Source organism: Notolepis coatsorum (assembly GCF_963971535.1).
Source record: "Notolepis coatsorum genome assembly, chromosome: 1".
NCBI lineage: Eukaryota > Metazoa > Chordata > Actinopteri > Aulopiformes > Paralepididae > Notolepis > Notolepis coatsorum.
In genome coordinates, this window is record NC_140165.1 from 138,886,752 (window position 1) to 139,175,109 (window position 288,358).

Sequence of the window (288,358 nt, forward strand, 5' to 3'; positions counted from 1 at the left end):
GGGGCCTGCGTGAGTCTCTTTGCATATATTCCCCTTTGTTCCCATTGTTTCTATTCTCCTTTGGACAATAGAACGCCACATGGCCCTTTTGTTGGCAAATATGACATGTTACATGGGGACACTCCTGTATTCGGTGTCCTGGTTGATTGCAGTGGTAACATGTTTGTACCCCGTTCCTCTGTGGAGGCCCGTTTCGCGTGTTCCCACCCCCACCCCTTTGGTTGTTTCCCTGGGGGTAATAATTTCTAGCTGGATAGCAGTGTATTGTTTCCTCTTCTACCACCTCTGGTCGAGATACAAAGACTCCGATGTCTTTGATGACACGTTTCTTGTCGTGATGCTGTCGTTCTATATTGATGGCTGCGTTCTTAACGTTTGTAATAGGAGAGCTCTCCCAATCTAACTGGACGGCTTTCAAATGTTTTCCAACGTGTGGTAGGAGGCCGTTAACGAAATAGGATACCTGGATTGTGAGTCCCTCGTCTGCCGTTAATCCGCTGTTCGCGGCCCAAGCCGCTTTGAATTTACTGTAAAACGCATCGACTGTTTCAGACTCGTTTTGAACGCAAGCTGTGATATTTGACATGCATGCATTTCGCCTTGCCAAACCTTGTACCGCGGCTGTTATCGCAGTAATACACTGTTCTCTAGTGTTGTTTTCACTCCAGGCATCACTGCTTGGAATAGCCATTTGCGTTGAGACGCTGTGATATTTATTTCCTAGACATCCCAACATTAGCTGTTTCATGTCCCTAGGGGTCGGGCTATAGCAATGGCATATTAAATCCAATTGTTCGATAAAACCCATTGGGTCTCTGTCGGGTTTGGGAAATTGTTCAACGAGTCCTTTTAATTCTGTCGGTGACCATGGTCGGTAAACTGTAGCGTTTACATTTTCGCCTAGTGGGACAATCCTCATAGGATATGTGCTGGTCGGTTTCTCGGATCTAGTGACCATTTGTGATGGTTCCGGAGGCGTTTTAACCTTTTCTATTTTATTCGCTGGTGGTGACGGCGGTTGCACTGTTGGTGAACTGTCCTGTGTTCTAGCAGGTCTATTGTTCCTTGATGGTCCTGCTTCTACATTTTCTCTTTCGTCTGGGTTCCTATCTAAAACCACATGTGCGTCTCTGTTAAACGTCACTCTTGTGGATATGTCATTGTCTGAATCGTCTTCTACCACGCTTGCGGTCAGGCTTGGATATAGGCCTTTAACATTTTTGATATTGGGCCTTGTGTTACTTTCTCTGTCTTTTCCGTTGTCAAGCGTTTTAGTTTGAGACTGCGTTATAATACTTTTTTCCGCCTCTTCTTTTAAACGTGTCATATTTCTCAAATCAATTTCACATTGCCACAAAACCAATGCATGTTCGATACGACTTTGTTTTCTCACGGTAAACGATCTGGCACGTTCACGGAAACTTTCGCGTACGCCTCTAAGTTTCCCGTTATGAAAACACCCTAGGACTGGCCAGTTGTTTTTTGTCCATTTTGACCACAATCCCAAATATTTTACAGCTATAGGTCCATATTTTGTTAGCATGAAGTCGCACGGAGAGTTGCCGGTAACGTCATTTTTGCTTAGTGAACGCCCCATGATACCAGCTATATGCCCCGCGTTGCCCTCGATGTAACGTCCCTGATATGATCAGACTGGTAAACAGTGAGGAGGAAAGAGAGAGAGAGAGATAGACAGACAGAGATAGACAGACAAAAAACTAGAACAAATGCCCTATTTTTAGTTATAACTAAATAATTGTATATAAGGTGGAGACCAGACACTCAATCTTATATATTTGGTATCTTAATTATAACTTATTTTATATACTTGGTATCTTAATTATAGCTTATTAACTGTAGCAATCTATATTGTTCTAGAGAACCAATTTGGGTATTCATTCAAGTCAAAGTTAATTTGTCAGGTCTGATTCTAAGATATATGTATTTCAGTTGTATACTGCTATACCTAATTTAGATGTTGAATCCTTATACATATTATTCCAATTACTTTATGTATCGTTATCACTATGTAATTTATAGCGCCGTTATCATTACCTATCGTGAAACCGGAAGTGGAACCAAAACTACAATTCCCAACCGGAAATCACTACCGGAAATCACTTTCCTGGCTTCCTTGTATAACGTTAACTCGTCTCTCAATGCTTTGCGATATCAGCCGGTTCGTTCTTAACTCAATAAACACCTCAGCGGGTTATAATACTGTGCACATACAAACAAGACTCAAACAGACAAACAAACGAAAATACATAAAAGTTAACGTGTGTATATACCTGGTCTGTATTGGATCGCTTGTTCGTTTAGTCGGCCAGCACTCTGCTGCGACAAGGCATTTATACCCTTGATCTATCTATACATCGTCTTTTAAAACATAACGACCGAATCCTGAACTTCGAAATTTAATAGCGATATATTAGATTATATATACCTTTTAATCATAGTCTCGGTCCCTTCAACCTGCGATTAATGTCCCGTTAAATGTACATTTACGTACTGTCGAGGCACCGCCGGTTTCCTTCCCGCTCTCTGTATGATTAATTGATTAATTCAATCCAAATATATCGTTTTCAGGAATGGAAGAGGTTGTGAGCTTAGTTTAAGGTTGTATCTATGAATATATATCGTTACTCTGTTAAATCTAATTAGATTATAACAGCTTCTCGGTCCTAACGTCCCGCCTCTTTGCCACAAGAATCATAGAATAGTTTCTAAGAGAGTAGCGTTTTCCAATGATATCACTCTAATAAGCTCACGTATCTTCTTTTGTTGCCTATATTTCAGCCTGAATTAGACTTGGGTTAGCAATCCGACAACCTTACTGTGTGCCTTAGCTTTTGGTCGGCTCGGACTCGACCAGGAATAGCACTTCAACCTATAGCAAATCCTACCAGAACCTCCTGATATAGGACCGGAGTACACGTGTTTCCCCCGTAACGAATCCCAATACAGCCCAGATATTCAATACACGTTATTCTATTGTCCAGCCATAGTCTCGAATATTAAAACACACAGTAAATGCTCACCTTGTGTAGAGAGAAGTGGGGATCACACCAATGTGTTCCAGATACCGGCCGGCCTAAACTAATCCTTTTCTCTCTACACCTGAGAACAGATCAGTCTGCACAAAATTCGAAATTCGCGACGCCAAATTGTAGGATAATAATAGTATTCAAATAGGAATAGAGTCAAATGACTTGCTCACTCAGAGGGTCCAGATAATAAGGTTTATTACCCAGATCAAATCAAATCATTACAACAATAGAGAATATGGCTGGAGATCTTACCTAAACAGACCAGCTCCGTCAGTCAGGTAAAAAGATCCTGCTCCCCAGTCGGGGAAGCAGTTAAGTACCAGGTGAACAATGGGGGGGGTGGGGGAAGGGGAGGGGAGGAAGGGGCGTAGTTCATACATCATATATTCCACAACTCCTTCAGACATTAAGCACCCCACACAGCCCAAATGAAAAAAAAAAAAGAAAAAAAAAACTTTAAAAATATTATATATTTTTTTTTTTTTTTTAAGTCGACCAATAGTCGACTAACGGCAAATTTTTGCCAATCCTAGTCGATCATCCAAATCCTTAGTCGGGGACAGCCCTAGCGAGTAACAATGAGAGGTCTGCCCGCCACCTGGCGTGTAACAAAATAGTTCATATCGATACTCTTATTTTGAAAATCCTGTGGCGGGTCTCATTTTCGCCCCAAGCGCAGCTCCAGCTATAATATCTATGGCTCCGGCAGCTAGCAACGTTCGGTTCATATCGATACTCTTATTTTGAAAATCCTGTGGCAACTCGACGAGTCATATCCGCCCAGTCCGTGCTAATGTCTGTGTGGCGCAGGGCGGTCAAGCAGAGGAGCAGGGCTACACAGCAGTGCGCCTAATTTGCGACCCGAAATAAGTCTGTGGTGTTTTTTTTCTCTCACAACGGGTCAAATGCATCTAACATGCTTTGCATCGTCGCCATTCCTTTATGCCCACATCGCCCGAAATTAACGTTATGTTAGCATAAGCTAACAAGCTAATCCTGATCAGAGGCAGAGCCATAGAGAACAGCAGGGAGGGCACTCTCCCTTTCTCTGTGTGTGTGTGTGCATTTGGAAAGACGATGTAGTCACTAGTCAGGACTCAGGACAGGAGTATATTATAGTAAACTGAGGATTACTGAGGATGGACAGATAATGTTGATATTCAAATATAAAAAAGTTTCGAGAGGAGTGGAAGTTTGAAGACAGACTAGACTACAATATGATGCGGGGGTGGTGAGTTGAAACAGTGTGTGTGTATGTGTGTTTGTGTGTGTGTGTGTCCCGACCCCACTTCTATGTTTCAAAAAATTATTTGCATTTAAAACTATTAACGCTGACTCATTCCTTCAGTCCACAAAAAATTATGCTAATATTCCTTATGTTGTTTATGATATTAATTGAAAATAGCATATGGGAGTATTATATAGTAATAATAACACATGGTGATATACTAAAAAGCGATTTATAATTTTTGGCTGGTAAAAAATCTGCCTGGCTGGTAGTTTTAAAAATCTACCAGCCAAATGGTTGGTAAGTCAAAAAGTTAATTTTGTTCCCTGTGTAAAAATGAGTATAAACTGGGAATGGTTGAACATGTCTACTATATCATAGTACTTTATCCACTATTGTCACTCCAATAGGCGAAGCAAGATGCGGAGCCCGCATGACATAGCGATGTCGGCAGTTAAGTATACATTAACTCTAGTTATATGAATGCAGGCAAAGCATTTTGCTTCTTGCCCGTTGTTCCTGGTTTCTGAAAGCAACTACGGAAGGGAGAATGTATGCTACTGCTTATACTAGGTGGGGGGCTGTGTAACCCTGGTTTGTGAAGCATTGGTAAAATGATGAAAGCCTATTTTTAAATGCAGATTGAATTTGACTACAATGAGAAAAGTGGAGTCCTTTATGATGGCAGTTGGAAAATGTATGATTCATCATGGAGCTATGTACAGTACGATCATTCTTCACCAAATTGCCACTTACCTCAGGAATACTTTCAAAAGTAGGCCTATTGTTATTGTGGAAATAGATATGTTATATATTTCCTGCTTTTACAGTGCTTCTGGTGAATAGCAATAAGGACTAAATGTAATGATAAAAAAGACATTTGGAACAGCGACTGTACACATTTGTCATGTGGGGGAAAGGTACAAAAGTCAAAATACCAGACCCAGTATCAATTGAATCTAATTCAGCTACTTCAATTTGATTTAATCTGATAATGTGTCAGAAAACAAGATCAAATCGTTGCGGCAAAATGGTTAGGAACACTAATGGCTCCATCTGTATGTGCATCATCGGGTCTGTATACTGGTCGTAAAGACCTACAGTAAAACGACCCCTGACCCTAGTGTTGAAAGAGAGAGAGAGAGAAGGAGAGACAGAGAGAGTGAGCAGAGGAACAGAGATGAAGAGAGTTCCATTCAGCAGTGGGAGTTATTTAATGCTCCTATCAGTCCTGCAGATAATGCCATCAGGACGCGGCCTTGTCCAACAGCGAGGAGGAGGGTGGGGTAGAAGGACACTTGATAAAGCCATCTCCTTTGTACCCCTTGCCCAAAGCAACCAGAAGAAAATAGATATGATCTTTTTTTAGAAAGAGTGCACTGTTGCATAATCTTGTGCATCAGCCCTTGTCAACAGCAATGATGCAGGTACACCTTGGCGCATGGAGTGGGGGGGGTACAAAACAAACTGTCCTTGTTGATTAACATTCTCCATTACCTCTCCTGTCCTTGGTGTAATATTGTTGCACATCCTATATCAAGGGATATTCAAGCTGTGTACCTTGGCAGTCTAGCCTACTATCCATCATAACCATAGGTAGATAGCTCTGAGTGCTATTTACTATGTTCACAGAAAAAAGCTTGGAGATATCAGATATGCATATTATTACTACAATCTGCATGTGCTAATGGTTATGCCTGAACCACATGGTGATAACAGAGGCATGTACAGTAATTACTCAAGGCACTATATTAGTATGCATCGTCATGTATATGACCGAGTGCAGGTTTGTTTACACATTGTATTGGGCATGGTTTTCACTGAATGCTAATTTGGAGATTTAAAGACTCAATCTGTGATATTTTTGGCCATATACTGTAGATGTTTGGTGTATTCATATACATTTTTGAATCATTGTATCTGTTCATGGAAAATATGGTATGTGTGTATTTAATAGTCTTACTCTTAACCTGTTAAGAATATATCTGTTTCACTCCAGTGTTTACAAACATTTACAAACTTTTTATAGCCACAAAAAGTGAATATAATTGAAAACTGATATTGACCTGTTGTCTAGTATTAGTCCTTGTATCAAGAGCTCAAGTCAATTCAAATGTTTTTCCATTCCTAGTTTATATAGATGGTGGGGCTATGCTTAAATCACTGATTATGGCTTTAAATGAGAATGTGAGTTGTTTCAAGATGCAGTGTATTTGTGTTCTTTCTTTAATGCAGAGGATTAACGCAAAGCTATTGACAGACCATTTCACGTTAAAAGCTTTGTGCACAAACCAGCGGGTCAAGTCAATAGCAAGAAATAAAGATAATCAACAAAAACAACAAACAGTGGAACATCAAACATTTCTCAACCTCATTCCAGAGTTAGAATCAGTGAAGGAAGAAATGTGCATGTCCTTCAGATCTTACTGTGGCACAACCCACGTCATACACACCAACTAATGCATCCATATTTGCACTATAGGGCCTGATAACACCAAGTGTGTTTACATGCACATTAGTAAAGTTGATACTAGCTAATATCCCATTTAAATTCACAGACCTCAAAACCTATTCACATACCCCAGTACCCAGGCTAATGTTGGCAGGTACTTGATCATATTTGGGTGTCTCATAGATCTGAAATTAGCTTATCCCATGCATTCAAAATGGGATATGGCATTTACATACAAGTTCAAGTTCAAGTTTCTTTATTAGTTGTCATACAGAAGTACAGAATACTTTTATACAAAATGGTTCTTTCTGTTACGCTCCAGAGACTGTGCTAGACAAAAAAGATAAGTATAAAATAAAATAAGTATAGCAAGTAAAAAATAGAAATCACGTACGTAGACACAAGTGTTCAGTATGTACATATGTACAATGTTCAATGCAGAGTAGAAGTAACTGAGTTACCATACACTATACTATGCAATATACTAATATACAATATACTATATAGTGCAAAGCAGAAATGGGATGAGGTACAATTTAGGTACAATTTACAGTAAGGTGTACTGGGTTATGGGTTGTAGTGCAAATTCTTTGCCAATAAATATAAAGTGTGTTTAGGTGTTCTAAAGTGTGTAGAGTGGGTGCTGCAGTGAGTTGTTTGTTTAAAGTGAGTGTGTGCGTGTGGATGTGTATGCTGTGAGTGCATTTGATGGTTGTTGCATAGTGTTATTGTTCGTTGAGCAACCTGATGGCCTGGGGATAGAAGCTTCTTCTGAGTCTTTCTGTGCTTGCCATGAGACTCCGGTATTGCTTCCCTGACCGCAGCAGTTCAAAGAGGCGGTTGTTTGGGTGGCTGGAGTCTTTGATAATTCTCTTAGCCTTACCCATGCACCGCTTGTTGTAAATGTTCTGGAGAGTGGGAAGCCCCCCTCCAATTGTGCGCTCGGCTGAACGGGCCACTCTCTGTAGTCTGCTACGGTCTTGTGCGGTGCTATTCCCAAACCAGGAGGTGATATTGCCAGTCAGGATGCTCTCTATTGTACACGAGTAGAAGTTCTTAAGGATCTTCTGACTGACTTGGAACTTCCTTAGGCGCCTGAGGAAGTAGAGGCATTGCCGTGCCTTCTTCACAACACTGTCAATGTGTGTGGTCCATGTCAAGTCCTCGGATATGTGGACTCCGAGGTACTTAAAACTGGTCACTCTCTCAACCGGTGCCCCGTCAATGCTGAGGGGGCTGTAGTCCCTGACCCCCGACCTCCTAAAGTTCACAATCATCTCCTTTGTTTTGCTGACGTTCAGGGAGAGGCTGTTCTCTTGACACCATCCCGCCAGGACCTTGACCTCTTCCAGGTAGGCCCTCTCGTCGTTTGCAGAGATCAGGCCCACCACTACTGTGTCGTCAGCAAATTTGATGATTGTGTTGTTGTTCCGCTGTGCCACACAGTCATGTGTGTACAGGGAGTAGAGGAGGGGACTCAGAACACAGCCCTGGGGGGCCCCTATGTTGAGGGTGATAATAATGCAGGACCTGTTCAGAGGTCTTTAATTGGCATGCAATTATCCTCAATGTTTAGCGGTTAGCACACACGGTTAGCACACACACACACACACCGGAACACACACGCATGCATTGTCTCTTGTAGGATGCGATTCGTCTCTGCGATTAACCCATCCCATCGTCCTTCCCCCCAAGGGCAGCCGGGAGCAGACAGGCGTCGGCGAGGGCCGCGCCAGGGGACCAATCCAAGTGCTCCTGCCCGTCTTCGTCAAGGACGCCACAGCGTTAGCGATCTGTTGTTGTGCATGTTTTTCCATTGGGTTTATCTTATCGGGGGGAAACCCTTGCGAGCACGGGGAGAACATGCAAACTCCACACAGAAAGGCCTGGGAGATACCCCACCTGGGTACCTGGCATCATGGAAACCTGGTCCCCAAGCGGGAATCGAACCCTGGACCTTCTTGCTGTGAGGCAACAGTGTTAACCACTACACCACCGTGCCGCTACATGGATGGATGAGGAGGTGCAGTTGCCTGCTCTCACCACCTGGGGTCTGCCCATCAGGAAGTCCAAGACCCACTGGCAGAGGTCATAGTTCAAGCCCAGGTCCCTGAGCTTGGCTATGAGTTTGGAGGGGACTATCGTATTGAATGCTGAGCTGTAGTCGATGAACAACATTCTCACATAGTTCCCCTGCCTTGGTGGCATGCCCACGGTGGCAGTCCCGGCATGCTGTGGGGAAAACAGTTAAGAGTCTAGAATACAGCCTTATCAAGTAGGTAAGCTCATAGATCAAATATAATGAATAATACTGCCATATTAATGTGCATATAAATGCACCTATAACAATGCAATGTACATACGCAGGGTAGGTAGCTGAGTCCCGATCCTTCATTTTCTTAAACAGATTGCATTGGTAGTGACAGAGCAGACAGGTGGCAAGAGGCCAGGTGGTGACCCCACACTGATGGATGTGGCAGCCATGACAGGCAGCCATGACAGGGGGTAAGTAGCTTGCCATGGCTGTCTGCATCACTAGCCACCCTCAGAGCTGCCTTCTATTTGTCCAGGGACATATTGCTGAGGGATATAATCCTTGTAGCAGTCAATACCGATAAACACTTGCATTGTATTGGGACACAATCCACTGCCTTGAAGCCTGTTCAAATACAATGCAAAGCGGAATTTTAGAGGCGGGCGTGAATGCATACAAAGTCATTCTAAAAGACCCGAACGGAGCGAGGCGGATGCATGTTCACTCTAGGCAGCCTGAACGGAGCGAGACGGATGCAGCTTTGCACTAGGCAGCGTGAACGGAGCGAGATGGATGCAGCTTCGCTGTATACAGCGTGAATGGAGAGAGACGGATGTATCTTCACTCTAGGCAGCCTGAACGGGGAGAGACGGATGCAGCTTTGCACTAGGCGGCGTGAACGGAATATTTGACAAGGTTATACAATATAAATATCAAACAAGCACGAAACCCTGCAGACCCACGGTAATACCTGCGCATGCGTCCACGCCAGATCGTCTGTGACTGAGTCAGTGAGTGAGTGAGTGATTGACCGCAATTTGCCATGCATAGCCCACGGTGGCAGTCCCGGCATGCTGTGGGGAAAACAGCTAAGAGTCTAGAATACAGCATTATCAAGAAAGTTCCTTTAATCATCACCAAGTATTCCTGTTGTATCAAAGTGATTAAGCCTGTTTTGTACAGACACTGGCGTATTAAAAAATATGATCCTCATTTCAATGACCCCCCTCAAGTAGAGAGTGACGCTCTAAAATCGTTTGAATTTATCCAGTATTGAGCAAGCTAGCTGATCAGCTGACTGCCGTGAACCAGGCTACAATATGATGTATTGGGCCAAGTGCACCCATCAAAGAATGTTCACAAAAAGAGCTAGTTTTAGGCACTGACAGGCTCAGACTGTTATGAGAGGGCTCAGCTCAGTATGGAGCAAAGCAGATCCCACAAAAAGGAGGAAGTTGGTAGTGGAGCAAGTACGTCGACAAGAGGTAAATATTTATAAATTAGTATGAAGACCAAGGGCGGAATCCACAAAGGGTTTGCGTGGCACAACGGGTGAAATGAGGTGGTAACTGCGTACAATCAGCTTTGCGTCCAGTGCCATTAGCACGTATTTAAATGAGGTAATATGGGCGGAACATGTTCCCCTTTTTTTTTTTTTTTTTTTTTGATCTTTTACCCCCTCCATTTTCCTCTGATTTTTCTCCCATCCCAATGTTAGTCGTATGCCAATTCCCAATCCCTTCCTGGTCGCTGCGCACTTACCCCCCACAGTCAGATCATCTGGGAGAGTGGAGGCTATCACGTGCTTCCTCCGACACACGTCCAGCCAATCAACCGCTTCTTTTCACCTGGCAGCGCAGATCCTCCCTGAGAGGGCGTAGCGTGTGGAAGGATCACACTATCCCTCTCAGGTCCTATCCGCGCTTAGCAGGCGCCCCGACCGAACTGTAGGAGTTGCTGTTTACAACGACCCGGACCCACCCCGCCAGCTTCTCCCACCCTCTAATACAGCCAATTATATTAGTGTGAACGGCCAGCCAAGCTGGTGACAACCCCGGAGCTGTGAGCTGGATTCGAACAGGCGAATCCAGCTCACAGCTCCGGGGTTGGTGACGAACGCAATCTCCGCTACGCCACCTAACCGCCCTACATGTTCCCCTTTCTATGCAAATGAGCCTCGTCCAAAAACGCTCCCAATCCACAAAGCCCGGTGCAAATTGCACTGAGCAGTTAACGCGACGCACCGTCTTCACAGACATGGTGGTAACTAAGCGCAAAGCCCTAAGCCATGCATCTATAAAGAGGCATCAGCCACCGAGAGATCCTATGCAATCGTATTTATTATTTAAATATTGTTATTTAACTTTGTCGGCTTTCCCACTGTTGTTGGCGTTATTGACTAATTGATTTTGAAACAAGATTTGGATCATGCTGCAACTTTTATTTGTGTTATGCATTGCTCTTGCTGGTTGTTTTATATTCATTATATAAACCACTTTGAACTGCAATCCTTGTATGACTCTCTTGTATACTCTCTTTTCTGGACTCTTTTGGTATCACAAACAAACAGTACTGTATTTGCAAATCTGATATGTCATAAATGTATAGATGTAGCAGTACTGTCTATCTGTATGTCGTGTATGTCATATATGTTATGATGAATTGAAAATGGGGGACCCTGATGTAAACAAGATGAAAGTCTTTCTCTGGTCTGCATCCCCTTAACAATTGTATGTATTTAGCTGTACTGTACTGTACCCATTCTGCAATCTGTTAATAAAGTTTTCAATCAATCAATCAAAAGGTGCTATATAAATAAAGATTATTATTATTATTATTATTGACTGCACTCACGTTCCAATTGTACCACACTCATATGCTCCAGAATAAACTTTAAATTTATAACGTTTCAGGGCGGCTGATTGACGCTGGGTTCGAGCCCAGCTCTCGGCGTTGCTACCGGCTGGCCGGTCGTTCATACTAACACAATTGGCAAGTGTTAGAGGGTGGGAAAGCCGGAGGGTGGGGATTTGACGTTGTGGACAGCGACTCCTACAGGTCGGTTTGGTGACGCCGGTGCGACGGAAGCAGGAAGTAGCGGGGGCAGCATGAGCCTCCCACACGTTACTCCTCGCCACTGAGAGTTCGAGCTGCTGCTGCGAAATGATGCAAGGCTTCTGTCCTCACTACAACCGACCTGTGGGAGGCATAGTCTAGCAACGTTCAAAACAGGGGAGGGAAGAATTGGATATACGAAATTGGGATGGGAGAGAAATAGAAAAAGTGGATACAAAAATATGTTTCGTCGGGTCCATGGAGTAGACGCTGGAAACACGGCCAATGAAAAGTTTATTCTGGAGTATATGATAATGCAGGTTCTATTATCTTAACTAAACATTAAATACAACTTTCTCACTCAAATTATTCATACATTAGAAAATATCTTCACTGGCACAGTGCTTAAATTCGGTATGAAGATTCAGCACTATGGACAGGTCTGCTCAAAATCATTTGTTTGTGAATGACAAACAAATGCAATGATGAGATAAACTAAATACAATACGGAATAAACAAAATAAAAACATTTGGCATCTCATATCCCAGTCATGGCAGTGGAAAAATATGGGTGATTTTGCGCAAGCTCCCATGTGCGTGCCCGTATTCCGATCCGTGCAATAATATTCACGGTGGTAGGTCTTCTCATAGGACTCAATGAATTGTCCCGTGGGATAATGCCCCCCCCCCCCCCCCCCCGGCGGCGATATTAATTGATGGGCGGATTTGCGGTGATGGAGAAATTAATCAGAATCAGAAAGGCTCTGGGATCTTCTGGTCCATTTAGGAAATCCCTGAACATGAACTTGCATTGGTTTGTGATAGATTATTAGTTACTGGGTATTTCAAAGTACCTCATATTTGGTACCATTTAGAAGCTAACAACTAGGGCTTTCCAATGATCTAAAATAAGTGTATGATTATCATCATAATTTCTATTATTATGGTTCATATGTAGTTGCACTTGAACTTGTTGAAATTAAACTAGGAAAATACAAATACATTTTCAAGAATTTTCCTTGCTTATTTCAGATTTATGTGTAATGAATGGAATGTAGACAATCTTGTTGGCAATATAGAACAGCTGTTATGAATTCATTAATGAAACTAGATTAGATAAAAAAAAATTAAGAATATATATATTTTTTTACATATTGTGATGGTAATTATAAAACTTTCATGTGTGTTAAAAATGTTCTTTAAACTTACCCCATTCTCTTCATAGAGCCTTGTCTTCCTCCATACTCTATGCCGCTCTAGAAGCATCTTTCCTGGGTAGAAGAGTAGCATGGCTCTGCCTGGCCCTTCCTGGCTCTCAGCTGTATGTTATTAGCCAACGGTCCAGCAGCAGGCCTTGTCGTCAATTCTAGGTTGATAAAATTAAATATGTTATATATACGAATATGACCCACTAATGAATACACTAAATACAGGAATGTGGCTATTTGAAAACACTGCATTTGCTAAATAAATACGTCAATTGTGTTCACGTTAGTCAAGCGTTAGCTCGCAGCTAGCGCTAACGTTACCTCAACACAAAGCACGGCATCCTGGGTAAAATTCTTACATCAAATCGGTACTTTTGAAACAAGCTTTTTGAGTGGAAAATATTACCAGAATCCCCGGAAAAACATCTCACAAACACTATAGACGGTCATAAACATTAACGAATGCTATAATAAGTCCAACAAATTAGTATAAATAGTACTTAACATGGTTGTTTCGAAATGCACAAACACGTGTTGAATCCCCGGAGAAATCTATTCTTTGACTGACCGCTCTGGGAAAATATACCAAAAAACTCGGCCCGCCGTCAAGGGGGCCATTTATATAGTTCCTCTAAGACCTGCGGACTAATACTTGCTATGATGGTGGTGATGGGTCTTCCAAATATGGTGTCAAAAAATGGTGTCCTTCCGCCAAAAACTCGCCAAACAGGACCTGACTGCCCGGCGCCTCCCATGTTATCGTGCACGCGATATCAGCGACGCGGAACCTTTATGCCAAGTAGTTTTCACATACAAGGAATTTGCTTTGGTCGTTTTCGGTGCAACATTAGCGGACCGACATTAACACTTTCTCTGCCACGCTTATATCCATCAATGTTTGATCTCTGCCACCACTTTAAGTCTATGGAGATGTTCACCTTCTTTGCAGGGCTATAACTTTTTAAATTGTATTGCTAAATTGACATTACTATGGCCCATTCAACATCGATTCTGTCTGATCTATCGTTCAGGATGTAGGAAAGTTTTACTTTTTCATTCACACATTCATACGAAAATACCGTCTAGAGCAGACCTGGGCATTGTATGATAATTAGAAAAAAAGATTTTTATTTTTTATTTTTATTTTTATTTTTTTATTTTTTTCATGTCAACGTTCACACACACAATATACGCTTACCTGTACCTAGGATTTGACTCGATTCAACAACAAAGCAGTCGGGGCAAGCCGAAAACGGTCGAAAGTGTGGTTATTTGAAGTTTGGATTATTTTTTTCACAACTGAGGTAGGTAGATTACATTTTTAGAGACTAAAGTACAGAAAAAAGGTACCGTTGGGTACCGGTATCGATTCACAGGTACCGGTACCGTATCGGTTCAAATGTGAACGGTACCCATCCCTACTGAACACACAACTGCAGGGCAAGGGCATTTTTGCGCATGAAATGCATAGCCATGTGAAAGCCTTCATGACAAAGTTGCAATTAATTTCAAGGCAACTAGGCAGCAACAATCTCAAACACATGAAAACCCTGAAAGAAGTCAAACCATCAGCTGATCACCGGCACAGGTACTCATCCATGTTGGGAGCACTGCATGATGAATTTTCAAGGCGTTTTCAAGATTTCAAAATGGTTGAGGATGAAATGCAGCTGGTTTCCTCTCCCTTTACCTGCAGTGTTGATAGTTGTTCAGCTTGAACTCATTGACCTGCAGTCTGATTCACTACTGAAAGAGCACTTTAAGTCAGCATCACTGCTAGAGTTCTACTCTGGTCTCAAGGAGGAGAACTTTCCAAACATGAGGAGACATGCTCAGAAGATGTTGGTTCTCTTTGGATCCACCTACATATGTGAACAGAGTCATTCTCAGTCATGACATTTACCAAGTCCAGGTACAGATCCTCTCTCACTGATGAACATTTGGCAGCTGTGCTTCGCATCTCCAGCTCAGACATGCAACCTGACTTTGATGGACTTGTTAAAGCTCAACAGAGACTGGATTTCTCACAATGAATGAAAAAAAAAGAACTGAAGAACACTAAAATGTGGAAATATAACAAGTGAAATGGGACACTTGATCTTTTTCTTTTCCTTGTTTTGCACAGTTCTGAAAACATTAAATGTTTAATATAGGCATGTAAAGTAAAAAAGGCTACAAAACTGGGACACTTTTCTTTACAGAGTTCAGTGACATGTCTTGTTTATTTTGGCTATAAGATGATGTGATGTTTTTAGAAAGCTAAGAAAATCCTTGTTTCAATAGTATATGAAACTCAAAATACCCTTTGTTATTAATGTTTCACATTTTGTTTATCATTTTGGAAATAAATTCTATTTGAATAAATGATATTTTTTAAAGCTAACCTCACCTTTTAATTGCCAAATAATAACATACACTCTTACCAGGGGTCAAACCAATGCCATTTACTGCTTTTTATATAGCAATAAAATGTATATTATGCATAATTGAGTTTGGAATTTTGGCCCGGCCCTCCAACATATTTTCAGTTGCTCATTCGGCCCCCTGGGAAAAATAATTGCCCACCCCTGGTCTAGAGTATAAATATGTTTTTATCGTTTTCTGCAGTAATTCCTAGAATGTGAGATATAGGCACAAATGCATATATTGTGGTGACCTATATTAAGAGACATTCACCAAGGTGGGCTTGTGCCTTTAAGAGTGTGGGTTTTACTGTTTAGGGGACAGGTTAAATACCACTTCCGGTTCCGGGTTAACTTTGTTGTTATTTGTAAATGCTATGTGAGTGAGAAGTAAAGTACCTCAACTCGAACCACGTCTCTGGCTCGCTACTTTCTTATCGCCACATTGGTGACCCTGTGAAGAACATTTGTAACGTTAACAGCATTTAGCGTTATGTCTCAAGACAACGGCGTCGCGCAACCGCAAGCTACTAGATAATCAAATGCCGATCAACGCTATATTAAAAATTTCAACTGTACATGGTCCTAAATGTTATGATTGATCATGCGCGGGTGAACGGAGGGGGGGGGGGGGTCGTTTATAATTACGTGATCGTCGTTAAATGATTTATGTAGTATGGGTGATATACAGATCAGAGCAGTTTGTATGGTTAATAATAAAGAAAAATGCTGAAACTCACGGCAGCTTCCTCGTAGCGTTGGGCGATGAGAGTGGAGCAAACAGATCCCAGTTATGTGATGTGGATTGAGGCGATCCAGTTCCGGTTTGTATAATACTAATATACGCCCAAATCATGTGGATTATTGAGTTATGGCAACGATCCATATCCACGGTGTGTGTCTTGAGTCCCGCGACGATAAACAAGTGGCCGGACGGAATTAGGGGACAGACCGAGCAACAAAGGGGATATCCGGTTTGGCAACTCGCCGATCAGCCACCAGGTGGCAGTATTGAAGCGTTGCAGAGTTGTGCTGAGTCCCGCAGCATCAGACAATCCTCCGTGATTGAAATATGAATACCATGGCGAAAATATGAAATATGATCAGAATAATGTCGTACGCCGTGATCTGGCAGAATTCGCATGAACTTGAAACCCGTCTTAAGCCGTTTCCGGCGGGGAATGTGTTAACAGACAGATAATACAACAAAGAGGTGGAGTAAAATAGAATGAAATATGAACTAAGTTAAGCACAATAGAATATAATATAATTATGAAATCAAATATATGCCAGGGCTGTACAACTTAATAAAAAGTCGGGTTATTAACTCGCCAACCGTTCAGCGGCAATCATGAGAAAACTCGGGTTTTAATCGTTATTTCTTTTATTAGCTATATCCATTCATTTTTCATCCATCCAGCCTGATGTTATCATTGGGAATGGGTCTGAGCTCGCAGGGAGGAGTCGGACTGTTGGAGGATACTTTGATCGCAGACGTTACTGTAGCCTGTAGCCTGTAGGCCTTGTGTATGTATGTATGTGACAAATAAACCTCTTGAATCCTGTCATATATTCAATCAGTTTCAGTAACTACAGAACACATAATGCTAGACAACTCACTTGTTGAGGCCCGGCCGTCTGGACGGTCTGGGCTTCCACAGCACATTCCATGATAAAAAAAAAGTATCCATTTAGTTAGATAGATGATAGATCATCATCCAACACTGTCTACAGTATCCTATCCTGTGTTCTGATACGACCGCAGGCGCCGGCACGGTCACCGGGCGTTGTAATACTAATAATAGTCCCCACCGGAGCAGCACCAGCAGCAGGTGTAATTGTAACGGCGTCGCCTGTAGATGATCCCGCGGCCCGCCTCCTGCTGCTCTGTCAGCTTCACTGTCTTCGTGAAACCAAAATTGGTTAGGCTTACTTGTTTTCGTTTAGACATTATGCATTCCTGAGTGACCTTATTTACTGGCTGTCAAAACGATCACTGTGTCAACAAGTCACAGCCACAAGTTACAAAGTGGGTCAAGTTTGATTTGTGCCGTGCGTGCAGGCTGCAGCGCCGCCGCGCTCCGAATGGTAATTGCAAGAATAGCATGCATGTTGCCATATTACGTGTGAATTAGTGCGCAAATCATTAATCATACATCCAAAATAGCATACGTTTATTATTATACACGATGATGATACAGAAAATTACAGAAAAATGAGAAATGCATGGCAAAAGTAGCATTTATTTTCAGTAATTTAGAGACCCCCCAAAAAATCACAAATCATGTATTCAGGGGAGCTGATGTCTGATCTAGGGGAGCTATAGCGGACCCAGCTCCCCCCGTGGATCGCACCCTGTATTAGACCCATAGCTATAATATAAGATATATCTTAAGCACTTGCAAATGTCGTAGTCCCCCCATTGATTAAAGCGATGGCGCTCTAGTGCCCTCTGGCACCCCGACCCGTGTCGCTGAATGAGTTAACCTCGATCGGCCCCGTACCGGTCCGAGATTTATTTCACGTCACAAATAGATCAATACAGTCTGTATTATGTTGTGTTTCTTTTTCAAATGTAGCCAAGAGTAAAGACCCTAATCCTATCAAAACAGCAGTCAAAGTGTATATTTTCAGCACTATGTTTGTTTACCAATGATTTTAAGTGTTATTAGCGAAATATGTAAGGGATAATGTATAGCTACGAGGTCATTGTCGCAAAATAATTGACCGACACAGAGTTTAAAATACTGAGGCGCAGCGCCGAGGTGCTTTAAACGTCAGTGAAGGTCAATTATTTTGCGACAATGATCGAGTATAGCTATACATTATCCCGCTTATTACATGGCTAACTTACTAACAATATACCTAATTAATTTTACATCGACAAGATGTACGTCTAAATCGACAAGATGGACGTCTAAATTTCATACCACACCAGCCGCAGACAAACAAAATATTGTTTACACATATTGACGTGAAAATCGTGTTTATAACGGGTCAAACAAACCTCAACGTTATTGCTATAAATTAGGGCTGTCCCCGACTAAGGATTTGGATGGTCGACTATGATTGGCCAAAATTTGCCGTTAGTCGACTATTGGTAAAAAAAAAATAAAATAAAAAAAAGTATAATATAATTTAATTTTTAATTTTAATTTTTTTATCATTCCATTTGGGCTGTGGGGGGTGCTTAATGTCTGAAGGAGTCGACTGCATGCTTCTTGTCCTCTGCAAAAGCATGCAATTGGTCCACTGATGGATACATCTTGATATTTGTCTATAGTCTAGTGTGTTCATTAGATGGGTGAAATCCTCTTTCAGTGCCTCTGTGCCTGTTTTTGTAGGCAGTTAGCCTCTGGTATGCGTGCCATTAGCGTTAGCCATGCTTCTAGGCCTCTTTTCTTTAGGAAAGAATGATACAAAAAATATATATAAAAAAATATTATAAATATTTAATTCTTTTATTTATATTCGACTAAGAGGTTGGCCAGTCGACTACGGCTCTTTTCGACCGATTAGTCAACTAATCGACTAATAGGGGTCAGCCCTACTATAAATACAACGTATATTGTTTCTTTACCTTTCTGTGCTCGTCGAGAAAAAACCCATGTCACAATCTGGTAAAAAATGGTGGAGCTATGGACATTATACAAAAGTAACTGTACTTACAATAGATTTCATTCACAGTCCTGTACCGGACAACTGGTGGTACTAAATCCAGACCTAACTCGGAAAGAGGAGATTTGGCCCGATCCATAGATGTATGACTTCGCCATAATAAGGTAATTTATAGGCCTGATATTCTATATTATATATTCATATTTCAAATAGCATGTGTCCGGATGGCAAAATGCAGTACTGTATCTACAAAAACCCTGTAAATCATCTGCCCTTTGTTCATTTGCTTAGATTTTTAGTAGACATGCATGTATGATAGCATGGTGTTATTCACCATCAAATATGACATTTATTTTATAATAATAATAATTTCTTTTCTCTTTTGGTTCATTACAATTTACTCAAGCATAGTAACAGACACAATATTTCTGACACTGGGAATACATTCCATGAGATCCATAGATGTTCCTAGATACCAAGAACATGCAAATGGACCTTGTAGAGCAATCGTCCATTCACTTGGGTATGTACTTTTAGGCAAATTTTCTGGAAATATGGCTCAGGCTTAAAGAGGTTAAAAATAAAAAAGTGTTTGTGACAAAACAAAAGTTAAAATGACAGTTCATGTTATAAAAAGGGTTAGTAGGAGGAGCCCTGCCATGTTAACCTGTGCCACTAGCTTGCTCAATAGGCTACTGGATCAATACAAAATGTTTCATAATTCTTCTTTTCATTTAGTTAGATTCATGTTTTTCTATCAGTTGGTTAGACTTCAAATGATAGAAAAACATGGTCCAGGGGCGGCTACGTGGCGTAGTGGGCAAGGCGCTCGCCACGAATGCGGAGACGCTGGGATCGCCTGTTCGATCCCAGCGCTCCACATTGCTTTCAGTTTAGCTGGTCGTTCATACTAATACACATTGGCCGTATTAGGGGGAGGGAAACTGATGGGTGGGGATCGGGCGTTGTGGACAGCGACTCCTACAGGTCGGTTGGTGCGCCTGCGCAGTAGAATCAGGAAGTGTCGGGGGCAGCGTGAGCCTCCCACGCGTTACTCCTCGCCACTGAGAGATCGAGCTGCGCAGGTGAAAAGATGCGACTGCTGTTACCTCAAGTACCGGAGGGGACTTGTGCTATGTATGACTTAGTCCACATTGCAGCCGGCTTGTGGGAGGCGAGAAACAGCGTTCGTGACAGGGGAGGGTTGAATTGGATGATACGAAATTGGGATGGGAGAAAATATAGAACAAAATGGGAGAAAAAGTGGATAAAAAAGAAAAAGAAAAACATGGTCCAGGTAAAAAAAATAATACCAGTTATCCTTTAATTGTAAATAAATACATATTGTATGTCTGTGTAACAATTATCCATCGTCCTTGGCATTCCCACATTGCCACCCTGTCAATCATGAGACGGAGAGTCACAGAGCCACCTGTCAGCAGGGCCGTTACCAGGAGCACCAGGCTGACCAAGGACTGACCGGGAGCATCTGTGCCCGTGTTTGTGTCTAATACGCTAATGAGAGCTGTCAAGCCGTCACATCACTCCCACTGCCCTTCGGCGCTAACAATGGCACCTTCAATTTGCCTCTCTCTTGAGTGACACTACCAAACACAGGCGCACAGGGGGGTAGAGAGCCCTTATTAAAAAGAGAGCCACCCCCACAAACACACACACACATTATGTGCACAGATTTTGTTTGTTTTGTGAAGTGACACTACAGCTCATTAATGTAAGCTTCAGTTCCTCTGATCGCCTATAGAGGCCAGTGTTGCTCAGTTACTGTGACAACCATCTTAGACAGGCTTGGAATACTGTACAACACATTCCATCCCATTCCCCAAATCCTAACCAAACAAGCTCTTTGAAATCTCATCTCAGATTATCATCTGGGCAGTGTTGATCAACGGCATGTGAACATCTGAAACAGCGCAGTCCTCGTGGCAACACCACCACACGAAAACAGCTGTTCTTGACAGACAGCGTGTGTAATGTTTTCAAACGTTCCCCTCTCAGCTTGTCAAGCATCTGTCAAACCACCTCTGCCTTCCCCAGCCTTCCTTATTTATGCCTGTTCCACCCAATAACAATTTGCGCCCTGAGCTTGTTCCTCAGCGGTCCTCAAGGCAAACCGGAGCAGGTTGGGAGTACTGGAGTACATTTTTTTGGATGCTCTCAGAGATGCTGCTTGCTCTTTCTGATCCTAAGGGAACAAGGGTCCGTTAACCATGAAAGAAAATCAAACCGCCCCACCATAAATTTGTCTGTGAAAATTAGGGATGTTCGCTTTTTGACCGATATCAACCGATTCATACCGATATATGCAGGGTTTCCCCCCCAAAAAAACGGAATCATTTCAGGTAATTAACATTACATATCTCTTGTCGTGGAATTATGCATCCTTTTGACAATAAATAAAATAAGAATTTGTTCTTGCTTGCCTGGGTAAAAAAAAAACTTTTTTAAACCGATACTGATAATTTCCGATATTACATTTTAATGCCAATATCGGCCGCTAATATCGGTAGGTCGATTATATCGGACATCCCTAGTGAAAATCAATCTGTAATCATGACATTGTGTTTTCTAAATTTAGATTGAAAGCACTCGGCCGTTGAAGAGGGCAAATTCAAGACTGACTCATCATTCATTCTCTTCTTGTAAACTCCACTTAAGTAACCTTATAGTTTTGAAGTAGGCTTACTTGTACTTTCTTATTTGCAGCCATCTATCCGATGTCGTATTTACATTTTACAGAATGTTAACTGCACTGCATTTCAAAGCAGATATACTGCTTTTTTAATCCACAACAATTATCCGACGAGCCCAAATGAAAGAGGACACGATCGGAGTAAAGCCTGACTGAACCTGCAATCTTTTCAGCTTCACATATACATACAGTGCAGAGGACTTTTATCCCTCTATTATCTTGAATGGTTCAATCTGTGACTGTGAACACAATGATGTCATGAAAGAGATGCAACCTGGAGATGTTCTGTATACACCACAGTGAATTGTCCTATTTCACCATTATGTTACTGTGTAAACAGAATTTATATATTGCTGTCACATACTGTATTTGTGTGTGTATGTGTGTGTGTGTGGGGGGGGGGGGGGGGGGGGGGTAAATTATGGAAGCAAATGAGTGACAGAAGTATTTGAATTTGATCAGACACCGAATTTATAGCATTGACAATAATTACTTTGAAAACATGTATCTGGATTTTTTCAGACACTGAATTTATAGCATTGAAAATAATTACTTTGAAAACATGTATCTGAATTTCTTCAGACACCGAATTTATAGCATTGAAAATAATTACTTTGAAAACGAAAACTTTGCTCCGAATTTACCTATGTGAAATAAAAATGAAGTGTTTAAAATTCAATTCAATATAAAAAATTAGAATGCATAATAAAATTCAATGTAAAAAATTCGATGCATAATTGCGGTGTATAAAATTCAATGTAAAAAATTCGATGCATAATTGCGGTGTATAGAATTCAATGTAAAAAACCACCCAGACAGGATAAGAAATCGAGCCTGGATGCAATCGAACTGACTTCTGGCCTATCACTGCACGGCTTTGTCAGTCATGTGATCACACCAACCCGGGAGAAAGATGGCGGTATATATACATACGGTGGGGAGAGAATATATACATACGGTGGGGAGGAGACTGTACATTAGGAGGGGGTGGGTGGGTGGGAGAGAAATATACATATGGTGGGGAGAGAATATATACATACGGTGGGGAGGAGACTGTACATTAGGAGGGGGTGGGTGGGAGAGAAATATACATAAGGCGGGGAGAGAATATATACATACGGTGGGGAGGAGACTGTACATTAGGAGGGTGTGGGAGAGAAATATACATATGGTGGGGAGAGAATATATACATACGGTGGGGAGGAGACTGTACATTAGGAGGGGGTGGGTGGGAGAGAAATATACATATGGTGGGGAGAGAATATATACATACGGTGGGGAGGAGACTACATTAGGAGGGGGTGGGTGGGAGAGACATATACATACGGTGGGGAGGAGACTGTACATTAGGAGGGGGTGGGTGGGTGGGAGAGAAATATACATATGGTGGGGAGAGAATATATACATACGGTGGGGAGGAGACTGTACATTAGGAGGGGGTTGGTGGGAGAGAAATATACATATGGTGGGGAGAGAATATATACATACGGTGGGGAGGAGACTACATTAGGAGGGGGTGGGTGGGAGAGACATATACATACGGTGGGGAGGAGACTGTACATTAGGAGGGGGTGGGTGGGTGGGAGAGAAATATACATATGGTGGGGAGAGAATATATACATACGGTGGGGAGGAGACTGTACATTAGGAGGGGGTGGGTGGGAGAGAAATATACATATGGTGGGGAGAGAATATATACATACGGTGGGGAGGAGACTACATTAGGAGGGGGTGGGTGGGAGAGACATATACATACGGTGGGGAGGAGACTGTACATTAGGAGGGGGTGGGTGGGTGGGAGAGAAATATACCTATGGTGGGGAGAGAATATATACATACGGTGGGGAGGAGACTGTCTATTATATGTATATTCTCTCCCACCCACCCACCCCCTCCTAATGTACAGTCTCCTCCCCACCGTATGTATATATTCTCTCCCCACCGTATGTATATATACCGCCATCTTTCTTCCGGGTTGATGTGATCACATGACTGACAAAGCCGTGCAGTGATAGGCCAGAAGTCAGTTCGATTGCATCCAGGCTCGATTGCTTATCCTGTCTGGGTAGCCCCGATGATGGTTTTTTACATCGAATTCTATACACCGCAATTATGCATACATTTTTTTACATTGAATTGTATACACTGCAATTATGCATCGAATTTTTTACATTGAATTTTATTATGCATTCGAATTTTTTACATTGAATTTTAAACACTGAATTTTTATTTCACATAGGTAAATTCTGAGCAAATAAATTCAAATACATGATTGTCAAAGTAATTATTTTCAATGCTATAAATTCGGTGTCTGAAAAAATTCAGATACATGTTTTCAAAGTAATTATTTTCAATGCTATAAATTCGGTGTCTGAAAAAATTCAGATACATGTTTTCAAAGTAATTCAAGTTCAAGTTCAAGTTCAAGTTTCTTTATTAGTTGACATGCAAAGATACAGAATACCTTCACATGGAATGCTTTTTTCTGTTATGCTCCTATGAGGATCATAGGACGCTTGGATCATACACATACAGCTCATTACAGTAATATTCCACAATTATTACATTTTAGATAGTAATAATGGTACAGAGAATTATTTTCAATGCTATAAATTCGGTGTCTGATTAAATTCAAATACTTCTGTCACTCATTTGCTTCCATAGTAAATGCCACTTGCTGTCACTGTAAACAAGAACTGTATTTAAATTACCGTTCACAAATCACAAAATTATAGCACATGTTCTTTGTTTCAGGAGCAAAATCTACATATTAAGTAACTAAACCAGCCTCATCCCCAAGATGTTCCGTCTGCATGTCAGAGTGGAATAGGACCATTGGAGGCTGATTTTGTGGACAGAGCATTTTGGTTGGAGTTCTTACACCCAAATGCGGCTTTATACTTCATAATAGTAAATGGCTACTTTTTTTTTATTGCGCTTTTATCCAAAGCGCTTTACAATTTGTTACTCACATTTACCCATTCATTCACACATTCACACGCCGACGGCAGAGGCAACCATGCAAGGTGCCAACCTGCTCATAGACCTATCTCAAACCCTGCCCTCTTTTCTTGATCCTCCAATCACAACTGTCGCTTGTCCGAGGTAAGCGACAGTTGTGATTGGAGGATCAAGAAAAGAGGGCAGGGTTTGAGATAGGTCCAATTAAGTGTCTTGCTCAATGACACATCGACACGCTGCCCGGGAGGAGTGGGAATCGAACCGGGAACCTCCAGATTGCCAGACGACTGCTCTACCTCCTGAGCCACTTTCGCGTGAACTGTTCACTATCTTCACAACCCATCACCCATTCATCATCAGTGGAACAGTTTGCACAAGGTCCTTGACGTGCTTAATTTTTTACCAAAAAAAAGTCAAGGCCTAATTCCTTGAAAACAGCCAATTCTTTAAGTCCTTGAAATTCAAATCAACCATTCGCATTGAAAGTTTTGTTCATCCATCCATCAAATTGTTCTGAATCAAGAAATTAAATGTTTCCATTTAAAGTGAAACTATAATTGTCGGAAATTGGTTTTAAGTAGGGATGCTCAATATTGACTTTTTTACCGATACCGATATTGTCCAACTCTTAATTTCCGATACCGATATCAACCGATACCGATATATGCAGGGTTTCCCCCCCCCCAAAAATGGAATAATTTCAGGTAATTAACATTACATATATCTTGTTGTGGAATTAACACAACATTATGCATACTTTTGACAATAAATAAAATCTGAATTTGTTCTTACTTGCTTGCCTGGGTAAATAAAGGTTATAGAAATATAAAAAAATATATATAATTTTTTTAATTTTTTTTGAAAACCGATACCGGTATTTTCCGATATCACATTTTAATGCCGATATCGGCCGATAATATCGGTAGGCCGATAATATCGGACATCCCTAGTTTTAAGCCATAAATATTGGATCCAATTTAAATTTCTATGAAAAAAAGCATTTAAAAGAAAAATAGTGCTTGGGAAAGTACTTCAAAGTCCTTGAATTTCATTTTGCAATGTCTGTGGGAACCCTGTTTTGATGTTGTTTCTTGATTCAGATTCAAATTTATTGTCACACCATTCATACACTGCACGACCCTCTCTAGCGCTTTGCGGTTGAGGGCAGAGCAGTTTCTATACCAGGCAGTGACGCATCAGAATGCTCTCGGTTGTGCCTCTGTAGAAGGCCTGTAGGATCCGGGGCCCCATGCCCAATTTCTTCTGCCACCTGAGGTGAAAGAGGCGTTGTTGTGCCTCTTCACCACCTGGCCAGTGTGCATGTCCTCTGTGGTGTGAATACTGAGGAACTTAAAGCTGCTGACTCTCCACAGCAGACCTGTTGATGTTGATGTGTTCCAGCCTTTCCCCCTCTCTCCTGTAGTCCATGACCAGTTCCTTGGTCTTGTCAACAATGAGAAAGAGGTTGTTCACCCAGCACAATTGTGCCAGGTTGTCGACCTCTTTCCTGTAGGCCGTTTCACAGTTGTTGGTGATTACAGTAGGTCTACTTAATCACCATGTTGGAGCTGTGTGTGGCTATACAATCGTAGGTGTACAGGGAGTAATATGAATAGGAAACGATAGGTTATGACTATAACCAAGTTCTGTTAATAGTGGTGACGCTCGGCGTCACTCATGCACTATCCTCGCATATGTGCACGCGCACTGAATACAATTCCACAATGTACCTTTATCCCAGTATTCGTCTGACCACACCCCTTGTTAGCTTACCTTCATAAGCAGGTGTGTGGTCACCTGCTCTCCTTCTTCCCAAGCTTTCACCACAAGGTGAGATCAAGGGCTGCAGCGGCGTCGGACGCCGAGCGTCACCACTATTAACAGAACTTGGTTATAGTCATAACCTATCGTTCTGTATACATAGTGGCTCCGCTCGGCGTCACTCATGCACAAGGGAGGCCGAGCGGGAGCCACCAGCCGACAAATACACCCCGCTGAAGGCCCCCCCCAACCATCAGAACAGGGAGGGCCGAGCCCCCCCGACCCCCCCTAATGGAGGGCACCCCCCCTATTGGAGGTTTCCCGGGAGCCTGTATCAGTTCCGCAACCGTTTCCATTTCCGGGGTAGGCCTGATTGGCCGAGACGGCCACGTGACGCGCGTGGCACGCCCCCGCGGCAGCACATCGCTGCCGTTGGCGAAAGCGAGAGCGTAGATTTCGCGGTGTATCATTTAATCATTTATCATTTAACATTTGAAAGGCATACATTGTTGTCATACAGAAGTACAGAATACTTTTATCCAAAATGCTTCTTACTGTTACACTGTTAGAAACTGTGCTAGACAAATGAATGACTAATTCGGTCAGAAATAACGTAACTAATAACGTTAGTAAGCACTGCTTATATGCTTATTATGTATGCGGGGTACAGTAAACGTTTCTCCCGGTACATTCTGAAGAGCACACCGCTGTATGTTGGAGAACCAGCGGTCTTCCGCTCCTCCTCACTCATGACAGATAGACAGTACTGCTACATCTATGACATACCAGATTTACAAATACAGTACTTTGTGATACAAAAAGAGTCTAAAAAAGAGAGTATATACGCTTGACGTAGAAACTGTACATTGGAGGAGGTTGTGTAGGTGGGTGGGGGGTTGGGTTGGACTGTACATTGGTTGGGATCCAATGTACAGTCCACCCAACCCAATACATACTGTACTGTAGTCAGAAATAAAACGTTACCAAAAGAATAATATTCTAATGATATTCCTACTTCTGCAGTAGTTGCATTTATTTTACAACATATTCAAAATAGTTTTGGGAGCAGGACTAAGTGGATTATGACTTCTGCAATCTATTCAGTTCATGACAACAATACATGACAACAATAACAATACACTTTTGTATTTATTAAACCAGAAGTGAATAGGAAAATATGATTATTCGATCCACAGGACAGCCTGATCACAAGAGTCGACGGTCCAGTTTACATTTTAACATAGATAAATGCCTTGTATTTTCAATTCATCATAACATATATGACATACACGACATACAGATAGACAGTACTGCTACTGTACATCTATCCAGCTAAATGAACGTTAGCTAATGTTACGGCCAGCCTTGCGGTCGCATTCTATTTTCGAGGGACCATAACCATAATGTTAACTTGACAGCAAATGTGGATATGCTTTATTTGAGCAGTTGCTAGTGTTAGTTGATTAGTTGATTGTCGTTCTGACATAACTGCAGTAAACAAACGAACGGTAAACCTAAGTTATCTTACCAGTTAATTCACTACATGATCCACCAGCCTTCTCACAACGGGTTCCATCCAGTTACATTCCCCCCAGAGCCTAACTAGAGCCACAGTCTGCGAATCAGAGGCAGAGTAGGGGCGGGTCTTCGGTGCCAGCACGTTGGGTTGTCTCGTAAAGAATAATACTGCACTGTATCTAGCTGATTATCCATAAAAAACGCACGTTAATCGAAAATACCACACCATTACTGTACCAATGACAGTCAAATAATCAACAGAAAAGCATTACATTGCAAAATAATATGTCCAAGACTAGTGTCGCATGCACACACACACACACAGATTGTAGAATAGCTCCCTCTCTCCACCGTGTAACTCGACTCCCCCTACTGGTTGAACCAGGCAGAGCAGCGTCAGCAGACGTCATCTTGCGTCAACCACCGGCATCTAGCTTGCTACCGGCGGGAGACGCCTCGTTTTCCAGTCCCACTGTTGCAACTATTATTATAAATAATATACATTTTCTTTCAGACTTATAAAGTAAAATATAATACACACACATAGTTAATTGGTGATAACGTTTTGTCTTATTTGTTTTATTTTTCTTTATTGACAATGAAAGTGCAATGCTTGTTCGCCAACAAAACTAATGCAGTTTGTCTTTCAGCACCACGCAAGAGTGGACAGCTCCTGCCAACGTGTTCCAAAACACTGCAGCTAAGCTGAATTGTTTTTGATTGCTATTAGAACCAGCTGTGTAATATAGGTGGCGTGCTCTTCGAGCACACAGCATGAAATGAAATGAAATGGAAATGAAATGTAATAGGACTTTGAATTGAACTGAACTGAACTGAAAGAATGCAAAGAGACTTTGAATTGAACTGAACTGAACTGGAAGAAAAGGAACTGAACTGAATTAGAATTTGTAACTAATAGAAAATAAAGGACCTTAAGATTTTATTCAAAGAAAAGCAACAATTGGACATTCCTGATTTCATTCTTTGTAACAAAAGCTGGTGCCGAAACCAGGGAGGAACAAAGAAAAGAAGTGCTTTGAAGACAAAGAAGGATCAAGGGAATGTACAGAAATGCCTACAGCAGCGATGTCCAAGACACAACTAAAGAAACTACTTCTGAAAAGAGGTGTGGTAAGGACAACAAAATTACTCAATGTGATAGATGAGAAGACAAGAGTGTCATTAGAAGATGTGGACGTGGATTATGAAGAAATGCTGGACATGCTTGTGGAAAAAGAAATTGCATTGAAAGCCTTGAACACAGAAATTGAAGACGGAATTGAGGAAGAGGATTTTGAAGATGAACTTCAGGGTGTACAACGATATGAAGAGGATATATGTGTGCGTAAAACCAAATTGAAAAAGGCTATGAGAAGAAAAGAAGATGACCGTTCATCAGTGTGCTCCAACAAGGGATATGGTTTTGCAGTCAAACTCCCGAGACTGATCATTGATAAATTTAACGGAGAAATTAGCCTATGGCAAACGTTCTGGAGCCAGTACGACATGGCAGTTCATAGAAACCCAGACCTCAGCAAGGCTGACAAGTTTAATTATCTAAAGTCCTATCTCACGGGAAGGGCTGCAAACGCAATCACGGGTCTCGCATTAACCAATGAAAATTATGATGCTGCGATTAAAATGTTGGAAAACAGATTTGGCCGAAAAGATCTTTTAATCAATGCCCATATGAATAAGTTATTGAACTTGACCCCGGTTAAACGTGCAAACGACACAGTCGCCCTACGAAAACTATATGATGAGATCGAAATACAAGTAAGAAGTCTGTCCGCACTTCAAGTCGTCTCTGAAATGTATGGTAGCTTACTCTGCCCTATCCTAATGAAAATGGTGCCAGAGAGCATAATGCTCGCATTCAGCCGTCAAAGAGAGGAAGACGACATGTTGGAAGTAGATGGCCTAATGAAATTCCTGAAAAGAGAAGTTGAAAGCCGAGAAAGAACGGCAACTTTGATTGATCTGAACCCACAAATTGACAAACAAAATTATGAGCAAAGACATAGGCCTACCGCAGCCTATAGAGCGTCTACCGCTGCATTATATACGGGAGCGCCACAGAACTGCATATTTTGCAACAAAGCCAACCATATATCCAAATACTGCACGGAAAATACAGTCGAACAAAGAAGAGAATTCCTTAAAAGACAAGGACGTTGTTTTGTGTGTTTGGGGACAGGACATATGGCCAGAACTTGTAAGGCGCAGGTTTCATGCGAGAAGTGTGGCCGGCGACACCACAAAGTAGTATGCGCTCAACCCCATGATATGCGCCCTTATGAACCAAGACAGCGCGTAGCGCAACAACCCACAAACCTACAAACTGATACTACCGTCGGATATAATTCGGGCAATAATAGCAATGTTTTACTCCAAACAGCAACAGTGTGGTTGGTTGGCCAAAACGCAACCAGGAGTAAATTGACCAGATGCCTGTTGGACGGTGGGAGTCAACGTAGCTTTATAAGGACAGAATTGTCACGCAAACTAAATCTACCGGTAATAGGCTCCGAGGTAATACAATTACACACGTTTGGCAGCCTACAACCAAAACGAGTGCATTGCAATAAAGTACGGGCAAAATTATCCGATGTAAGAAATGGCCAAACAATCGAAATTGAATTACTGGAATCACCACAAGTGTGCACGTCACTAATGAGTGTACCCGGAGAGCCATTACGCACGGAGATGGAAGAAAAAGGAATGCTGTTGGCCGACGTAAAGGTCCACGGAATGGAAAATCAAGACGTGGAAATATTAATCGGATCCGACTACTATTGGAAAGTGGTCTCTGGGAAGATTGAAAGACTACAAGATGGACTAGTGGCAGCCGAGAGCAGCTTCGGATGGCTCATTCAAGGAACGGTAACTACAATGCACGTCAGCACTATAACCAACGTCGGAGTGATGCATGTCAATGTAGATAATAAAACACTGTCTGACCAGTTACGTTTATTTTGGGAGCTAGAATCCCTGGGAATCAACCCTGAACTAGAAACTAAGTTGAGCGCCAATGATGAAATTGCTCTGAAACAATTCAAAGAAACCATTACGCACAACGGAGAACGTTATGAAGTGCAACTACCATGGCGCACAGATAATTTGAAACTGTCATCCAACTACAGAATTGCAGAGAACAGGTTTCAACGTCTGATGAGAAGATTCAAACATGATGGGAAACTCTTCACAAGATACAATGATGTGATCAATGACTACTTGGAGAAGAAAATCATTGAACCAGTCGAAACCAATATCACCGGTAACCCATTGTACTACATGCCACATCATGCTATTGTGAAGGAGGAACGCGCAACGACGAAAGTCAGGGTTGTATTCGATGCATCATCACATGATGAAAATAGTGACTCACTTAATGACTGTCTATTAACTGGGCCCAATTTGAACCCTGATTTATTGAATGTACTACTGAAATTCAGACAACACAAAATTGCTTTCATGTCGGACATTGAAAAGGCCTTCCTACAGATCTCAATAAACCCGACAGATCGAGACGCACTGAGGTTCCTGTGGACAGACAAGACACCTCATACAGAGAATGAAAACGAATATAATGAATGCATAATGAGGATGACATGGGTTCCATTTGGCGCGACTGCCAGCCCATTCCTGCTGTCAGCAACGATCAGACATCATCTGGAGGGATTGGAGTCAACATACCCCTCTACGGTAAAAGCATTAAGAGAAACTCTTTATGTGGATGATTTCATAAATGGAGCGGATACAGTAGAAGATGCATACAAGTTGTATAATGAATCCAAAATAATCATGGACAAGGCCGCAATGAAGATGTGTAAATGGAAAACTAATTCACCTGAACTACAGAACAAATTACAGGAAACGAAATCGGACCAGAATGCCCCAGTCAAGGTTCTGGGAATGACGTGGAGAACGACATCGGACGATTTCATGTTTGATCTGACAAGTATTCTACGAGAATCAAAGAATACAAAATGCACAAAGAGGACAGTCCTGCAAACAGCCGCCAGGTTATTCGACCCTATCGGGTTCCTGTCACCATTCACGGTGAGGGCCAAACGACTATTCCAGGAAACATGGGAACGAGGCCTAGAGTGGGATGAGGACTTGCCCACCGATTTAAAGTCAAAATGGAAAGAATGGTATGGAGAGTTACAAACTGTCAAGAATATGGTAATTCCCAGACCCTACGACACTGGAACCACGAGTTCAATCACAGAGCGACAACTACACGTATTCTGCGATGCCAGTGAAACCGCGTACTGCGCCGTAGGCTATTTACGCACGGTTGGGAATGACGAAAGCACCTGCACGTTAATATGTGCCAAAACAAAGGTAGCCCCTTTGAAGAAGGTGACGCTACCAACCCAGATAGCAAAAGGTGTTAATTCAATGTTGATTTATGGTCACAATGCTTGATTTTTGGTTAAGGTCGACGATTGATGTTGAATCATCCATTAACCGCTAAAGCAATTGACTAATGTTGAAAACATATCATTGAATCAATATTGTTTTGTGGTTGCATTTTAATGATTGAAATGCCAATATCTAATAAATGTTGAATCAACGAATGCTGTTCAACGTTGTCGTCATTGTCTCATCACCCAGACTGCACTGCGCTTGTGCCCCGCCTCCCAGAATGCACCTGTGCGCCAGCTTCCTGGCAGCTACGTACCTCATGTCTCTCTCTGCATCGTTAAGACTGGTGAGTATACTGCATGGCAATAATGTCGATTATGTTGTATGTTGTATGTATGCTTTCGATTGCAAACGCCAGCGGAGTAGTGGTGTGTTTGTTTTTTCATGGTAGAGAATGTTATATTAACCGCTATGCGTGCCTCCTAGCTGAAGCTAATAGCTAGGCTAGTAGGCTAGCTGGTCCCTACTGCTTCCAGCCCTTGTGCTAAGCTAGGCTAGCTGCTTCCTACTGCTTCCAGTCCTTGTGCTAAGCTAGCTGCTCCCTACTGATGTTTTATATATTTACGTGCCGAGTATGTGTCCGGCGTGAATTCTGAGGCCACGTTCATAGTAGTGTGTGGTATACAGTGGACGTCGTTTCAATATATTGTGGCGGAAGAGAGTATTTTAGTGTCATATTTATTACATTGCCATGAGATATTCCGCTTGTCGGCTAACTTCTAACGTGCGCGGACTGATGACGACATCAACTCGACTCGAGACATTCGCAGCAGCATAATAAGACAACAGGCTGGCTAGGCTAACTAGCTTGCACGGCGACGTTTTATATATTTACGTGCAGAGTATGTGTGCGGGGTGAATTCTGAGGCCACGTTCATAGTAGTGTGTGGTATACAGTGGACGTCGTTTCAATATATTGTGGCGGAAGAGAGTATTTTGGTGTCATATTTATTACATTGCCATGAGATATTCCGCTTGTCGGCTAACTTCTAACGTGCGCGGACTGATGACGACATCAACTCGACTCGAGACATTCGCAGCAGCATAATAAGTTAATTAAACTTGACATACATTATATCGACGATAATTATCGATCATTTTTGGTCATATCGCCCAGCCCTAATGCAGGGCCTGTCTCTCTCTCTCCCTCCCTTCCTTATGTGTTCGTGCTTAAAACAGTGAATGATCTTGTCAGAGCATTTTCAGAGCACTGTTAAATGGTCATTTTAAAACTAATATAAGAAATGAATGTATATAGTGGTATATTTATGAGGGGAAAAAATATTTGCAACAACCTTTATACAGGTAGGTTATTGATAACTAATTCTGTTATACAGTGACATTCATAGAGTATCCTTTGATTTCACATAATTTAATTATTATTTCACAATAAAATACTGCAATCAAAATCCCCTGTAATATCACATCAGATTTTGTAATCTCACAATAACATAGCAATATTTCACATAATTTAATTATTATTTCACAATAAAATACTGTAATCAAAATCAAAAGGTTAATTTGCATATTCTTGGTATCTAGGGACATCTATGGACCTCAGGGAATGTATTCACAGTGTCAGAAATATTGTGTCAGGCTTGCTTAAATTGTGATGAAACAAAGGAGAATATGAATTATGATTTTTCTTTGCATCTTTGACAGTGAATAACACCATGCTAATAATGACCAAACATTAAAAACTGCCACTGATCTCGTTCAGTCCCCTCTTGAGATCATGTGTAAAAGAAATCGAAGGAAATTAATAAAGGGAAGATGATTAAACCGAAGGTTCTGTAGATACAGTACTGAATTCTCCCATCCGTACCAATGCAATTTGAAATATTATTATAGAATATGATGCTTATAAATTACCTTATTATAGCTAATTTATAAGCATCATATTCTATAATAATATTTCAAATATTTCATATTTCAAATCTTTCAAAATCTTTCAAATGCCTGAGTTCAATTTGGATTTAGTATCACCAGGCATGCATAATAACAGATAATAATCTACTGTAATCTACTGTACTTTTAAATTTTCCCCACAGTGCAACCGTTTTGAAACTAATTTCAGATCTAATTGTTCCTACATGTTAACAATAGTATAGGGAAGAGAAACTATACTGCGTTTTAAAATTTGTCAAACGTTACCTTTTGTGGCTTATTATCCCGAATAATAACAGTTATTGAAATAATTCATACAGAACTCTGAACCTTGAATCCCATTATAATCTTCCAGGAAGTGTAGTTCAGAAAAATTCCCACGGTTCAAAAGTTCCAAAATGGTCGCCCTCTCGGAATATACTTCAGCCAATCGAAAAGTTAAATCTATCTAATGGCACTTTTAACCTATTGCTAAACTAACGTATTGATGATAATATACATTCTACATGCTTTTGTGACATGTTAGTGATGTTAATACTTGAATACGTTTGATATTAAAAACGCACATTTTATGCAACACTCGGGTGAAACAGGTTAACCTGCTGGTTGTGTGTCCCATTCACAGCTCAGTAAAAGAGAAGTGCTCCATCCATCTCGACTCCCGTGTCCGTTATTCACACAGGACAGAAACACAGTGGTCACATTTGCTTCACTGATTCTAATTTTCTTTTCTTTTCTTTAATAGGTTGAAGGTTCATCATCCTTACACAGCTTGCACAGGGAGAGATCTTATGTCCCATATGTGATGAACAGAAGTAAGCTCAACACTGCAGTGATGAGTGAAATTATTGGTTCTGTGTTTCAGGTTCATGGTAGAGGGGTCTACAGTCAAATTGTGAACTTATCATTTAACAGCATCATACATTTTTTTTGCTGTTTAGTGTTAGTCTCCTTGTATTTGTGGTATAATTATGTCCTCATGTAAATATATCCCCCTCCCCTGTGTTCCCTTTACCTGTGCCCCCCCCCCCCCCTCTGTGGAATAAGACACTCCCCTCCCCTGTGTCCCCATTACCTGTACCCCCCCCCCCATCTGACCTATCAAATGGGACCACACCCCCTCCTGTTAACTATATAGATCTCCTCTTGAGATCTATCCAGGCTTCTTACCTGGGTAATTTCAGCTGATCACCTGGGGCGAGAGCCTCAGCCATTCTCTCTATGTATTCTATCTGTTTGGTTAATAAACCTTGTTATTATCCAAGCCTCGGTTGACTGAGACATTCTTCATCAGGATATCCACAAATATCCCACAATTGGCGTCTACGAACTTGTGACGGACTTTTTGCGTCCTCCCGGCGTGCTGTATCATTCAACTATACAGAGAAAAGTGAGTATAATAGGATGGTCGACCAAAAATGTATGGAAGGAATTAAAATCTTCCCGCTTTTCTCTGTGCCAGGTGAATATTACAGAATGTTGTCCAATATTGAGATCATGGCTGAGTAGAATAATGTGCATTAATATATCTGATCTGTATTGAGAATCGTTACCAGGGCGCGCGTGCACCTGGGTCCTTTATCAGGCGGTTCTGAGAGGATGGGTTATAGTGCTATTCCCAAAAGTTTAGGCACAAAGGTTGAGGTGCTATTCCTGGTCGAGTCGGAGCCGACCGAAAGCTAAGGCACACACAGGTTGTTGGATTGCTACCCCTAGTCTAGCTGATGCAGACTAAAAATATAGGCAACAAAATAGATACGTGAGCTTATTATGATGTGATATCCTTGGAAAACGCTACTCTGTTAAAAACGTTCTGTGATTCCTTTGCAAAGAGGCGGGAAGTTAGGACCGAGAAGCTGATGGAATCATAATTAGAAATTACCAGAGTAGCGTCATAATATTCATTGTTTCAACCTCAAACTAAGCCCACAATCTCATTCCTGAAAACGATGTATTTTGGATTAAATTAACCAATTGATCAATACAGATAGCGGGAAGATGATCACGCGATGTCCTAGTTAGTACATGATTACGCGATGTCCCGGGAGTACGTAAATGTACATTAAACGGGACATCAGTCGCGGAAAGTACATTAAACAGGACGTTAGTCGCGGGTTAAGAGGCCGAGAGTATGATTAAAAGGTATATATAATCTAATATATCGCTGGTAAATTTCGAAGTCAGGTTCGGTCGTTATGATTTTAATAACGATGTGTAGTTATATATCAAGGGTATTAATGCCTTGTCGCAACAGATGTTGGCCGACTAAACGTAAAGCGATCCAATACAGTCAGATATACACACACGTTAACTTATATGTATTATTGTTTGTTTGTCTGTTTAAGTCTCGTTTGTATGTGCACAAGTATTATAGGACCCGTCGCGTTGCTTTATTGAGTCAAGAACCGGCTGCGGATAGCGCGACGAGCATTGAGAAACGAGTTACCGTTATACAAAGAATAACATTGAAGTGCAGTTCACGGGAACAAACTAGGATAGTAATTTCCGGATTCCGCAGAACACCGGCCCGCGGGAACGGCCATTTGGGGAAGTATAGTTTTATCGTTTCAGTTTGTTTACGTTTCACATATGCACAGGCGCGTTCATTCGGTAACAAAACGCTGGTATAGGAATTCCAGGCTATTGAGAGCTCGTGGGAAAAATACTGTATGAATTACAAAGCGTTATTTCCGAGGCGAATGAGAACACACGAACGTCGCATGGAGCAATGACGTGACGCTATGCGCGCCGTGAAGTTATTATTTTATATTAAACTATCCATAAGCGAACGTAAAGTGTAATGTACCCAAGGCCAAGGGTGCGTGAAATCCACGTGTAGTATATGTTTTATTTGTATATGTATGTGCGCGCTGCTATTGGAAAATGTTGAGTTGAGGTGGCGAGATGCGGGTTGCTGACGACACGTAACGGATCCAACCCAACACAACAGCTGTCCCCGGTGAGTATGACAATCATAAATATAGATGCATTGATTGATTGAAAACTGTATTAACAGATTGCAGAATGGGTACAATACAGCACAGCTCAATACACAATTGTTAAGGGGATGCAGACCAGAGAGAGACTTTAGTCTTGTTTACATCAGGGTCCCCCATTTTCAATACCAGATTTGTTTACATCAGGGTCCCCCATTTTCAATTTATCAGAACATATTATGACATACATGACAGACAGATAGTCAGTACTGCTACATCTGTACATTTATGACATACCAGATTTGCAAATTCAGTACTTTTTGTGATACAAAAGGAGTCAAGAAAAGGGAGTCATTTGACGTAGAAACTGTACATATACACAACTATCAGTTAAAGCAAATTACAACTATCTCAGATCACTTGAGTGTTTATGTGCTTTAATTTACACATTATAAGTCACATAAAGCTAATTACAATGTCTGTTTCAGAATTATAATACATCTGTGGGCGTACCGGTCATACTGACCATGGGAGCTAAACAAACACTTCCGGTTCCCAATATATGGCAGTACAGGAATTGTAGTCCACATAAACAGCGTTAGATTAGACTTTATAAGCTTTCAATGTTGAAAACTTGGAACACAAACAACATAGATCATGTTTAAAAGTAAGATGTTTAGGTTATATTCACTTGAGTTAATGTGTTTATCTAAAGAACCAATGAAAGATAACTAGCCCTTTCCATTGTAAGACATTTTAAACATGATTCAAAATGTGTGGGTCCACATTCATATGCTTGTGTACATATGCGATATGATTGATAAATGATAACACTATCATTACATCCAAGAACGGGATGGATGAGATCTAGCTAATGTTTGTTGAGCACACAGACAGTCAAAGAGGATTCACCCAGGTTTTAGAAAAGAGTGGAAAATTAACATGTGTTTGTATTTACAGATCTGGCTCTGAGGCGAGATGCAAAACAGTGAATGACTACACCCAAATTGTATCACAAAAGACAGAAAATCCAACTATTTGCATGTCAACCGAGAGACAGTGCAGAGCTGAGAGACAATCGATTGACCATTTGGAACAAATCTACATCCAAAACACCCACATGTAAATTTCTTCAGAGTGGGCACTTGGGAGACAAAGCAATGCAAATGCCTGCACTCGTGACCACAGACTTGATGAACTCACCTAGCGGTGGATGGCAACAGAGAACCACTTAATTAACATGAATTAGACACCGGTGATGAATTTGCAGTTATGAAAATCTACCTAACTCCCATACTAACAATAACTAACCAGTCGTTTTCATCATCTCTTTTCAAAAGACACATGAATTAGAGAAGTGCCCGAGATGAAAGATTAATGATGAAAACAACTACTTACAATCCCCTCCTTCTATTCTCTGTTTATAACCAATAACATGCATGACTTTCCTTAGACTATTCTTTTAACAACTAATACTTTCCATGATTGCAAAATTATCAACCACCAAAATTGCAGCACAATTATCTAAATGTACAAGATATCAACAACATTGATCATTTAGCTGACACTTTTATCCAAAGCGACTCACAGGTTCTGTACGACAGGACATCAGGCAAGGCACACCTCTATCAGCTGAGTAACAATGGTCATCAAAGTGTTGAGTGCTACAGTGTAGATTAGTTTATTAGGACAAATGCATGACAGTAAGGTTAGTTAAAACGTAGATGACAAAACAAATGATTGTTTTTCATGCAAAAATTAACTGGCTACCTAGATTTTATGTTTTTTCCCCATGCTATGCTATGATGAGCCATACTGAGATGTGAAGAACAACCGAGAAGTCATGGCGAGGTAAGTATCTTGAAGAAGCACACCATCGTACGCGGCCTGAGGTAAGATCAACTTCAATTTAAGACCATCAGAATATGAAGACAAGGAGCTATTTTATCTGATTCAAGACTTTGGCCATTCATTTAAAGTGTAATGCTGGAAGATCTAGTTAGATACAAGATCTGATAAAATTGTAGTGAATGTGACCTTCTTGACGTAAGGAATCACTGCTAATGCAATTGGCTTGCATTTCCTATTGTCAATTAAGTGATTGTATTTAAAATGAAATGAATTAATCCCAAAATGATTTTCCACTTTAGCAGAAAGGCGTTGAATCATTTATGTGAGGAGTTTTCTAAGGCAGTGTTTATCACCCTCAGATCACGAATTGGTGAGAGGACAGGACGAGTGAGACGATGCGCGACCTGAACCACGAAGCTGCGGACACAACCAATGACGATTCGGACAATAAGAAGAGATCTAAAGACGATAAAGGGCGAGAATGTCTCCTTCACTATCGCAGCAAGCGGGCAGCCAGAGAGACGGTATAGGATTACTAATGCTTTCACCAGCCAAGAAATAGGCCTGTCGCAGTACACCTACCCCATCGCCAAGCTGATGGATAAATATGTGCATCTGCGTCAACTACCTATCCCGCTCATAGACGGTGCCACCCCGACCCTGCTGATAGGCTCCGACCATGCAGACCTCATAGTCCCGATAGACCGGGTCCACACAGGGCCCAGAGGCTGTCCTGCAGCAGTCGAGACCCGCCTAGGATGGACATTACAAGGCCCCCTCGCTAAGTCTCTTAACCAAACAGCAGCCACTAGCTGCCTCCACTCCAGAGTGACAGAAGAAGACACCACCCTCCTACAGCATGTCGAGAGGCTATGGACACTAGAGACAATGCCCTTTAAGAACGAAAAGAAAGACATTCGTTCCAAGGAAGACATTTACGCCATAGCACTCCTCGAGCAAGGGACAAAGAGAGTCAAAGTCAATGGAGTGATGAGATACGCAACTCCACTCTTGAGGCGAGAGGGTATGCCCACCTTCCACGCCCCAAAAGAAGCGACGGAGCGGTATCTATTGAACACAGAGCGGCGCCTAGCCAGAGACCCCGCTCAAGAGACTGTGTACCGCGCTGAGATTAACAAGCTAATCACAGCGGGACACATAAAGAAAATTGACAACCAGAGGCGACGACAACAACCGTGAGAGAACCATCCAACCCAGCCCACAGACATCCCCAAGAAAGTGGAGCAGGGGACCACGAAGGAGACTGACCAAGGAGACACTGACGAAGAGGAGATCAACCTTTTGACAGCCTCCACCCCGGCACTGCAGACCAAACCCATCACCTGCAGATGGGAACCAAGTCCCCGACCATCAAGGTGGATTCCCATGACAAGATTGTCATCCGTGTGAAAAAGAGCGTCCTACTGACTAGCCACTACACCGGCGGGCCCTCGCCCTCCATCAAGTGGTACCGCAATGACGAGGAGAGGACAGCGAAACCAGCACAACACATTCAAAAACGCCCTGACCACCATGTCTCTGGGCCTGATGGGAGCCAAGCGTGAGCACAGTGGCGGATGTGTGGTGGTGATGGAGAACAACATAGGCTGCAGGAAAAGACCACTATAGTTGACTGCTACCGGTGACCCTTGACAAGGTACACAGGGAGCGGACGGCGACCTCCTGTAGGCCCCCTCTGAATGAACGACGACCAGTGAATGTTCCCGACTGCATCGTCAAGAAGAGACATCATCAGAGACCTGTAGAACAAGATACTTCTGAACACACATTGTCCACATTGTTATGTATGTATTGGCCCTGCCACACGACAGACCGAGAACAGATGATCAACACTTCACAGCAACTGTCAGATTCACAAACAAGAACTGTTTCACAGAGTTCATATGTATCTGGAAAATTATTGACTAGGAATATGATGAAATACAATCAGTAAGATTGCATTAACCAATTTTATAATGACAATGAGAAATGATCACAGAGTCACATTACAAAATGGTATTGTTAAACAGGGCAGAACCAGTTGGATTGTTCCAAGACACCAAGTTTGTGTTCAACATTGATAGTATGCACCACAGAACAATGCATAACGATTATCATAATCACCTTTTATATTAACCACTAGGTTAACGGTTTTCAATTTTATTTTGACACATTAGCCACTAAGGTAATGTCTATTGTATGTATTTATTTAATTTTTATGTGTTACTGTTTGGCCCTGCCACACGACCGACAGAGAACACCTTGTCAACAACGACGCAACATCATTCAGATTAATACCTTCACAAGAAGGAAACTTTTCACACAATTGTATGTATCTGCAAAACGATGAACTAGGGATGTGATGAAAAGAAATCAATGAGAAAGCATTAACAATGGTTAGTAATAATGAGCTAAAATGTATTGCTGAAGGAAGAAGTGACCACATGATCACATTACATCACATTTGAATTACTTAGGTTACAAAATTGTATTGTCAGACAAGAAAGAATCAGTTGTTTTATTCTCTCATAGAAGAGGACATGTAACGTTGTTTTGCACCTATATGGTGAACCATTGATAGTATATGCACTAGAATTACATACAGAAGCGATGCATAAGACGTTTTATCTCCTCATTTATAGAGAAGAAATGGAGAAAATTGCCTGATTCTAAGTAAAGACCAACAAAACTGAGGCAATCACAGATGAAAGTGACACTCAAACTCAGGGTAAATACAACTGGATCCTAAGTAATTTCATCAAGAATCATCATAAAACGTGCAAAAATATATATATATATTTTTGAACAGTTTCCCATAATCAATCATGTTAGTTTTATTAACCACCAGGTTAACGGTTGTTAAAATGTTTTTGTACACATTAGCCTAATTATGCACACAATTTTGTTTTTTCACCCTGTGCAATCTGACCACACAGACAGTGCATGTATTTAATTGGTTTATTACGATGCCTGTATGCACAACGATCACATTAGCTCCCCAGAGTCACGACATGAACGACTGAAGGTATGCCAAGATATTTGCACAGCGATAGCTTCAAATGATTATGTTAATTGTTGTTTGATATCAGAGATGAGGACCACTCATTGATATAGGTATTTTGAGCGATTAATAAAAGAAAAGGGTGATATCTATTCCCACATCTCTGATATCAAAATAACACAGACCGCAGTCCAGTCGATCATGTCATGAATCATGTATGTAAATAATTCTATTAATCATGTATGTAAATAATTCTATTTTAAACTATTATCCCCACTTTTACCTGTTCCAAACAATCCTGGTATATTATACATTAATCTCACCCACATTATAAGAAAGAAAAGTGAGTATTGTGGTATAATTATGTCCTCATGTAAATATATCCCCCTCCCCTGTGTTCCCTTTACCTGTGCCCCCCCCCCCCTCTGTGGAATAAGACACTCCCCTCCCCTGTGTCCCCATTACCTGTACCCCCCCCCCATCTGACCTATCAAATGGGACCACACCCCCTCCTGTTAACTATATAGATCTCCTCTTGAGATCTATCCAGGCTTCTTACCTGGGTAATTTCAGCTGATCACCTGGGGCGAGAGCCTCAGCCATTCTCTCTATGTATTCTATCTGTTTGGTTAATAAACCTTGTTATTATCCAAGCCTCGGTTGACTGAGACATTCTTCATCAGGATATCCACAAATATCCCACATATTTAAAGAAGGCTAGACGCCGCAGAGAGGGAAGACGACACACTGGAGTGGCAGGAGAGTCCAGGCTGATGAGAAGTCCTGTCAACCAATACGGGTATGTGTACTGGTGGCAAAACAGCGCCAGTGTCCTCTCCATTCACACTCCATTGGGAGCAATTAGGGGTTACAGGGGCACTGCCATGCTAGACTAACTTAGGTTATTTGGATTGAATGTTTAAATTATGTATCCGATTTGTAAAATATAATTTTATAATAATTTCCCCCAATAGTATTGAGTTAACCTATGATTCCTTCCTAAACCTAGGTGTGTGAGGTGGGGCCCAGCAGACATACCGGACGGGGAGACAGGAAGCCTTGGGGGCTTTGAAAAGGGATCTGCGGAACATCTACTCAGGCATGCAATCTACTTTACTTTTGGTCAATTGACACATGAATAAACATCCCACATTAAGCAAAAAGGCCACCTTAATATTCAGAATGAGTAATGATGAGATAGCATGAAATTAAAGGTTTGCCACTCAATTTCCCAGAGGTGGCGACATCAAATTTAATTGTTGTTACTTGGGTACTCATTACATGTATTTGTATGTCTGTACACAGAGGAAGGGATGGGTGGGGCAGAGAGCAGAACTTCTGATGGAGAGGACCTACGTCATCCTGCAGCGGTACTTGAACAAAATGCCTGCACCAACGATGGTGGAGCTCAAAGAGGAATGGCCTTTTCTCTTCGCTCAGACGGGGCTTTTCTCCCACTTTGGCCTCCTGACAGACACCGATGCCCTTCAAAAGATCCAAGATGCCCTGGGTCAGAGAGGACGGACCATCCTGCAGTTCTGCCAGAAACTGGACAACCCAGATCAGGGAAGTTCTGGCCAGATATGATCCAGAGGCTTCGGAGAAGATTCCTTATGGTGTACTTCAAGGAGCCTACGGAGAAACTGCTGATGTAAGTTTTATTTATTTAAATATTAAAATATTTGAAATGCTAAACGAGTGATTACAAACCCTACAAACACTGTGATAGACCCTCTAAACCAGTGGTGCCCAACCAGTCGATCGCGATCGACGGGTAGATCGCGGGCTGATTTCAAGTAGATCTTGATTAATAAAATTAGATTATAATTTCTTTTTTTTTATTTCTTTTTTTTTGCAAAATCAACTCTGCCTCTCCTTGTTAACTACAACAAGCAATGCTGTTTGTTATTTAAGATGAGGTCGGACTCGGCACTGACAGATTTGTATTCATTATGCTGCTTTTATAAAGCCTTAAATGATGGCTTACAATATACAATTTTGGCTGGTAGCTCTCGGCTAGGTGGTAAATTAAAAAGTAGATCTTGGTTCAAAAATGGTTGGGCACCCCTGCTCTAAACACTGACAGACCCTCTAAACACTGTGATAGACCCGACAAACACTGTGATAGACCCTCTAAACACTGTGATAGACCCGACAAACACTGTGATGGACCCTCTAAACACTGTGATAGACCCTCTAAACACTGTGATAGATCTATCACAGTGTTTAGAGGGTCTATCACAGTGTTTGGAGGGTCTATCACAGTGTTTAGAGGGTCTATCACACCCTCTAAACACTGATAGACCCTCTAAACACTGTGACAGACACTCTAAACACTGTGATAGACCCGACAAACACTGTGATAGACCCTCTAAACACTGTGATAGACCCGACAAACACTGTGATGGACCCTCTAAACACTGTGATAGACCCGACAAACACTGTGATGGACCCTCTAAACACTGTGATAGACCCTCTAAACACTGTGATAGATCTATCACAGTGTTTAGAGGGTCTATCACAGTGTTTGGAGGGTCTATCACAGTGTTTAGAGGGTCTATCACACCCTCTAAACACTGACAGACCCTCTAAACACTGTGATAGACCCTCTAAACACTGTGACAGACCCTCTAAACACTGTGATAGACCCGACAAACACTGTGATAGACCCGACAAACACTGTGATAGACCCGACAAACACTGTGATAGACCCTCTAAACACTGATAGACCCTCTAAACACTGTGACAGATCTATCACAGTGTTTAGAGGGTCTATCACAGTGTTTAGAGGGTCTATCACTGTGTTTAGAGGGTCTATCAGTGTTTAGAGGGTCTATCACAGTGTTTGTCGGGTCTATCACAGTGTTTAGAGGGTCTAGCAGTGTTTAGAGGGTCTATCACAGTGTTTAGAGGGTCTATCACACCCTCTAAACACTGATAGACCCTCTAAACACTGTATCAGACCCTCTAAACACTGTATCAGACCCTCTAAACACTGTGACAGACCCTCTAAACACTGTGATAGACCCTCTAAACACTGATAGACCCTCTAAACACTGTGACAGACTCTCTAAACACTGTGATAGACCCGACAAACACTGTGATAGACCCGACAAACACTGTGATAGACCCTCTAAACACTGTGATAGATCTATCACAGTGTTTGTCGGGTCTATCACAGTGTTTTGAGGGTCTATCAGTGTTTAGAGGGTCTATCACAGTGTTTAGAGGGTCTAGCAGTGTTTAGAGGGTCTATCACAGTGTTTAGAGGGTCTATCACACCCTCTAAACACTGATGAGTAATGATGAGATAGCATGAAATTAAAGGTTTGCCACTCAATTTCCCAGAGGTGGCGACATCAAATTTAATTGTTGTTACTTGGGTACTCATTACATGTATTTGTATGTCTGTACACAGAGGAAGGGATGGGTGGGGCAGAGAGCAGAACTTCTGATGGAGAGGACCTACGTCATCCTGCAGCGGTACTTGAACAAAATGCCTGCACCAACGATGGTGGAGCTCAAAGAGGAATGGCCTTTTCTCTTCGCTCAGACGGGGCTTTTCTCCCACTTTGGCCTCCTGACAGACACCGATGCCCTTCAAAAGATCCAAGATGCCCTGGGTCAGAGAGGACGGACCATCCTGCAGTTCTGCCAGAAACTGGACAACCCAGATCAGGGAAGTTCTGGCCAGATATGATCCAGAGGCTTCGGAGAAGATTCCTTATGGTGTACTTCAAGGAGCCTACGGAGAAACTGCTGATGTAAGTTTTATTTATTTAAATATTAAAATATTTGAAATGCTAAACGAGTGATTACAAACCCTACAAACACTGTGATAGACCCTCTAAACCAGTGGTGCCCAACCAGTCGATCGCGATCGACGGGTAGATCGCGGGCTGATTTCAAGTAGATCTTGATTAATAAAATTAGATTATAATTTCTTTTTTTTTATTTCTTTTTTTTTGCAAAATCAACTCTGCCTCTCCTTGTTAACTACAACAAGCAATGCTGTTTGTTATTTAAGATGAGGTCGGACTCGGCACTGACAGATTTGTATTCATTATGCTGCTTTTATAAAGCCTTAAATGACGGCTTACAATATACAATTTTGGCTGGTAGCTCTCGGCTAGGTGGTAAATTAAAAAGTAGATCTTGGTTCAAAAATGGTTGGGCACCCCTGCTCTAAACACTGACAGACCCTCTAAACACTGTGATAGACCCGACAAACACTGTGATAGACCCTCTAAACACTGTGATAGACCCGACAAACACTGTGATGGACCCTCTAAACACTGTGATAGACCCTCTAAACACTGTGATAGATCTATCACAGTGTTTAGAGGGTCTAGCAGTGTTTAGAGGGTCTATCACAGTGTTTAGAGGGTCTATCACACCCTCTAAACACTGATAGACCCTCTAAACACTGTATCAGACCCTCTAAACACTGTATCAGACCCTCTAAACACTGTGACAGACCCTCTAAACACTGTGATAGACCCTCTAAACACTGATAGACCCTCTAAACACTGTGACAGACTCTCTAAACACTGTGATAGACCCGACAAACACTGTGATAGACCCGACAAACACTGTGATAGACCCTCTAAACACTGTGATAGATCTATCACAGTGTTTGTCGGGTCTATCACAGTGTTTTGAGGGTCTATCAGTGTTTAGAGGGTCTATCACAGTGTTTAGAGGGTCTAGCAGTGTTTAGAGGGTCTATCACAGTGTTTAGAGGGTCTATCACACCCTCTAAACACTGATGAGTAATGATGAGATAGCATGAAATTAAAGGTTTGCCACTCAATTTCCCAGAGGTGGCGACATCAAATTTAATTGTTGTTACTTGGGTACTCATTACATGTATTTGTATGTCTGTACACAGAGGAAGGGATGGGTGGGGCAGAGAGCAGAACTTCTGATGGAGAGGACCTACGTCATCCTGCAGCGGTACTTGAACAAAATGCCTGCACCAACGATGGTGGAGCTCAAAGAGGAATGGCCTTTTCTCTTCGCTCAGACGGGGCTTTTCTCCCACTTTGGCCTCCTGACAGACACCGATGCCCTTCAAAAGATCCAAGATGCCCTGGGTCAGAGAGGACGGACCATCCTGCAGTTCTGCCAGAAACTGGACAACCCAGATCAGGGAAGTTCTGGCCAGATATGATCCAGAGGCTTCGGAGAAGATTCCTTATGGTGTACTTCAAGGAGCCTACGGAGAAACTGCTGATGTAAGTTTTATTTATTTAAATATTAAAATATTTGAAATGCTAAACGAGTGATTACAAACCCTACAAACACTGTGATAGACCCTCTAAACCAGTGGTGCCCAACCAGTCGATCGCGATCGACGGGTAGATCGCGGGCTGATTTCAAGTAGATCTTGATTAATAAAATTAGATTATAATTTCTTTTTTTTTATTTCTTTTTTTTTGCAAAATCAACTCTGCCTCTCCTTGTTAACTACAACAAGCAATGCTGTTTGTTATTTAAGATGAGGTCGGACTCGGCACTGACAGATTTGTATTCATTATGCTGCTTTTATAAAGCCTTAAATGACGGCTTACAATATACAATTTTGGCTGGTAGCTCTCGGCTAGGTGGTAAATTAAAAAGTAGATCTTGGTTCAAAAATGGTTGGGCACCCCTGCTCTAAACACTGACAGACCCTCTAAACACTGTGATAGACCCGACAAACACTGTGATAGACCCTCTAAACACTGTGATAGACCCGACAAACACTGTGATGGACCCTCTAAACACTGTGATAGACCCTCTAAACACTGTGATAGATCTATCACAGTGTTTAGAGGGTCTATCACAGTGTTTGGAGGGTCTATCACAGTGTTTAGAGGGTCTATCACACCCTCTAAACACTGATAGACCCTCTAAACACTGTGACAGACACTCTAAACACTGTGATAGACCCGACAAACACTGTGATAGACCCTCTAAACACTGTGATAGACCCGACAAACACTGTGATGGACCCTCTAAACACTGTGATAGACCCGACAAACACTGTGATGGACCCTCTAAACACTGTGATAGACCCTCTAAACACTGTGATAGATCTATCACAGTGTTTAGAGGGTCTATCACAGTGTTTGGAGGGTCTATCACAGTGTTTAGAGGGTCTATCACACCCTCTAAACACTGACAGACCCTCTAAACACTGTGATAGACCCTCTAAACACTGTGACAGACCCTCTAAACACTGTGATAGACCCGACAAACACTGTGATAGACCCGACAAACACTGTGATAGACCCGACAAACACTGTGATAGACCCTCTAAACACTGATAGACCCTCTAAACACTGTGACAGATCTATCACAGTGTTTAGAGGGTCTATCACAGTGTTTAGAGGGTCTATCACTGTGTTTAGAGGGTCTATCAGTGTTTAGAGGGTCTATCACAGTGTTTGTCGGGTCTATCACAGTGTTTAGAGGGTCTAGCAGTGTTTAGAGGGTCTATCACAGTGTTTAGAGGGTCTATCACACCCTCTAAACACTGATAGACCCTCTAAACACTGTATCAGACCCTCTAAACACTGTATCAGACCCTCTAAACACTGTGACAGACCCTCTAAACACTGTGATAGACCCTCTAAACACTGATAGACCCTCTAAACACTGTGACAGACTCTCTAAACACTGTGATAGACCCGACAAACACTGTGATAGACCCGACAAACACTGTGATAGACCCTCTAAACACTGTGATAGATCTATCACAGTGTTTGTCGGGTCTATCACAGTGTTTTGAGGGTCTATCAGTGTTTAGAGGGTCTATCACAGTGTTTAGAGGGTCTAGCAGTGTTTAGAGGGTCTATCACAGTGTTTAGAGGGTCTATCACACCCTCTAAACACTGATAGACCCTCTAAACACTGTATCAGACCCTCTAAACACTGTATCAGACCCTCTAAAGACTGTGACAGACCCTCTAAACACTGTGATAGACCCTCTAAACACTGATAGACCCTCTAAACACTGACAGACTCTCTAAACACTGTGATAGACCCTCTAAACACTGACAGACCCGACAAACACTGTGATAGACCCGACAAACACTGTAAACACTGATAGATCTATCAGTGTTTAGAGAGTCTATCACAGTGTTTAGAGGGTCTATCAGTGTTTAGAGGGTCTATCACAGTGTTTGTAGGGTCTATCACAGTGTTTGTAGGGTCTATTACAGTGTTTAGAGGGTCTATCACACCCTCTAAACACTGATATACCCTCTAAACACTGGGACAGACCCTCTAAACACTGACAGACCCTCTAAACACTGTGATAGACCCGACAAACACTGTGATAGACCCGACAAACACTGTGATAGACCCTCTAAACACTGTGATAGATCTATCACAGTGTTTGTCGGGTCTATCACAGTGTTTTGAGGGTCTATCACAGTGTTTAGAGGGTCTATCACAGTGTTTAGAGGGTCTATCACAGTGTTTGTCGGGTCTATCACAGTCTTTAGAGGGTCTATCAGTGTTTAGAGGGTCTGTCACAGTGTTTAGAGGGTCTATCACACCCTCTAAACACTGATAGACCCTCTAAACACTGTATCAGACCCTCTAAACACTGTATCAGACCCTCTAAACACTGTGACAGACCCTCTAAACACTGTGATAGACCCTCTAAACACTGATAGACCCTCTAAACACTGTGACAGACTCTCTAAACACTGTGATAGACCCGACAAACACTGTGATAGACCCGACAAACACTGTGATAGACCCTCTAAACACTGTGATAGATCTATCACAGTGTTTGTCGGGTCTATCACAGTGTTTTGAGGGTCTATCAGTGTTTAGAGGGTCTATCACAGTGTTTAGAGGGTCTAGCAGTGTTTAGAGGGTCTATCACAGTGTTTAGAGGGTCTATCACACCCTCTAAACACTGATAGACCCTCTAAACACTGTATCAGACCCTCTAAACACTGTATCAGACCCTCTAAACACTGTGACAGACCCTCTAAACACTGTGATAGACCCTCTAAACACTGATAGACCCTCTAAACACTGACAGACTCTCTAAACACTGTGATAGACCCTCTAAACACTGACAGACCCGACAAACACTGTGATAGACCCGACAAACACTGTAAACACTGATAGATCTATCAGTGTTTAGAGAGTCTATCACAGTGTTTAGAGGGTCTATCAGTGTTTAGAGGGTCTATCACAGTGTTTGTAGGGTCTATCACAGTGTTTGTAGGGTCTATTACAGTGTTTAGAGGGTCTATCACACCCTCTAAACACTGATATACCCTCTAAACACTGGGACAGACCCTCTAAACACTGACAGACCCTCTAAACACTGTGATAGACCCGACAAACACTGTGATAGACCCGACAAACACTGTGATAGACCCTCTAAACACTGTGATAGATCTATCACAGTGTTTGTCGGGTCTATCACAGTGTTTTGAGGGTCTATCACAGTGTTTAGAGGGTCTATCACAGTGTTTAGAGGGTCTATCACAGTGTTTGTCGGGTCTATCACAGTCTTTAGAGGGTCTATCAGTGTTTAGAGGGTCTGTCACAGTGTTTAGAGGGTCTAGCAGTGTTTAGAGGGTCTATCACAGTGTTTAGAGGGTCTAGCAGTGTTTAGAGGGTCTATCACAGTGTTTGTCGGGTCTATCACAGTCTTTAGAGGGTCTATCAGTGTTTAGAGGGTCTGTCACAGTGTTTAGAGGGTCTAGCAGTGTTTAGAGGGTGTGATAGACCCTCTAAACACTGTGATAGATCTAGAAGTGCATGGATACACATTGTATTGCCTAGATGGTGTCAGGCTAGGCGATTGCTTAATTCTCTTTCCTGTCCAGTCTAACTGGATGCTGACTGTAGCTTGTTACTGTAGACCTACAGAGTGAGTAATTGAGTGATTAAAAAAAATCGCACTCGTGTGAAGTGAGGGCCGGGTGCTCTTATCATCGTACATCATCTCACCCACCTCTCTTCCTCCCTTTTTTATTTTTGTGTCTATCAGCTGCTGCTCGACAGTTTGACCCCAAGCTGACCGACCAGGACTACAGCGAAACTGTCAAGAAGTGGCTTCGTTATGCGCCAGACCGGGAGGGAGGCATCTCAAGGAACCGAAGTGACCCAAACTTAAGTCAAGCGAACCAGAGTCAAACTTAGGGTACCCCAGCACAGCACAGCACACACACACTGTTTCCCTGGTTCATACAGTACAAGGAATTACCCTGGCATCTACTTGAATGACTTATGCTGCTTCAGCCTGTTCTTGGAACCGAAGTGACCCAAACTTAATTGTCAAGCGAACCAGAGTCAAACTTAGGGTACCCCAGCACAGCACAGCTACCCCAGCACAGCACAGCACACACTATTTCCCTGGTTCATACAGTACAAGGAATTACCCTGATGGACACTGTTCTTCCATGGACGGCATCTACTTGAATATGCTGCTTCAGCCTGTTCTTGGAACCGAAGTGACCCAAACTTAATTGTCAAGCGAACCAGAGTCAAACTTGGGGTACCCCAGCACACTGTTTCCCTGGTTCATACAGTACAAGGAATTACCCTGGACACTGTTCTTCCATGGACGGCATCTACTTGAATGACTTATGCTTCAGCCTGTTCTTGCAGTGTTTATTTTTTTAATTTTTAATTTTAACCTTTATTTACCCAGGGTAGGTTCGCTGAGCACAGATGCTCTTTTTCAGCTACGCCCTGCTTCACATTCACAGAGTTCCATTCACACCTGGGAGCTGCCCAGGCCTAACAAAATTAATAGTTTGTTTCAGGTTGCCGACCGACCCTGCCGATTTAGGTGCGACCCAATATATTTTATAAGTTTTTAGAATTTTTTTTTTTTTTTTTTTTTTTTTTTTTTTTAATAAAGTTTCATAGAAATCTTAGTCAAACATTTAGTATTATGGATATTAAACATGCTGGCAGAGTACATGCATCCATGTTGTTGTGAACATTTTAATTAAATAAAGAAATTCCCTATCCATAGTCGCCGTGGGAAAGAATAATCCAAAAAAAATTGCTTTTCATTTATCTATTTATTTAACTGTATTAAACAATATAAAACGAATTGGCCATAATTGACTGAGCAAACTAATGCTTACTGCTGTAACCTACTAATAACACTTAAGTAAATCTGAAGATTATTATATAGCAGATGCCTTGGAGGATAAGTCGTGGACAACTGTAGATCATCTAAGCTCCACTGTGTTTAAATTCAAATCCTATGCCATTGTTTATATTTAACCCTTGTGTCTGAAAACTAAAGTATTATACTCTTATTAGGGGACTAAATTGAAAAACTCCATAAAAAGATTATGTTGAAATAATTTCCCACTTTCTTTTCCATAAATATTTTATTCAACTTCAGCCCTGATCATAACCATTTTTTATATTATTTTTGTAATGAAATACGCCCACTTTTCTGAAAAGAGTTGTTAAATATGACAAAAAAAAGAATATGTGGTGGTTATGATCGGGCTGAAGTGGAATAAACAATTTATGAAGAGTAAAAAAAAAAACACAAGATAATTAAAAGATTATGCCACATATTATGTTGGCTCATCACTGCAAAGTTATCAAACAAATACGAATCTGATCAGACACAAGGGTTAAGTTGTTGTTCCCTTTCTAATTTCCTCAAACATCTAGTCTAGTTAATGTGATCAATATTATTTGACAATTGATGCTTTTTGTTGGAAATTTCAGTCAGTAGTGAGCTCATACTTTGAGCTCATAAATTTATAGTTAAAATGATTGCAATCTTGTCTTCGTTGTGCATGAATGCGTGTGCTCACCACCAGTGTTGGGACTAACGCGTTACAAAGTAACGCGTTACAGAAACGAAGTTACTTTTTGCCGCAACTAGTACTCTAACGCATTACTTTTGAAATTCAGTAACGCTACTTACGTTACTGAATGGTTTGTTAGTTCGTTACTGCGTTCTTTTTATGTAGATTCATAGCGAGCGTCCTTATTTCGCCTGCGTTTGTTTTGTTTACTGTAGACTGAAAGGCGCTATATAAAACGAAGTATTATTATTATTATTATTTCTTTCCGTAGCCTCATTCTGGTTTCGCACTTCTGATTGGCCACTGACGTTCTGAAAGAAATAGGCGCTCTCTACAGTAAACAACAAGAGGACGCTCGCTATGAATCTACATAATAAGAACGCAGTAATAATAACGAACTAACAAACCATTTAGCAACTACTTGGAGAGATAATTAATATACAACATGGAAACGAGATAAAGAACATGTTTGAAGGGCTGCTGGAGTCAACTGGACTAACGTTACATCTCGACCACCGCAGACTGGTGACGGTGAGTGCAATGTGTTCACTGAAACTCAAGATCAACGGATTTTGACTGTACAAAATCTGCCAGGGAATCTCATAATACTAATCAAACAATATAAATATAGTCCTTTCATGCACAATTGATATCCTAACTATTCTAACGTTGCAATGCTTTGATAACAACGCTGCAAGATGGTTATGAATGAATTAATGAATGGATGAATGAATGAATGAATGAAAACTTTATTTAACAGATTGCAGAATGGGTACAATACAGTACGGCTCAATACATACAATTGTTAAGGGGATGCAGACCTGAGAAAGACGTTTGTCTTGTTTCCATCAGGGTCCCCCATTTTCAATTCATATAGACATTTATGACATACACAACATACATGACATTTATGGCATAGGGACATATAGGTATTTAGTACTGATACATTTGTGACATAAACGGTATTCCAATATACAGTACTGTTACCCCTAGATCCTGACAGAGTATATACATATGATGGGGAGGGGACTGTACATTAGGAGGGGGTGGGTGGGTGGGAGAGAAATATACATACAGCGGGGAGGGAATATATAATGAAACGCTCTAGACCACATTGCTTAGCAGAGTTCGGTGATGTGAATGGAAACTGTCAAGTTGATCAACCGATTTTGAGTATATGGGGCATGGGACTTGAGCAATTTTTTTTTTTTTTTTTTTTTAAATAACTAAATAGTTACTTTTCACAGTAACTCATTACTTTTGGGTGTAAGTAACTAGTACAGTAACGAAGTTACTTTGAAATGAAGTAACTAGTAAAGTAACTGAGTTACTATTTTTCAGTAACTAGCACAACACTGCTCACCACACACAATATGTGTGTCACTATTCTGGCAGTGGCTATATTGTTAATGAAAGCCTGTTATAAGGTCTGTTATTTGTTTTTTGTAAAAAGTTTTAGTCACTGGAAGTTCTGATACCCTAGAAAAAAATTAATTTTCATTTTAAAAGCCATGTTGTCATTTTTGTTCACACATTTTTGGAAATATGGTCATATAAGAATTTTATTATTTATTTAACAATAGTGTGTTTAACAGCAGGAAAAAAAACATGTAATGTTATGATGTATACATATCAGCAGCAATATTTTAATGTAAAATGTACATTAATCAGTATTGATTCCTTAACTTTACAAGTTACAAGTAGATGTACAAGTTACAAATGTACAAGTAGAGTACCATTTAGATTATGGTTGAATAAACATTGATGTCTAACATTGATTCAATATAAAATCAACTAAAATGTGCATGTAGATTACCATTTAGATTATGGTTGAATAAACATTGATGTCTAACATTGATTCAATATAAAATCAACTAAAATGTGCATGTATATTACCATTTAGATGATGGTTGAATCAACATTGATATAGTATCAGCTATGGTTGACACCTAACGTTGATTCAATGTTAGGGTCATAGACAACGATCTATATAATTTAGATGTCAGGCTTCAACATAGATTCAATATTTCTGCTGAACCCTATTTCAACGTTGATTCACTCATTTTTTGCTATCTGGGAAGACTGGAGTTATTAGCAGCTCTAATAGGAGCGAGACTTTGTAAATATATATCGGACACCAGAGACACACCGATAAAAGCTTACCTTTGGACAGACTCAACAATCGCACTTCACTGGATAAAGGGCTCCGCCAACCAGTGGAAACCATTCGTTGCAAACAGGATAGTTGAAATCCAAAAGCTTTCCGAGCCAGAAGATTGGCGACACTGTCCTGGTAAGGATAATCCAGCCGATCTAGGCACACGAGGAATATCCGCGGAAAACCTAAAGACTCAGAGCTTATGGTGGAATGGACCACAATGGCTAAGAGACGCGGACCCCCGTCAAATAGAAAAGGAAACCCCCGGGCATAGCCTACAAGAGCCCATTGAGGAGACTGTCAAACAGTACCATGTTGTGACCGAAACGAAAACATACCTAACAGAACCTGCAATTATTCCGCTTGAAAATTACAGTAGGCTAACTACAGTTCTCAGAATTACTGCATGGGTAAACCGATTTGTGCATAACTCGCGCAATAAAAGTAAACGCCAAGGGCCACTGACGGCAGTGGAAATGAACACAGCAGAGTTATACTGGATTGCTGAAACGCAAAAGAGAGCCTTCCCACAAGAAATGAAGGAATTGCAAAAGGGAACGGATATTCACAAGCACTCGAAAATTAAAGATCTAAACCCATTCTTGGATAATGGAGTAATGCGAGTTGGAGGTAGATTGCAAAAATCAAGCCTCAGATATGGACAAAAGCATCCGTTTATTCTACCCACGCATGACTTATTTACAGAACTGGAAATAAAACATGCGCATGAAGAGGTAATGCATAATGGACTTCAGAACACCTTAACACAGCTACGTGAACGTTTCTGGATCCTAAGAGGACGACAAGCAACTAAACGGATTCTAAACAGATGTCTCATTTGCAAAAGGTTTACAACCAAGGCCAGTCAAGAAATAACAGCACCTTTACCTACGGACAGGACAAATGAAGCTGCACCATTTGAAGTGACTGGAGTTGACTTTGCAGGGCCGTTGTACGTCAGACCTAACCACAAAAAGGCCTACATTGCTTTATTCACGTGCGCAGTAACCAGAGCTGTTCACTTAGAATTAGTGTCAGACTTGACGACACCTAACTTTCTTTTGGCCTTCAGAAGGTTTATTGCAAGAAGAGGCATTTGCTCAACAATTTATTCAGACAATGCACAGACATTTAAAAGGGCATCACAGGACTTGAACGAAATATGGAAATCAATGAAATCCAACCAAGTGAAGGACTTCTTTGCAGAAAAACGGATAAACTGGAAGTTTATTGTGGAAAGAGCTGCATGGTGGGGTGGTATATGGGAGCGTATGGTGCGTTCAGTCAAGACCAGCCTCAAAAGAATTGTGGGAAAAGCATTTCTGAGCTTCGAGGAACTGCAGACCTTTCTGACTGAAGTGGAGGCAGTGATCAATTCAAGACCACTCACTTATGTGGACCACGAAAGCGAGGTGGCACCTCTAACCCCAGCTCACTTCCTGGTAGGAAACCGACTGACGACACTACCACCACAGACTGTAAAAGAGTCAAACATACAACAAGGAACTCGAAAGGACATGAACAAGAGATGGCGATACAGAGAACGTCTCGTCAATGGATACTGGAATCGGTGGAGAAGTGAATACCTGATGGAATTGAGATCTGCTCACGCATCCTCCACAAAGAAAACAACACCACTGAAGGAAGGTGATGTGGTACTGGTGAACGAACACATGTTGCCAAGACAATTCTGGAAAATGGGTAGGATACATGAAGTATTCCCAGGTCGTGATGGCAAAACTAGAAGTTGCTCAATACAGTTACCAGGAAGGAAAATGATCAGACGGCCAATACAGTTATTGTATAACCTTGAGATTAATTGATGAACAGTGTTCATCGGGCCGGAGTTTGTTGCAACTATTATTATAAATAATATACATTTTCTTTCAGACTCATAAAGTAAAATATAATACACACACATAGTTAATTGGTGATAACGTTTTGTCTTATTTGTTTTATTTTTCTTTATTGACAATGAAAGTGCAATGCTTGTTCGCCAACAAAACTAATGCAGTTTGTCTTTCAGCACCACGCAAGAGTGGACAGCTCCTGCCAACGTGTTCCAAAACACTGCAGCTGAGCTGAATTGTTTTTGATTGCTATTAGAACCAGCTGTGTAATATAGGTGGCGTGCTCTTCGAGCACACAGCATGAAATGAAATGAAATGGAAATGAAATGTAATAGGACTTTGAATTGAACTGAACTGAACTGAAAGAATGCAAAGAGACTTTGAATTGAACTGAACTGAACTGGAAGAAAAGGAACTGAACTGAATTAGAATTTGTAACTAATAGAAAATAAAGGACCTTAAGATTTGATTCAAAGAAAAGCAACGATTGGACATTCCTGATTTCATTCTTTGTAACACCCACATCTGTAGTCCGTGCAGTTTAGGTGGGAGTCAGACACACTTAGTGATCAGACATTCCTTGTAGTTCTCGAGTTCTGCTGCCGTTAGTTCTCCTGCTGCTGACAGCGGTCCATGCCCACTGTTGTGGAGCCTGATGGCCGCTGGTACGGGGGGGGTATGAGTCTGTGGCTGAACGTGCTTCACATCTTGGCTAGCTCGTCATAGAGGGGGTGGGAGGGATTCTCCAGGATAGCGACCACCTCCACATTTAAAAGCGCAAATGTCATAATCACAGCACGGGCCTACTTCACTCCCCCTCCTTTTCCCCTCGCGCACTCCTCATCATCCTCTCTTTCTTCAGTCACCCCTTCCTTCACCCTCATTCACCCAGCTGTATTCCATCCCCCTAATTCACACACGGGCAAGCACCCCACTCTCCCCAGCTGCACCCTATCCTCCCCTGATGAGGGGACTATATCTACACCTCGACGCTGACCAGAAGCTGTCGTGGTATTAATTACCACTGCCCAGGACCGCCGTCCCTGTCTGGACGTCACCTGTTCCCGAGAGGAACACCTATCTCCCGCTGCCACCCAGCAGCTCCAGCGTCCCTGTCTGGACGTCACCTGTTCCCGAGAGGAACACCTATCTCCCGCTGCCACCCAGCAGCTACAGCGTCCCTGTCTGGACGTCACCTGTTCCCGAGAGGAACCGTGGCAGCCACAGGACAGAACATTAACCCCGTTCTATTTCCCCCCCCAATTCCTGTGTTGCTCTATTCAATTAAACACCCTTGAAACCGCTCCCTTTCTCTTCTCTTGTATTCAGCAATTGGGCTGTGCTCCAGACTCCAGTTCTCACAGAATACCACGACCAAGATGTCAGCACCAGCTGTACTCGAGACCGAGGAGGAGGATACACCTCCATCACGTAAGAGGAAGTTTCAAGGGGAGCCTGTGAGTATTACCGATGACCAGAATGCTCGGGTAGACCAACTCGTTCACTCGTTGGATGACATCATTGCTCAGCTTACCGCTCTCGCACACGGCTCTGCGGAGCGAGAAACACAATATCGCCGTATTGAGGCACACCTGGCACAGCAGGCCCTACCAGCCGCTTCCCCCGCTGCACCAAGCCCCCTGCATAGAGAACCCCCTGTCCCCGCACCAGAGCGTTACGATGGAAGCGTCTCCAAATGCCGTGTGTTTTTATTCCAGTGCTCGTTAGTGTTCGAACAACAACCCCACACGTTTCACAGCGATAGGTCTAAAGTAGCTTACCTGTCGGCGCTGCTCACAGGCACGGCGTTGAGATGGGCCACCGCTCTCCACTTTAATAATTCCTTCCTCTGTACTTCGTACTCGAGTACGTCGACGACATGCGTAAAGTGTTTGACCACCCTCCAGATGGCTCAGAGGGGGCCTCCGGCCTGTTTTCGATCCGCCAGGGAAGCCGCAGCGTAAGCGAATACGCTATCGATTTCCACATCCTCGCCGCCGGCTCCGACTGGGGGGACACACCGTTGCGAGGTGCATTCCGCCAGGGCTTGAACGACGCTATTAAAGATGAGCTTGCGTCCAAAGAAAGATCCACCTCCCTGAGCGAGCTAATCCATTTGGCCAGGGAACTGGACCTGCGTCTTCGGGAACGTCGTCGAAAAGAAGAAGGCTAGCACCGCTCGTTCGCCTATACCCGATCCGCCTCGTCGCGCCGCCCGCGCTGAAGAAAATAGTTCCTCCGAGCCCATGGATCTCGACCGCTCACGTCTTCCCCCCAGCGAGCGCCGACACAGGCTCGCCACAGGAGCATGCCTGTACTGCGGCCAAACAGGACACTCTATTGTCTCATGCCCGCTTCGCCCCAAACGACGGGGCTCGACAGTAGCGCTGGGCGTCTGTTCGAGTCTAGATGTCGCTCCCAGCTCTGGCCCAAACATGTTTTTCCGCGCCACGCTGTGTCTGAATAACCAAACACTCCCGTTGTCTGCCCTGGTTGACTCAGGGGCCGACGAGAACCTCATCGACGCCGGAGTAGTCTCCCGTTACAACATCGCTACTGACGCCCTGCCGATACCCCGCGACGCCCGGGGGTTAAACGGGAAACTACTTACGCGGATTACTTGCCACACCGTACCCCTTCGCCTTCTGCTATCCGGGAATCACAGCGAGAGTATTCGGTTTCACGTTACCAACTCTCCCCACAATCCCATTGTCCTTGGCATGCCTTGGCTCAAGTTACACAATCCCGTTATCAATTGGCCTACCGGCCTGATGACCAGCTGGAGCGCCCACTGTCACGTCGCTTGTCTACAGTCGGCTCGGCCGCCACTAGAGGGCGCCGGTTCGTACCCCCCCAAAGAGAACATAGATCTGTCTGCTATTCCGCTGGCCTACCACGATTTGAAGGCAGTTTTCAGCAAACAACAGGCTCTCTCCCTGCCTCCCCATCGCCAATACGACTGCGCCATTGATTTACTCCCCGGGGCGCCACTCCCCGCTAGTCGCCTGTTCACCCTCTCGCGCCCAGAGAGAGAATCAATGGAGAAGTACGTTCACGAATCCCTGGCCTGGGCATAATCACCCCCTCTTCCTCTCCTGTCGGCGCAGGATTCTTCTTCGTTTCCAAGAAGGATCGTTCCCTTCGCCCCTGTATCGATTACCGGGGTCTCAACAACATCACGGTAAAGAACAAATACCCCCTACCTTTAATCGACTCTGCTTTTGAGCCCCTGCAAGGTGCCACCATCTTCACAAAACTGGACCTCAGGAACGGCTACCACCTTGTCCGCATGCGGGAAGGAGACGAGTGGAAGACGGCCTTCAAGACACCACTCGGCCACTTCGAGTACAAGGTAATGCCTTTCGGTCTGACCAACGCCCGTGCTGTCTTCCAGGCCCTCGTCAATGACGTTCTCCGTGACGTACTCCACCGCTCCGTATTCGTCTACCTAGATAACATCCTGATCTTCTCCCGCTCCATGGAGGAGCATGTCCAGCACGTCCGCCGGGTCCTCCAGCGTCTTCTAGAGAACAAGCTGTTTGTCAAGGCGGAGAAGTGTGAGTTCCACGTCTCCTCCATCGGCTTCCTTGGCTACATCATAGAGGGCGGCAAGATCCGGGCGGACCCCGAGAAGATCAGAGCGGTGTCCGACTGGCCCCGTCCCACCAATGTTAAACAGCTCCAACGCTTCCTGGGATTCGCCAACTTTTATCGGCGCTTCATCAGGGACTACAGCCTGGTCGCGGCGCCTCTCACCCAACTCACCTCGCCTTCGGTGCCCTTCGTCTGGTCCGACGCAGTGGACTCTGCCTTCGCCGAGCTGCGCCGGCGCTTCACCACCGCTCCCATCCTCGTCCAGCCGGACACGTCCCGCCAGTTCGTGGTGGAGGTGGACGCCTCCTGCACCGGAGTAGGGGCGGTTCTTTCCCAGCGCTCTGCCACCGACCAGAAGCTGCACCCCTGCGCCTTTTTCTCACGCCGCCTAACCCCAGCCGAGGTCAACTACGACATCCGTGACCTGGAGCTCCTGGCGGTCAAGCTAGCCCTGGAGGAATGGAGGCACTGGCTGGAGGGATCGGAGGTTCCCTTCCTGGTTTGGACGGACCACAAGAACTTCGCCTACGTCTCAACGGCCAAGCGCCTGAACTCCCGCCAGGCTCGCTGGGCGCTGTTCTTTGCTAGGTTTAACTTCACCCTGACCTACCGGCCTGGTTCCAAGAACACCAAGCCAGACGCCCTCTCCCGGCAGTTCGTCCCTGAGGAGGGGTCCACACACCCCGACACCATCCTCTCTACCTCATGTCTGGTGGCCACCGCCACCTGGGAGATCCAGTCCGTCGTCAGGGAGGCACAGCGTGCCCAGCCGGACCCAGGTACCGGTCCACCTAACCGCCTTTTTGTCCCTGACCTCGTCCGCTCCCAGGTGCTCGAGTGGGTTCACGCTTCCCGGTTCGCGTGTCACCTGGGGATCGACCGGACACTATCTCTGCTGAAGAGGCACTTCTGGTGGGTCACCATGAGAGAGGACACCCGCGCTTTCGTCCTGGCGTGCACCATGTGTGCTCGTGCGAAGGCCTCCCACCGACCGCCCGCCGGACTCCTTCGTCCACTCCCAGTCCCCGGTCGGCCCTGGTCGCACGTCGCCCTGGACTTCGTCACCGGCCTTCCCCTCTCACACGGTAACACTGCCATCCTCACCATTGTTGACCGTTTCTCAAAGGCTGTGCACTTCGTTGCTCTCCCCAAACTCCCCTCTGCTGCAGAGACTGCTGACCTGATGGTACTCCACGTCTTCCGGCTCCATGGGATCCCAGCTGACATCGTCTCGGACAGAGGCCCTCAGTTCATATCCCAGGTCTGGAGGGCTTTCTGTCGGGCTCTGGGGGCCACGGTCAGCCTCTCCTCCGGGTTCCACCCTCAGACCAACGGCCAGTCGGAGCGGGCCAACCAGGACCTGGGATCCGCACTCCGCTGCGTGACAGCCCGGGACCCCTTTGGCTGGAGCGCCTTCCTGCCGTGGGTGGAATACGCCCACAATTCCCTCTCTTCGGCGGCCACAGGTCAGTCCCCCTTTGAGTCATCTTTGGGCTACCAAGCCCCGCTGTTCCCTGCCCAGGAAGAGGAGATCGCTGTGCCGTCGGTGCAGGACCATCTCCGTCGCTGCAGGACGATCTGGGAGGAGACGAGGGCTGCGCTGCTCCGGACTGCGGACCAGAACCGGCGCTTCACCGACCGTCACCGGACCCCGGCTCCCGCCTATGTACCAGGTCAGATGGTATGGCTCTCGTCTCGGGACCTGCCACTCAAATCCGTCTCACGAAAGCGAACCCCCCGTTTCATGGGGCCCTACAAGATCCTGTCCCTCATTAATCCATCTGTTGTCAAGCTCCAGCTCCCCCCCCATATGCGCATTCACCCTTCCTTCCATGTCTCCCAGCTCAAACCGGTGGTCTCCAGCCCCCTGTCTCCCCCTGCTCCAGAGTCTCATCCTCCGCTGGTGATAGACGACCACCCGGCCTACGTGGTCCGGGAGTTGCTGGGCGTGCGGCGACGCGGCCCGGCTTCCAGTACCTGGTCGACTGGGAGGGCTACGGCCCGGAGGAGCGGAGCTGGATCTCCCGGCCAATGATCCTGGACCCAACTCTCGTCCAGGACTTTCATCAGGCTCATCCTGACAAGCCTGGGCCGCCGGGAGGCGCCCGTCGAGGGGGGGGTCCTGTCATAATCACAGCACGGGCCTACTTCACTCCCCCTCCTTTTCCCCTCGCGCACTCCTCATCATCCTCTCTTTCTTCAGTCACCCCTTCCTTCACCCTCATTCACCCAGCTGTATTCCATCCCCCTAATTCACACACGGGCAAGCACCCCACTCTCCCCAGCTGCACCCTATCCTCCCCTGATGAGGGGACTATATCTACACCTCGACGCTGACCAGAAGCTGTCGTGGTATTAACACTTTCCGTGCCACTCACGAGATTTCTCTGTTTTTTTTATAGGTGGTTGCTAGCCACTCACGAGATTTTCTTTTTTTTTTCTTTTGGGGGTCTGAAAAAATATTGCATCACCCGAGCCTACCCGAGTATAGCCGAGGGGCGCCGGCGATCACTGTGGAAAAAAGCGCCCCCTGTCGTCTCCCAGATGACATAAGTGATTTTGGAATGGACTCAATGAAAATGAATGGGGAAAAAAATCCGGTACTCCACATTTTCCAGTTCACTGATCCAGCCGGGGTTACCACAGTTCATTCTGGAACCTCAGATCCCCGCTGATCATGGAGATCTACAGTATCGCGTTGGATCCATACACGTATCGATTTTTTCGAATGGTGATCAGGAATTGGAATATACCAGTTGGATACCATCTGATGTCAGGTAAGGACTCTATGTTATCAGTGTTAGGATAATCAGAGTAAGTTTGATGAAGTTATAAGCTGTTTTGTGAAATGTCTTCTTTCGGTTTCACTGTAAAAGTCCGTGAGGAAATCAACGGAGCGATTATCCGTGCGCGGCCATAATGTGCTTGCGTGCACGTATAATATTGATCATCTAGCGTTTATTTGACAACGATTCATAAAAAGGCAGACGAATATCAACGTTGTGGAATATTCCACTAAAAGACGATTTTCATAGAATGCTCCAGAATGAGCTGTTTTTTATATCAAAACGGGGGCTTTTCTAACTGCTTTGAAACGGAAACGACGCGATAAAAAAACAATCTGCCTTGACAGCACTGACTGGAAAATAGTCTTTGATAATGCGATGGGCAGATTAGACACATAGCCATAATTTAAAACATAGATTAGGCGATATTAACGTTAACATTGGCGCCGATGGTGGCATTCAGCCGGTAAAACGGAAAACCAGGCGTGGCGCTCAAAGTGTTAATTACCACTGCCCAGGACCGCCGTCCCTGTCTGGACGTCACCTGTTCCCGAGAGGAACACCTATCTCCCGCTGCCACCCAGCAGCTCCAGCGTCCCTGTCTGGACGTCACCTGTTCACGAGAGGAACACCTATCTCCCGCTGCCACCCAGCAGCTCCAGCATCCCTGTCTGGACGTCACCTGTTCCCGAGAGGAACCCCTATTCACCCGCTGCCCCCCCCAGCAGCTCCCCCGACAAGCACCAGGACCGCTTGCTCGCTCACTGCCGCCGTGGCAGCCACAGGACGGAACATTAACCCCGTTCTATTTTCCCCCCCAATTCCTGTGTTGCTCTATTCAATTAAACACCTAAAAATGCAGTGAATTATAATGTTACTCAACATAAAATCACATTGCATTTAATTGTTTTCCCTGAATATGTTGGTTTTGTAGCAAGTAGATTTGTTGTTGCCACCATCTTTGTAACGTTTGGGATTTTGCTCTCACCTGGGAGCAAAAGCCCTGCCATGGCGTTGCCCAGTGGTAATTACCTGTCTTTCTGCCCTGATTGGTACACCTACCCACCGTAACAGAACTTCTCTTTTGATATCTGTTACGTGGGTGTGTTGGACCCAAGTGCAGGACAGAACGTGTAGACAGGAGGCAGGTGTTGATTCTCAAACAAAATTATGTATATTTTTGCTGTTTGCGAGATATCAAAAATGCATACACGCCGATAATAAAGAACAAATAAAACAAGAGACTACTCTCGTCTCCAAACAGGGAACACAAAAGAGAGAGACCTCACAAAGACACACCATACATTTCCAGTATGTATGCATGCATGTTGCAGTTGCTGTCTAGAAGCTAATGCTGACCATGGGCTTTTCATGGAACTGTATCAGGTTAACATAATTATCTCCTCCTCTCTTGGTATAATGTATTTAATGGCCATTTTGCAATATCCTCCATAGTGCAAAAAAACCTTCATAGCCATGTGTAATTATGTAAGGGATAATGCACAACGAGGTGGTTGTTAAACCATTTTAATGGATGGTGCCAAGGCAAAGCAGCGCCTGACGTACAGCAGATTAAGTATTCATCCAGGCCATGGTATAATGCATCATAATGCACCGTAAAAGTGCTGTTGATTATGCTATCCCTTCCGGGGATTACTTTGTCAACACATGCGGTATTGGGGAAGAAGAATCATGTTACAGTGGTATGAAACGGCAGAGAGCAAATCCAGCATAATTAGCAAACGGCAGACACAATGAGACAAAGTTACAGACGTCTCCACCTAGGCAGTTTCACTTGACACCTCTCCCTCCACACTGTGTCCTGCTCAGTGAAGGTGAAAGGGAAAACATACAGGATTACAGCTAAATTTGGAGCCAAGAACAACCCCTCCATGGTTGACACTGACAAGCTGATTGGTAGCTGGAGGGCTGGTGGCTGCTGGTCCACCTGACTCCCTTAGAGTCCTTCATTATCATCATTATCTGTGGCTGGTGAAGTGGGAGGAGGAGGAGGAGGAGGGGTTTTGGGGGTGGGGGGGGGGCAGGTTCGGGCTGGCTCTCAGGAGCTTCTTACCATGCCAGGGGCTGACAGATCTGTTTCCTGCCCAAGAGATCAGCCTTTTTTGTCATGAGGAGAAGTGAACGCCTGTTGAAACGCAGGTAGAACTGTCACTTACTTGCCTTGGCTCGTATTTTGACTCATCTCGCTTGTTTGGCTTAGTTAGGAGCACCTGACATATGGCTGGTACAGGTGCGCGTAGGAGACAGTCGGGGTGAGAAACTGCTGTGCAGCGGTTGTCCTTGCCAATCTGAGGATGCTTGGCTGACATTCGGAATTACTTAGCCTCATGACTCAACTGTTTGGGCTATATGGTATTTAAAAATTACAGTTTGTCGAGCTTTCAGTAGAGTGTCTTGCAATCATTTAATAAACAAGGAAACTGAATTGAATTGAGCATTTTCTCTGTACAAACACAAAACAAAATTGGCAATTAAACCATCATTGCTGCAGTCTGTTGACTACAAAAACAGACAAAGGGGGAAAACGTTCTCACCATCATACAAATGTAATATTTAATCCATGTTTATCTGCTGATAGTAAAAGACAAGGCAAATTATGTCCAGTTGCAGCAGCACACTTCAAATAGGCAGGAATTGTTGTAATTAAAGCAGGCATAGGATTCATTATTATCCTCATAAATCTCTCCTTCATGTCCTTGCTCAACATAATCCGGAAGCGTCTCTGCTGTTGCGGCAATCCCTTACTGGCTATACATACTGCTGGCTAACAGTGCAGTATACTGTAGTAGAGTCATGGTTCTATTACCCCATTTGCTATTACAATGGTATGTTTTCTTATGCAAGGACTTATGTGGCCAAAAGTGGTTTGGTGTTTTTCTGGGTGAAGACTGAGTCGTGTATCAATATTAGGGATGTACTGACCAAACTGATACCTGGGCATTGGGCATCGGCCCATATAGTACCGATCCAAACTATTACTTATAATGAACAGTATAGACTTGGATGGTAATTTTGGGGTCATTGGACAAACATATTGAGCATCCAGCAAGCTCCAGTACATTCAAAACTGTGCTGCTAGGATCCTGATGAGAGTGTGGAAATATGAACACATCACACCCATACTCCATTCGTCTATTTGCTTTGTAATATTCCATGTTCACCATTCATCTGGATTCATCTCCTGTCAGTGAGCAGAAGGCCACGCCCCCTCAACAGACGGAGTCTTGGCTGTGCTCAGCGAGGGTGCACTAGGCCACGCCCCCTCAACAGACGGAGTCTGGGCTGTGCTCAGAGAGGGTCAAGTCAAGTCAAGTAATTTATTTATAAAGCCAACCAAAGTGCTGTACAATCAAAGCATAAGATCAATGTACTAATATAAAATACACAAATACAAAAATACAAAAAGGCACAACAGGACAAGACAGTACATTCAGAAAATAGGACAACAGTAGGCCAACAAGCAGATAGGGGAGCACAAAGCACAATATAGCACACAGGGGACAGAGGAGCACAAGAAGAGGTACAAGAGGGAGGGGGCAGGATAAAATTGCATGGGAGTGTGTGAGTTAGGGTGTGTTAGAAACAGGGTTAATTGAAGGCTAGGGAATAAAAGTGGGTTTTTAGATGGGCCTTAAATGTCTCCAGCGAGGGGGCAGTACGGATCTCCAGGGGTAGCTGGTTCCACAGTTGAGGGCCACGGCCTTGAAGGAGCGATCGCCTCTCTTTTTGAGTCTGGTGCAGGGGGGGACCAGCCGAGCCTGGTTGGAGGATCTTACTGTAGTGACCTGGGTGCTGCGTAGGGGGTGATGAGCTCTGTGATGTATAGGGGTGCTGCACCCGATAGTGCCTTAAAGGTCAGGAGGAGGATTTTGAAGTCTATTCTAAGTGGGACTGGGAGCCAGTGTAGGGACTCGGGAGGCTAGAACTGGTGTGATGTGCTCTCTCTTTCTGGTGCCGGTAAGGAACCTAGCTGCAGAGTGCTGGACCATTTTGAGGCGGGACATGGCTGCCTGATTGATGCCGGTGTAGAGGGCATTGCAGTAGTCAAGGCGTGAAGTGATGAATGCATTAACTACTGTTTCCAGGGTGCACTAGAACAGTTACTAGAGAGCGCAAATCTCCACCAGGCGTCTCACTCTCACCGAGCAAACAAACAAGCCGAGAATAATTAACAAGTTCAGAGACCATCCGTTACCATTAATTATAATTACCTGCATCCGAACTGACTCGCACAACATACACCGAGATCATCCACTGTCTGTGGGAAAGGAAAAAAATGCCTAACTGTGTTGACAAGTTACTAGCCTACCGAGAACAACTGACAGATGGTAGCCTACATGTTAGGCAGATCTTATGTGTAGGGGGGGCCGGGCAAATATAGACCAATGAAAGCAGATCTCCCTGCACTATTTCTATTACACAATTACAATATTTCACTATTACACACTTAACCTCTTAAGCCTGTGATGTAACAAATTTGATTCATATGGCCCCAGACTGATTGATTACTCCACTTGTTTCCAGCCTTTTCTTCTTCTTCTCCGAACGGATCCTGAACCAAACGTGCCAATTCAGACACGACACCCGGAGCCCTATTTTCTGAAAATCCGCCTAAAATACATACCTAAGTAAATGGAATATTGCTCCACTTCTACCAGGTCCATTTGCATGTTCTTGGTATCTAGGGACATCTATGGACATCAGTGAATGTATTCCCAGTGTCAGAAATATTGTGTCTATTACTAGGCTTGCTTAAATTGTGATGAAACAAAGGAGAATATGAATTATGATTTTTCTTTGCATCTTTGACATTGAATACCACCATGCAAAAAATGACCAGACATAAGAAACTGTGACTGAGCTCGTTCAGTACCTTCTTGAGATCACGTGTACAAAAAGTCTAAGGAAATGAATAAAGGGAAGATGATTAAACAGAAGGTTTTCTAGATACAGTACTGAATTCTGCCATCCGGACCCATGCAATTTGAAATATTATTATAGAATATAGAATATGAGGCCTATAAATGACCTTATTATAGTCAACTTGCACACTATGGATCGGGCCAAATCTCCTCTTTCAAATGGCAGAGCTAAATTTGGATTTAGTATCACCAGGTGTGCATGAAGAACAGAGATTGAAATCTACTGTATGTACAGTCGTTTTTTTTTATTCTTGCAACAGCTCCGCCATTTTGAAACTGATTTCAAATTGGATGGTTGCTAGGGCAGCTAAGTGGCGCAGTGGGCAAGGCGCTCGCCACTAATGCAAGAGATGCTGGGTTCGAGCCCAGCTCTCGGCATTGCTACCATAGTCAGGGGGCCAAACCTGAAAAGTGCTTCCGTTAACACTTTTGCTGCCATGTTTGGGTAGAAGCTGTCAACATATTTTTTTGGTAAGAGGGGACCTATGTAAGATGTTCTAGGGTGGTTGACAAGTTTGAACATTTATTTTGTGACTTAGAGGCCATTTCAGGCCAATTTTTCAGATTGCCTGCTCGAAATGACATGCTCACAATAAATATAGAATATCTCCCCAATCACAAGGGCCATATAGATAATCCTGGTATCAAAAGAAAGGTGACATCAGTGGGATGGCTGCAGCAGTGTCAGAATGTAAATGGATGTTACTGTGTCAGAGAAAATAGAGCTAGACCATTGAAAAAAGTCAGAAATTCAATTTCCGCCTAAAGGAAAACATGTTTTTAGAGTGAATATCAGCTTGGAACCATGAGATAGTAGCCCAAATAATTTAGGAATCATGATTCCCATGTATGCTAGGTACTTCTGCCAAGTTAGAGCACAGTAATTTGATACAGTGCAATACTACACAGGTTTGAATAATGTAATGTCCAAGCGGGGGGGGGGGGGGGGGGGGGGGACTGTACATTGGAGGAGGTTGGGTAGGTGCGGTGGGGTTGGGTGGTGTTACGTATTACTTTCACATGGTGGAGGGATACTTACTGTCTGTGGTGCATATTCACATTGTGGTTAAGTGTGCTGTCACTAATTGGTGGTTTAATTGATACACACTTCTGTTTTCTTTCTTTCTCATTTCCATGTAGTTAAAATGGCCGCTTTTCTAATTGATCACAGGTGTGGTGATGAGGCACCACGCCCTACAAATGCAGAGTGCAGGCTGCAGTTCGTCTCCCACTTCACAAGAGATGTCAGCTCACCAGAGTCTCATCTGCTCTCACTGCTGCTATTTTTGCTGTTTGTTCTATTTTGGCCTATGTGCCTTAGTTTTGTTATTGACCCTTGGAGTCTGGAACACCCAGCTCTCACCCTTTTGTGCATTTAAATAGCTGTTCCAATAGTGTTATTTTTGATAAACTCCTGTCTTGTCCTGTGTCCACCACTTTGCATTCAAGGCCTACACAAGCCATACTTTAGGCTTGAATGTAACATGGGGGCTCTAGCCGGTCTTCAAACAGGTGAGTATGCTCTTAATTTATAATTTGATTTGACCACTTATATGCTGTTTAAATATGTAGTTTAGTGGACACCACAAGTAGGTACTTTCATTGTTTTCTGGCTGTGTTTAGCTTCCTGTGTACCACGTAACCCTGGGGCAGTCATTGAAGTGATTAGTACCATATATTTGTCTTGTACTATACTATATACTTGACGGGTATATGGTCGATATGATCTTTGGCTGGTAGCAGGTGTGGTTGAAGAAAGCTAGGTCTACAGTGCGTTAGCTTTCAGTATAGGTAGGTTAGGGGGCCGGGAAATATAGATAGTGTGTTAGGACCTGATGTAAGTGTTTTTGTTAGATTAGACATGTGGTGGGCCTAGCAGTCCTTCTTTGACTGCAGTGTAGGTTTTAGAAGCTATTTGTGAGTCATATCAGATTGTATGGAGCACCTGTTTGAATTGTTTGGATTTGTTTGTTTGAGTTTGTTATTGGTTGAGTGTAACACAGGAGGTTTTGCCTCACTTTTGTTTGTGTTGCTGAAAAGCGTTTGTTCCATTTATTTTTGGGATAAATGTCTATGTATGCATTATTGAGCTTGACCTTTTGATCCACTATGTGTTATGCCGTGCGTCTTAAATACAGTGATTTGTTTTGCGTGCTGACATGAAATGCTGTGTGTTAACTACTGCTTGTGAGTTTAATTGCGTGCTATGTTATGCCATGTATCTTAAATCACTGTCATTTAATTACGTGCTAACCTTTTTGTGGATACAGGGAAAAGTGGAGTTTGAACCCCAGGTCGTAGGAACGGTGGGTGAGTTGCTTGTGTTTAGGATATTGAACTATATCCCTTATTGTGGTGCACAGTTAATTGTTGTATTCATTTGTTGTCGTTTACTGTGGATAGTAAGAAAGACGTTGGACATTGATGATTTTGTTGCAGAGCCAACAATGGCTAAGGTAAAAAAAAATTCAAAGGATGAGTTAATACAGGTAGCTACTAGGTTTTCAATAGACCTCGATGCAGGCCAGAAAAAGGAGAACTTGTTAAGTCAATTAATTGAGGAACTGAATACACTGGAGGTTTTTGGTGTGGCTGCAGGTAAAACTCTGGAGGAGGAGGGAGAGTGCTCTGAGCTACCGCATGGGCGGGATGAGGAGCTTAGGACAGCGCGTGAGCTTGCAGCTGTTAACAAGGCAGACCGTGAGGACCTTGAAGCTAGTGAGATGAGGAGAGCAGCTGCAGCGAGGGCAGAACGTGAGGCCCAGGAAGCTATTGAGGAAGCTGCTGGGGTGAGAAGAGCAGCTGCTGCCCAGGCCCAGGAAGCTATTGAGGTGGCACAGGAGGTACGCGCCCAGGCAGCATATGACCGGGAGATGGCGATGCGTAATGTAGGTGGTGCTGGTGCTATACATGTGCACCGGGAGCTGGGTTTTGACATGGCTAGCCATAAAAGCATGGTTCAGTTTTTTTTGGAAAGCGACGTCGATAGTTTTTTTTTAATTATTTGTGGACATAGCTGGCAGTTGCGGCTGGCCAGCAGATAAATGGACTATCCTCATGCAAAGTGCTTTGCGCGGTAAGGCACAGATCGTGTATGCGTCGATGTATCCTAATAAGGATTATGCTTTGGTGAAACAGGCTATCCTTAAAGCCTATGAATTGGTCCCTGAGGCTTACCGCCAGAATTTTCACAATTTAAGGAAACAATTCTCTCAGTCCTTTGTGGAGTTTGTGAGGGAAAAGCAGTTGCTTTTTGACCGGTGGTGTGCAGCGGAGAAGGTCACCACAGTGGAGGAGATTAGGGACCTAATCTTATTAGAGGAATTCAAGGTATATGGCGTCTCTGAGGATATTGCTTTGTACTTGAATGAGAGGAAGGTCAGGACCTGTTCGGCAGTGGCAGTCCTGGCTGATGAGTATGTTTTGACCCACAGGACGTCTTTTGAGAGACAGCATTATCCTGTGCATGTGGGGAGGCCGAAATGGACTCCTAATAGACCTACGGTGTCCAGTGCTGGGGGTAGTGGTAAGTTTAATGGGGCATGGGGAAGCGATGATGCCCGGAAGTGCCAGAATTGTGGGAGTGCAGGACATGTGATGGGAAATTGTTATCGTTTGCACCCAGAAAAGCACCCGTCTAACCCACCCAGACCAGTGATGTTGATAAATACACCTGTACGTAACCCTGTTGTTCTGTCTCCACTAGATGGCAAAGGAGTGGATGACCTTTACACACCTTTCAGGAGTAAAGGGTTTGTTTCATTGACAGAGGGAGGTCCTAAAGTACCGGTGACAATTCTCCGTGATACTGGCGCATACCAATCTTTTGTTCAAAGTAGTGTCCTGCCCTTTACGCACCACTCGGAGTTGGGTGCAGGGGTTGTTATTGAGGCTTTTGGAATGCACACAATGAATGTGCCGCTGCATAATGTCTTTCTTGATTGTGCCCTAGTGTCAGGACCAGTGGTGATCGGAGTGGCGGCTGGCAAACTCCCTATGCAGGGGGTAACGTTGCTCTTGGGCAATGACTTGGCTGGAGTTAAAGTACTAGTGAAGCCGGAGGTGACATGCGTGCCAGATACTCAAGTGGCGGAGCAGTATCTCGGGGGGCTTCCCAGCCTTTACGGTGGCTGAGGCCACAGACTACTTGGAGGAGGATGAGAGTGAGAAGGATGCTGTGAGGAATGTTGCTACTTCATGTGGCACCGTTTCTGATATTTCATGTGGCACCATTCTGGTTGAGGAGGCTACAAGGCCAGAATTGGGCTGCCAGCCTTCCTACAGTGGCTCTAACATTCGTGATGTGTCACTTTTCAGCTGTGATGATCCCGGTATGTCGGTTAGTGGTTCTGTTTGTTCACATGACCGAACTGACAATCTGCCAGGCACTGGGTATGCTAGTCAACCTAGTTACCTGTGTCCTGTACAGCGAGAGCAGCCTTCACGACCTAGCCTACGGTGTGGTGACCTTTTTGATCGTGTTGGTGCTAATGCTTGTGTCTCCGTTTTGTGTCATGACGATGTTACTGTGTGCCACCATTTTGGCTCATGACAGTGGCACCTTTTTGTCTCATGACACTGTTGCTGTGTGTGACACCATTGTTGCTCATGACGGTCCTATTTTTTGTGACACTGTTTTGGCTCATGACGGTGCAGTTTCTTCTGACACCATTGTTGCTCATGACAGTGCTAATTTTTGTGGCACCATTTTGAGTCACATTGTTGATGAGTGTGCCACCATTTTGGTTCCTGACCATGCTGTTTTTTGTGACGCCATTTTGGGTGGTGCTCCAGATATTTTTGTGCCTGATGTGATGTTGCTATGTTCCAGGGACGGTGAGGACGTGCCTGCTCTGGATGTTCGTGAATCACAGTCTCCTGTACAGCTGACTGGGGTACAGCCCTCAGTACGGTCTCCTGTACTGGCAGTGCCAGGTGGGGAGGAGATGGGCGCTGTGATGGTACCGGGGAAGTGTGCTGACTTTAGTTTTCCTGTTGGTTGTCCTGAGCGCAATGGTTTGTTTTTTCTCAAGTGAGTGGTTCCAGTTTGCTGTCTCCTTTTGACAGGTCGGTGTCGGTGGAGCGGCCTGTTGAGGTGGAGCCTGTGTTTTGTTTTCTGTCCTGAGAGCAGTGGGTCTCATGCTGACTCCAGTTTATTGTTTGTCAGGTCTGTATCGGCGGAGGGACCTGTTGTCATTAGTTTGTTTGGTGATGTGTTGGTGGGTGGATTGACTTCTAGGCCTTGCGCCTCAGTAGGGGCTGAGTGGGGTTTGGTTGACCGGTTGTTTCCACCAGCTCCGCTCCATCCAGGCCAAGCTGAATGCATTTTGGAGGGGTCTCGGTTGGGCGGGTATCAGGACAGGGTTGTTTGTGCTAAACAATGGTGTCGGATGTTCCTCAGTAGGGAGCACTTGACGGAGTTAAGGGTCGTGTTCGACAGGGGCCGACCCGTTATCACTTTGTGGTAGTGACTCGCGGTATTTCCGGATTCGTGGGTCACGTTTTTTTATGTACAGTTGAGTGACTCTTGACCGGGGCTCACACTCGACACAGTACAGGCGCTGCACATGTTGGAGTGTGGTTGCGTTTTTTATAGGTAAGGTTGGTAAGTATCCCCTTATTTATTTATGTTCATTCTCTTGGTGATGGTTTCTTTGGGCTATAGTTGGGAGAACATAAATCTTCGGTGTGGGGGTGTTACGTATTACTTTCACATGGTGGAGGGATACTTACTGTCTGTGGTGCATATTCACATTGTGGTTAAGTGTGCTGTCACTAATTGGTGGTTTAATTGATACACACTTCTGTTTTCTTTCTGTTGTCATTTCCATGTAGTTAAAATGGCCGCTTTTCTAATTGATCACAGGTGTGGTGATGAGGCACCACGCCCTACAAGTGCAGGCTGCAGTTCGTCTCCCACTTCACAAGAGATGTCAGCTCACCAGAGTCTCATCTGCTCTCACTGCTGCTATTTTTGCTGTTTGTTCTATTTTGGCCTATGTGCCTTAGTTTTGTTATTGACCTTTGGAGTCTGGAACACCCAGCTCTCACCCTTTTGTGCATTTAAATAGCTGTTCCAATAAATAGTGTTATTTTTGATAAACTCCTGTCTTGTCCTGTGTCCACCACTTTGCATTCAAGGCCTACACAAGCCATACTTTAGGCTTGAATGTAACAGGGGGGTTGGGTTGGGACTGTACATTGGAGGTGGGGGACACTGTACACTGTACATTGGAATACTGAGGAACCAGAGCAGCTCAGGGGTTAGGCATGTTCAAGCCAACAGGCGGGTTTATTTGGAAGAGGGAGGGATATTTCTGGGACTTGTATGGTGCAACTGGAATTCTGGATATGAAATGTGTCCCTGACCATGTGTATTAGTGCAAAGCGTGTGTAGTGCATATGTGACTCGCCGTGACCAAACCCGATTTGATCCGCAAAGGGGGAGGTGCTCTGAAATGAAGAAATGTCTTGCTGTTTAGAAAATCCTAAAAATCGAAATCTTGATTTTTTTTACATATTTGAATTGTCATTGATGTGTTCCCTTATTTGCCCTTAGTTGCAAACTTAAATACAACTTGTAAATGAGGTAATTATTGTTATAATAGTTCCACAAATTTTCTTCCAAGTGAGGAGAAAAAACTACACGCGCGGGCTGTGGGCCTGTCCACAGGGGCCAAGTACTGTACTTAATAGGTGTTAACACACAGACGTCATTAGCTTTAGAATAACACACTATTAATACACTATCTTAATGTTATAAGTTCAGATGATTTATAAGCAACGTAACGCAGTGTCTAAAAAAAAGAGGCCTTGACGGCCTTTTAAAACGTGTGTTTTAACTTAATTAAAAACCATTAAAACACAGTTCGAATTTTATGAGCGAACAAATTTCGGTAGGGTGCATTTTTTCCAACCTAATGGCTAAAAGTAAATTAATTTAATACGGAAACGGAGTGATAAAAAATGGCTTTTTCATCGGCTTTTTCATTATTGTGGGGGCCCTGATGTAAACTGCGCTGGCGCGTTAACCCTTTCACTGCCACACTACACAAGCGCTTAGTAATGCTTCGCCTCAACTCCGTTTCTGGTAGAACTAGTGAGCGAATCTTTAATATTTTTTTTGATTCATATTCAGAGGTAATTCGTCGAGATATTTATAATTGGTATTTAGCAAAAATAAATATTAGAAATATGGTAAAAAAACCTTTTTATCCGTCACTACCACACTACAGAAGGTTACCCTTTCACTGCCACACTACACAAGCGCTTAGTAATGCTTCGCCTCAACTCCGTTTCTGGTAGAACTAGTGAGCGAATCTTTAATATTTTTTTTGATTCATATTCAGAGGTAATTCGTCGAGATATTTATAATTGGTATTTAGCAAAAATAAATATTAGAAATATGGTAAAAAAAACTATTTATCCGTTTTTTTATCCGTCACTACCACACTACAGAAGGTTAACCTTTCACTACCACACTACAGAAGGTTAACCTAGTTGTTGTGTCTTTCACTACCACACTACATGTATTTACATCTAAATGCTTATTGGTCAGGCGGTGACGTCATTAAGTTGATGCCATTGATCGGTGAGTATTAAACAGAGAGCAGGGCAGTGCATGTTTGCCAGTCACCATGGAACCCAGTCAGCAACCCACAGCGAGGGCACTTGCCGAGGCATTAAACCGGTTTGCTCACTTCGGAGCACACTGTGTTGAAGACGAACGCGCTGAAACCAGATTCCAGCTGCTCCGTGACGTCCGTGTCCTGCCGCCTATAGATGGACTTCCTGTGCTGCCACCACCGGGACTGGACTCTGCAAGACAACACTATCTGTTCCACAAGATCAGAGAGTTCTGTGATGAGGAAGCCCAGGACGTAACATGCCCGGCACCACCAGCCAAAATATCCAGCGGCGGTTCAAAAAGACCACGGTGATCATCTGGAGAGGCCATCAGAACATTGAACATTGACTTTAGCATGTCTATTTTTATCTCGTGTTATTTTAAATGCTAATAAAATCTTGAAACTTGATTTTGTCTCTTGTTTATTATCAGGGTCCCTTTCACTACCACACTACAGAAGGTTAACCCTTTCACTACCACACTACAGAAGGTTAACCTTTCACTACCACACTACAGAAGGTTAACCTTTCACTACCACACTACAGAAGGTTAACCCTTTCACTACCACACTACAGAAGGTTAACCTTTCACTACCAGACTACAGAAGGTTAACCTAGTTGTTGTGTCTTTCACTACCACACTACATGTATTTACATCTAAATGCTTCTGGAGAGGCCATCAGAACATTGAACATTGACTTTAGCATGTCTATTTTTATCTCGTGTTATTTTAAATGCTAATAAAATCTTGAAACTTGATTAAGTTTCTTGTTTATTATCAGGGTCCCTTTCACTACCACTACCAGTCACCAGACTCATTTTAATAACAAAGAGCCTCAGACTGGAAAGCTGCCAGGTGTTAATTGCCCTAGAGAGAGGGGGGCCATGGATTACAATGACTTCTGGGTAGTGTTGTAGTTGTTTCACTATTGTCACTGAATAGCCTGCTCGTCTCTTGAAGGCTATTATCTCTGAATACGTTTTGTGATAATCACCATGAATCATAGGAAGTAGCTTGCAAAGTATCCCACCAAAATGTTCAAGTGATGGCTTATTTTGAAGGTATGAATCTGTACTTTCATAATATGTAAAAAAAAAAAATGAAGATCCCTCAACATGACCCTGAAGTCCATACCTGGTCACATATTGTGTGCAGAATGGGAATGTTGGAAGTGTTGTTAGTGTGCATGTAGGCTAAGGCGTGAGTACGGGAGACTAGGTGTAGTCAAGGCAGCGTGGGGCACTAGAATCCTGGTGTCTATGGACAGGCCCAGGAATCCAATGGGGCACAGGAGACACTGAGGGCGGGATCCACAAAGAATGGATTGCACAGTGCTAATTGCCCCCTTACTTACAATTCATTATGAATTGAAAATGGGGGACCCTGATGTAAACAAGACGAAAGTCTTTCTCTGGTCTGCATCCCCTTAACACTTATGTGTATTGAGCCGTACTGTATTGTACCCATTCTGCAATCTGTTTACTTTCATCTTGTTTACATCATTTTCAATTCATAATGAATTGTAAGTAAGGGTGCAATTAGCACCGTCCAATCCATTCTTTGTGGATCCCGCCCTGAGGAGGAAAGAGACGCAAGGTCAGAATGGCACAACAACTGGATGCACAGCAAGGTAGTACACTTGGTATGTCTAGAATATCGGGTACATACCGTTAGGACCTAGAAGACACTTCAGACTCAAGGTTTGCTGGTTACAGACGGCGATCTGTACGCCCCTGCGCCCTCAGTGCACGTGCTGATGTGGAGGGCTGAGCATCGTACACTGAAGATCTCGTTGTTGTTGTGCTTTTTTCTGGCGGCAGCACCACAACATCCAGAACAAGATTGGTTTCTTCACAGTTAGTCTCTTGAATGTCATTGGAGTTCATGCACCACGCTGCACCAGCCCATCCACACGCCCCACTGCAATACAGTCCTCTTCTGTGACAGAGACACTGTCTGGTACTGCACTGACTTCCACTTTCCTTGCATCCACACACTGTCAGCTGTACGCATGTGGACTGTACAGGTTCCTTGGTAAGAAGCATGGGGACCAGCATACCATTCATCATCTGCCAACCACAATTGATTGGTGAGGGCAGTTGTGGATGTGTCACTAGTGACTGTTTGGTAGTAGGCCCTCTTGAGGTGCATTGACAGTGAAATGTATGGACCTAGTTGATTTAAAAAATGCCCTCATTGTATACAAAGCCAGATACAAACTAATCCCAGGCAACATTCAAAAATGACAGGGAAGGAGAATATAACTTAAGAGGGAGAGGGAATCTTAAACAACCAATGGTACACACTACGCTGAAAAGTATGTGCATATCTGTGTGTGGAGTGAAGTTGTGGAATAATTTACCTGAATACATCAAACTGAGTAAACATGGCACAATTTAAAAAGCAGCTAAAAAATACACATTCGAGAAATACAGAAATGAGTAATGAGGATAAACAAAGTTATGTTATATTGTGTTATGTAGTGCTGTACTATATTCACTGTTGTCAAGTGAATCAAGTTTTTTTTTTCTTTTCATAATATAAGTAAAAGTTTATTCTATATTGTAATATATACTACATTATGTTATATCTAGTCAAATTAATGGAAGAACAAATGTAAATGTAAGGGGGTAGGGATCAATAAGCTTAGCTTCCCTCTACTCCTTTTTTGGACATGTCTGCTAAACTAAATACATTGCTCTTGACCTTTTGTTTATAATTCCCTTTTGTTTATAATTCCTTATCTTTTTTAATGTTTTTTAATTTTTAATTTTAGTTGTTGTTGTTATGATTGTTCGGTTTGACGGAGCTAGATACCATGATTTGTTTGGAGGAATATGGAGAATTACATGTTCAAAAATAAACTTTTCATTCACATTCACATCTTCTGTTGGTGGTAATGTATCAACATTGGCTTTAAGTTTTCGAAAGAGAGCGCAGCAAACTTCTTGTATCGAGTTGCTGGTTGACTTAAGGTCATAGAGCTTACATATGAACTGTTCTGCCAAGGATAGGGAAGTGGTACTTGGTACTTCATCCTCACCAAAGTTGTGGAGAAAATGCGGGTACTGCTGGAACACTTTCCATGCTGTCCTTTTTCCAATTCCGGTGAACTGGCTCGTAGTATCACATCCAGTGATGGCATGAAATGCCAACAGACCACCGAGCATCTCATTTGGTAGTGTGATTTGATGGACTTTGTTGTAGCTTGGTTTCTTAGCTGTTCCTGCTTTCATCCAAACTTCTTGGCTTAGTTGGTTTGCAAATACAAGTAGTAGCAGCAACACATCTGTGTCTCAGCACTGAATGATGAGCCTCTGAAACCCTTTCGTTGTTGCATCAGCTGCATGTAGTAGTATGCGTGTATCCGCTTCTTGATGTGTAGCTTGTAGGGGAGATACATCAATCCCAGCTGACGTGACTTTTTCAGGATCCTCAAACCCTCCACTGATAACAATTTATCAGTAAACTCATCATAAAGCTGCACATGATTCTCAAGCTCAGTCCATAGGAAATGGGTAAGGTTGGCTTTGTTTTCATCCATTTCAATGAAGCTATTCCAGTTAGCAGGTAGCTTTACATCTCTACTCACAATTGTGCAAACCTTTCACTGAGTAGTGCTGCGTTTTGTTCTTGTTCCACTCTTGATGGAGTTTTGTTCGTACCGATAAAACACTATATCCACTCTGGTGACGTTCCCATGTAGATTAGATGCCACTCTCTGTGTGAACACATCTGCATATTCCCGAAGGTTGATGCATTTTGAGGTTTTCCCATGGCTCTTACTAAGGCCATTCCATCAATGATGGTGCATGTTCTCATAACAGATGGACTGAGCTCTGTTTCCTTTGCACCAGCTTGTAGTATGGTGGCTAAGTCAGCTTTGTTTGTAGGCCTGAGCACTGAATCTGTTGTGGCAAGTGACAGGGGGACTGCACACAGTTATTTTTGGAGAAGCTCATCCATGTTGACCTCTCTGCCACTCTCCATAGATACAATGATGTGGCGAAAAATATCCCTGTCAGGCTTCACACACTTGGATCTGAGTTGTTCAAGCTTGGTATCTGTGCTGTATAGGCTTGAGAATGTTTTCGGTTTTCTCTTGGTGAGACTGGCGTGGAAGTCTGTGTTCGTTGTGCCCAGTCGGTTTTTCACCAACTCAGTGATTGTTTTTTTGCCAGACTCTGCAGCATGTGTAAGGTCATTCAGTATCTCTTCTGAGGCAACATCACCAGTTGTCAGGGACACTAAATCATACATATGCTCTTGTTGGAAGACGTTGTATCTCTGGAACTGATCAACAAGTTGAATGACATTGTGATTATCCCTCTTGATTCTTGATTGAAGGCAGTCTTTGTGCGTCTCCTCATCATCATCGTCGTCATCATCGTGTCAGTCCAAACAGGGATCTGGTATCCTCTGCCAAGGATGCACGTTCATTGTAGGTGATGGACCAACGGTTTTACCATTGGTTCATTTTCTTTTAATCAATTGTTTAGATCATACTTTCACAGGAGATATATTGAGGGATAATATTACAAAATTACAGAGCAAATTGTCACAAATTTGGCAGCATTGTGAAAAAAGGTCAGATTTTACCACTTACAATGATACAATGATTAAATTACCAAAATAATCTTTTTCAAAGATGTCAACATAGCTAGGCCATATGTCAAGGGGTTAAACATGAATACTAGATAGGTTGACAGCTTCTACCCAAAAGCGATTACTTAAGTTGCAATATCAGTGTTGGCCCCCTGACTACCAGCTTGGCTGGTCGTTCATACTAACACAATTGGCAGTGTTAGGGGTGGGAAGCTGGTGGGTGGGGATCGGACGTGGTGGACAGCGACTCCTACAGGTCGGTTGGTGCGCCTGCACAGCAGAATCAGGAAGTGACGGGGCAGCGTGAGCCTCCCACGTGCTACTCCTCGCCACTGAGAGATTGCGCAGTGCAGGTGAAAAGATGCGACGGCTGCCTCCTCGTGTACCGGAGGGGACACGTGATGCAAGGCTTCGTCCACATTGCAGCCGGCCAGTGGGAGGCATGGCCTAACAGCGTTCGAGACAGGGGAGGGTAGAATTGGACAATACGAAATTGGGATGGAAGAAAAATAGAAAATGGGAGAAAAAATTAGATACAAAAATAAAAATTGGATAGTTGCTAAATGCTCAAAATAGGGGAGACAAACTAACTGCGCTCCAATATATGCCAATAACATTCAGTTTTGTGGTATATAATCCCAAGTAATAAGATAATAAAAAAAAATCACAAGCAAGTCATTTGTTTGAAGAGAGCTAGAAGCCTTTGGGAAGTGTAGTTCAAAAAATTCCAACGCTCATTGAAAGCTCTGGATGTCCTCTTTTCAAAATGACTCAAAATGACTACATTCAGCGATGGTCGCTTTTCCAAAATGGCGGATTTTCGTGATCACAACAACACATTTCAAAAACTAAAATCTCACTAATAACACTTTAACCTATTGGTAAACAAACTGCTGAAAATATACACTATGACTGCTGTTGTGAGATGGTTATGATGTTTACTCTTGAATACGTTTGAAGAAAAAAATCGCTAATTATGTCAGACAGTCTGGAGAGCTTGATTTATGGCGTGATGTCATTTTGGTCCCGTCGGGCTTAAGAGCATGGCGGCGTGGTTAATTGTAGACCAATCAAAGTAGTAGTTTGTACTGAGTTCATTGACACCTCCCATAAAATATCTAAGACAAACGGTTCATGTGATATGAAAGGGGGCAGGGCTTATTTTAATGGACAATGATGGAAATTATTCATAAATGTTTTTAATGCATAGGTATATCAATGACAATAAGTTTACTATGGCATTTCCATGTTGTAAACAGGGGCCAGAGAGCTGATTACCGGAGGCTCTGAGCAGCGAACCAGCGACCAAAAGCACAACACTGGGGACACAAACAATGCCAAAGCGCAAGGAAGAGCAGCCATGCTAACTGTTAACCAACTGTAGCTACTGTTCAGACTGGCTGCACCATGGATCAAGTTTCTGGTCTATTTTCTCCGAGTCGCGAGTGCCTCTACATGTGATTGGAGCTGAGGAGAAGAATCTTTTGTTGACTGGCATGGAGAGAGATAGCTTCCGGGCAGCCTCCGGTTCAAACACTTCATGGTACTTTTCACGTCTGGTGTGTCTCTAGTGTAATCCCCCCCCCCAGGGTAACTCCACCTGGTAGAGATAACAAATCAAATGATACATCTGAAGCTGAAGAAATTACACTTTCTATCCATGGTTACAATACACAGAGAGTCATAATTATAGCATCCAGAACCATTCATGGACATGTGACCTGTCAAAGAATGCTAAATATTTTATCATGGGATTAATAGTGATATGCTACATGCATCCTGTAAAAGGTCAAATGTTATTGCTTGAGCTTTTCCCCAGCCTCAGGGTCTGATGGATTGTTGACCTTCACCTGTGACCTTTTATTACATTATCCCTGTTCTGTCACTGCAGATGTCTGCAGCATCCATCCCCACCCAACCTAGGAAATTTCCTGGGAGGGACACGAGGGCATTCAGCCATTCAGTTCCTATAGGCGCTGTGGCAATTGACTGGGACAGACAGTTGATGGGTCCCTCGGCCTGCGCTGCATTAATGATGCATCAATGTGTCAGGCTCGCACAAACGCTATGCCGGCCTAAGGAGCAATTTACTCTGGGTTAGACTGTGGGCTGTGATCTGAGGACAGCAGCTCAGATTTGTCTGAACAGAAGTACAGAACTCAAACACCAGGATAGGAGACTTCCAGTCGGAGATAGACGGCTGAACAAACTCTCTCAACCAATCCACCATACACCAGAAAGTACAGAACTTGGTGGGAACTTTGTGTGCATGCTGTGAATGTGCACAGCGTTGGTGGACCTATAGACGGAAAGCCAAAGTAATTTCTTACTTTGTTATAAAAAACTCCAAGGACAAATTGGGCCATGAAGCGTAAGACCCCAAGGTTATGTATGATTGCTTAAGCCATGAAAAATCCAACAACATAAATCTCCATAACACTGACCGTTACTCAACACTGACCGAGCACGTACATGTATGGGTTGATTAGTGAGGCATAAAACTCCACCAGTGGTGCAGTAAATCCAGCGCTTTTTACTGACTTCCTGATATTTTACCGCAGGGCTCTAAAACCACACCAGCTCTTCAACTACGCTTTGATGCTCTCTGATGGACCAGTCGCTGAAGGTTTGCTGCTATAGGCGACACGTATAATCACATTAGGAGTAAGTCCACCCCTCTATCAATATCCCCCATTCTCCTTGAGCATTGTGTCCAGTGTCCGACTTAGGCATCAGAAGAAAAAAGAGAAGGATTGTATGAAAAGTTCAACTCCTCATTCCTATAAATAATGACAAACATCAATGGAGTTGAAAGTTAAATCAGGCTTTCGCACAGTGGGCTTAACCCAGGTCGATTGAGCCAAAGCTGATATAATAAGCTCGTAAATAATAGAGAATAAGCTATAAAAACATCTTAAGGCACTGTGGGGAGAAAAAAAGTCTCAAAAAGGAAACAAGGCTGGAGCACAAGATGAGGCGTAGTCTTTATCACAAAGACGAGAGGAGGAAACTCACACCCACATTCTCAACCTGCACTGTATTTCATTTCACACAATTATGCCCAACCATTTGCCTGCAGTTACAGGCATTGAAAATCCATCCCTGTGTTAATGGAATTATAATGATGTAGTGTATGCCATGGCACCTAATCAAATGGAATTGATTTAAGTTGCTTTTTGGCCCGAGGCCCTCGCTGCTGAAGGGCTCAGCTTGTGTCTTCTCCTTTTCTCTGATGGAAACTCTGGCTTGGGATGGTGTAGTTGAGAAGGCGAGGAATGATGTTACCTGTAACAGTTATATATCAAAGTATATGTGAGGGGCACAGAGGATGTTTGCTACAGTTCCTACTCTTTTCTGTGTTCCATAGCATGTAACTTTTGATGTGCAAGGTTGCTTTTTTTTGCACAGGTTTCCATGTGATGTGTGTGTGTGTGTGCATTTGTGTACCAGCGTGTGTGAGTATTATACAGTATGTGTGTGTTGAGCACACATGTACTTTTAGATTTAGATTAGATTAGATTCAATGTATTGTCATCTCACAAGTACAAAGTACCAGTGTTGTAGTCGAGTCCCCAGTGTTCAAGTCCGAGTCCAAGTCTGAGTCACCAAAGAAGAGCCCAAGTCGAATTCGAGTCAAGTCCCGATTACCCTAGTCCGAGTCCAAGTCATCAAGGTTGAGTCCACTCCACTCTGGTAGTCAAAGAGCTGACATACAAATAAGGTCTACATTAAACATAAATGACACAGCGGTCACCATTTCAAAGGGAGAACACTGCGATTGTCACCTGACCCCCACGGGAAGCATCCAGGTCTAAGGCTAAGGTGTGCATATGCACGGATACTCTTCCCAAAGGGGCCAGCTGACCTACCACCATGAATTTCCCCAGGACCACAAACAGACACAGGAGAATGCGCCGAGAAACAGTAAGAAAGCTTTTATTGCATGAAAATAGATATTTAATACAAGGTTATATTTCTATATAAATAATTGGTCGGTTAGCCTATTTAAAAGACCCACGCCTCTTAAGCCTAGGGTAGTTAAAAGGAGGAAGCGCTCAATGCCCCGTTAAACCCACCCCCAGACTGTTACTCCCACCCACGCCACCTATCCCCGCCCCTGAGACACTACACACGTGAAGGAAAAAGGGTCTGCCCTGCACACGGGTCTATGACTATCAAACGTTAATTTAGAATCACACTACACCACACGGTTCACTGTAAACAGCCTAAAATAGGTATCGATATCACACCATCTCCTCGGGGAGCCACAGCAAATAATTAGGGAGAATATAGGTAGATAAATACACACTAAGTGTTCACACAGTAACTAAGGGGGCTGGGATAAAATGGCACGGGCTGCTCACCGCTAGGCCTAGAATACTCCTCTCATACCCTAGCCTAGGTTTGGGCAGTGGAAGCGCTGAGTTGACAAACACTAAAAACAAAGTTTTTAAGTATGACCGGGGCCCGAAGGTGAGGGCCGGAAGGACGCCACTCCCTTCCGCTCCCGTAGCCCCTCCCGCCTTCGGGCTAAAAACTGTTCTGTCTGTACTGGGGGGTTTTAGGCACTCCAAGCACCAGGCGTGCAATAATGTCCTCCCGCCTGCAATGAAAGGCACAGTCAGTAAGAGCAAGGTCCCCCCGTTCACGGGTTCGTCACAATGCACAATGGATTAGATATCCTCCATATGATTTAGAAAAGAGAGAAAGGTAGTTCACAGAGGATGGAGAATCCACAATACTAGGTTCAAGTCTTCGACAGTTTTTACTGGCTTTACTGCATGCCGTTCCGATAATCTTCAGCTTCACGCTACTAATAATATTCCTAATTCCAATGCAGTCACTGTTCGTCTATGTCTTCATTTACCACTCGGGAAACAGTTCGCTTGTCAGGCACGTATTCTACTGTCTTGCGTTCTTTACTCACGGCGCCCGGTTTGGCGATAATGTCTCTCCGGTCTGAAGCTCCACCCGTTTCCACTGCGGGGGGGAAACACCGCAGTCGCCGATATGAACTGGTTCCACTGGAGGAAAAGTACAAACACAAAAGAGTCGCGTGTCCTCGTACTCTTACAGCCCCGCGTCCTCTGTTACCGTCCTCTCGTAGAGCCATATGAAATCCGCGTTCACGGAATCGCGGACGGAATCGCGGAATTGACCAATAAAAATGGAATCAACTGCAAAACGTGGAATATTGCAGAATTTGGCCTAATCTGGACTGAAATTCCGTTTTTGGGTGGAACGCTTGGTGCACACGCGACCGGGGAGGCGGACGCTAGAGCGGGTTACACACAACACAGGCAGTCTCCCAAGCGTCTCGCTGCTTCGGTGTTTACATCGTCAAGAAGCTAATAAATTCCCCAATAAGCCCTCAATTCAGAGCAGAGCAGTATCCTAATGACTTTTATGCCTCCGGCGATAAGGTGTTTTGCTAATTCTTCCAACGTTAACGTTAGGACATGATCGCTTCTTGCTAAATCTAGTGCACCCATCCATTTGTTTAATGCAAACGAGTCATTATACACTGCCCTTTATAATCGAAATAAACTTAAATAGCTATGAAACGTTTTACAGTACATAGGACTATAGATGGAAATGATAGCTTCTTGCTAGATCTGGTTGATTGATTGATTGATTGAAAACTTTATTAACAGATTGCAGAATGGGTACAATACAGTACAGCTCAATACACACAATTGTTAAGGGGATGCAGACCAGAGAAAGACTTTCGTCTTGTTTACATCAGGGTCCCCCATTTTCAATTCATTTGTTTAATGCAAACGATTGTCATTATACACTGTCCTTTATAAACGAAATAAACTAAACTAAAGGTGCCTAAATTATGCATTACTATATTTCATCACAATAAAATAGATATAGCTATAGCTACTGCCATTGTGATAATGTCAGTAGTAGCTAGCTGTATCTATTGTTTACACTTGAAATGTGTATTTTTATTTTGTCACAATATTATTTGAAAAGTATTGTGTAAAATGTAACTGTATTTCTGAGTTGCAGCACTTAAAAACATTAAATGGACTGTTATATCATATTCAATTGTAGACATTTATTCATTCCCACTTATTAGACACTATTTCTGATGGTAAAATGAGCATAAAAAGCAAAATACAGAATTCTGAAATATTAAAACGGAAAAAACGGAATTTGGGAAAAAATAAAATGGAATTTGGAAAATAATAAAACGGATTTCATATGGCTCTATCCTCTCGTCATTGATTCTCCTTTCAGCAGCGCCAGCACTTCCGGGCACCGCCTCCGTCACGCCAGCCAGCCAATCACCTCGCGCTCCCTCCAACGACGCTCCCCAGCTGCGTAAGAAGAAGAGGGCACACATGTGTAGCCTGTATGACGTTTACATACGCTACCCCCCCCCTGGTGGTCCTGCACTCGCCTGTTGTAGCTGTCCTCTGCACAAAATCACCATCCTCCCAAGATGGCTCTCTCCGCTCCCGTCAGGACTTCCTGGACTCCGTCTAAACAAACAACAGGGACAGCATGGTGCAGTACAGTGACGGCACTTCACATATCATCATCAGCTGATATTCACTTGCCTGTTCCATCAGCCAGGTAAGCCTTTAGGTCCTCTTCCAGACCATCCCGGGACACGTCCTCCTCTTAGGCTCCCGCAGGTACATACACACCCCCATACAGATACCCCTATACCCCCACCCGCGACACGATCATCAGATGCAGGTCTATTAGAGGTCACCAGAAAGAGTCAAAAGAAGATCGGTGATGCAGCCTTTGTAAACTACGCCCCAAAACTGTGGAACACGTTACCCAATAATATTAGGGAAGCCAATACATTAGACATTTTTAAAAGGCATCTCTTTACCAAAGCATTTGACTACACTATTACTATTATACTGTACTATTTCTCTGTGATTGACATTGCACTATTTATCTGTTTTATTTCCCCATGTTTTTATGTTTTTACTCTCCTTTATTTTATATATCCAAGGATTTTATAATCTGCACTTTATGTACTCATTTCATCATTCATGTCTTTTACATTCTACTAAAACTGAATCAAACCATAAACAAGGTGGCCTGTTGGGATGTTAGATCCTAATGTGAAAAACTGTGATTTTATATGTCTGCTCATTTTACTTATTTTTACTTTTATCTTTACACCCCACTATCCGCTGGGTGCAAACTATAACCTTATCATGTTTTGTAACAGATTACAGAAGCCTATTGGAATGTGAGGTTCTGATATGAATTGATTAATATATCTGCATTATTTTATCCCACGTTATGCTTTGCTCTTGCTGCTTGTTTTACACTGATTTTATGTTATATTTCATTGGCTGCACTTTTCTGCTTCGCCTATGGGGGATACACTCAGCGCCTAATGCGCGTCAACTGAAAACTTCTCACATGCACCTCCCATCTGTCCGACCATGCCCACCTCCGGCCAGTTCATAACCCAGGTGTAGTTGGTCAACTCCCCCTTACTCATAGTTTCAATGAAACGTGTGTGCTCACAGGCCCACAGGCAGTTGAAACAGAAATTTTGTTAATTAGTTAGGTGAGAGATGTAAGGATATTCCACCGACGTCCTTTCCAGGACTTCGCCGGGGCGTTCGGAAAAGGAAGTGCTTGGGACCGCTGCTTGTTATGGAGTTGTATACTTGTATGCCGTGACAAATAAAACTCTTGACTTGAGTTTTCCTAGCAGACCGGCAGTTTCTCGTCGGAGGACTGCTGGTATGCTGTGGCGCGGTCGGTGGAAGGCTTGGAGCCCTGGCGTGCTGCCTTCCGTGCTTTTTACCCCTGCACGGAGGGTTAATTGCAGGCTTGACATGGCGAAGCGTGTCTCCAAGAGAGGCGCGTCAGAGGGAATCCCCGACAAACAGGAGGGTTTCCTGGGTTCAGCCCTCGCCAGGTACGGAGGGAGCAGCACGCGACATAGCAGAAACAGGGTCTTCTGACCGGGCGTCTCTGCGTGTAAACATTGGTGGTTTGGACGTGTTTTGTGGAGAACCGTCCAGAAGAGCTGCACCTTCATTCAAGGAAAAAGAGGCGCGTGACCAGCGGCAGGTGTACATCAACAGGTGCGTGCTTGTGCTTGTTTTGACCCTGTGGTGTGTGTCCTTTGTCTTTCGAGTGAATAGGACCCCCCCTGTCATTTCCTGCTGGGTCCTCTCAGCCATTATATTCTACTGGCTTGGTGCTCTGTGTTTTTCCTTCGGTGGTGTAGTGGTTAACACTGTCGCCTCACAGCAAGAAGGTCCAGGGTTCGATTCCCACTTGGGGACCAGGTTTCCATGATGCCAGGTACTCAGGTGGGGTATCTCCCAGGCCTTTCTGTGTGGAGTTTGCATGTTCTCCCCGTGCTCGCAAGGGTTTCCCCCCTGATAAGATAAACCCAATGGAAAAACATGCACAACAGATCGCTAACGCTGTGGCGTCCTTGACGAAGACGGACAGGAGCACTTGGATTGGTCCCCGGGGCGCGGCTCACGTTGACGCCCTATCTGCTCCCGGCTGCCCATGGGGGGAAGGACAACGGGATGGGAAAAGTGCAGAGAGACATTTCATCGGCGACTCAGTGCATGTGTGTGTGTGTTCCTGTGGGTCGCCCATCTCGCGTGTGTGTGTTAAACTGCATGACAAATAAAGACTTCTAGTCTAGTCTGCGGACCGCACTTCTTAAGGAGTAGCGACAACCTGGGCTTTTTCCCCTCGTGTTATGTTCACTTCAACGGGGAATTGTATGTTTAGACACATATATATATATATATATAGAGCTGGGCCGTTAACGGCGTTAACGTGCTGCGTTAACGCTATACTAGTATCGCGCGATAATATAATTAACGCATTAATCTAAATATATATATATATATTTTTTTTTTTACATTTTTTTTTTTTACCTTTATTTACCCAGGGTAGGTTCGCTGAGCACATATGCTCTTTTTCAGGAACGCCCTGCTTCACATTCACACAGTTCCATTCACACCTGGGAGCTGCCCAGTACAACCACAGTTGACACCATTGGCCACTGAGCAACTCCACTGGAGCAGTTGATTCAAGCCATGTCACATAGTTCAAGTTTGAAATGATTCTTTCTGTTTTGCTCCTGAGAGTGCTAGATACTGTACTGTACTGGTAATATTATTTATTTGTGTTAACTTCTGAATAAAACAACTTATTAAACACAAGTAGATCTTATTGAACATTATTTTGATATTTCATTACCAATTATCATAGCAAAACAGCTTTTTCAAACAGTCTGTAATGCATTTTGGAAACGGGAGATGGGCTCATGGTGTAATGGGCCACCTGGCCTGAGAAACATAAGGAGGAAAGAAAAAGTAAGGACTTACTTCTGGTCATTATTTGGTTAGAACACACATATTTTGAATGCCTTCGGCAGTTTTTTTTTTTTTTTTGAGTCATTTTAATCTAGATTAATCTAGATTAAATCCAGGATTGCAGATAGATTAATCTAGATTAAAAAAATTAATCTATGCCCACCTCTTATTATATATATATATATATATATATATATATATATATATATATATATGGTGTATTGTGAATGAGGTACACTGGGGGACATAAGACTATGTCTTCTCCTGGTCTACATCCCTCTACCAATTATGTGTATTGAGGCATGCTGCATTGTACCCATTCTGCAATCTGTTAATATGATTTTCACTCGATATTATGTTTCGTGTGCAATCAGGGCTTGACATTAACTTTTTGGCTCACTAGCCACTGTGGCTAGTGGTTTTCCAAAGTCACTAGCCACTCAGCATTTTCACCAGCCAAAAATCACCACACTAAATAATTTTTTCATCAATATGTTCCCATTTTATAGCGTGATGATGATGAATATGAGCGTTATATGGGCTTGGTCTGGTATAATATATATACTCTCAGTCAGGATCTATGGGTAACAGTACTGTATATTTGCATATCATATATGTCACAAATGTAACAGTACTATATACCTGTATCATGTCATGTATGTCCCTATGCCATAAATGTCATGATGTCATGTATGTTGTGTATGTCATAAATGTCATTATGAATTGAAAATGGGGGACCCTGATGTAAACAAGACAAACGTCTTTCTCTGGTCTGAATCCCCTTAACAATTGTGTGTATTGAGCCGTACTGTATTGTACCCATTCTGCAATCTGTTAAATAAAGTTTTAATTCATTCATTCAGGGCGCTAAGCTAATAACGTTAAATCGATTGCCGTTACACACAGCTAGAGTTAAAAATCTAAATGGATCAGTATCATGTTCCACCATGAATCCATGAAAGGGGGGGGGCGGGGGACGTCGTTTCTGATTATTGATTACCAATAACTGCATTCGTTATTGTAGCATCATACACACATCGGCTGGTTGGCTATGCTAACAAGGCCTGATCAGCATGAAATCTACGTGAAATCGTTCTTACCTGTGGCCGGTTGGATCCCAGGATTTCCCAGTTATTGATCACCATCTGGTAGATCGATATGTCTATTGGCTGATGCTATATTCCTTTACTGCATACTGAATTCGGTGTTGGAAAAGGTATTCCATGCGATCTGATGAAGACATAGCTTCACGCTAACAGAAAAAGTAGGCCTGAATGAAGTTAGAGAAAACATTTACATCCGGTCTGAAAACAAGGAGTACTCCATTCTCGAGACAGCACCACTACCAGGATCTGGCCGGTAATGCACTTTTCCGAATTGTTGTGAGAGTTGTAGTACTATGTAGTATAACTTGGATTGACGTAATTATTGCCGATGCCTTTTGTAGACTACAATGTTTTTTTTTCATCAAAAAAAAGTCCACTAGCCACTGTGGCGGGTAGAATGACGGAGTTACCCGCCACAGCCGAATTCTACCTGCATTGGGCGGGTGGCCGGTGCTAATATCAAGCCTTGTGTGCAATCTATATGTCATGCTGGCTCGCGCTTTGTATCACTTGTTTTTTAACAAAGTGGAGCGCCGCGCGGGGCCATACGGTGTGTCCACATTCCCCGCTCGTGTTTTGTCTTGAGGACGGGGAAAGGTATGAGGGGCCGTTCAGGCCATATACCGTCACTGTCACATATTGAAATGTGTCTTGTGTGTCCACACTCCTCACTCGTGTTATGTAATAGCACGACAACGGGGAATTGTGGATTTGGACATATGTGACCGTGTCTGGAATTGCAGAAAAAAACAAAACAAGAATTAATTTTTTTTTGTGTTATTTTCCTTTATTTTTTTTTTACAGTTCAAGTGTTGAAGAGCATATTTAGTATAACAGCGAACAGCTATAATATCTCTAATAGTAACAATTATCTGTTTAAAAAAGGCTGTTTGAGATGAGTTCTGTCCTCCTAGATGGAGGTGAAGTTATTTTGCATGTGAAAGAGCCGCGTCGGGAGTTTCCACCTACGCGGCACGCCCACAACAACACAGTCTCCACATGGCTTATTTGTTTAGATTGTGTTGCAGCAGTAACACTGGGCTTTTCAATGGAATCAACCATGCGATCGGTTGAAAATATCGTGTCCGCTGCCGTCATCTTGTCCACAGCCGCCATCCTGTCCGTAGCCGCCATCTTGTCCGTGGCCACCGTCTCGTCCATGGCCGTCATTTTGTCCATGCGCGTATCGCGCGCTCTGGTCATGTTTCTTCATGCACGCTCTGTCTGTGTGCCCCGTGGATTTGCAGAAGCTACACCAGACAGTCTTTGTGCAGTCGCCTCTCCGATGGCCTTTCTCTCCGCATCGCCAACACGCCAGTTCCGCCGTGGTCCTGGTCCTCTCCCTTGGCGTCGCTAGCACCCTCTCTCCCGCCTCCGCGGCGGCTGGGTGTGTATCTTCTGAGGCCTCGAAGTTTCTTAACTTGGCCTTGAACTGTCCCAGGGTCATGTCCGCTGAACCGTGTGTTACCAGGAGTGTGAACGGTTTGTACAGCTCCGGTAGTCCTCTCATCATCATCGCCATCATCAGCCCATCGCTTGGTGCTTCTCCTGCACTCCTCAATGGAGTCGTGATCTGCTCCACTCTGTTGACGTATTCGGTCACAGTCTCGGTGTGCCCCTTCTTCAGGGCCGTTAGTGCTATGTAGAGGGCCACGACTCGGGGTCTTCCTCACCCGATGTAATGCTCTCTCAACACCTCCAGGCTTTCTCTGCCTTTGTCTTTAGTGTCGCGGAATATCAGCCACAAGCTGGTGTCATCGAGCAGTGGCGCTAACTCACAGTACGCGTCTGCGTTACGCTGGTCGTCCAGGGCTTGCTCTTCCGCCGTCAGGTCTCCCGTGGGGGCTGTCAAGATCGTCTCCTTCAGTCCTGCACCGTGCATGCAGCATGCGCTCTTCCCAGAGCTCGTAGTCCTCTGCTTTTCCATTGAATGAGGGCCATTTGCTCCTTCCCTTGGTCGCCATCCCCTTGGTTGATGGTAGGCGTAGCTTTAGCTCTTGTTGGCCTAGCGCAGGGGTCAGCAACCTTTACTATCAAAAGAGCCACTTTTCCCCCGTCCCACAAAATAAAATGCTCAGGGAGCCGCACAACCTATTTACCCTTAAAATGAAGATAACACAGTGTATAACGTTTTATATATCCCCAAGCATACCCCACATTTAGCATAAAACGCCTGACAATTGCATACCCAAAGTAATTTGCGATTTATTATACTTTATACTTATAGCACACAGTTTGTTGCATTAATGGGATTATAAAGCAACAAAAAGAAGAAAAAAACTTTTTATTGCTGTTTTTACCTGTTATAACAAAGGAAAACCTCAAACTCTTATGAAGAGGAGAAAAAATACTGGCTGTGTAGACCTATTTTTAAATAAAACACAGAAGAGGAGACAAAACACTGGTGTCTGTAGACCGACTTTGAAATAAAACCCTGAACTATTCAGGTATATTTGAGTCCTTCCCTTATTTGTGGAACATTTATCAAATAAAAAGTAGTCCACTTTGAAAAAAGACTACCATGTGTAGACCTACTTTGAAATAAAACACAGAAAAGGAGAAAAAACACTGGCATCTGTAGACCTACTTTGAAATAAAACCCTGACCTATGCAGCTCTATTCCTTCTAGTGCACTGCAACCTTGCCCAGGCCCGACGGGGCCCGGCCCGGCGGGTTCGGGCTGGGTAGGGCTTTTTTTTTAATAAATAATTCGGGCTCAGCCGGGCCCGGGCACCGCAGTTTTTTTTTTCATTTGATTTTTTGATTGCGTTTTTTTTTTTTTCATATAACTAGGGTTATAGGATAACCTTCGTTTTAAGATTCGCTTTCTCTTTTGCGCCAGAGAAACATTTGGATGTAATTACTGCAGCGCGCAGGGCGAACTCAGGGGACAAGTTCAACTCGATTGGTTGTGTTGGAATATAGCCAGTTGGCGAACGTTTTAATTTGTTCTTGGGATGTATGTAGCCGGTTTTGTTAAGTGTTCAACGCGTTGCTGACGTTGTGGTTATTATTTGCTGGGTCACGACTCGCTACCTGTTTTGTTGTGATTTTCATTACGTTGCTCTGCTCGAAATCTGATTTCTGTTTTCTGTTTGTTTGTTTGACTGAGTAGGCTATTGTGTGTCGTGTGTGTAGTGTGTGTGTGTGTGTGTGTGTGTGTGTGTGTGTGTGTGTGTGTGTGTGTGTGTGTGTGTGTGTGTGTGTGTGTGTGTGTGTGTGTGTGTGTGTGTGTGTGTGTGTGTGTGTGTGTGTGTGTGTGTGTGTGTGTGTGTGTGTGTGTGTGTGTGTGTGTGTGTGTGTGTCAAAGAAGATTCTATAGCCTTCAATACGTTTTACGAGGCTGATGTGTGAGTCAGTCTATATAAGCGAGCACTGGGAGAGACGGCATTGCGAAACAGGCTATGTAAATGCTTCTTAGTTTTGTTTATTTATTACGTTCATATAAACCGTGTTTCAAATATTTAAAACAAATTAAAAAAAAATTATATTTTAATAATAATAATAATAATAATTTTTTTCGGGTTTTCACGCGGGCTAGGGCTTAAAATATTATTTACAGTCGGGCTTATTTTCGGGCAGGGCCTGAAGTTCACGGGCTCGGGCAGGGCTCGGGCTTTATTTCAAGGCCCTTGCAGACCACCCCTTATTTGTGGAAAATCTACAAAATAATTTTTTTTTTCGTTGTTAGCAAATTTCGCACCACATATCAGGCATACTACAGGTAAGCCTGCATCGTTAGTCGTGAACGCAAATTAATCTGTCCACACTGAATTAAACCCTCTATTTTCCTCAGACTTTCCTTTTTTTGGATTTATCCATGGTTAGCTTACTGGGGGGTCGGAAACTCAAGATTAGCCACTTGCAGACGGCAGGGAGAGGCCCAGGGTGTGACATACTGTATTTTAGTTGATGAAATATTTTAGTTGACTAAATATCTTAGTTGATGAAATATTTTTTTCATTTCAGTGTCACAGTATGACACGATCTCCAAAAAAATATTTAATTTTGGGCCAGGGAGCCGCAGCTGATTGGCGAAAGAGCCGCATGCGGCCTCGAGGCCGCAGGTTGCCGACCCCTGGCCTAGCGTCTAGCCACGCGGTGCTCCCGGCGCTAACCTATAGCCTATACTTTAGCTAAGCTTGCTACCCTTATTATTTCGCCCCGGCATGATCTGGGCCCATAACCTGTTGACAGAATCCGGCTATAGGGCGACAATAATGTGGTCAAGAGGCATGGTTTCTATCTTTAGCCTTTAAGCGGCGTGGTTTATTCATTCACATGGTATGAGCAGCAGCACATGAGGTCTCCTCTCACTGAGAGGCTGGGGGGAAAGAGGTAGAGTAGGAGGAGACATCTCTATTTATACTCGCCACCTGGTGGTGTCTTGAGTGGCTCCGCCTAGAGCGCCCTCTAGTGGAAACAGTTATATATGCAGTTAGACAGTTACTAACAATCCTACATAGAACCTCTGACTTCAACTATATATATGTATATGGTATATTGTGAATGAGGTACACTGGGGTAAATAAGACTATAATGTATTTTCCTTGGTCTGCATCCCCCTAACAATTGTGTGTATTGAGGCGTGCTGCTTTGTACCCATTCTGCAATCTGTTGATGCGATTTTCAATCACTATATCATGCTGACTAGCACCTTGTGTCACCTGTTTTTGAACAAGGTGCGGCGCCACGGGGCCATGCCGTGTGTCCACACTTCCCACTCGTGTTATGTACGCGACAATGCCGGATTATGGATTTGGGCATATGTATATATATTTATATGTATTGTGGCAATTCCAGGTGTAGGGGTGGCAGAATAAACAACACACAGACAGGTCATACTCTTTATTTTCTAATAAACAATAATGGCTTTATAGCAATTAATCTGTCGGCCGGGCGGCGTCTCCGCTCTGTGGCCTGTTTCCTTGCGCTGCTACGAGAGAGTGAGAGGGTGCTCTTCGGCTCCATTAAGTTCCCCCTCCTCAACAGGCGCACCGCGCCGTGATACGATAATCGCTCTTGATGATCTTCTAGCGACAGGTGCGTCCGGAAGCGGACGCCCAAATATGGGCATCACCCAGCCATTGGGTCGCTACGTAGCATCCTTCAATCACCAAGCCTAGTGGTGGCTTGGGGTTACCACAGTATATATATGGTAGTTTGAAAACCATTTGCCATGTCTGATGTGGTGCCAGACAATGGGTTCCCCCCCGTGTTGTATTCACGTCAACGGGGAATTGTATGTTAGACATATATTTATATATGTATTAGTGCTGTCAAACGATTAAAATATTTAACTCGATTAATCGCATGATTGTCCATAGTTAACTCGCGATTAATCGCAAATCAATCGCATTTTTATTTTTTACATTTTTTTTACCTTAAACAGATCTTTTTCAAGTTCCAAGTTTTAATACTCTTATCAACATGCGAGTCAACAAATGCTTGCTTTATGCAGCCATTTAACACAAAAGGATGACCCTCATGCATTGCAAATTTGCATCAAATTCAAAACAGAGTGATGCACAAAATAACTTAAAAGAAAATAATAATTTAAAACAATGAATAAAGTGTGCATGAAATAATAGGGGAAAGAAAACGTTAGGAACTTGTTACATTCACACACACAAGGGCTGATTAATCACACACCCCCCTCTCTCCCTCACACACACACTCTCCCAACTCTCTTTCTCTTTTGCCCCTTCCTCATCTCTCTCACCCCCCTCTCTCTCTATATCTCTCTCACACACACACACACACACACACACACACACACACACACACACACACACACACACACACACACACTTCAGAAACAAACATAGTATCAATGAGAGCATCAATAATACACCTGAGTGAAGTCTAGTAATTAGTAGTTTTTTTTTAGTTAATCTTGAGTTAAAAAAATTAGTGGCATTAATAGAATCGGGAGTTAACGCGATATTAACGCGATATATTTGACAGCCTTAATATATATATATGGTAAAATTTTAAATGGGCTGCACTGGGGTAAATAAGACTATAGTAGTATTTCCCTGGTCGGCATCCCTCTGACAATTGTGTGTATTGAGGCGTACTGCATTGTACCCATTCTGCAATCTGTCGATTGATCCTGTAGTCTATAGTATCTGTTACAAAGGATCAGATTAAACCGAATATATATATTTATTGATTGATATATTGCATAGTATTTGTATATCGTTTGATATCCCTTGTATATTCCTTGTACATATACACGGAATATCCCTTTAGACCAGACCATAATATTTCATTCTCCTATTGGACAGCGGTCCACAGGCGCCAGAGCCATGCCTCCAGAGTCAGGTTCAAGGCCACCGTCAAGACATGTCTGTACATGCCCGGCCTTGCCCAGGGATACGAGACAGAAATGAGGTTGGCACTAGATTGTTCGCCGTGCATATAAATATGGCGCAGGTGAATACAGAAGTAGAGTTACCCAATAAGTTGAAGCCTCACCCACGATACTCCGTGCGGTGAAGTATGGCCTGTTTGGCCCCAAATAGAGCATTGAGACCGCGTGCGAATTAATAACTGAATTGTCAGAGTTTGGCGCTATACCGTCGAGTGCGACATATTTCTATTAAGTCAGTAATAGTCTATTTGTGTATAGTGTATCGTGCGGCTAAAGTTCTACAGTGACCAGCATCACCAACGCTTCCTCGTACCAGCTAGAGTGCTTATCCAGGCTGGGCTGCTTTCATGGCGCTTTCACCCGAGGAGACCTAGACGAGAACCGTGTGGACATGTACACTGGATTAATCTACCCGACGACTACATAGCCCTTTGCGGCTGGATTATATTTGTTTTGGTCCTGTGATTTATGGAGCGGAGAATCGCCGACGCCTACACGTGTGGGATTTACCCTGTGAGGAGCCAAGTCGAGTCTGCGCCTCAGAGAGCCTGAGGCCGGCTAGCTTTCTTCACTGTGGAGCTACAGTCTACGAAGAACAGTTGTATTCGTCTGTGGATCAAGAGACTATTGCACCGTCTCCTGTACTTGGAGTCTCCTTAGTCATCGTTGACCAGACTCTCTACTACCGACAGATCCTCTACCCCTGCTGGCTTACAACCGGGGGGACCCTTCCAGTATCTCCCGCTATATATTACTAGTGTACCATAGATATAATTCCCTAAGATTCAGGTTGTATAATTACCTCCTGCGTAACCAGAGAATGGACATTCATTATTGATTTGCCTACGCACATTCCTTTGCCTTATAAGCGCATCCAAAGTATAATAGAGAAGTATATTATGTACCTTTTGCTGCAATAAATACTTGATTACACCTTGGTGTGGAACCGATTCATTGTGGGAAGTGTTCATCATATTTATATATCATGTACTGTATGGCCAGTAATTAAAGTACATAAAGCGGTAGTGGTTTAATGATACCATACTTATCAATACAGTCAGGGAATTGTACCCCTCAGTTACAGTATCCATGTGTATTTGTGTAAAGTCTTTTAAAAAAAGAAATCCCAACATTATAATAGTTGTATAATGCTGTATTGTATGTATCTGTGTGTATGAGAGAGGGATATGCACATGTGTTTGTGCATAATATGGGGGGGGGGGGATTTTTTTTGTGTAGTTGTAACGGATGTGCTGTCCGTGTCTCCTGCTGCGTTGTGTTCTGGGTGTGATGCTTAGTGATGAGTCGGCACACATGGACAACGGTTCATCATTTATTCGTGGTCTGCAATGGAGGCCACCTGCATGAAACGGGTGGTCAATACCACAAAAGGAAACAGCGTCACACAATGTGCTCTCAGTCACGTCTCTCACGTTGAGTTCTCGTTGCAAACTGATAAACAATTATATTTGCACAATAAATCACATATTAAGGCACATACCTGCATGAAACGGGTGGTCAATACCACAAAAGGAAACAGCGTCACACAATGTGCTCTCAGTCACGTCTGTTGACAGAGAACAATAGGTTTGACTATATTGCCTCTGTGAAATACACCAACTAAAACCTTCAATTGTGCATATAATATAACCACACCGTTCGTCACAACACTATCGAGTCATTATTATCTATTTACATTCAATTCTCATACAAAATATATACACAACAGTATGAAACACAATAGTGCGGCGCGCCACAGTAATCACATACCTCTCACGTTGAGTTCTCGTTGCAAACTGAACTCAAACCGGAAGGTTGCTTCTAACACGCGCGAATATTTGACCCGGAAGTGCTAAACTCTTGAACGTGAACTTTCCAAGTTACGTTCAGATAAAAGTGTCTTTGGTATAAAGAAATAATAAATAATAATAACCACTTGTAAACAATTGTAAACAGGATTTGGTAACATTTCAATCCTTAATAAAATAATAAACAATAGTAACCACTTGTAGACATTTGTAAACATGATTTGGTGACATTTCAAACCTTAATAATAATAATAATAATAATAAACAATGTTCAATTGACACTTGTTACATAGTTATCCTATATAGGTTTAAGAGCGGAGGTCGCTTATAAGCCCTTGGGTTTTTTGACCTTTCCTGCACATTTTAACTGTTCTTCTTTTTACTTATTTTATTCCAGAATGTATGTTTGTAAGTGCGAATAACAATAAACAAATAAACAAACAATCTGTCAATACAAATGTTGTCCCCCGGAAGACCGGGACTACAGGTTTGCCCTTCGGGGGAACCGTGGACGGGCCACATGAAGGATGTGAATAGAAGGAGGTAACGGGTTCCCCGTTGCCCTGAGTGGTTTTATGTACGTATTGTTTTGTTGTTGGGTGCGACTGGTAGTGGGACGCTGGAAAGCATTCCCCCCTCTCGCCCACATTGTATATAATTCCTCTATTCTTATGGATTTAGGCATATGTATATATATATATATATTTATATATATATAGAGGTGGGCATAGAATAATTATTTTTAATCTATCTGCAACCCTGGAGTTAATCTAGATTAATCTAGATTAAAATGGCTCAAAAAACAAAGAAAAATCTGCAGAAGGCATTCAAAATATGTGTGTTCTACCCAAATAATGACCAGAGGAGGAGATTTATCCTCTCCTCTTCATCTGAGGAGTCACTAGCTGTTCTATCTCCTTGTTCAACAGCATGAACATGTCTCTTCTTTTTGTAATTTCCAGTGTTTCTTTTAAAACCAGATTTATCGTAATTTTCTGTGCCCTTCCTTTGATGACATTTCCATTGTTACACTGATATTGACAGCTCTCTCCAGTGTCAAATCACTCTCTGTCAGTAGTTTCTTCTGTGCACCTTCATTTCTTAATCCACACACAAACCTGTCTCTCAATGTGTCTTTTAGTGAATCTCTAAATTCACAATGCTGCTGACTGGTTGCTCACACACAGACTGCTGCAGAAGCAGGTTTCTCAACAAATTCAGTGCATTCATTCATTCATTCATTCATTCACTCATTCATTCATTCATTCATTCATTCATTCATTCAGCTCAGTGTAACAGTTCCATTGCTCCACATTGTCATAAAACGGTCCAATATTTCCAATAACCCAAGCCATTTATGTTGTAAACACTCACGATAGTCCAGTCGATCCTTCCTTTAGTGTGTAAAGTGGATTTCCTCCTCTTGTAGATGTCTCCAAGTGCCGCCCGAGCAACGTGAGCTAACATGCTAACTCGCTAAGCTAAAATTAATAAGGTAAACAAAGCTCCCGACGGACTTCATCTTTCTTGCATTGCACAGATTCAGACATCCTCATCGCCGAATTGTGTTATATCCTGAGGACTTCTTAACCTCACCTGTATAACAATGATTACCGGACCACTACTTTAGTTTGACACATTATTCTGACTACAGCTCAGGTAGATACTTGTGCAATCACTTCCGGGTACCACGCTGGGAACTACGGCAAGTATTTAAGGACAATACAGACCCAACTTTGAGAAATAGATTAACGGCGTCAATTGTATTATCGCGCGATAATAGTCTTGCGTTAACGCAGCACGTTAACGGCGTTAACGGCCCAGCTCTAATATATATATGGTAGATTGAAAACCGTTTACCATGTCTGATGTGGTGCCAGACAATGGCTTGATTGTGTGTGTTGGATATGATGTTTTAGGCATATCCCCCATGAGAAAATGCCTGATATGATGCTAGACGGCTTAACGCCATTTTGCCTCGCCTGTGGGGAGGCACAATGGTAGCAGGTCTTGCGTTTTTTGTCATCAACAGGTCCTTTTTCAGTAAAGAAAAATTACTGTCTGATGCTGGTTTTGGTCAAGTGCCCGGCCGATTCTATTATTATTGTACTATAATTTGACCCCACTGCCTCTTGGCGTTTAGCCCGGAGGACTGCGAGCGGTGCTGAGGTTCCATTTATTTTTATTTGAAAAAGACTTGGAACTGGAGTTGCACTCTGCGGGGGCATTGAACTTAATCGTGTGTGTTGGATATGACGTTTTAGTCTTATCCCCCATAAGAATATACCTGGTATGATTTCTGACTGTGTCTGATACTAGATTGTTCAGTGACCCTACAGTCTCTGTTATTTATAATAACGTTAAAGCCGCTGTATCCGGTGGCACTCAGCCCGGAGGCAGGCGGGCGGTGTCTGGTCCCATTTTCTCAAATTGGGGCCGGCGTTATGCCTGAAGGGGGGCCTTTAAAATCTATTCATATGTGTATGACGTTTCGGTCTTCTCCCTCGGGAGAAGGCCTGATGTGAGGGGCTGTACTATATTTATTCATTAAATATCTTGCATCCAGCTCCTCTGGTCAACCATGAGCGCGAGCGGCACACCGCATTGCCGCTCCCACTGGGAGAAGGTAAGCGGTGACGTATTGTATTTACATATCTGTATTTACATATCTGTATTTACATATCTGTTTTTTGCAAAAAAGGGGTTCCCCGCTATCCGCCGGCGGATATATGGGGACTAGGGGTGTAGCGGTACGTGTATTCGTCCCACGAATTTATGGTACGGCCGTCACGGTGCGGTACGCGCACCCATGCGATGAATATGCCCCACAGCGCAAACACACCCACATGCAGACACTCGCGAGGTCTGTGCGAGAACAGCGCGCGTGGCCGGGCACAGCGAGTCAGACTTCAGAGCGGCGAAAGTCCACGGAGGAGCACATTTACATTGGAACAGCTGCAGGGTCATTACAGTTTTCTTTCGTTTTCTTGTGCGCCCAATAACGTTAACCAAATTAAACCAATGGAAAGAAACACACACGCGTCACTGACACACACATCAACATTTTCCCCCGCCGGACTCACAGGCACAATCAAATAAAAAGAAGGAACATACTTTTCCCGACATATCATCTGAGCTCCACTGTGTTTAAATCCAAATAATCCTCTGCCATTGTTGTAATATGTCATCTGTTCTCTAGTATTCAGTCTGGTCGTGAAGTAAAATTCTCTCTGGAAGTGAAACTGAAACTTAGCAAGGATAAGTTTAAAGGGGCAGTAAGCAAGTGGATGCCTGAACACAGAATGACACCAGTATCACTAATTACCACGGCAAGCCTATAGAAAATTATTCTATTTAATAATAATAATTATAATAATTATCATAAATATAATATATAAATGTACAAATATAATTTTTTATTTTTTCAAATTACAAAAAAATTATATTAATAATTATTATAAATATTTTTGTTCTGTTGTACCGAACTCGTACCGAACCGTGACCCCAATACCGAGGTACATACCGAACCGTGGCTTCTGTGTACCGTTACACCCCTAATGGGGACCCTTGCTAGCTCTGGAGTTAGCAACCAGGGGAGTTGCGTGCGCACCTCCTCGGTTCGGGTTGTTTATTCACGGTTCTTTTTCGCCGTGCTCTGTTTCTGGCTCTGCTGTGATACATCTGGCTCTGCTGTGATACAGCAGGTGCCACAGCCACGACGGCCAGACAAAATCGGTTTCATTCTGAATTTTGTTGGCAAAAAAGGTTGATTTTCTGGTCCCAGTAAAAGGGTCTGCCCCCGTTTTCTGTGAAAGCGGGGGGTGAGGGTTCAGACCCGTGCCACACGTGTCTCCCGATCGGTTGATTTTAGGGGGAGGCATGGTGAAGGTTCCCATCCTCGGTATGGGCTGTTAGACAGCCCCCCCTACTGCTGCAAAGGGGGGTGACGTCTGCCCACGCAGGGTGGCCCTACTTGTCATTTGAATATGGGGTGGAAGAACGCACAGTGGTACTGTGCTGTGTTCTGGGTTCACGAGTGGAGTGTTTAGCTCGGCCACTGGGTTATAGGGATGGGAATCGAAAACCGTTCCAGTTGGGAGCCGGTTCCTATATTGTCCGATTCTTGGAATCGCATGCCTCCGTGACTATCGATTCCTCTATCGATGCTATGTTTTTCCGACAGTTGCGCATTTCAAAACAATAATGTTAGCGTTAGCATGTAGCCATGGCAGACTATTTGATTCCTTACGCTCGAAATTGCCTGGGTTTTGGTCATATGCTCCCGAAATGCTCCCGCTGTTTGACTGTTTCTAAGTGCAGTGATTGAAAACTACTCGAATGCTTTAGAACCGAGTCATTAATTTAACCCTAACAGCCACGGAGCTAGCGCTGGCTAACGCTAGCTAATGCTAGCTGGCGCTAGCTGACGCTGGCTAATTAGGCTCATACAGACACACAGAGAGAGATAACAGCTGACAGCACCAGGTAGTACAGTACAGGTACAAATACAAAAAAATGGGTGGGGGCTGTTGTGTAAACCTTGTACTCTTTAGTTCACATATAATAAGAGACAGAGGGTTTACGGACTGTTTACTAGTAGGTACCATGCAACATACAAACATGTCCGTGTAGCAACACGAGCCCATAGCTTACAGGACAGGGGCCTGGGGAGGGAGCTGTGTGTGTGTGTGTGTGTGTGTGTGTGTGTGTGTGTGTGTGTGTGTGTGTGTGTGTGTGTGTGTGTGTGTGTGTGTGTGTGTGTGTGTGTGTGTGTGTGTGTGTGTGTGTGTGTGTGTGTGTGTGTGTGTGTGTGTGTGTGTGTGTGTGTGTGTGTGTGTGTGTGTGTGTGTGTGTGTGTGTGTGTGTGTGTGTGTGTGTGTGTGTGTGTGTGTGTGTGTGTGTGTGTGTGTGTGTGTGTGTGTGTGTGTGTGTGTGTGTGTGTGTGTGTGTGTGTGTGTGTGTGTGTGTGTGTGTGTGTGTGTGTGTGTGTGTGTGTGTGTGTGTGTGTGTGTGTGTGTGTGTGTGTGTGTGTGTGTGTGTGTGTGTGTGTGTGTGTGTGTGTGCGTGTGCGACCAGAGACAGAGAAGTCAGAGGAATAACGACCTGTTGAATGCAACTACAGTTCAATAGATTCAATTAGTTTAAGATATTGAACTGTAGTTACATTCAACAGGTCGTTATTCAATAGATTAAATTGGTTTAAGAATAAAAAAAATTAAAAAATAAATACATTTTTAGAGAATCTCAAATACATTATTTGTGCAGGCTATATTTAATTTTTTTGTTTACAGTTTTTGTATTTTTCTGACATGGGGGCTCAACAATAAATGACAATCAGAAATGTCAAGTTGCATGTTGTTATTCTAACCAGCTTAGTTCTGTTGCATTTCCAATTTATTTATTTAAATTATAAAGCAGGAATCGATAAGGGAATCGATAAAGAATCGTAAATCCGGGTGAGGTCCTTTGGTCCTCATCGGTACCTTCGGGGGGGGGTTCTGTCTCGCGGCCATGGCCGGGGGGCTCCGCCTCTGTAAAGGAAAGGTGCGGCTCTTGGAGCTGGAACCCCCTCTGCATCCCGCTGCCGGGCGGCTGGCGGGGTGCGTGGTGAGGTAGACGGCTGTTTTTCGCATGATCTACTCACCTTGTCCCTTTTGGGGTAACTGCGCCCCACTGCGCATGATTGACGTCCTTCCCTCCGCTCCTCGTTAGGAGGCGCGCGGGGGCCGGTACCCCACCCCATGTTTTTCTGATGGTCGTGAAGGGGACCTCAGGGGGTGCATTTGTCCGGGCCACGCGCCCTGCTTTGCCCGTTGTCCCATAGGCGAAGCAGAAAAGCGTAGCCAATGAAATATAACGAAGGTTATCCTATAACCCTAGTTATATGATTGGCGTAGCTTTTCTGCTTTAATCGCAGCCCTGAGGACCCTTGGCTGTGTTTCATTGAAATTCAGACTCGGAAGGGGGAGTTGACCAACCACACCTGGGTTATGAACTGGCCGGAGGTGGGCGTGGTCGGACAGGTGGGAGGTGCATGTGAGAAGTTTTCAGTTGATGTGCATTAGGCGCTGAGTGTATCTCCCATAGGCGAAGTAGAAAAGCTACGCCAATCATATGATAACCTTCGTTTGATTTCTTACTGATGTAAAGCACTTTGAACTGCAATCCCCTGTATGAAAGGTGCTGTACAAATAAAATTATTATTATTTACTTTGTGACACAATAGCCAAACAAATGCACTCGCGCACACACACATAATGGGACATTAGCAAATTATGGAAACAGTATATTCATTAGAAGAAGTATGTTCCATAGCGTACAATAGATTCACAAACGTGCATCCGCATGTAGGTGGAACACACGTATCTGCCCTTGCACAAAATTTTATAATATTACGGTATTAATATAGCCATCAATATCTTATGCCAAATGACTAGGGCCTATTATAGAATAACATTTGAATAAATAACTGTATTTATCAATTAACTGTCATGGTTTTTGTTTTATTTCACCTTTCTGTGAGGGACAGCTGTCTATTTCATCTCCTGTGAGGGATAGCTGTCAATCCCTGGTCTCTGTGGTTAATTGCCTCATGGGTCGGCAGGTGTGTGGGCTTGATTGCACCTGATTCAGTGCAGCTGTGCCTATGGCAATGCTGAGTCTATTTAAGTCTGGATCTTGCAGTGTCAACTGCTTATTCATGTCCTAGTGTTGGCTATCCTTTTGGTCACGGAACTTCATAAAAGTCAGACAAAGCTTACCAAAAGCCCAAACAGTGAACTCCAAGCCCAAGTCGTTGAACAAAAAATTCTAAGAACAGACTAAGAAATTACGTAAACACCATGATCGAAACCGCAAACAAATATTTCATCAATGACAAAACCGAGGAAAACAAAAACAAACCCAGCGAACTTTGGAAATTACTCAACAACCAAATAGGCTGCAGCAAAAAGCTTAAAACCAGATTTACAAACATAAACATAAAGACAGAAAACACTCTCATCACAGACAAACTGGATGTGGCCAAATACCTAAACATATTCTTTACAAACATAGCCACAACACTGGTTAATAAACTACCCTCCCACTCAGGGCATTTCGGGGTAGAACACATAGTAGCATACTACAAAAACCTAGGGGTCCGCAAAGACGACTCCAAACTTGAAATGGTAACAACAGCTGAGGTACTAAAAAAACTGAGCCCCCTCCAACCAAACAAGGCCACTGGCCATGACAATATCCCCTCCAAATTCCTCAGAGACTCAGCAGCCACCATCACCCCAGTCATCACACGCATAATAAACCTCTCCATAAAACAGGGACACATGCCCAAAGACTTCAAAATTGCGAGAGTAACCCCCCCTGCACAAAAAAGGAAGCAAATTAGACCCAGGCAACTACCGCCCTGTTTCTATTCTTACCTCCATCTCGAAAGTCATGGAAAAAATAGTATACGAACAGGTCGGAAAGTACCTCGCGGACATCCCACTCCACACATGCCTTCTCTATTGGAACGACCACATCAAACAAGAGGTGGACGCAGGCAAATACTGCGGCATGGTCATGCTGGACCTACAAAAGTTCAAGTTCAAGTTTCAAGTGTCTTTATTAGTTGTCATACAGAAGTACAGAATAATTTTATACAAAATGCTTCTTTCTGTTACGCTCCAGAGACTGCTAGACAAAAATAGATAAGTATAAAATAGAAGTCAGGTATGTAGACAAAAGTGTTCAGTATATACATATATACAATGTTCAATGCAGAGTAGAAGTAACTGAGTTGCAATACAATATACTATATACTATACAGTGCAAAGCAGAGATGGGATGAGGTACAATTTAGGTACAATTTACAGTAAGGTGAATGAGGTATGGGTTGTAGTGCAAATTCTTTACCAATAAATATAAAGTGTGTTTAGGTGTTCTAAAGTGGGTAAAGTGGGTGCTGCAGTGAGTTGTTTGTTTAAAGTGAGTGTGTGCGTGTGGATGTGTGTGCTGTGAGTGCATTTGATGGTTGTTACAGTGTTATTGTTCATTTGAACATCCTGATGGCCTGGGGATAGAAGCTTATTCTGAGTCTCTCTGTGCTTGCCATGAGACTCCGGTATCGCTTGCCTGACCGCAGCAGTTCAAAGAGGCAGTTGTTTGGGTGGCTGGAGTCTTTGATCATTCTCTTAGCCTTGCCCATGCACCGCTTGTTGTAAATGTCCTGGAGAGTGGGAAGCCCCCCTCCAATTGTGCGTTCGGCTGAACGGGCCACTCTCTGTAGTCTGCTACGGTCTTGTGCGGTGCTATTCCCAAACCAGGAGGTGATATTGCCAGTCAGAATGCTCTCTATTGTGCATGAGTAGAAGTTCTTAAGGATCTTCTGACTGACTTGGAACTTCCTTAGGCACCTGAGGAAGTAGAGGCGTTGCCTTCGACAGGCCTTCGACACTGTTAATCACTCCATTCTGATTGACAAGCTAAAAGCAATTGGTTTTGATAGTCTATCAGTGAGCTGGATGCAATCCTACCTGGAGGGGAGAAAACAGATGGTGGAGGTAAACGGTACCCTACCCCCCCCCCCCCCTCCCAGTGAGCTGTGGTGTTCCACAAGGAAGCATACTAGGTCGTCCGCTACTGTTCCTAATTTATGCCAATGACATGTCGTCAGCTTGTGACTGCAACTTGTTCCTGTTCACGGACGACTCTGACAAGAACAAGTTACAGGTTGAAAAAACCCTCAGCTCGGAACTAGGCAAAATCTGCACCTGGCTCGCTGATAAACTATCATTACACCTGGGTAAAACAGAGTCCATTCTCTTCGGTTCAAATAACAAACTCAGCAAGACCGACGGCTTCTCAGTTACAGTGGGTGACAATATTGTCACAAGGAAAGATGAAATTACATACCTAGGTTCCATCCTAGAGGCAAATCTTTCCTGTGACAAAATGGCATCCAATGTAATCAAAAAAGTCAACCAACGAACTAGATTCTTGTACCGGATCTCCTCTCTGGTAAACAAGAATACCATGAAGACTCTGGCAGGAGCACTCATTCAAGGGTACTACGACTATGCTTGCACCTCATGGTACCAAAGCACCTCAAAAGCGCTAAAAACTAAATTACAAACATCACAAAACAAACTGGTCAGACTACTGCTTGACCTTACTCCTAGAACCCACCTCACCCCTGCCCACTTTGACAACCTAGGATGGCTTAGAGTAGACGACAGAGTACAGCAACTTGCAATGGGCCTGGTCTACAAGATACACTACACGACTAAGGTACCCATGTACATGTCAAATTACTTCCCAAAGGTCAGTGAATACCACAACCACAACACCAGAGGGAGCTCCACAAATCATATGAAACCCAGATTCGGCTCAAACCGAAAAACCAAAAAACATGTTTCGCAATTATGCCACATCAATGTGGAACGCCCTACCCACAGCCGTCAAAGGAATGTGAATCACTACCCACTTTCAAAACCACTCTCAAAGAGCACCTACGGGAGACTGCAATTCGAAACTGGCCCCTGTAAATGTCCTAACCCAACCCCCTCCAATGTACAGTAAATGTCCTAACCCAATAATACATGAGACCCTCTTCTTGGGTCCAAGTAAGGTTTCGTGGATAATCCAATGTACAGTTACCCCACCCCGCCTTAATTTAAGTTAATGTATGTACAGTATTATTATATACAGTGGTACAAGTATGCATACACAATATGGTAATAAACCATACTAGCCAGTGGTTTAACTAATAAGAGTAGGTATGGATATATATAGATAGATGGATAAATGTACAGTGTTATTGTACATTGCTATCATACTGTGTTATATGGATAGACTATACAGTATATTGGATATAGATGTATAAGAAAGGTAGTTATGAGTACAGTATAATACAGTTGTTGGCAGAGTAGGCAGTAGATAAATATGGACTGTTATGCAATTGGTGAGTATGTTTTCTATAGCGGTAGTTCACCAGAATCTGAGGAGACCTGATATCTGGGTTTTCCTCAGTCTCAGAGATTCTGGTGAGCTTTCTTGACCAGGGCCGAGGTGTTGAGGGTCCAGGACAGGTCCTCAGAGATGTGGACACCCAGGAATTTGAAGTTGGAGACACACTGAACCCCCGGATGGATGGGGGCGTGCCTGCTTTGATCATTCTAGTCCACAACGAACTCCTTGGTTTTCTTGGTGTGGAGGGCCAAGTTGTCGTTGGCACACCACACCGCCAGGTGTCCCTATAGGCTGACTCATCATCTGCAAACTTGAATTGGAGCCATGTACAGGAATGCAGTCGTGGGTGAAGAGGGGGTAGAGGAGAAGGCTCAGCAGACCGGTGTTCAGGGTGATGGTGGAGGAGGTGAGATTGTCTAACGGTTAGACAATCTCACCTCCTCCACCATCACCCTGAACACCCTTAACTGCTGCATCATGAGATACTTGGTACTCAGCACCACACTCTGAAACTAGCTCTCCAGGTGGTATCAGATGAGATTTCAATGAGTTCTTCCAAGAGTTTGGATGGAGATGTGTCAGGAAGCTTTGTCTCAATGTTGTCTGTAAAGTTTTTTTTTTATCCAGAGTAACTTGGTGATCCTTTTCTGTGTTTTATTAAATAATGATTTTCAGATTTTGAGAAATGGTCAAACTGATCCAAATATGGTATTTTCATGGAGAACAGTGCAGCTGCAACAGATAGCACTTTAGTGATAATTTTCTGTAATAATAAAAAAAAAAAAAAAAAAAAAAAAAATATATATATATTTTTTTAAATCTCAAGGCCCCCCCTGTCATGCCTCTGCGCCAGGGACGTGCACAGGACTTTAGAGGGGCAGGTGCTCAAATGCTGAAAAGGGCACTGGGCCTGTGCTATTTTTGGGGGCCCTTTTTGGGCGGGGAGGGGCCTTTTTATGCTTTTTTGGGTTTTTTGGTGATCAAATATTGAATATTGAACTATAATAATCAGTGCAGGAGCTCACTTATCCTTGAAAGACACTTTTATCACTGACTTAAAAGGCCCATACATCTCCATAAATGTTCAGGGCGGAGGGAATAAGTGCTTACCCTACAGACCCCAAGTCTGTTAGGACAGCAGACTCGGTTGGCACTGCTCAAAACTTACCTTTTTAAAATAGCTTTTAAATGAATTATTATCTTTATTTCATTGTCTTATTTTTCTTTATTTCTATTCATTTTACTTAAATATTTTATTATAATTTGTATCATTGTTTTATGTAGTTTTTTTATCATTTTATTTGTTCTTTTTTAATGTCAACATATTATTTATATTATTCAAATGACCTCAAACATGTTCCGTTGTGATGTCACAGTATGATGTCATAATCAAACATTCTAGAACATGGGTGATGTCACAGTATGATGTCATAATCAAACATTCTAGAACATTTGTGATATCACAGTATGATGTCATAATCAAACATTCTAGAACATTTGTGATGTCACAGTATGATCATAATCAAACATTCTAGAACATTTGTGATGTCACAGTATGATGTCATAATCAAACATTCTAGAACATTTGTGATGTCACAGTATGATAATCAAACATTCTAGAACATTTGTGATGTCACAGTATGATGTCATAATCAAACATTCTAGAACATTTGTGATGTCACAGTATGATGTCATAATCAAACATTCTAGAACATTTGTGATGTCACAGTATGATGTCATAATAGAACATTCTAGAACATTTGTGTACAGTATATTAAAAATTCTCTCAGAAGGTCTCAGATCTCAGAAGACCAAGTGAAGATATCACTTGTTGTTTCCGGCTACTTGTTTGTAAGCTTGAATATATTCTGTAGATACAATTTAAAATCCCCATATGGAAAAGGAAACAATGTCCTGTACAATCCTTAATGAGCTGCATCTGGAGGGAAGGTTATGTGATGTGGTTATTAAAGTCAACAGCACTGAGTTGAATGCCCACAAGGCCCTCCTGTGTGACTGCAGTTACTATTTCAGGTAAGTTTAGCTTGGTTCAGGTTAGCTTGGTTCAGGTTAACTTGGTTAGTAAACAGATACCATTGATTGAATTGATTGATTGATTGAAAACTTTATTAACAGATTGCAGAATGCTCAATACACACAATTGTTAAGGGGATGCAGGCCAGAGAAAGACTTTCATCTTGTTTACATCAGGGTCCCCCATTTTCAATTCATCAGGACATATATGACATACATGACATACAGAAAGTCAGTACTGCTACATCTATACATTTATGACATACCATATTTGCAAATACAGTACTGTTTGTGATACAGAAGGAGTCAAGAAAAGGGAGTATATACATTTGACGTAGAAACTGTACATTGGAGGAGGTTGGGTGGGGTTGTGTGGGGGGGGTTGGGTACATTGGGATATTGACAACCATACTGGGTCATTTACATTGGAGGTGGTTGGGGTGGGGGGGGAGAAACACTGTATAAACAAGCAAAACTGTACATTGAGGGGGGGGGGGGAGACACTGTACAAACAAGCAAAATTGTACATTGGACTATTGACAAAACCATACTAGGTAAATGACTGTACATTGGAGGGGGTTGGGTTAGGATATTTACAGGGGCCAGTTTTGAATTGCAGTCTCCCGTAGGTGTCCCTTGAGAGTGGTTTTGAAAGTGGGTAGTGATCCACATTCCTTTACAGCTTTGGGTAGGGCGTTCCACATTTATGTGGCATAATTGCGAAATGTGTTTAGTCCCTTATTTGAGCCGAATCTGGGTTTAACATGATTCTGGTGTTGTGATCGTGGTATTCACTGACCTTTGGGAAGTATTTTGACATGTACATGGGTACCTTGGTCGTGTAGTGTATCTTGTAGACCAGGCCCATTGCAAGTTGCTGTACTCTACTCTAAGCCATCCTAGGTTGTCAAAGTGGGCAGTACCATACTGTACTTTTACTGTAAACAGATACTATACTGTACTTCTACTGTAAACAGATACTGTACTTCTACTGTAAACCGATATTATACTGTACTTCTACTGTAAGCATATACTATACTGTACTTCTACTGTAAACAGATAATATACTGTACTTATACTGTAAAAAGATACTATAATGCACTTCTACTGTAAACAGATACTATACTGTACTTCTACTGTAAACAGATACTATACTGTACTTATACTGTAAACAGATACTATACTGTACTTCTACTGTAAAAAGATACTATACTACAATTACAATTACAATTACAATATTTTAATGCCTTCACATTAAGACCATTGAAGAAGATATGGTTTGACCCCGAGGCTTTTGTATCTTGGAGAGAATTAGAAGAAAACATAGTAGCCCCACAGAGATTGAAAGACATAGCATACACTAAACTTTCAATCAAGCATTGTGAGCGAGAATTTGGCCCAATAATAACCCATGCAATCAGGACATGGCGGGAAACTCAAAGGAAATTTCCTAACAATCAAGTATGGCATAATCACACTCCCATATTCAATAACAATGCTCTCTTAATGGGAAAACGACCTATAAGATTCCCTGTATGGGAAGAAAGAGGCATACACTCATTAGGGGATATTTTTAATAACAAGGGCCTCTGTAGTTATGTCGAAATATGCATAAAGTTTAACCTCACCGAGTCCACATGGCTTTTTTACATACAGTTAAAACTTTGTATGAGATCTCACGGTGTTCCATTACACATACCAATTGAACACCACAGATACCACAAATTTTTCTATGACAGAAATACATTGGGAGGTTTTGTATCAGGTTTTTATTCACAATTACTAACGTCCTCGTACGAAACCCTTCAACTAGACAATGTCTGGAGGAGGGATATACCAGACCTGGAAAATGACTTTGATTGGCAAGGAGCCTGGGCAAATGTCCGACTTACATCAAGGAACCCGGATCATCAACAAATCAATCTGAACTATATTCACAGGACATACTTGACTCCTATAAGGCTGTGCAAAATGGGGCTTATACAAAACTCCAAATGCTCCCAATGTACAAATGGGGACGAAGGAACATTTATGCACATGTATTGGGACTGCCCACCAGTTAAGGCATTCTGGGAAGATGTGTCCCAACAATTATCAATACTCGTATTTTGGAATATACCTGTACACCCAGCGGTATTGCTATTGAATGATGTTTTTGAGTTTGCAGTGAACCCACAACTAAAAAGATTGGTTTTATCGGGTATCACAGTAGCTAAAAAACTGATTGCATCACGTTGGTTTCAACCGGAAAAAATGTGCCGGAAAGTGTGGTCTCTTACATATCTTGATGTGATATATCAAGAAATATCAACAGCAAGAATTCTAGGGCTCAATGAATCCAAAATGTTAATGTGGTTAGAAGTGGTGGAGAGAATAAAAGCTAGCCTATAATGGTGATGTCTGGTTAGGAGTGAGGGATAATAGAGGTACTATCCAAGAGGGGGTCCGGGAGGGGGGGATTTGAGCTGGAGCATATGTGTGTAGGGTTTTAGAAAATAGGTATTCGGGGTATATTATATACTAACATTTATATAATTGTAACTTCGCTGGATATACACGGTATACGGTTAAAATGTTATTATTGACTATTTTTGTTTTATCCTGTTTCTGTACTTGCATATATTTTAACCACCTTTACTGAAAGTTTCATTATACATTGTGTGTTGAGTACTGACTTTTAATACATTTTGTTTTGCAATAATAAAAAAAATTAAAAACAAAAAAAAGATACTATACTTCTACTGTGCTAAGACCCTATCTTCTACAGTGAAAATATATTACTACTAGGGCTGTCCCCGACTAAGGATTTGGATAGTCGACTATGATTGGCCAAAATGTGCCATTAGTCGACTATTAGTCGGCTATCTAAAAAAAAAAAAAAGTATAATATATTTTTGTATCATTCCATTTGGGCTGTGGGGGGGTGCTTAATGTCTGAAGGAGTCGACTGAAGGCTTCTTGTCCTCTGCAAAAGCATGCAATTGGTCCACTGATGGACACATCTTGATATTTGTCTAGTCTAGTGTGTTCATTAGATGGGTGAAATCCTCTTTCAGTGCCTCTGTGCCTGTTTTCTTAGGCAGTTGGCCTCTGGTGTGCGTGCCATTAGCGTTAGCCACGCTTCTAAGAGGTTGGCAGTCGACTACGGCTCCTTTCGACCGATTAGTCGACTATTCGACTAATAGGGGTCAGCCCTAATTACTACCGCTCTTCACTCTAGACGTCTGGTTCCGCTCTCATTTGCTCATGTTGCCCCCCCCCCCAAGTCGCTCTCCGCTCGCTCACCGCTCACCTTCATTTGCGCATCAAGCGTTCCCCGCTCCACAGCCCGCTCAGCATAATTTTTTTGGAGCATGATGTAAATTACCTTGATTTGACAAAACTACAATAGTCTGCACCCCCTGGGCCCCTTAACAATTGTTTGTATTGAACCGTATTGTCTTGTATCCCATTCACGTTAGCATGTAAGCTAACAACAACAGCGTTAGCTTTAGTCTCTCGCTTTTTGTGAGACTAAACTCCGCTCTTGGTGGTACATTGTGTTGATGACTCTGCACCCCCTGGGCCCCTTAACAACTGTTTGTATTGAGCCGTATTGTATCGTACCCATTCTGCAATGTTAAATAACGTTTATCCATTCAACTAGCTGTACTATGCTATGGTAGCTAGCCTAGCCGCAATGCTATGGCCGATCCCATTCACGTTAGCATGTAAGCTAACAACAACAGCGTTAGCTTAGGTCTCTCGCTTTCTTGAGAGACTAAACTCTCTGCTCTTGGTGGTACATTGTGTTGATGTTGGTTTCGTTTAATCAATAAATGAGGCAGAACACAGTGAATGTATCCTTTTTTTTATTGCACTTTGTTTGTTTCTCACTGAAAATAAATGTTGCGTTCGCCCGAGGTCCCGAGGTGATTTAAAGATGGCGGAATCTACTTTGGACTTAGCAGGATGTGTTGTGACGGTTCACCCTTCTCATTGGTTGAAAATGGCCTTCATGCTTGTACATCGCCACCTATTGCTTTGGCATTGTACTACATGTATATTACATCAGTTTCTGTGTGATCGTGTGCACTGAGCGGCTGGGAGCGGCTCGGAGCGGAGGAGAGCTCTCACTCCGGAGTCGCTCTGACCCATTTTAAAGCCCACTACATGCTCACTTCAAAATCCACCGCTCCGCTCCACTCACATGCTCTGATTACTACACAGGACAGAATGTTGCTTACTGTTTACTCATCAGATATCTCTATACTCTGCGTCCCACAGAGCCCTCTTCACTCGCTGGAGCGACTCAGAGAAAGCAGTCTACACTATCCCTGGGGTGTCCCCGGGTATGATGCAGCTCATCATAGAGTACGCCTACACACGCTTTGTGCTGGTGACAGCAGAGAACGTGGAAGAGCTTCTGGTGGCTGCAGACCAGCTTCTTGTCACTGGCATAGTAGGAGCGTGCTCTGACTTCCTAGAAGGCCAGCTGTCTCTGGAAAACTGTGTCGGCATCTGGATGTTTGTGGACATCTACTACTGCCCTGACCTGAGGCGCAAGGCCCATCTCTTCATCGTGTGCCACTTTGAGGAGATGTTGCATGTCTCACAGGAGTTTGTGAGGCTGTCCCCTCAGCAACTGGTGGACATCATCGAGAGGGATGACCTGAACGTGAAGAGCGAGGAGACGGTGTTCAAGGCCGTCCTCCGTTGGATCGACCACTCCTGTGAGGAGCGTAAAACACACATCCCTTTGCTGCTGCCCAAGGTAACTAATTGTATTACGGATACACAAACATGGTTGCTAGTGCCTGAGCCACATTATTTTTAATTAAATTTTTATTATTTTACTTTTTCTTGTTTGTCTGTCTCTTGTCAAGGTCATTATGATTCATGTTACTGTTATTATTGTTGTCGTCGCTGTTGTCATTATTATTATTATTATTATTATTATTATTATTATTATTATTATTATTATTATTATTATTATTATTATTATTATTATTATTATTGTACTGTTATGTTCTGTTTTATGTATGAAAATAAAATATAAGAAAAACATTTATAAAAAAAAGAAAAAAAAAGAATTGTATTAGTGTGCATTACATTAAAACAACACTAGGTTCCCTAGTACAGTGGTTCTCAAACATTTGGGTCCAAACTGTTCCCTAGCAACAGAAACCGTCTACAACCGATGTCTAAGTTGTACCCGCTGTCTGCTTGTCTCTTCCCAGGTTCGCATGGGCTTGATGAGGCCTGACTACTTGCTGAACAACGTCCAGAACAACCCTGTGGTGAGGGACAGCCACGACTGCAGGGCCCTCATCCTCAGCGTCCTGAACCCCCCTGGCTCCGACAGGCTCCCAAACCCCCTGACCCGCCCACGCCGGCCCCAGGAGGTCCTATTGGCCATCGGAGGCCGGGGTAGCATGGAGGCTTACAACATCCGAGCCGGTGGATGGATGGACGTGAGCGTTGAGGGGGAGAGTCCCCGGGCCGTCCACGCCACCGCTTTTCTCCACGGTCTGGTCTACTGTGTCGGCGGCTGTGGCGGTGGGCAGCATCTCAGCAGTGTGCGCAGGTTCAACCCTGTCACTCGCAGCTGGCTGCAGGCGGCTCCCATGCACTCACGCCGCTGTCACCTCAGCATGGTCGCGTTGGACGGCTGTATCTATGCCATGGGAGGGGAGGACGGACACGCGCTGAACACCGCCGAGCGCTACGAGCCTGAAACTGACCAGTGGACACTGATCTCACCCATGCTGGAGCGCAGGAGCGGCGCCGGGGCAGCAGCCCTCCAGGGCAAGGTGGGTGGAACTGAGGGACACAGGGTGCTAGATGAACACAAGGAACGTTAGATCAGAAATCATAAATGTCTTTATTGCCAAGTAAGCTTGCACATACAAAAGATGTGTCTGGGTCCTTTGGTGCATCAACATTAACAGACAATTAAAGTAGAATGAAATCAAATGGAATATATAAACTAAATTAGAATATTCTTTCTTATTACAGGTTTACATCTGTGGTGGCTTCAACGGGGAGGAGTGTCTGTTCACAGCTGAGTGCTACAGCCCAGACACCGACCAGTGGACTCTGATCGCCCCCATGAGCACTAGGCGTGGCGCAGTGGGAGTCGCTGTGTATAGAGGACAAGTCTATGCGGTAGGTGCACACAGAGACAAATGCTTTATACTAGATATTTCTATAGATATGTGTTCTGAAGGTCCAGATTAACACATAGAGTCTGCGTTTATTATTTTGTATAACTTATATATTGTTTATATATATAAGATATATATTTCACGTCATCTGTTTACCTACCAGTATTCATCATTCGCTTATTTGTACATGTTCCATTCTTAACGCCGTAGACAGCGTGAGCGCATGCGCAGGGTTCTTGAAACATGCCTGGGCAAAGTGAGAGAGAGAGCATATTGATCTGTGGGGATGAACAGACTCATTCCACAGGTAACTAAGACAGAGTGTGTGTTATAGAAGAAACGTTTGGTAGCAGTAACAGGACGACAAGCAACGTATCTTGACAGAGAGCTGTACAGCTAATTAGATACCCCATAATATTGTCGAGCCACTATTGGCAAAGTATAGTGACTTGTGCGAGCGAAGTAACGTTGAGAGACTTATACAGTAGTTGAACCCAGCGGCGTTCTGGATTTAACTACCTATTGAAGACTCCATGCGGGTTAGCCTAAGTACACAAGGGCTAACTAGCTATCAACCATGCCAACGGGCTTTTGGACTAATAGCTATTAATCCTGCCATCGGGCGCTAGGAATACAGGAACCCGGTCCGTACGAGACCCTCCTCACCAGCGACGACAGGATTATCCCAAGTTTGTCTGCAGCTCTCTGGAGTAGGAGCTCCAGAGAATTACCGTCTCCACCCGCCATCTTGCTTTCCCCGTGCTGCTCGCTTCTTCTCCCTCCATTCCAAGCATCAATGGTCGAGTACTCGTAGTTCAGGACTATCGTTACCTCTGACATTGTTGCATTGACATTAACGTATTAAAGGAAATCGGTGTTATATAATATGTATGCTTTCTATTACTATTAAAGTGATTGTTCAACTTGTATCACTGTCCCCTCGCAGTTAATAGAGTGTCCGCCATTTTGTGTACCTATAATGTCTGGCTAATTAATATTCTTTCGTAGTGGTTTAATCTAACATTTAAATACAGTCAGGGTTGTGTAGCCCCTTAGCTACAATATGTATCATTTGACTTGCAATGCTTCTGTGATGCCCTCATTTCCCTAAGTGGATTAATACAGTGTCTGCCTACCTGCCTGCCTGCCTGAGCCACACACTAAAACATTCCTCTCATGTGTCCTGTCCTCAGGTGGGAGGGTGCAGGGACCCTGGAAATGCCCTGCGTAGCGCGGAGGCCTACAGCCCCCTGACTGACTCCTGGAGCGCCCTGCCCGTCATGATCACCCCCCACTGCTTCTTTGGCATCGCGGTGCTGGACGACCTGCTCTTCGTGGTCGGAGGCTACAATGACATCAGCAAGGTGGAGCACTACGACCAGAGCAGCGACAGGTGGACTGCAGCCGAGGACATTAAGCTCCAGCGCTGTGGCGTAAGCTGCTGCATAATGCATGGCCTGCCATTTAACATGAGCCAGTACGCTGCTCCCCGTGGAGGAGGAGGAGGAGGAGGAGGAGGAGGAGCAGGAGGAGCAGGAGGAGGATTAGGAGGAGGAGGAGGAGGAGGAGGAGGAAGAGTAGGAGTAGGAGGAGGAGGAGGAGGAGGATTAGGAGGAGGAGGGGGAAGATGAGGAAGAGTTGGAGGAGGAGGAGGAGGAAGATGAGGAGGAGGAGGAGGAGGATGAGGAAGATGAGGAAGAGGAGGAGGGGGAGGAAGAGGAATATGAGGAAGAGGATGAGGAAGAGGAGGAGGAGGCAGCAGGGGATCCATCTAAGAACCTTAAACATTTATTAGACCAAAAGAAATCCTAAGAAATTAATAAATTACTATCAGCCAAAGGTGGTGCATTTCTTTCTTCTAGTAATTCAGACAATATCGGTTTTTAGTTTGTGTAATGTAATGTAATATCTGTTTTTAGTTTGTGTAATGTAATGTATCTGTTTTTAGTTTGTGTAATGTAATGTAATATCTGTTTTTAGTTTGTGTAATGTAATGTAATATCTGTTTTTAGTTTGTGTAATGTAATGTAATATCTGTTTTTAGTTTGTGTAATGTAATGTAATATCTGTTTTTAGTTTGTGTAATGTAATATAATACAGGCACGTCGGAACTTTAAATCGGCAGGGGGTGCGGCCTATCTGAGATTTGTTTTTCAGAACGCCGTGTGAGGAACGTTCGTTGTTTAGAATGGCTTTGAAATAAGTTATTTCTAATGACCCTTTAACTGAAAATTACGTGAGACGTGAGGCAAACGAGAAGAACATAATAATTGTTTTATTTTGACTTTTCAAGCCTGAAGAAATAAAAACAAACACACCTCACTTGAACTTCTGAATACCTCACTTGGCTCCATCTCCAAGTCTGTATGACACATTTCTATATATTGGTTAGCTTCAATGTTAGATTGAATGCATCTCCTACAACGACACTGTCGTGCCTAAATTAAGACATTACACAGCTGATACCAATTGTATTACCAATGCACGGCTAATTAAGTGTTTTATATTACATCGGTCCGCGACCCGATGGTTGGGGACCTCTGCTCCGTTATGCACAAGTTTATAGACTTTCGGAGTGCGTATATTATTCAATGAGACTGCCAGCCAGCTTTTGCTCGACGGAGAAATACAATTTCAATTGTGACGAGAGAAGATCATCTCCCGAGTCAGATACAATTGAACACAAACGGTTCCAAAGATATTAATGTTTTGCGGCAAATTTTCACCCCGCAATGGATTTTGGTGCGTCTATGAATTGAAAATGGGGGACCCTGATGTAAACAAGACAAACGTCTTTCTCTGGTCTGCATCCCCTTAATTGTGTGTATTGAGCCGTACTGTATTGTACCCATTCTGCAATCTGTTAAATAAAGTTTTCATTCATTCATTCTCATCTCTCTCATCTGTGCGTCTCCTCTCCGACACCCGAGACAGCAGGGAGCACTGTCAGCCAGCGGCCACTCCCCTCAGACGCAACTGTATTCCACACAGCGAGGAAAATAATACAGTCGGGCAATCTAACAAGAATTAACGTATTTACAAGTGTGTCAGTGTAATGGTGAAGTCAAGTGCTTTGAGCAGGATCAACTTATAACTTATATTGTTACAGTCAGGGGTGCAGTGCTGGGCATACGCGGTCAAACGACGTTTGGGCTTCGTCACTGAGGCAGAAGGGCGGACCTTCCTACAGGCGATATAGGCGGTCGCCTAGAGATTTTTGGCTCATTTTCCCTTATGTTAGAATTTTTTTAATGTAAAAATAATGGTTGCAGATCTAGAGCGGGGCGCCAAAACTGCACAGAAAAAAATACAAAAAAAAAAAAAAAAAAAAAAGTTTATTTATTTTTTATTTATTTATTTTTGTATTTTTTTCTGTGCAGTTTTGGCGCCCCGCTCTAGATCTGCAACCATTATTTTTACATTAAAAAAATTCTAACATAAGGGAAAATGAGCCAAAAATCTAAAACGGTCGGTCGGTCTGAGCCTCAGCTTTAGGTGTTCACAGTCAAAACATGCTAGAGAGCGCTGTGCATTGATGGGTATCGGTCAAGTGTTTATAGAATTGAGTGTTGAGGAAAGAAAGACTAACGTTAGAGAACTATGAAGAGGCAAAAGCCATCCGGCCATCCAGTTTAAAAAGAGAAGAAAAGAAGAAGACGAGAAACGTGCCAAAGTGAAAGGTATGCAATTTTGTACAACTTCCAAGACCTGCCACACCAAGAGCTGATGAAGCAAGCAGAGGCACTTGTACACACATTAAACCATGGAGGGCAATCTGATTTGGATGGGAAGGAGCTGGCTCAGGAGTTGGACAATTTGATGTGATTGATGACTTTGCAGCGAGGAAGGCCAGAAGGATTGCACTGTAAATGGAAACCAGTAGGAGCTACAGGCTAACCTTGAAGTGTGATGATAGGGAGTGGAATGTAAATAGTTCTTTAGACAAAGTGAATTTGTAATTTTTTTTTATTTGTTTGTTTATTTAGCATATTATATTTTGATTATATATGTGTAACATATTTTACAATACATAATTTTCTTGTAAAGCAAATTTGCACGTTATTTTATTGTTTGTTATTATTATTATTATTATTATTATTATTATTATTATTATTATTATTATTATTATTATTATTATTATTATTATTATTATTGTGTGTTAGCTAAGTTGTTTATTTGTTTTAATTCTTTAGTGTGCATTTTACATTTATTCTTAGCTCTTGTTCTTGCTTGTAAAAATTATAGGTGCAGTACTTTACTGTATAACTGTTAACCCTTTCACTGCCACACGACGGAGGGTTAACCCTTTACTATCACACAACCGACGGTCGTGAAAGGGTTAACCTTCGGTGTATTGTCGCAGTGAAAAGGGTTAACTGGTTGGTAGCGCGGCGATGTTTTGATTTGGGGGGGGGGGGGGCGTGAATATTAAAGGCAACCAACTTGTGTTCAGCTTTTCGTTCAGCGTTTCTCTGATTGGAGACACGGCCAATCAATCAATCCACTAGCACACGCCCTTGCGGCAAGAGAGACGCGCGGCAGAAGCGCTGGTCGAACCAGCGGTGTTCTGTTGTGTGACTGTACTAAACTCTTCCACCACATGACCGACATTTGACATACAGTACACCTCCTATCTATGTTGGGATTATGTTTGGTCATGACAAAACAATACAAATCGCTACTGTTAGTAATGCTGCCACCACCCACTTCAATGACAGAGCTCTCATATTTGTGAATGCATAAACTATATCTTAAATTATGGCGATGTGTCTAATATGGCTGTCGCGAAGTCATTGATAAGCGACAGCCATATTAGACACATAGCCATAATTTAAGATATAGTTTATGCATTCGCAAAATATGAGAGCTCTGTCATTGAAGGGCTTCGTTCTACAACGGAGCACGGTCGCTGCTGCTGGAGCTGGACCGAGTAGAGCCGGCGGTGGTGCACGGAAGCCGGGGACAAACCACCGCATCGCCCCGCTGACGTTAAAAACGCGAAATAACGTTACAGCTTACAGTTCCACACTGATGTACAGTGACACCCAGAGTTTCTAGTTACAGTAGTGACGCGTGAATCGAGATAGTCCTAACACTGTAACAGTGTTTATTATTAAGAGTCAGACCATATAGTCCTAACAGTGTTTATAGTCCTAACACAGTATGGGCTTTGTTTATACATGTACAGTGACGAGTGAATCTACCGTTGGTTGTTAAAAACGTGAAACATAATAATCAGTCAGCAGCGCTCCACTGCTACCGCAGCCCAACACAAGTGCGTTGGAACAGCAGCCCAACACAACACAAGTTGGTTGCCTGCGCTGCCGCGCTTGCTCCTTGGATTTCATTTGGGACGGCTGCGCTTGCCTGCGCGTGGGGGCGCGGCCAATCAGAGAAAAGCCGAACACAAGTTGGTTGCCTTTAATATATACGCGGGGGGGGGGGGGGGGGGGAGCTCAGACCGACCGACCGTTTTAGATTTTTGGCTCATTTTCCCTCATGTTAGATTTTTTTTTATGTAAAAATAATGGTTGCAGATATAGAGGGGTGCGCCAAAACTGCCAAAAAAAAATATATATAAAAAGAAAAAAAGAAAAAATAGAGCGCAGTGGTGAATCTCGCCTAGGGCGCCAAATGTGCTAGGTCCGCCCCTGGCGCATCCTATTATTATGCAAAGTCTATGTGATAAGTGCCGGCCGCGGTATACGGCGCGACAACACAGAAATGACTCATCGGCCCGTATACCCCGGCCGCCGGCACTTATCACCTAGAGACTTTGCATAATAATAGGATACCGACAACCAAATACAAGCCCTGTACTGTCGAGCCATGTACTGTCGAGCCATGCACTACAGTGGTTCCAGTCCTACCTCTTAGGCAGGACAGAACATGTCTCACTGGGAGGACACAAGTCCAGGCTGCTCGAGGTCACCTGTGGTGTTCCGCAGGGGTCGGTTCTTGGTCCCATTCTATTCATCACCTACATGCTCCCCCTCGGTCGTGTCATCGGCAGACATGGAATGTCTTTTCACTGTTATGCCGATGACACACAACTCTACATAAAAACGGCCCTCTGCAGCTCTGTCATGCCTCACCACCTGTCTTGGGGAGATAAAGGCATGGATGAACAGCAACTTCCGCCAACTAAACAGCAAGAAAACCGAGGCACTCCTAATTGGCACCCCCCACCAGGTTCAGTCTTCATCCATATCCCATCTCACCTTTGACGGCCAGGTAATCCCCCTCTCCCCCTCAGTCACAAATCTGGGGGTTCGATTTGACCCCCACCTGACCTTCAACACCCACATAAAACACCTCTGCAAGACCTCATTCTATCACCTAAAAAACATATCAAAACTCCGTCCCATTCTAACCCTGTCAGATGCAGAGAAGCTTGTCCATGCCTTTATCTCCTCAAGACTGGACTACTGTAACGGACTCTTCATCGGGATTCCTGGCAAGAGCATCCAAAAGCTGCAATACATCCAGAACAGCGCTGCCAGGATCCTGATGAGAGTCCGTAAGCACGATCACATAACCCCCATCCTTCACTCACTACACTGGCTCCCCGTCTCATCCCGGATCAACTACAAAATCCTTACGATCACCCATAACTGCATAAACGGACACGCACCCCTCTACCTTCAGGAACTCATCACTCCACAATCCTTCACCCGCACCCTCAGATAGGTAGCCTGCTCCTTCAGGTCCCCAATACCCGGCTCTGCACCATGGGTGACCGAGCCTTCTGCACGGCTGCACCACGCCTGTGGAACAGCCTCCCCATCCAGCTGAGGGCACCACAGAGCCTGGACTCTTTCAAAGCAGGCCTGAAAACCTATCTGTTCAAAAAGGCCTTTGACTGTTAGCTTTTTATTTAAATTTTATTGCGCTTTGTTTTTAAATTGTCTGTTTATACTATGTTTTTAATTAACTATGTTCTATTTTTATTCTGTATTTTATTTTATTTGTTTTACTAATAACTATTTTATTCTATTTTTTTAACTGTTTTAACCATGTAGTGTAGCACTTTGGGATCCCAGCGAACAAAAAGTGCATTACAAATCCAATCTATTATTATTATTTATTATACCTGTATCACTAGACATATAAATGCATATTAAATCAAATCAAATTGATTTGTGAAGCCCGAAATCACAAGTTCTGTATCGTTAGTGGCTTAGCTTGGCATCACACTGCACTATCTCGCGTACGTGCACGCGTACTGAATAAACCACAAATGTACCTCTAATACCAGTATTAGTCTGACCACACCCCTCATCAGCTTACCTTCATAAGCAGGTGTGTGGTCACCTGCTCTCCTCCTTCTCGCTTTCACCACAAGGAAGAAGTGCCTCGGTAGATCCCCACACTTGACACCATGATGGAAGAAATTGGATTAGGAACAGCTTGGGAAACAAGGATACGTTGACATCATATCTTTATTTTCTCTCTCACTATTTTCGAGAAAATACGGCGATATTGTCTTCGTACTGGAGTGTCTAGAAGATGATGATCATTCTAAAAACCCTCCACCGGTTTTCGTATTGGGAGCACGCCGCTGCATGCTTCTCAACTGCAGTTCCTTGCTGTGTTTGTTGGGGTGAAACCTGTCAGGCCACAGCTGAACTGTCGGACATGCCGCTGTTGTGAGAAGCGGTGCGTTCCAGGTTGGGTGAGTAGTGTTTGCTGGCGGGCTCCACTTGTCTGTTAGTGCTATGGGGGCTACTTGACAAAGTTTATGGAAACCGGCCCCAGGCTAGGGTCCTTTGTTTAGCCGCCTAGGCGACAGAAGGCCTTGGTCTGGAGACCATTATAGTTTTAACTAGTGGGCCGCGACCATTGACACTGGTGATCCCTGTGTGTTCTGGACGAGTGGATTCTCTCTGTCACCGTGTTAAGGCCCCATCTTTCATATCCAAATGAGAGTATTCCTTCACGAGGGGATATGTGCATGTAATGTGCGATAGCGGCAGATTCATGTTCAAAGTCAGCTACACAGGCCAGTTGGTACTGTGCTGATTCCGCCGGATGTGGTAAAGTCACCGTTGTGAAGCGGTGTTGACATCTTGTTTTCTCTTTTCTCTTAAAAAGTGAGGAGAGGTTCAGAACGGCGGCCTGTCTGGGTGAGTGTTATGTCATTGTTTACATGTTCATAGCTTACGGTTAGCCAGTCAGCTGTTAACTGCTGCGTTAGCCTGCTGGATCGCTGCATGGCCTGCTTAAGGCCTACTATTAGCCAGTCAGCTGTTAGCTGCGGGGCTAGCATGTCGTGGTCGCTAGGTAACGTTAGCTTGCTGCTATGGCCATGGCTGGCGCGGGGTAGCTTAGCTTCTCGCGCGCCGCCGGGAGCTCGCTTCTGATCGCCGTTAGCTTGATGCTATTCTGTTGAACGTGCTTTGATTTTAACATGTTTTACACTCTTGACCGCGACGTCATCCTTGACAGGGGATGTTTCGTCGACCCTGCCCTGAGCCTGGACGGGGATTGCGTCAACAAAGAGGACTGTAGCGACTGGTTGGAGCGGCGACGCTGCCCGGATCGAACAACACAGGACGGCTGTGTTCTACGGTGTCTTGTGACTGCACTTCGCTGATCTGCGTTCCGGGTAGGAACGGGGTTGACCAGACCTCATAACACGTCTTCTGGTTTTACTTTGCTAAATGTATTGTGAATAACGGTGTTTTTTCCCAAAACGTGTGTTGTTGCAATGCATTTAGGATACGTTGCGGGTTATGTGTGAGCTGTTTTTGTCACTGGCAGTTAGCTTCTCCGTGCAGATGTATTGATCTGGTTGTTGTGTGAGAAACATCATGGTGTTTATGTGTACCGTGTACTCGCTACTAAGGCAACTAACCTATGAAGCTATGCTTGGTGACAAGTGAGTAAAAGAATGTTCTTTCTCAGACTGTAATGACAATGGACAGTGTGTTCACACATTAACAGGTTTTCCTGTTTTAACTGGCCGTATTGAGGGTAAAATAGGAGGATTGTGTTTTCCCCCCCGGTTCCCTGGGGACTTTATCACCTCCTATCAGACATGTTGTGCATTAATTGTGTCTTTTGTGTGGTAGGGATACGATGTAACTCTTAGCTTGATTGCTGAGGTTGTGCTAAATCTGCTGGAGAAACTTATTTCCTAAAGGGAAATTGGTTTGGTTGCTGTCATGTGTGCTTAGCAAGGCCTGTGGTCGATACTAATCAAGAATGATGTATTCTCTCATTGTGAAAAAAACGGCGTTCCTCTGTTGAGTGTTTTTGCCATTTTTTGTAGGTGATGATGGGTTGTGTGTGTCATGTGACCTACAACTGGGTTGTACTGGCCACAGAAGCACATGTGTATGTTGGACCGGGGTTCTTAGAGCCCTCTCTATTCTGTGTTTTTCCTTAGTAAAAATCAGATAGCAGGTTAGCTCATGCGCTGTGTGGAGCTGTGAAACGCTTCATAGAGCTGACTATGACTGTGTCATATTCTCTTTTTGTCGTTACGTCGTATCATGGGTGTGGGGTCGTAAAGGGGTGAACTGGTAACCTTTCCTCTCCCCATTGTTCTGTCGGTCAGGGGTACACCCCCTGTCCTTCAAGGTTCCCGTCACGTGGCGGTTCGGCACGTTGCGGGGGGGGGGGGGGGGGGGGAGGGAGTTCCTGGTCCCACGGCCTGGTATATTGGGCGTGTGCACCGCAGGAATTCCCCCGCCATAGAGTACGTCACCGTGCGCGTCTCTGTTGGTAGGACTTCCGTGTGCTGTTCAGGTCCATGTGATGGATCTGTTTTCAGGGGGGGTGGTCAGGGCTCCTCCTCACCAAGCGCCTATTCAGGCCTTCTGTGAGTTCGGACTCCTTCTTCCATGTGAGGAAGCCTCCATCAGAGTACAGAGCCTTCCTCCTCAGATTGTCAAAGTGAGTGGACCCTCTAGAAGGGTCCTTTTCTATTGTATGTATATTCGATTCAATTCGTTTATTGAGTGTGTATGGGTTCAGTGCCTCTTCCCCGGAGGCCCTAAAACCAGTTTTTTACATGGCTCAAGGTGCAATATATTCTTTTCAATCTGTACAGCTCGCGTGGGAAGTCTCTCTGGGGATCCCCGTCTCTTTTCTATGGGAGGGTGGTGGGATGTAAAAATGTGAAAAAATTTTACCCCGGCTGTGTAGACTGGGATACATACTGTTGATGCTTCCTTCTTTCTATTCCAGAAGTGTTGGAGTTAGGGAGTGTCACACCCCTCTTGTCGTTCCCCTGGGCGCCTTGGGGATTCAATGACAGGTCTAAATAGCCTGTTCATTGATGGGGGTGTGTCCCGACGCACGTATAGTGCTAGCTCGCTGTAAACAGGCGATTGACTGGCACGCCTTGGTTGCTTGTGGTTGAAACAGCGTTTTTATAAAGCAACTGAGATGGGGGTTTTTCCTCTTCCGACGACCACATCCCATGACCTGGGTGGGTTGTCGACGGATTCTCGTTCATGTCTGGGGGATGATGACGGGATGGATCTGAACATATGTAGTGGGGTCTCACGCCCTTGGGGTGGGCCACCAGGCGCGGTTCGTCCGAACGTCTGGGTGGCGCCTTCTTTTCATGTTAAGATCAACACGCATATCTGCCCTTCTCCTGGAGTAGGCATGTCGGCGTGGTTAGGGCACGGGACTGGTTCTGGTCACGCTGGTCCAGATCAGTTGAACCCGTTGTCCGCCGGGGATGCAGATCTGCTGTTCTGGTACCCTGGGGGACTTGGGCTTTTTTCAGGGGGAAAAATGCCAGGTCGGTCTGGGTGTCACAGGGTTAAGCGCTATGGAGACCCTGGTTGGGTATGTTTTTACTCAGCACTGTCGTCATGGCTTACAGCCATGCCATTCTGTACGCGCTCGATCTCGTCGGATCTCGGCCGCTACACAGGTTGGTCCTGGTTAGTACTTGGTTGGGAGACCGCCGGGGAATACCAGGTACGGTGTGCTTAGGGGCTGGTTCTCCATTATTTTTCGCTCCTCTCTCACGCATGGCGAAGAGGGGCCTGTGGGGGTGGTTTTTTGACCTCCTCTGGTGACCCTGTGCTTCCCGTACCGCCAGGCCCGGTCCGAAGTGATGTTTGCGACCCGTAGGCCTGGGTTAACCCTTTTTGGAAACTGGAACACTTGTACTGCGGTGTGTTTTGGAGTTTTTTCTTGAGGGGTTATAGGAACAACCACCGCATTGGGTAACACCGAGGTGGTTGATTCCCTGGTGTGTTGGAGCAGTGTCAACTCCCGGGTTCACCGTTTGAGGGTGCCCCTGCACGTTCATGACGTCTGCCAATCGTGTCAGCCTTCTCTGCCTCGACCCCTCTGGGTGGGGGTTGTTAAATGGAGGCTTGGTCATGCAACACCGCCAGCTTACGCTCCTTCCGCCGGGGCGGCTGTGTTCAGCTGTCCCCTCTGGCGCCTGTCTCGTCCGCAGTCTCCAGGCTAGGGTTAACAGCCTGTTGCCTGGTTTTTCCCCGGTGCGCTGCCTGCTTCCGTTGGTTAACCTTTTTTGTGTGCTTACGGCCATGCTGACTGCCTGTTCTGCAGGGTCAGTGTGCCAGGCGGTGTACTATTGGGGGGACGGGGCCCGCTCGGCTTACGGCCATACCGACCTGAACACGCCCGATCTCGTCCGATCTCGGAAGCTAAGCAGGTTCTGGCCTGGTTAGTACTTGGATGGGATTCCGCCTGGGAATACCAGGTGCAGTAACTGAGGGGCCTTTGTCCGAATACGCTGGCGATGTGGGGGGCGGGGCACTACGTGCCCACCTGGTGGGGTCTTGATGCTGGCATCATGGACTTCTCCGGGCCCCCATTCTAGGGAGTCCAGTCCTTTTGGTGGGTCTGGGTCTTCCTTCGTGCTCCGCTGCTACGGCCTTGCCACGGGGTTGGGTTTGCCCTTGACCCCGTGATTCTGGGGGCAGTAACGAGGTTGTTCCTCCGTTCGTTCCCGGGTGGCATGCGGGTTGTGCGTGTGTGTAGTCGTGGGGTCAAGCCACGGTCTGCTCACCCTGTGCGTTGAGTTGCTTGAGTGCCTCTTCGCACGGTCGGGTCCGTCGCCCTCCCGTGACGTCCCTAATAGGGGGGCTACCCGCCATTAGGGGGGGTCGGGGGGGCTCGGCCCTCCCTGTTCTGATGGTTGTGGGGGGGCTGTCAGCGGGGTGTATTTGTCAGCCAGTGGCTCCGCTTGGCCTCCCTTGTGCAGTGTGATGCCAAGCTAAGCCACTAACGATACAGAACGATAGGTTATGACTATAACCAAGTTCTGTTAGTTAGGGGCGATGCTTGGCATCAGACGGCCGCTGCAGCCCTTGTCCTCACCTTGTGGTGAAAGCTTGGGAAGGAGGAGAGCAGGTGACCACACACCTGCTTATGAAGGTAAGCTGATGAGGGGTGTGGTCAGACTAATACTGGTATTAGAGGTACATTTGTGGTTTATTCAGTACGCGTGCACGTACGCGAGATAGTGCAGTGTGATGCCAAGCATCGCCCCTAACTAACAGAACTTGGTTATAGTCATAACCTATCGTTAATGTCCCCATGGGCCGGACAAGTCTTCTTTAAACTATTCAAGATGAAACATCCCAATAAATCAAGAACAAAAAACCCACCATGAAATCCAAAATAAATGTAAAGTAATAAATGCAACACTCCCAGACATACCACAGCAAAGGTAAGGAAAAACCTATAGCAATAGGAAAAAAGCACCACAGGCGAGGAGAGAAACCTTAGAAGGGCAGTTCAAAGGGGGATCCCCCTTCTTGGATGTCGGTGATAATAGTGTTGCTATGGATGGGTGGAGAATAAAACAGGCGAATCGTTGGTATGTATGTACATATACGTGTAATAAAACACAAATATGTGCATGCAATAGCAACTGGGGTACATAAGAAAATTTTTGAAACATTTAAATATATTACAACTCTGTACATACATGTGATTAGCATTATACTCAGTAGAACAAATGCATATATCTTATACCCAGCTTAATCACTATATTAATATTACTATTGCACTTTCCTGTTACATTTGCACTCAGGTTGGATGCCCCACCTATTTTCATTGTAATATACTTATGCTGTATGATGACAATACATTTCAATGTAATCTAATCTAACTGGTACTATGACCTGAATGATGGTCCTAGAGGTCAGTGATTTGATGCTCTTTTGGTGTTTTGGCGATGGTGGCGTAAGAGAGTCCTGTCTTAACGTAAGAGAGTGCCGTCTTAACAGGTCGTCGGAAATCTCCCATATAGGCAAACTGTGGAGACCTGGTGACTGCATGCGAATGCCCTGTGTATGGGGACATGTCACCCATATAGAAACACACCTCTTCAATCAATATCTGAAATGCAAATAAATAAATAACCTTCTTAATAAATATAATATTTATATTGTAGTGGGTTCTATAGAGCAGTGTTTCCCAACCGGTGGTACGCGTACCACTAGTGGTACGTCGGTGGTCCCCAGGTGGTACGTGAAAAGATTTTGAAAAGTAAAAAAAAAAAAAAAAAAAAAAAAAGGGGTTTGGTTTTTTTATTTTTTTTTTATTAGAAATTGTACAGGAAAACTGTACCCACATAATGAATAATGCATAATCTGTAATAATGTAACCAAAATTGGGGGCATTCAAATTAAGTAATCATTTGCTGGCTATAATTATATTATTATTGGCGCTGAGTTCAGCTTCCCGCCCGTCTGTCAGCTGTCAGGTGTTCATTGAAGAAAAACAAAACTCTGAATTATCATCATTGTAGTGGCGCGCTGGCTAGCAAAACAACATCCTATCAAGTGAATGCGCTGGTGTTTATTGAGATAAAAATCATTATGGATCAATGGCTGAGTCGAGCTGGTTCATCCAGAAACAATGTAAAGCATATATGTTCGCTTTGCAGTTGGATGAATCGACGGATGTCAGTGGGGAAGCACAACTGATTGCGTTTGTGCATTACAAAGACACTTTGGAGATGAACGAGCACATTCTGTTTTGCAAGAAACTCACGGGGAGAACTACTGTACTGGACGTTTTTAACGTTATTGACAATTTTTTCTCTCAACACAAGCTGGATTGGAAATACTGCTCTCATGTGTGCACAGACGGCGCCGCGGTGATGACCGGCAGAGTAAATGGATTAATGGCACACGTTAAAAAAGGTAAACCCTGACCAGGCACGTGCACACATAGAGGCCAAGGGGTGCCTGAGCACCTGCCTTTTTGAGCCTCATCAAAAAAGTGCCCTTTTTTTTTTTTTTTTTTTTTACCATTAAGCATATAGACTGCCCTTCCAACTGAAAAATGTCAGGATAGAATCAAAATATTAGGTAAAGAGAGAGAGATGCCCCATATTCCATTGCAGTTTGCACGGCCTCCTCAGCGTGCCTCTCCGCGGACCTATATATTTTATGCATAGCGTGGGTGGTGATGATGATGATGATGATAGAAACTGCTGTTGAATGCTGGTATTACACTCATTGAGGGACACGAAGAAGTCAAGTCCGATGGGATTTGGGAATCTCAAATACAAATCGGAATTGGAATAAAAAATGCATTTATATTAAACAATACAGAATATACAGCACTTCTTGGGGTCTGTAGGGTAAGCACTTATTCCCTCCCCCCTGAACATTTATGGAGATGTATGGGCCTTTTAAGTCAGTGATAAAAGTGTCTTTCAAGGATAAGTGAGCTCCTGCACTGATTATTATTAATATTCAATATTTGATCACCAAAACCCCCCAAAAAGCATAAAAAGGGGGCTACACGCGCTCGGTTAATATATACACACAAGTGTAGTGCCCTTTTCAGCCTTTGAGCACCTGCCCCTCTAAAGTCCTGTGCACGTCCCTGACCCTGACGTAGAATGAGTCCAGAGTTAAATGATGTTTTGAATGATGCCGTAAAAGTGATCAACTTCATACAGTCCAGGCCTTTGAATCATAGACTGTTTCAGTCACTTTGTGAAGACGGTAGGTCAGAACATAAACAGCTCCTGCTTCACACCGACGTCCGGTGGTTATCCCGAGGGAAGACGTTACAGCGGCTGTTTGAGCTGCGCAATGAAGTGAGGGCATTTATGTCTGAGCACACACACCCCCTTGTGGCGATGTTCGACGACGCAGACTGGGTAGCCCGGCTGCGTGGGATACCTCTCTGATATTTTCAGCAAACTCAACCAGCTGAATCTCTCTCTTCAAGGTAAAGAGTCAGACACAACTGTTCTTAGCTTGTATGACAGGCTCAAGTGTCACATTAATTGGTAGGTTACTAACCTTTTTTTAGTCTTTAAACAATGGCTATTATAATTTATATGATTAGTTATGATTGAATATATGATTTAAGTGTCACATTAATTGTTGCATTGGGTCACACAGACAAAAATCTCCTCTTCTCTATCTCTCCTCATCACTTCTCTCCTTCTTCCACTCCCAGGTTTCACCTTAGCTACACACACACACACACACACACACACACACACACACACACACACACACACACACACACACACACACACACACACACACAGGATGGGCCGCCATGTCAATTTTAATGTAGGGCCGCTGTGCCACGTATCGGCCGCCGTGCCGATTTGACTATAAACTGCTCTGTGCTGTCATGGTGGCTGGTGGCTATCTATGGTGAATGGTGTCTCAGAACTAAAGCTTTACTTCAATAAACTGCCAACCTGTGTGACCATGTGACTTTATCCAGGTCTCACACACACACACACACACACACACACACACACACACACACACACACACACACACACACACACACACACACACACACACAGTCTGCCACGAGACTATTCATTTATTAATTATACATCCTGGGCATCACCACGATTGATCGCGTAGTAGGTGGTACTTTTGGTTGGCTTGAAATGCTTTGGTGGTACAGTACTCAAAAAAGGTTGGGAACCACTGCTTAGGGATGCTCGATATTGGCTTTTTTACCGATACCGATATTCCGATATTGTCCAACTCTTAATTTCCGATACCGATATCAACCGATACCGATATATGCAGGGTTTCCCCGTCCAAAAAACGGAATAATTTCAGGTAACTAATAATTTCACTGGATATATATATAACAAATATTGTTATTGTTTTTTTTTTGTTTTTAAACCGATACCGATATTTTCCGATATCACATTTTACTGCCGATATCGGCCGATAATATCGGTCGGCCGATAATATCGGACATCCCTAATAATTCCCCATGGTATTGTTTTCATGTGTTGATGGGGCACTGTCACTTTAAGGAGGTTGGTTTTGGGGTTGGGCTGAGAGGAGACGCCCTGTGTGGGGTTTCATTGATAAATGTTTGATTACTACGAGCTGTCAGAAGCTAGCCCGGCATAGTTCTGACAGCTGTCACTTGTGCTACTGCGAAATAAATGACACATCATGAATTCTTTAAAAACGTCTTAATGTTCACACAATTGCTGTGTAATATAATTTTGTATTGCTATTTTAAGTTAATACTGTGTGAGGAATCAACTGGAGTTAAAATATTGATGTTTTGAATATTCTGGTATGGCAAAAATCAAAGATGGCTGCAATTTCTGTATTTATTTCGAATTACGCTTCATAACTTTTATTTTATTGAACCTAGAATGGTGATGTTGGTGCCTGTACCTAGGTTTTCATGAATGAGTAATTGAATAAAAATAAAAGAAACATGATTGGAGCATATCTTATATGATATTTCACACAATGAGACAATAAATATGTGGAGAACTAGAGTTAGATATGAGAACTGTAAACAACAGTTGATTGTGAAGAACAAACGATGATTGTGAAGAACGTCCTCATCACAAGAAAGGATCTGTATCTCAGCACCAATGTCAACGCCATGCCAAAGACCCAGTGGCGGCCCGTACATTCTTCTCCATGGGGGGCGCTATACCAAACATTTTGCAAACATGTACCACGCATTGGCGAATATTTAATTAGGTACAACTATCAATATGCCCTACACAATCAGAGAGAGAGAGAGAGAGAGAGAGAGAGAGAGAGATATCGCAACTCTACCTTGTTGTTAATGTAGCAGGGTGGATTATCCCTGCTTCGTGGGAACGGGTATGCACAGTCACTGGGTAGCGAGACACAGTAGAACTCTGGCTAGCTGCACCTCCGTCTTTGGGTCGGGAGCGTCAACTGGAGGCTGGCAGTGGGAGTGGATGGGGCCTGGGATTTACGAACCTGGTCCGGTACTCTGGTCTTCCTCTCTCTTTCAGGGCGGTCAGCAGTACTCCCCAACACGCTCTCACTTCCCCCAATTACTCCTCTAGCACCCTCCCACACCTAGTGACTGAATTGTAAATAAATAACTTGGTTCCCCCCGCAAGCAGTACCCTCCCTCGTTGACACTAGAAACCTTACAGTGGGAAAGGGAAGGTTGAATAGGAAAGGATTCATAGTATGTACTGTATGTTACCCACACCAAAAGGGTTAATACGGCTCAGGAATGGACACACACACAGAATCCCCATCCAATTCTTTACTGTTATTATACTGGTCAGTTACAATGATTTAATGATAATGACTACATAGACCGAAGTCCCACTATAATTCCGTTTGTGAATCAACACCTCCTAAACCCGTATTTTATACACCCACCTCTGGGTTAGTATCAGGGGTAATATACTGCAAGGTGTTTGACTCCTCACCCACGTCTGGGTCGCCCTGTATAATACCTCGGTCAGGCTTTAATTATAAGGCAAGAATAATACCTCCAAAAGGCTTGATCTATAATGCACCCGGTCTGTAACTTCCCCACAGGGAAAGGGTTAATTTGGATGGGAAAAAATTATTAAACACACACACATTATCACACTCAAAGAAAATGAAAAGAAATCAAAAGGGTGGGCCCACAAATACCTTACAAAAGTCCTATCTTAATGCCGGCATATATTGTTTGGGGTTCCCCTTATGAACTGTAGTAGCAACGTTAACTTCGCCCGCAGGCTGCACCACACTGGGTACGGTGTAATAGCCCCGGAGCATATATGCTCATTTGTACTCATCCAAAATGGCGGCCTCGCCGCACCACCGTCGTTCTGAAGGCAAGATGGCTTAGAACGCTCTCGTCGGGGTTGGAGCAGAGGGCAGTGTTGGGCTGAGAGCGTGTGCTGGGTGGTAGCGACCTCTGTCGGTCTCCGAAGGCAGCCGGGTGCAGGTCTGGTTGCCGACAGCCGGAGCGGACGGGTTGTAGAGCTGGTGCTGGGTCGACACGCGGATCTAGCTTGCCTTCACTCACACTGCAGCTAAACTCTGGGTCCCAAACAGCCCTTCTGCTAAACGGGATATATGATAACGCAGGGTGTTTCTAAAACACCGGTCCTCTTCATGCCATGCTGGCGGGACACCTCGCTGGAGGGAATAACTTTAACTTAAGCCCAACTCGGCTATACTGTTCTTGTTCTAGGATAACTCGTGGTATATCACTAGGGATATTCAGGGGAGAAACATGCAAGGCTCCACTACGAGTACATTCATAGGATAACCCGTAATATACTCAAGTTCAATACGGGGCTCTTCCAGACACGACCGAACCGATCCAAGTCCAATGTCGAAGAGGCTGCTTCCTCGCACTTCCGCCCACTTCCTTCTCCGTCTCTCTCGTACGCTCTCTGCCTGCCACCGCCCCCTGCTGGTGCCACCAACTAGTCACAAGGAAGAGGCTGATAGAGTAGGGTCCAGTAATCCTGTTCATAATCCATATTCCAGTGAGTAGAACAAGGAGAGCATCATTGTTCGAGAGAATATTAGCGGATACTAATTAGAATGTCTTGGTGTATCAGAGGAAATAAAAAGGCAAGTCAGCACATCTGGACAATAGGCATATTTTCCAGGTTGCTACATTTCCCCCCACTTTGAACTTGCTAAGTCCTCTGCAAGTTAACACCACCAAACACCAACCAACACATGCATGAAAACGGTCCTGAGACCAACAGTTTCACGCATAGATCAACAATCACACACTATGCTAACAGTCTCACACACTCCTTCATGAGTTGGACACACTGTTCGACAAACACACCCTTGAGCACGTAGTCCTGGCGATACCGGGCAGGTAGCCGACCTCTGGTGCTCCTCTGTGGCCGGGTGGGTTCCACCCGGGGAGATTCCACTTCCCCCACCTCCGACTCCGTGTCGGATTCTTCCGTGTCCGTGGGCGGGTCATGGACCACGGCCTCGCCCTCCAGGGCCATCGGTGGACCGCCAGCAGCCTCCTCTTCGACTCAATCTCCGCCGTCTTCCCCATCCTCTCCTGAGGGGGTCGACTCCGCGTCTGACCCGGCGTTCGCTGCCTCTTCAGGGGCGTCCCGCACGGGCCTGGGGTGGTTACACGCCCTAGGATGCGGTTCCCGACGGCAGGGACGTGCACAGGACTTTAGAGGGGCAGGTGCTCAAAGGCTGAAAAGGGCACTACACTTGTGTGTATATATTCACCGAGCGCGCGTAGCGCGCGAGCACAATTTTTAAGGGCCCTTTTCGGGCGGGGGCCCCCTTTTTATGCTTTTTGGGGGGTTTTGGTGATCAAATATTGAATATTAATAATAATCAGTGCAGGAGCTCACTTATCCTTGAAAGACACTTTTATCACTGACTTAAAAGGCCCATACATCTCCATAAATGTTCAGGGGGGAGGGAATAAGTGCTTACCCTACAGACCCCAAGAAGTGCTGTATATTCTGTATTGTTTAATATAAATGCATTTTTTATTCCAATTCCGATTTGTATTTGAGATTCCCAAATCCCATCGGACTTGACTTCTTCGTGTCCCTCAATGAGTGTAATACCAGCATTCAACAGCAGTTTCTATCATCATCATCACCACCCACGCTATGCATAAAATATATAGGTCCGCGGAGAGGCACGCTGAGGAGGCCGTGCAAACTGCAATGGAATATGGGGCATCTCTCTCTCTTTACCTAATATTTTGATTCTATCCTGACATTTTTCAGTTGGAAGGGCAGTCTATATGCTTAATGGTAAAAAAAATATATTTTTTTTTCTCCAAAAAGGGCACTTTTTTGATGAGGCTCAAAAAGGCAGGTGCTCAGGCACCCCTTGGCCTCTATGTGTGCACGTGCCTGCTCTGCGCCCCACACTTTGAGAAACACTGGTCTAACCTATCATACTGAGGGTCTGTTGGTTAGGAAGTCAAGTATCCTGTTGCATTTGTGTGTGTGCTATATGTTTTTTTCTAGGTGTGTTGGTCTATTGAAAGAGGAATCTGAGTGGTGGTCTACTGGGATGTGATCGGCCTCTGGCAGGGCTGACTGATGGCTCACTAAACTAGGCAGCCTGTGATGGATGCAGATCGGCCTCTGTGTATATATATACTTTGTTTTCCTTCTCACAGGGCTTCTTCCTGCTCTCTGGGCTGTCAAGCCCCATTCCCTCCCTCTCTGTGACAAGCAGAGACTGAGGGGAAAAAAAGAGTGATAGCACTTTTAAAGCTTACACCATGACAGTAACCCAGAATTGAAACACAAAATCTTTACCAAACAACAATATGAGTTTAGCTCTCTCTGGTGAAGCTACTGTATGCGACACACAGAGCTTAATATCATTACAACTTTACCAATCCAATCGGTCTACGTTGATCCAATTCCAACAGTATTTGCCCCATTTCTCTCCTCTTTCATCCTTATTGTAACTGGAATACAGCATGAAGCCTGTGCCGAATGCTGACAAAAGAAACTGATGACATAAGTGTTTTCTGGACTGCTATGGGCTTAGCCATGACGTGCTGCTCACATTACATTCCTAGCTTTGCAGAACTGCTGAGGGAGCCAGTGCAGCCTGAACCACCTTTAACCATCAAACTCTGAACCCCAGCTCACCTCATCTGTATCGCGTGGCACCGTCAACCACCTCATTGCTCACAAAGTTGATCTGTAGATCAAATACACAAATCAAAGGTGCTTTCACTGCACTGCCCGCCCCTTACATCAATTTGATCTCCTACACAATGAGAGATGAAGCACCATCGGTTAAAGATGTCCACAAACAATGTCCTTGAAACGTATGGTAGGAAATATATGCATATAAACGGGGGCACAGTAAATACAAATTTCAGTTATTGCCTCATTGAGACACGGATAGAATGTGGTTTACCGATGAATGACCCTAATAAAGGTGCTAAGATGGGATGGAATGGAATCAGTAAAGCAAGCAGTGTGAGAGGAGTTAAAACCAGTGAATATGCTTCTGCTGATGGTGGAGCCACAAAGGCCTTGTACCATTTGTGAATGAATGAATGACATTTTATTTTCGTGTCATGTCCGACGACCCATCCCTTACGGGATTATAAAACACCAAAAAAAATAATTGAATATAACATTCACTTCCCAAGGTTTGTAAGCTACACCAGGGTTTCCCAAAGTTTTCAGGCCGCGACCCCCGAAATAACGGTGTCAGAGAGCCGAGACCCCCACTAGTATAGGGGTGATATAAAAACAATTAAATAAATTTTTTTAATGTAATGTATGGTTGAAACATACAAAGGTTCAAATGCACACACACTAATAAGCATTGGAGGCTTTTAACTAGGGCCGGACTGGGGAAATCATTCAGGTCAGGAAATATAGTGCGAAATATAGCCCCAGTCAGCCCACTTTTTTTTATTTGTACCCTTTAACCTGTTCCACACGATGTGAAAATCTGCATAAAATATATACCTAGTTAAATGGAATATTGCTCCACTTCTACAAGGGCTATTTGCATATTATTGGTATCTAGGTACATCTATGGACCTCAGGGAATGTATTCACAGTGTCAGAAATATTGTGTCTATTACTAGGCTTGCTTAAATTGTGATGAAACAAAGGAGAATATGAATTATGATTTTTCTTTGCATCTTTGACAGTGAATACCACCATGATAATAATGACCAAACTTAAAAAACTGCCACTGACCTCGTTCAGTACCCTCTTGAGATCATGTGTACAAAATAATCGAAGGAAATTAATAAAGGGAAGATGATAAAACCGAAGGTTCTGTAGATACAGTACTGAATTCTCCCATCCGGACCAATGCTATTTGAAATATTATTATAGAATATAGAATAGATGCTTATACATTACCTTATTATAGCCAATTCGCACATTTATATATATATATATATATATATATATATATATATACATATATTATATTTCAAATGCCCGAGTTCAATTGGGATTTAGTATCACCAGGCGTGCATAAGAACAGATAATGATATCTACTGTAATCTAGTGTACTTTTTTTATTTTCCCCACAGTGCAACCGTTTTGAAACTAATTTCAGATCTAATTGTTCCTACATGCTAACAATAGGGAGGAGAAACTAACTGCGTTTCAATATTTGTCAAAAACGTTACCTTTTGTCGCTTATCATCGCGAATAATAACAGTTATTGACATAATTCATAATTCAACTCTGAACTTTGAACCCCCATATAACTTGCCAGGAAGTGTAGTTTGGAAAGATTCCAACGCTGGTCGACAGCTATGCATGTCCTATACGAAATTGCAGCAAAAGGACTACAATTCCCATGGATCAAAATTTCCATTTTAGTTTCAAGCTTGGAATGGACGATCGAAAATCAAAAACTTAAAACTATCTTTTAACACTTTTAACCTATTGCTAAACTAACGTATTGATGATAATATACATTCTACATGCTTTTGTGACATGTTAGTGATGTTAATACTTGAAAACGTTTGATTTTAAAATCGCAAATCTTTTGCATCACTCTGAAAAATATGAATCTATGATCATAATGTCATTTAGGGGTCGGTACCGACCCTGGGGGGTGAAACAGGATTATGCCAGTGTGTGTGACGGCATCACAAATGTTGTAAAAAAAAAAAACACATACACAATATTTGCAATATATCAAATGCAAAGTATATTTTTCTGGGGGGGATTATTACAGTCTAGCATGTGTCAATGATTACACTGGTTTTGATGGATTTTTTGTTTTTTCTTTGTGTGTGAGCGAGAGAGAGAGACTCTCCAACTTGTGTGAGTTTAGACTGCATTACCTACCCTCTGTTGCAGTGATCTCCTGGTTGTTACCCACCTAGGTTATCTAACTATACTGCAACTAGAAACACTGGCCTGGCCTGCTTCTACTGTAAGTTCAGTGGCCTGACTGCATAAAAAAAAAAGATTAAAAAGAAAATTATGAAATCAATACATTCTGGAAATCATCTGTGGCTGCTCGTGACCCCCACATTGGGAACCACTGAGCTACACAATGCACACAATCAGAGGCCAAAATAAATACATGTTCTTTTCGTATGTTTATCCCAAGCTTTCTCTAAATATTATATATCTCTAATATATATAAGTGCAAATACCCTGTGATCAAAAATCCATTTGAGTCTTTCTGCATCACTCAACCACATTAACTCAAGATTTGTACCATAGCTGTCAACATTGTGATATTAAAATGATGGAGATTTATCAGCGAGGGAGGGAGGGGGGGTTAAGGGTGTGTTTACCCCCCTTTGGTGGATTTTTTGGGGTCAAATCAGATGTTTATATACAATTCACTTATATGACATTTAGGTATGACACAGGACTACAAAAGCATTTAGTATAGAAATGTGTCAACAGACTAAAGCAGGGAACCACAATATTTTGCATACAAATTATGCTGAGCAGAATGTAATATCATAACTGTCTATTATTTTCATTAGGTACGGTTCTGAGGTGTGTGTTCAACAGAATGCAGTATCAAAAACATGTTCACAAAAAGTATGAGTTACTGAATGCTGAACTGCACTGTTATAATCACTAAGCCATTGTAAGACCTTACCTGTGTCCCTGTATCACTTGTCTCTGCTGCCCTTTGACTAAAACACATCCCTATGTCCATTTTCCTAATTTTCTTTGGTGGCATATTTGAGATAGTCACCTATAGGAAAAGTGAGATAATTTACTATATCAAAACATGCTAGGGCTGTACCGAATAGTTCTGTTGTGGAATATTTAAAATGAGCCATGACAGTAAGCTGTAGAAATTGAGATGGAGTCAGTTAAAAAAATATATAGAAACATAGTTTATTAACACTTTGAGTGCCAGCAGGGGGCGCACGATTTAGCGCTTGAGTGCCAGCGCTGTAGTCAATGGGAGGGCGAACACATTTGCGAACGCATAAACTATATCTTAAATTATGGCTATGTGTCTAATACGCCTGTCGCTTATCAATGACTTGTTTGCAGTCAACATTGTCGAAACAGATTGTTTTTTAATCAGTACATTTCCGTTTTATATCATTTTGAAAAACGTTCGTTTTTGGAAACTTCCAGAAAAAAGGTGATTCTGCAGGAATCGCGCTTTAGTGGAATACACAAAACACGTTGTAATTTTTCTGCCTATTTATGAATCGTTTTCAAATAAAGGCTAGATTATCGATATGTGTACTTATGCACGCTAGAGAAGCGGGCTGAAAAATCGATTATCTTATTTCCTGATCAGCACACACACGCACACACACACATATGGGACACGCTGAGATATAGGTGAAAAAAACTCTGATTATCCCAATACTGGTAAAATAGATTCCTTACCTCAGATCAGATGTTCTCCAAAAAGATTATTCCAATTCCTGATCGCCATTCCAAATATCGATCGCGTTTATTGATCCAACGCTGGGTACTGGAAACACATATTCCACGCTGTTCTGCGGCTCGGCAATGAATGGGATCGTCTCCGGTTACATGCCTGACAACTAAAATGTGGATTCCGGACTCTTTTTTTCCCATCCATTTCATTCAGTCCAATCCATTGGGTGCAATACTATCAGGAGAGACGATAGGGGGCGGTATTTTCCCTGTTCGAGCTCAGATAGATCCCCAATGGTAACGTGAGGCTAGATTGATGAAAAATTTATGGAAATCGATAATAAAAAAAATAACGATTAAATAACGAGATTTCTCATTTTTGGCACTCAACGCATGGCATGAACTAACAAGATTTCTCGTGGCTGGCACTCAAAGTGTCAGAGCTCAGGTTATAATAATATAATATAATATATAATATAATAATGTTGGGGTACTAGGCTTAAGGTTAACAAAGGTGGCATATAGGGCCTTAGGATTTACCAACCTAGGACTTGTGTACTGGTCCTTCTCGCCTCTTAAGGGCAATACTCAGTAATCCCTAATCACCCACGCTCCCCCTAGTACGCACCACACCCCCTCACACCCGATGGAAGTAGTGGTTGATATAATTTTCGCCAAAGCAATACCATACTGTGAGGAGGCGGCCATGCGAAGGAAAAATGCAGTCCGAGTCAGGTTGCCATCACCCAGTGGTTGGTTTTTTATTCTATTTGTTCTTTTGCTCCCCAGTGGGAAAAACGGGAAAAAACATATTTTAACATAAATACAAAAATAATACAAAATGATTAAACTTTCTTTTAACAAATATAAACAACTAGGCCCTTGGCTAAGGGACCTAGGTCTTAGTACGGCTGTGTCTCGCTTCCAAGCCTGTCATTACTTCTCCCCGAGAGGAGCCTCCATCCCTGGCTTTATGCTGGAAGCTCCTCCTACAGGGACAAACCAAAAACAAACAATCAATTAATCAATACAGACATCAATTTACACATCCAATAACTCTGGACAACATGGATACATTACTCCATCATGTTCTATCATCACCAAACACTAAACAGTGTTTAGGGCGCTTCATAAACCTATTCCCCTCTCGTTATGAAAATCCCCCCCCCCCCTGTACTCTACCACACTTGGTTCCTTCCAAATCTCCCCTCCAGAAAAGGCCCTGGCCTCTCCCAGTTCTGGTTGGGCAGCCAGAGATCCTACAAGGAACCAAGTGGGAGCACAGACAAACGGTATTTATCAACAAATGCATGTACTTTAATTCTACATAACATGTTATGCTTTAAACCAATGCGTCTGTATTACAAAACAACATAACAAAACAAACTAGGCCGAAGGCCTAAACTAAATGTTTGGCCGCATGACCACATGTGGGAACAGGTCAAACCACTTAAGGCCCATGTGCATCCCTACTTACAGGGCATGGGATAGCCCCATGACATTACCCCCCCCTTCTGGAGTAGACACTTGTGGCGTTCTGGAGAGGTAGTCTGCTGTACAGTTCTCCTTCCCTTTCCTATACAGTACCTCGAAGTCGAAAGGTTGCATGGCAAGGAACCATCTTGTGATTCTGGAATTGGTGTCCCTCATGTTCCCCAGCCAAGACAGTGCCAGATGGTCAGTCTCCAGGCTGAATCTCCTGCCCAACAGGTAGTATCGGAGAGAGTCCAGTGCCCACTTGATGGCAAGGCACTCCTTTTCCACGATGGAATACCTGACTTCGTGAGAGTTGAGCTTCCTGCTGATGTAAGCAATGGGCTGGAGATTACCCGGTTTCCCTTGCAACAAGGCGGCTCCAATACCCAGATCCGATGCATCCGTTTGGACTGTGAATGGCTGCTCGAAGTCAGGACTCTTAAGCAGGGGCTCACCGCACAACAAGGTCTTCAAACCCTGGAAGGCTTCCTCACACCCGTCCGTCCACCGCACTTTGTTGGGCTCGTTCTTCCTCGTGAGGTTCGTGAGAGGCACAGCAACAGTTGAGAAGTCAGGTATAAAACGCCTGTACCAGCCAACCAAACCCAGGAAGGACTTGACCTGAGTCTTGGTCGTGGGCCTCTGAGCGGACTTGATAGCATCAACCTTCCCCACCTGTGGTCGGATCAGTCCCTTCCCCAACACAAAACCCAGGTACCTGGTCTCCTGCTTGGCCAGTGAGCACTTGTCAGGGCGGATGGTGAGGCCTGCTTTCCTGATCCTCTGCAATACCTCCTCGAGATGACACAGGTGCTCCTCCCAGCTGTTGCTGTAGATCACTATATCATCCAGGTAAGCAGCGGCAAAGGCCTCTGTGCCCGACAGGACCTTGTCCATCATTCTCTGGAATGTCGCCGGCGCTCCATGAAGGCCGAAAGGAAGGACCGTGAACTGGAAATGACCAAAGGGGGTTCGGAAAGCCGTGATCTCTCTGCTCCCTGCTGTAAGGGGAACCTGCCAGTACCCTTTGCAGAGATCAAGAGTGCTAATGAAGCTGGCGCCTCCTAGCCTCTCCACCAGATCATCGATCCTGGGCATGGGGTACAAATCAAATTTACTCACCCCATTGATCTTCCGAAAGTCCAAACAAAACCTCAGGGTGCCATCCTTCTTTGGGACCAAGATGACTGGGCTGCTCCACTCACTGGAGGAGGGCTCAATCACCCCCAGTTCCCTCATCATTTCCAACTCCTTCCTCAGCACCGGTAACAGACGTTCTGGCACCCTATAGACTGGCTGACGAAGGGGCTTAGTCTCCTTCAAAGTGATGTGGTGGTGCACCATGTCCGTGCGCCCCGAAGTCTCCATGAAGAGATGGAGGGGCAAGATCCGAAGGAGCTCTTCTCTCCTTCCTGCTGAAAGGTGGTCCATGTCCAGCTTCTTCCCCTCCTCCCGACTGGGTAGGTACTGCTCCATGGGTTCCTCCTCTTCCTCCACTGCCTGGATGAAGAGCGAGTGCAGTACAGGTGTCACAGAGACTGGGCGGGGGTGCCATTTCTTGAGCATGTTTATATGGAAAATCTGAAGTGGCTGCCTCCTCTCTGGCATGTGGATCTTATACGTTACCGGCCCCATCTTCTGCTTGACCCGGTATGGGCCCTGCCACCTTGCCAACAGTTTGTGCTCTGACGTTGGCAAAAGCAACAAGACTTCCTCCCCAGGTTCCAAGCTCCGCTGTCTTGCCGACCGGTCATACCACTCCTTCTGCTTGGCTTGGGACTTCAGAAGGTTTTCACGTGCCATTGTGGTGGTCCTCATGAGCGTCTCTCGCATTTTCAGGACAAAAGAGATGACGTTCATGTTCTGTGGCTTGTCCAACTCCTCCCAGGTTTCTCGCAGCACATCCAATGGACCTCTGACCTGGTGGGCATAAAGCAGCTCGAAAGGTGAAAACCCAGTTGAGGCCTGGGAACCTCACGGTAGGCAAACAACAGAAACGGCAGCCTTTTATCCCTGTCCTTCCCCGACTCAGAAACAAACTTTTTCAGCATACGTTTCAGGGTCTGATTGAAACGCTCAACAAGGCCATCAGTCTGAGGGTGGTAGGGAGTGGTCCTTACTCTCTTGATACCTAACAGCTGATAGACCTGTTTGAGTGTGCGACTCATGAAATTGGTCCCTTGGTCCGTAAGTACCTCCCTCGGGATCCCAACCCTAGAAAATAACTGCAGCATAGCTGTAGCTACTTGCTTGGCTGTCACTTCTCTCAATGGAAAGGCCTCTGGATATCTGGTGGCATAGTCACAAATGACAAGGATAAACCGGTTGCCTGCCTGGCTCCTCTCTAATGGACCAACAATATCCACCCCTATCCGCTCAAAAGGGGTGCCTATCACAGGGAGTGGCATAAGGGGTACAGGGGCTGTAGTTTTCCCTGCTGTAAGCTGGCACTCTGGACATGTCTTGCAGTAATATTTGACCTGGCTATACATCCCTGGCCAGAAAAACCTTTTTGAAATCCTCTGGAAGGTTTTCTCAAAAGCTAGGTGACCCGCCCAAGGAATAGTATGGCCTAGCCTCAGCACTTCCTCCCTGCATGCCTTTGGCAGTATGAGCTGCCTGTCATATTCACTCTGTTTATAAAGCAACCCATTGTCTAGCAGAAACCGCTTGCTAAGGGAACTAGAACTGGATTCCTTCTCTGCCTCTTTGAAGCAGTCCATTAGAGTGGGGTCCCCTCTCTGTTGTCTGGCAAGATCCCCAGAAAAAACCTCCTTTACTGACAGCCCTGGAAACTCCATATCCTGATCTGGCTGGTCAGCTGACTGCAACACAATTCCTCTGACTTGCTCCCTGTGTTTCTCACATCTCTCCTCTTGTGTGACTCCTGGCACTCCACCTACCTCTACCCCAAAAAATGGCATCAGCTGCACTGTGTCCGCATTGGTAGCTGGTGAATCGGAGTCTGGCCTGATAGTGGTGGGTATTTCTGTGTCAGTTGTGTCTGGCTGAATCAGTGGTTGTGTCACAGAGACTGGTGTATTAGTGTGCTCTCTCGCCTTGGACCTAGTAACTACCCCACATAATCTCCCTTTACTCTCATGAATGAGGTCTAGCAAAATAGGTAGATCTGTCCCCAGCAAAATAGGGTAGGGCAGTTGTGGGGCCACTCCAACCTTCACCAGATATGCCTGGTTGTTTACCTCAACATATACCTCCGCTATGGGGACTTCTGATTCATGCCCATGGACACAGACAATTTTAACTCTTTCCTCACTCCACAACTCCCTGGGGACATACTTGGCCTGTACCAGAGACATACCTTTTCTTGTAGGAGACCTGGAATTAGTACCTACCCCACTTAGTGGAATACAGGGTCAAAGAGGGTCAAAGAGGTTAGACAGTAATGCACTATTAAACCACACACACACACAGTGAATCCAATTATCAGTCTTGTTTACTGTAAATTGTAGGGTTGACACAGAAACAGAACAATGCATCACAATGCTACTTTCTTAGTAGACATTCCCTTTTGCACTCGGCATGAAAGTAAAACCATGCATCACAATGCTACACTCCTGGTAGACATTCCCTTTAAGGGCGATACGACAGTAGCACAACTCTTAACAATGCTACATTACTGGTACACACTTGTGGTAAATACTTCCCCACCCGAGAGCCCCAAATGCTCTCCCTTTTCCTCGCATACGCTTCACAGTTTAAACACACAATAACACATAGCAGTATACCATCTCAAGTGGGCCCACACTTTAAGAACCTTTGCTTATAACTACGCTAAGCCGGCACCCTAAAGTAACCACAAAAAAAGAATAAAAACCCTGTTGCAGTGCTGAGTCGTAGCTTGGGGACGTAGTGGCCACAAACACAATGGCCCTTTCACTCCCTTGAGAGCCTGACCAAATAAAAGGGCTGTATTCCAGAGGCAAGGAAAAGCACCGGTTGTACATTTCAAGCCTGCAACCTTACTAAGACAGTCTAAATAGCCCTACAATGCAGAGAAATGCATTAGAATGGCAAAGCACTGTTTAGAATGTGTTTTTATTTCAAACGCGCATATCTTTTTACAAGTGCTAAATTTCAAGCCTGCAACCTTACTAAGACAGTCTAAATAGCCCTACAATGCAGAGAAATGCATTAGAATGGCAAAGCACTGTTTAGAATGTGTTTTTATTTCAAAAGTGCATATCTTTTTACAAGTGCTACATTTCAAGCCTGCAACCTTACTAAGACAGTCTAAATAGCCCTACAATGCAGAGAAATGCATTAGAATGGCAAAGCACTGTTTAGATTGTGTTTTTATTTCAAAAGCGCATATCTTTTTACAAGTGCTACATTTCAAGCCTGCAACCTTACTAAGATGTTACGTTCTGGTTACTGACTATGGTCGGGAACCACCCACCATTTCTGTCATCTGTCACCTGACTACTGTCACTTGTTTTCCCTGTCATTTAGTGCTGTCACTTAGGGGTTGGCTTCTGATTGGCTGTCACAGGGTGTGTCCCTTGTTCGTCAAGGGACTCTCCGCACGGATGAGGGACGAGCTCGCCATGCGTGAGATCCCTGAGCAGCTGGAAGTGCTCATCAACACCGCCATATGGATGGACAACCGACATCGGGAGAGAGAAAGGGAGCGTAGAAATACTACCCAGGTACGTGTCCCTTCTCCTCCCGGTGTTGATACTTTCCTGCATTACAAGAGTGGGCCACTGGGTGATGAATCCATGCAGCTTGGGGCGCTGTCGCTCTCAGACGAGCGGCGGCGGCACTTCATCGAGGAGCGGCACTGCTTCCGGTGTGGCCGCACCGGTCATCGTTTCGGCAGCTGTCGGGACCAGGCTGGCTCAACTCTGCGCCAGTCGGGACGAGGAGGTGCTCCGCCGGGCCTCGAGGGGGCGCCAGCAGGTGGGCTCATCCCAGCACTACCATCAGACACACGTACATTTCTGGAGGTGGCGGTTAACTGTGGGGGTGACGTTAGGGGAACTAAGGCTCTCATTGACTCAGGGGCGGCGGGCAATTTCATTCACTTGGACGGTCAGCCCCTGGGCAGTGGGAGCGTCACTCAGCGCACTGTTCCTATACACATCCGGGTGGCGGGTGAGACTGGGTTCAATTATTTGTCATTGTCTCCCCCTATTCTGTTATGGTGTTGGGTCATCCCTGGTTGTCTTCATGTATACATCATATTAATTGGAGCACGGGCAAGCTCTCAATGGAGGTCGACGTGAAGTCGGTCGTCGGCGAGAGTTTGTCCATTCCCTTGTCCTCCCCCCCCTCTTCTCTTTTGTCTCCTTCTTCTCTCTCCAGGATGGTGGGGAGCGTTGCAGATTCTGTTCTACCCTCTAATCCCGATTTGATAGGGGTTCCTGAGATCTATTGGGACATAGCGGACGTTTTTAGCAAGATGCATGCTAAAGCACTACCGCCTCATAGATCATACGACTGTCCCATTAATCTCCTACCCGTTACCTCCCCGCCTCGCGGGCGAATGTTCTCTCTCTCACGCCCCGAGACCTTGGCCATGAACACCTACATTGAGGAGGCATTGCTTGCGGGGCACATACGTCCTTCCACATCCCCTGCCGGCGCTGGCTTCTTCTTTGTTGAAAAGAAAGATGGGGATCAGCGTCCGTGCATTGATTATAAGGGATTGAATGACATTTCTATCAAGAACCGATATCCTTTACCTCTCATGGACACTGCCTTTGAGTTCTTACAGGGGGCACAGGTCTTTTCTAAACTTGACTTACGTAATGCATACAATCTGGTCAGGATTAGAGAAGGAGACGAGTGGAAGACTGCATTTAATACGCCTAATGGTCACTATGAGTATTTGGTCATGCCCTTTGGTTTGGCTAATGCTCCGGCAGTCTTCCAAGCCCTGGTTAACGACGTGCTGCGAGATTTGATTGGGGTGTCTGTTTGTTTACCTAGATAATATCCAAATTTTTTCTCGCGATATGGTGCAACACCAACTTCACGTTCGAGAGGTGCTAGACCGTCTCCTCAAGCATCAACTATTCGTTAAGGTTGAGAAGTGTGTGTTTCACACTGATACCGTTTCCTTCCTGGGCTTTGTGTTGACGAAGGGTGATCTGCGCATGGATTCGGCCAAGGTGAGTGCAGTCTTGGACTGGCCACGGCCTTCGTCGCTCAAGGGGTTACAGCGTTTTTTGGGCTTTGCACATTTTTACAGGCGCTTTATTCGCAACTTTAGCGCCTTAGCCAATCCGTTAACAGCTCTCACTAACTCCTCTCTCCCTGGCTTTGAATGGTCGCCTAGGGCAGAGTCGGCCTTCTGCAACCTCAAACGTCGGTTTACCTCCGCCACGATGCGGAGGTTCCGTTCATTGTGGAGGTGGATGCCTCTGACATCGCGGTGGGGGGGGGGTGCTCTCTCAGAGATGCTTAAAGGATGGGAGAGTGCACCTGTGTGCTTTTATTTCTCGCCGTCTGTCACCAGTCGAGCGTAACTACGATGTGGGTAATTGGGAGTTATTGGCTATCAAGTTGGCACTGGAGGAATGGAGACATTGGTTGGAGGGTGCGGCACATCCTTTCATTGTTTGGACCGATCATAAGAACTTGGCTTACATCCAAGGGGCTAAACGCCTTAACGCTCGCCAGGCCAGGTGGGCGTTATTCTTCACAAGATTTCGATTTACCATCTCCTATAGGTCCGGTTCCAAGAATATCAAACCCGACGCGTTATCGCGCCAGTTTGAGCTTCCTGGTCGGGAGGAGCAGCCCCATCCCATTATTCCACCGGCCTTGATTTTGGCACCTGTGTCTTGGGGCATAGATAAGGTGGTAAGGTCAGCGCTGACGCGGGAGCGCGATCCTGGTGGGGGCCCTCCGGGGCGGTCGTATGTACCCAAGTCGGCACGCTCACGTTTGCTGCAGTGGGCACCTGCCTCATCCCTCACCAGCCACCCTGGGGCCACCAGGACCCTGGAATTTATCCGTAGGAGGTTCTGGTGGCCGACAGTGTAGGGGGATACGCATTCCTTTGTGGCGGCCTGCCCGGTGTGCGCGCGCAGTAAGACCTCTCGCCGTGCACCAGCAGGTCTCCTCCGGCCACTTCCTATTACTAAACGGCCCTGGTCGCACATATCCCTGGACTTTATTTCTGGCCTCCCCCTTTCGGACGGGTTCACCGCCATTTTGGTAGTGGTGGACCGGTTCCCTAAGGCGGCTCACTTTGTTCCTCTCCCCAAGCTTCCATCGGCCCGAGAGACTGCTGATCTGGTGATACAGCATGTCTTTCGGGTCCACGGGCTTCCGGTGGATATCGTGTCGGACCGGGGTCCTCAGTTCGCCTCCAGGTTCTGGAAGGCGTTTGCTGCCGGTCTCGGCGCATCGGTCAGCTTTTCGTCTGGGTTTCATCCGCAGTCGAACGGGCAGACGGAGCGCGTCAACCAGGACCTGGAGGGGGTCTTGAGGTGTTACGTTGCTGGTTGCCCGGCAACGTGGAGTAGGAGGTTGGCCTGGGCTGAGTACGCGCATAATACCCTCCTCTCCTCCTCTACCGGTATGTCTCCCTTTCAGTGTCAGTATGGTTTTCAACCTCATCTGTTTCCCGAGCAGGAGCAGGAGGCGGAGGTGCCCTCGGCCCAGGCACATGTGGCTCGCTGCCGCAGGACGTGGAAGCGGGTCCGGGCGGCGCTGCAGAAGGTTTCGGTTAGTACCCAGCAGCAGGCTAACCGCAAGCGTTGTCCGGCTCCGGTTTACTGTCCTGGGCAGCGGGTTTGGCTTTCTACCCGGGATCTCCCTCTCCGGGTGGAATCCAGGAAGCTGGCTCCTCGCTTTATAGGCCCCTTTAAAGTGGTGCGTCTGGTGAATCCTGTGGCTTACAGGCTACGGCTTCCGAGCTCTATGAGGGTTCATCCAACGTTTCATGTGTCCCTGTTGAAGCCATTCCTCTCATCGCCCTTGGCCCCGCCACTGCCTACGGTTCCTCCGCCTCGGTTTATTGGTGGTCAGCCCATTTACACGGTGCAGAGGATACTGGGTTGTTGGCGGAGGGGTAGGGGGTTTCAGTTCTTGGTGGATTGGAAGGGGTACGAGATAGAAGAGCGTTCTTGGGTGCCTCAAAGGGACATTTTAGATCCCAGCCTGATCGTTGATTTCCGGCGGCTGAATCCCGAGGCCCCCATGTGAACGTCTGGTGCCGTTCGTCGGGGGAGGGTACTGTTACGTTCTTGTTACTGACTACGGTCGGGAACCACCCACCATTTCTGTCATCTGTCACCTGACTACTGTCACTTGTTTTCCCTCTCATTTAGTGCTGTCACTTAGGGGTTGGCTTCTGATTGGCTGTCACGGGGGTGTGTGTGGAATGTTGGTATTTGGTGTCTATTTAACATTCCTTCCTTCTGCTTGTTATTCGTCAGGTCTTCACTATAGGCGTTTGGAGATAACGCGGGCGGTTCCAGCTCTGGACCACCACTAAGCTCCATTATCTTATTCCCTCTTACCTTTGCCCCTCGGCATAGTATCCTAGTATTACTCTTTGTGTTCTTTACTATTAAAGTCGAACCTGTTCAAGAGTATACCATCTCAGTCTCTGTGATTGCCTACCTACAACAATTGGAACTCACCTACCTCCATCCTGACACTAAGACAGTCTAAATCAGGGGTCTCAAACTCGCGGCCCGCGGGCCAATTGCGGCCCGCGGGATGATATTTTGCGGCCCCCTACTGGACATCAACGTTTAGTGTTAATGCGGCCCGCGCGCAACTGTTTGCCGAGTCGTTGCGCGAGAGTTGGAAGTTTTATTTATTTTATCACTTGTAGGCTATCATAGCGCAGGCTCATGTCAGCAACGTTATGTTAGTGACTTGGTTGAAACGTGATTCCGGAGTGATACCAAGTAAAGTGGAAGCAAATGCATCCTCGCTATCTCTCTCCTCTGCGAGCACTCATGCTCTGCATGTCCGGCAGCACTGCCACTGTCTGTCTGTGTGTACGGGTCTGGTCCAATCACATACGCGTCCCGTCAGCGTTTTTCCCCCTCACCCACAGTCTGCGAATCAGAGGCAGAGTAGGGGAGTAGGGCGGGTCTTCACGGACTGCATGTCGTCTCTCTCTTTCAGTTCAAATCGGAGCAGAGTTTTGAAAGCGCATCGACAGTAAACTCGCTCCCAGTTTTATCTCTGTGAGATAAATGTAGCTATTAGCCTATTTTCGCCAGCAGGCAGCCAGCAGAAAAATATGGCATTTTCAAAGATGGTCAGTAAAAGAAAAGTCGACTGCAATTCAAAGGTGAATGGACGGGAAAATAATAGCGTTCAGCCTAGGCAGCCTTGCGTCCCAGCCAGGGGCGTAGCTGGAGATTCTGGGCCCCATGAAAGAATCAATTTGTGGGCCCCCAATCTATAAAAAATGTTGGGGCATTTATTTATTGATGAAAACGCATAATATGGTTTACCTATTTTTTTTATAATACAGGCAATTATACTTTTGTGTAATCTACATTAACTTACTTTAGGATAATAATAAAACCATATTAATAAAAAGATAATAATAGTGTTCTCACAGCTTTGGGATAGAATAAAAAAAATGCACAGTGCATTTCCATAGCTGTGGATGAGTCCACTGACCACTGAGAAGCCTGAAGAACCGTTCATGTTCTGAAATGTTATTGCTAAAGATTGAGAAGATTGGATCAGTTGTACTTTTTTTTTGAATACTTGAAACCCTTTTTTTGTGGAAGATTTGATGCGGCCCAGCCTCACCCAGACTCTACCTCCAGCGGCCCCCAGGTAAATTGAGTTTGAGACCCCTGGTCTAAATAGTCCTACAATGCAGAGAAATGCATTCGAATGGCGTAGAGCAGGGGTAGGCAACCCTAGGCACACGGGGGCATTTTCATAGGCACAGGGGGCACCATAAAAAAATATATATATTATAATTATTATTATTATTTTTTTCGCTTTGAAATATTATAGTGAAATATTTTAATGCACTGTTGTCACATTTATCTTGTTGAAATCCTCCCACAGGTTCTTTTTACTACCACATATTTAATTGAGACCCTTTATTTGTTTATTATTTCAATTTAACTGGAAATACAGTGCTACATCATTCAGTAACATTTGCAGAGCCTTATAACAAAAACATTATTACGGTCACCATTGTGACCAGTGGGATTAATCAACAAATTGTATTATTTATTTTTCTATTTCATTGAACATTGCACATGTTAAAAGCAATTTTTTTACTCAAAATGTGAGTATTACCAAGTCAACTTGTGTTCTTAAAACAATGACAATAAACATAGTTTTATTAGGTTGAAATAATGTGGTTGTGTACTTATTTTTCTGTTAACTTATTATTGATTGAAAACTGAAAACCTTAATGCACAGTAACTGAACTAAATATTTGTATGTTCTGGTAACTTATTTTTTTTTTTTTTTACAGTGTAGTCTTGCGATCAATCAAAACTTATTTACACGATATACCTCACATTCACCCTCTTCACATCCTGGTGTTCTCCTGGTGTTCTCCATTAGGCCTGTAGGTGGAGCTATGACAGCACACGTACAGTACACACACTGATGGTGTGTGATGTGTCCAAAACGGAATGGGCAAATGTGAGTGAAATGGTCGCACTGTATGCAGCTGTTTGTCTGCATTGCATTCCCCCCCCCCCCCCGCCCAACTCAGATTTAGGGTTGATACAACCATCATAATAATATTGTTAATAATAACAATAACAATAATGATGTAATAATGTAAAAATTATCATTAAAGAGACCTGATTATGAGACAAAAAATGTATGATGCATGGAATATTGTTGAGGCACACTATTTACAACTATATTTCAAACAGGCACTCCATGTCAAAAAGGTTGCTGACCCCTGGCGTAGAGGGACGTATCATGCAAGAGGGCATACACGTCACCACGCAATGCCACGTACTTATCCTAGCGAGGAAGGCCTTAACCCATAAGCCATTGTCTGCAAGATAAGCTTATCGTGGCCTTAGATGCAGAGAAAAGTAAACATGACCCACCCATAACTCAGCGTGGCACTCGACATACCCATAACTCAGTGTCACATGGCACTCCTAGCCTTGAATCCCTAGCACGCTCTGTAGTCGCTGTGGTCGTGACCCCCATATAGCCGTGCCTTGCAGATCCCAGACACCCCTGGCAGCTGCAAGGCACGCGCGCATATCAAAGTTCGCCGCCACGGCGCATACAACAATGTCAAGTTCACGTTAAACAGTCTAGCCGTGGCTGGCTTTAGCATGCATTTTCCATAAAGTCTGTGCTTCTCTGGCGATAAAGTGGTCTCTGTAGACCGTCACCTGATCCACCCCGGCCGGGATGGTGCGGGTAGTCAGCTGGTGGTCTGGCTGGTGCCCGAGATGTCCAGTATAAGCCTTGGGTGAAATGTCCTTCTTCCTCTGATAGCTTGGTGGGCACGATGAGCTAAGCTACTTGGCTAACTCACAATGATAGAATTACCTAGTAGCCAGTGTGGCTAACTTAGCTCTCGACCTAGACTGCTAACACGCAAAGTCTCCGTCGTCTTCTCACATTGGTCGGTAGACCGTCCTCCTTCGGCAACACAACGTCTCGATACTATACTTGTTCTAACATGTTAACACTCTGCGTTATACTTAATCACTAGGCCACGTTATTAGCCGTTAGTTCGATGCTCGGGAGAGCCCTCTCCCGCACGTCTGCTCTCGTCAGGAGTCTGCGCAGGGAAGGGCCGTGTTCCTTGCTTCTTCGTGTCTTCCGCAGTACACTGGACGCCATTCTTCTGACCACCAGTCTGACTGTCCCGCAGCACCCCCTAGTGTTCGTCCTCCCAAGGGAACATATCTGAAAGTCCTATGGAACCTATTCCAATGTCTGTATTGAATACCGAAGTCTTTTAACAGACACATTCATGTGTCTACACTAACATGATAATTTAGTGCCCCTGTCCTTTACAGTAAGCTAGCTAGGATAACTGTCTGAAAACAACGTGAGACCTAGCTAGATAGCTAATGTTAGCTGGAAAGTTTTAACTATCTCACCCATTAATTAAGGCTATACCATTACTAAACAGTAGCTTTTATGCTCTACTTACCACTGTATTTCTTTATTTTATCCTCATCTTTTTTCTGCTCCAGATGGATAAATCCTCTTCATTTTGCTTGTTTATTATTATACGTAGGTATAGGGAGGTGTAGTTTGACGTCACTGGTTGTTCCACCCGTATAGGGATTTATCATTGGGAAAATGGATTATCGGCTATTGTAACAATTCTGCCGCATAGAAATTGAAAAGCTTTCCATTTTTGCACAAAATGAGTTCCCTTCTATCACTAACATGAAACTGGAGAATTGGCACAGTGGAATTGGGATGGGAGAAAAATATAAAAAGAGGAGAAAAAGTGGATACAAAAAAATAAATATGGTTACTGTTTTCTTAAACATCCCATGGTATGTAAAATGGGTAAAAGTAGAGTTTGTTTTTCCTCAAATAGATAGAATTACAACGTAGGTCTAATACATACCCCTGCCAATTTTGACAATCTAGGATGGCTTAGACTAGACGACAGAGTACAGCAACTTGCAATGGGCCTGGTCTACAAGATACACTTACACCACTAAGATACCCATGTACCTGTCAAAATACTTCCTAATGGTCAGTGAAGTCCAGGACCAAAACAGCAGAGGGAGTTCCACAAATCACGTTCAACCCAGATTCAGCTCAAACAAAGGACTAAACACGTTTCGCAATTATGCCACAATAATGTGTAACGCCCTACCCACAGCCGTAAAGGAATGTGAATCCCTACCCTCCTTCAAAACCGCTCTCAAAGAGCACCTACGGGTGGCTTCAATTAGAAACTGGCCCCGGTAAATGTCAAAATCGTCAGGCAGATGGAGGTCAGAACACGGTATCCAAGCTCAAGATCAGGGTGAAGAGCCAGGTATTGGGACTGCGGGTATTATATATGTGACCTGGTACAATGGTAGCATATTAATCACACTGGATACGCTGTTTACAGGGACTACAGACTATGGCTGTAGCTGTCTTTATTGCCATAACAACGAACCCGGAAGCGGGCTGAGCTGTCACCTTAAGAAGTGCTCGCCCTCCCCCTAGAGGGCAGGAATAGGAATGGTGAGGTCGTAACACACCAACAGCCACATACATCACACTCCTCCCCACTTAATCGTATCGCTGTCCCCACTTCCAAACCCAGTACCTAATATAGTGACAAAGTGCCCCTGAATGACCCCTCCTAATATAACACCAAAAAACAATAGTGCAATAACCCCCATAGTCCAACTGAGACTGTCAGAACGTCCCGCTCAATATGTGAGACGATCAGGAGGCCTAGTTACCCTCACCGGGTACCTCCTACTAGTCTCTGTAGATGTTCTGGTTGGCTCTAAGTCAGCTGCCTCAGTGTGAGTGACTGAGGGACCGGTTAGGGAGGACTCCTGTCCGCCCGCTGGGGAAATGGTCACTGGATCTGGCATAAGGACTGTCGTAGTTTGTGCCAATGGGGCTGGTGGTATAGGCTCCCCTGAAGTGAGTAGCATCGGGTCACAGGCCCGCATCTGTTCTGTGTGGCGTTTCCAATGCCCCGAGCCTACCCCGACTGTGTAGGACACTGGCCCCTCCTGAGAGACCACCACCCCTGGCATCCACTTATCCTCCCCCCGTCTATAATCACGGACCAGCACCGGGTCTCCCGATGCAAAGTCCTTGTCTCTGGCGAACTGGGCTCTGCGATCCTGCTGGACTGTCTGAGCTTGATCCACCACCGCTGCCACACTGGGTTTGAGAAGGTCAAGGCGGGAGCGGAGCCGGCGGCGAAGGAAAAGCACCGCCGGAGACTCATTAGTCGTGGCGTGGGGAGCATTTCTGTAGCTGAGCAGAAACGAATCCAGTCTGTGCTGCACTGTCGTCGCTCCTCGGGACGCTTTCAATGAGCGTTTTAGTGTCGGTACAAAGCGCTCCGCTTGACCGTTCGTGGCTGGGTGGAAAGAAGCAGAGCGCATGTGCTTCACTCCATTTCCCTTGAGGAAAGACGCAAACTCATATGAAGTAAACTGCGGCCCATTGTCGCTCACCAGAACTTCTGGCAATCCATGGCGACTAAACAACCCCCGCAGTACTTGAATAGTCTTAGCGGTTGTGGTGGAGCCCATCAGCTTCACTTCTGGCCACTTGGAGTGAGCATCCACCACCACCATAAACATATGACCCTCAAAGGGCCCTGCAAAGTCCACATGTATCCTCTGCCACGGAGTGCCTGGCCACGGCCAGGAGTGAAGTGGGGAGAGACCGGGAGATCTCTGGTTGCGCTGACACGACTGACACACTCTGGCCTGTTGTTCTATTTGAGCGTCAATCCCCGGCCACCAGATGTAACTACGAGCCACACCTTTCATTTTAACTACTCCCGGGTGTCCTGCATGCAGCTCCTGTAGTAATTGGGGTCTCAATTTTGGAGGCACAATCACCCGATTTCCCCACAACAAACACCCCTGTACCACTGAGAGTTCATCTTTTCTTGTGTAATAGGGAGTCAGTGCACTGTCCTGCCCTTGCGCCACAGGGAAGTGTCCTGACAAACACATGTCCATCACCTGAGCGAGTACTGGATCATACCTCGTTTCCTTACGAATGTCCGTGCTGCCTACTGGCAGCGATTCAAGGTGATGTATCAGTACCGTATCCACTGAACCTGGTTTGTCCTTATGCTCAACCGGCAGTGGCAGGCGTGAGAGGCCGTCCGCATTGCCATGTTCCGTCGCCCCCCTGTACTGAATCGTGTAGTTGTGAGCAGCTAATATTATGGCCCATCACTGCAGTCTAGCAGCCGCCATCGATGGGATAGCTTTACTGGGGCTCAATATTGTAGTCAGGGGCCTGTGGTCTGTGAGTAGGGTAAAATGGCGCCCGTACAGATAGGCGTGGAACTTGCGCACGCCAAATATGATCCCCAGGGCCTCCCTCTCAATCTGAGCATAATTTTGCTCCGCTTTACTCAATGTCCTGGAGGCAAACGCTATGGGCCTCTCTTGACCTCCCGGCATCACATGCGAAATCACCGCGCCCACGCCATAGGGCGAGGCGTCACACGCCAGTATGATTGGCAGTTGGGGATTGTAATGTGTCAACACCCTCTCCGAGAGCAGTTGATCCTTAGCTGAGCAGAAAGCCTTCCCACACTCCTGTGACCACTTCCATGGTGTCCCCTTATGTAGTAACGCGTGAAGGGGGCTGAGTGTCGTTGCCATGTCCTGAACAAACCGACCATAATAATTAATTAATCCCAGGAAGGAGCGCAGCTGGCCCACATTTGTCGGGGCTGGGGCCTCAGCAATCGCCCTGAGCTTTTCTGGGGATTTATGAAGGCCCGTGGCGTCAATATAATGTCCCAGGTATTCCAGTGAGTCCTTGAAAAACTCACATTTCCCTCGCTGCGCCCTGAGACCAAACTTCTCCAATCGACCCAGCACCCCCTCCAGATTCTTCAGGTGCTCTGCATCATTACACCCAGTTACCAATATGTCATCCAAAAAGCAGTGCACATTGGGAAGCCCCTGGAGGACTTGATCCATAATCCGCTGAAAGATAGAGGGCGCTGACGTTATGCCGAAAGGCAGTCGGTTATAGCAGAACATCCCCTTGTGCGTTGTGATGGTGAGATATTTGCGTGAACTCTCCTGCACCGGCACCTGCAACTATGCGTGAGCCAGATCCAGCTTGCTGAACCGCTGCCCCCCCGCTAGCGAAGCAAACATATCCTCTATCCGGGGTATTGGATAATGTTCAGCACAGAGGGCCGGGTTCACCGTCACTTTAAAATCCCCGCAGATGCGCACACTGTCATTCTTCTTAATGATAGGCACAATAGGGGTCGCCCATTCACTGAACTGCACAGGCGAAATTACATTTAGCAGTTGCAGGCGCTCTAGCTCAGCGTCCACCTTTGGCCTAAGTGCATAGGGAACCACCCGGGCCTGACAGAACTTTGGCTGATGTTTGGGCTTGAGTGTCAGAGCTACCTCAAAGCCCTTCAATGTCCCCAGTTCATCCTTAAATACATTGGCATGCCCCTTTAACACTGCTTCCAGCGTGTTCCCCTGCATGCGTTGTCCAGATCTAACTGTTTTTATGGCTCTCCAGTCCAGTCTCACTCTTCTCAGCCACTCACGGCCGAACAAGGGGGGTGCATCGCCTTTCACCACATATAGTGGGAGCCGTGCTTGGTCTCTGTTCATTTGAACCTTCACCTTTACCACCCCCACTGGTGCGATCACTTCACCTGTATATGTTTTCAGCAGGATGTGGGTGTGGCGCAGGCGAATATGACTGAACTTTTCACTATACATTTTCTCTGATATAAGTGAAACGGCTGCCCCCGTGTCAAGCTCCATGTCAATCATTTGCCCCTCCACTTTTGGCCTAACCCAAATCACTGATGAGGCTCAACCGCCCTGCTGAGACACATCACCTGCTGCATCCACCCTGTGCAGGGCTAATTCCCCATCTGAATCAGACCCTGTATCACTCTGCATCCCCCTGGTGTTCATCTTATTTATCCGCCTTTTTGACCTTTCTCCCCCTCTGTCTCTTTGCTCCAATCTTGTGTTAATCCCCCCTCTGTCTCTTTGCTCCCATCTTGTGTCACTTGCTGCTTTATTTTCCTGCTTGCTCTCTCTGCATGTACGTGCAATATGGCCTTTCTTACCGCAACGGTGACAGGCCTGGTCCTTGAAGAAACAGCCACTCTCCACATGATTCGTCCTCCCACACCGGGTGCATTTTCTCCCAGGTGTAGATGAGAGATACATCGCATTCACTTTTACAGAGCTGCTGAGCTGTTGTGCCTCCCTCGCCACCGTTTCCATAGCAACGGCTATTTCCACCGCTCTGTGATAGGTGAGAGCATTCTCTGTCAATAGTCTCTTCTATATGGACTCGCTGAGGAGACCACACACGAACCGGTCCCGTAACGCGTCTGACAGGTACGTGCCAAACTCGCAGTGCTCCGACAGCTTCTTCAAATTTGCAATATACTGGGCTATTGTCTCCCCCTCCGATTGATGTCGTTTATGGAAACGGAATCTTTCCGCAATCACAATGGGCTTGGGAGAAAAATGGCTTTGCAGTGCTTGCACAGTCTGAGTATAAGTTATATCCCCCGGTTTATCCGGAGCAATCAAATTGCGCAGTAACCCGTATGTTGTTGCCCCTATTAGACTCAAAAACACCGGAAGCCTCTTCTCATCGGAAATGTCATTTGCAGCCACAAAATTTTCAAACCGTTCCACATAAGTCGGCCACTGCTCCGTCGATTCATCAAAAGCCACGATATGCCCGATGATACCAGCCATCCCTCTGTGTGATTGTCCCGCGGCAGATCCGCCGACGTTAGCCCCTTCGCTAACCGGCGTCAGTGTAGATTCCTCTTCCACTCGTTCCGTCATCAAACAAACGTTAGCGTGGATTCTTTTCAACCAGTGCCGTCACTGGATGAACCGTACTCGTCGCCATATATTATATATGTGACCCGGTACAATGGTAGCATATTAATCACACTGGATACGCTGTTTACAGGGACTACAGACTATAGCTGTAGCTGTCTTTATTGCCATAACAACGAACCCGGAAGCGGGCTGAGCTGTCACCTTAAGAAGTGCTCGCCCTCCCCCTAGAGGGCAGGAATAGGAATGGTGAGGTCGTAACACACCAACAGCCACATACATCACAGCGGGGAAGGAGGACAACAAAGGGTTAGGCACGGTCAAAGATCAATGGACTAGATTATTCACGAGCGCACAATAAACACGACTGACTGGGGAAACATAAAGTTACAATCTGGCAGCATCATGACATCTGAGGCGGGGTTATATAGATGACGTAATCTGCCCACAGACATCAATCAGCTGCTACCATGACTCCAGCACACCTGAACCCCATACCTGGTAACGAGAGATAGAGAAAGAGAGAGAGAGTAGCGTGTGAATGTACCCTCCCCTCAATGGGCGCCTCCTGGCTCACATCTGGGAAGATCGGGATGCTCTTCATGGAACCTGGCAACGATGGATGGATCCAGGATTAGCCGTCGCGAAATCCAGCTGCGCTCCTCGGATCCGTACCCCTCCCCATCCACCAGGTATTGGAGACCCCAGCCCCAATGGCGTATGTCCAGGAGCCACCGAACCGTGTAGGCGGGATGGTCATCGATAATCTGGGGGGGTGGTGGGACGGGGGTAGGGAAGGACAGAGGACAGGAAAAAACGGGCTTGATCTGGGAAACATGGAAGGTTGGGTGGACAAGTAGAGAGTGGGGCAGCCACACACCGTAGAGCCATCTCCATGTCCTGGTTGGCACGCTCAGTCTGCCCGTTAGATTGCAGGTGAAAATCAGATGACAAACTGGCTGACGAGCCAATAAGGGAACAGAACGCCCGCCAGAAATGCGACGAGAACTGCGGACCATGATCCGACACCACATCCCGGAGAAGACCATGGAGTCGAAAAACATGCTGGACCATCAGTTGTGCCGTCTCCTTGGTGGAGGGTAGGGGGATGAAGTGCGCAGACTTGGAAAATTGGTCTACTATGGTTAGGACGATGGTATTACTGTCCGAAGAGGGCAGACCTGTGACGAAGTCAATGGAGATATGTGACCATGGCCGGCGTGGAACGGGTAGCAGGTGGAGGAGCCCCGATGGTGCTGAGTGGGTAGCCTTGCCCTAGGCATAGGTGGTACAGGCCAACACAAAAGCCTGTGTGTGCCTCCATGGTAAACCACCAGAAATGTTGTCGCAGATACACCAGAGTGCGTCTAACCTCGGGGTGACGGGTGAGCCTGGATGAGTGTGCCCACTGTAGGACAGCTGAGCGGGCGGAGTCCGGGACGAACAGGCGGTTGGGAGTACCATTGCCGGGTCGGGTTGGGAACGCTGCGCAGCCCTGACCATGTTTTTAATGTCCCAGGTGATAGCAGCTACGAAGCAGGAGGGCGACAGGATGGGGTCCGGGTCAGAACCGGACTCCTCCGCCCCGAAAAGAGACGAGACAAGGTATCGGGTTTGACATTCTGCGAACCCTAATGCATTGGGAACTTGTGTCCCACGAGGGGACCTAGCCCCGTGAATATTATTGCGCGGATCGGAATACGGGCGTGCGGTTGGGACCTTGTGCAAAATCACACATATTTTCCCACGTTGCACACAGCATTTTGCTCTCGTCTGCCGGCTCACACCAGATTACAACCTCCTCTGTGAATAGCAAACTGTGTTTCAGAGCAATTTGTGCCGGTTTAGCGCCAATCACGGTTCATCCCGCAGCTCAAACAGCTGTCGCGCGCGCCATAGCTACAGTATGACCTGCATTATGTAGGAAATCCATAGGCTGAATATGATTTATTTATTATTAATATTTTTTTTAGATTTAAATTTTTTTTGCATTTATTGCTTTTTTCCATGGTCAGACATGACCGACAGATGAGGAGAGGGTGAACGGGAGAAGAGGCGGGGAAGACATGCAACAAATGTCACCGGGAGCGGGAAGCAAACCCGGGACGGCCGCGTAGGTGTGTGAGGGCGCCCCTGAATATGATTTATTATCAGAATTTTAGGTCTATTATTTTACATTTCAAAAGCATTTCTTTGAACAGTTTAATGTTTTTAATTATAGGCCTATTTCACACATTCTATGAAATCAATACATTCTGGAAATCATCTCTGCTCAGAGGGGTCGCGACCCCCACTTTGACCCCCACAGACGTCAATCAGCTGCTCCCACACATGACTCCAGCACACCTGAACCCCATACCTGGTAATGAGAGATAGAGAAAGAGAGAGAGAGTAGCCATGCAGTGACAGGTTTGGTACGTACCTCGGTTTTTAAGTCACGGTTCACGGTTAATTTTGGTACAGTGGGGGAAAGTTTGCAGAACATGGCTTTCCATGTTACACTGGGGGGTGACATAGTGTGCAGTTACTATTAAATAGGGCTGTCAACGAATATTCTATATTCAAATTAATAATCAACATACATTAGATTATAAAATGAATATTAGATTGTGAAAAAAAACAGCCGCCAGTTGTCTTCCTCTCAACTTCTCGCATGGGCCTGAATGCACTGCATGACGGATAGGAGACACACAACGTCACTAACGTCACTTTCATTGAGCTGAAGAACGTGCCAGTAGTAACAACAACAACAACAACAACAACCATGCCGTGATTTGCACTCTGAGCAATCTAAAAGCCCTGTTTGGGTTTATAGCACTTTCTTGTAAATCATCCCTTTAGAGGATGATTTACTATGGAGGAGACAGAAGCGTCATGCAGGTCCCTAATGGTTGGATTACTATTTCCCGTTTCATGCCAAGGAAAATATATTGCTTCATGTTTATCACATCTTGTTCGGAGGCGCCTTGCTGTGTATGAATGTCCGTTCTATATACTGTAATTTGATCTCGCTCCTAGAGAGAGCCCCTTCTCAATCTAGCACCAATTCCTCCTCACACACTGAGAGAGATGGTGTGTGTTTGTGGGGGGGGGGGGGGGGGTAGGTAGGTCTTCTAGCTCTCGCTTGTTGTTTGCGTTCACCATACTATGAGGTTATGCAAAAGATTATCTCTCTTGTGGCCTGGACAAACAATACCCGGCCCTTTGCGCAAGTTATATTTTTGGAAGGGGGGGGGGGGGGGGGGGGGGGGGGGCTTGTAATTGTTAAAGTAATATTGCATTTGTTCCATACACCAGCACATACTGAAGCGAAAGTCCCGTACTGACAGTTTGGTACGAATATGGGTACCGTTACACCCCTAATATATCCTATACATAATATATTGTTATATAGCGTATTGGTTCATGCTCCGCTCACTTATGGAATGTTCCCCTATATCATATATGATTTTGAAAAGCTTTCAGCAACCATGCACCACATCCGTCCGGCCACGCCCACATCCGCCCATGAATATAAGCGAGGGGCATGGCAGCACTACTGCTCCTTCCCTTCTTTCAACACACAGAAGTCTGTGACGTGCACCTTCTTCAGCTGTTGAAATTAGTTAGTTAGTTAGTTAGTTGTTACGGCGGAGGCAGGTAGGTTCCAGTTGTGGAAAGCAATAAGTAGAAGCAGAGAAGGTTTTTACTCATTAAACGGTGGTTCTCTTTATTTGTAGAACGGTACACCTAGAGTAAATCCAATGGTAACAATACTGATGCAGGACGTCTAGGAATAGAGAGGATAATAATAATAATAAAGACAGCAAGGTCCAGATCCCGAGGTACCGCCGTGTACCGGGCAGGGAGATTGAGTGAATATTCGACAACTAGAAGCAGAAAGACAGGGGTTAAATAGGACCACATTCCTGACATACCAAGTGCACCACAGTGACAGCCAATCAGGAGACCCAGACAATAAGTGACAGGGGAGACAAGTGACAGGTGTCAGAATGGTTGGTGGTTCTCAGGCGGCCGCCAGAGAACCCAGAGCGTTACAGTTAGTTAGTCATTTATGTTGCTGTCTTTTTCTTTTTGCCTTTAAAGAAAAAGTTAAGACAACATTACCACCGACCTCCTCTGTGGGCCGTGGAGGTTCCCTGACTCCACTTTGTGGTAAGAGGGTAGGCTTCGGCGGCGCTCAGAGCTGGGAGCGCACCAGAGCCATTGAGTGTCCCTCTTCAGTGAGAGGTTCTCCGACTCCGGTGTTCCCTCCAGGGTTGACTTACGCCGCCCGTCGTTGCTTGCTCCCGTCATTCGGTGAGCAGCTGTGACTGGTGGTCAAGTGGTTTTCACCAGCATTTCCTTCTCCCAGCCTCCGCCGTTCGCTATGAGTGTGGTACTGCTCAGAAGCCGTCGGGTCCGGCGTCAACATCAAACGGACCCCCGGCGAGTGAGGTGGTCGGCAGTAGGAGGAAGGGTACGCGCGAACCACGGGGTTCAGGTCCCCCGGTCTCTGCGGAAAATGCTGAGGCCCTGCATCTCTTACCAGCACATCACAGATGTTGCATGAAGTGGACGCGGGTGTAATCATGGGGAGAGATGCTGCTGGACTTTTCTTCAGAGTTTGTGACGGTAGACCGGTGACACGGCACGCAGCACTCAGTAGTCGAACTGGGCCATGTTCAGGTAAGGGCCGGCGACGGCACCTTGTAGTGTTTCACTGTGCTGGTACTGTCCCTGCAGCAGCGGGTTTTTCATCTCTCTCTCCCTCTGTTCTGCCCTCGAAATACTATATGTTAAAATGAGAAAGGTCCCTCTAAAGGAGTGATGAGTTTTTAACGTGCATGGGTTTGTTCACTGTGTATTTTAAGGTAGCTCGCATATGAAATTTGTCATGAGGGCCCGTTGTTTTTTCTCAAATTGACGGGTGGCGTTCTCTTGTGTGTGAGAAAGTTTGGGATTCATTGAGAACACGCCTTTTAAAACAGGCATATACTCTGAATTCGCAATTGACATTGCTATTTATGTTAGCTTGCATTGCCCCTCTCTTTTTCATTCAGTCTGTGTATTTTTTCACGTGTTAATATGAAAAGGCATGTCACCTGTGGTGTCCCACAAGGATCAATCCTCGGCCCCACCCTATTCACCCTCTACATGCTCCCCCTTGGCTCTGTCATCAGCCGGCATGGAATATCATTCCACTGCTACGCTGATGACACCCAACTCTACCTAAAAATAAACCCTTCCCCATCCACAGTTCTGCCATCTTCCACTCTGACCACCTGCCTTGAGGAGACCAAGGCATGGATGAAGCACAACTTCCTACAGTTAAACAGTTCTAAAACTGAAGCCATTATTATTGGCACCCCACAGCAGGTTCGCTCATCCACCATCACCACCATCACTTTTTCCGGCCAAAACATCACGACGTCACCAACAATCACCAACCTAGGGGTAAAAATGGACCCTCACCTGACCTTTGAGGCGCACATAAATCAATTGTACAAAAACTCCTTCTACCACCTTAGGAACATCGCCAAACTTCGCCCCTCACTCACTCTGTCAGATGCCGAAAAGCTCATCCACGCCTTTGTCTCCTTCAGGCTGGATTACTGCAACGCACTCCTCATCGGGATCCCTAGCAAGAACATCCAAAGGCTACAATGTATCCAAAACAGCACTGCTAGGATCCTGATGAGAGTGCGGAAATACCATCACATCACTCCTATCCTCAAGTCCCTTCACTGACTCCCTGTCTCACTCAGGATTGAGTTCAAAGTCTCCCTGCTCATGCACCAATGCCTCTACGGAAACGCCCCCCTATACCTCAAAGAACTCATCACCCCTCACTCCTCCTCTCGACATTTCCGCTCTGGCCAGGCAAACCTCCTCCAGCGACCAATCTCTGCACTATGGGAGATCAGGCTTTTTGCTCTTCCGCTCCCAGTCTGTGGAATGCTCTCCCTGACTACCTGAGAGCACCACAGACTGTGGATGCTTTCAAGAAAGACCTCAAAACTCACCTTTTTAGTAGAGCCTTCTGTTGACTTTTTATCAACTTTTTTGCTCCACACATTTTATGTTCTTTTAGCAATTTTACCAATTTCTTTTATCAGTTTTATTTATTCTATGTTTCTCTATGTTATTCTATGTTTAGTCTTGCCTATTTTTATTCTTTCTTCCTTTATTCTTGCTAGTTTTTATGTTCTTTTAACTGTAGCGCTTTGAGATTTGCCCCGCAATTGTAAAGCGCATTACAAATCAAATCTATTATTATTAGTATTACACATATCAGCCTACATGTGGTGTTATTGACCATTTATCTTTTGTGAAATCTAATTTCACAAAAGATAAATGGTCAATAACACCACATGTAGGCTGATATGTGTACCCTACCTTTGAGGCCTACCTGCCCTATTCAGATATGGTTCTAATGTTCCTAGTGAAACAGGGGAGAGGGGTGAGTAAACCAGTGATTATATCTCAGTAACAGAATCTTCTCAAACAGAATCTTCTCAGAAAGTCTGTTTCCTTCTAGGCTAAAAAGCCGTTCCACAGGAGCGCTTGATGGGGTTGGAGTGTTATACTTCAAGAAAATCTTCTTTATGTTTGAATACCTATCCAGTATCTGAAGCTCATGCTCTGACCTTAGGTAGTCCATCACCTCCTTTTCTGCCACCTAGGTCTCCTCCTCTGGCTCGGCCTCAAAGGAGAAAAAGTCCAGTTCACCTTCGCTGGCAGATGTGCTGGGGTTGGGGACACTGGCAGGCCTCTGTGCTCCAGCATTGTAGGAGCGACACTCTTCTGTCAGGAGTTCCTTCACTTGCTCCTTCCTACCTTCGTCTCTCAGCCACCGGAGTTTAAACTTTGGACAACTGACAGCTGCGAGAAGGGCATCTTTGTTGTCCAGCACTGGGGCAAAACGAGTCTGGATAGCCTGAGAAATATATTTTGATATTGTTATTTAGGGATGTGCGAGACTAGTCGACTAGTCTATTAAACGGTACTGCTCCTCATATGCTATTATCATTATTTATTATTGTGTGCTACTGACAACCTACATACTGCAGTATGGTGTTCCATGTTCATGAATAGTGCAATGCAAAAGATGTTTAACTCAAAGTTTGAACATACCTGCACTATGGCATCTGGAAGGCCTGCAGTCGTCTTGGAGAGGGTGTCCTTCAGAGAAAGGGTCTTCTGCATCAGCACTTCAAGTGTGGGTAGTAAAGTTCCATAAGGACAGTCACCTTGTAAAATGTCCAATGCTACAGTCAGAGGCTTCATGGTGGTGCAGTACTCATGCAGGAACTGGTATTCTTTATCTTTGAAGCAAGTGACTCCCACCTTGGTGCACAGTATTCAGCTCTTTCATGGGGATTTCTACGATTCTCTTTATGGCATCGTAAAAAGAATTCCACCGAGTGGATGTAGGTACGAGGAGCTTATTTTTATTTACTTCCTCCACTGTCTCTGAAGCAATGGTAGACCTGCGTGACTTTTTTCCGTAGCCGCAGTTTGCGAAGGCGCTCTCTGATTGGCTAGCCCGCGTACAGCAAAGACCCTCTCTGATTGGTTTAGCTCCGAAGGGCTCTGGGATAGAAATGTCCGCCTTGTACATATATATTTTCTGCCCTAACCCTAACTCTAAGCATAACCCACTTCGAAAGAGGGCCAAAGTATAACCACTTCGAAGCAGAGAATATATATGTACAAGGCGGAAGAGACCCTTCGGAGCTAAACCAATAAGAGAGGGTCTTCGCTGTACGCGGGCTAGCCAATCAGAGAGCATCTTCACAAACTGTGGCTACGGAAAAAAATCACGTGGTAGACCTACTTGCTTTGGTCCACAGGGCTGTGCATTTAGCCGTGCTACTCCTATAGACAGCTATGCTTTCTGCTTTGGATAGCAAGTATTTCTCCACCTCATTTGTAGAAATGATGTTGATGGTATGAGAAGCACACCTGTAGTGCAGGGGGAGAGTCACCTGGCTGGCCATCACTTTCATTATCTGCTGAGAGGATTCCAGCCATGGTGGCATCATCATCAGTGGGAATGGACTCCTCCGTCTCATTATCGGATTCTGTGACAGTGACAGGCTGATAGACTTTAAATGTCTTCACAAAATTGGAACCATTATCAGTCACTGTTGCTACAACTTTATTTGTTAGTCCATATGATGCATGGATATTTAAAATTTCTGCACCAATAATATCAAAGGTGTGTCTACCACGGATTCTCCGACATGCCAATGCTGCCTTGTTGCCCTGTAGTGTTGCTCTGCTGATCCAGTGATAGGTCACCCCCATATAACTACGGTTATTAGCAGTCCAAATATCGGCTGTGGTTGATACATGGTCAACCTCGTCTAGCGCGGCCTTCAGGTTCTTCTCCATCTCCGCAAATTCCATATCCAAGTAAGAGGAGAATGACGTTCTTCGGGGCAGCTCAGCATTAGCACTACAAGGGATTTTATCTATTATGGCGCGGAAAGAGGGCGAGTCAACAGTGTTCAGAGGTAACATTTCTTCTACAACATATCTCCCGACCATTCTCTACAGCTCTCCCTCACTTACGGGTGGTTTTTTATTGAAATCCAGCTTTTGCTGTTTGGCTGGTGGACCTCCGAGTCCTGTAGAAGTCGAAGCTTCGGCTTCGGTTTTTTTTTCTATCAGTTTGGTCATGCTGTGCTGTGATTTCAGATGCTTTCTTAAATTGGATGTGCTGTTTTTAGCGGTAGACAGTGTTTTGTTTGCTCCGCATAGTGTGCAACGCACGTGAATGTTTTTTTCACCCGGCTTAGCTGACACAAACCTGAAGTAGTGACTGAACTTCCAATGCGAGAAAGCGTTACCAGCGTCTCCCTGCGCCATTGTAGTGGTAGGCTAGCTTGCTATGTTTTGGTAAGCCTGATAATAACAACCACCGCCCACCAGCATGTTAAAACATGTGAGGTTGCGTTCTCCGACACGCTTTAAAAATGTGACATGTGACGTCACTCCCAAATCCCAATGCAAGAAAAACAGCTCAAAAATGTATTTTTGACTGTCGAAAACGAAAGAAAATACTGCATTCCGCCTGCATTATGAGATAGTAATGAAATAGTAACGCACAGCCACTTGGACAAGTAACTGTAATCAGATTACTGGCTTGTAAAGATTAACGTGTTAGATTACTATTTACGGAAAAAAGTTATCAGATTTAGTAATTTAGTAACACGTTACTGGCATCACTGATAATGAAATGTTGATTGTGAAAATAACAGCAAAGTAGGGAGAGGGTCTGCACTCCTACTCCCACTACTGTGTGCTTCTAGTTTGTTATGTCTGGCAACACTGGCGGACTCAGGGGGGGCAGGTGATCGCCCCCCCTGGTGCCCCCACGGTTGAAAAACGTGCACTAAAGTGCCCTTTTGAGTGGTGAAAAATTAGAGGGTGTACCCTATTGGTGCTCTTCCATTGGTCTAAACTTGACCATGTGCCCCACGGTTAAATAATGTCATGAAAAAGTGCCCTTTTGAGTGAACAAAATTAGAGTATGTGCCTTATTGTTGCGCCTCTAATGGTTAAACGTGACCATGTGCCCCCACAGTTGAAAACATTGTACTAAACCTAAAGTGCCCTTTTGAGTGAAAAAACTAGAGGATGTGCCCATTGGTGCCCCTCCAATGGTCTAAATTTGACCATGTGCCCCCACAGTTGAAAACATCACGCTAAAACTCCCTTTTGAGTGGCGAAAACTAGAGGACGTGCCCATTGGTGCCTCTCCAATGGTTAAACTTGACTAAAGATGCAATCTTTGTTCAACTTAAATGCGCCTTCTGGTTCTACTGGTATGCACTTGGTTGACACGCTTAGATAGCAGCACTCTGGAGATCTGATTTTACATTTGACATTTATTTTCCTTTCAGATCTTCAGATTCCAATAATCCCCACAATGAAACTTAGGAAATGCTTGTCTTACCATTTGAGGGAGAAATCATAGTGTAGAATCAATCAAAAACATAGGCTGCTCTGCAGCGGTCAAAAAACCATGTCGCCACATACCAAACATTTTAGAACACTGGCTGTGTGATGGCCAGCCCATTTTAACACCTGATGCCTGTTTCCCCATATTGGCCACATGCATCCCAATTGGCATCTCCATAATTAGCTTATCAATTATCCCATAAAAGCAAAGCAAATTAGTAGTCTACCTTCATATAGTACCAATAGCCTATAGGCCTACATTGCATCACCACAATATAATAATCACAACAATACATGATCACAAAACCCATTATTTACATAAGTCATGACTTCATTCATACCAATAATACAAATTTATAATTCATAATACTTACTTTCAAAATCATACATTTGGCTCTAACAAACTGTACCCTAATTGTCGTGGAACCTTACATGGCAATTAGCAAAAACATGCTTAACAGAGCCAACACAATACTTTTTTGTTTTACAATAAGTCTGCGTCACATTGCACACTGCTGCAAGGCAAAGTTTGCGCAACTGGGGGAGGAGGTGGCACCAAAAATGTGCACAACCATCTTGTACTCCTCTAGCTCGCTGTCCAGGTTCCCATCAGGCCACCACAGAAACTTGAGAAGATCCGAGTCATCCTCTGGCACCTTGACCTGATGAAACATGGCTTCTATGTCGGCCATGAACACGACACGTTTCTGCCGAAACCTTGTAAGGACGCATGTAAGACTGTTGGTCAAGTCTGGTCCTTGGAGCAGTTGTGCGTTTAGAGATGTACCTCGATAGGTCGCTCCGCAATCGAACACCACTCTCAGTTTCAGCTTCTTTGGATGGTATACTCCGTGGTGTGGAATATACCAACTCCTCTTGTTTTGCTTCGCCCTTTGTTCAGGCGTCAGCCTGGTGGCAAAACCCTTGGCCATGATATCAGCCATGAAAACTTTGTAGTCTTCATAGAACTTCTTGTTCTTTAAGTTTAAAGCTCTTTGTTCTGCAACACCACGATTGTTGGGGAGCTAAAGTCACTCTTCTCTCAGTGGGAGCCCAATAGTATAATGTCCGTCCACCAGTGTGACCGAGTTGGAGACTAACTCCAAAAACGTATGGTCTTCTTTGGACATTTCCTTCCTTTACTCGTACCCGTGTTCCGGGAAGTCAAGCTTGACTTGCTGCTGCAGCAATTCCTCCACTCTTGTGACAGATATTCTGTTTGCACTTATGACAGGTTTTCCTGTGCGGGATGGATCCATTGTCCTTAGCGGTCCATTTACCGTCCAACCCAGGATAGTCGTAATGGCGTATGGGCCATTCCCTTGGCTGTTAATGACTCTCAATGGCTCTAGAGCCTTTGGCACGTTGCATCCAATTAGCAGACCAATTTCTCCATCAATCTGAGGGATCCTGATGTCTTCCCTCAGGTACGGCCATGAATTCACGTCCTTCTGGGTGGATGTTATCTTTACGTACTGTAATCTCCTGAGTGTACACGTGTGGAAGCTGCACATACTCATCACTCTCCAGATCACATATTTCCAGGTCACATGCGACAGAGGTTTTAGTGGATTCCTCTTTGTTTAATATTTTCAACAGTATTTGTGACTCGACGTGACCAAACCCGACTTGTGGCGGCGAGATACAAGCATCAGAAATCGCGGAAAAATATTGCTTTTTTGACTGTCATTGCTCTGTTCCCTTATTTGCAAAACTTAATACAACTTGTAAATGAGTTAATTATTGTTATTTGTCCGACAGTATTGTGTCTCAATGCTGGGGGAAAGACTACAAACGAGGGCTTAAGCTGGGTGTGGTCTGTCTATGCATGTTATTCATGCATTAAGCAGGTACTTAGAGAGGTGTTGAAGCACAAACAAGGATAGCTCTCCTTTCTTAATAGCAGAGAGAATGAAATGCTATTACACTTATCTTAACGTTATAAGTTATAGCAACTTAACCCGTGACAAACGCCAATGTCTATATTACGCGTGTCGCACTGACTCCGAAAATACCTTCATCATAAAACGCGAGTTGGGTCGTTTTGTCATTAAACAACATTAAATCACATTTAGAATGTCACGAATTTTATGAGCGAACAAATTTCGTTCTAGTGGATTTATTGCAACCTAATGTCATAAGAAAGTAAATTCATTCAATAGGGAAAACTCAAAGAAAATAACAAACAACTTAGGTATTATATTTATTTTTGGTCTGACGTCCGCATTTTCCGCAGGCACTTCACATTCATTCACGTTTAACGTTGGGTCTATGAGTTTCATTCGTATCCACATTTTCTTTTTCAGCCATTGTTATGCTTTATTTTCATTAAACATCCACTTGTAAACAGCTGTCCTTATTTTAATGTTGCGCTTTGTTATTGCGTGGCTTGAATCTGTGGCAGTAAGCCAGATAAACAAATGTATTAACGCGCCTTTCAAGATGCGCTCCTTGAGTTACGTTCCACACTTTATTCATAAGCTAATTTATTCCACTTCCAGCATTAGACTATACTGTATTGCAACATCCACAACATGCGGCACACGCCTTTTTCCACAGAAATCCACGTTGTCACAATCCAGAAAGTCAATGCGGACCTTCCTTATTCACTCTGAAGTCCGTGATTTGTAAACTAATTCACAGAAGGGGGGGGGGGGGGGGGGTTGGGCGGTGGTCGTTGCATAGTGTTTAATTTTACTGAGTTTTTCTCCACTTGTTCACGGACCTTGCCATATAGTTTTGGCATTTCAATTTGGCTAAGGAGGCTGATAGGAGACTTGCTTTAGCACAGCAACGGGCTAACGTTAGCCGCTAAGCTAACTCGCGTTAGCCACTAAGCTAACGTTCTAACGTGACTCTGCGGCACCAGTTCCATTAGTGAGGAAAGGGGGGGGGTATATTGACGAGGCTTGAAAACAGAGGTTCAAAGATAACTTCACATTTATTTGGCTATTAATTTCTTTATATCGCTTTATCCATCGGGCTGCTCTCGTTTCCAGCTCTGTGTGTTGACAATCCTGGTGTGACATCATCACCTACGGCATCTTAGGAAGCTTCTTCTTCTTCTTGTATATTTCCGGCAGACTACGCGTCTAGGCGTATTGCCGCCCTCCACAGGACAGAGGGAGCACTATAGATTTCCAGCCCTCCCTATATTCTGTTATACAGCCCCGCGGCAAGCAGGAACTGCACAACAGCACTAGCTCTCTCTTGATGGTTCTCACCCAGGCCTCAAAATGAAGGCAAAGAGAAAGAATTAACTCCCTGAGAACAAAGAACTCTAAAGAAGGATTTCCGTTGTTCTCTGTACTTAATACAGTCCATCAGGACATGCTGCACTGACTCCGCCCCCCCACAAACCAGAAGGATGTTTCCCTACTGTACACAACGTCTGAACCTCTTCACCAAGGCTTTCCCCATCAGTTAGTTTTAGATTAAATTAGGTCCATTATCCCCTACTTTCCCTCATCCCCTCTTCCCCCTCCCCCCCTACTTTCCTTGCCCTATTTTTTGTCCTGATTGTAAAGCGACCTTGGGTTCTATGAAAGGCGCTATATAAATTTGATTTATTATTATTATTATTATTATTAAGCCCACAGTGCCCCAACCGTAATCTACAGATTATAACAGAGTCTCTTCTCGCCCCCCAAATGGGGCCCCCATCCTCCTGACAGAGGGCTGGATAGAATAAAAGTGCCTCCCCTTGGTCTCCGAGACCCACCTACACTGCCACTCCCTCAAAACCCCCTCCCTAATTTCCCCCCTCAGCTCGGCCCCCCCTAACTGTATAGACAGATCCGGGGCCATTCTACCTGATGAGCCTTTGGCTATGCCATCCACAATTTTGTTCTCTACAACTCCTGAGTCCCCTGGGACCCAGCAAAACTTTACCTCACAGCCAACCTTCTCCAGCCTAAACAACACCATCAAAATCTCCTGGATCAGGTCAGGCAGAGCCTTTGACTTGCCCTCTCTCAAGGCCACCAAAGCAGCAGCTGAATCCGAGCACAGAAGTACCCTCTCCGGCTTGACATCCTCCACCCACCATAATGCCCAGAGGATAGCCAGCACTTCTGTCACAAAGACTGAGCTCCCATCTGAAATCCGAAGCCCAGCCCACAGATCCCACTGGGCCACACATACTCAAAACCCAGCCCTCCCAGAGACAGGGTCCCTGGACCCGTCAGTAAAGACCCCCAGGTACACCTCCAATTCCAGTTTTAGGAAGGATTCCACATCCGCTTGAATCCCATCCCTATCCACCTCTAAAAAGGACAGGTTGACATCCGGCTCCTGTATCAGCCAGAACGGCACCGGAGTCCAGCTCCTACAAGGAGGCGGGTCCTCCTGTACCAGCCCCAATTTACCGGCCCATTGATTCACCTCTTCAAAGAAAGGCCTGCGATTGACCCTACCCCCCGACTCCCATGACCCCTGAAGCAGCCGCCTAGCAGGGAAGGCCAGGCCGGAGGCGCTCAACTTCACCCAGTACTGTAGCCCTAACTTGACCGGCCTCAATGCCAAGGGCATCTCACCCATTTCAACCAGCAGGGCAGGGACCGGAGAGGACCTAAAGGCTCCACAACAGAGCCTCAGAGCCCTCGCCTGGAGAACGTCCAGCCTACGTAGAACCGTCTGAGGCCGCCCCATAAATAAAACACCCATAATCCATATAAGACCTTAACATAGCTTGATAAATTAGGGTCAAGGACCCCCTGTCCGCCCCCCAGTCACACCCTGCCAGGCACCTCATGGTGTTAACGACCTTCTCACCACTAGTCAAGTCAAGTCAAGAGTTTTATTTGTCACGGCATATGAGTATACAATGAAATGCGGGTGGTCTTGCCCGCAACGATGTGCATAATACAATAGTAATATATAATACAATCCAATAGAACGACATTGTGCAATAAAACAAGTAAACAGAGTAGGGCATATCGGTATATGTACATGAGTTATTTACAGAGCATGGTAGGACATACTAGGTCCTGTGGTAGTGCAATACACTGTTAGCTACGGATGAGGCACTGGGTCTTTATGTACATGCTATATTATACAATCTCAAGTTATACTATACCAATTTGCTGACATGGGTGGACCAGGTCAACCTCTCGTCTAGCCAGACACCCAAGAACTTAAACTCCTTCACCCTAGCCAGGGGCGCCCCATAAATCCTTAGCCCCCCCCCCTCCGGGAGCTTCCTTTTAAATCCAAAAATCATATACTTGGACTTCGGGGCCGAAAGCCTAAAGCCCCACTTCTCCCCCTGGCTTCCACTGAGTCCAAGGCTTTTTGGACCTGCCTTATCACATACTCCACGTTCCTCCCTCTCTTCCACAAGGCCCCATCGTCCGCAAACAAAGACTGCCCGAGCCCCCCCTGCACGCCACTGAAAATGTCATTAATAATAATAATAATAACTTTATTTGTATACCACTTTTCATACAGAGGTTGCAGTTCAAAGTGCTTCACAACAGTAAAAAATACAGGTATAAACGAACATAAAAAAGATAGACAGGTAGCAAGGTATGGTAAATCATTCAGTATAAAAATTGTTTATAATGATTCAAAAAATTATAAAATAGAACGGACATACAACAGGGTATTTAACATACAACAGAGCAGTGCATCAGTAAGAAGTAAAAAGTGTGATAAAATAGATAAAAATAAGATAAAATTAGCATAGAACCGACACATGAATTTGGTAGGCAGTGTATAAAAGTATGCAGGGTAAGAATAGTGTAGGTAAGTCATTGAAATGCCTGAGCAAAGAAAGCTGTCTTTTGAAGATGTCTAGCGAGTTGGCTTCCCTGATATATTGGGGTAGTTTGTTCCACAGTTTTGGGGCATAGTTGATAAAGGCTGCATTACCGATCCTCTTTTGACTGTTTCTGGGAGCCTCTTGTAGTCCAGCAGCTGATGATCGCAGTGTTCTTGCTGGCGTTAACCAGCACATTAAAAAGGACCGGGCTAATTATGCTCCCCTGCGGGGTGCCATTCTCCACCTCCACGGTCTCCGAGCAGATGCCCCCAACCCTGACCTGAATAGTCCTCCTTCTCAAAAAATCCTGAATCCAGTTGAGCATCCTGCCCCTGACTCCCAGGTCGAACAACTTAAACAGTAGCCCTTCCTTCCATAGGGAGTCATAGGCTTTCTCTATGTCAAGGAACACCCCCACCACCACTTCCTTGTTCACAAAGGCCTTCTTAATATCCTCCTCGATGACTGCCACCGCCTCCATGGTGGACCTCCCCACCCTAAACCCTATATTATACAATCTCAAGTTATACTATACCAATTTGCTGACATGGGTGGACCAGGTCAACCTCTCGTCTAGCCAGACACCCAAGAACTTAAACTCCTTCACCCTAGCCAGGGGCGCCCCATAAATCCTTAGCCCCCCCCCCTCCGGGAGCTTCCTTTTAAATCCAAAAATCATATACTTGGACTTCGGGGCCGAAAGCCTAAAGCCCCACTTCTCCCCCTGGCTTCCACTGAGTCCAAGGCTTTTTGGACCTGCCTTATCACATACTCCACGTTCCTCCCTCTCTTCCACAAGGCCCCATCGTCCGCAAACAAAGACTGCCCGAGCCCCCCCTGCACGCCACTGAAAATGTCATTAATAATAATAATAATAACTTTATTTGTATACCACTTTTCATACAGAGGTTGCAGTTCAAAGTGCTTCACAACAGTAAAAAATACAGGTATAAGCGAACATAAAAAAGATAGACAGGTAGCAAGGTATGGTAAATCATTCAGTATAAAAATTGTTTATAATGATTCAAAAAATTATAAAATAGAACGGACATACAACAGGGTATTTAACATACAACAGAGCAGTGCATCAGTAAGAAGTAAAAAGTGTGATAAAATAGATAAAAATAAGATAAAATTAGCATAGAACCGACACATGAATTTGGTAGGCAGTGTATAAAAGTATGCAGGGTAAGAATAGTGCAGGTAAGTCATTGAAATGCCTGAGCAAAGAAAGCTGTCTTTTGAAGATGTCTAGCGAGTTGGCTTCCCTGATATTTTGGGGTAGTTTGTTCCACAGTTTTGGGGCATAGTTGATAAAGGCTGCATTACCGATCCTCTTTTGACTGTTTCTGGGAGCCTCTTGTAGTCCAGCAGCTGATGATCGCAGTGTTCTTGCTGGCGTTAACCAGCACATTAAAAAGGACCGGGCTAATTATGCTCCCCTGCGGGGTGCCATTCTCCACCTCCACGGTCTCCGAGCAGATGCCCCCAACCCTGACCTGAATAGTCCTCCTTCTCAAAAAATCCTGAATCCAGTTGAGCATCCTGCCCCTGACTCCCAGGTCGAACAACTTAAACAGTAGCCCTTCCTTCCATAGGGAGTCATAGGCTTTCTCTATGTCAAGGAACACCCCCACCACCACTTCCTTGTTCACAAAGGCCTTCTTAATATCCTCCTCGATGACTGCCACCGCCTCCATGGTGGACCTCCCCACCCTAAACCCATTCTGGAACTCTGACAATAGACCCTTGGTCTCTAAAAAGTACACCAACCTATTGGTCACCATCCTCTCCATCATTTTACAAAACACTGACGTCAGAGCAATAGGCCAATAAGACGCCGGGTCAGATCCCCTCTTCCCAGGCTTCAGCACTGGCACTATGACCGCTTCCAGTCAGTCGGAAGCCTCCCCTCCTCCCATACTGTATTAAGCCCCAGTATACCTGTTCAGTTTGATAAGCCCATCAATCAGTGATCTGCTCGTCCGGCCTCAAACAGCGTCCTGCAATGCCGTAACTTTCAAACCCCTATGAATCTGATGATCTCATCAAAGACCGGTCATACCGTTTGCTCGCCTTGTCCCCCCTCGTCAAGGTGTTAACCATAGATAAGGGTTGCAAGATCTATATTTTATTTTAACAAGCAAGATTTATTGATAATTCTTTCCTTCGTACATCTACTTAAGTTGTTCAAATAAGGTTATCATTAATCAAGTGATAATCCCTCCCTCATATGTCATAGGCGCTGGTGAGTGTACATCTCACAGCTTAAATGAATGAGGTAATTTGTTCTAATGCTTGCTGTTTGGAAACCCCTCTACAATAGATTACAGATTCTTCTTTCCTTCATTTGCTATTTTTAGAGAAAAGACAGACATCTGTACATATTATACCTAAGATCTATACATAATGAAATTAAGTAGATATGTCATGTGTCTGCCCAAATGACAATAATTTTATATATTATTCTCTTTGAGAGATAAGCTGAACGCCAGATACAGTGTTGTAAATTCAACCTGTGAAAAATAAATAGAATGACTTTTTAAAGAGGCAGCCCTCCGTCCACTAGTCTTATTTTCAAGCCCCAAGCATAGCTTAGGATTCTATTTTTTATCGTCTATATTCCAAAAACTAAGTAGGAGGTCAATCATAGGGAGGCCATCCTTATTACCCCGGTATATTTCCAGGCTTCAATTACACCGCAAGGCTCTGGAATATAGACGCTAAAAAAATAGAATCCTAAGTAGGAGGTCAATCATAGGGAGGCCATCCTTATTACCCCGGTCTATTTACAGGCTTCAATTACACCGCAAGGCTCTGGAATATAGACGCTAAAAAATAGAATGATATTATAGCTTACCAGTATTTTAGAAGAAGTAACATGAAGAAAAAGATTTAGTTTCAAAAAGTTTTAATAAAAAAATACAAGAGTTACAAAAGAATGCACAATTACCATAGGATCTATTACAGCAGAAAAAAAGGCCTCAAGTCAAAATGGAAAAGTGACCTCTCCTCGTTTCACGGAATGTTTATATAATACAGAAATACGTCATAAGATTACACCCCTTTTGACAGTACAGTCCCAATCAGTGTACAATACGTAATCACAACCACTCCTCTTCCATTATTCCGTTACTGTAACTAAAAAAAGTAACAAATTAATTAATTAATTAACTGTATGTTTTGTAAGCAAGAAATAAAGAAATATATAGCAATACAGTACTCATATACTTTAAACCTTGGTTACAATGTTTCATACATCATACATGTAACTTCAAAATGTAGTTTTTATAGTTCAAAAGTGTATGAATACTCTCCCTATGCCTTTATGGCAGGAAAGGGTTAACCCTGCACTAGAGGCGAGGGGAATCTTCATGGTCTGTCTGTACAAAAGTCACATTCCAATAGTAACAGAGGTTTTCTCTTTCACACTATAATGTGTATTTAGATATAGCAGTTATACAGGTTCACACAAGTAGGGGGAATAAATATATAATAATAAAAAACACATTCTTCATAATCACTGACTTTTAAATCAGGGCCATACTCATTCTTTTAACAAGCTAATCTAATACATTGATTCAAACAGATATATGTTTAATTTTCAGTGTTTCTGGAGTAGGGCTTTACATGGTGATGTGACCCTCTCCGTTTTCACGCGTGGCTTGGTCGCCTGGGATTCTGGTATTCAGACCAAAACCTAGTAGGGGGTGAGAAGGAGCGTGTTCCCTCAGGTGTCCGAGAGGTCATCATTCTTTGGTCAGGCTGGCTGTGACCTTTGACACCTCCCCTGGCCTCTTGGATCATCACGGACCCTTGTTCGACCACAGGCTGGACTGGATATTTCTGCAGATCTCTCCTAATCCTGCAGACCCCGACCATGTTCTGGCTATTCCCTCCACTCAGTTTGGGAAAGAAGATTAAGTCAGTCATGAAGAATTCGCAGTTCTTCCCCTCCGTTTCCACTGTAGCCCATGTTTTGCCAAAATGTGGGTCTCCTTGCCGAGTCACTTTGTAAATTGTCACCCAGGCTGGCACTATCCCCTGCCAATTCTCACCCACCAGGATGTTGGAAATACATGATCGCATTTCTGACCCCGTCCTTAAGATAAAATAGTCGTCAAAGGACAGTTAAAAGGGTCATAATGAGGCCTTGCCCCTTGGCTAATCCCCACTATCGTGGTCCAAGTGCTGGGTGACTTCAGTTCCTCATTAGTAATTTTTCTTCCTTCCTCATTATAAAGCTGAGAGCGCCGATCGGCGCAGTCATCCTCGTCATCCCACAGTCCTCGATGAAGCGGCATCCGCCTCACCCAGGTTGATGAGGCAGACTCCTGAGCAGGGGGCGCATTCAATAATGCGATTGACGTCGCCGGTGACTCCACAGGTGACCCCAGGTTAGGCCTCGTAGGTGACGCTAGGGTAGGTGACGATAAAGGTGACAAGGGTGTCACTTCTCGGGGGACCGGGGTCTCCTCCCCCAGAATACTCATCACGGAGTCCATTTGTCCCTCATGCAGCATGATCTCATCTTCCAAAATGGCAAAGCCTGAGGTATCCATCCTTTCAGATCACTTTAGTTCTCCGATTTGCTCGTTGTGTTCCGCCCCGTGTCTGGTAATGAAGAAAATACTGTCGTCTCTTATACACAAAAATGTTTTATCTTGTGAGGGGGTCATTTCCTCATAAGAGGTGGCACCCCCCTAGCTGTAGGCCTTATCCACTGGCTGACATTATTTATTGATTCCCCGACCTTGGGGAAGAGGCCCAGGTGATGCAATAATGTTATAGCAACAATCAGCCCCAGTATTATGGCGCAGGGGAGAGCCCATCGCATAACTCCTATTATGACAGCTCTAGCTGTCTGGACCATGGAGGAGGCAAAATGCCATACATCACCCACACCATCCTGGATAGCAACAGCAAGGTCCTCAGCTCCTCTGCCGATAATGGAACCGAATATTACAGCAAATTGTGTAATGGCCATTCCCTTGCTCCATTCGTCAACATGTGGTGTTCGGTCCTGCGAACAGGATCCGTTCGTCATACTGTTAGCATGCGATGCAGGAAAAACACCACCTAGGTGAAATTCCCTCCCTGTCCACCCGAGCCCTTTGCTCAACTGTCCTCTCTTTTCCAGATAAGATGAGATTGGTTTCCATGGAGATACAAAGTCAAACAGGGCCTTATTGCATCCTGTGCATTTGTTAAACAGGTGTCGGTTACCACCCCCTTTGTTGTTGCAATATTGGGTATTGATGAAGTTCCATCTGTTCAACAGATATGCCTCCGGGGGCCAATAGTAGGGAAATCCTCTGTCCAGAGCATTTTCAAACAGTGTTGCCATGTCTCCACATTTCAAGGTATTTCCCTGCCATGTGGCTTCGCTCTGTTTAGCCCCTAGCCGTGCAGTGGGGGAAGAGCGATAGCAGTTAGCTACCACCAAGGGGATACTTACAGATCGGTGGAAGGTGGGGTCGTAGTATGGTGCCCCAGACCCCCCCGAAACTGCCCTCCATCTCATTAGGTCATTGGTGTCGCGTGAGACTGGGGAATCGTACCAATGCATATTATTCCATGCATGTTCCTGTGGGGGAGGGTTACGTACAATGTAGTATCTTTCTACTATTCTTCGGGGGTCGCATCCTATCTCCTGGGCCCTTGCCAGAGGAAGAGTACCCCAATGGATCCATGTACCATTAGTCCCATTCCGGGATTTCCCCCTGGTCAGGGTCCGAGTAGAGGCTAAGTCCACCATGGCGGAGGTAGCCTCGTCCACATGTAGGTCTGGATAAGCATCCTTGGCTGTGCACAGACTCTGGTCATTCTGCATACAATACTGTTTCCCCCACCTACCATAAGTAGTTCTGGGGTAAGCCCCGAGCTGGGGTAAGCCCCGAGCTTTGAAGCTTGGTTCTAGACCCCATCTCATTATGTAGCCACTGGAGGTTTTCTTGGTGAGAATAAGGGGTGGGGGAAGTAGGATGTCGCCTATTTGTGGGTCCTTTTCCTTCCAATCGTGTATCCATTCCAATATATCCTCCTTTTCCGACCCATCGGGATTGAGGTTCGGGTTAGATTTGCTTTCTTTCGGGGGAGCTTTGTTGTTGCTCCCCACGGCTACTATCAATGCTCCGGGGTATGGGGTGCTTGACCTTGGGTCTACATGCCTACCCACATTTAGTTGGAACCCCAAAATCTGAGCAGCTAACTGTTGGTGGATGAATAGGGTCAACTTGGCCTCCTCGGATTCTGGCTCCTTCTGCCAGCATGTAGCCACCAATTGTACCTCCTCATCCGTGAGGCCTATTCCTGTATAGGCCTTCCATTCATTGAGGGGTTGAGTTGCCCATTTGGGTTTGTGTTTGTCGTACTTCGTGGGTTCTGGCCTCACCCGATATCTCCTCAAATAATTCCTGAAGTTCACACGACAGGTGGCTTCCTGGCCCAGAGTTCCATTCGTGTATGGACTTGGGACCCCCATATTTTTTGCTTCTCTGCATATAGGGACTAATTCACCCGCTTTGTTAATAATTCTTTTCCCCACTTGGTGGTGGTGGTGGTGAGACCCCTCCATGCCTGATCAGTTTTGGCTAGGTTAACAGATAAGCAATCGTTGGAGAGAGTCCAGTACTCACGTTCCCCACTTTCCCTCGAGTTTCTCCACCTGACCCGGGGTCAAGGTCGGGACGTCTGTGTACCATAAGGTCCTTCCTCCCGCCAGGGGGAGGCTACGCACCCACGGGAGTGTAGGTGGGTATGGTTTGATTTTTACCCGTCCTGGGTTTGTCACCGCCACAGTCCATTTAAACCAGGTAGTGGTGGTCTGAAAAGGGCATCCCCCTGCCTGGTCAGTAGCTGTGAGAGGTATATCCTGTTCAGGCCCTTCCTGGACCTGAGCCTCCGTCTGAGGGTCCTGTCTGGGAGTCAAGAATCTCAAAAAGACCTCAGCCTCTCGTTCCCATGCCGGGGGCCATTTTGTATACAGCGTCACCGTGGCCAAGGTTGATCCTCCTGTGTTACCACTTGGTTTCCTGCTCAGGTTCACTTCTACTGCTCGGGTTCCATTCAGTCTGGTAGTAGAACAGTTAGATAATTCCTCCCAAGGCCCCCACTCCAGGTCACCCTTATACCTAGAATGTGCTATGACCCTGGTGCAGGGGTATATCCTTGCTCCTCCCTTGTCTAGTTTCATTTTAGTTGATATTTCGCCCTTAGGGTCGGAGGGGTACACTGCCATTACCTCGGCCCCCACTGCACCGAGGCATATCTCGTCCCTCTGGGCGGCCAAGTCCCTCCATGTCATGTATTGATTACATCCCTCCTCTGGGTTTAGTAACCAGCATTGCGGGTCCGGATCAGGTAGTGAGCAGTCAGGGATTCCTTCCTTTGCCCAACCTGTGTCACTAAAAGAGGTGGATATATAGCCTGACCAGGCCTCCCATCTCTTTGATGTGTTTCTTGGTTTGCATGGGACCTGGGTGATCATTCTATAGTAGGTCACGGGTATTCCTTTGTATTCCTTAATCGTTGGTTCTTCAAACTCCCATTCGGTACGAGTCCTGGGGTAATCAATTGCCCTTATAAATCCCAGGGTCAGTGCGATGGCGAGTGCTACCAGAGTCACTCTCATTATACATTTAACTGCCATAGTCTTTGCTGATTCTTTGGGTCGATTCGCCAGGCTTGGTGATATCTCCTATGTTTGGAGTCTCCTTGTTCCCGGATTCATTGTCAGAATCTGATTGCTCCCAGTCCTGATCTATATCTATTGTCAAGCAGGTCATGCTCTCATTTCGAGCGGCCCCACATATGCTCCTTTGTTTAGGCAGGCCATGTGCTCATATATATAGTCCCTGCCCATAGGCGTTGGTTGTCTGACCATGACTGACAGGTTATTGTATGGTGGGTTTGGTGGTGCCCAATATTCTGATATCAGGGTGACGGGTCCTAGTTTGTCATTTGGACTAGGCCCAGTGTGCATTGGTATGGGTTGCTCCCCGTACTCCGGGGCGACCAGGTCATTGGTGTTCGTGGTCCTCTTCAGATAGGCCATGTTCACCCCTTCTCGCCTTTCCTTCGCTGCCTAAGAAGAAAAGGTGAGACGGTTATCGCCTGTGTGCTTCTGAAAAGGGTGTTATCCTGTGCTTCGGTTTGTACTACTTGGTTAAAGCTTTTGGTTTCCGCCACATGCGATCCCACATACTGGGCGCCCTCAGGCCCGGTCCCATGCCGTCTGGGTAGTGTACCCTCTTTGGTTTGACCATGGACCCCTTCCTAAGGTTTCCTATCACAGGACTGTCCTTCCCAGGGGTGATTTCCACAGAGATGCCTCTGATAGGGTGTGACATGTGCCCCACACTCAGCGTGACAGAGTACCACCCATTGGTATTCTTTCCCATTCACTGGTCTCTCTCATCCCACTCCACTGACACATGCCGTCTCTATTTGAACGTCCACATCAAACAAGAGGTGGACGTGGGCAAATACTGCGGCATGGTCATGCTGGACCTACAAAAGGCATTTCACTCCATTTTGATTGACAAGCTAAAAGCAATATGTTTTGATAGTTTATCAGTGAGCTGGATGCAATCCTACCTGGAGGGGAGAGAACAGATGGTGGAGGTAAACGGTACACTACCCCCCCCCCCCCTCCCAGTGAGCTGTGGTGTTCCACAAGGAAGCATACTAGGACCGTTACTGTTCCTAATTTATGCAAATGACATGTGGTCAGCTTGTGACTGCAACTTGTTCCTGTTCGCGGATGAATCAGCCCTGCTGGTCTCTGACAAGAACAAGTTGCAGGTTGAAAAATCCCTCAGCTCGGAACTCGTCAGAATCTGTACCTGGCTCGCAGATAACAAACTATCATTACACCTGGGTAAAACAGAGTCCATTCTCTTCGGATCAAATAACAAACTCAGCAAGACAAACGACTTCTCTGTTACAGGGGGTGACAATATTGTCACAAGGAAAGATGAAATTACATACCCGGGGTCCATCCTAGAGGCAAATCAAAAAAGTCAACAAACTAACAAGATTCTTGTACCGGATCTCCTCTCTGGTAAACAAGAATACCCTGAAGACTCTAGCAGGAGCACTCATTCAAGGGTACTACCACTATGCTTGCAACTCATGGTACCAAAGCACCTCAAAGGCACTAAAAACAAGATTACAAACATCACAAAACAAACTGGTCAGACTACTGCTTGACCTTACTCCTAAAACACACCTCACCCCAGCCCCTTTTGACAACCTAGAATGGCTTAGAGTAGACGACAGAGTACAGCAACTTGCAATGGGCCTGGTCTACAAGATACACTACACCACTAAGGTACCCATGTACATGTCAGGGTACTTCCCAAAGGTCAGTGAATACCACGACCACAACACCAGAGGGAGTTCCACAAATATGTGCAACCCAGATTCGGCACAAACAAGGGACTAAACATGTTTCGCAATTATGCCACATCAATGTGGAACGCCACAGCCGTAAAAAAAAGTTAATCCCTACCCACCTTCAAAACTGCTCTCAAAGAGCACCTACGGGAGGCTGCAATTCGAAACTGGCCCCCGTAAAGGTCAGAACACCCTCCCACCCACCCACCCCCTCCTAATGTACATTTATCTCCCCCTCGTATGTATATATTTACTGTTAGGATCTCTGTTTAACAGTAGTGTATATTTGCATATCTTGTATGATACAAATGTAACAGTACTCTGTATGTCATAAATGTCATGATTAGATTAGGTTTGTATATCTGTATGTTGTGTATGTCATAAATGTCATTATGAATTGAAAATGGGGGACCCTGATGTAAACAAGATGAAAGTCTTTCTCTGGTCTGCATCCCCTTAACAATTGTGTGTATTGAGTTGTACTGTACTGTACCCATTCTGCAATCTGTTAATTAAAGTTTTCAATCAATCAATCAATCAATCAAACCCATGCCATACGATTTCGGGTATAGACAGATAAACAAATAATGACAGGAAGAATATATAATAAAACGAAAATACAATAACAAAATACAACAAGCCATCAGACCACAGTTCGTAAAGGGAGCCCATATGGGAAATATTGGTGATCTAGGAGATGAGATTTCAGTGTTCTTTTGAACTTCAAGAAAACAAAATTCCAAAATATGTGGAGGCAAAGAGTTCCACAACTTTGACCCTCGGTAGAGTAAACAAAACTGAGATTGGGAAGTGCGGGAAAGGGGTGGTCTAAGCAAACAGGAACTACGTGTGGGGTAATTATGAATTTGGTGATTGTGGGCAAACTTGTCATGAAAGAAAGGGGGAAGGGCTCTATTTAAAGAACTATACACAAATAAACCAGTCTGAAGATGATTCACTTGATAAACACTGAGTATACCTAACTTATGCAATAGAGGCTGAGAAGAATGGGTCTCATTCGCCAACATTGCCATACGATTTCTCTTATGGCAACCACCTTGGAACCACCTAAGATAAACTCGCCGACAATTACACCCGGATTCACCAACGCGTGGAGAGCTATCTTAAGTGACCAAAACAATCTCAGCTGCGATGGCCACAATGAGATACGTCACTCATTGACAAACTAGATTGCTCGTTCGCGTTTACTTCATTTGCATACAGACACGCCTCCGGCAGCTCCTTATAAAGCCAGTTAGGCGCACCTGCAGGAAAACGTATAGAGCTAATTACAGCAATGCGGAGATGGAAGTACTCCGGCTGGGAGTTGAACGGAGGAAATTAATACTAGCGTCAGCACATACACACACGCGCACGCGTACTGTATAGTCTACGTGTGTAATTAATGAACGCAGTAGGCTCATTAATTATTAATTAATTAATATTCGAATGACATCTCCACAGAGTCGGGCATGAGCGGACCATACTCCACAGAGTGTTGCGCACAGGTGTCCCACAAAAGGGTGCTTGGCATGTTGGTTGACATCGACCTGCATTAAATGTAGTAAACTGCCATGAAAAATGTAGGACATTTGTATGCGGTGGTAAGCTTGATGAAACCACAAACGACTGCGCAGAGTCTGGTCCGCTCACGCCCGACTCTGTGGAGATGTGTACTGTACGTGCTGTACTACTAAGATAAGATAAGATTATCCTTTATTGATCCGGGTGTCAAAGCAGCATGGGGGGGATGCATAGCTTCACAGTCCTATATACACTATAGGTACACTTAAAGTATAAATACAAATACAATATAATATAAAAAAAAATGTACAAACACAAGATAGTCCAGTGATGAGAGTCCAGTGTGATATTAGTCTCTAGTGCAAAATACAAGATAGTCAGTACGGTGATGTGCGTCTCTTAGTTCTCAAGTTCCGAGTTGTGACAGTGATAGTTCTGGCAGCAGATCCGGCCGCCCAAGCTACTATAGGGCAGCGCAGTATCTGTGATCTCCTAATAAAACAAGTCATTCAAATAATATAAGCTACTGTTCATTCATTACGCAGGTATACAGCGTGCGTGTGTGTGTGCGTGCGTGGGCTGAACAGGTGGCCAGGCAGGAGCGAACAAGACGGTATAAATATGGAATATTAATACAGTCTATTCCACTATTTCCACGCGATTAGCTTTAGTTCTTATTTATTTATCCACTGTCATTTCAATGCCATAGAATGCTGTCTTCACCTGGATTGTGTAAGCCTAGGGTGTATTTAAATAGCGCGATTGCTCACTGTTAATTGGATGGCAGGGTTCAATGTACATTGCTGTTCAAGTCCACCTCCAAGGTCAAGGTTTTATTTGTCACACGCAACATCATACCGGTAAGATGAGCAGTGGAATGTTTATACACTGGCTCTTACAATGTACACAATAAGCAAATGTCCAAAACTATAAATAAGAACAACAATAAATAATAACAACATTTATCTGATTTATTTATTTATTCAAAGTAATTTGCAGTTTTTGTATAGTGCTATTATTTATTTTTCCAACATCAAATGCGTAATCCTTTATCGTACAAATATTGTCATATTTAAATGATTAATTAATTCCAAAGAGGCCTGTAGAGTTGACATGAAGGAATCACTATGATTCCTCCCAAAGAAAGCCCTTAAGAACACGAATGTGTGAAAAAAAACAAGCTTATTACTTGGGGGCAGGCTCAAGCAGTGAGAGAACTGCATTTGGAAACACATATCTAGTGAGATTTGGGAAAAAAGGATTATAATTCTGAACCCTTACTTTATACTCTAAACTCCCACAGAGGAGACTTTAAGTTTTAGCACCTGATTTGAATGCTTAATCAACGTGCTAGAGTCACTGAAATGAAAGCTACATTTCTACAGATTCCAGAGAGATGTGTTTATCTTAATTAATTCACATTGAGTGTGAATGAAAGTGTGTGGAAATTGCCTTTTATTGCTGTATGTAGGACTATGTAATAGCTGCCGTGTTAGGTTAAACCTGGTGTGGCCAAGAACCAGTCTGTCCAGAACCAGAACTCTGTTCATTGACTTCAAGTGTGGATTCAATCATCCAAAATAACTTCTCGTCCACGTCAGACTCAGCGCATCAAGGAGGCAAAAAGGAACATAATCCTGGTCAGAACAATGAGGCAATCCACGCCAAAGCTAGATGTGGAATAGGTGAAAGACTCACTCACAGTCGTGCTGATTTTGCAAAAAAGATTGGCCAATCTTTCAATGAAAACATTTTAAGAATGTGGCAGAGTGTGACGTTAACCAAATAATCTTAGCAATTTCTCAATATAGGATAACTTCTATAACGTTCCTGATTATAATAGTGATTTGATACAGGTATTGGCACTTACTTAAGCATGGGGCAAACATTGTGGAAATTAGTTTCTGGATGGGATAAGATCAAAAGACTGAATTGCATCACAAAATTATTTTCATTTAATAGTTTTACAGGCAAGACAAAGCATGGGCAGCAAGTGGCTCATTGAAGGCATGCAATATAATAACAGCAACATAATATGAGCTACCATTCTTGCATATTTCTCGAGGTTATTTTTCAGTAATACAATTGTCTGTCATAGTTCTTCAAATGCCTATATTTTATGAGGGAAAGTTGTACTGATAAACGTATACCGGTATATCACCAATGACTTTGCTAGTTTTTATGTTTCAATAAAGTTGAGTGATATTCAATGCACTCAGAAAGAAAGGAAGGAGGGGTGTTGGGAGGCAGGGTACTACTTGAAGACATAATGATGGATTATGACTACATCAGACTGCATCAGGAAGTGCCCAATCAGCTAAATGTAAGCTGGAGTCTGGGGCTTTTCATAAATATGTATGGCATCGTAGATATTGTTAAGAGCTTGGAGTGAATTACACATCAGCATTATCAATTCAGAACTATATAATTCTGCTGAGGTACATTTCCAAAGAGGTGTAGGCTACTACTCCATGAGATGCAAATGTGACACTCTGAAGAACGACCTGTACTAAACTGCCTCACTTGACTTTTAGGTGCATAGAACATCAGAGTCATGGTGACATTTCTTACCATTTGTTTTTACTTGTGCATTTTTTAAGGTTTCATCATCCATAGATCAAGAAACTATAAAAGAAGGAAGAGTCATCATGTCAGAACACCAGCGTTTTTTATGCTCTGTTTGGTGCCAGTTCTGTTGAAGCCTATAGGAGATGCACGGAGAAGCACAAGCTATTTGAGGAAATATACATCAATATACCAAACGTTAGCTAGTTAACACTGTACTGTAACACATTCTGATATCTGAGGTAATAAACTGTTTAAATCCCATTCAACTCAATGTTGGCAGAACTGAACGTTTTCACACGTGGCACCAATATGCGTTCAGGCGCTACACAGTAACGTAATGACCCTTCCTCCTTTTATAGTTTCCTTTAGGAAGTGGACTGGGAGCGGGGGGGGGGGGGGGGGCTTGGGCGAGTTTGGAGGAGTTCATCCAGCTTGAACGAGGGCATGGGGCAGGAGCTGCAGAGTGCTAGCTATAGGAGTCCCTCTTGCACTCTTACTTTTCACGTTCTGAAGCAATCACGGACCAGCAGAGCACAACTGCACTGCAATTAAGTTGTCTGTGATTTTTAATTAAAACTAAGAGGCGTGATCCGTCTAAAACTTTGTTTGCCTTTCAGGCAACACAAGTTATCATCTTCATAATGGATACGATAATACTGTTGGATGAAAAATGATCACATTCTCATTCGGAAATAATGCAGGACCCGGGCGAAGAGAGATGTTTTATTTTCCTTCCAAGCAGTTTGTTACAATTAGGACAATAACTGTAATAGAGACATGAATAATTCAAAAGGTGTGAAGGGGTTTCAGCTGGGCCCAGTAGGCACAATCAATACGCCGCCTGCCGCCCTCGCCCTGGCAAAGTCCATTACGACTTCTAATGCATCTGAGTGGCTTCTGAACTGAAAAGCAATTTCATGTTGATATCTCCAGGGATTGCAGAGGAGAACTTGAGAGAGACAAATAAACAAAACTTAACACAACAGTAAGCACATAACCCTAAGGGATTTACAAACCCTTACTGCACCAAGACGAGGACTCTGATTTCTCATTGTAAATGTTACGTATGTGGGTTGGTCATTATCATTATTACTGTATTTGTGACACCATGTGAACATCAGGTTAGTATAGGTAATGTTATGTTTCACATGTGGTGTGTGTGTCATGGTGATTAATGCCTTTTTCTTTCTTTCTTTGCCAGGTGCGGCCTGTCCCTCCTCTGGAGAGTGCTGATTGCCTAATGAGTGGCAGCTGACGGCAACAGCCTCAAAGGACGGGTGGATAAAACCTGGCATGTGACACACACCTGGGCGCCTCACTAAGACATTGCCACTGACCAGAGTGGAGTGTGGAGGTTGCCTATCTTGCCACTGTGTGTGGATGCTTTAGTGTGTACTTTGTTTTCCACTTTGTGTGGATTAGCCATTGTGTCAGGATATATATTATTGTTGTGGGCCTCTGAGCCATTTGCCACTTTGTGAGTGGAACTATACTGTATTGTCTTATGGCTGGGTAGTTCCCAGTGCCAACCTAGTTGGCTGGTGTCCTGTGACACTGCTACTGTAGTACACTTGTGCTTACCTTATTATAATTACCCTGTTTGTTCTCCCCTTACCTTTTCCCCTGATTGTGTTGCTGTGGGTTTCAATCCCCCTTACAAATAAATATCATTTTACTTTTGGAAAACGCATTTGTATTATTTCTTACCTACCGGGACCTGTGCTTAACACTTTGGCGTCCGCACTCTTGCGGCGATTTATGCCTCAGAGGACAGCGGTTTGTTTACAAACCGATGTACTTTCTAAGAGCTATATATATCATTTATAGTATTGCTATCTGTCCATTCTCATTGTCACTTGAGTGCATAAACCGTGCCTTCATAATGGCTTAAAGAAAATAAAAATCCATCGGTTGGTTGTCATTTTATAGCGTTGTGAATATAAGGTTTATCGCGCTTTTCGTCTCTTCTTTTTTTCAGGAAGCTAGAAAATAGGCTAAACGTTGGCGCCGTTATATCAAACGCCATTTCTGCTGTATATATACAAATGAAATAAAACAAACTGCGTAGCATCCGGACTATTACAGAGCATCTATGGATGAAATGGGGGCAGCGGGGAACGCCGATTAGTATTATTGATTAGCAATAGAGTGTGCGTTCAGGTAGCCAATGTCAGTGATCTATCACGTTAGGTTTTAAAACAATGTCCAATCCAGCTGTAATTTGGGGAAATAGTATCCTACCATCAGGCCATGTAATCGCCGGCAGCATTTCTTCATTAGTCATCGGATTCTGGTAGATCGATATGTCCATTGGCTAATCATAAATCCCATTATTCCAGGCTGAAAAATGCGTTCGGTAACGTGATCAAAGATGGAACGTCTTCGTTTGGAATCGAGGCTCATATGATCCGCCCACAGACTGTAAAAGATTTTTTTTTTTTAAATCACCTCAATGATACTGCAGTGGAGCGATGGCGCCCCTAAGCGGATCTGGCCGGTATTGCATGTTTCGAAAATCAAATATGTGGGTAGGTCATCGATCTCGATCGCGGACGTTAATAGCGTTATAAATATGGAATAAAACAATAACAACTTGCCACGAGTATATACGTGGCTCTGGTCCACAACGCATGGCACCGAAACACGTATACTCGTGGACGGACGGCATAGTGTTAAAGCACTTACTGGACGGGCTGGCTTCACAACAGCCCGGTCCATGTATTTTGTATTAGGTCATCAGACCTTTGAATGTGACAGTAAACCTGAACATCAAAATTGTAGGTTTGTTGAAGTCAAGCTACTAGATATTATGAGAGAGAGAGAGAGAGAGAGAGAGAGAGAGAGAGAGAGAGAGAGAGAGAGAGAGAGAGAGAGAGAGAGAGAGAGAGAGAGAGAGAGAGAGAGAGAGAGAGAGAGAGAGAGAGATATGTTGGACCCCTCGCCCTATTTCCTACTTACGAATGATGTTGTTGATCAGTAGAGTCGTTTTCTTTCCTTCATAATCCATGCTGTTCCCACTACCTTATTTTGTATTCGTAACTTATTCATAACTTGCATCTATTCGATTAATACATGTATGCAAAGGGAACCGCTCCCGCCTACCTCCGGTCAATGGTCTCTAACTACACACCCTCAAGGCCCCTACGCTCTGCATCTTCTGGCCATCTCAGACCCACTCCTATCGGAGCTCCCGCAGGGTCATCAAGGAGAACCTGCCTTTTCTCAGTCCTTGCCCCACAATGGTGGAATGAACTACCCACCCCAGTTAGGACAGCCGAAACCCGTCCAATCTTTCTCCGTCGACTAAAGACGCACTTCCTCAACCATTATCTGAAATTATAAAATGTTTATCTATTTTACCTTACATCACAGTTGTACATTTGTTTTTGGTCAAATTAACATTTTTCTTCCTGAGAAACTCCACTGGATGACAAGCAGACCTCTTGTTAACTGCAGATAGTTAAACTATTTCTTAAACTGTCCAACTGCAGTTTTGTCTGCAGCTGAATATAGTAGAGGAAATAGCGTCTCCAGCATGCCCCTGTAAAGCACATTACCAGAGAGGGAGATTCTGTCATTGTACAAGAGGTTAAATGCAGTGAGGTGTCAGTGACACTCAGAGCTACTTAGGGCATGGATGGACTACAGACAGAATATGTTAGGTATGCGTATGTGTTGGCCATTGTACTGTGCACTATTTCGCTGCACACTGCACACATAACAATTGTGTATACTTGACTACAGTTCTTGTATACAAGTGAATATGCTTCCTCAGAAAGGAGGAAGCACCCTCCAAAGCAGCCATAAACTACAAGTCTGCCTTTATTAACACATTGACCGCCAGCACCATGGATATAGTTTTAGACTGTGACATTTGTAAGTGCTTAAAATATATCTTATATTATATCTATGGGTCTAATAACGCCGTTGAGTCTCAGTGAGCTGCTTCTAGTCAACATGCCCAAGACAGATTGTTTTTGCATCGGTACATTTCCGTTTTATACCGTTTTGAATAGAGTATGGTTTGGGTGCTTTTCAGTAATTCCAGGAAAAAGGCGAGAAAAAGGCATTTTACTGTAATCCAGTCATCACGTTGTAATTTTTCGGCTGATTATCTAATCATCTTGAAATCAACGCTAGATTATCATTAGTATGTCTCCTCGTCCATACATAAAAATAGGGAAACAATGTCCAGGCAAGCACTCCAGGTTTTTCCAAATTTATTGGCAGCCAATACATTTGGAAAAACCTGGAGTGCGTGCCTGGACATTGTTTCCCTATTTTTATGTATGATATCAGAGGTTACAGCACCCAGTGTCAAGTCTAGTGAGGTGAGCGTGTTCTTTTCCCCTCGTCCATACATGAAATGACCGTCGTAGCGGGGCGCTCCCCCCCCACCCCCACCCCAGCCAACGGTAAACAGCCATACACGGTCCACACATATAGCTGTGATTGCGGTAGAAATAAATGTCAGATCAACGATCAAATTTATATATAATCTTCTTACCTTGTATCTGATGTAATGCAAAAGAGATACTCCAAATATCTGATCGCAATTCCAAATAATGCTTGTGGAGGTCCGCACCACACTACCGACCGGTTCACAATGACGGGCGGGCGGAGTTACTGCTCGATGCCACTGTTGTATAGAACTGGTTCGCCGAGTATTTAAACCCCACCCGCCTGGCTCAGATTGCCTCATAAAACACACCAACCCATTTTCGGTGTTGACCGTCTGCCAGCTCAGACAGGCTCTGAAGAGGATACCAGAGGCTGCAGCTATGAATTATGAATAGATATAGTGAATAAATTAAATAACGATCCCAAACACTAGTTAACTCGTTTCTGGCGCAGAATGTGTTAAATATAGTTAATTAACATCAAAAGTTGTATACAAGCAGACATTTCTACAGCTATAGTATTTCAATTTAAAATGTGTTTCATTGACATTTATGGGTAACGCGTTATTCTATAAAACATTGTTCCCAGTCACAATAAAAGTGAGAAGCTAAATAGATATTCAGGAGGGATCCCATGGTTTATGTTGATATTTACTCTACAGTGGATTTTTATTATGACTGGTTTCTTACCACGATCACAAATCACCCACAGATTCAATGCACTCTGCATTAGCTTATGTCAGACAATTACCTCCATTTGCTTTCAAAACAGAGCCATGATCGATTTAGCTAAAATGAATAATCCCATTTGAAATATTCTAATTTGAAATCATGCCCTGAGGTAAAAACAATCAGATAGATGCATTGGCCTGTGCAATTCCCTCTCTCTCTCTGTTCTCCTGCTGTTTGTAACAAGCTACAATATTTAACCTGATAATTTTCCTTGATTCAAATGGAAGTCAACCTGAGCCTGGTAAACTGAGGTCCGCCCTGAGCATCTGTCTGCCATAGGAATTAGTGGCACGTTAACAGAGATTTGAGCTGCAATTCATCAGGGCTGACACAGAATCTCGGAATGACAAGGCATCTATAGAACCCAAGACGTTATTGGCCTAGAGAGGAATGGACCGGAGAAGTAATTCAAAGTGAAAAATCAGCCCCTTGAGAACGAGTAGATCCCATTTTTGCCTCCCTCCAGGCCTTGTGAAGAATTCTTATTAGAAAATAGAGCAGTTACTCCGCCTCGCCTTAATTCACAGTCGGCAGTGAGGCGACACACTATAGCTTAACTGTGCAATCCAATCGCTTGGAACCAGATTGATTTTGAAGGTAAGAAAATAACAAAGATAATTTTCTTTGCCATTTCAGACTGGAGGCTGGTGTCACGTCATTCGCACATGTCCCAGAGACATTTCCTTTTCTTTTCTCCCCTCTTTAATTTCATAACTACGACACTGTTATTTTACATTTACTTTATGAAGACTTCTTTGATGTTTCAAGTCATGGGTAAGTTGATCCCTTGGGCCAATCCCCTTTGAAAATTGGAACGTGGAGAATTGTAGGCTGCGAGTTCTGAGAACAAATATAAAGCCTGCCGCCACTGCTGTGTTTGAAATACGGCTTTAATGAGAAACTACAGCGGTGAAATCCAGCAGCTTTCCATTGTATGGGTTTCAGGAAACATGTCAAGTGGAGCGCAGCCTTATCTGAGGGATAGAAACAAAGCCGAACAGCCTCTGTATTATAAAGTACAAAGTGCTGAAGAGGCACTTTATCATCCGGTGTAATAAACTCGAAGCTATTGAATTTGCACAGATGTCTATTGCACCTCATGTCACTAAATCACTGTTAGTCTCAGTATATGAACTCAATGTAAGGACTTCTTCCAAATCTCGTATCTTGTAAGTACAATCATAGATTGCGTGAGTTTTATTTGCATGAAGTACAAATATATATATAATTTTTTCAAATGACAAACTCGATAAAAAATGTATAGAAAATGTAACAAAAACACCCCCCCAAACATAATCAACCGCCCTCCCCACCCAAGATAGCACACATAATATGGTATTAAAAACCCATAGGACTCCTATTTAAATACTATATTAATTATATAATTTGGGTCTTATATGATCCAAAATATATATTATTTTGGACCCACTTCTATTTTCCATAGAAGAGTTGTGTTGAATATGTAAGCTGCTGAGAGAGACTTCCGGTTGTGTGATGTCCGGGTAGCAGCTTGAATCTCGAGCTCCTCAGAACCCCCGAGATAAACGACCCAACAAACAGATATTGTCAGCAACATTTAACGAGTGAAACGGTAAGAAGTCTAAAGATGAGCCCGAAGAAACGAAGTGCTAAAAGAAATACCAAAACCGACTCTGGAAATGAGAAAGATGTCACAGATGAACAGGCTTGTCAAACCAGCTCTTCCGACACTGACGAGGAAACAGAGAGAGAGGAATCCGCGATTCTAAAAGAATTAAAAGATCTAAGGAGAGAGAATAAAGAAGCACACAATGCCACCCAGTCTTCAGTGAGCAAACTTGAAACATCTATGTCGCAAGTAACTGAATGGATTGACAAAACAGAAGGTAGAATTACGGTAATTGAAAAGAAATCACGAAACTGGATGATAGTGGAATGAGACACCAGAGGGCGCTCAAATACCTTGTAAGAAGAGATGCAGAAATTACAGCAACCTGTGAAGACTTGCAAAATAGACTCAGACGCAACAATATCCGGATCTACCAAGTCCCTGAAGGTAGCGAGGACAAGGATACTAAAGAGTTTGTGAAGCAGCTATTGACAACATACCTGAAAATAACACCTGAACTTGAGTCTGAGATTAAGATAGAAAGAGCGCACAGATCACTGATGGCCAAACCGAGAGAGTCTAGCGCACCCCCGCGCTCTATCATTGTGCGCTTTCTAGATTTCAATATCAAAGAACAGGTTCTACAGCTCGCATGGGGACAAACCTTCACATTTCAAGGGAAAAGGATCTATTTTGAACACGATTACTCCCCAGACCTGCAAAAGAAGAGGGGTCAGGTGCGTCACGTCATCAAACATCTGAAGGAAAAAGGGATACGCGCTAATTGCCCATACCCGGCACGACTCAGGATGACAACAGAATCGGGAACGAAGGTGTTTGACTCTCTGGTAGATGCAATTCCCACACTGAAAGAACTGGGAATTCATGTCCAAATCGACGAAAGAGAGAAACTACAAAGAGAACTGACAAGGGACAGGTGGCGAACACAAAGAAGAGGGCGTGAGCAGCGAACGAAAGGAGCCATGACGTCACTATCTGCCGCAGACCTAAGATCATTCATGGACGATAAAGATGAGTAAACCAGTTAGATATAGTAAACTAACGAAATGTTTACAATAAGTGTAAAACACAAGAAATAATGGACATGCTGCTGACTAATATGATTATCATTTACCCTGAGTATTAATTACCTGTTGGGAAAATTTAAATATATTAAATCTACTTTAATTTATATGTGGTTCTGAGGCCAGAGACTGAGCCATAGACGGATCACACTTAGCCTGTGTTACCAGGCAAAGGTTAACCCTATACGTTCGTGGTTAACTTCTCTGCACTTAGTGCAATATGCTCCCTGAGAGAGAAAGCTACACCTCTCTAGAACATCGGGAGATTATTTCATTTGTGATTTATGTAAGACAGCTTACTGGAAAATTGGAAGCCCTAGGTTTTCCCTTACAAGTGAATAGGGGACCATTTTGTTTTGTTTTTTATGTTGTACACTCTTTGACAAATGCCTCAAGCTCATATACTATGGAAGATAGATCTATGTTGTACATACGAAATACAATGACATTATGACAAGCCTTAAATGTATTAGTTACAATATAAATGGTCTTAACAACCCAATAAAGAGGAAAAAACTTTTTGGACAACTTAAGAAAATGCAGTGCTCTATAGCATTCATTCAAGAAACGCACTTATCAATGAACGAACACCAGAAACTGAAGAGAGAATGGGTGGGCCAGGTGTATAGTGCGTCCTGTCAAACAGGGAAAAAGAGAGGAGTGGCTATTCTATTTAACAAATCAGTATACTTCACCAAAGAAAAGGAAATTGCAGATGACCAGGGCAGATATGTTATGGTCCTGGGGTCAATAGGAGGATCAATCATAACCTTTCTAAATATATATGCACCAAATGAAGACTGCCCCAATTTCTTTAAAGGTATAGCCTCACTTTTGGCTGGTAATGCCAAAGGAATTATCCTTATGGCCGGTGATTTCAACTGTGTACTAAATCCAAAAGTAGACAAACTGCCTGTAGATTGTGGACCCATTTCAAAAAAATCTAGATCACTGAATGCAATGATAAAAGAATTTGGACTTATAGATGCATGGCGTTTCCACCATCCTAGGCAGAAAGACTTTACCTTTAGGTCTGGGGTCCATGGTAGCTACTCTCGGATAGATTACTTCTGTATTTCCAAGCAAGATATTGACAAAGTTGAATCATGTATCATTGAACCAGCGACCATCTCAGATCATGGACCTCTAACTCTTCAACTTAACCTCAGTACCAATAAAATCTTTAAATATTGGAGGCTCAATGTATCCATGCTGTCTGACTCTCACACACGGGAGAGGATAAGTGAAGAACTGAAGAGTTATTTTGATCTCAACAATAAGGGGGATGTCTCACCATCAATTTTATGGGACGCGGCAAAGGCTGTAATGAGAGGTAAAATTATCTCAATTTCAAGTGCACTAAAGAAACAGCGAAATGAAAAACAGCAGAACCTAGAAAATGAGTTAAAAATACTAGAAAGGAAACATAAACTGAACAGAGATGAAGAAGATTTAAAAGCTCTACTAACCTGCAAACAAAAACTAGATGACCTGTTGACATACAAAGCGGAAGGAGCCCTTAGATTTGCTGGTAGGAATTACTATGAGATGGGAAATAGGGCAAGCAAGCTACTGTCATTCCAGCTCCACAAAATACAGTCAAGTCGGATAGTTCCAAAGATGAAACACCCCAGCACACACATGGAAGTAATGCAAACGCAAGAAATTGCTAATGCATTTGCAGATTACTATACCGACCTCTACAAAGCACAGCAATTGGAAAACAAGAAAGAAAAAATCAACAACTTCTTAGATAACCTTAAACTTTCTAAACTATCCCCAGATGAGGCGGATGAGCTAACCTCCCCTATTACGGAGAAGGAGATAGGGGAAACTATTCAGATGCTTAAGAACAATAAATCACCAGGTACAGATGGGTTTTCAAATGAATTTTATAAACATTTCACTGAACAATTAACACCAGTATTAAGTGTAGTTTATAATTATGCCCTATCTGAGAGAGATCCACCAGGAAGCTGGTCAGAAGCTATTGTCTCGGTAATACATAAAGAAGGTAAAGACCCCACAAGATGTAGTTCCTATAGGCCCATAAGTCTCCTTTGCAACGATTTCAAGATATTGACATCTATACTTAAAAAAAGAATACAGAAACATATAACAAAACTGATACACCCAGACCAGACTGGCTTTATCACTGGTCGACAGGGTGCTAACAACATCAGAAGAACTTTAAATCTGCAAACAGTGGCTGGATTTAGAAAAGAACCATCAATGCTTCTCGGCTTAGATGCCGAGAAGGCATTTGATAGAGTTGATTGGCTGTACCTTGAACTAACATTGAAAGGTATGGGATTCAATAACACATTTATAGAATGGATAAAATGTTTATATAAAAATCCTAAGTCTAGAGTAAGGGTGAATGGTCACTGCTCTCACTTCTTTGACATACAGAGAGGGACACGCCAAGGAGACGTTTTGTCTCCATTACTATTCGCGATTGGCATAGAGCCACTAGCGGAGATGATTAGATCAAACCCTCAGATACAGGGAATAGATGACCAAAAAGGCATTACACACAAGATCTCGCTATTTGCTGATGACATTTTACTTTATATCAAAAACCCTTTAGAATCAATTCCAAACATAATGATGGATTTAAGAAATTACGGCGAACTGTCGGGTTATAAGATAAATGAGACCAAATCAGAAGCCATGATGATAGTGGGAACATGGCCAATACATCTGAATAGTATAGCACCCTTCCATTGGGCTAGAGACGGATTCAGGTATTTAGGAATCATTTTGACTCCCAGCAGCAATCAGTTATATCAAGCAAACTACGAAAAGTTGATTGTACAAATCAAATCAGACATGGCCAGATGGGACATTTTACCTCTCTCCCTAGTGGGAAGAATAGAATCAATTCGAATGAATGTGCTACCTAGACTTATTTTTCTCTTCCAGTCTCTACCTATACCAATACCTGCCACTACCTTTAAAAGGTTAGATAAACTCCTATCCAAATTTATCTGGCAGAGGAAAATACCTAGAGTAAGGCTTAAAACACTATGTTTGCCAAAGAACAAGGGTGGTCTTGGTCTACCAAACCTAAGAAACTACTACTGGGCAGCTCAATTACGCATACTTGTGCATTGGATACAAAAGGACCTAGACTCAGGATGGGTACAGATTGAGCAAAACTCAATTCCAAAGACCCCTCTCAGATCCATAATATTCCTGGGGAAAGCATACTGGAAAAAAATTAAGATTGGTAACAAATGGATTACAAATACATTAAAGGTATGGGAAAGTGTAAGGAAAAAGGGGGGAGGTCCACGATCAATATCTAGGGCCATGCCAATAGCAGACAATACAGAATTCCGGCCAGCTATGGAGGATGGGGGTTTTAAAAAATGGGCGGATTTGGGCCTGGTTACTATCAATCAATTAATGGAAGGAGACTGTTTTAAATCGTTTGCACAGCTACAGCAATGTTTTGATCTACCTTCGAAAGACATGTTTAGATACTTTCAAATAAGACACTATGTAATGACTCACAGTGAGTGGGAAGCAATTAAGAGACCACCAACAAATGTGGAGCGGTACTTTATAAACACAATAGAAAAAAACTTGATGGAAAGAAAGCAGATATCCAATATTTACAACATGTTACAACTAGACGATCCAGGAGACACCACCTATATTAAAGAAAAATGGGAGTTGGAAGCTAATGTGATCATAGAAAATGAAGAATGGGAGGACAGCCATTCAAGCAATCATAAAATCACAAATAGCCCAATGTGGAAGGAGTTTGACTGGAAGGTCAAGGTCAGGTACTTTAGGACTCCTCAAGTTCTCTCCGGATTTGCTGGTGGGTCCTCACCACTATGTTGGAGAGGATGTGGAATGATCGGAGATCATACACATATTTTCTGGGACTGTCCAAGGGTGCAGACATTTTGGATGAATATCAAAAATGAGATTAAAACCATTCTAGATCTTGACTTACCTCTGAATCCATCGTACTATATCTTGGGATGTATACCGAAAGGCACATACTATGGAGATACGTTATATATCTTGAGAGTGATACTGTTAATAGCAAGGAAAATGATAACTATGGCATGGCTACAAAATCAACCACCGACAATCAAACAATGGACCAAGAGACTGAGACAGATGTATACAATGGAAGAAATGACTGCACAATTGCAACTGAAAAAAGATATGTTTATGCAGAGATGGTCACTTGTAACCTTGTACCTGGAGATACATTAGCATGAGCCTGACGCCCTCTCTCTCTTTTTTTTCTTTTCTTTTTTTGTTGTTCTTTTTTTTCTGTTAAAGTATATTTTTTTTTTTCCTTTTGCTAAATTTATTTCTCTATTTATTTTTTCGTTTCTTATCCTACAAAAAATCATAAAAAAAAATATTGTAAAAATCCCTCCCCACTGGGTTGTTTAAGAGGCGTACTCGGATTATACAGCTTATTTTGATTACGCTGAATACCTTAAACAAATTGAATAAGAGGGAAGAGCCTGAGTAACAAATGTCATTGACTATGTGAATCAAGTAGATTATACTGTATGATTAATGCAATGTGATGTTCAATATGACACAAAATAAAAGAAAGTTCAAAAAAAAGAATATGTAAGCTGCGACACAATGTATGTATGCTAGTGGTGAATCTGGGCTTTTTTAGATGGATCTTTGGTTCAGTTCACTTAAAAGAGCTGTTAATTTGGCTCCCTAATTAGGGGTGGGACGATACATCGATCCAGATCGATACATCGATATAATTATCAACAATCGAATCGGATCGATGCGATGTAATAAGATCGATTCATATCGATACTCTTATTTTGAAAATCCTGTGGCGAGTCTCATATCCGCCCAGGAACAACAGCAGTAGCTCCGTGTGTGTAGATGTTACAGCATAGCATTCTCCCTTTCTGTGTGTGTGTGTGTGCGCGCGTCTTTGGAAAGACCAGATGAGGTCAGAGGAGTTTGATGTTTAAATGTTATTTAAACATAAACAATATAAGGTAATACATAATAAATGTAGGCCTATACATGATCATGCAACATCAACAAATTGTTGTAGGAACGGTTTGGGAGAGGGAGGTTGTGAGTTTTGAGTTCCAAAAAATGTAGCTTAAAGTTTAAAGCTCAATATATAAAAACGTGGCACTTTACAGTGAACAGGAGGTCTATTTGTATTAAAAACAATAGATTGATTTTCCTTTAAATGTCTGGAAGAGCTCAAAAATACAAATGTCAAATGATATTTTCATTACCTTTTTTTTGTTGATCTAAATGTTACTGATTGTGTTAAATGGGCATATGATATCATCTCATATCGATCGCAGGCACCGGAATCTAATCGTATCGTATTGTATCGTGAGAGACTTTGTGATATCGGCAAATATCGTATCGTTGTCCAAAGAATCGATATTGTATCGTATCATGATGAAACTGGTGATTCCCACCCCTATCCCTAATGGCTCTTTATTTAGGCTAATAGTGTTAGCCAATGGAAATCGACCTTTTGGTTGGTTAATTAGCTTCTTGCTAACTTCAATTATATTGGGTCTATCATTATGTACGTTTTTAATATGTTTGATGATTGCATATTAATTATCCCTCTAGAAATATATGGAATTTGAAGAGAAAAAAACCCTCAAACTTTACAGACGCAAATGCTCAGAAGAATGTGTCGCCCTCCTAGACTAGATTTTCAACATGCATTATGAATGTCCTGGCAGCCTCTGAAGGTGCTCACATAGTCTCAGAAGTAGGTTCATTGATGCCTACGTGGACATTTCCTATATTTTAGCCGAGTGTGGTCCGTCTGTTACATTGGGACTTTACAAGACTTTACAATACATACAAACGTAAAGTGAAGTATCCCTTTTTGGTTATTTTCTTAACCACTCCCTCTTTCAGGAAGGTTAATTCGATATCAAGTTCTAGGTTGGATCAACACATTCGTTTTGGTTCAGACGTCTCTGAGGTTGTCACTAGCTAAAAACTAGGTTTAAAGTTAGACATTAGATGTATCCCTTTTTCGTGAGTAACTCATTATCTTTCTTCTGCAATTGCAGATTGGTAAACTCTATAATAGTTTATCGTTCAGTAAACTCTATATCAGTTCATCATTTCAATAGGTAAGTGTTTAAACATATTAATTTAAACCTTTAAGTGTGCAGGGAATGCAAGTACCCTATTAGGTGAAATGACCCTTTAAACTCTTCCTTTGCAGGTGTAATACGAACAAAGTACCAATAGAAATATTCAAGGTTATAGGAATGCAAATACCTTATCAGGTGAAATGACCCTTTAGTTTAAACCATCTTTCTTTACAGGAGAACCAGCAGTGATTCAACTATAATCAATATGTTATCAGTGAGATTCAAGTATCTTACTGGGTACATTGACCCTTTAACTCTTCCTCTTTATAGGAGAACATCAGTAGTTCAGGTATCTTATTGGGTGCATTTACCCTTTAACTCTCCCTCTTATAGGAGAGATATCAGTGGTTCAAGTATCTTACTGGGTGCATTTACCCTTTAACTCTCCCTTCTTATAGGAGAAATATCAGTGTGTAATGTCCACACTGGGACTATTAGTAATTATAATAAGCACGCAGGAGTCAGTAGGCTGTGTGGTTATTCCTCCGTCTTTATTCCATCCTCCAAGAACATCAACATCATGCTCGCTTCACTCGCGTACATACACACTGGACACACTTCCTAGTTCTTGCCTATAGCCTCTTGTGCCTATTGTGCCGCCTAACGGTGGCGGTGGTAATAACCTAGTATTAACAATAATGCTAACCATGCAGAACACAACATCTCCCTTTTTCTCATAAGGTTAGTACTCTACTCACAGCAGATGGGAATGGGAATGGGAACGTCTCAACCAATTGAATCAAACCAAAATCAAAAATGTTAATTGACAGTCTACTCTACACTGTCGCCTGGCAGACCTACTGGTCTCTGTCCCTAGGCCTGCTCTCCTGAACCCTGCACTACATAATCCGGGGGGTTCCTATCCCGTGTCTGTCTCCCTGGATCCGGTTCTCTGACGACTGGTGGCTCTTGCCCAACGTCTGCTGGCCACATTGCGTGTTCTGGATAAAGGGTCAGGTGGGAGGCATTCCACTTCTTTCCGTCACTCAGAATGTAAGTGCTAGGCCCTATCTGTTTCTGGACGGACAGCGGGTCTGTGAAACGTGCATCAGCCTTGTGCAAGTGCATCGGCTTGCGAACGCGGACCCTATCTCCACACTTGAACCGCGGTCTCTCCGATCCCCTCTTGGCGTCGGCATAGATTTTCATTGCTGTCTGTCTCTCCCTCACGGTCTTCCGGACTTCCTCATGCGCTTCCAACTTCTGGGGTGGCAGGATGGTCAATTTGGTCCGCATCTTCCTTCCTCGGAGTAGCTCGCGTGTGGTGTAGCTCTGTAGTTGTGTAGGAAGGAGGTCACCTCTCGTTTCCATGGCAGCTGCCGCTTCTCTGCGCCCTGAATGCATTCCTTAATGCAGCGGTTCACGCGTTCAACGGCGCCGTTTGCGCGAGGATAATAGACACTAGACCTGACATGTTTAATGCCTCGCTCCTCGAGGAATAGCGCGAAAGAGGATGAACAAAACTGGGGCCCATTGTCACTGACGAGGGTAGTAGGAGTCCCTTCTCTGGAAAATACAGTAGTGAGAAACGAAATCACGTTATCTGTGGTCACCTGAGACGTAAATGCCACCTCCGGCCACTTGGAAAAGTAATCGATCATTGTTATAGCAAAACGACAGTCGTGTGTACCTCTTTCGAACGGGCCCATAATGTCTATGGCAATCTTTTGGAAGGGCGCGTCTGGCATCTCAACCGGCTGCAGCGGAGCAGGGCGGGTCCTGGCAGTTTTATCACTGTTCTGGCAAGCAACACATGACTTTATGATATTACTCACTTCATTGTCCATTGACGGCCACCAGTACAACTCACGTAGCCGTTGCTTGGTGCGGACAATCTCCTGGTGGCTCTCGTGAGCCAAATGGATCAGTCTGGGCCACAGGGAGTAGGGCACAACCAAGCGACTTCCCCGCATGACGTATGCATTCTCCAATGAAAGTTCATCTTGAATGGGGAAGTAGGCTGCAAGCCCAGGTGTAACGGCCTTCCTAGCTCTAGGCCAACGCCGCGCAATCTGTGCACGTAGAGCGCTCAACTCTGGGCACGCCTCACAAGCAGCACTCAACTCAGACAGCGGCAGCACACCTAATGCAGGTGACAACTCCGCGATCATCTCCGGCTCTGGCTCCATCTCATCTCCCATAGGTACAGGTAGCCTCGACAAGCAGTCCGCTATGAAGTTAATCTTCCCCGGGCGGTATTTCACGTCGTACTGGTAGGTGAGCAGTCGAGAGGACCAGCGGGCTATCCTCATGCCCGCTCTGTTCATTCCTCTTGTGGCGAGGAGAGTTGTCAGCGCTTGGTGGTCGGTGACCAGGGTAAACCGCCGACCCCACAGGTACGTCCTCCACCTCTCAACCGCCCACACACAAGCCAAGGCTTCCTTTTTGACTGTGGAATACTTCCTCTCAGCCGGCGAGAGAGTGCGGGAAGCAAACACGACCGGGCGCTCTGCATTGTCAGGTTGCAGCTGTGTCAACATTGCCCCAAGTCCATAGTCCGACGCATCAGTGGACACAAATGTAGGCAGAGCAGGATCAAAAAATGCCAGAGCTTGGCTACTCGCCAGGGTCGTCTTCAGATTGGTGAAGCTCTTCTCAGCAGCTTCAGTCCATGTGAATACAGCATCCGGCCCAGTCCTCAGGAGCTCCCTGAGAGGCTCAACAATGGCGGCATAGTTAGGAATGAACTTACTAAACCAACCAGCCAGACCTAGGAGAGAGCGCAGGGCAGTCATATCCTGTGGGGCGGGTGCGTCGCTCAGGGCAGAAACAGAGTCCGGGTCCGGCCGGAGCCCGTCTTTGGAGATCACGTGCCCTAGAAACGGGAGGCTGGGCTGGCTGAAGACACACTTCTGCATGTTCAACTGGAGGCGGACGTCGTTCAGGCGGTGTAGGACACCTCGCAGGTTGGCATCATGTTCTGCCTTGTCCTTGCCATAAACCACTATGTCGTCCAAGTAGTTCTGGCAGCCTGGTTGTCCCTCCAGGATGGTCTTCATCATCTTCTGAAATGCGCTTGGCGCAGAGGCAAGTCCAAAGGGAACTCTAGTGTACCTAAACAGTCCCTTGTGTGAAATGAACGCAGTCAGGTTTCTGCTGTCTGGGTGTAGCGGTAACTGGTGGTATGCTGAAGCAAGATCACACTGTGAAAACACTGTAGCCCCTCGCATCTCATTAAACAATTCCTCCATATGTGGCAGGGGATAGCTATCCATTATAACTGCCTTATTGGGCTCCCTCAAGTCAACACACAAGCGGATGCCCCCTAACTTCTTTCGGCCGACTACAAGGGGCGATACCCAGGGTGATGCATCCACTTTCTCTATCACCCCTGCCTGCAGCAGCTTCTGTATTTCAGCTTAGACTTCATCACGCACACTCAATGGTAATCTATGCAGCTTCTGCTGCACTGCCTTCACTCTGTCATCAATTTCCACGTTATGGATGAACACCTTAACACATCCCACTGGTTCAGCTGTAGTGGGAGCAGCCTGTGTCTCCTGCACTTGGACATTCTTAGAAAGCACTGAGCCCCCTACAATATGACAGTCCAGCGACCTAACCAAGTCCATTCCTAACAACGGGGATCAACTTTTGACAATGTAGAACGTTGCAGGGACAGACACTCCATCACGGGAGACAGCAGCTGTAAGACAGCCTATCACTGGCAGGGGCTCTCTCGAGTAAGTAACTAACCTAATCCTAGGCTCAGTTAACTTGCAATCGGTGAAGTATTTCTGACATAGCGCTTCTGGCAAAAATGACACACTCGAACCTGTATCTACTAGTAGATCAACACTACATTTGCATCCAGGAGGTGCCTCAATATCTACAGTATGGAATATTTTGTCAGCAGACCTACTGTCAGGTTCCATATTACAAATGGTCAACTCGGGCACAGTTTCCTCACTCACATCATTAGTATTGGATTTACAGACTCTGGAAAAATGTCCCATTTTACCACATGTATTGCAAGTTGATTTCACAGCTGGACACGTAAGAGAGTTTGAAAGGTGGCTTGAGGAGTCACACCGGAAACAGCGGCGCTGCTGCCCTGATGCAGTTGTGTCAGTAGAAGCAGTCCCTGAGCTCCCCACTCCAGCCCTGTAGTTGCCTGCCTTCCCCAGGCGGCGGCGCTGTGTCCCCATGATTGCCTGGACCGGAGTCCCTTGAGCAGTAGGCTGCGCCCATTGTGACTGCGCCCCGCTCAATAGGGCAGAGCTCTGAACAGCAGACTCGAACTGGCATGCTAGTGTAATAGCTGTTGTAAGTGTCAGATTCTCCTCCAGCAGAAGCCTGTCCTTAATCACAGTGAGGGTGGCACGTTCGATCAGCTGATCACGTATCATCTCGGATTCCATCCCCCCGAACTGGCATGTCTAAGCTAGTTCACGTAATGCAGAAATATATTGCGTCACACTTTCATCCGATCTCTGCGCGCGCTGTCTGAATCTATGGCGCGCTGTTACCGTGTTCACTTTAGGGGAAAATTGCCGGTCGAGAGCCGTCATTGCGTGCGCGTAAGTAGTGCCTACTTCTGGTAGCGTGTAAAACAGTCTCTGGCCCTCACTTCCAAGACAGTGTAGCAGTATCGCCAATCTCCTCGCATCCGGCCATGCATCCCCCGTAGCATTAATCACCCTCAGGTAATCCTCGAAGATCCTTTTCCAAGTAGCAAATGGTATTGCAGGCTTGTTATGTCGTAGTAAGAATGAGTAATGGACACTTTAGTAACAGCGTCTGTCTTTATTCACTTCCATACCAAGAGCTACCTTGCTCAGTCATCCACTCCACCTGGTGTGTCACACCGGGGCACATCCAGCCCGGTGTAACCCATGCTCTAGGTTAGAGCTCCGCCTACAGGCCTAATGGAGACACCACATATCCTTCTCAATAAGACAACACTTACATGGCTGGTTATAACTGTAACTTAGAATCCATTAAGGCTAAACAGTAAAGAACATTTCAAAGTGTGTACGCTACTCTTACCTTTCTTAAGTTATAACTAAGATAGAGTCCATTAAAGCTAAACAGTAAAAAGAACATTTACTCTACCGTTCTTATTCCTGCCTATGAAAAACAGAAAAAACATTTGTATACATATTTCCATTCTATGCATTACTAGCATTCAAGTCTGCCACAATTATAATTAACCAGACCCGTTAACTCTTTCACCTTTCAGCATTACTAATATCAATATTACATAACACTTTTCTCAGTGGCTCATCACAAAGTCCTGAGTCCACACAGGTGCTCGTCTCGGCCTGGCCTGTCTTACAGGTTCTGTGTGTGTGTCAGAAGGTGGCCCTGCTGTAATGTCACCGTCCAAAGGCGACCCCTCGCCGTCCTCCTCTCCTCTCCAAAGAGAGACCGGTGCCAGATGGGAAGCATTCCAACAGCGTCCATCAGCGAGCATGTAGGTGTGCGGCCCTTTCTGTCCCACCACCTTGAGTGGCTTGGAGAACTTGCACTGAGTCTTAGGAAGAATGCCAGGTTTCTTAACCCGAACGTATTAGCCACATGGGAATGACACACACTTCGCACCTCGCCTTTGATCCGTGTACGCCTTGCTTCTGTCCTGTTGCACGGCTACTCTGGCGGCTATGTCCTCCGACGAGTGTGGTGTGGCTTTTGGAATCTGAAATCCAGCCACATGGAGTTTGGTGCGCATAGGCTTACCATGCAACAGTTCTGCTGGTGAGTGCTGTGTCGCAGAGTGAGGAGTAGACCGGTAGGCCTGTAAGAAGTCTGTTGTAAACTCCTTCCATTGCTTGCCTTCCAGCGAGGCCGTCTGCAAGCTGTCTTTCAACCTGCGGTTAAAGCGTTCTATTTCCCCATTTGCCCTTGGATAATACACAGATGACTTCCTGTGCACTATGTCCCTGTCTTGGAGAAACGCCTCAAACTCCCGAGACAAAAACTGAGAGCCATTGTCAGAGACGAGCTCTTTCGGATTGCCCTCTCTGCTGAAAACTGTAGATAGGAATATTGTCACAGTCCGTGATGTAACCTGTGGCACAAAAGCTATCTCAGGCCACTTACTGTAGTAGACTATTAGTGTGATTGCAAAGCGACAGTCCAGGGGCGCTTTATCAAAGGGCCCCACCACGTCAATTACCATTTTCTCCCAAGCCCCAGTAGGATAGGGCACAGGCTGCAGTGCAGTGGAGAGGTGCGTGTGACTACTGACTTGTCATGTGACTGGCATGTGTTGCATGCTTTGATAGCCGACTCAACCTGGGCATCCATGCCAGGCCACCAGTATACTTCTCTGAGTCTCTGTTTTGTCCTCACGATTCCCTGGTGAGTGTCATGAGCCAGGGAGATCAGTTTGGGCTGTAGACTCTCTGGGACGAGCAGTCTATATGGGCCTCGCACGACACAGTCATCGTGTAGAGAGAGTTCGTTCTGTAGTTTGAAGAACATCCGTAGGTCCGGGTCTAGATCCTTTTCGGATTTAGGCCATCTGGAGGTGAGTATCTCACGTAGTTTCAGTTGCACCGGGCAGGCAGTGCATGCAGCTTTGAACTCCGCCGCCGTGATAGCTGAGAGATTAGAGACAAGGGCTACCACTTCCATGTCCTCCTCCTGGCTAGGTAGTGGGAGACGGGACAGGCAGTCCGCAGTGACGTTTTCTCTGCCGGGCTTGTACTGAATGTCATAGCAGAATGACATTAGCCTAGCGGACCACCTGGCCACGCGCATGCCCGCTCTACCTTGACCCTTTGAAGAGAGCAGTGTGGTCAGGGGACTGTGGTCTGTCCGTAGTGCGAAGTGTCTTCCCCACAGGTATGTCCTCCACTTTTCCGTTGCCCACACACAGCCCAGCGCCTCTTTTTCCACAGTAGAATATTTTCTCTCTGCCTGGGACAGCGTGCGGGAGGCAAACGCCACAGTCCTTTCTGAGGCGTCCGGATGCATCTGGGTGAGGACGGCGCCCAGACCGTAGTCCGATGCGTCTGTAGTGACGACCGTGGGCAGCTCAGGGTCAAAGAGTGAGAGTGCAGGGCTATCAACTATGAGTCCTTTAACTGCCTCAAAACTCTGCTGAGCCTCAGGAGTCCAGTCGAATGTTGCTGACCCTCAGTCTAGGATGAATTTTGAATACCACCCTGTGAGCCCCAGGAATGACCTCAGCCTGATGAGATCTGTATGTGGGGGTAGCTCAGACACAGCAGCAGCGTGAGATGCGTCAGGTTGTAGTCCTTTTGCTGACACTGTGTGCCCCAGGAAAGTCAGCTCTGTTTTCCTGATGTGACACTTGGAGTAGTTGAGCTTGAGCCCCGCGTCGTCTATGCGTCACAGCACCGCCGTCAGGTTCCTGTCGTGCTCCTCCACTGATGTACCTGTGACAATGATGTCATCGAGATAGCACTGGACCCCCGACAGACCTTTAAGGATTATTGACATCATCCGTTGGAAACAGCTGGGTGCCGATGCCAGTCCGTACGGCACTCTCTTAAAGCGAAACAGTCCATCATGAGTAATGAATGTCGTCAAGCTACGGCTGTCCTCGTGTAGTGTAACCTGGCGATAAGCACTCTGAAGGTCTAATGTCGAAAACAATTCTGTAAACAGTTCCTCCATGTGGGGTAGTGGAAACCCATCTATGACCACTTCCTTATTTGGCTCCCTCAGGTCCACACAGAGGCGTAATTCTGCGTTTTTCTTTGTAGTAACGACTATGGGTGAGATCCATTCAGATGCCTCTACAGGCTCGATTATGTCCTGCTTTACCAGTCTCTTTATTTCCTGGGATACAGCTGCTCTAACTGAGAATGGCAACCTACGTAGTGGTTGTTGTACAGGTCTGACTTCTGGACGTATTTTCACCCTATGTGTGAATGCCTTTGCACACCCAAGTGTATTTTTCTCAACACTGGTCGCAACTGAATTTGTCTGGTTGCACTGAGCTGACGTGACCTTGCCGTCTAATATCTGCATCTGTAACGCAGTAAACAGGTCCCTCCCTAACACTGGAGACCCATTCTGCACAATGTAAATTTCTGTGTCAGTGCAGCGGTCACCAAAAGCTACACTAGCCTTCAAGCATCCATGAACGGGGATTGCATTACCTCCGTAGTTGACTAGACTTAGCTTTGGTGTTGTAAGAGATGCATTAGGGAATAATTGCATGTAACTCGCTCTGGGCAAAATAGACACAGCTGAACCTGTATCTAGCATGAGCTCAATGTCCTGACCGTCTCGTTCATCTGTGCTAACCTGCACTGTACACACTATCTTTTCAACCAAACGTGCACCATCTACCATGCACAATACAGTCACTTCAGGTACAGACTCGGTTACCTCACTCACTCTGTTAGACCCCCGACACACTTTCGAAAAATTTCCCTTCTTTTTACATGTGTTGCACAGTGCATCCCTAGCAGGGCATCCATCAAAGCTGGCGATGTGTTGAGGAGAGCCACATCTGTAACATGTCTTACCCTGCATAGACTGTGTAGGCAAGGGTTGCGGTGACGCATTAAAATTACCCCGCTGTGACTTGTACTGTCGCGAGCGTGAAAACTGGACCGCCTCTACCGTGCTCTCCGGCTGTCCCTGAAGCATGACTTTTGCCTCCGACACCGCAGTTTCAATCTGAGCAGCGATCATTACAGCCTTGGTCAGTGTCAGTGGAACTTCCAGTAGTAATCGCTCCCTGATGCGTGCTGAGTTGGTCTTTTCGACCAGCTGGTCCCGGATCATTTCCTCTTCCATCCCCCCGAACTCACAAGTTGTAGCTAGCTCCTTTAGAGAGGCAACGTACTGGTCCGTACTCTCGCCATTGCGTTGGCTACGTTGACGAAAACGGTAGCGCTCTGCCACTACATTAACTTTCCGTGTAAAGAACTTTCGAATAACTGATAAAGCTGTGGCGTACTTATCATCTGCCACCGTCATTGTATAGAAAAGTCTTTGTCCTTCCACTACCAAACAATGGACGAGCAGGGCACGCTTGCGCGCGTCAGGTAGCTCCTTCTCGGACATGGCTAGTAGGTCATTTTCGAACGAGCGGATCCATGCCGTGAATGGAATGGCTCGCTCTCCGCCGTTTTGAAGAAAGGGTGCCGGTTGGCTTAGGTTCAACATCGACATCGTCGTCGCCAATATGTTATGTCGTAGTAAGAATGAGTAATGGACACTTTAGTACCAGCGTCTGTCTTTATTCACTTCCATACCAAGAGCTACCTTGCTCAGTCATCCACTCCACCTGGTGTGTCACACCGGGGCACATCCAGCCCGGTGTAACCCATGCTCTAGGTTAGAGCTCCGCCTACAGGCCTAATGGAGACACCACAGACTTGTACTGTCGCGAGCGTGAAAACTGGACCGCCTCTACCGTGCTCTCCGGCTGTCCCTGAAGCATGACTTTTGCCTCCGACACCGCAGTTTCAATCTGAGCAGCGATCATTACAGCCTTGGTCAGTGTCAGTGGAACTTCCAGTAGTAATCGATCCCTGATGCGTGCTGAGTTGGTCTTTTCGACCAGCTGGTCCCGGATCATTTCCTCTTCCATCCCCCCAAACTCACAAGTTGTAGCTAGCTCCTTTAGAGAGGCAACGTACTGGTCCGTGCTCTCGCCATTGCGTTGGCTACGCTGACGAAAACGGTAGCGCTCCGCCACTACATTAACTTTCCGTGTAAAGAACTTTCTAATAACTGATAAAGCTGTGGCGTACTTATCATCTGCCACTGTCATTGTATAGAAATGTCTTTGTCCTTCCACTCCCAAACAATGGACGAGCAGGGCACGCTTGCGCGCGTCAGGTAGCTCCTTCTCGGACATGGCTAGTAGGTAATTTTCGAACGAGCGGATCCATGCCGTGAATGGAATGGCTGGCTCTCCGCCGTTTTGAAGAAAAGCTGCCGGTTGGCTTAGGTTCAACATCGACATCGTCGTCGCCAATATGTTATGTCGTGGTAAGAATGAGTAATGGAGACTTTAGTACCAGCGTCTGTCTTTATTCACTTCCATACCAAGAGCTACCTTGCTCAGTCATCCACTCCACCTGGTGTGTCACACCGGGGCACATCCAGCCCGGTGTAACCCATGCTCTAGGTTAGAGCTCCGCCTACAGGCCTAATGGAGACACCACAAGGCTCCCCCACGTCAGGAAGGAATGGAGCCGGCGCGGGTACCGAAACCGACATCGTCGCCAATTTGTAATATCCACACTGGGACTATTAGTAATTATAATAAGCACGCAGGAGTCAGTAGGCTGTGTGGTTATTCCTCCGTCTTTATTCCATCCTCCAAGAACATCAACATCATGCTCGCTTCACTCGCGTACATACACACTGGACACACTTCCTAGTTCTTGCCTATAGCCTCTTGTGCCTATTGTGCCGCCTAACGGTGGCGGTGGTAATAACCTAGTATTAACAATAATGCTAACCATGCAGAACACAACACAGTGGTTTAAGTATCTTACTGGGTGCATTTACCCTTTAACTCTCCCTTCATATAGGAGAAATATCAGTACCCATATATACAATGTGATTCAATCAAATACAAAATACAATATCAAAATACAAAAGGTGAACAGGGTCAAAGCCCTTGGGAGTCCTTGTGTTCTCGTTCAATCAGTTCGTGTCATAGAAAAGGATATGATGGTCCTTGGAAGTTCTTGTGACTCAAGTTCAATTAGTTCGTTAATTCCTGATCCACCTCCTCAGTGGGAATGAGGAAGGCAATTTCACAATCCTACCAGGGAGAGACTGTGAGTAGAAAGCAGCCGCAGCAAGACCGTTTAACACCAGACTGTGGAGAGAACGTTGACCACTTCTACTTTATGGACTCAGTTGATCTATTGACAACATCATTTGGGAAAAATACACATTGAAGAAGGTGATTGTGCATGGAGAATCATAGACAGTGACCCGTCTTGACCAAACTCTCATAATAAATAGTTCATAGACCATCTCTGCCTCTGGAATCCGCTTGAAAATGGTAAGGTTTGAATCAACTGACACAGATGGTTATAGTATGATTTATGTTTGTTATATCAGTACGTATAGGTAGCTGCTATTTATGTTTCATTTAAGTAATGTTGTAGACAGATACTTCAATTATAAATGTGTTGACATTTTACTGTTGCATACAAAGGTTTATATCACTTGAGACGGTACGAATGATTATGAATGACTATGAATGACCAGAATGTAATTGTTAGACTAGAATTGTTAGACTAGAAGTCTTTATTTGTCATGCAGTTTAACACACAGAATGGGGAGTGAATAAAGGCAGGCGTGGAGGACATATTCTCCATAACACAAGCTGTCCATTCTGGTGATGTGAGAAGGTGTGAGTTTGGAATGGATGACATTGAATAATGGTATGGAGTAGATGGTTAATGTATTGAAATTATATGAGGAGGTTGCGTCCGGCCAATAAATGTTTTCTAATATTGATTTACATTGCTATTCTGATTCACTACGCCAAAGGGTGCGGCATTTCACTTCAATACATGTGTAAGAGAGTCCCCTGTTCCATGTTTTTTTCCCTTGTTTATTTTTCTTCTGGTTTAATGGTTGATGATCGACAGGTCCAGGTCCAGTAATGCATTATTATTGACATATTGAATAATGTCAACATGGGGATTGTAATGGATATTCATTACTATTCCACTGAAGGATTACAGATCCTTAGATTCAGATCTCCCCCACTGTGCATCAGTGACCAAGGCACTGCAGGCACAGGAATACATTGACCTGATGACCTGTGCTTGGTCACAGGCTTGCCTGGTCAGAACTGACTTTACAATAGCAGAAAGCCATACTGTATGTTAGCTAATAAATCATCCTCCCTAAAAGATTAACACTTAAAACTGATAGATACATTTTTGCACAGTGGAGAGAGAGAGATTCGGGAGCAGCTCCGCGCGGCACAGTGTGTATGTGTGCTCTGTCGCAAGGGTCTATCTGATTCTCTCTCTCTCTCTCTCGCTCGCTCGCTCTGTCAAACCCTGTTTGGTGCGCTACAACCACAGAGCCAATCGGATCACTGTCCGCTTACCCAGCGCCCGCTGACGTCAACATATGCCTCAAATCAGGATGACCTAATTAAATCTAGCAGGAAATGGTCTGAGCTGAATGAGAGCAATCCGCCAATATGGTATTTAGACACAAAAACACATTGATACTAACTCCTATTACTATAATACAATGCTAGAGACTCAAAAAAGACATTTATAATGCATGTCACCTTTAAGGCTTTTTTAAATCTCCCCTGAGAAGTACACAACTTCAACCCATCACTAAGGCTATTCCATACTTTAACTCCCAACATTTAACCACATCTAGCTTTTACATTAGTTCTTACTTTTTTACATGTTTTAACAATACATAAATACATACTTTCCTTCTCTTGTTTTAAAGAGACATTGAACTGGTAGGCTTTTACTCATAGCACGGACAATTATTTCCAAATTTATTATGTACACCATATCTAAAAAAATTTACTTTATGAATAATTTATTTGTCGATTCAAGGTAACTAGCTTTGTTTATTATTCGAATAGCTCTTTTCTCATTAGAAATATTCTTTCACGAGCACGCCTGGCATTACGATGCCTTCGACCTGGCAACAATTACTGCTGCCATGATCACCCGAGACGCTGGCAATGACACCCCTTTATAAATGAGCTTAGTTACAACCAAATCTCTCAAGACGTAAATAGCGTTGCTTTAACTGCGCGGTGCAATTAGCGCCGACCTTTGTGAATTGGGAGTGTTTTTGGATGGATTTAAATACACGTAAATATACCACAGACGCACCGAGACGCAAATACAATTACCACCGTATTTCACCCTTTGCGCTTGCTTTGTGAATAGCAAACTGTATTTCAGAGACATTTGCGCCGGTATATAGCTGTGCAATCCCTTTGTGAATGCGCCCCTTTATCTCAAGAAGGTGCTGAATGAGCTCAGTGGCAATTTTTCATGTCTGGTCAATGTTAGCATGGTGTTATTCACCATAAAATATGAAAACATTTATGAAAAATGAAAATGTATATTCTCCTTTGGTTTATTACAATTAAGCCTAGTAACTGACACAATATTTCCTACACTGGGAATACATTCTCTGAGATCCATAGATGTCCCTAGTGAAGGAATCTATGTTTTTCAATGTGTATATAATGTATTGGTGGGTGACAGCATCTACTCAGACGGATATATAGATCTTAAAAGTAGCCGGCAGCCAGTGTCCACGGTAGCAAGCAGGGTGTGTGAATGCCAAGGTCGTCAGCAGGTTTGTAACCAAAACATTGATAAGCACTGAGAGCAGGCAGGTTTGGTCAGAGAGAACTAGGGGGATAGTTTGACATCGATAGAACCATGCTAAAGGTGAAGACCAGTTGCCATGGCAGCACGTCACGTAGTAACGAGAAAAGGGGGCGGGCCCCCGTTGCTAGGGAGAAGAAGACGTTATGATGTGAGTTTCTTCCGGGATAAGTTAGATTAAGACACGAAGCAGACACGAGCAGACGCGTTGACAGAGACTTTGAAATGATCCCCCCCTCACCCCGCACGACCACCGAGCGGGGTGACAGGAGAGAGATAATGAATGAGATAATGAATTTAGTTCCTTCTAAGGCTTTTCAAGGACAATACAGAACTGTTTTCCATCTGGTACAGAGGCTTTGTTTATGGAATAAACAACGTTTTTCCAAGAAAGGTACCACGTTTGCCAATGTCGAATTCTTATGATTACGGATTGCATTAAGGGGGATGACACAGTTGTACAGCCAGTATGAGAAGGTCGACTTCGGAGAGAGAGATAAACACAACGCAGAAACTACACGAACACAGATGATGAGGTGATACTGGCTGATTCTGGTCGATATCTTTCACTAGATACCAAGAACATACAAATGGTCTTTGTAGAAGTGGAGCAATCTTCCATTTACTTATGTATGTATTTTTAGGCGAATTTTCTGAAAATATGGCTAGGGCTTAACCCTTTCAGTGCCAATCACATGTTAACACGTTTCTAGGCCCCGACCATTGAGTGCCAATCACGTGTTAACACGTTTCTGGGTCGTTTTTCCTTTTTTCTTTTTTTATTTGAATACCCTAGGCGAGATTCACCACGGCCTCTTCATAGTTCTCTAACGTTAGTCTTTCTTTCCTCAACGCTCAATTCTATAAACACTTGACCGATACCCATCAATGCACAGCGCTCTAGCATGTTCTGATTGTGAACACCTAAAGCTGAGGCTCAGACCGACCGACCGTTTTCGATTTTTGGCTCATTTTCCCTTATGTTAGAATTTTTTTTATGTAAAAATTAGAGGTGGGCATAGATTAATTTTTTTAATCTAGATTAATCTATCTGCAATCCTGGATTTAATCTAGATTAATTAAAATGACAAAAAAAAAAAAAAAAAAAAACCTGCCGAAGGCATTCAAAATATGTGTGTTCTACCCAAATAATGACCAGAAGTAAGTCCTTACTTTTTCTTTCCTCCTTATGTTTCTCAGGCCAGGTGGCCCATTACACCATGAGCCCATCTCCCGTTTCCAAAATGCATTACAGACTGTTTGAAAAAGCTGTTTTGCTATGATAATTGGTAATGAAATATCAAAATAATGTTCAATAAGATGTACTTGTGTTTAATAAGTTGTTTTATTCAGAAGTTAACACAAATAAATAATATTACCAGTACAGTACAGTATCTAGCACACTCTCAGGAGCAAAACAGAAAGAATCATTTCAAACTTGAACTATGTGACATGGCTTGAATCAACTGCTCCAGTGGAGTTGCTCAGTGGCCAATGGTGTCAACTGTGGTTGTACTGGGCAGCTCCCAGGTGTGAATGGAACTGTGTGAATGTAAAGCAGGGCGTTCCTGAAAAAGAGCATCTGTGCTCAGCGAACCTACCCTGGGTAAATAAAGGTAAAAAAAAAAAAATGTAAAAAAAAAAAAAAAAAAAAAAAAATTATTAATGCGTTAATTATATTATCGCGCGATACTAGTATAGCGTTAACGCAGCACGCTAACGCCGTTAGCGGCCCAGCTCTAGTAAAAATAATGGTTGCAGATATAGAGTGGGGCACCAAAACTGCACAGAGAATTTTTTATTTTTTTTTGCCCCCCTCTGGGTGGCGCTCTAGGCGACCGCCTAAATCGCCTGTAGGAAGGTCCGCCCCTGAGCATACCCCACATTTAGCATAAAACGCCTGACAATTGCATACCCAAAGTAATTTGTGATTTATTATACTTTATACTTATAGCACACAGTTTGTTTCATTAATGGAATTATACAAATTATAAAAATGTAAACTCTTATGAAGAGGAGAAAAAATACTGGCTGTGTAGACCTATCTTTAAATAAAACACAGAAGAAGAGACAAAACACTGGTGTCTGTAGACCGACTTTGAAATAAAACCCTGAACTATTCAGTTATATTTGAGTCCTTCCCTTATTTGTGGAAAATCTATCAAATAAAAAGTAAATTTTTCGTTGTTCGCAAATTTCGCACCACATATCAGGCATATGTCGTGAAAGCAAATTAATCTGTCCACGCTGAATTAAACCCTCTATTTTCCTCAGACCTTCCTTTTTTTGGATTTATCCATGGTTAGATTACTGGGGGGTCGGAAACTCAAGATTAGCCACTTGCAGATGGCAGGGAGAGGCGCGGGGTGTGACGTACTGTATATTTTATTTTAATATTTTTGTTGACTAAATATTTTTGTTGATGAAATATGTTTTCATTTCAGTATGACATCGATCTCCAAAATAAGAGAAAAAAAAAATTTTAAATAAAAAAAATGTTGGTCCAGGGAGCCGCAGCTGATTGGCTAAAGAGCCGCAGGTTGCCGACCCCTGCCCTATTCAATGTCAGGGAGCTGTATGTTGCCTATAAAATGCATACTGGGACTCCGAAGGTGCAGTAACGGCTGCATCCTACCAGGTGGCGGTATCGAGCACCCTTTGAAACCTTGTATCTTGGGCTGTGCGTCGATTATATGGGTCCGGCTCGGCTCTTTTTCTTCGGGCATGACGAGCAGTTATAACGTTCGGATTGAGAAGAATCAAACACTCCCGATCGGTGTTGTGGGATGGATTATGTTGGCGACACGATGGACATCAATACTTGGAATGCCGATGAGTTAATTGGAATATTCTTTTTGTGGCACATCCTAGTCAAGGTAACGGCTATATGATATCAATCTTGCGTTGATCCGAGCATGCCTTCATTGCGATCCGAAAGTGAATATACAACAGTTACTGTAACGTTACTCCACAACGTATGTCGTTGGTGGCGATCAGAGCATCAAAAAACGCAACCCCCCCACCCTTTCATGCATTCATGATGGAACATAATACCTTGTATTTTTATTGTAGCGTGTGTAGGGACGAAATGCCAATGCATTTAGTATAATACACGTTGCAGGCTATTACCAGCCTCCCAGGAATTACCCTAGACCGCTCTAAAACCATACTTATATTCACCACGGTATAAAACGGGAACGTATGAATGGATTTTTTTTTTCTTTTTTGCATCTTGACCAGAAGAAACTCTGTGTCAAACGACCATAGTATTGTATCCATAGCTATAATATATAATATAGTTATAGCTCTACAAACAAGGTGACGTAGAGCTCCTATTGTTTAAAGCGTGGCACTGAATAGATGGGCCCCGAAAACCCAAAGTGTTAAGAGGTTAAAGGCCATTTAACAGTCCTGATATAGCATACAGGGACCAGACTGCGCTCACGTCTGCACAGGCTACTAAAATTATACAATAGCACATCTCAGCAGACATCTGCATGGGCTGTCCGCACACCACTCACACACCAATCTTTCTGTCTGTGTGTACTTAGCATCCGCCTACTGGTGTGATGTAAAATATGGCTGATCAAAGAATTTTAGGGTTGTCACGATACCAACATTTTAGTTTCGATACTATACAAATATTAATTTCCATACTTTTCGATACTTTCGATACTTTTCCTCAAAATCAGGGAAAAACTCTCAGATGTCATTATTGTTCTTTATTTTAAAACACAACAATGAACAATGACAAGAATAAATAATAATAAAAGCAATGGCATTCAAAATGCTGGAGAACTTTTTTGCACTCAAAACAGTTGCTGTACAAGGTTTCTGAACCCAGCTTTCTCAACTGTATATCAGTGGAGGTTATTCCATGACAACATGTGAAACACAAATTCACTCATAATTATTAGTAATTTACATATATATATAAAAGATTTTTAATTATTATTATTATTATTTTTATTTTTATTAGAAATGTTTTCCTCTGTAAAAAAATGCCAGTGAAATAAATGTTTTCTTTAAAAATGGCCAAGCTCTCTGAGCTCTCTGATCAGGCCTGCAGTGCTCACATAACTGGAGTAATGCTAGCTGTCAATCACTCAAGTGCAACTTTCTCTGCACGGGTTGATCTTTTTATTCTACTATCCAATCAAAATAGGCTATTTGAGTCATCTAAGCCCCGCCCATGCAACGAATGCGGGTTGAATGATTGACAGCCCTCAACGGTCTGAGACTCAATCAGAGAGGAGCTGCGCGACATGGCATAGACCACTGCACTTCCGCGTTACATGGAGCTTGTGAGGAGGAGGGGGGCGGGGGGACGAGAGCGCGAGGGAATCAAATTAATGCGCTGCCTTCCCCCCCGAACCTCCCATGAGCTCAAAATACCGGAAGTGGTGCGGTGGTCAATTGTTTACACTTTCCATGGGATAAAAGAAGATGTCTCGACTCGAGTCGGACTTGTCACTATGGAGAAACTGCAATATTCAATGGAAGATGAGATCGGTCACTGCTTTGGCTGTTGTGTGGTGAGTGGATTTAAAATATATATATTTTACAGTGATTATGAATTAATTGGCCCGCTGTGGCCTTGCGTGTGTAATACACCAACACGGTTCCCGGGGGCACCAGGTAACCCCCAAGGACCACATGAGTCACCTGCGGCAAGCCTTGCTTGCGTTTCTAATCAAATATTAATATCTCGACTTCCGGTATGGTGAGCAGGGTGTAGGATGTGCTTTCCCTCTCTCCCTCATGTTTTTTTTAATTCCACGTTTTAAGACTCCATAATTCTTTTTTATATACAAGTATCAATACAGCCAATTAAATATTTGGCTTCACAAAGATGACATCCAAGACTCCAAAACCAAAACGGGGCGATGTTCAGAAAGAATAGGAGGCGGATGGCGCTGTTAGCAAGGCCTGGCTAGCTACCCTGCTTGAAAACCACAAAGAGGCTATCACCACTAGGGTGACCACCGCGGGACAGTCCTGATATTGGGCTGTTTGTCCCGCGTCCCGCAACAACAAAACAATGTCCTGCAATTCAAAGATAAAAAAAAAAATAATAATTATTTTTTATTTAAAAATTGTATTTTTTTATCTTTCAAAGATTATTATTTAAAAAATGTTTTAAATGTTGTTAATTTAATGTCTCGTTCCAATACCCTCTTATATTTAAAATAAAAAAATTGGGCGACGTCACAAACCAATGCATTGCGCAGCCGAGCAATAGTATCCATCTGCAGGACCACAGCACCGACACATCCAGGACCGCGACACTTTGCGGACCCACACTCTCCAGAACCTCGCTCCCATTGGCTGATTTGGGTCACGTGACCGTCCCACCCAATGGCTGATTTGGAGTGGGACGGTCACGTGACCCAAATCAGCCAATGGGAGCGAGGGTCTGGAGAGTGTGGGTCCGCAAAGTGTCACGGTCCTGAGAGTGTCGGTGCTGTGGTCCTGCAGCAGGATGCATCTCCAGCCGAGGCTGCTGAGCAGCTCACTCGAGTCGCGCTGCCTGTCACCTGTCCGAGCCAGTGTTCTGCGAAATTCTACTACTCTGCTAAGAACTGCTGCCGTAGCGCGAATCGCCTATATGTTTGGACAGCTGGGTGACGTCACCCTATAGTTCACTCCGAATTCCAACAGGTGTACCGACATTTTATCATCTACAAATACATTCGGCTGCAAAGCCAATTACATGCAAATATTTACATGCATATACAGTTCAAAAGGTGCAATGAAAAACATATGTTTAAGATATTGTTTAAGATATATCAACAACAAGACTCAACAGGACGTTCGTCAGCAAGGTGGCAGGATATTGTAGTGTGAACGATTGTGGGTCATGCGCATGCGTGCGCCATGCGTGCCAGCAGGTAGTAGAATTTCGCAGAACACAGTTTCAGATGATCCCCAAAAGGTAGAATGCAGGATCTGCCACTGACAGGAGCTTCACCATCACCCATGAAGGAGAGGGGGACGTCACATATAGTTGTTCAGAGGAGCGCCTCTTCAGCAAGTCTGGCCCGACTATTATTGAGAACTGAATCTGAGGGTTGGTTTGTTATAATAACAGAATACACAGGGAGTATCGCCGGGACACTGTCCAGAGGGAAGGGGGCAATAGAATCCGGAGGCTAATATCCCCAAAACCGGAGGTGAGTTTAATAAGATTAATAACAAAATGAGCTATATATAGCCTACCGTCTCCGTCGAATATGATATATAGGCATTTAAATAATAAATAAATTTATTTAATTTGAATTAGCAATAAAAAAATATTAAATACTTTTTTTATTTCTTTATTTATTTTTTGCCCCCCCCCCTACGTGTCCCGCATTGTCCCGCAAAAGCAGTGCTGCTGTCCTGCGACTGAACCATTTTGACCTGGTCACCCTAATCACCACCGAGTTCAGAAAAGCCATTACCACTCTGGAAAATAAACTTGACCAAATGAAATCGGACGTGGCAGACAATGGACAGCGGGTCAAGTCCCTGGAGGAGAATGCGGAATCTGTAAGCGAAAGAATGGCATCGCTAGAGGCTACATGTGCCGAACTGAGGGCTAGCCATGCTATGCTAAAGGCTAAAGCTGAGGACCTTGAGGCTCAAGGGCGGCGCAACAACCTCCGGATCATTGGACTACCAGAACAAATTGAGGGCCCGAGAACAACATCCTTCTTCGCCACCCTCTTATCCCAGGTTTTTGGGGCAGAAACCCTCCCTACCCCTCCAGAATTGGACCGCGCACACAGGTCGCTAGCAGCTAAGCCGAAGCAGGGTGAAAGGCCTAGGCCTGTTATCGTCAGGTTCCATAATTATCAAACCAAAGAACGGGTGATCCGGGAGGCCAGAAAGAGAAGGGCAGAGATGCAGTAAAACGGTCAACAAATTGCTTTCTACGAGGATTATACCCCGGCTGTGTTGGAACAGCGAAATTCGGTTTGGGCCCGGGTTTTATTTCATGGGTAAAACTCCTATACTCGTCCCCGGTGGCCTCGGTTAACGTAAATGGTACCAAGTCGGGCCAGTTTGCGCTTTATCGTGGCACCCGTCAAGGATGCCCGCTTTCTCCCAGAACCGTTAGCTATATGGCTTCGCAGTGAGGACAGATTTGAGGGGATTGAGAGGTTCGGCCTGGTTCATAAACTCTCATTGTATGCCGATGATCTCCTACTCTATGTCTCCAATCCATCATCGTCCATCCCTGTTATCCTGGATATTCTAGAACAGCATAGACAACTCTCTGGGTACAAACTTAATCTCCAGAAAAGTGAATATTTACCTATTAATGCATCTGCGGAACGGCTTCCTCAATCGCTTTTCCCCTTTAAAAGGGCCACGGAAGGATTCACATATCTAGGGATTTTCATGGCCAAATCACAGACGGAGCTCTTCGCCAAAAAATTCCGTCCTCTGCTGGATCGCGTTAAGTTAGATCTGACGAGGTGGTCCTCTCTCCCCCTCTCACTTCTGGGAAGGGTTAACCTGATAAAAATGGTGGTCTTACGCCGATTTTTATACGCTTTTCAGCATATACCAATATTTATTAATAAAGCCTTTTTCACCTCGATTGATCAATTTATAGGTTCATTCCTGTGGGGTAACAAAGGAGCACATATTAAGAGGACGATCATGCAACTTCCCAAATCAGAAGGGGGTTTGGCTTTGCCTAATCTTCGCTATTACTACTGGGCGTGTGATATAAACAAACTCCTTTACTGGAGGACCAGGAGGGAGGAAGAAGACCGACCCCAATGGGTTCGGATGGAAATCTCCTCTTCAAAATACTCACTCAGGTCTGTGGCAACGTCCCAACTGCCCATCTCAATCCCTATTAAACAGGTGGCTCTGAACCAAATCGTAACGGATACTTTGAAAATCTGGAATCAGTTTAGGAAACAATTTGGCCTACACACTCCGTCGGGGCTAGCTCCAATCTATCACAATCACCTATTCCTACCGTCCTGTTCTGATCCTGTGTTCAGAATCTGGGCAAACAAAGGTTTGCTAACCATTGTACAACGGCATGCAAATTTCTCGATTCTGATTGGCTGAAACAGTCCATTTACACGTATGTATAGGGCACAATCCACGCTCCTGGTCCCAGGACCCGCCCACAACCGAATCACATCACTCCGCCGTGCAGATTCTTTGGAGAAAACAAGATGGCGGACAATAATCTTTAACAAATGGATATGTTGATAGCGTCATAACGACTAAATATAAAGCGATTCTGTCACGGCGAATGTCTTAGTCCTTTAAACAATGTTGGATGATGTAATTGATGAGTCATGAGTCATTGTAGAACGAAAGAAAAATCGCAGATTGATTGATTGATTATTTACAATTTTATTTTAAATTTCTTCTTCCTTCCCCCTGACTGCAGAGCTCACTCTCACACTGTCTGGCACACCCACACACCCACACACACACCCACACACACACACACACACACACACACACACACACACTCCTGTCTGCAACGGCGGAGGAGAGTCAGACTGAGAGAGAGCTGGGTGTTGCGATGTTTTAAGTGAGCATGGCCTGTTGAATTGATTGATTGGTTGATTGCTAATTTTATTACTGTACGCCTGGTTTCCAACTGGTTAAGTTTAGGCCCTCTAAAGTAGGTTTAAAAAAATAAATAAAAAAATCGGGCGAAGACATTTTTTTTCTTTCTATAGGGCAAAGAAAACATTTTAATTTGTTTTACCTACTTTCTATAGAAGCATCTAAGATTGAAGTTATATAGAAAGTAGGTCTGCATCCCCTTAACAATTGTGTGTATTGAGCCGTACTGTATTGTACCCATTCTGCATCTGGTAATAAAATGTTCAATCAATCATTCCAATAACACACAGTTGGATGTGTTAGTTTGTTGGATCCGTTGGATGCACTTCCGAGCTGCTTCCACATGGAGGCAACTTCTCTCAATCATTCCAATAACACACAGTTGGATGTGTTAGTTGGTTGGATGCACTTCCGAGCTGCTTCCACATGGAGGCAACTTCTCTCAATCATTCCAATAACACTCAATCATTCCAATAACACACAGTTGGATGTGGTAGTTGGTTGGATGCACTTCCGAGCTGCTTCCACATGGAGGCAACTTGTCTTTTTTGTTGTTGTGGGAACAACTTTTTCTGGCGGATGGTTTTTTCAATAAATATTCGATTAATGTGTGTTTATTGTATAGCAATAAGGTTGGATGAATGTGGCAGTTGTATAAAAGCATTACACCACTTGCAGTCGTGATTTGTGAACAATAAACCATGCCTAGGGGGGTCTAACGACCACATTGTTCACAAACCACTCCTGCGCGTGATGTAATACTTAATTAATTACCTCTACTCCGGAGGTGTGTTCTCCTCGTTTGCAGAATTATACAAAAAATTTGGACTTCCAAACTCCCACCTTTTCCATTATTTTCAGATCAGACATTTTGTTCAGAACCAATTCCCACAATTCCCTGGCCGTCCTCCAGACTCTAGGACTGACCCCCTCCTATCGCTCGGCACTGGGCGGAAAGGGCTCGTCTCAATTATATATGATAAATTATTTTGGATGAACCCAACTTGCTTAGACTCCCTAAAAGCCAAATGGGACGAAGATCTGGGAATTACCATTACAGATGAACAATGGGATCATATATTAGACCTTGTACACACCTCCTCTATATGTGTGAGACACAGTTTGCTGCAGTGTAGGATCCTGCATAGGGTTAATTAAAATCATTACACGACATGAGATACTACATTGCATTAGGCTTGAATGAATCAGATTCTCCCTAAAGGGCTCCCTTGAAACATTCCATGTGACCTGGCAACCATTTCTGCAGCACATCGATACCCTGACTATCAATGAAGAGACTTAGAAAGGATAGAGCTTTACACCTCTAACTGCACTTCCATATCTTTTATTATTATTTTATTCCTATTTTCTAATGTCCCCCCCTCCCCCCACCGCCTTTTCCCTGTCCTGGTATGTATGGGTATGAATGCGACCCCGGGGGGATGGGTGGGTAACTGGGGGAGGGATAGGGGAACGAGGGATACAGCTGCAGAAGATCAAACTATTCAAGAATTACCACAACACTATGAGTAGGGGTGGGGGAAAGAGTGAAATAATGTCATTTTTGACTTTCTTCCACCGCCACATCCGTGATAAAGATTTTTTTTTGTTTTTAGTCTTTTCTTTATCTCTTTTTATCTAAACAATTGTGCATAATGCAGACGGGTCGGATTGATATTGTTGTTGTTTTTCTTTCCCAGCAACATCTATGCTATGTGTTTGTATGTTTTGCAGATGCGTTTGTCAACAACCTCGGTGTGGGGGGGATGGGGTGGGAATGAGGGAGGGGAAGGGGAAATGAAAGGGGATGAAAAGAAAAAAGATGGAAAATGTACAATATTTACTTTTGAGATGTTCAATGATTTTTCTTTCCTGTAATAAAGAAATAAAAAAATAATGATAATATCACCGCAGGGAGGGGGGGGGGGCATAATCCCACGGGACAATGCATTGGGATCTTGTGTCCCCAACACTCCTCCTCTCTCCTCTCCTCTCCTCTCCTCTCCTCTCCTCTCCTCTCCTCTCCTCTCCTCTCCTCTCCTCTCCTCTCCCTCTCCCTCTCCCTCTCCCCTCCTCTCCCTCTCCCTCTCCCTCTCCCTCTTCCTCTCCTCTCTTAGGTATAAATTGAAAATGGGGGACCCTGATGTAAACAAGACGAAAGTCTTTCTCTGGTCTGCATCCCCTTCACAATTGTGTGTATTGAGCCGTACTGTATTGTACCCATTCTGCAATCTGTTAAAAAAAGTTTTCATTCATTCATTCATTCATTCATTCATTCATTCATTCATTCATTCATTCATTCATTCATTCATTCATTCATTCATTCATGCATTCATTCATTCATGCATTCATTCATTCATTCATTGTCCTTGTGTTACATAAAACCCATCTGTGGCCTCATGCAGAGGAAGGTGGTAAATACATGTTAGATATTCCAATGTACAGTTTTGCTGTACCATTGACTCAGAATGGTCTGTTTAATTGAAATCATCACAGCAGTATAGTTTGTTTATACTTCAGAAGTATGATATTTAAACATGGTCCCCAAAATGAATGGAAGCGAATGAGGAGCCTGACACCTGGGAGGAATGGGGGTGTTGCAGCGTTGGGGATGTTTAAATTTTTTTATTTAATATATAATATAATTTAATAATTTTGTGCTTCACCAAGAAATTTGGTCAGCAGCCGCCACTGCTGTATATATATTGGAACGTGGTCCATACAGATGAACTCTGGGACTGCCCTGTTGAGCCTTTTATCATATTTGGACTAATTTGTGTACTTAATAATGCTGCTCAAGAAAAGCGGAGGTTAGGTTGCTTCTGTGAGCCAAATGCAGCAGACTTATGTAGTTAAAAAAAATTCAAGGGGTAGAAAAAGTATGGTTGTATTATTATACATTTGTCATAGCAAAGGGCTTAATTAGTTTGAGATACCATAAGTTACCTAGAAAACATTTTGATGAGTGAGACTGATTATAGCCTATCATAATCTAGAACTAGGTTATGTCATATTGTAGGCTGTTTAACAAAAATAAATTAGATTTCCGTTGTCTTTATACAGTATGTATGAACCATTAATGGGCAATTGTCAAATGTCTCACGTTTGTGACTAAGCCATGGAGATGCTGTGTTTACTAGCTTTCAGCACGGCAGTTTAGGCTATGTATAGCTTATTATTAGGTTTTTCAATTTATTTTCTATTCTTGCGAATAGCATTGTGGACATTTTCTAATGCTCGTATAAGGAAATGTAGTCACGAGAGCCAGCATAGCCCATCCAACGAACGTTGGCATCAACGGCACGACCACAGCACCGACAGGAGCCACCGCAGCACGCACATAATAGCACAACTGAGGACATTTTACCTTTACTCTTAACATGATCTTTTCAATTCTGATTTGGGCTACTTTCATATGTGATCCTAAATAATACAGGTCTGATAGACTTGGCCGCTTTCTGTGAGAACGGGTGAGAACGAACCATAAGTGTTTTTCAGGCTGGGGCTTTCTGTCTATCATAATGTAATTTGACACACTCGTCACAAAAGGGAAAAAATAATAATGCCTCAATTCTTTGTGAAACCCAGTTCACTTTATTTCAAAAGAATCGGATTGTTTGAACAACTAGAGCATAAAAAAATAAATAAAAAACGTTTAAGCCCCTGGAAAGTTGTTTTCAAATAGTAAAAATGCATATTTACAAAATGAACCGTTAATAACTAGCAATAAAACCCTGCTCAAAAACAACTCAACAGGATTTGTCACAGTCACTCCTTCATGACCAGCCTGCCAGCCTGTTGTGTGTTTTTGTTTATTTCCCATTAGTATGAGTGATGTGTGTTTTTATGTATTTCCCGTTAGTGTGAGTGATGTGTGTTTATGTTTACTTCTCCTTAGTGTGAGTGATGTGTGCTTGGTGTGTTTTTATGTATTTCTCGTTAGTGTGAGTGATGTGTGTTTTGTTTGTATATTATTTATTCTCTCTCTCTCTCTCTCTCTCTCTCTCTCTCTCTCTCTCTCTCTCTCTCTCTCTCTCTCTCTCTCTCTACACCTGGTCATCATTGGGAATCAGGAGACCTGCCTGTCATGAAGCCATCGCCACTCTCCCTACATGACCCTCACTCTGTCAGCCAATCCTCTGCGGATTGTTGTGCCATACAGGGTTTGTAATGAGCTCGTCTAGCTCAGAGAGTAGTCGGAGTTAAGTTTATTTACCTGCCTGCCTGGACTGCCAGTTTGCTTGTATGTCTGCCTGCCTGGCCTGACGCCTGTTCTGCCTGTCTCCAGGAAATTCACCCGCTTGTCACCTTGTCTGCCCACCAAGCCTGTCTGGAAGCCCCCCCCCCCCCCCCCCCACGGATTCACCTCACCCCGAAATGAATACAAAGACTGTTATCTTCATTTTGCCTGCTTGGAAACGTCACAGGATTGTCTTTTTCTTGGTCAGAACAAGCTTGATTGACAGCTCCCTCTCTGGCCCTCCTAGGTGTGTCACATAAACACATCTCACTTGGCAACTTAATCACATAGATGACATACTGTCAATCAGGCCCTATATTGCCGCAGTTCTCAACTGGTGGATTTTGGGTCGCCGGGCCATTTTGAGTGGGTAACAGATGTGTGTGTGTGTAAGAAAGAAGTTGGGGGAAAATGTCTACAGAATATCTGATGCTGCACATTAGGGAGGCTAGATCACTAAATAGTTTAATAAGTAAGCTAAAACGTACCTCTTCACCTTAGCCTTTTAATACACTCTGCTGCTTGGACTCATTGCATCCAGACTGTGATTATTGTACTGTAAATAATTTTTTTTTATTGCATTGCATTATTTTACTTTGAAAATTGTATGCTAATCTATGTAAATTGTATTTTATTCCACTGCTTTTATTTTTGTCAGACACCTTCTAATAGTCTTTTATATATTTTAATGTCAGAAATCTATCATAATCAATTATCATCATTTACAATATATATATATATATATATATATATATATATATATATATATATATATATATATATATATATATATATATATATATATATATATTATATATTTATTTTTTTATTAATAGATTCTAATGACGGAAATCTATAAAAAAAATCTTCCGGGAGGTCTATAATTATGCCAATTGTATGCGCATTTTATGTCTATTTGTGTCTACATGACACTCTGAAGCACTTTGGGCTGCAATTCTTGTATGAAAGGTGCTATACAAATAAGGTTTATTAATATTATTATTATTATTATTATTATTATTATTATTATTATTATTATTATTATTATTATTATTATTATTATTATTATTATTATTATTATTATTATTATTATTATTATTATTACTTTTGTTGTTGCATCAGAAAATGCTGAGAGTAACACGCTCATTCGAGCATCTGTAAACATGGCTAAATGCAAATTCGACACAGACACAGACACCATTATATGTGTTGTGCAGTGAAGTGCCGGCACATCACAGCGATAAAAAAAAGGAAATGCTGTTTAGGAACTAAACAAGATAACTATGTTGTTGAACAGTGCATGAAGGCATTGTGTATTACTGCACTACCCAGATAGCAAGAAATTAGTGAATCAACGTTGAAATAGGGTTAGGCAGAAATATTGAATCTATGTTGAAGCCTGACATCGAAATTATACAAATCGTTGTCTATGACTTACATGTTGAATCAACGTTAGGTGTCAACCATAACTGATACTATATCAATGTTGATTCAACCATCATCTAAATGGTAATCTACATGGACATTTTAGTTGATTTTATATTGAATCAATGTTAGGCATCAATGTTTATTCAACCATAATCTAAATGGTAATCTACTTGTACATTTGTAACTTGTACATCTACTTGTAACTTGTAAAGTTAAGGAATCAATACTGATTAATGTACATTTTACATTAAAATATTGCTCCTGATATGTATACATCATAACATTACATCTTTGTTTCCTGCTGTTAAACACACTATTGTTGTTCAAAATTCTTATATGACCATATTTCCAAAAATGTGTTAACAAAAATGACAACATAGCTTTAATATAAAAATAAAAAATTTTCTTTCAAGAGGGTCTCATCATACTTCCACAGTGACCAGTTAACCTTTTACACAAACATTAAATAACAGACCTTATAACAGACCTTTCATTAACAATACTATATATAGCCACTGCCAGAATATTGACACAAGTATCGTGTGTGGTGAGCACACGCATTCATGCACAACGAAGACAAGATTGCGTTGTCTCAATCATTTTAACTATAAATTTATGAGCTCAAAGTATGAGCTCACTGACTGAAATGTCCAACAAAAAGCATCAATTGTCAAATAATATTGATCACTAGATGTTTTTGAGGAAATTAGAAAGGGAACAACAACTTAACCCTTGTGTCTGATCAGATTCTTATTTGTTTGATAACTTTGCAGTGATTATGTTTGTAGCCAATATAATATGTGGCATAATCTTTTAATTATCTTGTATTTTTTTTTACTCTCTTTCATAAATTGTTTATTCAACTTCAGCCCGATCATAACCACCACATATTGTTTTTTTTGTCATATTTAACAACTCTTTTCAGAAAAGTGGGAGTATTTCATTACAAAAAAAATATTAAAAATGGTTATGATCAGGGCTGAAGTTGAAATATTTATGGAAAAGAAAGTGGGAAATTATTTCAACATAATCTTTTTATGGAGTTTTTCAATTTAGTCCCCTAATAAGAGTATAATACTTTAGTTTTCAGACACAAGGGTTAAATAACAATGGCAGAGGATTTGAATTTAAACACAGTGGAGCTCAGATGATCTACAGTTGTCCACGACTTATCCTCCAAGGCATCTGCTATATAATAATCTTCAGATTTACTTAAGTGTTATTAGTAGGTTACAGCAGTAAGCATTAGTTTGCTCAGTCAATTATGCCCAATTCGTTTTATATGGTTTAATACAGTTAAATAAATAGATAAATGAAAAGCAATTTTTTTTGTATCCCCCCCACTGTACCCCCCACTGTACCGAAAATAATACCGAACGGTGACTTCAAAACCGAGGTACGTACCGAACCGTGGATTTTGTGTACCGTTACACCCCTAATGTTTCTATAACTCTCTCCCATATAACTCTCTCCCATACCCTTAACACCAACCGCTGAAGTGCCCTTGAGCAAGGCACTAAACCCCCAACTGCTCCAGTGGAGTTGCTCAGTGGCCAACAGTGTCAGACTGTGGTTGTACTGGGCAGCTCCCAGGTGTGAATGGAACTCTGTGAATGTGAAGCAGGGCGTAGCTGAAAAAGAGCATCTGTGCTCAGCGAACTGGGTAAATAAAGGTTAAAATAAAATAAAAACACTGCAAGAACAGGCTGAAGCAGCAAGTCATTCAAGTAGATGCCGTCCATGGAAGAACAGTGTCCATGAGGGTAATTCCTTGTACTGTATGAACCAGGGAAACAGTGTGTGCTGGGGTACCCTAAGGTTGACTCTGGTTCGCTTGACTTAAGTTTGGGTCACTTCCGTTCCAAGAACAGGCTGAAGCAGCAAGTCATTCAAGTAGATGCTGTCCATGGAAGAACAGTGTCCATGAGGGTAATTCCTTGTACTGTATGAACCAGGGAAACAGTGTGTGCTGGGGTACCCTAAGTTTGACTCTGGTTCGCTTGACTTAAGTTTGGGTCACTTCGGTTCCTTGAGATGCCTCCCTCCCGGTCTGGCGCATAACGAAGCCACTTCTTGACAGTTTCGCTGTAGTCCTGGTCGGTCAGCTTGGGGTCAAACTGTCGAGCAGCAGCTGATAGACACAAAAATAAAAAAGTGAGGAAGAGAGGTGAGATGCACCCCTCACTTCACACGAGTGTGATTTTTTATTTCCCCACGTGGTGAATACACAGGTCACAACATGTTTACATGAACGTTTTGGAGTTGTATTTGGAGTGTATTTCGTGACTGTATACAGTGTAAGGCAGGGGTTCCCAACCTTTTTTCCCCCAGGGACCCCCAAACATCTCTGATGAAATTCCTGGACCCCCCTCCTAATAAAATACCATAAAATACTTTTTTTTGTCATTTTAATACTTTTCTTTGTCATTTTAATAACAAACTGCTTATACACAGGCATATGCATCATAATTAGACCCACTATGCTTCTTTGACTTGTGCCTTCAATCAACAAATCTCATCTTGCACCATATGTATTTTAAAATGTTGGCCAATATTCAAATCCTGTATTCATCCTCTCAAATCAGGCCCTAATGGTGTGTGTGTGTGTGTGTGTGTGTGTGTGTGTGTGTGTGTGTGTGTGTGTGTGTGTGTGTGTGTGTGTGTGTGTGTGTGTGTGTGTGTGTGTGTGTGTGTGTGTGTGTGTGTGTGTGTGTGACATTGTGATACCTCGGTACATGTTTGCAAAATGTTTGGTATAGCGCCCCCCCTGGAGAAGAATTCACCAGCCGCCACTGGGTCCTATGTCCATTGTTGTTAGCCACGTTAGCTTCCTGGGTCCTATTTCCATTGCTGTTAGCCACGTTAGCCCGCCGGCTAGCTTGCCGGCTAGCTCGCCGGCCATCAGGCGATGCCTCGCTGTTTGGGTCCCACAACGTGCTGGTCGCCACGATTGTGAACCCTGGTTCATTCCTTCTCGCTGTGGCCTCTCGTGGGTTATTTTGAAGAGGTAATAGTGGAGGAATGTTGCCGTTGATCGTGTCGTCCGCCGCCGCCGCCGTCTGTGTAGGTAGCAGTTGTCCTGTTGTGCTAGAGATGCTACCTGCCGCGTCCTGGGTCAACAGACCTAACTGTCGTCTCTGGTTCCGTGTCATGACGGAACTTAGAGTATTTTTTTATTAAGTTGGATGCACCAGTTATCGCTGAACAGATTACTTATATTTTGAATCTCTCTATCTCATCAGGTAGATTTCCTCTAGTTTGGAAATCTGCACGGGTGATTCCTTTACATAAGGGAGGTGATAGGGATAACTTAGATAATTATCGTCCTATCTCCAGGCTACCTTGCTTAGCTAAAGTCCTGGAAACACTAGTAAGTAAACAACTCAAATATTACCTTTCAACTAACTCCATACTTAGCTCTCAACAATCTGGTTTTAGAGCCAAACATAGTACAACATCTGCCATCACTTTGGTTACAAATGACATTATTTCAGCATTAGATAAGAAGAAACATTGTGCTGCCCTCTTTGTTGACTTATCAAAAGCATTTGACACAGTTGATCACTACTTACTTCTAAAGAAACTATCTAACATTGGATTGGATGATAATGCCTGTGTCTGGTTTCAGGATTATCTATCTTCTAGGCGGCAGTGTGTGAAGTTAGGTCAAGCACAATCTGAATTATTGGCCATGACTAAAGGTGTGCCACAAGGTTCAGTTTTGGGTCCTGTCCTTTTTACAATTTATATTAATGATATTGTTTCTTCTTTGTATGGATGTCATGCCCATCTGTATGCTGATGACACAATTGTGTACTGTATTGCAGACTCTGTACAGCTGGCCTTTGAGAAATTGCAACTTTCCTTTTATGCTCTACAAGATGCCCTTACTAGTCTTAAATTGGTTCTTAATGCTAGTAAGACAAAGTTTATGTTATTTTCAAGAGCAAGGAATATTAACCTTGATGATGTGAGGATATCTACTGTCAGTGGCTCTTGTATAGAGAGAGTCACTGAGTATAAATATCTTGGCCTGTGGCTCGACGAGAAATTAACATTTAAGTTCCATGTGGAAAATCTTGCCACTAAACTGCGACAGAAAATTGGTTTCCTGTACAGAAACAGATCCAATTTTCCTCTATTTAGTAGAAAAAGAATTGTGGAATCAGTCTTCTTATCAGTTTTGGACTATGGTGATGTAATTTATAGGCATGCTGCGGCATCAACTCTTAAACCTCTGGATTCTGCATATCACTCAGCTCTCAGATTTATAACTGGTGACAGATATGATACTCACCATTGTGTCCTGTATGATAGGGTGGGTTGGCCTTCTCTTGCAGAAAGGCGCAACAAACACTGGTATTTATTTATTTTTAAAGCCCTTATTGGTAAACAACCTGTTTATATCTCCTCACTGTTAAATTGGAATATTGGAACCTATTCAACTCGATCGAATGACTGGATGGTTCTTAGGGTTCCTCAGATTTGTTCTGAGCTAGGGAAGTCAGCCTTTTCCTTTGATGCCTCTAACTCATGGAATGTCCTTCAACTCACGCTAAAATTGGAGGTTCTCCCTTCCCTTGGAATGTTTAAATGTATGATTTCAGACCATTGTGTGACTACCTGTAACTGTTTTAGTTGATATTTTAAAATTATTTTTAAACGTTTTTAATTTGTTTTACTCTGGTGTTTAAATTTCTGTGAATATTGTTTTTATTATGTACTGTACAATCGTCGTTTCTGTAAATGAGGGAAACCTCAGATGCTTACGATTTTAAATAAAGGTTGAAATGAAATGACAGGGCCCGGGTTCTGGTGAATGTCACCCGACAGGAGCAAATATAATAGAATCATTGATTTTCTATCAAACTTGCCTGTTGGGGGTAACTTCCTGCGTTCCGGGTTCGCTGTAAGTAGTGTGTGAATAGCCGCTGTTCCAGGGGCTGGATGCTTCCTCTCCAAGCCCGTTAACAAATATAAGTCACAATGGGACTGCTGTTTTGCGTTTTCGCTACTTTCCACTTCTGTCTGGAGTTGTTGTTTAAGTGGTGAATTCAGGTACAAGTCCATAATCCACAGGAGGGAAAGTAGAAAATGGGCAAAATAGTTTGTTGTTGTTCTGTTACGCTGGTTGCATTGGTTCAGCCGGGAGCTGCATAAAATGCGACCACCCATGTCGAAGCCGGAATGGAGGGGCCTAACTAAATTCACTCGCTAAAATTACTCTTCAGAGAGATTTACCATTAGCATGTTCATTTTAGTAACATCAGATTAGGTGCATAACCATATCATCCTCATTCTTACCTGTAAAGGGGCGATATGACCGAATGAAGCAGTGGTTTAATTAAGGTGTTGCTGGGTTCAAGTCAAAGTTTGTAATGAATTAGCAAGGCGCAACACGCTCCCCTACAGGTTGTATGACGGAAGTGACATCACCAAATAAACGTTACCTTTATGTGTTCATTCAAATAAAACAAATGACAAATCTGCAATAAACAAAAAATGGCCGGGAAGAAATGCACAGTGAAAATAGAGAGATAGACACGTTTTTATGGAATTAATGCATTCACACACAAATTATATGTAAGAATGAAAATAAAGAATTACCATGAATTTTTACACTTGTAGCCTGGTGTAATTTCACATATGTCCGACTCATTAGTGAGACATTATAGTCTAGAAATAGCTGGTACCATGCAGTGGCGTCGTTCTGGTATGGCAAGGTATGGCATTCGCCATACCTTGGAAAAGAAAAAATATATATATATATATTTAATTTTTTTACAATTTTTTATGTTGATTTAGAATTCGAATGTCAACATTATGAACGAAGCTTCGAACTATTCGGTACAGCCCTAGCATGTTTTGATATAGTCAATTATCCCCACTTTTACTAGGTGACTTTGACTGTGACTAACTGAAATATGCCCCAAAAAAAGGAAAATGGACATAGGGATGTTTTTTAATCAAAGGGCAGCAGAGACAAGTGATACAGGGACAGAGGTAAGGTCTTACAATGGCTTAGTGATTATAACAGTGCAGTTCAGCATTCAGTAACCCATACTTTTTGTGAATGTGTTTTTGATACTACATTCTGTTGAACACACACCTCAAAACCGTATCTAATGAAAATTGGCTCAATTGCAAGAAAAGTAATAGACAGTTATGATATTACATTCTGCATAATTCGTATGCAAAATATTGTGGTTCCCTGCTTTAGTCTGTTGACACATTTCTATACTAAAAATGCTTGTGTAGTCCTGTGTCATACCTAAATGTCATATAACTGAATTGTATAGAAACAACTCACCAAAAGTGACTATTGCACAACTGATTTGACAAAAAAAATCCACCAAGGGGGGGACAACCCCCCTTCACTCCCCCCCTTCACTACCCCCCCCCCCCCCCTCCCTCCTCGCCATATCTTGCCTTTTACTGAAACGACGCCACTGGTACCATGCATATTTCAGTGAGTGAACAACAGACAGTGAGCTAAACACCTGCAGGGTTTCACATTTAATTTATTATTTAAATTGTTTTTATTGGTTTTTTAAACATTCAACAACATTATATACATACGTACAAACATACATACAATACATGACTACATATAACCACACAATACCTAAAATAAATGAAAAATAAAGTAGACAAAAATAAAATAAAAATAGTAAAAATAATCAAAGAAAATTGCATTGTTCCCATAGAGGTTGTCACTTGCCATATAGAAATTGCCTATCCTATGCCTGAGCATCCTCTGCCGGGAATTTTAGATTGAAATAATCCAGAAATGGCTGCCAAACTTGGAAGAATTTCTGGGTAGAGCCCCTGGTGGAGTATTTAAGTCTCTCAAGTTTTAGGTGTGCCATCACATCTTCGACCCAGCGTCGATGTGATGGAGGGATGGCTGACTTCCAATTAAGCAAAATAAGGCGTCTAGCCAACAAAGAGGAGAAGGCCACAGCATCTGTTTGAGCGACAGATACCCTGATTTCGCTAGGGAGCACTCCAAAAACTGCAACCAAGTGGTTGGGGCTGATCTCCCTGTCACACATGAATGAAAATGTTTCAAAAACAGAAAGCCAGAATCGGGATAGTGATGGGCATGACCAGAACATATGGCAGAGAGTGGCTGGAGCCTGATGGCACCTGGGGCAGGTCGGATCCACATCCGGGTAGATCTCGGCAAGTCTGCTCTTAGAGAGGTGTAGTCTATGAAATACCTTAAATTGGAGTAATCCATGTCTGATGCAGACAGATGATGAATGTATTCTTTTAATTGCCAATTGCCAAGAATCTTCAGGGATTTCAAGTCCCATATCCTTACCCCATGACTCCCTAATACGGTCCAGTGATGGGGATGCCATCTCTTGGATATCCCTGTATAGTGAACTCACTATCCTCTTTTGTTTGGGGTCTCCCTCCAGCCACTTATCCAGCCACCTGTCTGGTTGAAGTACAGGAAAATTTAGACAAAGCAGAGACCCATGATGAATTTATAGAAGGCTATCTCACTGCTCCTCATCTGCACAATTTGTTAGCTGTCTGCTGTTTTAGGTTTTTTTTGCAACCGGGAATCAGATGAATAAATGACTGTCATCAGTTGGTGTTATTTTGTGGCATTTTGAAAACCGGGGAACACAATCATCATATGGGCCGTCGTGTCTCCCCGTAATCGCCTTTTGCCTGAGAGATTAATGACATGAAAGGGTCTTTACCCAGATATGAGTCATCATATCAGGCAGGGCAGTCGTGTGGGAGAAGATGATAGTGGCATTTATATAAATGTAAGGAAGGGAACGGGGAACCGTGGTTTGTTCTTTATAGCGCTGCCAGACACACGGAGCAGACAGCAGTGGGTGTTTCAACATGTTGCCTGATGAGGGGATAGAGTATATATAATATATATTATAAATAAATAAAATAAATAAAATAAATATTATCTTCAAACACCCATCTGCACTGAGCTAGCTAGTCCTCCTGGGTGTCTTTACCTTTTTCTCCACATTACTTGCGCACTACTACTCTATTAGTCATTACAACATTACAAGCCTGTTCCCCCCCCCCCCCTCCCTCCCCGGGCCACCGTCAAGGAACAGAAAGGTTTTCAACAGTGACAGAAGAGAACATTGAGGGGATGAAGTCATCCGAATCCGAATGTATTATTTTCAGAGTTAGGTTGGGGAGTGAGATTGTAGATAATTAATTGGATATATAACCTACATCCTTGTTGAGTGTTGCATTACCTGTAGGTGTCAGAGGCCTTGTGTTGAGGCTAATCATGCAGACAGTCTAGAGAACGAAATGAAAGAAATCACATTACATTACAAGATTATTTTCGCTTTTGTCACAGGTTGACAGGGCAGTATTCCCCATCCTCCCTCCCTACTGTAATATAGAATTAAATCTAACATGTACCTTTTTTTTCTCATGCCATCACCTTTTCTTTGGTGACTACTACTTAAAAATGTTTAAAATAGCAGGACTGTTTGATTATACCTCCATGGATTATGAGAACTGTTGGAATAACAGGAATATATACCTTGGATTACTGCATAACTGAGACAACTATGAACTGCTTGAACTACGTGTTGCATGATCTCGCACAGCTGTGCCCAGAACATTTGGACATTATTGACTAATTGATGGTGATTTGGCAGAGCTGACAACCAATCCCCCAGGTGCCTCCCCCAGCTCTCTTCCAGTTTCCCATAGGTACGTAATGAGGTCAATTGAGACACAGCTTTATTATGGGAACCCACAGTCAAGATGGGGACAATTTCCTGGGCGGAAGTCTCCGATGGTGTGTTGCACATACTCCCTTCTTTGACATTGGCTTCAGTTGCATCCTCCAACTTCCTATCCATCCATCTTCTTCTCTACTGCAGGTGCAGTGGTCTACTCATCTGGGGGCTTCTGATCTACTCTAGTGCCTTTTGTTAACTCACTGTGTGTAGTCGGCTGTTAAACAGGAAACAGCAAGCCACTGGTAGAAGTTTCTCTCCATTAGGAGTTTGACTCATTTTCAGGTAGTATATTTTAGTTTCTAGTGTGTTTCCCTTTGCCCCCCCCCCTCTCTCTGCGTACACGACACACAGGTGGTCTAGGATGGCGGGGACACCTTTCTTGAATGTAGCTGCAGTAACACGCACCCATCTTAATCAGTGGCGTCGTTTCAGTAAAATGCAAGGTATGGCGAGGAGGGAGGGGGGGGGGTGACGTTTTTTTTTTTTTTTTCAAAATCAGTTGTCACACACCTGTTTTTACACCTGTTTTTATACACTGTTTTTCATACACCTGTTTTTACACACTTGTTTTATACACCTGCTTTTATCTCATCAGGCTCTTATTGATATTGATAGATATGATTTAATTGAATTTTATCATGTGCTTATTTTTAATTCATGATGCAGACATAACGTGAAACAACTGAATGAGAACTGTCAATGTCTGTATACTGTGTGAGCTGCGAGATACCCTGAATTTCCCCAAGGGGATTAATAAAGTATCTATCTATCTATCTATCTATCTATCTATCTATCTATCTATCTATCTATCTATCTATCTATCTATCTATCTATCTATCTATCTATCTATCTATCTATCTATCTATCTATCTATCTATCTATCTATCTATCTATCTATCTATCTATCTATCTATCTATCTATCTATCTATCTATCTATCTATCTATCTATCTATCTATCTATCTATCAATAGTCACTTTTGGTGAGATATGGCGAGGAGGGAGGGGGGGGGGGGGGGGGAGTGAAGGGGGGGAGTGAAGGGGGGTTGTCCCCCCCTTGGTGGATTTTTTTTGTCAAATCAGTTGTGCAATAGTCACTTTTGGTGAGTTGTTTCTATACAATTCAGTTATATGACATTTAGGTATGACACAGGACTACACAAGCATTTTTAGTATAGAAATGTGTCAACAGACTAAAGCAGGGAACCACAATATTTTGCATACGAATTATGCAGAATGTAATATCATAACTGTCTATTACTTTTCTTGCAATTGAGCCAATTTTCCTTAGGTACGGTTTTGAGGTGTGTGTTCAACAGAATGTAGTATCAAAAACACATTCACAAAAAGTATGGGTTACTGAATGCTGAACTGCACTATTATAATCACTAAGCCAGACCTTACCTGTGTCCCTGTATCACTTGTCTCTGCTGCCCTTTGATAAAAAAACTTCCCTATGTCCATTTTCCCTTTTTTTGGGCATATTTCAGTTAGTCACAGCAAAAGTCACCTAGTAAAAGTGAGATAATTGACAATATCAAAACATGCTAGGGCTGTACCGAATAGTTCGAAGCTTCGTTCATAATGTTGACATTCGAATTCTAAATCAACATAAAAAATTGTAAAAAAAAATAAGATTAAAAAAAAAAAAAAAATTACATTTTCATTTGCCAAGGTATGGCGAGTGCCATACCTTGCCATACCAAATGGACGCCCCTGCCTGAGTGGCTTGTAATTAGGAGTGTACTGTAAGTATCAACATAGCATCCAGTTGGATGGTGTTTTAATCTTTACCTGTGTGGCCATAGGCTGTTATTGTGTGTGGACATTGCTGTAGCAATTCCCTATTGAGTTGAGAGTTTATTTTATCTCGAACAATCAACCATATAAAAAACACAATAAAAAGAAAAAAATATTGTATCTTACATTCTTCATTTTAATTATAAACATATAAGTTCGAGAAGGAGCAGAAGGAAGCACATGCTTATCTAGTCCCGCCCCTTCCTCACAATATCATACATAAAACGAAATCTCTTACAAACCTAAAATAACAAACAAAATAAACATAAATAGAAAATAACAAAAACACATTTTTTTATTTAAGTTTAAAAAGTAAACGTTTTGGAGCTCCATTTTGGTGCCCCCACTCAGGGGCGTAGCTGGGGGGGGGGGGGGGTAGTTTAGGATGATTCCAAGGGCCCAGCACTGGGGGGGGCCCCAACATTTTTTTTTCTTTTTTTTTTTACTAGACATCACTCAGGTGTATTATTGATGCTCTCATTGATACTATGTTTGTTTCTGAAGTGTATGTGTGTGTGTGTGTGTGTGTGTGTGAGATATATATAGAGAGAGGGGGGGCTTTGGTAGACTATTGCATTGGTCCATTCATTGAAGATGAACGCGATGCGACATCCTTTACTAGGCTCACCCACCAACAGTGCAGGTGCTGAACTGCTGATCCGAATGTATACTGTAGGTAAAAACCATATTATGCGTTTTCATCAATAAAAAAATGGCCAAAAAAAATTCCGCATTCACTGGGGGCCTACAAATACATTCTTTCATGGGGCCCAGAATCTGGAGCTACACCCCTGCCCCCACTACTCTTGCTCAGTGCTGGTAGGCCTAGGCATCTACCCAAACCATTATACTGTCTGCTGCGACCGCATGGGGTTCCTCGTCCCCAGGCGTTGTCACGGCCACCAGTAAGCAGCATAGGCGGAGTTTGAACTTGACGCCAGGGGGTGCGACTGCTTGGCGAACTATACCCGCGCGCACGCGCAGCGGGTGCGCGCGATTTTTTTTGACCTTTATTTTATTATTTTAGCGTTTTTACAATGCCCTAACCCCTAATTTTTTATTTTATTTAGGTAGTACAGCAGCACACACACACACTCACACACACAGCACTACGGGGGATCATTTTTAACTGACTTAGGCTCTAATTATTATTATTCATAGAGACTCTCGAGCAATAATAATTATTACAGCCTCCATTTTTCGTGGACGAAAAATATACCAGGCTATAGATATCAATTTTCCCGAAATAACGCTACCTGCCTCGACAAAATTCGTGCATTGGTTATCCAGATACATTAATTATCATCTCAGAATAAGTGGCTTTGTATCGCGCTGCTGCTGCTGCTGCTGGCCGCGCGTTGCCGTTAACCCTTTCACTGCCACACTACAGAAGGTTCGCCTTATAATGTGACATGATTACTACTATAAAATGAATGTATTGTAAAACAAAACATAATAGAATTCAGATTTGTTTCTCACAATTATTATAATTTTATTAAAATAAAAATAATCTTGATTTAAAAAAAAAAAAAAAAAAAAAAAAATCACCCCCGGCCACCAGGGGGTGCAATGCACCCCCTGAACCCCCATAAACTCCGCCCATGGTAAGCAGTCTGAAATTAGGAGATCTCCTATTCCCATATCCCATTGTGTTTTTGACACTTTGTAATAACATTTCCAAATAAAGATTTGCTTCTGCCTTCATCTCTTGCCCTGCTGTGTTACTGTGTTGGGAATCGAAGAACATAGTCCAGGTCAATTTCCTGAACCTGTGACACACACCTTATTAGTGAGCGGGTCTGCTGATATAAGACAATAATATTGTGGAAGAGTCGTCCTTAATAAATATTTTCAGTCTCCTATGCAGTATGACTGTGACAGGCAGATGCCCCCCAAATGTGGAGTCTCTCAGGTACGAAATGTAATGTTAATTTTCAATTTCCCATCTGATTTCAGGGCGGATTGCCTGAAATGCCAGTACGTGGAGATCGGTGTCAAATCCTAACTCTGCACTGTGAAGGAAAATCAAGACAAGACCGCGGAGACAAGAGGAGTCTGACAGATCTGTTTCTTTTTCAGTTTTAATAAGCTGTAGGAATATTTCGCCTAAAGGTACATGCCTAAGTAAATGGAAGATTGCTCCACTTCTGCAAGGTCAATTTGCATGTTCTTGGTATCTAGGAACATCTAGGGTCCTGGGGGTATGTATTTCCAGTGTCAGAAATATTGTGTCTGTTACTAGGCTTTCCAATGATACACCATGATATGATAATTGGGGATCTAATACGGTCTCTATTGATCGATTTATGATAAAGAAAAGCAGCTTAAGGCTTAACAGGTTAATGTTAGGAAGCAGCATTGGAGAATTATCCGACGTTTTTCCCAATATGTTTATCATTATTATCCTTCATTATTATCATAAGTAACATTTATTGTATACATTTATTGCATGAGTTAGTTATTATCTGGTGCCGCCTAGTGGACGCACTTTGGAGCACGTATTGCGACTCTGGACAGGTAAGCTGTCTCTGCGCTGGCGCGTCACGCTATTTAAGTGACACTCTTAGCCCTAGGCTGTAAGGTGAAAAGCCCTGTGGGCAAACTCTGACTGGCCAACGGTACGTTGCATTGGATGCGCCGTTAATATCCGCATTTTCTCTTGTTTCATATATACTAGTTACTAATTAATGCCGTTTGTTTCCTTTCTTTTTGTATAGGTAAATAATCTATAGACTCTGACTGAATGTACATGCTGACTATAGACTCTGTATCGTCTACTGACGTTTGAATGAACACTGCTGACTAAACGCTGATTGCCTACTGACTAATGTCTGACTAACTGTTACCTGGCTACTACTGACTAACGTCTGACTCACCGGCTGCGATATTCTTTAATTTATTTTAGGCTACAATCGGGACTGAATGGAGTTCCCGTTCGTGGGACGTCTCTTGTTTCCCCGGGCCCTCCTATTCTTCCCGATTGTAGCCTAAAATAAATTAAAGAATGATGATTGCTGGGAAATGTTGTCTCTCCTGTTGTGCCTCCAGTGCAAAATCTGACTTGTTACTGGAGGACAACAACATTACCCAGCAATCAATGCGTCATTGCGTCATGAGACAATTTACCTGGCGCGGAAAACAAACAGCAGACAGGTCTGTCTCTTACAGCGAGTGAAATCATCAGTGAGTCAGTGAATGATCCATATTCCGCAACCATAAGCCTTACAAACATAAATGTGGCCGTCAAAAAAGAACCAACAAAAAAGAAAGCTACCTAAATTAAACGCATTTGTTATAAAAGTAACAGGGAAACAACCTGGTGCCGACGTTCCTCCTCCTCCTGACCCCCCATCGCCAACAACAACAAGCCCTTCAACACCACCTGATCACCCGACAACATGCCCGGCACGGACACTGCCTTCAGCCGCGGTGTGTCAACTACCATGCAGCAGCAGGTAACCTTGGACAGTCCCTAGGTTGTACATATTGTGTATACAATGCTAGCAGCTAAAGTAGCTTAGCCCAGCCTGGTAGCTATTGTGCTAGCAACATGCCGGGACATAGCTTTCTAGCCGGCATGAATGCCCGATTTAAAATGGTTCTCTCCTCCTTGCATACCCCTGTCCTCACAAGTATTCTGCCAGGGAACCCATGGACACGACAATAGTAGTAGTTATAAGGTGTTTGATCATTGTGTCGTTGTACATATTGTGTATACAACGCTAGAAGCTAACGTAGCTTAGCCCAGCCTGGTAGCTATTGTGCTAGCAACATGCCGGGACATAGCTTTCTAGCCGGCATGAATGCCCGATTTAAAATGGTTCTCTCCTCCTTGCATACCCCTGTCCTCACAAGTATTCTGCCAGGGAACCCATGGACATGACAATAGTAGTAGTTATAAGGTGTTTGATCATTGTGTCGTTGTACATATTGTGTATACAACGCTAGAAGCTAACGTAGCTTAGCCCAGCCTGGTAGCTATTGTGCTAGCAACATGCCGGGACATAGCTTTCTAGCCGGCATGAATGCCCGATTTAAAATGGTTCTCTCCTCCTTGCATACCCCTGTCCTCACAAGTATTCTGCCAGGGAACCCATGGACATGACAATAGTAGTAGTTATAAGGTTTTCAAGTTTCTTTAATAGTTGTCATACAGAAGTACAGAATACTTTCATACAAAATGCTTCTTACTGTTACGCTCCAGAGACTGTGCTAGACAAGATAGTATCAAATAACATAGTATAGCATGTAATTTAGAAGTAGAGAATGAGGTCACAGTGTTCAGTATAGACATATGTACAATGTTCAATGCAGAATAGACGTAACTGAGTTACCATATAATATACAATACTATGCAGTGTACTAATGTACAGTACTATATAGTGCAAAGCAGAAATGGGATGAGGTACAATTTAGGTACAATTTACAGTAAGGTGTACGAGTTGTAGTGCAATCCTTCATCAATAAATATAAAGTGTGGGGAGTGGGTGCTACACTGTGTTTGTTTAAAGTGGGTGTGTGCTATAAAGTGTGTGGAGTGGGTGCTACAGTGTGTTTGTTTAAAGTGAGTGTGTGCGTGTGGATGTGTGTGCTATGTGCGTTTGGTGGTTGTTGTTGTGTAGTGTTCATTGTTCGTTTAGCAGCCTGATGGCCTGGGGATAGAAGCTTCTTCTGAGTCTTTCTGTGCTCGCCTTGAGACTCCGGTATCGCTTGCCTGACCGCAGCAGTTCAAAGAGGCAGTTGTTCGGGTGACTGGAGTCTTTAATGATTCTCTTAGCCTTGCCCTTGCAAAGCTTGTTGTAAATGTTCTGGAGGGTGGGGAGCCCCCCTCCAATTGTGCGTTCGGCTGAACGTGTCACTCTTTGTAGTCTGCTTCGGTCTTGTGCGAGAGGAGAGGCTGTTTTCCTGGCACCATCCCGCCAGGACCTTGACCTCTTCCAGGTAGGCCCTCTCGTCGTTGGCAGAGATCAGGCCCACCACCACTGTGATTGTATTGCTACTCCGCTGAGCCACACAGTCGTGTGTGTACAGGGAGTAGAGGAGGGGACTCAGAACACAGCCCTGGGGGGCCCCTATGTTGAGGGTGATGGATGAGGAGGTGCAGTTGCCTGCTCTCACCACCTGAGGTCTGCCAGTCAGGAAGTCCAAGACCCACTGGCAGAGGTCATAGTTCAAGCCCAGGTCCCTGAGCTTGGCTATGAGTATGGAGGGGATCATGTGTGATCATATGTGTTTGATCATTGTGTCGTTGTACATATTTTGTATACAGAGCTAGAAGCTAACGTAGCTTAGCCCAGCCTGGTAGCTATTGTGCTAGCAACATGCCGGGACATAGCTTTCTAAAATGGTTCTCTCCTCCTTGTACACCTTTGTCCCCACAATGTGCCGGGTGGTGTGTGTGTGTGGGGGGGGGGGGGCGGGGGGCCCGAGCTGTCAATCTCGCCTCAGGGCCCGTGGGGCATTCCAACCGCCACTGGTCTGACTAACTGTAACCTGGCTACTGCTGGCTAAACGTCTGGCTACACTATCAAGTACCGGCGGTTGCTAAATTGCAACCTAACTATCAACGAACTATTATCAATGTCGACTTGGTTGAACATTACCAAATACCATATCGACCTTTACTGACATTATCCACTAATGCTTGGATGTAAGCTGCTACTAACTATCAGCTACAAGCTAACCGCTTGTTTAATTGGCCACCTGGTGATTATTGCAACGAGTAGTAATTGGATACTGGACATTGAAGTCCAAATAAACGAACATTCTTACAAAGTCCGAATTGTTTCACTGGTTTGATTATAAGTCATTCGCCCACACCCTGCCAAGAGGGACATCTAGTTGACTCATTGACTGAGACTGCTAGATAATTGGACAATTATTTACCGCACGCGCCCCGCTACGAGACGGGACGGACGGAACGCAGAAGGAGGTGCCCGCGTGAGATACCACCTCAACGTCAAGGTGGAACCAGGACGGAGGGGATACACATGACGGAGAGGACGCAGTCAGCTCAAGGGAAGTGAAACGTTGATGTTGACTGCTTACTGGGTTGGAATCGCCGTATTCCGCCCACATGCTGGTTGCTTGAAGTGGTGGGGTCGTCGAATTCCATCCAAAGCTAACTGCTAACTGCTAGCCACTAGCCAACCAATGCCAAATGCTAACTGCTAGCCACTAGCCAACCAATGCTAAACGCTAGCCATTAGCCAACCAATGTTAACACTGCTAGCCACCAATGCTCAATGCTAAACGCTGTTAGCCAACCAATGCTAACACCCCTAGCCAACCAATGCTAAACGCTAGCCATTAGCCAACCAATGTTAACACTGCGAGCCACCAATGCTAACGCTGTTAGCCAACCAATGCTAACACTGCTAGCCGCCAATGCTAACGCTGTTAGCCAAAGAATGCGAACGCTGCTAGCCATCCAATGCTAGCTAAGTGAACATTATCATTGACACACCTATGCCTTGGCTGTGTTGAACAAAGCAATTACATTGTTGCTCCAAACACTGTGAACATTATCATTGACACACCTATGCCTTGGCTGTGTTGAACCTAGCAATTACATTGTTGCTCCAAACGCTGTGAACATTATCATTGACACACCTATGCCTTGGCTGTGTTGAACCTTGCAATTATATTGTTGCTCCAAATGCCGTGAACGGTACTATTGATGAACCGACCTAAGGTGTTTCATCCGACAGTTTTCAAATTGCTCTTCACGTCATGAACTGTACTATTAATGAATTAACCAAAAGCTGTAACGGTGCTCACCAACTCTATCCTACTTGTTCACTCACATTGTGGCCATTACCAGGTTTCAAGTGAGTGAAGCGAAAAGCTAAAGGACTATGGGGTATGCTAATTGAGACGGATACATTAGCTGCAGATGCTAATGCTCAAGCACGGGCTGAGTTTGATAAACGGAGAGAGAAGGCATTCTCTATGTTAGTGCTGAATGTAAGTACACCCCAGTTGTACCTGATAACAAGCTGCCAGACTCCCAAAGAGGCGTGGACCACGCTGAAAGGCCATTTTGAGAGAGATACTTTGGCAAATAAACTGTTTCTGAAGAAAAAGTATTTTCGATGTGAAATGAAGGAAGGAGATGGTTTAACTGAACATTTAAAACGGATGAAGGAGCTGACTGACCAGCTATCAGCAATAGGAGCTGTAATTGAAGAGGAAGACCAAATTGTAACACTTTTGGGTAGTTTGCCACCATGTTATGCTACAATTGTCACTGCACTAGAAACAAAGATTGACAGTCTGACACTGCAGTTTGTTCAGCAATCATTAACAAATGAAGAGCAAAAGCAAGTGAATGCTAATGTTAACTCAAGTAGTGCTACATCAGATGGTGCATCAGCCATGTCTTCACGTTTTCGAGGAAATGTGCAGAATAACTCCAGTGGTGGTCAGTCAATGGGAGTAGAAAGAGCAAGCACATGGAGGTGCTACAAGTGTGGAAAAGAAGGACATATTAAACGTGACTGTCCAAGCTTGAAATACAAAACTAAGAAGAAAACCCACAAGGCCAAAAACATGATGTATTACGATGATGAAGATTCATCTGAAAGTGCCTTTGTCGCCAGAGAGGCAACCCCGACTGACAGACCACAACATGCTGAGTGGTTAATTGATTCTGGAGCATCAAAGCACATGACATGTGATAAAAAGGTTCTTCAAGGATACCAGCCATTCTCAAAAGCACAGTCTGTGAGACTCGGTGACGGCAGGGTGGTTGAAGCCCTAGGACTTGGACATGTCAACATGAAAATGACTTTTAAATCAAGTGATGTAAAAAAAGTCACAATGTATGACGTGCTGTATGTTCCAAAGCTATCTGGGAATCTATTCTCAGTGGGAGCTGCTACCAAGAAAGGAAATACAGTGCAGTTCAGGAAGTCTCGCTGCTACATACGTGGAAAAGATAGAACTCCTCATGGAATGGGAACACAAAGAGCTGATGGGCTCTATCAGCTGGATGTTGAAGGAAGTTCATCTGTCTGTCATAGTGCATCAGTAGCAGCCAGCCTGTGGCACCAGCGCCTTGGTCACACCACCAAGCTGAAGGAACTAAAGTATCTGGTGAATGGAGTGGACTTCTCTGCAGAGAAAGAGGTTCTCTTCTGTGAAGGATGTGTGGAAGGCAAGCTGGCTAAAAAGCCATACAAGTCGATTGGAGAAATCCGTTCCAAACGCAAGATGCAGCTGATTCACAGTGATGTCTGTGGTCCCATGCAGACTGAATCTGTAAGTGGAGCAAAATATTTTGTGACTTTCATTGATGATTACTCTAGATGCTGCAAGGTATACTTCCTGAAACAGAAGAATGAGGTGTTACACAAATTCAAGGAATTTGAGAGAACATTCTCAAATGAGTGTGGGCAGAGTGTCATGAGGCTGAGAACAGACAATGGTGGCGAGTACACATCAAAGGAGTTTCAAGAATATTTGAAAGCTCAAGGCATCCACCATGAAATGACTGTACCTCACTCACCACAGCAAAATGGTGTTGCAGAAAGAAAAAATAGGACATTAGTTGAAGCAGCTAGAAGCATGCTGTCACATGCTAAGTTGCCGAAGATGCACTGGACAGAGGCTGTAGCCACCGCAGCTTACATACAGAACAGGCTGCCCACATCTGTCCTGAAGCAAGAGACTCCCTATGAGAGATGGTATGGAAAGAAACCTGACATGAGTCACATGAAGGTGTTTGGCTGTGTTGCTTATGCACATATCCCAGATTCAGAGAGAAGGAAACTGGACAAAAAGGCTGTGAAGCTTCGTTTTGTGGGATATGCAAACAATGCCAAGGGTTATCGCCTGTATGATGAAGAGAAAAGGAGAATTCTAATCCGTCGAGATGTCATCTTTGATGAATCAAACTTCAACTGTAAACAGGAAGTAAAGGGCGAGATGACGATTAAAACAGGTGAGAGTGAAACACGTGAAGTGAAGAACGAAATAACCATTAAAACAGAGGAGTGTGAAACACAAGATGATGAGGTCGATAGCACTGTCAGAACAAGCGGCAGAATCAGAAATGCTCCAAGGAGATATGGATATGATGACTTTGCTGATACAGTGACTGTTGATCATCATGCCAATATGTGTCGTGTGACAGAGCCAATCACACTGAAAGAAGCAATGGTGAGTCCTAATGCAAAGGAATGGCAGGAGGCGGCTGATTTGGAATATGAGTCGCTGCTGGAAAATGAGACATGGGACTTAGTGGATTTACCAAGAGAAAGAAAGGCAGTAGGATCAAGATGGGTGTTCAAAGTCAAGCATCACAGTGATGGACGAGTGGAGAGATACAAATGCAGACTCGTCGCCAAGGGCTACTCACAGTTGTATGGTGCTGACTATGATGAAACATTTTCACCTGTGGTACGATTCAGCTCTATTCGTACACTACTGTCCTTTGCTATTCAAAACAATCTACAGGTGCACCAGATGGACGTCGTAACTGCATTCCTTAATGGACACCTGGAAGAGGAAATCTACATGGAGCAACCAGAGGGCTACATCAAACCAGGGGAGGAACACCTGGTATGCAAACTGAATAAATCGATCTATGGACTGAAGCAGTCTCCCCGCTGCTGGAGCAAGGCTTTCACACAGTTCATGATGGAAATTGGATTCAAACAGAGCACATCAGACCCCTGTGTGTTTGTGAGATCAAGACAACAGCTTGAAATACTCGCAGTTTATGTTGATGATCTCATTCTGATAACGGAGTCGACTGAGAGCATGAACGAGCTGAAAATGGCTCTCAAGGAGCGCTACAAGATGAAAGACATGGGTGAGCTCTCCTATATCCTGGGCGTCTCAGTGATCCAAAATAAGAACAGTGTATTTCTTCATCAAAAGCAGTACATTGAAACCATTCTTCAGAAATATGGAATGGATGATGCAAATCCTGTAGCAACTCCTGCTGATGGCAATGTCAGATTGAGGAAAAGTGATGGTGTCAGTAAGCCAGTGCACCAACATACCTATCAGTCAATGGTAGGAAGTCTGCTGTATGCTGCAATGGCCACACGACCAGACATAGCTCAAGCAGTGAGTGCTGTGTCAAAGTTCAATGCAAATCCAGATGCTTCACATCTGACTGCTGTGAAGAGGATACTTCGATACTTGAAAGGGACAGTGAACCTTGCTCTCAAGTATGAGCAGTCAGACTCTGGAGCTTTGATTGGATTCTCAGATGCTGACTGGGCTGGTGATCAGGATGACCGCCGCTCAACAACAGGCAACATCTTTCTACTGTGTGGAGGATCGGTGAGCTGGCTTAGCAAGAAACAGGCAACAGTTGCACTTTCAACAGCAGAAGCTGAATACATCGCACTCAGTCAAGCTGCTCAAGAAGGTGTCTGGCTGAGACGACTACTGAGCGATCTCGGAGTGGAGGCTACGTCCACAGTGATCCTGGAAGACAACCAAGGAGCCATCGCAATCGCGAAGAATCCTGTGAACCACTCCAGGACAAAACACATAGACATTCGCTACCACTACATCCGTGAATGTGTGCAGAATGGGCAAATAGAACTGCAATATTGTCCAACAAATGACATGAAAGCAGACATCTTTACCAAGCCACTGACTAAACAGAAGTTTGAGTACCTTAGGGGAGAGATTGGACTTTTTCCTATTTAAATAGAGTGGTTATTTGTGCTTGACAGGTGAACGCCGAACGCTGCCTGGTCAAAGCAAGTCTGAAAAATGTGAAAAAGAGTTCCAGTAAAAGCATTGTAAAAAGAGAAAGTATTTTTTGTTGTTGTTGTTTAAAGATATTTTTTCTTGATGTTTTTTTTTATGAATGAGAGCATGGCTCTGTAATATTATTTAAAGGCACTTAATGCCATTGTAAAATTGAGTGGGAGTGTTGTAATATTATTTAAAGGGACTTGAATGCCATTGTAAAAGTAAGTGGGAGTGTTGTAATACAGTACTTTTACCTTACCACTAGATGGCACTATCAGTCAATACCACCCTCTGCTTGTAAACAGATATTTAGTACTTCCTGTCATGCTGTATGTTGTGTCTCAGTATGGTGTATGGTGCAACAAGGAATAAAGCTCTGGAAATATACAACAAACTGTACAACTGTGCTTCTGACTGTTAACCCCATTGTTTACTACTGCCTGCGACCAGTGACTCAGCCGCAAAAGGAGCTCCAGTTGGGGCAACGGCTGACTGGGACAAGATGTAGGGGGCGTAGATGTGGAAGAGCTAAAGAAGAGGCGTACTGCAGCGCAAACAGCTTTCACAAGGAGAGCCAACCAGGTAGCTGACAATGTTGACACCGCATCGCCAGTGGAGCTCGTCAACGACCGGAAAGCTCTTCAAATAGAGTTTGCGAAGCTCGTTGACACGACGGGGGACTATGTTGGAACATTGGAGGAGGCAGACGGAACCGTGCATGCTACCGTGATAGCCGACGCCACAGCAAAGAAAGACGGAAGCAAGCAGAGGAAAGTGGCACTGGAGAAGAAGATCCTCTCGGAGGTATGGTCCCGCTTCGTTCAACCAAAGTTAGGCCCCCTTGAAGTGGAGTTCAACGAGGCCTTGGAAGAGACAAAGAAACTCAGCACCCAATGGGCACCCCAAGACAAGAGAGTGTTGGAGGGAAACAAATTGGAGAGAAGACTCAACGCTTTCGAACAAATGGTGAGAGAGTGGAGATACCTTATTCCAACTCCCAACATATCTGAATTAAAGAAGCGGTACAGGCACTTGGACGAGGAAAGAGCAGCACTGATGGACAGGTGGTCAACCCTCCTAGAGCCTGGTGGAAAGGGTGACATTGGAAGTGCTTATGAGGATGAAGAGGATAAAAGGACACACAACATTGAAAGGGGTGGTGACGTGACCAGCCCACTTGATATTGCAAACGATGTTCTGCAATTTGCCGCCGAAGCTAAACCTTCCCCGTCCACCAACGGCAAAAGTGTGGTCCTTTACATCCACTCGTCATCTCCTCAGCTTGACAGTAGTCAAACAGAGGGCACTTACAAAGACTCTCCCTTACCTTTCGGGAGCCACCACAAGAAGTGGGCCTCACGAGTATACCGACAGGAGTTCGCTCCCACGGGTAAGACAACCCGGCAGCGAACCCTATTTTAACCAGCGCGCTGACCTCACTATCATGCCTTAGTCACGAGGTGACCACGCCACGCCACCAGGTGATGAGGGCGCAACGCGGCAAGGTCTCGCTCACCACAGAGACCACCAGGGGGCCCGACCAAAGATAAAGCTTGCCGCCATCAATCTGCCCAAATTCTGTGGCGACAGAAGGACCTATTGGCACTGGCGGGATAACTGGGAGGACCTCCAGGCTTTAGCCGAACCATCAGGATTGCCTGTATGCAAATTATATCACCTTCTCGACAGCGTAGAAGAGCCACTGAGAAAGAAACTCGGGCTGGATCGCTGCAGAACAGCGGACAACGTTTTCAGGCTCCTGGACAACCGCTTTGGAGACAGGAGCACAACCACAAGTCTGATCCTCAAAGGTCTGGAAGAAGTGCCTCCAGTACGGAGTAACCAGCCTAGGCCAATGATCGACCTGGTCCAGGCAGTGGAAACCGCACTGTACGACTTAAAAGACCTTGGGATGGAGGACGTGATCAAAAACCACCTAACTGTCGCCGCCATAGAAAGAAAACTGCCTATAGGCATGAGAGAGAAGTGGATCTCCTATGAGCGTGACCCCGCAAATGGCGTCATGCCCGCAAGTTACTTCGATAGACTCTTGTCATTTCTGAAAGGACAGGAAAGGATCCTCGAGAGGCTAGCACAGTTGGAGATCGGAGCCACCCACGCTGGCGATAGACCAACCCAGCATGAAAGGCTGAGCGACAGGGGAGGTGATAGACGGTAATTTACAAGAACGACAGCAAGCGAAGTAAGAAGAGAGCCCCAGAGGGACTCGTGCACCATGTGTGGAGAGGAAGCACATGGGAAAAGACTTTACTTCTGCCCGGCCTTCAAGAAGGCTAAACTACTTGAGAAACGAGCCCAGGTGAAGAAAGCTGGAGCATGCATCAAATGCCTCGCTTATCACGGGGCCAACGGCCTATGCGAGAAAAGATTCCTCTGTAAGAAGGACGAGTGCGTGAAGGGGGGCGGCCCTGTCAACCATCATTTTTTCCTCTGCTCCAAGACACAGAGCAGGAACGAAACAACCAATGCGGCTGAGCAGGAGAAGGTGGTCACAGAGTTAAAGTTGTCAACACTCCAAATGGAAGCATTCAAGAAAGCCTTCACGAACAAAGCGACCTCCCAAGTGTATGCCAGCAAGAGCCTGTTGGACAAAAGTGGCATAAAAGAATACCCAGTCCTCATTATGCTCATGGACGTCACGACAAGAGGAGGAGACTGTGTTGGAGCGTTGATGGACCTCGCCTCCGACACCAACTATATCACACACAGAGCCGCCAAGAGGCTCGGGCTGGCCGGCGAGCCTATCACACTGGTCGTGTACGGTGTTGGGAAGATGGCAGTCAGAGTCGATACCAAGAGGTATGTGGTGGCAATAAAAGTATGGACCCCGAAGGGGACCTTGAGGGCCCACGAAATGCTCTGCTACGGCATTGAGGACATCGCCAAAGTAGACAGAGTGGTGGACTCCAAGAGACTTGAACAGTTTTTCCCATGTGTCAAGCCAGGAGAATTGACCCGGCCTGATACCATTGATCTGCTCATTAGCACCCGGGAAGGTCGCTTGGCCCCACAAAGAATGGAGAGAGCCGGTGATCTGGTGCTATGGGACGGCCCACTGGGCAAAACTGTGAGCGGTGCGCATCCGGACCTCTTCGAAGAAGTAGAAATTACCACGCGTCATTCATTGACCCACTTCGCACGCTCCATGGGAACAACTGTTGTGAGAGAATGCAAACACCTTGCGGTGGACTTAACCAGGAGGAAAAGAAGCAGTAACTGCCGCAAGCCACAAGGAAGTCTTCGACTGGCTGAAATGGGACAGCATCGGAGCAGCCTGTGACCCCGTCTGTGGGGGATGTCGCTGCGGTAACTGTCCTCCAGGAGATGACACTGGCTGACGAGCGGGAGCTAGAGACCATCAAGGCTGGCTTGACCTTCAAGGAGAAAGACTCGCACTGTGGGGACTCCCACTGGGATGCAAAGTACCCCTGGAAGGAACAACCAGCATCTCTCCCTAACAATCGCCAAGCTGTGGAGTCAACCTTCCTCAGGACGGAGAAGCGCCTTGAAAGAGATCCTTTATGGAAAGTCGCCTATACCAGGCAAATCCACGAAATGGTGGAGAGAGGAGCTGCCGTGAAACTAACTAGGTCTATGATGGACCAATGGAAAGGGGCAGTATGGTACGTGAGTCACTTGACCGCATCGAACCTACACTCCGTCACCACTCCAGTATGCATTGTCTGGGACAGCAGCCAAGAGTACAGAGGTGTAAGCATGAATAATATCCTACTGAAAGGTCCTGATTTGCTGAACCAAATCCGAGCGGTACTCCTCAGATTCCGGGAAGGAGAACATGCAGCCATCGGTGACATCAAAAAGATGTACAACTCAGTGTGGCTGGAAGAGGAGGAAGTTCATGTACACCGCTTTCTATGGAGAGACTCACCGCAAAACGAGATTGAAGATTACCCCGTCATCATGGTGAATATGGGAGACAAGCCGGCCGGATGTATTTCCCAAGTTGCTATGCGAGAGACCGCATACCTCCCCCGGTTCTCCCATCTAACTGATGAAAGATCTGTCATCGTGGACAACAGCTATGTGGACGATCTCCTCGTGTCACACAATGACTCACACAGACTGGAAGAGATCCTTAAGGGGGTCGAAGTCATCTTGAAGGCAGGCGGCTTCCACCTCAAACCCTGGGTCTGATCTGGTCACAGTGGGAGGCATGACGCCCCGGAGACCAAGCCAGAGACACTAGTTCTACCGAACCAACTCAAGGAAGAAGATAACAAGGCTTTGGGAGTTGGCTACCTTGTTCAGGAAGACAAGCTCTTCGTAATGGCATCCATCAACTTTTCCCGGAGGAGGCAGAAGATGAGGATGGAAGCAGATCTAGCCGAAGAAGATATCATAGAGAGGACGCCTAACCCTCTGACACGCCGAGTCCTACTCAGCCAAGTCGCAGGACTGTATGACCCGATTGGTCTCGCAACTCCACTCAAGCAGAAGGGAGTGATCCTAGTGAGAAGAGCATTCCAGGAGGCTGGAAAGATGACAAAGGACACTTGGGACCAGCCACTATCAGAGGAGCTCCGAGAGAAAGCAGTGGAGTTGTTCAAGGAATATGCTTGCCTGAGCCGCGTCACATTCCCAAGAAGTATCACGCCCGCCGGCTGGTTGGGCAAGCCATGGGGGATCACGTTCTCAGATGGGAGCTGTGATTCCTATAGCGCAGTACTGTATCTATGGTGGGAGACGTCTGGGGAGCAGTCGCCCGGCTAGTGGAGTCAAAAGCGAAACTGGCCCCTCTTGACCTTAGAGGTGACCCAGTAAATGCGGAAATCTGTGGGGCGGTGTTCGCTTCCTGTCTAAAAAAGTATGTACTTAAACATGGAAGAATCAAGATCGAGAGATGGTTCCACTTCGTCGACAGTCAGACGGTGCTGGGTGCTATCCAAAGAGAAAGCTATGGATTCCAGACATTCTTCGCGAATCGGGTCGGAGAGATCCAGAAGGCTGGTCCCGTCACTGATTGGTGGTGGGTACCAGGAGAACGCAACATTGCTGACCTGGTCACAAGAGGCCGCTGCTCCCCAGAGCTACTCGGAGAGGACTCTGCTTGGCAATGCGGCCCTGATTTCCTCGCCTACCCCGAAGTGGAATGGCCAAAGAAATCAGCCTCAGAGGTAGCTACAGCTGCGAGACACGCAGTAAGTAGGCTTCAAAGAAAGGCCTTCACAGTTGCTATCACAAGAGCGCAAGCAAAGACAATGCCTTCCCCTGCCAGCTCAGGGGAAGGAAAGATAACAGCCATAAAAGAAGAATCAGATATCATTATCTCACCAAACAGAACCTCCGACAAACTTTGGGGCGGGGCTCTCGTAGGCCAGATAAACCCAAGGAGATACAGTTCTCTCAAGACACTCTGCAGCGTCGTCGGCTTCATCCGAAGGGCACTAAAGTTCTGGGCGTCAGTAAAAACCCAGAAGGCCCAGACGACGAAAGCACGCTTGCCAACCCGCACATTGCTAAAGTGGGAGACATTAACAGTAAACAAACTGCGAAGCGCATTCAGAGAACTATGCCTGGCCGCACAGGAAGGCGCAGAATTCCCCGTAACCACACTGGACAGACTTGTGGTCCACAAAGAGGAGGACTCCAAACTCTTGCTGTGCCACGGCAGAGTTCAAGCCATGGCCAAAGAATGGCCTGGGGTGCCCATACTTCCCTACAGGGAATGGGTCAGCATCCTCCTAGCAGAGGAAGCCCACAGGGAAAACCATGAGGGCATTGCAGGAACCCTCTTGCGCATGAGAGACAAAGCCTGGGTTGTGCAGGGGCCAAGAGTGGCCCGAAGTACGATTGACTCGTGTATACACTGCCGAAAGAACAAGGCAAAAATGTGCCATCAAATCATGAGCGAACTCCCCCCGGAGCGCACAGAGCCGGCCGCACCATTCGAGTATACCACGTTGGACCTCTTTGGTCCCTACACGATCAAAGACTCAGTGAAAAAGAGGACAAGTAAGAAAGCCTGGAGCGTAGTTTTCTGCTGCATGGCGTCCAGAGCGATACATGCCGACATAGTGGAAGAGCTCTCGACCGAAGGTTTCCTAAAAACGTTCCAACGCTTCACTGCATTGAGAGGCCATCCTAGGAAGCTCTGGTCCGATAAAGGAACTAATTTTGTGGGAGCAAAGCCAGCGCTGGAAGAACTTTACAAGTTCCTAGCGAATATCGACAATAACAAGGTGCAGAAGAAAGCCGCAGAGTCTGGAACAGATTGGACTTTGGTGTTCCACCCCGCTGACTCTCCTCATAGGAATGGCGCGGCTGAAGCAGCTGTGCGAGTATTGAAAAGAGCACTAAGCAGCATAGGCGAAGAAGGGAGCCTTACGGCCCTGGAGTTCCAAACCCTCCTATACCTAGCTGCCAATCTATCAAATGAGAGGCCTATTGGCGCCAACGCCCAGCTTCGGGATGGCACCATTGAGGTCATCACCCCCAACACTCTCCTACTGGGACGTGCAAGGCCCCGTGGAGACCCGTCGAGTCCGCTAGCTACCCCTTCGTCCGTCTGAGAGCAATCCAGATTGAAGTGGACAGATTCTGGAAACGATGGAGCCAACTGGCGGGACCAGAACTCTTCGTCCGGAAGAAGTGGCACATTCCCGCTAGGAATGTTGCTAAAGGAGACCTGGTCTGGCTTGCGGACCAGAACGCACTCAGAGGCCAGTTTCGACTGGGCCGAGTGATAAAGACTCACCCTTACCCGAAGGGTGTCATCAGAGACGTGGAAGTAAGGACTTGCCATAGCCTTCCCGTTACCGCCGGTCATCCCAAGCATGATCGTCACGTCGGGGTGTGCCCTACCACCATCCTCCACAGGGACGTTAGGAGGTTGGTGGTACTTCTACCTTTCGAGGAACAATGACCAGAAAAGGACGTCGACAGTCGCCGGTTTCTGGCACAGAGAAGGACGTCGAAAGTCGCCTGTTTCTGGCACAAAGGACGTCGAAAGTCGACTGTTTCTGGCACAAGGAAGGACGTCGAAAGTCGCCTGTTTCTGGCACAAAGGACGTCGAAAGTCGCCTGTTTCTGGCACAAGGAAGGACGTCGAAAGTCGCCTGTTGCTGGCAGGATTGAGGACGTCAAGAATCATCCGTTGCTGACATAACCTGCATAGTTTTGCGGGAGCCGCTTGTGCTACCACCATAAATGCGGCATAGTTTAATTCTTCATAGTTTAATGCCCCTGTAAAGAAATAATAATAATATAGACCGGGATCACTTTGTATAGTTTGGATAGTTTTATGAGCCTAAGTGGGAGGTGGAGAATTATCCGACGTTTTTCCCAATATGTTTATCATTATTATCCTTCATTATTATCATAAGTAACATTTATTGTATACATTTATTGCATGAGTTAGTTATTATCTGGTGCCGCCTAGTGGACGCACTTTGGAGCACGTATTGCGACTCTGGACAGGTAAGCTGTCTCTGCGCCGGCGCGTCGCGCTATTTAAGTGACACTCTTAGCCCTAGGCTGTAAGGTGAAAAGCCCTGTGGGCGAACTCTGACTGGCCAACGGTACGTTGCATTGGATGCGCCGTTAATATCCGCATTTTCTCTTGTTTCATATATACTAGTTACTAATTAATGCCGTTTGTTTCCTTTCCTTTTGTATAGGTAAATAATCTATAGACTCTGACTGAATGTACATGCTGACTATAGACTCTGTATCGTCTACTGACGTTTGAATGAACACTGCTGACTAAACGCCGATTGCCTACTGACTAACGTCTGACTAACTGTTACCTGGCTACTACTGACTGACGTCTGACTAACTGTAACCTGGCTACTGCTGGCTAAACGTCTGGCTACACTATCAAGTACCGGCGGTTGCTAAATTGCAACCTAACTATCAACAAACTATTATCAACGTCGACTTGGTTGAACATTACCAAATACCATATCGACCTTTACTGACATTATCCACTAATGCTTGGATGTAAGCTGCTACTAACTATCAGCTACAAGCTAACCGCTTGTTTAATTGGCCACCTGGTGATTATTGCAACGAGTAGTAATTGGATACTGGACATTGAAGTCCAAATAAACGAACATTCTTACAAAGTCCGAATTGTTTCACTGGTTTGATTATAAGTCATTCGCCCACACCCTTCCAAGGGGGACATCTAGTTGACTCATTGACTGAGACTGCTAGATAATTGGACAAGCATGGTGCTGTCTGCATCAACACTAGCTGTCACGCTGTATTGTTACCTATTAAGTCATATTTTCAGAATATTCGCCTAAAAGTACATACCCAAGTAAATGGAAGATTGCTCCACTTCTACAAGATCCATTTGGACATCTATTGACCTCAGAGAATGTATTGTGTCTGTTACTATGCTTGAGTAAATTGTAATGAACCAAAGGAGAATATAAATTATTATTATTATTATTCGTTTTTTCCCCCCCATCTTTGACGGTGAATAACACCATGCTAACATTGACCAAAAGTGAAAAACATGACTTAATACGGATCTATTTGTGACGTGAAATAAATCTGGTTATAAATGTGATAAAAATGTCCCTGTTAAACAACTGTCATCTGTCCCTTGTCAAAGTGTCTTGTGAGTGCCCTCTGCAAATGAATGTGCTTGGTTCATGTAAAGTTCATCATATTTTTTAATTAATATTACCTGGTCTCCATGAATGATTCATCAGAGAAACCTTCACACAACCTCTGTGATGCTGTGATCCAACACAGTCATATAGATCCAGGCTCCGTCCACTGGGAGAGTGGGGGGCTTAAAATCACTACACCCTCCATTTTACAAGGTGGATTTACCGTGGTCTCTGGGGACCTCAAGACCATTACCCGGAACACTGTGTGAGTGACCTTAAGAACAGCACTGTGAGTGACCTTAAGAACAGCTCAGAGCCAGAGATTGGGGGACTGTTTAAGCCATGACTTGGTTTATCTGAATGTCTCCCTCACAGCTTGGAGCAAAGTACACCTATAGGATGATATATATATATATATATTCACAATATATTTGTAGCAAATCTGAGTGATAATATGATTCATTTCCAACATTGATCATAGCAATTAACTCAATCTGCGCCATCCACATATATATATATATATATATATATATATATATATATATATATATATTTGTGTTTGCTCGCCAACCGTTGAACACCAATCACGTATATACGTTAATTGGTCCGTTTTCCTTTTTTCGATTTTAATATTCTATTCAGTGTCACGGACCTCTATGTTACCGTTAAAAGGCAAACTGAGACCCCTAGAGTGCAGTACCGGCCAGATCCTGCTAGGTGGCAGTATCGCCCACCCTTTGAAACCCTGTTCCAGACTGTGTGTCACATCTAATCTCATCCGGGCAGAGAATTTTGGTCCAGGCAAGTCTAGCGGTTCACCGATCACATTGGAACGCATCCATGGCCCCTCGATGCATGTGTTGTGCCAGATTATGGCCGCGACCCGATGGATATAAATACTGGAAATTGCGATCAAACAATTGGAATATTCTTTTTGGAATAACCCCGACCAAAGGTAAGGACTATCTGACGTCAATTCCACCTTGATCCTACAATGATTTCATATAGATCCAGTCGATCAACGTATGTAGTATTGACATGATAAATTGAATTAGCCTGTGTATTAGATATGAAATCACTATGAATTAAGGCCTTATGAGACAAAGTGTAATATTCAGCTGTTGATGAAAGACATTCCAGGAGACCCGGGAGGTGCCAGATACCAGCTAAGACATTGAGATAATGCCCGGGGGACAGTTCCTGTAACCAACAAGATAGGCATTGGAATCGACTATGTAATGCTCAAGTAAAATAAGATGTAATAACCATTGGATTTAATTTAGATAGATATCAAACATAAAAGTGACTTATTTAACTCAAGGTATATTTAGCCTTAGTACTGTGAAAGAGATTCTGGGTTGAACATATATTCTTTAGTTATAAAGAACATAGTAATTTACAAAGTTTAAAGCATATTGTGACTGTTGGTGTACCATCTTATCAATGACAGCGATGACAAACTGTATTGCAGCTGTTGCATGAGGTCATTTTGGCAGTTGGCAGTTTGGCCCAAAAGGGGGAGTTGTAAATCCCAGTAAAAGCTCCACCCGACCTTTTAACACTTTGAGTGCCAACGACGAGATAACTCGTATGTTCATGCCGACCGTCCAGTGCCAACGACGAGAGATCTCGTTTTTTTTTTATTAGCGATTTGAATTCATATTTCATCAATCTAGCCTCACGTTACCACTGCAAACTCTCTCTGAGCTCCATTGGGAAAATACCGCCCCCTATCGTCTCTCCCTGTGGTACTGCACCCCTTGGAATGGCGATCAGGAATTGGAATAATCTTTTTGGAGAACATCTGATCTGAGGTAAGGAATCTATTTTACCAGTCTTAGGATAATCAGAGCTTTTTTCACAGAGATATCAACATGTGCCCTATGTGTGCGTGTGTGTGTGTGTGTGTGTGTGTGTGTGTGCCATCAGGAAATATGAGAATCGATTTTTCAGCCCGCTTCTATAGCATGCATAAGTACACATATACTATCGATAATCTAGCGTTTATTAGAAAACGATTCATAAATAGGCCGAAAAATGACAACGTTTTTTGTGTAATCCAGAATATTCCAGTAAAGGGCGTTAATCACAGAATCTTTATATTTTCCTGAAACTTTCAAAAAACGAGTTTTTCAAAATGGTATAAAACGGAAATGGACCGATTAAAAAACAATCCGTTTCGACAATGTTGACTGCAAACAAGTCATTGATAAGCGACAGCCATATTATACACATAGCCATAATTTAAGATGTAGTTTATGCGTTCGCAAATATGAGAGCTCTATCATTGAAGTGGGCACTGGCACGCAACAGGGTTCTGGGGCACCCGACCTCCGGCACGGAAAGTGTGAGAGCCGGCGATCCACTTCCTTCCTTCCTTCATTCATTCATTCCTTCCTTCCTTCCTTCCTTCCTTCCTTCCTTCCTTCCTTCCTTCCTTCCTTCCTTCCTTCCTTCCTTCCTTCCTTCCTTCCTTCCTTCCTTCCTTCCTTCCTTCCTTCCTTCCTTCCTTCCTTCCTTCCTTCCTTCCTTCCTTCCTTCCTTCCTTCCTTCCTTCCTTCCTTCCTTCCTTCCTTCCTTCCTTCCTTCCTTCCTTCCTTCCTTCCTTCCTTCCTTCCTTCCTTCCTTCTTTCCTTCCTTCCTTCCTAGTTCGTGTTGTTCCTTTTTCCTCTTGGAACAAAGTTTTCTTACTAGTGTGAGGGCCGGCGATCCACTCCACTGGTCAAATTACTTACTTGTGAGTAGTACGTCCGTTGATAAAGAAAAGCAATGTCCACAGCCGCTCCAGTGTAAAGGAAAGATATCCAAATGGTTTATTTGCAAAGTCTCTCTTTACAGAAGTGGTCCTAAATCTACTTTCCTAAATATTCCTGTCAATACTACACATACTACTACAAGGTAAGAAAACTGTATTTTCCCAGTCTCCAAATTCACCGCCGACTCGACACATGAAAATTCCTTCGCAATGTGAAAACCGCAAATCCACTTGTTGGCTTCTGGCTTCAGTCCATGGTTGAGTCCCTCCGTTCGGTCTTATTCAGTCTGGTCGAAGATGCAAAAAGGCCGTTCTTCTTCTTCTTCTTATTTGAATTTCCGGCAGTGTAGACGCATCGTGGCGTATTACTGCCCTCCGCAATTCTTGCTTCGCCCACACTTGAGAAAGTTTACACTCCTCTTCTTCTTCTTCTTCTCATCTTCAAAACACATTACTATCGTGTCTGTCTCCTTCTTCTCTGCTCCTCTTGTCTGTCTCCTTCTTCTCTGCTCCTCTTGTCATACAATCACAAAAAGGCCGTTCTGAGGGAATGCTCGCTTTATAGAGACCCAAAGGTTCTAGAATGTTCGGTTATGACCTCATACGGTGACATCACGAAGTTTCCGGACCTTCTATCATGACGTCATACGGTGGGTCCAGAAAGTTTTACGTTCCAGAAAGATCTATTATGACATCACCACAAACGTTCTAGAAGGTTCTAGGTTCCAGAATGCTCTATTATGACAAATACGACGGTTCAATGACTTTATCTAAATCCAATCAATATTAAACATTCATATAATACAATAACCGAAATATATATAGCTTTGGCTCTTATCCCGGCCCCTAATTGTCCTTCTAATCTAGAAACAATTACCAACTACTAAAAACCCAAGGAGCCAAACCAAACACTATTTCAACTGAGAAGTGTCTCTGCTGCAGGATTACCAATACCAGGTGCTAGAGGTCACTAGTACGTGGCACACCATAGGAGGACGGTCTTTACCACCGCCTCAGGCAGCCTCTTGGAGAAGACAGACCTTGGTGATAGGTCTATCTAAAATGGTCGTCTTTGTCTTGACACGAACCCGACGCACAAGCCCGTGCTGGTCAGGAATCACCTCGATGACCCTGGCCAGGACCCAGGCGTGGCGGGGGGCCGAGTCGTCGATGATCAGGACGACGTCTCCCTCAGCGAAGTTGCGTGACACACGTGTCCACTTCTGTCTCGCCTGGAGCTGAGGTAGATATTCCTGCGTCCATCGTTTCCAGAATAGGTCTGCCATATACTGGACTTGTTTCCATCTCCTGCGGGCGTAGATATCTTTTTTCACGAAAAGACCGGGAGGCAGGGAAGGCTTCGACTGGAGGAGCAAGAGGTGGTTGGGGGTAAGCGCTTCCAGTCGACTGTTAATGATGGCTTCTGCCTCACACAAAACGGTGTGTAGGCCCTCTTCATCCAGCGTCTGCTGCCTTAAAGTGGTGCTGAGAATCTTCCTGACGGACCTGATCATCCGCTCCCAGACTCCGCCATGGTGAGAACCTGTAGGAGGGTTGAAAATCCATTGAATTCCCCTCTGTCGTAGCGTGTTCTTGATCTGGGAGTTATTCCATTGTTTCATAGCTCTTCCTAGCTCGCTCTCCGCTCCCACGAAGTTAGTCCCGTTGTCTGAACGGAGGATTTTCACCTGTCCTCTTCTCGCGAGGAAGCGCCGGAGAGCGTCGATGAAGGAGTCTGTATCCAACGACGCGGCCACCTCAAGGTGGCTGGCACGGATAGCCAGACAGGTGAAGATGCAACCCCACCTCTTCACTACACTTCTGCCACGTTTGACTTCAAATGGACCGAAGTAGTCCACCCCAGTGTTGGTGAAAGGGGGGGCATCTGGCTGAACCCTGTCCTGGGGTAAATCCGTCATCTGTTGTTGTCCAGCAGCCCCATGTGAGCGTCGACAGGTTACACACCTAGAGAGGACTCTTCGTATGTACGTGAGCTCCAGGGATCCAAAACTTGAGTCGCAGCTTGTACAATACGTGGTTGCGACCGCTGTGACCCACATTCTGGTGGATGTCTCAGAGTATAAGCTCCGTTACATGGAAATCCTTGGGCAGGATGGCTGGTTGTTTAGCCTCTTCAGGCATCGCCGATTTGTCAAGCCTTCCACATACTCTGAGGATTCCCTCTTGCAGTACTGACTGGAGCTTAACGATATGACTGCTCTTCTTGACGTAGTCACCCTTCCGAAGCACGGTGATTTCTTCTGAGTATTTCTGTCGCTGACTGTAACGAATGATCTCAAGCTCTGCTTCCTTTATATTCTCCACAGTGAGGTTGGTCTTCTCCAGGCTTGCCTTGAAGATCTCCATTTGTATCTGTACCTCCGACGGTGGGAGCGAGGCATTCATCTTCTGTCTCTTGCGGTAAAGCATTCGCAGAATGCTTCTAAACCTCAGCATCCAACCTACTGCCTTCTTGAGCAGGTTCCAATTGGAGTAATATTCCAGGAACTGCTGAACCGGGTCGAACTGTTCTTAAGCTGCAGTAGCGCTGACCACGGCGTTCTCTACCTCTGGGTCCTCCGTGGTTAGGTCCCCATGGGGTTCTTCGGGCTTGGTGGGGAATACCGGCCCCTGTATCCAAGTCTCATTGCGCATGAATGATTCCACATTGAGTCCTCTCAACGCGTGGTCAGCGTCAGGATTTGTTGCAGTATCTACGTACCGCCACTGTCCCACTTCTGACAGCTTCAAGACGGTCTCCCCTCGATTCGCCACGAAGGCGTGAAACCTACTGGTTCTGGTTGTCATGTATTTGAGCACCATGGTGCTGTCGTACCAGAACACAGATTTGTTTAGTTGGAGCTCCAGCTCGGATCTCAATGGCCTGTCCATGCGCGCTGCCATGGTAGCGGCTGCTAGCTCCATGCGCAGGATAGTGAGGGGCTTGAGCGGGGCCACTCTCGCCTTCGCCATGACGAAGGCAACATGAAGCTTGTTGTCATCACTCTTCTGTAGCAGAGAGCTGTAGTTGAGAGCTCGCCGTTCAGCTACTCTTCTGTGGTTCGGCATCTTGAGGACTGCATTCCTCACTGGTAGGCCGATGCTGTAGTGTCCATCTGTAAGTTTCACAGACTGCGAGATCAGTTCCAGAAACTGGAGGTCGTCCCTCGACTTCTCAAGCCAGTCGTCTTGACGCTCTGGGAAGTCGTTCTTGAACTGTTGACTCCAAAGTTCATCTAGCGTGGTCACAGATGGACGTGACTTGTATGAGTCCACTGGTCGTTTCATGGCCATCTACTCCTCTGAGGAGGCCATTGACGAACCAGCCCAATCACGTTTTCACCGCGTACAGCCCTTCCTCCACGCTGGGTACCACCTGCCATGGTTCCCTTGCCTTGTGTACGTCAGTCCCGAGGAGAAGGCCTATCTCCGCCTGGATCTTCGGGATTCGCACTTCACTGAGATGGGGCCACTTATCGACTTCCTCTTGCGGTGGGATGTTCCGGTAACTAGCAGGTATTGTTTTCTGAGAGAAGGTATTGGGTAGCTCTAGGAAGTTGTCGCTGTCCAAGCCACAGACTTCTAAACCAGACACCATCTGGCTGCTCACAACAGGCTCGCCTCCCATGGTCTTTAGCAGGATACTTGTCTTCCTGCCGGTGACGTTAAGCGCTGCCATTAACCACCCTGTGCAGAAAGTGACGTTGCTGCCTGGGTCAGGGAACGCGTAGGCCGCCACCATCTTGTTGCCTTGCTTGGCTTTGATGTGGACCGGAACAATAGCCAAGATGCTTTCGACGTTGCCGGCCCCAGTAGCTCTGCCGGTCCTTGTTTCTGCATTGATGCCTCCCCTGACCATAGAACTGGCTTCGCCCTCTTCTTCCCCGCCCCTGTGCTTGTACGGAAACTGGGCTGTGATGGCACGCCTATTTGATATGCTGTCAAGCTCCTGCATGTACTCCACGTCAGCCATAGCGTTGAGGCATCCAGTGCGATAGAGGCCAAAGGAGTGGAGCGCCTCTCCGTGATCTGACTTGATAGTAGGCCAGTTCAGTGCCTTTTCTATATACGCCATAGAGCAGGGGTCAGCAACCTTTTTGACATGGAGTGCCTGTTTGAAATATAGTTGTAACTAGTGTGCCTCAACAATATTCCATGCATCGTAATTTTTTTTTCTCATAATCAGGTCTTTTTAATGATAATTTGTACATGATTACATCATTATTGTTATTGTTATTATTAACAATATTATTATAATGGTTGTATCAACCCTAAATCTGAGTGGGGGGGGGGGGGAATGCAATGCAGACAAACAGCTGCATACAGTGCGACCATTTCACTCACATTTGCCCATTAATTTTTGGACACATCACACACCATCGGTGTGTGTACTGTACGTGTGCTGTCATAGCTCCACCTACAGGCCTAATGGAGAACACCAGGAGAACACCAGGATGTGAATGGAGGGTGAATGTGAGGTATATCGTGTAAATACGTTTTGATTGATCGCAAGACTACACTGTAAAAAAATTATAATAATAAGTTACCAGAACTTAAAAATATTGAGTTCAGTTACTGTGCATTAATGTTTTCAGTTTTCAATCCATAATAAGTTAACAGAAAAATAAGTACACAACCACATTATTTCAACCTAATAAAACTATGTTTATTGGCATTGTTTTAAGAACACAAGTTGACTTGGTAAAAAAAAATGGCTTTTAACATGTGCAATGTTCAATGAAATAGAAAAATAAATAATACAATTTGTTGATTAATCCCACTGGTCACAATGGTGACCGTAATAATGTTTTTGTTATAAGGCTCTGCAAATGTTACTGAATGATGTAGCAATGTATTTCCAGCTAAATTGAAATAATAAACAAATAAAGGGTCTCAATTAAATATGTGGTAGTAAAAAGAACCTGTGGGAGGATTTCAACAAGATAAATGCGACAACAGTGCAAAATATTTCACTATAATATTTCAAAGCAAATTTTTTTTAATTTTTTTTTACTGCTGCCCCCTGTGCCTATGAAAATGCCCCTGCGTGCCTATGCAGGCACGCGTGCCTAGGGTTGCCTACCCCTGCCATAGAGATTTGGTATCCCTTTCCAAAATGCCTTTTCAAGAGCCTTCTTGTCCCCTGATAGCCTCGCTCTGGTTCCATGTGAAAACAACTTCTTATCAGCTCTCTTGGCTGTCCATCCGTGTACTGCTCTATGAAGTACAGCCGGTCTATGTTACTATCTGTCTTGTCCTCCACTCCGTGTTCGAAGGCCCTGATGAATAGCCTGTACTACATAGGGTCTCCCTTGAATATAGGAATCTGTCGAGGGGGCCGAGTAGCATGGTTTTGTTGCTTCGCTGGGAAATCCACCATGGCTTGTTTGGGCTCTTGTTGCAGAGACTCTTGTTCTGTCTGTGTAGCACCGCCAGGTGCTCTGGAGCTGCTACGGTAAGCAGGCTCTTCTATTTTCGCTACAGCCTGGGGCGTAGGCCTAGCCCGCTCGTGACCTTGTGATACGAAGGAACTCTTTTACTCTATGTAAGAGTTCATTCCATCCCTACGGGACACTCTGGATGCAGCTCGCTGGCCCTCGTACTCTGCCAGTACTTTGCTCCTTGCCTCTGAGGCAGCTAAAGCAGCTTGTATCTGTAACTCATCTCGCTCTGCTCTTAGCTTAGCCTCCTGTTCTTCCCTATCTGCTCTTAGCTTAGATGAGGTAGCTAGGAGCCGAGCCTCCTGTTCCTCGAGTTGTCGGTTTTGTTTTAGAGCGTGATCCTCGAGTTGTCGTTTTTGTTTTAGAGCGGAAGCCTGGGTTAGCAACTCAGCCCTCTCTAAGTCAGCTTTCAGATGCTGGCTTGCAGATGATGTTCTGGAAAATGTAGTGTATGGTGCTCTAGACCCTTTCCCTTTACGACGCCGGATGCACTGTCTTCAGGCCTGACCTCATCTTGGTGCTTCCTAGACTCCGCTATATGCTTATGCACCTTGTCCATCCATGTGTCAGCCTTTTCTCTGAAGTTGGAAAATGTGTCAGCCTTCGGCGTGAACCATTCATCCTGATCTTTCTTCATCTCCTCTTCTGATGTCTTGCTCCTGGTTTTGCCTAGTACCACCTGGACTGAGGCATTAAGCGCACAGAACTCTCCAAATAGCCTGTTGAAGGCTGCCAATAACTGGTAGAAATGATTCCTGAGGTCGTTGTCTGTGACGGTGTCCCCCAGGCAGGAACCGAGGTAGAGGAGGGTGGTGCTTGTCTGTACACCTTCGTCGTCCTCATTCATTAATTTATTCATGTGATTCATGCGAACAGGTAGCTGCCATAGCTTAGCTTTCCTCTTATTGATGGCATGACGGACATCTTCCTCATAGGCCTTTTGTGTCATCTCAACCTTATTAGGTCTCGACATTTTGTTGTTATCCTTCCTTCCTTCCTTCCTTCCTTCCTTCCTTCCTTCCTTCCTTCCTTCCTTCCTTCCTTCCTTCCTTCCTTCCTTCCTTCCTTCCTTCCTTCCTTCCTTCCTTCCTTCCTAGTTTGTGTTGTTCCTTTTTCCTCTTGGAACAAAGTTTTCTTACTTGTGTGAGGGCCGGCGATCCACTCCACTGGTCAAATTACTTACTTGTGAGTAGTACGTCCGTTGATAAAGAAAAGCAATGTCCACAGCCTCCGTTCGGTCCTATTCAGTCTGGTCGAAGATGCAAAAAGGCCTTTCTTCTTCTTCTTCTTCTTCTTCTTATTTGAATTTCCGGCAGAGTAGACGCATCGTGGCGTATTACTGCCCTCCGCAATTCTTTTTATGGGCTCTTCTTCTTCTCCTTCTTCTCCTTCTTCACCTTCTTTTTCTTCTTCTACTGGACCCCGTCATCAACTACATTGTCCATTGGAGTGCAGCTACTGCTGCTACTTCCTGCCTGAGCCCCCCTCCGCGGGACCCTCCTTGCCCCCTGCTATCTTATCCTGGGCTGCTTTGTCCCTCGCAGCCTTGTCCCTCGCAGCCCCCTCAGCCAATTCATTACACACCTCCTTCCAGTCCAGACCTTCCAATCCCAGATGTTGAACCGCTATCCTAACAATCATCTTCACCATCTCTGTTCTACCCTTAGCCTCTGCCATACCAGTAACTACCCCTGCCACGAAGGCCACAATACCTAATTTCTCCTCCCTTCCCCTCTCTCTTTCCACCTGCTCTACCCTCACTGCCAAATGCCCTCCTTCAACCCCCTGCACCCTTTCTTGGCTACCCTGTCCTGCCCTGCTAACCGCCCCAGCATACGTCAACTTACCCTCCCTTCTCTCTCTCCGATCCGCGACCTCCTTCATCATCACCTCGCACCCCCGAAACGCTACACTATGCTCCCCACCACAACTACAGCACTTCGGCTTCACTCCCTCTCCACAATTCCCATATTCATGTTCCCCGCCACACCTAGCGCACCTCATCCCCTTCCTACACGTAGTAGCTATATGGCCAAACCCCTGGCACCTATAGCACCTAAGAGGATTATGAACAAATTCCCTAACCCTATACATCCTACGCCCTACAAACACCTCCCTAGGAACAACCCCACCCTCAAACGTAATCACTACCGTCCCCGTCACTGCCCTCTCTGCTCCCCTCTTCATCCTTTCTGCACTCTTAACTATGCCATTACGCCCGTTCTCCATTAGCTCTTCCACCAGCTGCTCTACTATAACCTCGACCGGTACCCCAGCTATCACCCCCTTACATCCCCCCCCCCCCTCTTCTCCCCTACTCTCGCCACCTTACTTATACCCACCCCCCCAATGCTCTGCATCTTCCTAGCCACCTCCACCTGCCCCTCACTACCACACCCTACGGCCAGATTCCCATCCCACAAAACGTTCACGTACTTTACCTCTCCTAATCGCTCGGCAATGAGTTTGGGCCACTCGAGCCTACCTACTTTCCTCTCATCCCTCTCCCCCTCAAGCCTGACCACTATATGGATCACTTCCGCTTTTGCCACATCTTTTCCAGCACCCTCGTCTCCCGGCCCACTTGAGCTATCGTCCCCCCCTTTCTTCCTCTTCCCCCCTTCTCCCCCCCTCTCCTCCCCCCTACTCTCACCCTTGCCCTGGCTATCCCCATCGCTGTCGTTCCTCTCCGTCCGCTTCTTCCTCTTCTTCCCCACCGTTTCCCACCCCTCCTCCTCCCTCTCTTCTTTCTCCCTCTCCTCCCCACTGTACTCCGACTGATCGCGAATATCGGTCGTTCTGGAAATTCGTAGCTCCATTTGCCGTTCTTCCTCTTCCTTCTTCTTCTTCTTTACACCATCCGACTCCTTCCCTTTGCCACAGCAAAACGGAGGGCAAGGGGCTTCGTGACCTTCTATCATGACGTCATACGGTGGGTCCAGAATGTTTTACGTTCCAGAAAGATCTATTATGACATCACCACAAACGTTCTAGAAGGTTCTAGGTTCCAGAATGCGCTATTATGACAAATACGACGGTTCAATGACTTTATCTAAATCCAATCAATATTAAACATTCATATAATACAATAACCGAAATATATATAGCTTTGCTAGTACATAAAGTGTTAAGGATATCTTAAAGCTGGCACATCAGCACCAAGACAGGTTCTGATAGGCCAGACCTATGACATGACTGTGGTATCCTGAAGTAATGGTTTCACCCATAAGTTGGTTTAGCCCAGACTCTTGATAATGACGTCAGATACGGTGCCTGTCAGTTCATGTATGCAACCCCAAGTGGAAGTAAACAAACCTTCAGCTATAATGTCATTGTGTGGACATTCAGTTCTTTCTGCTAGACACTAGGAGTGACCGGCAGAATAGAAACATTACATGGTGTCAGAATTTGAAGCTTATTTTGGAAATGTTTGGAATGGACAGTTCGGTCGTTCCAATGCCGAGAATGGACTGGGACTCGTCCAATCTACCTGATGCATGGAGGAAGTTTCGCCAGCATGTGGAGTTAATGTTTTCGGGACCTTTGTCTGCAAGAACAGAGGAGGCAAAATGCAGCTACCTACTCCTGTGGATAGGAGAGAAGGGCAGAGATGTCTTCAATACGTGGACTCTGACGGTAGACGAAAGGAAGGTACTGAATACGTACTATGCAGGTTTTGAAGCCTATGTTATACCCAAAGCTAACCCCATTCTTGCACGTTATACGTTCCACGAACGGATACAAGGCAACAGTGAGAACTTTGATCAGTTTGTAACAGAACTTAAGCTGCTAGTGAAGGACTGTAATTACGACAAAAGTGACGAAATGGTCCGAGACAGACTCGTGGTTGCCACTAACTCAGCAAGAGTGAGGGAGAAGCTACTCTGCTATGGTCCAGACTTAACGCTGGAGAAGACGATTGACATCGCAAGATCACATTTCCCAGCAACAACTAAAAACAATGGGATGTGCGACTGTGAGTGGAGCTAGTAATCAGTCTGTCCACGCACTTAGCAGCAGGAGACCATTCAAACCGGACCAAGCACGTTATGGTCGCAAAACAGTGAGTAAGGCTGACGTCATGCAGGAGGAATGTGGAGCATGAGGGAGAGAGCACAGCCGTGCTCAGGAATGTCCAGCTAAGGGACGTCAATGTAACAACTGCAACAAATTCAACCACTTTGCCAGGATGTGCAGGTCAGCACCACAGCGACGTCAGATCAAGCCACAGGCAAAGAGGATGCATGATATATCTGACACTGGTGAGCAGCAAAGTGATGATGATGAACTGTACATTGACACTATAACAAAACAGCATGCAAACACAGACAAAGAACAAGCCTTTGCAGAATTACAAATTGGAAAACAGAGGCACAAGCTCAAATTTTAAATTGACACAGGTGCTCAGGCTAATGTGATACCAGCCAACACATTCCATGAGCTATTTGGAAATGTAGTATTAAGCCCACAGGCCAGCAAGCTCTCAGGCTATGGTGGGCATGTGCTTACTGTAAAAGGGGCCTCCAGGCTAACATGCAAATATAAAGAGAAGACAGTCATGCTTGACTTTGATATAATTGATGCCAATGCTCCACCTGTGTTGGGCATGAGAGCATGTATAGACCTGAATTTGGTCAACATAATCCATACAGTCAATGCACAGCCCAAACCACACATGAACATCATGGATGAATATGCAGATGTGTTTGAAGGCATTGGACTGTTTCCCGGTGAGTGTACCATTCACCTCAGACCTGACGTAACACCAGTGGTGTGCCTACCTCGCCGCATACCATACACCCTACATAGTCGGCTCAAAAGTGAGCTGGATGAAATGGAGAAAATGGACATAATCCAGAAGGTCACTGAGCCAACAGACTGGGTCAATGCACTAGTGGTTGTAGAAAAACCCAAAAGGAAAAAGCTTAGGATTTGTCTAGATCCCCGCCCCCTGAACAAAGCCATCCTGAGACCCTACTACCCGCTCCCTGTTCTAGATGACATTACCCCAAAATTAGCGGGTGCACAGTATTTCAGTGTGCTAGACGCCAGGTCTGGGTACTGGAATATAAAACTCAGCCATGAGTCATCCGTTCTCACCACATTCAACACCATCTATGGCAGATATAGGTTCAATAGACTCCCATTCGGAATCATATCTGCACAAGATGAGTTTCAGAGACGAGTGGATGAGGCCTACGAGGGACTCCCGGGCGTTGCCGCCATTGTCGATGACATCATTGTGTATGGCCGCACGAAAGAGGAGCACGATGCCAACCTGCGTGGCATGCTGGAGAGAACCAGACAGATAGGAATAAAGCTGAACAAAGACAAGAGCACCATCTGTGTGACAGAGGTGAACTACTTTGGACACACACTGACATGAGAAGGTGTCAGACCTGACCCCAACAAGGTTTCGGCGATCAAGGACATAGAGTAAAGCAGAGCTGGAGACAATATTGGGCATGATCACGTACTTGTCAAAATTTGCCCCCAGACTCTCAGAGGCAACGGCCCCGCTCCGTCAACTGTTGAAAGAGAGCAGTGAATTTGTATGGGACTCAAACCATGATGTTGCTTTCCAGCAAGTGAAAAGCATCTTAACACAAGAGCCAGGTCCAGTACTTGCCTACTTTGACCACACAAAGGATGTGAAACTGCAGGTTGATGTCTCCAAATATGGATTGGGAGCAGTCCTACTGCAGCAAGAGAAACCAGTCGCATACGCGTCCAGAGCACTGAATGAGACTGAAGTCAATTATGCTCAGATCGAAAAGGAGCTGTACGCCGTGCTCTTTGGATGTAAGCGATTCCACCAATACCTGTACGGACGTCAGGTGATCGTCGAGTCGGACCACAAGCCACTGGAGACAATAATGCGCAAACCCCTTGCAGCTGCACCGCCGAGGCTCCAACGCATGATACTTCAGTTGCAAAGATATAGCATTAACATTGTTCACAAGCCTGGAAAGCAGATTCCAGTAGCAGACACACTATCTAGGAAGCCGCTAGCGTGCTGTGATGACTCACTGAGTGAGGGCATGGACTCGCAAATACACTCAGTTGTAAGCGGTGCGCCTGTGAGCGACCGGAAAATGGAGGACATCAGAACTGCTACAGCCAAAGACGAGCAGCTCTCAGCCTTGAAGAAGATCATCCAATCAGGGTGGCCAGACATTGCAAGACAATGCCCCTCTGCCATCACTGAATATTGGAACCACCGGGATGAAATAACAGAATCGAATGGCATTCTGCTTAAAGGTGAGAAAATCATTGTGCCACACTCACTCAGAGGTGACATGCTGTCACGCATACACACAGGCCACTTCGGCATGGAGAAGTGTAAGCAGCGTGCAAGAGATGTTATATTCTGGCCAGGGATGTGCAAACAAATAGAGACACTAGTCGGATCTTGTAGCATTTGCCTCGAACGACGCAACTCCATCCCCAAAGAGCCAATGCTGTCACACCCCATTCCAGAGCGACCTTGGCAGGTGATAGCCACTGATCTGTTCAAATGGAACAACACTGACTATATAGTTGCAGTTGACTATTATAGTAGGTATTTCGAGGTAGAAAAAATCACTAGCCTCACATCCACCGCTGTGATTCAGAAACTCAAGGCCATGTTTTCCAGGTTCGGGATTTGTGAGAAATTGCTCAGCGACAATGGACCGTGCTATAGCTCGCAAGCGTTCAGGAACTTTGCGAATACATGGGATTTTGAGCACATCACAAGCAGCCCCCTGTACCCGCAGAGCAACGGGCTGGCTGAGAAAACTGTGCAAACAGCTAAAGCCATCATGGACAAAGCACATGCACAGAGGTCAGATCCATATCTCAGCCTGTTGGAATACCGAAACACACCAGTGGACGGATTCAAGTCATCAGCACAGCTGCTGATGAGCCGATGTTTGCGCTCAAGCCTTCCAACCACTGAGAAACAGCTGCGACCAGAACTTGCCTGTCGCAGTGCAGTTCTAGGCAGACGAGAACTGTGCCAAAAACAACAAAGGCAATACTACGACAGAAATGCCAAACCACAGCCTACACTGCCAGTAGGAGCCACGATCCGCTTCCAGCAACCAACCGGGTCGTGGAAACCCACCACAGTCGTCGGATCAGCAGGGACCCAGCGATCCTACAACATCATCACGGATGAGGGCCACACGCTCGAGCGCAATCGGCGTCACCTCCTACAGACCACCGAGGGAGATACACGTCACGGAGTGGCAACGGATGGTCAACAGGTCGAGCCTCAGGCCACTGAGACTGTACAGCAGACTGTTGAAAATTCCCCAACTGTGCCACCACAAGGCATTACTACCAGGTCAGGCCGCTTAGTTAAGCCGAGAGACATTCTAGACCTGTGACTGTTATTACACTGATGTTGTTTAAAAAAAAGAAAAAAAGAAAAAAGTTGTGATTTGTGATAGATGTGATTTGCACTTATGGTGTTATATGGTGGTATAATTATATGGTGTTATAATTAAATGCACTCATTTTAAAAGAAGGGAAATGTGGTATCCTGAAGTAATGGTTTCACCCATAAGTTGGTTTAGCCCAGACTCTTGATAATGACGTCAGATATGGTGCCTGTCAGTTTATGTATGCAACCCCAAGTGGAAGTAAACAAACCTTCAGCTATAATGTCATCGTGTGGACATTCAGTTCTTTCTGCTAGACACTAGGAGTGACCGGCAGAATAGAAACATTACAATGACCAGTATTTAAACCAAGGTTTTGGAGGTGGAGAGTAGGAAAGGCATGCAAGCTTTGACCTCCTCCTCCTCCGTGACAAGATGTGAATTCCATTTATGTGAGTATGGTTTTGAACCATTTGTGGATGATATTTGTCATGATCATATCTCTGTGTTTTCTGAATGATTCTTGGGACGTTTACCAATAAACCCACTATTGTACTAAGTTGAATTGATGCCTTGGACATTAAAAAATTCACGCTTTCAGCTCCTGGGGTCCAGGAGCTGGGGCTTATTCCTGACTCTTCTCTTCCAGCAATGTGTAACCAGAATAACTCCTCACATAATTAGGTGGCTTCAGTATTCAAAACGAATGCCGTTGATGACGATCAGAGCATGTTGGACGCAACAGCAACAACCCTACTGCAGAAGCTGGACGACACCCGAAAGGCAAGGTGGACTGAAGTAGTGGAATCTATCGACTTCACCCACTCCAGCCGAAAGGCGTGTCAGACAATCAATCTGCTCTCAGGGAGAAAAACAACACCCCGCAGGTGACAGCCAATGCTATTGCTTCCCAGCTCCTGAAAAATGGCCGCTTCCAGAGGCAGACAAAAACTTTACAAGACTGACATCATGTGAGGTATCATCTATCTCCAGGGCAGCCAGCGTCGATGCTAACCTTTCGGGAGACTTCACGGCAGCCGACAACATCCACCCAGAGTTTGTCATGCACCAAAGTGAAAAAACATCCCAGTGGCTTTGCGCGTTCTTCTCATCATGCTTCCAGGTCCAACATCCCAAAGACCTGGAGCTGTGCATCCGTCATAGCCTTGCCAAAGCCAAACAAACCTGCCGAAGACCCGAAGTCCTATAGGCCGATCTCTCTGCTCTGTGTCCCATATAAGATTCTGGAGAGGCTTATACACAGTCGGATCGAGCCAGTGGTGGACCCACAACTCCCCCTGGAACAAGCTGGCTTCCGCCAAGGCAGGTCAACAGTGGACCAGGTTACGCTACTCACTCAGGACATTGAGGACAGCTTTCAGGACAATGAGAAAGCTGGAGCAGTATTCCTGGACCTCACAGCCGCCTATGACACCGTGTGGCATCGTGGACTACACCTGAAACTCTTGAGGACAATTCCGGACCGGCACATGGTGAGGTTTATCATGGAGATGATATCCAACCGGAGCTTTATCCTACAGACCAGTGATGGCCAGACCAGCAGGCTCAGAAGGCTGAAGAACGGTGTCCCGCAAGGCTCCGTCCTTTCTCCAATGTTGTTTAACATCTATGTAACTGCAGCTATGGTTAACAGTTGGTTAATATAGTTATTTACGTTTACAATTTATATGCTTATTTTTGTATATTAGTAATAATACACTCAATTGCATTTCACTGTATTTCTTATTTGTTTATATAAGATATATATTAGTGGCGCACTATTTTTTCTATTTGTTGCGCAATTACTTCATCTCACGAGACTTGACACACCTGGTATCCGGTGACGTGTTTCCGCCCTCGCTCTCTTGAGTTGCAACAATGAACTTGGATGGATGGATTATTGACTTACCTGTCGATCCTAATAAGCAAAGGACAATCCATCAAGACAACTTAACAAGACAATCTTCCAAGAAACGGATCGGAGACATACTACCATAATGTATCGATGTTCTCATATACTGGCACGCAGCCAATACGGTATTGATTGTTTTAGATGATGATTGTGGTACATGTTAGTGATGTTCCGACCATGGTTTAATGGACTTGTAATATTAATGGTATCTTTTGTATGCATTTGTATGTCATGCAGATTTTACGGTTTGGATGAGGTTTGGATGGAGAATCTTCATTAAAATCAGTTCAAGAAATCTACTTGTGTTTGGCATCGTGCCCGGAGGATGTCACAGTAAAATCTTAACTGTCTACGCTAAGTCAAGTGGAAGCAAGATGGCGCCACTGGTCTTCGCCTCGCTCGCCATGAAGCAGTGCGTGGGATGGACCACGGTGTACACCACAAGATGGCGCCAGTGTTCAAGACAACGCTCATCAAACAACAGCATCTGGAAGAGGGCACCTGCGTAAAGTTCTAAACTCACGTTCTTCACTATTATATTTGCAAAAGCCATAAGGTTGGACACTTGTAAGAAGTAGTGTTCTAACAAAGGGTAATTTTGTAAACGTAATAGAAGGGTGATAGGAGTGAGTCACAACCACAAGGTGTCGCCTTTATCCACGTGTTTAATTTGTAATGTTTTTGAAACACCGTACTTTCTGTAGCTTAGATCCCCATTCATGCATGTATTGAAATAAGAGCTTTGAGGTTTAAAAGTGCAATTTCATTGATCAACCTTATTTTTTGATACATATAGATTAAAGGGGAATTCAGCCTACAGTAGTAAAGTAAACTAGCCTGGTATAAAATAAGTCAACCAGCCCAGTTAAATAAGTCAACTAGCCTGGTATAAAATAAGTCAACCAGCCCAGTTAAATAAGTCAACTAGCCTGGTATAAAATAAGTCAACCAGCCCAGTTAAATAAGTCAACTAGCCTGGTATAAAATATGTCAACCAGCCCAGTTAAATAAGTCAACTAGCCTGGTATAAAATAAGTCAACCAGCTCAGTTAAATAAGTCAACTAGCCTGGTATAAAATAAGTCAACCAGCCTAGTTAAATAAGTCAACTAGCCTGGTATAAATAAGTCTACCAGTCTAGTTAAATAAGTAAACTAGCTTGGTTAATTAAGTCTACATTTATAACTAAGCAATTAATTAAGTAATCACACTTCAAGTAATAATAGCAAGGCATATACACTTATTATCCTCACATATTAACTTGACATTTACACATAGCATTCAGCATGACACGTAAAGGAGAGATTACTGAGCTAGAACAAGAAGATGACACAATAGCCCAAAGGGAACAGATTATCGATCAGGTTGAAGAGAAACCCAGAAACAAAGAAGATTCCCAAGAGCAGCCCAAAAGGTGTAAAGACGGCGACACTGCTGAAAGGAATACAAGAAAAAGTGGAAGAATCATAACTCTGACAGAGAAGGGCAGAGAGATGCAAGAGGAGAAAATTATAGGACTCCAACGAAGGTTCCAAGTCGTATATAAGAGATGGGAAAATAATGTGAGAGACGCCAAGGAGATACTATCACAAACTGAGATAGTAACTGGGGAACTCGAAACAGTCATTACTGAAATCCGTCGTTTGTTCGCAGACGTCCAGCGCGCATATGAAGAATTACGGCAAGTTGAAACGCCAGATAAGGAAACCCGTCGGAGAGTCGATCTGTGCTCCCAAATGTCCCGGTTCATCTGCAAAAGAGCCTCAAGCCTACTGGATGGACATACACCTGAATAAGAAGATGACTGGACTGAAGCAGGTTTTCTATACCACGCAAGCATCAACTCTCGCTTCTCTAACTTAAAGAAGACCTCTGTAAGATCAAATAGGATCACAGTAAGACGTCAAGAAGCTGCTGCCGATGTCGCTGCAGGCCAAGCTGTTCTCAAGCTAACAAAGGAGCAAGGTCAAGAACAACGAGAAATACAGCGGCTGGAAGAGGAAGCTAAAGAACAGATAGCCGAACAAGAAGCAGCAGCTGTCAAGCGTCGCTTGGAGAGAGAGGCGGATCGCTTGGAGAGAGAGGCGGATCGTGAGGCGGATCGCTTGGAGAGAGAGAGAGAGAAAGATGAGTTGAAAAGAAGAATGCAGCAGGAGGAAGAGGAAGCTACAATCAAAGCTCAATTGGTATTGCAGCATACAGCCCTCCAAAGAACCCTGGATGAAAGGAAAAGAAGGGTACAGCAACTGGAGGATATGAAAAGTCTAAATGCAGCCCAAGCAAGAATCCAAGTGTACAACCAAGGGGCGACTACAGAAGAAGAGAAGCTAAGCATCGAAGTGGATAGTGAGAGGAGAACAGTCAACCAAATGCCTGCTCCTACAAGACCTCCTTCCCCGTATGTGCTCTCTGCACCAAGAACTGTAGTCCCCCTCTTGGGTGAAAGTACTTCAGAGCTCGTCAGGGTCCTGGCAGATGCAGGGAGTTCAAACAGAATCCCCATTAGTCATCATATAGTGGTAAAACAAGTGACACCGGATGTTGAGTCTTCAATCAACCTTCAAACAGAAGTACACTATGTAAATCGGCTCGAAGGGAAAGAAGTGACCCCTACAGAAAGCCTAAAGGTCCTCAAGTCCGACTTCTCAGAAAGGTCCAAGGAAGATAATTCCATCTTACAAGATGACCTGAAGCTCCTGGCGAAGCTGAAAGAAAATATCACACAGAAGGAAAACGGTGAGATGCCCCTGCCGTTCAAAGGAGAACGACCAGAGCTACCTAACAAGAAGGTCAGCGCTATCCACCGCCTGAAAGGTCTCAAAAGAAGACTGAACAAGGATGGAAATTACTACAAGGACTACTGTACCTTCATGGAGAATATCATCTCCCATTATATTCGGATCATTCATTGCGATCAGAGGAAACGTTCGCCAACTCAGATGCGATCAAGGAACCAATTTTGTTGGCGCGAGAAGAGAATTTACAGAACTTATGAAGGGAATGAACGAAGAAAGACTGAAGGCTCTGGGATGTGAGTTTCTCATGAATCCTCCAACGGCAAGCCACATGGGCGGTGTATGGGAGAGGCAAATAAGAACGATAAGAAGCATATTGACTACCATACTGGACCAGTCCTCACAAAGGCTTGACAGCACCTCTCTCCGGACGTACCTGTACGAGGTCATGTCCATAATCAATAGCAGGCCGCTCTCCGCTGAGTTTCTGAACGACCCATCCGGACCTGACCCTTTAACCCCGAATCACATTCTAACGATGAAATATACAATCATTCTGCCCCCACCTGGACAATTCATCAAACAAGATTTGTACCTAAATTATATATATACATTTTTTATCTCTGACTATGAATAACACCATGCTAAAATTGACCAGACCTGACAAATCTAAGCAAATTAATAAAGGGAAGATGATTAAACAGAATGTTTTGTAGATACAGTGCAATTTGAAATATGATTATAGAATATCAGGCCTATAAATTACCTTATTATGGCCAATCTATGGATCGGGCCAAATCTCCCCTTTCTAATGGCAGAATTCAATCAGGATTTAGTATCACCAGGCGTGATTCACAAGTACAGTTACTTTTTTATAATGTACATTTTTCGTGATTGACAGGGGCTGGCATGAGCTGGGTAGGGTCGTTTTTCAAAATTTGAAAGTCCATCAAAAGCCCTGGGTCTCTACCTTCAAAAGACTGGCTGCACCACTTCCTCCCGTCAATATGCACCGGTTTCCGACTCAATGCCCTGAGATTTCTATAATCATATATTTCACTAATACTACTGTACAAATGTAATGCTGAAAATATACACTTTGACTGCTGTTTTGACAGGGTTAGGGTCTTTACTCTTGGCTACATTTGAAAAGAAAACGCAACATTAATTCATACATTCTGTAGAGATGGATTTATGGCCTGATGTCATTTGCGGTCCAGTACCGGACCGCTCAGGCTTAACACTTTGATTGCCACACAGTATGCCCATCCTTATGCCCAGTCTGCCAGCGCTGTACCCTATGGAGATGTTTACCTTCTTTGCAGGGCTATAACTTTTTAAATATTATAGCTATATCGACATTACTATGGCCCATTCAACATCAGGCATCTATCGTTCCGGATGTGGGAACGTTATATTTTTTCATTCATACATTGTTGTGTTAATACCGTCAAGAATATAAGTATGTTTTTAAGGTTTTCTGCAGTAATTCCTAAAACACGAGTTATAGGCCCTGACGCATATGATAGATTATCGATTGGCGTTTCTTTCCTATACACGCTATATTAAAAAATTCAAATGTATATGATCGGTATACATTAAGCTTCATCATGCGTGAAGGAAAGGGGGGGGGGTCGTTTATAATTCCTTGATTGTCAGTAACGGCTTTATTTAGTATGGGTTGATATGTTGATGAGATGGATTGCCGTGAAATGAATAAACAATCGGGCTGAAAATAACGTTATATTCCTCTTACCGTTCGCTCTGCTAGATCCATTTCCCGTTTGTATGACGCAATAAACGCCGGAATCATATTGATTATTGCGTTTAGAAAGCGATCCCATGCACTCAAGTGTTTGTCTGGATCCAGGTAACAAGTTATTACTGCCGGAGGGGTTTCCTCGATGCACAGAGCGCCACTTCTGGTTTGGCTTGGAGTGTAACTCGCCGGACATCCACCAGGCTCCGTATTGAGGCGTTGCAATATCAGACAGGGTCCAGCTGCAGTCCCGGAGGGAGGCTGGATGAATTATGAATGCCATGGCGAAATTTTTTTATATTGATCCCAAAACTCGTTTCTGGCGCACAACGCATGGCGGGCAATAACGAGCATACTCGTTTTTGGCGTCCAATGTGTTAAGAGGTTAACCCTGTGAGGCCCAAATAAAAAAGACATTAGCAACATCAGAGGCCAGAGTGCGGGACCTATAAACTAAGTCCGCATCGGCTACAATTCAGGCTGAACTCGCGATGCATCTTCTTGTAGCGTCTTTGCATCGGTCAAAACCAATGCATTCATATAATTTCCTCTCATCCACTTCTGTCAGCAGTGCACTGTGACTGCACACAACAGATACTATTGCTTCGCTACTACAGAAGGCGAGAGCCGCGTCACAGTTATCAACAACAAACAGTGGAAGTCGAGGAGGAGACATGAATAGAATTGATCAACATGGCTAACGCTAGTAGCCTCTGGCTAACGCCAGTTAGCCGTTCAGCTAACGCTAAACTACAGTGTCTACCTACCTAACTAACTAACGTGACTCTGCAACACCAGTTCCATTAGTGAGGAGGGGGGGGGGGGTATATTCAAAGATAACTTCACATTTATTGGCAATTCGTTTCCTTATATCGCTTCCTCCAGGTTCCAGTTTGTTGACAAAATGCAATCCTGCTCAGCTACGGAGAATCAGAACGCTCTCTCTCTCTCTCTCTCTCTCTCTCTCTCTCTCTCTCTCTCTCTCTCTCTCTCTCTATCAGCTACGGAGCATCATAACGCTCAAACTCTCTCTCTCTCTCTCTCTCTCTCTCTCTCTCTCTCTCTCTCTCTCTCTCTCTCTCTCTCTCTCTCTCTCTCTCTCTCTCTCTCTCTCTCTCTCTCTGTTCAATGATTTAAAGTGGCCAAACATTACAATATAAATACTAATTGGATAGTTGATGATAAACATTTAATTTCATTATCTGAAATATTATAAAATCATTAAGTCTGCTATCCCTTTGTGTGTGATTATTATTGTCTCACAGTAGTGTGTATACATTGTGTGTGTGTGTGTGTGTGTTTTAGCTAAAGTGGATAGAAAACACAGTACTATGCAAAAGTCTTCTTAGGCACCCAAGACTTTTTATATAAATTGTCTTACAGTAGATTATTTTATTTTTAATAATAATATACGCTGCATAAGGAATACAACCAAATCCTCTGTCATACCATAAAATTGTATCATTATTTAGCATCGTGTTGAATCGCATTGTATCGCCCCGAATCGCATTATGTTGAATCAAATCGTATCGAATCGTATCGTATCTCAACAGGGGGTGAATCGTATCGCATCGCATCGCCCGGTGCTTCAAATGTATCGTTAATGTATCGTATCGTTGGCACCGTATCGAGATGCGCATCGCATCGGCCTCAGTGATGGAGATGAGATGCACATCACTACTATAAACACATGAAGGGTGCCGTGACTGAAAAAAAGGTTGAGAAACGCTGGTATATGGTGTGGCTCTTTGTGGTACCACAGTCCTTTTTGTGGCTCTTAGTCTCTGACTGGTTGGCCACCACTGCAGTAGCATGTCCAGGCGAGCAACGCGAACAACGCATTTAGCAAAATTCACATATCGCTCCATAGCGCCGTTTTCAGGAATTAGCCAGGATCACTCTGAAACTATACAATATTCACGATGGGATAACACGCGAACGTATACATGAAAAAATAAATTGTATCCACTTTTTGTCCTCTTTTTCTATTTTTCTCCCATGCCAATTCCCTGTGCCAATTCTCCCTTCCCCTCTCTTGAACGTTGCTCTCATATGCCCCCCACTGGCCGGTTGTAGGGAGGATAGAAGCCTTGCATCACGTGTCCCCTCCGATACACGAGGAGGCAGCCTGTCACATCTTTTCACCTGCCAGCGCGGACTCTCATTGGCAAGGTGTAACGTGTGGGAGGCTCACACTACCCCCGCCATTTCCTGTCTCTGCTGTGCAGGCGTCCCCAACCGACCTGTAGGAGTCGGTGTCCACAACGTCCAGATTACCACCCATCGACTTCCACCCGCTAACTCTGCCAATTGAGTTAGTATGACGGCTGGCCCAAGCCGGAAGCAACGCAGACAGCCGGAGTCGAACCCGGTGTCTCTTGCGTTGGTGACACGCGCAATGTCCGCTGCGCCACCCAGCCGCCTATACATGAAAAATGTTATTCTTTTTCACATGTTGAACGAGGGATAGTTACTGTCAAATGAGCCATAGTATTGTCTCCATAGCTATAATATAGAATATAGATATAGCCCTGCAAATACCACGACGCACAGTGAAAATGACTATATAAAGCGTGGCACATTTACTACAGGATGTAGTCCATGGGCCAGAGGCCAAAATTTCACTTGTCGGTGCCACTCAGGGTGAATAAACGTACATATCATTTTTTCAAAGATCTATGTCTGTAGATGATATTTTTGTATGATAGCCCTTCCAGAGTGGTAGCTTTATCATAATTATCAAGTCATGAAGTATACCCACCCCCGCAGGAAATTGCATTTCAAATGCTGGCGCATATCCTGTTTAGACTCACGTAGAGGACATCTGTCAATGTTTCACAATATTGTGTTTGGTAAATCTTGAAGGGGACTATGTCATCTTTCATTCAAGCTAATATGTGAATCTTTCTGACCAATATAGAGGTCACTGGAGCTCTTTGAACAGTCAACAACACACATTTTACACGATTTTCGCCTAAATGATATATTATCTTTTAATCATTGTGTCATCTAGGAGCAACAGGGACACAAAATACAATATCTACAACACTCTCAGGACCATAAGGATTCAGGAAATGTATAATATGCCTATACTATTTCATTTTTACAGGTCATTGTGAGCCTTAAATTAGAAGAGCAGTATTAGGCTCATATTAAAATAATACAGAACAGCCACTATAGTCTAGAATGGAAACATAGGTCCACCTGTTTTTTATTAATCCTTGAAGTGTCTATTTTAAGATTCTGACAGGTAACAGGTTGGAATAATGTCCCATGGGGTTTATTTTTAACCCTTTATTACACCTATCCTGAACCAAAACCTGAAAAATAAGAAAAAGAAAACAGCATAACTTATGAAGTTGACAACATATGGAGACAAATTAAAACATTTTCCCAAACAAGTTTGACCCAAGGAATTCAGTACAATTGTTATTTTTAAGATTCAAACACATCTTGATTAAATTCCAGGACAGAAAAAGCAAAAAACGCTGAAAAAACGTATATCACATCTCTATTTTCCCTTTTTACTGAAATGTAGTGCATTGGACGAGATCGATTTAGGTTAATATTGGAAATAATATTGTAATAAAGATTGTCTCCATGCTGTTATGCCCTAAATATTATAGTTTTGCATGAACAATTATATAGAGACAAATTAACACATTTTCCCTGCGATTTTGATCAGTGATTTATTTATTGTTAAGGTTCAAACTATATGTTTTCATATGCACTGGATATCATGGACTGGATATCTTCTTTGTTGACACAACATTCAAGTATTTTTTTCTATTTGTATTTTGTACCCTAAACTACTAATCATCATCATCACTAAAACTATTGTCAAAGTCTATCTCTTCGATCTCCATCTCTTCCTCCGGCTCATCACACTCGTACTCTCCATCCTCCTCATCCATGTTATTTTTTGCGTAATCTGCCTCCTTATCAAGAGCGTCTTGCTCTTCTGACTCCACTTTCTGGTCCAGTACCTCAACAAGAGAAGGACAGAGGATGGGTCCAACCGTCCAGACAGTTTCTAACACCTCCTCATCCATTGTTTTTCCCAGTGCATACTTTGATCATAGGCTTTGGGCCTCTTGAATATTGGCTGTTCTGCTCTTTCGTAGCAGGCGACTATGAAGTTGGCTCGCTGTACATGTGGGATGCACTGTAAATAATGTGACTAGTGTTTACTTAAAAAAATTAAGGCAACAAAGGGACACGTCATATAATTGAATAGATTTTAATCACATAAATTTGATTAAAATTGATTGAATAAGTGAACTAAATTTAAACTAAAAACTTAAGTGCATGTTAATAATAATAACAGTTAAAATATGTTGGACTTATAAATAACATGCCAAATCATGAGTTAATATAGCCCAACATTTTAAGTACATTTAAATCAATTTCCCTTGTGAAATTGAGTTGTACCTGCAAAAAAAAATTTGCTACTGTATATTAACTCATGATTTGGCATGTTATTACTAAATCCAACACATTTTAACTGTTATTATTAATAACATGCACTTACGTTTTTGGTTTAAATTTAGTTCACTTATTCAATCAATTTTAATCAAACTTATGTGATTAAAATCTATTCAATTATATGACGTGTCCCTTTGTTGCCTTAATTTTTTTAAGTAAATCTATTCAATTATATGAAGTTTCCCTTAGTTAACCAAATTTTTTTAAGTAAACACTATACACATTATTTACAACACATGGCAATTCTTATTTACCTGCTCTAATGAATAATGCAAATGTGTTTTAATTAGCATTATAGGACTTCAATAACACTGAATGTCACTGTTCCCATAATTTCTTCATTTCTATACCCAATATCATGTCTTCTTGCGGTGCTTGGTTTACTTGAATTGGATCAGCAGATTACCATGCATATTAAAAAGAATATCAGGTAAATATCAGCAAAATCAAAACATTTTATTGCAAGTTTATTACAAGTTTAAATTAAGCAAACATAACCCCACACCCCCCACTTGACCTTGCCTCCCCTCACCCCCACCCCAACACTTGACCTTTCTTAAGCCAGTAGCTTATTCTTGAGG